We start from the raw sequence: 288,358 nt of genomic DNA on the forward strand, positions 1-288,358 counted from the left end.
ATATTGGAGCACACACTTCCCTCCTGTATAGTCTGTATAGAGGAGGCCATATTGGAGCACACACTTCCCTCCTGTATTGTCTGTATAGAGGAGGCCATATTGGAGCGCACACTTCCCTCCTGTATTGTCTGTATAGAGGTGGCCATATTGGAGCACACGCTTCCCTCCTGTATAGTCTGTATAGAGGAGGCCATATTGGAGCAACACTTCCCTCCTGTATTGTCTGTATAGAGGAGGCCATATTGGAGCACACACTTCCCTCCTGTATTGTCTGTATAGAGGAGGCCAAATTGGAGCACACACTTCCCTCCTGTATTGTCTGTATAGTGGAGGCCATATTGGAGCACACACTTCCCTCCTGTACTGTCTGTATAGAGGCCATAGTAGAGCACACACTTCCTTCCTGTATTGTCTGTATAGAGGAGGCCATATTGGAGCACACACTTCCCTCCTGTATTGTCTGTATAGAGGAGGCCATATTGGAGCACACACTTCCCTCCTGTATTGTCTGTATAGAGGAGGCCATATTGGAGCACACACTTCCTTCCTGTATTGTCTGTATAGAGGAGGCCATATTGGAGCACTCACTTCCCTCCTGTATTGTCTGTATAGAGGTGGCCATAGTGGAGCACACACTTCCCTCCTGTATTGTCTGTATAGAGGCGGCCATATTGGAGCACACACTTCCCTCCTGTATTGTCTGTATAGAGGAGGCCATATTGGAGCACACACTTCCCTCCTGTATTGTCTGTATAGAGGCGGCCATATTGGAGCACACACTTCCTTCCTGTGTTGTCTGTATAGAGGAGGCCATATTGAAGCACACACTTCCTGTATTGTCTGTATAGAGGAGGCCATATTGGAGCACACACTTCCCTCTTGTACTGTCTGTATAGAGGCCATATTGGAGCACACACTTCCCTCCTGTATTGTCTGTATGGAGGAGGCCATATTGGAGCACACACTTCCCTCCTGTATTGTCTGTATAGAGGTGGACATATTGGAGCACACACTTCCCTCCTGTATTGTCTGTATAGAGGAGGCCATATTGGAGCACACACTTCCCTCCTGTACTGTCTGTATAGAGGAGGCCATATTGGAGCACACACTTCCCTCCTGTATTGTCTGTATGGAGGAGGCCATATTGAAACACACACTTCCCTCCTGTATTGTCTGTATAGAGGAGGCCATATTGGAGCACACACTTCCCTCCTGTATTGTCTGTATAGAGGCGGCCATATTGGAGCACACACTTCCTTCCTGTATTGTCTGTATAGAGGAGGCCATATTGGAGCACACACTTCCTGTATTGTCTGTATAGAGGAGGCCATATTGGAGCACACACTTCCTGTATTGTCTGTATAGAGGAGGCCATATTGGAGCACACACTTCCCTCCTGTATTGTCTGTACAGAGGAGGCCATATTGGAGCACACTCTTCCCTCCTGTATTGTCTGTATAGAGGAGGCCATATTGGAACACACACTTCTCTCCTGTATTGTCTGTATAGAGGCGGCCATATTGGAGCACTCACCTCCCTCCTGTATTGTCTGTATAGAGGAGGCCATATTGGAGCACACTTTCCTCCTGTATTGTCTGTATAGAGGAGGCCATATTGGAGCACACACTTCCCTCCTGTATTCTCTGTATAGAGGAGGCCATATTGGAGCACACACTTCCCCCCTGTATTGTCTGTATAGAGGTGGACATATTGGAGCACATACTTCCCTCCTGTATTGTCGGTATAGAGGCGGCCATATTGGAGCAAACACTTCCTGTATTGTCTGTATAGAGGAGGCCATATTGGAGCACACTTTCCTCCTGTATTGTCTGTATAGAGGAGGCCATATTGGAGCACACCCTTCCCTCCTGTATTTTCTGTATAGAGGAGGCCATATTGGAGCACACACTTCCCTCCTGTATTGTCTGTATAGAGGAGGCCATATTGGAGCACACACATCCCTCCTGTATTGAATGTATAGAGGAGGCCATATTGGAGCACACACTTCTCTCCTGTATTGTCTGTATAGAGGAGGCCATACTGGAGCACACACTTCCTGTATTGTCTGTATAGAGGAGGCCATATTGGAGCACACCCTTCCCTCCTGTATTGTCTGTATAGAGGCAGCCATATTGCAGCACGCACTTCCCCCCTGTATTGTCTGTATAGAGGAGGCCATTTCGGAGCACACACTTCCCTCCTGTATTGTCTGTATAGAGGAGGCCATATTGGAGCACACACTTCCTTCCTGTATTGTCTGTATAGAGGAGGCCATATTGGAGCACACACTTCCTTCCTGTATTGTCTGTATAGAGGAGGCCATATTGGAGCATACACTTCTCTCCTGTATTGTCTGTATAGAGGAGGCCATATTGGAGCACACACTTCCCTCCTGTATTGTCTGTATAGAGGAGGCCATATTGGAGCACACACTTCCCTCCTGTATTGTCTGTATAGAGGCGGCCATATTGGAGCACACACTTCCCTCCTGTATTGTCTGTATAGAGGAGGCCATATTGGAGCACACACTTCTCTCCTGTATTGTCTGTATAGAGGAGGCCATAATGGAGCACACACTTCCTGTATTGTCTGTATAGAGGAGGCCATATTGGAGCACACACTTCCCTCCTGTATTGTCTGTATAGAGGTGGCCATATTGGAGCACACACTTCCCTCCTGTATTGTCTGTATAGAGGAGGCCATATTGGAGCACACAATTCCCTCCTGTATTGTCTGTGTAGAGGCGGCCATATTGGAGCACACACTTCCTTCCTGCATTGTCTGTATAGAGGAGGCCATATTGGAGCACACACTTCTCTCCTTTATTGTCTGTATAGAGGAGGCCATATTGGAGCACACACTTCCTTCCTGTATTGTCTGTATAGAGGAGGCCATATTGGAGCACACACTTCCTTCCTGCATTGTCTGTATAGAGGAGGCCATATTGGAGCACACACTTCTCTCCTGTATTGTCTGTATAGAGGAGGCCATATTGGAGCACACACTTCCTTCCTGTATTGTCTGTATAGAGGAGGCCATATTGGAGCACACACTTCCCTCTTGTATTGTCTGTATAGAGGAGGCCATATTGGAGCACACACTTCCCTCCTGTATTGTCTGTATAGAGGCGGCCTGTTGTGAGTTCTGTTTTTGGGCTCCCTCTGGTGGTTACTGATGGTACTGGGTGATTTGTGTTCTGCTGTCTCTGGTGTCCACTTGTTTTATTAGGATTTGGGAGTTTCCTATTTAACCGGGCTTTCTTGTCATTTCCCTGCCGGCTATCAAGGTTATCAGAGTGTTTTTTTTCCTCAGCTTCTGGCTTCAGTAATCTTCAGGACAAGCTAAGTTTTTGAGTTTCTTGTTCCACGTTTTGATTTATTTTTGTCTTGTCCAGCTTGCATATCATTGTTTCTTTGCTGCTGGTTGCTCTAGCGGGCTGTAATTGCTCCTCATGTTCCATGAGTTGGAACATGAGTTCAAGTAATTACAGGATGGTTTTTTGAAGGGTTTTTTGCTGACCGCGCAGTTTACTTTTGTATCCTCTGCTATCTAGTTTTAGCGGGCCTCATTTTGCTGAATCTGATTTCATACTGTGTATGTGCCTTCCTCTCATTTCACCGTCATTATATGTGGGGGGCTGCTATTTCTGTGGGGTATTTCTCTGGAGGCAAGAGAGGTCTGTGTTTCTTCTAATAGGGGAAGTTAGATCTTCGGCTGGTGCGAGACGTCTAGGATCAACGTAGGCACGTTCCCCGGCTATTGTTATTTGTGTGTTCAGGTTTAGGGTCGCGGTCAGCTCAGGTTCCATCACCCTAGAGCTCGTTGGTGCTTGTCCTTTTGTGATTCCCTGCCATTGGAATAATGACAGCGGCCATATTGGAGCACACACTTCCCTCCTGTATTGTCTGTATAGAGGAGGCCATATTGGAGCACACACTTCCTGTATTGTCTGTATAGAGGCGGCCATATTGGAGCACACACTTCCTGTATTGTCTGTATAGAGGAGGCCATATTGGAGCACACACTTCCTGTATTGTCTGTATAGAGGCGGCCATATTGGAGCACACACTTCCCGCATTGTCTGTATAGAGGTGGCCATATTGGAGCACACACTTCCCGTATTGTCTGTATAAAGGAGGCCATATTGGAGCACACACTTCCTGTATTGTCTGTATAGAGGCGGCCATATTGGAGCACACACTTCCCGTATTGTCTGTATAGAGGTGGCCATATTGGAGCACACACTTCCCGTATTGTCTGTATAGAGGTGGCCATATTGGAGCACACACTTCCCTCCTGTATTGTCTGTATAGAGGTGGCCATATTGGAGCACACACTTCCTGTATTGTCTGTATAGAGGAGTGTTATGAAAGGCAATTCAGTACCACAATGGACATAGCGGTCAGAGCACATACAGTGATCTGACAATAACCCAAAATCATAGAACGAGCTCTGACACGTGGGAACTCTGCAGACCGCAATCCCTAATCCTCTCCAAACAACACTAGAGGCAGCCGTGGATTGCGCCTAACTCTGCCTATGCAACTCGGCACAGCCTGAGAAACTAACTAGCCTGAAGATAGAAAATAAGCCTACCTTGCCTCAGAGAAATACCCCAAAGGAAAAGGCAGCCCCCCACATATAATGACTGTGAGTTAAGATGAAAAGACAAACGTAGAGATGAAATAGATTCAGCAAAGTGAGGCCCGACTTTCTTAACAGAGCGAGGATAGAAAAGGTAACTTTGCGGTCTACACAAAGCCCTAAAGAAAACCACGCAAAGGGGGCAAAAAGACCCTCCGTACTGAACTAACGGCACGGAGGTACACCCTTTGCGTCCCAGAGCTTCCAGCAACAAATTAGACAAGCTGGACAGAAAAGTTAGCAAACAAATAGCAAAGAAGAACTTAGCTATGCAGAGCAGCAGGCCACAGGAATGATCCAGGGAAAAGCAAGTCCAACACTGGAACATTGACAGGAAGCCAGGATCAAAGCATTAGGTGGAGTTAAGTAGAGAAGCACCTAACGACCTCACCAGATCACCTGAGGGAGGAAACTCAGAAGCCGCAGTACCACTTCCCTCCACCAACAGAAGCTCACAGAGAGAATCAGCCGAAGTACCACTTGTGACCACAGGAGGGAGCTCTGCCACAGAATTCACAACAGTACCCCCCCCTTGAGGAGGGGTCACCGAACCCTCACCAGAGCCCCCAGGCCGACCAGGATGAGCCACATGAAAGGCACGAACAAGATCGGGAGCATGGACATCAGAGGCAAAAACCCAGGAATTATCTTCCTGAGCATAACCCTTCCATTTAACCAGATACTGGAGTTTCCGTCTAGAAACACGAGAATCCAAAATCTTCTCCACAATATACTCCAATTCCCCCTCCACCAAAACCGGGGCAGGAGGATCAACAGATGGAACCATAGGTGCCACGTATCTCCGCAACAATGACCTATGGAATACGTTATGTATGGAAAAAGAATCTGGAAGGGTCAGACGAAAAGACACAGGATTAAGAACCTCAGAAATCCTATACGGACCAATGAAACGAGTTTTAAACTTAGGAGAGGAAACCTTCATAGGAATATGATGAGAAGATAACCAAACCAGATCCCCAACACGAAGTCGGGGACCAACACGGCGTCTGCGATTAGCGAAACGTTGAGCCTTCTCCTGGGACAAGGTCAAATTGTCCACTACATGAGTCCAAATCTGCTGCAACCTGTCCACCACAGTATCCACACCAGGACAGTCCGAAGACTCAACCTGTCCTGAAGAGAAACGAGGATGGAACCCAGAATTGCAGAAAAATGTCGAAACCAAGGTAGCCGAGCTGGCCCGATTATTAAGGGCGAACTCAGCCAATGGCAAAAAGGACACCCAGTCATCCTGATCGGCAGAAACAAAGCATCTCAGATATGTTTCCAAGGTCTGATTGGTTCGTTCGGTCTGGCCATTAGTCTGAGGATGGAAAGCCGAGGAAAAAGACAAGTCAATGCCCATCCTACCACAAAAGGCTCGCCAAAACCTTGAAACAAACTGGGAACCTCTGTCAGAAACGATATTCTCTGGAATGCCATGTAAACGAACCAGATGCTGGAAAAACAATGGCACCAAATCAGAGGAGGAAGGCAATTTAGACAAGGGTACCAGATGGACCATCTTAGAAAAGCGATCACAGACCACCCAAATGACTGACATCTTTTGAGAAACGGGAAGATCAGAAATAAAATCCATAGAGATATGTGTCCAAGGCCTCTTCGGGACCGGCAAGGGCAAAAGCAACCCACTGGCACGAGAACAGCAGGGCTTAGCCCGAGCACAAATCCCACAGCACTGCACAAAAGCACGCACATCCCGCGACAGAGACAGCCACCAAATGGATCTAGCCACTAACTCTCTGGTACCAAAGATTCCAGGATGACCAGCCAACACCGAACAATGAACCTCAGAGATAACTTTATTCGTCCACCTATCAGGGACAAACAGTCTCTCCGCTGGACAACGATCAGGTTTATTAGCCTGAAATTTTTGCAGCACCCGCCGCAAATCAGGGGAGATGGCAGACACAATTACTCCCTCCTTGAGGATACCCGCCGGCTCAGACAAACCCGGAGAGTCGGGCACAAAACTCCTAGACAGAGCATCCGCCTTCACATTTTTAGAGCCCGGAAGGTACGAAATCACAAAGTCAAAACGGGCAAAAAACAGCGACCAACGAGCCTGTCTAGGATTCAACCGCTTAGCAGACTCGAGATAAGTCAAGTTCTTATGATCAGTCAATACCACCACGCGATGCTTAGCTCCTTCAAGCCAATGACGCCACTCCTCGAATGCCCACTTCATGGCCAGCAACTCTCGGTTGCCCACATCATAATTTCGCTCAGCAGGCGAAAACTTCCTGGAAAAAAAAGCGCATGGTTTCATCACTGAGCAATCAGAACCTCTCTGCGACAAAACAGCCCCTGCTCCAATCTCAGAAGCATCAACCTCGACCTGGAACGGAAGAGAAACATCTGGTTGACACAACACAGGGGCAGAAGAAAAACGACGCTTCAACTCTTGAAAAGCTTCCACAGCAGCAGAAGACCAATTGACCAAATCAGCACCCTTCTTGGTCAAATCGGTCAATGGTTTGGCAATACTAGAAAAATTGCAGATGAAGCGACGATAAAAATTAGCAAAGCCCAGGAACTTTTGCAGACTTTTCAGAGATGTCGGCTGAGTCCAATCATGGATGGCTTGGACCTTAACAGGATCCATCTCGATAGTAGAAGGGGAAAAGATGAACCCCAAAAATGAAACCTTCTGCACACCAAAGAGACACTTTGATCCCTTCACAAACAAAGAATTAGCACGCAGGACCTGAAAAACTGTTCTGACCTGCTTCACATGAGACTCCCAATCATCCGAGAAGATCAAAATGTCATCCAAGTACACAATCAGGAATTTATCCAGGTACTCTCGGAAGATGTCATGCATAAAGGACTGAAACACTGATGGAGCATTGGCAAGTCCGAATGGCATCACTAGATACTCAAAATGACCCTCGGGCGTATTAAATGCAGTTTTCCATTCATCTCCTCGCCTGATTCGCACCAGATTATACGCACCACGAAGATCTATCTTGGTGAACCAACTAGCCCCCTTAATCCGAGCAAACAAATCAGATAACAATGGCAAGGGGTACTGAAATTTAACTGTGATCTTATTTAGAAGTCGGTAATCTATACAAGGTCTCAGCGAACCATCCTTCTTGGCTACAAAAAAGAACCCTGCTCCTAATGGTGACAATGACGGGCGAATATGCCCCTTCTCCAGGGATTCCTTCACATAACTGCGCATAGCGGCGTGCTCAGGCACGGATAAATTAAACAGTCAACCTTTTGGAAATTTACTACCAGGAATCAAATTGATAGCACAATCACAATCCCTATGCGGAGGTAGGGCATCGGACTTGGGCTCATCAAATACATCCCGGTAATCAGACAAGAACTCTGGAACCTCAGATGGGGTGGATGACGAAATTGACAGAAATGGAACATCACCATGTACCCCCTGACAACCCCAGCTGGACACAGACATGGATTTCCAATCTAATACTGGATTATGGGCTTGTAGCCATGGCAACCCCAACACGACCACATCATGCAGGTTATGCAACACCAGAAAGCGAATAACCTCCTGATGTGCAGGAGCCATGCACATGGTCAGCTGGGTCCAGTATTGAGGCTTATTCTTGGCCAAAGGCGTGGCATCAATTCCTCTCAATGGAATAGGACACTGCAAGGGCTCTAAGAGAAACCCACAACGCTTAGCATACTCCAAGTCCATCAAATTCAGGGCAGCGCCTGAATCCACAAATGCCATGACAGAATACGATGACAAAGAACAGATCAAGGTAACGGACAGAAGAAATTTTGACTGTACCGTACCAATGGTGGCAGACCTAGCGAACCGCTTATTGCGCTTAGGACAATCAGAGATAGCATGAGTGGAATCACCACAGTAGAAACACAGCCCATTCAGACGTCTGTGTTCTTGCCGTTCAACTCTGGTCAAAGTCCTATCGCACTGCATAGGCTCAGGTTTAAGCTCAGGTAATACCGCCAAATGGTGCACAGATTTACGCTCACGCAAGCGTCGACCGATCTGAATGGCCAAAGACATAGACTCATTCAAACCAGCAGGCATAGGAAATCCCACCATGACATCCTTAAGGGCTTCAGAGAGACCCTTTCTGAACATAGCTGCCAGCGCAGATTCATTCCATTGAGTGAGCACGGACCACTTTCTAAATTTCTGACAATATACCTCTATCTCATCCTGACCCTGACAAAGAGCCAGCAAATTTTTCTCTGCCTGATCCACTGAATTAGGTTCATCGTACAGCAATCCGAGCGCCAGGAAAAACGCATCGATATTACTCAATGCAGGATCTCCCGGCGCAAGAGAAAATGCCCAGTCCTGAGGGTCGCCGCGCAAAAAAGAAATAACAATCAAAACCTGTTGAACTGGATCACCAGAGGAGCGAGGTTTCAAGGCCAGAAATAATTTACAATTATTTTTGAAACTCAGAAACTTAGTTCTATCTCCAAAAAACAAATCAGGAATAGGAATTCTTGGTTCTAACATATATTTCTGATCAATAGTGTCTTGAATCTTTTGTACTCTTGCCGAGAGCTGATCCACAAATGAAGACAGACTTCTAATGTCCATCGCTACACCTGTGTACTGAACCACCCAAATGTCTAGGGGAAAAAAAAGGCAAAACACAGTGCAAAGAAAAAAAAATGGTCTCAGAACTTCTCCTTTCCCTCTATTGAGAATCATTAGTACTTTTGGCTTCCTGTACTGTTATGAAAGGCAATTCAGTACCACAATGGACATAGCGGTCAGAGCACATACAGTGATCTGACAATAACCCAAAATCATAGAACGAGCTCTGAGACGTGGGAACTCTGCAGACCGCAATCCCTAATCCTCTCCAAACAACACTAGAGGCAGCCGTGGATTGCGCCTAACTCTGCCTAGGCAACTCTGCACAGCCTGAGAAACTAACTAGCCTGAAGATAGAAAATAAGCCTACCTTGCCTCAGAGAAATACCCCAAAGGAAAAGGCAGCCCCCCACATATAATGACTGTGAGTTAAGATGAAAAGACAAACGTAGAGATGAAATAGATTCAGCAAAGTGAGGCCCGACTTTCTTAACAGAGCGAGGATAGAAAAGGTAACTTTGCGGTCTACACAAAACCCTAAAGAAAACCACGCAAAGGGGGCAAAAAGACCCTCCGTACCGAACTAACGGCACGGAGGTACACCCTTTGCGTCCCAGAGCTTCCAGCAACAAATTAGACATGCTGGACAGAAAAAATAGCAAACAAATAGCAAAGAAGAACTTAGCTATGCAGAGCAGCAGGCCACAGGAATGATCCAGGGAAAAGCAAGTCCAACACTGGAACATTGACAGGAAGCCAGGATCAAAGCATTAGGTGGAGTTAAGTAGAGAAGCACCTAACGACCTCACCAGATCACCTGAGGGAGGAAACTCAGAAGCCGCAGTACCACTTCCCTCCACCAACAGAAGCTCACAGAGAGAATCAGCCGAAGTACCACTTGTGACCACAGGAGGGAGCTCTGCCACAGAATTCACAACAGAGGAGGCCATATTGGAGCACACACTTCCCTCCTGTATTGTCTGTATAGAGGAGGCCATATTGGAGCACACACTTCCCGTATTGTCTGTATAGAGGAGGCCATATTGGAGCACACACTACCCGTATTGTCTGTATAGAGGTGGCCATATTGGAGCACACACTTCCCGTATTGTCTGTATAGAGGTAGCCATATTGGAGCACACACTTCCCTCCTGTATTGTCTGTATAGAGGTGGCCATATTGGAGCACACACTTCCTGTATTGTCTGTATAGAGGAGGCCATATTGGAGCACACACTTCCCTCCTGTATTGTCTGTATAGCGGAGGCCATATTGGAGCACACACTTCCCTCCTGTATTGTCTGTATAGAGGAGGCCATATTGGAGCACACACTTCTCTCCTGCATTGTCTGTATAGAGGAGGCCATATTGGAGCACACACTTCCTTATTATTAGATAAGGTTTTCCCAAAATAACGGTATCATCTACTTAGTATTGAGCAGCTCTCAATTATTACATAACCGCATTTAACCTTTTTTATTAGTCAAATAATAGAGAAGTGGGTCAGAGAGTATTAAAAAAATATTAATTTTTATTTATCCAAAAATTATTAAAATCAGATCAGAGTAACACAAAAGACAGGACTATTTGGGAATAGGATATTATGTCTATTAAGGTGAGATGTTATATGCACTGCGATTATAATTAGTATAAATTATGCACTCTGTAACTTAATAATAAGGGGGTATCATAGCCACACATACAAATCAAATGGTCCCATCAGGGGTCCTAATATGACTAGGAAGCAGCATAATAACCTAAATAAAGTGCATGGCTTTATAGGAGTGTCTCCGTAATGAGATCAGACACAGGGGCAGTATCAAAGTGTGTCCCTCATAGCTTGGCAAAAAATGCAATCGTGCAAATAGTGCAAGTAAATGGTAAGTGCATATAACTAAATACTGTATAACTCACATGTAGTAAGAGCTGTAATCCCCGACCTGCCGCCTCAACGCGCGTTTCGCAGGTCTTCACCAGGAGGCGTGGCTTACGATTGCGTGTGTACCGGTATATATATTGTGTTGGACCAATAAGGAAGATATGTGCTGCTGATGGCTGACTTAGCGGCGCATGCGCAGACGACACCGCACCATACACAGGCACTTCCGCCCACGTTCAATGGAACACAAGCCATCCACTGCTGCTAAGCAGCGGGGATAGCAGCGTGCATATTAGGAGAGCACATCGGGAAGGCCGGGTGCAGGTAGTCCGGACATGCGCATTGACTGCGTTGGGGAATATGTTCCGAATATATGTTAAATGGAATATATGGGGGCTTTAACTTTTAAATGAGATCATTATACCAACCAAAGTAAAAGACTATGTGTATTAAATAATAAAATAATTAGTGTAACTACAAGTGGACTATAATATATAAAGAAGAGGATTGATCAAAAATATTATATAAGATATGATCAATCATGTGATATAAGGACCAAAGAATTTTTTATGTGATAAAAGGGTGCATAATGATATGTATAGTGAATTTGTATAGACAGTATCACATTTGAGAATATATATATATATATAATAACAATTACATATATGCATAATGAAAATTACATAAAAAGTGAAGATAAGTAAAAAATTTGAGAATATATATATAAATATATATAAATATTTATATATATATATAAATAACAATTACACATGTATATACGCATAATGAAAATTACATAACAAATGAAGATAAGTAAAAAAATAAAAATAAAAAAATATGACAAAAATTAATACAATGGAATAAATAATATAGAAAATATTATAAATAAAAAATGATATATATATAAAAAAAAATCTAAATTATTACCAAAAAAGCCCAGACTAGGTAGATCAATGTTGTATAAATATTACATAATTTTATAGAGTCCATACAGTCCACCAATGATGACAATAATGATGAGTCCCAACTTATTAGAGATTATATCCATTAGATTTTTGACAGTAACATCCTCCAGAATTTCTTGAAGGAAGCTCTTCCCGATCCACAATCAGAACATCAAGCAGACAATACCGAAGATAACAGATGGATAATTATATATTTAAATCTAAAAAGATAAACAATTAAGATCAAATATTTAAGTTTTAAAACTATACAAAACACAACACGGGAAAAAAAGCACAAAAAGGCAAAACATAACAAAAAGGCCCATATGATTATTGGAACTAACATAAGACCCATAGTAACTCAAAGAAAAGACCCAAAGCCATGACTCTCATTAAGTCCTTATGAAGTCAACGTATTAAGCCTGAAAATCCAAAGGCTTTCTACTTGGGACAAAGCTTTAAATAGATTCCCACCCCTGATGCCCAAAATTTCCTGGTCTATAGCCCAGATTTCAAGCCCTGTAGCGTCCCAATTGTGAAACGCCCTAGTAACGAGGCAGGGTTTTGAGTTGTTCATCTTGTTTGGCATCTTTCGATTTTTCAATGTCTCGTACGTGTTCTCTTTATTCTTATACGGAGTTCTCTTGTAGTCATGCCGATATATATTTTATGACACGGGCATCAAGCAAGATAAATCACTCCCTGTGATATGCAGGTGAGATATTTTCTTATCTGATACTTTTAAGTCTTATCAGAGTTAAAAAATTATTTGCTTTTAATAATATTAGCACATCCTTTACATCTTTTGCATGGAAAAAATCTGTGTATTTCTCCAAAGACATTTTTTGGGAAGGTTTTTGTAGAGGGGTAATGACTCCTAACCAACAGGTCAGCTAGATTTTTTGATCTTTTGGCAGTAATGAGATAAGATATATCTTATCTCTGTCTATCTATTTCCTGTTGAATAACTGATAGCCCAATTGTGACACTAGTCCAGGGCAGTAACAGGAGATTTAGGGACAGCCGACGGTGAGCGGGGGCGCTAATCTCGATTGTATATTAGGGTGCCAACCTCCGCTGTTAGGTAGTGTTATACAGGGTTTATGATAGGGCTACATCTAGAGAGCACGGTTCTCTGTTGTGTTTGATTGTGGTTGTTTTTCATGATTTTAAAACATTGATTAAAGTTATGTTTTATCTGCAATATCAAAAAGGATTTTAGGTCATTTGTTTATACTCTTGATTCCTCTTGGCCTATAAGTATTATTGATTTTTTTTTTATCTTTTCAATACCTGGAACATTTGATCACTGGAAAATATCTCGCTCCCAGAAACTCAAAAATAAATTAGCGTATGAGGGGGCACAAGCCTCCCCCATCGCTGTACCCTGCAGTTGAAAGAACACTTGATCTTTAAAAGTAAAACAGTTATAGGTAAGGCTAAACTCCAGGAGGGTGAGAAGAAGCTGCAGGTTATTGTCTAAGTTGCTCTTCTGTAGAAACCATGATAATACTGCTATACCCTGAGTATGTTTAATTGACGTGTAGAGTGCTTCTACATCTGCAGTAAGAAGGATCATAATTTCAACAAAATGAAGCTGATCTAGTCTTTTAATGCTGCAGTTGTATCTAGGGTGAAAGAGGGCAATGTAGTTACAACTGGTTTTAAATATTAATCAATTATTCAACATATGATTTCAGTAAGGCCTTCATTGCCTGATACGTTATTTTCCTATATCATTGGATATCGGAGAGTAACTTAAAGGATTGTTTTTCATATAGTTTGTTTGGCCAAATAACTAAGTTACCTTTTTTGACTGCTCTCTTAAAGGTAACATCTTTCCACTTTTGTAATTCTTGAATAATTTTCCCTTCTTTAAGGAATTGTCTGTATAGAGGAAGCCGTATAGAGCACACAAATCCTGGCTGTATTGTCTGTATAGAGGAGGCCATATTGGAACACACACTTCCCACCTGTATTGTCTGTATAGAGGAGGCCATATTGGAGCACACACTTCCCACCTGTATTGTCTGTATAGAGGAGGTCATATTGGAGCACACACTTCCCTCCTGTATTATCTGTATAGAGGAGGCCATATTGGAGCACACCCTTCCCTCCTGCATTGTCTGTATAGAGGAGGCCATATTGGAGCACACAGTTCCCTCCTGTATTGTCTGTATAGAGGGGGTCATATTGGAGCACACACTTCCCTCCTGTATTATCTGTATAGAGGAGGCCATATTGGAGCACACCCTTCCCTCCTGCATTGTCTGTATAGAGGAGGCCATATTGGAGCACACATTTCCCTCCTGTATTGTCTGTATAGAGGAGGCCATATTGGAGCACACACTTCCCTCCTGTATTGTCTATGTAGAGGAGGCCATATTGGAGCACACCCTTCCCTCCTGTATTGTCTGTATAGAGGCGGCCATATTGGAGCACACACTTCCCATCTGTATTGTCTGTATAGAGGAGGCCATATTGGAGCACACACTTCTCTCCTGTATTGTCTGTATAGAGGAGGCCATTGTTATGACCTGGTGGTTAGGAGCACCAGGAATGACCTGATGGTTAAACTCACAGGACAAGCTCTGGGAAGTGGGAACTTTGCTGACCGCAATCCCTAATCCTATCACACACACTAGAAATAGCCGTGGAGCGTACCTAACAGGCCTAGACGCCTCAGCACAGCCTAAGAATTAGCTAGCCCTAGAGATAGAAAATAAAGCCTACCTTGCCTCAGAGAAATTTCCCCAAAGAAAAAGGCAGCCCCCCACAAATATTAACTGTGAGTTAAGATGAAAGTCACAAACACAGAAATGAAACAGGTTTAGCAAAGGGAGGCCAGACTAACTAAATAGACAGAGGATAGGAAAGTTATCTTTGCGGTCAGCACAAAAACTACAAAAGACCACGCAGAGTGTGCAAAAAGACCCCCGCACCGACTCACGGCGCCACCCTGCATCCCAGAGCTTCCAGCTAGCAAGACAAAATCATGAAAGCAAGATGGACTAGAAAACCATGAACAGAAAATAACAAACGGGGACTTAGCTTCTTGCAGGAAGAGACAGGTCTCCAGAAAGATCCAAGAGCGAACTGAACCAGCACAGGAACATTGACAGCTGGCAAGGAGTAACGATCTGAGTGGAGTTAAATAGAGCAGCCAACCAAAGGATAAACCACGTCACCTGTGTAAGGAACCTCAGAAGCAGCAGCTTCACTCACAGCCACCAGAGGGAGTCCATGGACAGAACTCGCCGAAGTACCATTCACGACCACAGGAGGGAGTTCAACAACAGAATTCACAACAGTACCCCCCCCTTGAGGAGGGGTCACCGAACCCTCACCAGAGCCCCCAGGCCGATCAGGATGAGCCAAATTAAAGGCACGAACTAGATCAGCAGCATGAACATCAGAGGCAAAAACCCAGGAATTATCTTCCTGACCATAACCCTTCCACTTGACCAGGTACTGGAGTTTCCGTCTCGAAACACGAGAATCCAAAATCTTCTCCACCACATACTCCAACTCCCCCTCGACCAACACCGGGGCAGGAGTATCAACGGAGGGAACCATATGCGCCACGTATCTCCGCAACAACGACCTATGGAACACGTTATGGATGGCAAAAGAAGCTGGAAGGTCCAAACGAAATGACACAGGATTAAGAACTTCAGAAATCTTATATGGCCCAATGAAACGAGGCTTAAACTTAGGAGAGGAAACCTTCATAGGAACATGACGAGATGACAAACAAACCAAATCTCCAACACGAAGTCGGGGACCAACACAGCGCCGGCGGTTAGCGAAACGTTGAGCCTTCTCCTGGGACAATGTCAAATTGTCCACCACATGAGTCCAAATCTGCTGCAACCTGTCCACCACCGTATCCTCACCAGGACAGTCCGAGGCTCAACCTGCCCTGAAGAGAAACGAGGATGGAAACTAGAATTACAGAAAAAAGGAGAAACTAAAGTAGCCGAGCTGGCCCGATTATTAAGGGCGAACTCAGCCAAAGGCAAGAAGGACACCCAATCATCCTGATCAGCAGAAACAAAGCATCTCAGATATGTTTCCAAAGTCTGATTAGTTCGTTCGGTTTGGCCATTAGTCTGAGGATGGAAAGCCGAAGAAAAAGACAAATCAATGCCCATCTTAGCACAAAAAGACCTCCAAAACCTCGAAACAAACTGGGAACCTCTGTCCGAGACGATGTTCTCTGGAATGCCATGCAAACGAACCACATGCTGGAAAAACAATGGCACCAAATCAGAGGAGGAAGACAATTTAGACAAGGGTACCAAATGGACCATCTTAGAGAAGCGATCACAAACCACCCAAATGACCGACATCCTTTGAGAAACAGGGAGATCAGAAATAATATCCATGGAAATATGCGTCCAGGGCCTCTTCGGGACCGGCAAGGGCAAAAGCAACCCACTGGCACGAGAACAGCAGGGCTTAATCCGAGCACAAGTCCCACAGGACTGCACAAAAGAACGCACATCCCATGACAAAGAAGGCCACCAAAAGGATCTAGCCACCAAATCTCTGGTACCAAAGATTCCAGGATGACCAGCCAACACCGAACAATGAACCTCAGAGATAACTCTACTAGTCCATCTATCAGGGACAAACAGTCTCTCCGCTGGACAACGGTCAGGTCTATCAGCCTGAAACTTCTGCAGCACGCGCCGCAAATCAGGGGAAATGGCAGACAAAATTACCCCCTCTTTAAGAATACCCGCCGGCTCCGGAACACCCGGAGAGTCAGGCACAAAACTCCTTGACAGGGCGTCAGCCTTCACATTCTTAGATCCCGGAAGGTATGAAACCACAAAATCAAAACGGGAGAAAAAGAGCGACCATCGAGTCTGTCTAGGATTCAACCGTTTGGCAAACTCGAGATAAGTCAAATTCTTGTGACCGTCAAGACCACCACGCGATGTTTAGCTCCTTCAAGCCAATGTCGCCACTCCTCGAATGCCCACTTCATGGCCAACAACTCTCGATTCCCAACATCATAATTGCGCTCAGCAGGCGAGAATTTTCTAGAAAAGAAGGCACATGGTTTCATCACCGAGCCATCAGAACTTCTTTGCGACAAAACAGCCCCTGCTCCAATCTCAGAAGCATCAACCTCGACCTGAAACGGGAGCGAAACATCTGGCTGGCACAACACAGGGGCAGAGGAAAAACAAACGCTTCAACTCCTGAAAAGCCTCTACAGCCGCAGAGGACCAATTGACCACATCAGTACCCTTCTTGGTCAAATCAGTCAACGGTTTAGCAATACTAGAAAAATTAGCGATGAAGCGACGGTAAAAATTTGCAAAGCCCAGGAACTTCTGCAGGCTCTTCACAGATGTCGGCTGAGTCCAATCATAAATGGCCTGAACTTTAACAGGGTCCATCTCGATAGTAGAAGGGGAAAAAATGAAACCCAAAAATGAAACCTTCTGAACACCAAAGAGACACTTTGACCCCTTCACAAACAAGGAATTCGCACGAAGGACCTGGAACACCATTCTGACCTGCTTCACATGAGACTCCCAATCATCCGAAAAGACCAAAATGTCATCCAAATATACAATCATGAATCTATCCAGGTACTCTCGAAAGATGTCATGCATAAAGGACTGAAACACAGATGGAGCATTAGAAAGCCCGAATGACATAACCAGGTACTCAAAATGGCCCTCAGGCGTATTAAATGCTGTTTTCCATTCATCGCCCTGTTTAATTCGCACAAGATTATACGCCCCTCGAAGATCTATCTTGGTGAACCAACTAGCCCCCTTAATCCGAGCAAACAAATCAGTCAGCAGCGGCAAAGGATACTGAAATTTGACTGTGATCTTATTAAGAAGGCGGTAATCAATACAAGGTCTCAAAGAGCCATCCTTCTTGGCCACAAAAAAGAACCCTGCTCCCAATGGTGAAGACGACGGGCGAATATGACCCTTCTCCAAGGACTGCTTTATATAACTCCGCATAGCGGCGTGTTCTGGCACCAATAAATTGAACAGTCGGCCCTTAGGAAACTTACTACCAGGAATCAAATCAATAGCACAATCACAAACCCTATGAGGAGGTAGGGCACCGGATTTGGGCTCATCAAATACATCCCGGTAATCCGACAAAAACTCAGGGACTTCAGAAGGAGTGGAAGACGAAATTAACAGCAATGGAACATCACAATGTACCCCCTGACAACCCCAGCTGGACACAGACATTGATTTCCAATCCAATACTGGGTTGTGGACCTGTAGCCATGGTAACCCCAAAACGACCACATCATGCAGATTATGCAACACCAAAAAGCGAATATCCTCCTGATGTGCAGGAGCCATGCACATGGTCAAATGAGTCCAGTACTGAGGCTTATTCTTGGCCAAAGGCGTAGCATCAATTCCTCTCAATGGAATAGGATACTGCAAGGGCTCCAAGAGAAAACCACAGCGCCTGGCAAACTCCAAGTCCATCAAGTTGAGGGCAGCGCCTGAATCCACAAATGCCATAACAGAATAGGACGACAGAGAGCAAATCAGAGTAACGGACAAAAGAAATTTAGACTGTACCGTACCAATGGTGGCAGACCTAGCGAACCGCTTAGTGCGTTTAGTACAATCGGAGATAGCATGAGTGGATTCACCACAGTAAAAACACAGCCCATTCCGACATCTGTGTTCTTGCCGTTCAGCTCTGGTCAAAGTCCTATCACACTGCATAGGCTCAGGCCTATGCTCAGAGAATACCGCCAGATGGTGCACAGCTTTGCGCTCACGCAAGTGCCGATCGATCTGAATGGCCAAGGACATAGACTCATTCAGACCAGCAGGCGTGGGAAATCCCACCATGACATCCTTAAGGCCTCTCTCCTATGTATAGCACTCATGCTCTATTCACATTGCTTAACAGCACAGATCCATTCAGTCCCACCATCCAACACAAGAGACGCTCTCACAAATCACTTAACCATCTGCTCTCTCTTTCGATCCTCCTTCTCCTAGTCGCTGGAGACATATCTCCAAACCCCGGCCCCCCATGTTATAGCCAGTCAAACCTCCCAGTTGCTACACCCAGAAACCCCTCTAACCTTATTAATATTCCCTGCATGACTTCTGTCTCTTTGAATTGTGCCCTTTGGAATTCTCGCTCTGTGTGTAATAAACTCTCCTTCATTCATGACTTCTTCCTTTCTAATTCTCTTAATCTCCTGGCTCTTACTGAAACCTGGATCCAGCAGTCAGACACCACCGCTGCTGCTGCTCTTTCATATGGTGGACTACACTTTTCTCATACCCCAAGATCAGACAACAGAGCAGGTGGAGGCGTTGGTCTGCTCCTTTCACCCAAATGTACCTTCCAAGTTATTCCCCAAGTACCCTCACTTGTCTTCCCTTCCTTTGAGGTCCATGTGGTCAGACTCTACGTCCCCTTCTCCATGCGAGTGGCGGTGGTGTATCGTCCTCCCGGCCCCTCTCATCAGTTCCTTAATCACTTTGCCACCTGGCTTCCACACTTTCTCTCCTGTGACACCCCCACGCTTATCATGGGTGATTTCAACATCCCCATTGCCTCTCCCCTCTCCCCATCTGCTTCTCACCTTTTATCGCTATCCTCCTCTTTCGGCCTCTCGCAGCATACTAACTCTCCAACACATGAAGATGGAAACTGTTGTGAATTCTGTGGCTGAATTCACTCCTGTGGTCACAAGTGGTACTGCAGCTTCTGAGCGTCCTCCCTCAGGTGTTCTGGTGAGCTCGTTAACTGCTTCATTACTTAACTCCGCCTGATGCTGCTATCCTTGCTCCTTGTCAATGTTTCAGTGTTGGATCTGAGCTTCTCCTGATTGTTCCTGTGACCTGCTGCTCTGTATAGCTAAGTGCTTTTTGCTTTTTTGTTGCTTTTTTTCTGTCCAGCTTGTCTTTTGTTTTGCTGGAAGCTCTGAGACGCAAAGGGTGTACCGCCGTGCCGTTAGTTCGGCACGGTGGGTTTTTTTTGCCCCCTTTGCGTGGTTTTGCTTTAGGGTTTTTTGTAGACTGCAAAGTTCGCTTTACTGTCCTCGCTCTGTCCTAGAATATCGGGCCCCACTTTGCTGAATCTATTTCATCCCTACGTTTTGTCTTTTCATCTTACTCACAGTCATTATATGTGGGGGGCTGCCTTTTCCTTTGGGGAATTTCTCTGGGGCAAGTCAGGCCTATTTTTCTATCTTCAGGCTAGCTAGTTTCTTAGGCTGTGCCGAGTTGCCTAGGTAGTTGTTAGGCGCAATCCACAGCTGCTTTTAGTTGTGTTTAGGATAGGATCAGGTGTGCAGTCTACAGAGTTTCCACGTCTCAGAGCTCGTTCTTGTATTTTTGGGTATTTGTCAGATCACTGTGTGCGCTCTGATCGCTAAGCACACTGTGTTTCTGGATTGCCTTCATAACACCTGTCATTAGCAAACATAACAGTACAAGGAGCCTAACTAATGATTCTCAATAGAGGGAAAGAAAAAGTTCTGACATCATTTTTTTTTTTTTTTCTCAGCTCTGTGTTCACTTTTTTTTTCCCCCTAGACATTTGGGTGATTCTGGACACAGGTGTGGACATGGATATTCAGGGTCTGTGCTCTTCAATGGATAATCTCGTTATAAATGTACAAAAAATTCAAGATACTATTGATCAGAAATCTATGTTAGAACCAAGAATTCCTATTCCTGATTTGTTTTTTGGAGACAGAACTAAGTTTCTAAGTTTCAAAAATAATTGTAAGCTATTTCTGGCCTTGAAACCTCATTCTTCTGGTAATCCTATTCAACAGGTTTTGATTATTATTTCTTTTTTGCGCGGCGACCCTAAAGACTGGGCATTTTCTCTTGCGCCAGGAGACCCTGCATTGAGTAGTGTCGATGCGTTTTTCCTGGCGCTCGGATTGCTGTACGATGAGCCTAATTCAGTGGATCAGGCTGAGAAAAATTTGCTGGCTTTGTGCCAGGGTCAGGATGATATAGAAGTATATTGTCAGAAATTTAGGAAATGGTCAGTACTCACTCAGTGGAATGAATCTGCGCTGGCAGCTTTGTTCAGAAAGGGTCTGTCTGAGGCTCTTAAGGATGTCATGGTGGGATTTCCTATGCCTGCTGGTTTGAATGAGTCTTTGTCTTTGGCCATTCAGATCGGTCGACGCTTGCGCGAGCGTAAATCTGTGCACCATTTGGCGGTACTGCCTGAGGTTAAACCTGAGCCTATGCAGTGCGATAGGACTATGACTAGAGTTGAACGGCAGGAATACAGAAGTCTGAATGGTCTGTGTTTCTACTGTGGTGATTCCACTCATGCTATTTCTGATTGTCCTAAGCGCACTAAGCGGTCCGCTAGGTCTGCCGTCATTGGTACTGTACAGTCCAAATTCCTTCTGTCCATTACCTTGATATGCTCTTTGTCGTCGTTTTCTGTCATGGCGTTTGTGGATTCGGGCGCTGCCCTGAATCTGATGGATTTGGATTATGCTAAACGTTGTGGGTTTTTCTTGGAGCCTTTGCGGTGTCCTATTCCATTGAGAGGAATTGATGCTACACCTTTGGCCAAGAATAAACCTCAGTACTGGGCCCAGCTGACCATGTGCATGGCTCCTGCACATCAGGAAGTTATTCGCTTTCTGGTGCTACATAATCTGCATGATGTGGTCGTGTTGGGGTTGCCATGGCTACAAACCCATAATCCAGTATTGGATTGGAATTCCATGTCGGTGTCCAGCTGGGGTTGTCAGGGGGTACATGGTGATGTTCCATTTTTGTCGATTTCGTCATCCACCCCTTCTGAGGTCCCAGAGTTCTTGTCTGATTATCAGGATGTATTTGAAGAGCCCAAGTCCGATGCTCTACCTCCGCATAGGGATTGTGATTGTGCTATCAATTTGATTCCTGGTAGTAAATTCCCTAAAGGTCGATTATTTAATTTATCCGTGCCCGAACACGCCGCTATGCGCAGTTATGTGAAGGAATCCCTGGAGAAGGGACATATTCGCCCATCGTCATCACCACTGGGAGCAGGGTTCTTCTTTGTAGCCAAGAAGGATGGTTCGCTGAGACCGTGTATTGATTACCGCCTTCTTAATAAGATCACTGTTAAATTTCAGTATCCCTTGCCATTGTTATCTGACTTGTTTGCTCGGATTAAGGGGGCTAGTTGGTTCACTAAGATAGATCTTCGTGGTGCGTATAATCTGGTGAGAATCAGGCAGGGAGATGAATGGAAAACTGCATTCAATACGCCCGAGGGTCATTTTGAGTATCTAGTGATGCCGTTCGGACTTGCCAATGCTCCATCTGTGTTTCAGTCTTTTATGCATGACATCTTCCGTGAGTATCTGGATAAATTCCTGATTGTTTACTTGGATGACATTTTGATCTTCTCAGATGATTGGGAGTCTCATGTGAAGCAGGTCAGAATGGTTTTTCAGGTCCTGCGTGCTAACTCTTTGTTTGTGAAGGGATCAAAGTGTCTCTTCGGTGTGCAGAAAGTTTCATTTTTTTGGTTCATCTTTACCCCTTCTACTATCGAGATGGATCCAGTTAAGGTCCAAGCCATCCAGGATTGGATTCAGCCGACATCTCTGAAAAGTCTGCAAAAGTTCCTGGACTTTGCTAATTTTTATCGTCGCTTCATCTGTAATTTTTCTAGCATTGCCAAACCATTGACCGATTTGACCAAGAAGGGTGCTGATTTGGTTAATTGGTCTTCTGCTGCTGTGGAAGCTTTTCAGGAGTTGAAGCGTCGTTTTTGTTCTGCCCCTGTGTTGTGTCAGCCAGATGTTTCTCTTCCGTTCCAGGTCGAGGTTGATGCTTCTGAGATTGGAGCAGGGGCGGTTTTGTCACAGAGAGGTTCTGATTGCTCAGTGATGAAACCATGTGCTTTCTTTTCCAGGAAGTTTTCGCCCGCTGAGCGTAATTATGATGTGGGCAATCGAGAGTTGCTGGCCATGAAGTGGGCATTCGAGGAGTGGCGTCATTGGCTTGAAGGAGCTAAGCATCGCGTGGTGGTATTGACTGATCATAAGAACTTGACTTATCTCGAGTCTGCCAAGCGCTTGAATCCTAGACAGGCCCATTGGTCGTTATTTTTTGCCCGCTTCGACTTTGTGATTTCGTACCTTCCGGGCTCTAAAAATGTGAAGGCGGATGCTCTGTCTAGGAGTTTTGTGCCCGACTCTCCGGGTTTATCTGAGCCAGCGGGTATCCTCAAGGAAGGAGTCATTGTGTCTGCCATCTCCCCTGATTTGCGGCGGGTGCTGCAAAAATTTCAGGCGAATAAACCTGATCGTTGTCCAGCAGAGAAACTGTTCGTCCCTGATAGGTGGACTAATAAACTTATCTCTGAACTTCATTGTTCGGTGTTGGCTGGTCATCCTGGAATCTTTGGTACCAGAGAGTTAGTGGCTAGATCCTTCTGGTGGCCATCTCTGTCACGGGATGTACGTACTTTTGTGCAGTCCTGTGGGATTTGTGCTAGGGCTAAGCCCTGCTGTTCTTGTGCCAGTGGGTTGCTTTTGCCCTTGCCGGTCCCAAAGAGGCCTTGGACACATATTTCGATGGATTTCATTTCTGACCTTCCCGTTTCTCAAAAGATGTCAGTCATTTGGGTGGTCTGTGATCGCTTTTCTAAAATGGTCCATCTGGTGCCCTTGGCTAAATTGCCTTCCTCCTCTGATTTGGTACCTTTGTTCTTTCAGCATGTGGTTCGGTTGCATGGCATTCCTGAGAATATTGTTTCTGACAGAGGTTCCCAGTTTGTTTCAAGGTTTTGGCGAGCCTTTAGTGGTAGGATGGGCATTGACCTATCCTTTTCCTCGGCTTTCCATCCTCAGACTAATGGCCAGACCGAACGAACCAATCGGACCTTGGAAACATATCTGAGATGTTTTGTTTCTGCAGACCAGGATGATTGGGTGTCCTTTTTGCCGTTGGCTGAGTTCGCCCTTAATAATCGGGCCAGCTCGGCTACCTTGGTTTCTCCATTTTTTTGCAATTCTGGGTTCCATCCTCGTTTCTCTTCAGGACAGGTTGAGTCTTCGGACTGTACTGGTGTGGATTCTGTGGTGGATAGGTTGCAGCAGATCTGGACTCAGGTAGTGGACAATTTGATCTTGTCCCAGGAGAAAGCTCAACTTTTCGCTAATCGCAGACGCCGTGTGGGTCCCCGACTTCGTGTTGGGGATCTGGTTTGGTTATCTTCTCGTCATATTCCTATGAAGGTTTCCTCTCCTAAATTTAAACCTCGTTTTATTGGTCCGTATAGGATTTCTGAGGTTCTCAATCCTGTGTCTTTTCGTTTGACCCTCCCAGACTCCTTTTCCATACATAATGTATTCCATAGGTCGTTGTTGCGGAGATACGTGGCACCTATGGTTCCATCTGTTGAGCCTCCTGCCCCGGTTTTGGTGGAGGGGGAATTGGAGTATATTGTGGAGAAGATTTTGGATTCTCGTGTTTCTAGACGGAAACTCCAGTATCTGGTTAAATGGAAGGGTTATGCTCAGGAAGATAATTCCTGGGTTTTTGCCTCTGATGTTCATGCTTCCGATCTTGTTCGTGCCTTTCATGCGGCTCATCCTGGTCGCCCTGGGGGCTCTGGTGAGGGTTCGGTGACCCCTCCTCAAGGGGGGGGTACTGTTGTGAATTCTGTGGCTGAATTCACTCCTGTGGTCACAAGTGGTACTGCAGCTTCTGAGCGTCCTCCCTCAGGTGTTCTGGTGAGCTCGTTAACTGCTTCATTACTTAACTCCGCCTGATGCTGCTATCCTTGCTCCTTGTCAATGTTTCAGTGTTGGATCTGAGCTTCTCCTGATTGTTCCTGTGACCTGCTGCTCTGTATAGCTAAGTGCTTTTTGCTTTTTTGTTGCTTTTTTTCTGTCCAGCTTGTCTTTTGTTTTGCTGGAAGCTCTGAGACGCAAAGGGTGTACTGCCGTGCCGTTAGTTCGGCACGGTGGTTTTTTTTTGCCCCCTTTGCGTGGTTTTGCTTTAGGGTTTTTTGTAGACTGCAAAGTTCGCTTTACTGTCCTCGCTCTGTCCTAGAATATCGGGCCCCACTTTGCTGAATCTATTTCATCCCTACGTTTTGTCTTTTCATCTTACTCACAGTCATTATATGTGGGGGGCTGCCTTTTCCTTTGGGGAATTTCTCTGGGGCAAGTCAGGCCTATTTTTCTATCTTCAGGCTAGCTAGTTTCTTAGGCTGTGCCGAGTTGCCTAGGTAGTTGTTAGGCGCAATCCACAGCCGCTTTTAGTTGTGTTTAGGATAGGATCAGGTGTGCAGTCTACAGAGTTTCCACGTCTCAGAGCTCGTTCTTGTATTTTTGGGTATTTGTCAGATCACTGTGTGCGCTCTGATCGCTAAGCACACTGTGTTTCTGGATTGCCTTCATAACACCTGTCATTAGCAAACATAACAGGAAACTCCCTTGACTTGGTCTTCTCCCGGCTTTGCTCAGTGGATGATTTCACAAACTCTCCTCTCCCGCTCTCTGACCACAACATTCTTTCATTCTCTATCAAGAACTGCCATCCCGCTCAGGTCACCCCCACTTTCCACACTTATAGAAACATACAGGCCATTAACACCCAGAAACTTATGAAGAACTTGCAGTCCTCATTGGCACCAATCTCCTCCATCTCATGTCCTGACTCTGCTCTGAAGCATTACAATGAAACCCTGCAAAGTGCTCTGGATGAAGCTGCTCCTCCTATACATAAAACAACTCGGCACAGACGGCAACAACCGTGGCACACGCTGCAAACACGTTTCCTGCAGCGGTGCTCCAGGTGCGCAGAACGTCTGTGGAGAAAATCTAATCTACCCGAAGATTTCATCCATTATAAGTTCATGCTAAAGACATACAATTCTGCCCTTCACCTCTCCAAACAAACCTACTTCAACACCCTCATCACCTCCCTGTCCAATAACCCTAAACGTCTCTTTGACACGTTCCAGTCCCTACTCAACCCAAGAGAGCAGGCCCCAACCACGGATCTCCGTGCTGACGATCTGGCCAATTACTTCAAAGAAAAAATTGACCACATTCAACAGGAAATCATCTCCCAATCTCTTCATACCATGCACTGTCCTCCCTCCCCCACTGCATCTAGTTCACTCTCTGACTTTGAAGCAGTTACAGAAGAAGAAGAAAGCAGGCTCCTTGCATCTTCTCGCCCGACCACTTGCACCAGTGACCCCATTCCATCACATCTCCTCCAGTCCCTTTCCCCGGCTGTCACCTCTCACCTAACAGAAATATTCAACCTTTCCCTCACTTCCGGTATTTTTCCCTCCTCATTTAAGCATGCCATCATACATCCATTACTTAAAAAACCATCCCTCGATCAAAACTGTGCCGCTAATTATAGACCTGTCTCTAATCTTCCCTTCATCTCTAAACTCCTCGAACGCCTGGTCCACTCCCGTCTTACCCGCTATCTCTCAGATAACTCTCTTCTCGACCCTCTTCAATCTGGCTTCCGCTCTTTACACTCTACTGAAACTGCCCTCACTAAAGTCTCTAATGACCTACTAACAGCTAAATCTAATGGTCACTACTCCATGCTAATTCTCTTGGATCTCTCCGCAGCATTCGATACTGTGGATCATCAGCTTCTCCTCACTATGCTCCGCTCCATCGGCCTCAAGGACACCGTTCTCTCCTGGTTCTCCTCCTATCTCTCTGACCGATCCTTCACTGTATGTTTTGCTGGTTCCTCCTCCTCTCACCTTCCCCTTACTGTTGGGGTTCCTCAAGGTTCAGTCCTAGGCCCCCTCCTCTTCTCGTTGTATACTGCCCCTATTGGACAAACAATCAGTAGATTTGGTTTCCAGTACCATCTCTATGCTGACGACACCCAATTATACACTTCTTCTCCTGATATCACACCGACCTTTTTAGAAAACACCAGTGATTGTCTTACCGCTGTCTCTAACATCATGTCCTCCCTCTATCTGAAACTGAACCTGTCAAAAACTGAACTCCTCGTGTTCTCTCCCTCTACTAACCTACCTTTGCCTGACATTGCCATCTCCGTGTGCGGTTCCACCATTACTCCAAAGCAACATGCCCGCTGCCTTGGGGTCATCCTTGATTCTGACCTTTCATTCACCCCCCACATCCGATCACTGGCTCGCTCTTCTTACCTGCATCTCAAAAACATTTCTAGAATTCGCCCTTTTCTTACTTTCGACTCTGCAAAAACTCTTACTGTTTCACTTATTCATTCTCGTCTGGACTATTGTAACTCTCTACTAATCGGCCTCCCTCTTACCAAACTTTCCCCGCTCCAATCTGTCCTGAATGCTGCTGCCAGGATCATATTCCTCACCAACCGTTACACCAATGCCTCTACCTTGTGCCAGTCATTACACTGGCTACCCATCCACTCCAGAATCCAGTACAAAACTACTACCCTCATCCACAAAGCACTCCATGGCTCAGCACCACCCTACATCTCCTCCCTGGTATCAGTCTACCACCCTACCCGTGCCCTCCGCTCCGCTAATGACCTCAGGTTAGCATCCTCAATAATCAGAACCTCCCACTCCCGTCTCCAAGACTTTACACGTGCTGCGCCGATTCTTTGGAATGCACTACCTAGGTTAATACGATTAATCCCCAATCCCCACAGTTTTAAGCGTACCCTAAAAACTCATATGTTCAGACTGGCCTACCGCCTCAATGCATTAACCTAACTATCCCTGTGTGGCCTATTTATAAAAAAAAAAAAAAAAACTATCAGGTTCCTCGCATCATGTTCTCATTCACTTTATGCAGTTAATAGCCCACTGTGTCTGTACTGCTACATACTTAGGCAGTTAACTGGTTCATGCAGCTTTACATGAACACCCGAGCCTTACACTATGGCCGGTCCGAATATCTAAAGCAATTGTTACCATCCACCTCTCGTGTCTCCCCTTTTCCTCATAGTTTGTAAGCTTGCGAGCAGGGCCCTCATTCCTCCTGGTATCTGTTTTGAACTGTATTTCTGTTATGCTGTAATGTCTATTGTCTGTACAAGTCCCCTCTATAATTTGTAAAGCGCTGCGGAATATGTTGGCGCTATATAAATAAAAATTATTATTATTATTATTCAGAAAGACCCTTTCTGAAAATTGCCGCCAGGGCACACTCATTCCACTGAGTAAGCACAGACCACTTTCTAAACTTCTGACAGTACACCTCCGCTTCATCCTGACCCTGACACAAAGCCAGCAAGATTTTCTCTGCCTGATCCATTGAATTAGGTTCATCATAAAGTAATCCAAGCGCCAGAAAAAACGCATCAACATCACGCAATGCAGGATCTCCTGGCGCAAGGGAAAATGCCCAGTCTTGAGGGTCACCACGCAACAACGAAATAATGATTTTTACTTGTTGAACGGGGTCACCAGAGGAGCGGGGTTTCAAAGCTAGAAACAGTTTACAATTATTTTTGAAATTCAGAAACTTCGATCTATTCCCAGAAAATAAATCAGGAATAGGAATTATAGGCTCTAACATAGGATTCTGAACCACAAAATCTTGAATGTTTTGTACCCTTGCAGTGAGATGATCCACACAAGAGGACAGACCTTGAATGTCCATCTCTACACCTGTGTCATGAACCACCCAAAGGTCTAGGGGAAAAGAAAGACAAAACACAGTGCAAAGAAAAAAAAATGGTCTCAGAGCTTCTCTTATCCCTCTATTGAGATGCATTAATACTTTGGGCCAGCTGTACTGTTATGACCTGGTGGTTAGGAGCACCAGGAATGACCTGATGGTTAAACTCACAGGACAAGCTCTGGGAAGTGGGAACTTTGCTGACCGCAATCCATAATCCTATCACACACACTAGAAATAGCCGTGGAGCGTACCTAACAGGTCTAGACGCCTCGGCACAGCCTAAGAATTAGCTAGCCCTAGAGATAGAAAATAAAGCCTACCTTGCCTCAGAGAAATTTCCCCAAAGGAAAAGGCAGCCCCCCACAAATATTAACTGTGAGTTAAGATGAAAGTCACAAACACAGAAATGAAACAGGTTTAGCAAAGGGAGGCCAGACTAACTAAATAGACAGAGGATAGGAAAGGTATCTTTGCGGTCAGCACAAAAACTACAAAAGACCACGCAGAGTGTGCAAAAAGACCCCCGCACCGACTCACGGTGCAGAGGCGCCACCCTGCATCCCAGAGCTTCCAGCTAGCAAGACAAAATCATGAAAGCAAGCTGGACTAGAAAACCATGAACAGAAAATAACAAACGGGGACTTAGCTTCTTCCAGGAAGAGACAGGTCTCCAGAAAGATCCAAGAGCAAACTGAACAAGCACAGGAACATTGACAGCTGGCAAGGAGTAACGATCTGAGTGGAGTTAAATAGAGCAGCCAACCAAAGGATAAACCACGTCACCTGTGTAAGGAACCTCAGAACCACCAGCTTCACTCACAGCCACCAGAGGGAGTCCACGGACAGAACTCGCCGAAGTACCATTCACGACCACAGGAGGGAGTTCAACAACAGAATTCACAACAGGCCATATTGGAGCACACACTTCCCTCCTGTATTCTCTGTATGGAGGTGGCCATATTGGAGCACTCACTTCCCTCCTGTATTGTCTATATAGAGGAGCCCATATTGGAGCACACACTTCCCTCCTGTATTGTCTGTATAGAAGAGGCCATATTGGAGCACAAACTTCCCTCCTGTATTATCTGTATAGAGGAGGCCATATTGGAGCACACCCTTCCCTCCTGCATTTACTGTATAGGGGCGGCCATATTGGAGCACACATTTGTATCCTGTATTGTCTGTATAGAGGCGGCCATATTGGAGCAAACATTTCCCTCCTGTATTGTCTGTATAGAGGCGGCCATATTGGAGCACACACTTCCCTCCTGTATTGTCTGTATAGAGGAGGCCATATTGGAGCACACACTTCCCTCCTGTATTGTCTGTATAGCGGAGGCCATATTGGAGCACACACTTTTCTCCTGTATTGTCTGTATAGAGGAGGCCATATTGGAGCACACCCTTCCCTCCTGCATTTACTGTATAGGGGCGGCCATCTTGGAGCACACATTTGTATCCTGTATTGTCTGTATAGAGGCGGCCATATTGGAGCAAACATTTCCCTCCTGCATTGTCTCTATAGAGGCGGCCATATTGGAGCACATACTTCCCTCCTGTATTGTCTGTATAGAGGCGGCCATATTGGAGCACACCCTTCCCTCCTGCATTGTCTCTGTAGAGGTGGACATATTGGAGCACACACTTCCCTCCTGTATTGTCTGTATAGCGGAGGCCATATTGGAGCACACACTTTTCTCCTGTATTGTCTGTATAGAGGAGGCCATATTGGAGCACACACTTCCCTCCTGTATAGTCTGTATATAGGAGGGCATATTGGAGCAAACACTTCCCTCCTGTATTGTCTGTATAGAGGAGGCCATATTGGAGCACACACTTCCCTCCTGTATTGTCTGTATATAGGAGGGCATATTGGAGCACACCCTTCCCTCCTGTATTGTCTGTATAGAGGAGGCCATATTGGAGCACACACTTCCCTCCTGTGTTGTCTGTATAGAGGCGGCCATATTGGAGCACACACTTCCCTCCTGTATTGTCTGTATAGAGGAGGCCATATTGGAGCACACACTTCCCTCCTGTGTTGTCTGTATAGAGGAGGCCATATTGGAGCACACACTTCCCTCCTGTATTGTCTGTATAGAGGCGGCCATATTGGAGCACACACTTCCCTCCTGTATTGTCTGTATAGAGGAGGCCATATTGGAGCACACACTTCCCTCCTGTATTGTCTGTATAGAGGAGGCCATATTGGAGCACACACTTCCCTCCTGTATTGTCTGCATAGAGGAGGCCATATTGGAGCACACACTTCCCTCCAGTATTTTCTGTATAGAGGAGGCCATATTGGAGCACACACTTCTCTCCTGTATTGTCTGTATAGAGGGGGCCATATTGGAGCACACACTTCCCTCCTGTACAGTCTGTATAGAGGCCATATTGGAGCACACACCTCCCTCCTGTTTTGTCTGTATAGAGGAGGCCATATTGGAGCACACACTTCCCTCCTGTATTGTCTGTATAGAGGAGGCCATATTGGAGCACACACTTCCTGTATTGTCTGTATAGAGGAGACCATATTGGAGCACACACTTCTCTCCTGTATTGTCTGTATAGAGGCGGCCATATTGGAGCACATACTTCCCTCCTGTATTGTCTGTATAGAGGAGGCCATATTGGAGCACACTTCCCTCCTGTATTGTCTGTATAGAGGAGGACATATTGGAGCATACACTTCCCTCCTGTATTGTCTGTATAGAGGAGGCCATATTGGAGCATACACTTCCCTCCTGTATTGTCTGTATAGAGGAGGCCATATTGGAGCACACACTTCCCTCCTGTATAGTCTGTATAGAGGAGGCCATATTGGAGCACACACTTCCTCCTGTATTGTCTGTATAGAGGAGGCCATATTGGAGCACACACTTCCTGTATTGTCTGTATAGAGGAGACCATATTGGAGCACACACGTCTCTCCTGTATTGTCTGTATAGAGGCGGCCATATTGGAGCACATACTTCCCTCCTGTATTGTCTGTATAGAGGAGGCCATATTGTAGCACACTTCCCTCCTGTATTGTCTGTATAGAGGAGGCCATATTGGAGCACACACTTCCCTCCTGTATTGTCTGTATAGAGGAGGCCATATTGGAGCATACACTTCCCTCCTGTATTGTCTGTATAGAGGAGGCCATATTGGAGCACACACTTCCCTCCTGTATTGTCTGTATAGAGGAGGCCATATTGGAGCACACACTTCCCTCCTGTATAGTCTGTATAGAGGAGGCCATATTGGAGCACACTTCCCTCCTGTATTGTCTGTATAGAGGAGGCCATATTGGAGCACACACTTCCCTTCTGTATTGTCTGCATAGAGGAGGGCATATTGGAGCACACACTTCCCTCCTGTATTGTCTATATAGAGGAGGCCATATTGGAGCACACACTTTCCTCCTGTATTGTCTGTATAGAGGAGGCCATATTGGAGCACACTTCCCTCCTGTATTGTCTGTATAGAGGAGGCCATATTAGAGCACACACTTCCCTCCTGTATTGTCTGTATAGAGGAGGCCATATTGGAGCACACACTTCCCTCCTGTATTGTCTGTATAGAGGAGGCCATATTAGAGCACACACTTCCCTCCTGTATAGTCTGTATAGAGGAGGCCATATTGGAGCACACACTTCCCTCCTGTATTGTCTGTATAGAGGAGGCCATATTGGAGCACACACTTCCCTCCTGTATTGTCTGTATAGAGGAGACCATATTTGAGCACACACTTCCCTCCTGTATTGTCTGTATAGAGGAGGCCATATTGGAGCACACACTTCCCTCCTGTATAGTCTGTATAGAGGTGGCCATATTGGAGCACACACTTCCCTCCTGTATTGTCTGTAGAGAGGAGGCCATATTGGAGCACACACCTCCTGTATTGTCTGTATAGAGGGGGCCATATTGGAGCACACACTTCCCCCCTGTATTGTCTGTATAGAGGAGACCATATTTGAGCACACACTTCCCTCCTGTATTGTCTGTATAGAGGAGGCCATATTGGAGCCCACACTTCCTGTATTGTCTGTATAGAGGAGGCCATATTGGAGCACAAACCTCCCTCCTGTATTGTCTGTATAGAGGAGGCCATATTGGAGCACAAACCTCCCTCCTGTATTGTCTGTATAGAGGAGGCCATATTGGAGCACAAATCTCCCTCCTGTATTGTCTGTATAGAGGAGGCCATATTGGAGCACACACTTCCCTCCTGTATTGTCTGTATAGAGGAGGCCATATTGGAGCACACACTTCCCTCCTGTATTGTCTGTATAGAGGAGGCCATATTGGAGCACACACTTCCCTCCTGTATTGTCTGTGTAGAGGCGGCCATATTGGAGCACACACTTCCCTCCTGTATAGTCTGTATAGAGGAGGCCATATTGGAGCACACACTTCCCTCATGTATTGTCTGTATAGAGGAGGCCATATTGGAGCACACACTTCTCTCCTGTATTGTCTGTATAGAGGAGGCCATATTGGAGCACACACTTCCCTCCTGTATAGTCTGTATAGAGGAGGCCATATTGGAGCACACACTTCCCTCATGTATTGTCTGTATAGAGGAGGCCATATTGGAGCACACACTTCTCTCCTGTATTGTCTGTATAGAGGAGGCCATATTGGAGCACACACTTCCCTCCTGTGTTGTCTGTATAGAGGAGGCCATATTGGAGCATACACTTCCCTCCTGTATTGTCTGTATAGAGGAGGCCATATTGGAGCACACACTTTCTGTATTGTCTGTATAGAGGTGGCCATATTGGAGCACACACTTCCCTCCTGTATTGTCTGTATAGTGGTGGCCATATTGGAGCACACACTTCCCTCCTGTATTGTCTGTATAGAGGAGGCCATATTGGAGCACACACTTCCCTCCTGTATTGTCTGTATAGAGCAGGCCATATTGGAGCGCACACTTCTCTCCTGTATTGTCTGTATAGAGGAGGCCATATTGGAGCACACACTTCCCTTCTGTATTGTCTGTATAGAGGAGGCCATATTGGAGCACACACTTCCCTCCTGTATTGTCTGTATAGAGGAGGCCATATTGGAGCACACTTCCCTCCTGTATTGTCTGTATAGAGGAGGCCATATTGGAGCACACACTTCCCTCCTGTATTGTCTGTATAGAGGAGGCCATATTGGAGCACACACTTCCCTCCTGTATTGTCTGTATAGAGGAGGCCATATTGGAGCACACACTTCCTGTATTGTCTGTATAGAGGAGACCATATTGGAGCACACACTTCTCTCCTGTATTGTCTGTATAGAGGCGGCCATATTGGAGCAAATACTTCCCTCCTGTATTGTCTGTATAGAGGAGGCCATATTGGAGCACACTTCCCTCCTGTATTGTCTGTATAGAGGAGGTCATATTGGAGCACACACTTCCCTCCTGTATTGTCTGTATAGAGGAAGCCATATTGGAGCACACACTTCCCTCCTGTATAGTCTGTATAGAGGAGGCCATATTGGAGCACACACTTCCCTCCTGTATTGTCTGTATAGAGGAGGCCATATTGGAGCACACACTTCCTGTATTGTCTGTATAGAGGAGACCATATTGGAGCACACACTTCCTGTATTGTCTGTATAGAGGAGGCCATATTGGAGCACACACTTCCTGTATTGTCTGTATAGAGGAAGCCATATTGGAGCACACACTTCCCTCCTGTATAGTCTGTATAGAGGAGGCCATATTGGAGCACACACTTCCCTCCTGTATAGTCTGTATAGAGGAGGCCATATTGGAGCACACACTTCTCTCCTGTATTGTTTGTATAGAGGAGGCCATATTGGAGCACACACTTCCCTCCTGTATTGTCTGTACAGAGGAGACCATATTGGAGCGCACACTTCCCTCCTTTATTGTCTGTATAGAGGAGGCCATATTGGAGCATACACTTCCCTCCTGTATTGTCTGTATAGAGGAGGCCATATTGGAGCACACTTCCCTCCTGTATTGTCTGTATAGAGGAGGCCATATTGGAGCACACACTTCCCTCCTGTATTGTCTGTATAGAGGAGGCCATATTGGAGCACACTTCCCTCCTGTATTGTCTGTATAGAGGAGGCCATATTGGAGCACACACTTCCCTCCTGTATTGTCTGTATAGAGGAGGCCATATTGGAGCACACACTTCCCTCCTGTATTGTCTGTATAGAGGAGGCCATATTGGAGCACACACTTCCCTCCTGTATAGTCTGTATAGAGGAGGCCATATTGGAGCACACACTTCCTTCCTGTATTGTCTGTATAGAGGAGGCCATATTGGAGCACACACTTCCTGTATTGTCTGTATAGAGGAGGCCATATTGGAGCACACACTTCCCTCCTGTATAGTCTGTATAGAGGAGGCCATATTGGAGCACACACTTCCCTCCTGTATTGTCTGTATAGAGGAGGCCATATTGGAGCACACACTTCCCTCCTGTATAGTCTGTATAGAGGAGGCCATATTGGAGCGCACACTTCCCTCCTGTACTGTCTGTATAGAGGAGGCCATATTGGAGCACACACTTCCCTCCTGTATTGTCTGTATAGAGGAGGCCATATTGGAGCACACACTTCTCTCCTGTATTGTCTGTATAGAGGAGGCCATATTGGAGCACACACTTCCCTCCTGTATTGTCTGTATAGAGGAGGCCATATTGGAGCACACACTTCCTGTGTTGTCTGTATAGAGGCAGCCATATTGGAGCACACACTTCCCTCCTGTATTGTCTGTATAGAGGAGGCCATATTGGAGCACACACTTCCTGTGTTGTTTGTATAGAGGAGGCCATATTGGAGCATACACTTCCCTCCTGTATTGTCTGTATAGAGGAGGCCATATTGGAGCACACACTTTCTGTATTGTCTGTATAGAGGTGGCCATATTGGAGCACACACTTCCCTCCTGTATTGTCTGTATAGTGGTGGCCATATTGGAGCACACACTTCCCTCCTGTATTGTCTGTATAGAGGAGGCCATATTGGAGCACACACTTCCCTCCTGTATTGTCTGTATAGAGGAGGCCATATTGGAGCGCACACTTCCCTCCTGTATTGTCTGTATAGAGGAGGCCATATTGGAGCACACACTTCCCTTCTGTATTGTCTGTATAGAGGAGGCCATATTGGAGCACACACTTCCCTCCTGTATTGTCTGTATAGAGGAGGCCATATTGGAGCACACTTCCCTCCTGTATTGTCTGTATAGAGGAGGCCATATTGGAGCACACACTTCCCTCCTGTATTGTCTGTATAGAGGAGGCCATATTGGAGCACACACTTCCCTCCTGTATTGTCTGTATAGAGGAGGCCATATTGGAGCACACACTTCCTGTATTGTCTGTATAGAGGAGACCATATTGGAGCACACACTTCTCTCCTGTATTGTCTGTATAGAGGCGGCCATATTGGAGCAAATACTTCCCTCCTGTATTGTCTGTATAGAGGAGGCCATATTGGAGCACACTTCCCTCCTGTATTGTCTGTATAGAGGAGGCCATATTGGAGCACACACTTCCCTCCTGTATTGTCTGTATAGAGGAAGCCATATTGGAGCACACACTTCCCTCCTGTATAGTCTGTATAGAGGAGGCCATATTGGAGCACACACTTCCCTCCTGTATTGTCTGTATAGAGGAGGCCATATTGGAGCACACACTTCCTGTATTGTCTGTATAGAGGAGACCATATTGGAGCACACACTTCTCTCCTGTATTGTTTGTATAGAGGCGGCCATATTGGAGCACATACTTCCCTCCTGTATTGTCTGTATAGAGGAGACCATATTGGAGCGCACACTTCCCTCCTGTATTGTCTGTATAGAGGAGGCCATATTGGAGCATACACTTCCCTCCTGTATTGTCTGTATAGAGGCGGCCATATTGGAGCGCACACTTCCCTCCTGTATTGTCTGTATAGAGGAGGCCATATTGGAGCGCACACTTCCCTCCTGTATTGTCTGTATAGAGGAGGCCATATTGGAGCACACACTTCCCTCCTGTATTGTCTGTATAGAGGAGGCCATATTGGAGCACACACTTCCCTCCTGTATAGTCTGTATAGAGGAGGCCATATTGGAGCACACTTCCCTCCTGTATTGTCTGTATAGAGGAGGCCATATTGGAGCACACACTTCCCTCCTGTATTGTCTGTATAGAGGAGGCCATATTGGAGCACACTTCCCTCCTGTATTGTCTGTATAGAGGAGGCCATATTGGAGCACACACTTCCCTCCTGTATTGTCTGTATAGAGGAGGCCATATTGGAGCACACACTTCCCTCCTGTATTGTCTGTATAGAGGAGGCCATATTGGAGCACACACTTCCCTCCTGTATAGTCTGTATAGAGGAGGCCATATTGGAGCACACACTTCACTCCTGTATTGTCTGTATAGAGGAGGCCATATTGGAGCACACACTTCCTGTATTGTCTGTATAGAGGAGACCATATTGGAGCACACACGTCTCTCCTGTATTGTCTGTATAGAGGCGGCCATATTGGAGCACATACTTCCCTCCTGTATTGTCTGTATAGAGGAGGCCATATTGTAGCACACTTCCCTCCTGTATTGTCTGTATAGAGGAGGCCATATTGGAGCACACACTTCCCTCCTGTATTGTCTGTATAGAGGAGGCCATATTGGAGCATACACTTCCCTCCTGTATTGTCTGTATAGAGGAGGCCATATTGGAGCACACACTTCCCTCCTGTATTGTCTGTATAGAGGAGGCCATATTGGAGCACACACTTCCCTCCTGTATAGTCTGTATAGAGGAGGCCATATTGGAGCACACACTTCCCTCCTGTATTGTCTGTATAGAGGAGGCCATATTGGAGCACACACTTCCCTCCTGTATTATCTGTATAGAGGAGGCCATATTGGAGCACACACTTTCCTCCTGTATTGTCTGTATAGAGGAGGCCATATTGGAGCACACACTTCCCTTCTGTATTGTCTGTATAGAGGAGGCCATATTGGAGCACACACTTCCCTCCTGTATTGTCTGTATAGAAGAGGCCATATTGGAGCACACTTCCCTCCTGTATTGTCTGTATAGAGGAGGCCATATTAGAGCACACACTTCCCTCCTGTATTGTCTATATAGAGGAGGCCATATTGGAGCACACACTTCCCTCCTGTATTGTCTGTATAGAGGAGGCCATATTGGAGCACACACTTCCCTCCTGTATAGTCTGTATAGAGGTGGCCATATTGGAGCACACACTTCCCTCCTGTATTGTCTGTATAGAGGAGGCCATATTGGAGCACACACCTCCTGTATTGTCTGTATAGAGGAGGCCATATTGGAGCACACACTTCCCTCCTGTATTGTCTGTATAGAGGAGACCATATTGGAGCACACACTTCCCTCCTGTATTGTCTGTATAGAGGAGGCCATATTGGAGCACACACTTCTCTTCTGTATTGTCTGTATAGAGGAGGCCATATTGGAGCACACACTTCCCTCCTGTATTGTCTGTATAGAGGAGGCCATATTGGAGCACACACTTCCCTCCTGTATTGTCTGTATAGAGGAGGCCATATTGGAGCACACACTTCTCTTCTGTATTGTCTGTATAGAGGAGGCCATATTGGAGCACACACTTCCCTCCTGTATTGTCTGTATAGAGGAGGCCATATTGGAGCACACACTTCCCTCCTGTATTGTCTGTATAGAGGAGGCCATATTGGAGCACACACTTCTCTTCTGTATTGTCTGTATAGAGGAGGCCATATTAGAGCGCACACTTCCCTCCTGTATTGTCTGTATAGAGGAGGCCATATTGGAGCACACATTTCCCTCCTGTATTGTCTGTATAGAGGAGGCCATATTGGAGCACACACTTCCCTCCTGTATTGTCTGTATAGAGGAGGCCATATTGGAGCACACACTTCCCTCCTGTATTGTCTGTATAGAGGAGGCCATATTGGAGCACACACTTTCCTCCTGTATTGTCTGTATAGAGGAGGCCATATTGGAGCACACTTCCCTCCTGTATTGTCTGTATAGAGGAGGCCATATTGGAGCACACCCTTCCCTCCTGTATTGTCTGTATAGAGGCGGCCATATTGGAGCACACACTTCCCTCCTGTATTGTCTGTATAGAGGCGGCCATATTGGAGCACACACTTCCCTCCTGTATTTTCTGTATAGAGGAGGCCATATTGGAGCACACACTTCCCTACTGTATTATCTGTATAGAGGAGGCCATATTGGAGCACACACTTCCCTCCTGTATTGTCTGTATAGAGGAGGCCATATTGGAGCACACACTTCTCTCCTGTATTGTCTGTATAGAGGCGGCCATATTGGAGCACACACTTCCCTCCTGTATTGTCTGTATAGAGGCGGCCATATTGGAGCACACACTTCCCTCCTGTATAGTCTGTATAGAGGAGGCCATATTGGAGCACACACTTCCCTCCTGTATTGTCTGTATAGAGGAGGCCATATTGGAGCACACACCTCCTGTATTGTCTGTATAGAGGAGGCCATATTGGAGCACACACTTCCCTCCTTTATAGTCTGTATAGAGGAGGCCATATTGGAGCACACACCTCCCTCCTGTATTGTCTGTATAGAGGAGGCCATATTGGAGCACACACTTCCCTCCTGTATAGTCTGTATAGAGGAGGCCATATTGGAGCGCACACTTCCCTCCTGTACTGTCTGTATAGAGGAGGCCATATTGGAGCACACACTTCTCTCCTGTATTGTCTGTATAGAGGAGGCCATATTGGAGCACACACTTCCCTCCTGTATTGTCTGTATAGAGGAGGCCATATTGGAGCACACACTTCCCTCCTGTATTGTCTGTATAGAGGAGGCCATATTGGAGCACACACTTCCCTCCTGTATTGTCTGTATAGAGGAGGCCATATTGGAGCACACACTTTCCTCCTGTATTGTCTGTATAGAGGAGGCCATATTGGAGCACACACTTCCCTCCTGTATTGTCTGTATAGAGGAGGCCATATTGGAGCACACACTTCCCTCCTGTATTGTCTGTATAGAGGAGGCCATATTGGAGCACACACTTCTCTCCTGTATTGTCTGTAAAGAGGAGGCCATATTGGAGCACACACTTCCCTCCTGTATTGTCTGTATAGAGGAGGCCATATTGGAGCACACACTTCCCTCCTGTATTGTCTGTATAGAGGAGGCCATATTGGAGCACACACTTCTCTCCTGTATTGTCTGTATAGAGGAGGCCATATTGGAGCACACACTTCCCTCCTGTATTGTCTGTATAGAGGCAGCCATATTGGAGCACACACTTCCCTCCTGTATTGTCTGTATATAGGAGGCCATATTGGAGCACACACTTTCCTCCTGTATTGTCTGTATAGAGGAGGCCATATTGGAGCACACACTTCCCTCCTGTATTGTCTGTATAGAGGAGGCCATATTGGAGCACACACTTCTCTCCTGTATTGTCTGTATAGAGGAGGCCATATTGGAGCACACACTTCCCTCCTGTATTGTCTGTATAGAGGCAGCCATATTGGAGCACACACTTCCCTCCTGTATTGTCTGTATATAGGAGGCCATATTGGAGCACACACTTCTCTCCTGTATTGTCTGTATAGAGGAGGCCATATTGGAGCACACACTTCCCTCCTGTATTGTCTGTATAGAGGAGGCCATATTGGAGCACACACTTCCCTCCTGCATTGTCTGTATAGAGGAGGCCATATTGGAGCACACACTTCCCTCCTGTATTGTCTGTATAGAGGCGGACATATTGGAGCACACACTTCCCTCCTGTATTGTCTGTATAGAGGAGGCCATATTGGAGCACACACTTCCCTCCTGTATTGTCTGTATAGAGGAGGCCATATTGGAGCACACACTTCCCTCCTGTATTGTCTGTATAGACGCGGCCATATTGGAGCACACACTTCCCTCCTGTATTGTCTGTATAGAGGAGGCCATATTGGAGCACACACTTTCCTCCTGTATTGTCTGTATAGAGGAGGCCATATTGGAGCACACACTTTCCTCCTGTATTGTCTGTATAGAGTAGGCCATATTGGAGCACACACTTCCCTCCTGTATAGTCTGTATAGAGGAGGCCATATTGGAGCACACACTTCCCTCCTGTATTGTCTGTATAGAGGAGGCCATATTGGAGCACACACTTCCCTCCTGTATTGTCTGTATAGAGGAGGCCATATTGGACTTCCCTCCTGTATTGTCTGTATAGAGGAGGCCATATTGGAGCGCACACTTCCCTCCTGTATTGTCTGTATAGAGGAGGCCATATTGGAGCGCACACTTCCCTCCTGTATTGTCTGTATAGAGGCGGCCATATTGGAGCACACACTTCCCTCCTGTATTGTCTGTATAGAGGAGGCCATATTGGAGCGCACACTTCTCTCCTGTATTGTCTGTATAGAGGAGGCCATATTGGAGCACACACTTCCCTCCTGTATTGTCTGTATAGAGGAGGCCATATTGGAGCACACACTTCTCTCCTGTATTGTCTGTATAGAGGAGGCTATATTGGAGCACACACTTCCCTCCTGTATTGTCTGTATAGAGGAGGCCATATTGGAGCACACACTTCCTGTATAGTCTGTATAGAGGAGGCCATATTGGAGCACACACTTCTCTCCTGTATTGTCTGTATAGAGGAGGCTATATTGGAGCACACACTTCCCTCCTGTATTGTCTGTATAGAGGAGGCCATATTGGAGCACACACTTCCTGTATAGTCTGTATAGAGGAGGACATATTGGAGCACACACTTCCCTCCTGTATTGTCTGTATAGAGGTGGCCATATTGGAGCACACACTTCCCTCCTGTATTGTCTGTATAGAGGAGGCCATATTGGAGCACACACTTCCCTCCTGTATTGTCTGTATAGAGGAGGCCATATTGGAGCACACACTTCCTGTATAGTCTGTATAGAGGAGGCCATATTGGAGCACACACTTCCTGTATAGTCTGTATAGAGGAGGACATATTGGAGCACACACTTCCCTCCTGTATTGTCTGTATAGAGGAGGCCATATTGGAGCACACACTTCCCTCCTGTATTGTCTGTATAGAGGAGGCCATATTGGAGCACACACTTCTCTCCTGTATTGTCTGTATAGAGGAGGCTATATTGGAGCACACACTTCCCTCCTGTATTGTCTGTATAGAGGAGGACATATTGGAGCACACACTTCCCTCCTGTATTGTCTGTATAGAGGTGGCCATATTGGAGTACACACTTCCTGTATAGTCTGTATAGAGGAGGACATATTGGAGCACACACTTCCCTCCTGTATTGTCTGTATAGAGGAGGCCATATTGGAGCACACACTTCCTGTATAGTCTGTATAGAGGAGGACATATTGGAGCACACACTTCCCTCCTGTATTGTCTGTATAGAGGAGGCCATATTGGAGCACACAATTCCCTCCTGTATTGTCTGTATAGAGGCGGCCATATTGGAGCACACACTTCCCTCCTGTATTGTCTGTATAGAGGAGGCTATATTGGAGCACACACTTCCCTCCTGTATTGTCTGTATAGAGGAGGCCATATTGGAGCACACACTTCCCTCCTGTATTGTCTGTATAGAGGAGGCCATATTGGAGCACACACTTCCTGTATAGTCTGTATAGAGGAGGCCATATTGGAGCACACACTTCCTGTATAGTCTGTATAGAGGAGGACATATTGGAGCACACACTTCCCTCCTGTATTGTCTGTATAGAGGAGGCCATATTGGAGCACACACTTCCCTCCTGTATTGTCTGTATAGAGGAGGCCATATTGGAGCACACACTTCCCTCCTGTATTGTCTGTATAGAGGAGGACATATTGGAGCACACACTTCCCCCCTGTATTGTCTGTATAGAGGAGGCCATATTGGAGCACACACTTCCCCCCTGTATTGTCTGTATAGAGGAGGCCATATTGGAGCACACACTTCCCTCCTGTATTGTCTGTATAGAGGAGGCCATATTGGAGCACACACTTCCCTCCTGTATTGTCTGTATAGAGGCGGACATATTGGAGCACACACTTCCCTCCTGTATTGTCTGTATAGAGGAGGACATATTGGAGCACACACTTCCCTCCTGTATTGTCTGTATGGAGGTGGCCATATTGGAGCACACACTTCCCTCCTGTATTGTCTGTGTGGAGGAGGCCATATTGGAGCACACACTTCCCTCCTGTATTGTCTGTGTGGAGGAGGCCATATTGGAGCACACACTTCCCCCCTGTATTGTCTGTATAGAGGAGGCCATATTGGAGCACACACTTCCCTCCTGTATTGTCTGTATAGAGGAGGCCATATTGGAGCACACACTTCCCTCCTGTATTGTCTGTATAGAGGAGGCCATATTGGAGCACACACTTCCCTCCTGTATTGTCTGTATAGAGGCGGACATATTGGAGCACACACTTCCCTCCTGTATTGTCTGTATAGAGGAGGACATATTGGAGCACACACTTCCCTCCTGTATTGTCTGTATGGAGGTGGCCATATTGGAGCACACACTTCCCTCCTGTATTGTCTGTGTGGAGGAGGCCATATTGGAGCACACACTTCCCTCCTGTATTGTCTGTATAGAGGTGGACATATTGGAGCACACACTTCCTGTATAGTCTGTATAGAGAAGGCCATATTGGAGCAAACACTTCCTTCTTGTCTGTATATAGTGTGCAGCAGGGTTTGTGCATTATGGCAGCTGCAGTGAATTAAGGCAATACACAGAGCATGTTATCTAAGTCTCCAGCAGTACAATTGGAGCTTTCAGTAACTTCCCTTTCAATAATAACAAGATGACTCTGTTTTTCTGTCCCAGTCTGTACAGCGAATCTTACAAGTAAGCAGCAGAAAACAGTAAATATCAGCCTATTATGTGCTCTCATGGTCTGTGTGAGAATTGTCATATTTCAACATTTCATGTCAACATTAATAAAAAATACAACCCTAAAAATATTCTGTTCAGATAAAATATTATTTTTAGTTCTTTTTTAATCGGTCGGTGCTGTTCCTCACATGCAAATCATTTCACAATAGAGATCATAAAAAGCTACAAATATATGAACATTGGAAATGTGTATGAAAAACGAAAATCCTTGGGTGTAAAGTAAAAATGTGCTTTTCAGTATTTCATCATTGATGAAAAAAGACGACTGAGGGGCGATCTAATAACCATGTATAAGTATATAAGGGGACAATACAAATATCTCGCTGAGGATCTGTTTATACCAAGGAAGGTGACGGGCACAAGGGGGCATTCTTTGCGTTTGGAGGAGAGAAGGTTTTTCCACCAACATAGAAGAGGATTCTTTACTGTTAGGGCAGTGAGAATCTGGAATTGCTTGCCTGAGGAGGTGGTGATGGCGAACTCAGTCGAGGGGTTCAAGAGAGGCCTGGATGTCTTCCTGGGGCAGAACAATATTGTATCATACAATTATTAGGTTCTGTAGAAGGACGTAGATCTGGGGATTTATTATGATGGAATATAGGCTGAACTGGATGGACAAATGTCTTTTTTCGGCCTTACTAACTATGTTACTATGTTACTATGTTACTATGACACAAAAAGGAACGCTGGTGTTAGTATTTTACATTTTTGGTCATTCCTTCCTTTTTTGTCTGGATGGATTTCTTACTGGTTGCATTAACAGTATTTAGCATTATTAACAGTAATTTTCAGTGTTGGGGCATCTGATCCTCCTGCAATGACCTTGGTTTCACATTGAGTACATACATTACAATAACAGGTTCTGGTTAGTCATTCCTTGAGCGACTTCCACTTTGATCAACAATCACCAAGAAGGGACTTTTCATTTTCTTCGTTGGGTCATTTAGAAAACTGGCTGACAGTGCAAGAGTGACTTGAGCTTAGAAGGTTTTCTTGAAGATGGTTCAACCTCTTGGATGATAAAGTTCCATTAGATATTTGAATACTACAAAAAATGATCTGACCAGGACAGGTGTTGGCAGCAGATTAATCTCTGTACTGTTCAGCCGTTCAATAGTACATATGCTTATTCAAGAACAAAGATAACGCAGCTCACAACTGGTATTTTTATAGCTTAGGATCTTAGCATCTTGTCTGTCAGCTTGCAGAGTGAAAGTAAAATGTGCTCTAGTTACACACACACAGTGAACAGGAACATCCTGGCTCTTTTTTTTAACAATGTATTATTGGCAATACAACATTACTGCTGGAGACAGAAATTACTGCACTATTAAACAGCAGTAAATAGTAGTTGATGCAATATATACAGTAATAAGCATTATTCCAAGAAGTCTACTCAACAATTACTTATCCTGTTAGTTCTATAGTGGTTTTGAGTTCTGCAAATTTGTCTCTTGGAAGTGGCTTTGTCTTAACATCGGTTATCATCTGGTCAGTCTCGCATTAAACAAACCGGACTGTTTAACGTTAATATGTTTGGTTCTCGTATTGATCTTCTCACTGCATGCAAGTTTAGTGCATCCTTGGTTGTTTTCATAAATCACCGTCAAGTTGATGGCTTACCAAGATCACCTAAAAATTGCTTTAACCAAATGACCTCTTGACTTGCATGGGCTGCGGACACCTACTCTGCTTCTGTAGATGACACGGCTACAGACACCTGTTTTCTACTAGTCCAAGAAATTAATTTTTCCCCAAGGTTGAACAAATAGCTGCTTGTCGATTTACGATCACTTAAGTCACCGGCCCAGTCTGCATCCACATAGCCTGTGAGTTTTATATCTCCTGTTGAAGATATCCTTAAATTTATGTCGTAAGCCTCTTTCAAATATCGAAGAGCTCTCTAATCAACATTTCAGTCTTTTTGGCGCATTTTTTCCACATATCTGCAGAGAATTCCAGTTGTTGCTCTGATATTCGGTCAAGTCGTAGTTGCGATGTACTGTATAGAAGTGCCTCCACTGTCTGTCTGTAGTTCTCTTTGTTAGGTGTCAGATCATCTTGTTCTTTCAACCTTAAGAAGGATGGCTCCTTTGGGGTTGATATACCTTTGGCTCCTGACTAGGGCTGGGCAAACCTGAACAGTAAAGTTCAGGGTCTGTACCGAACACCTAGTGTCCATGCATGGACCCCGAACACGGACTTCACCCTCAATCTATCAGAGGTAGATATAATACAAGCTTCCTGCAACTGACCCTGGGGACAGCCAAGAATATCTTAGAGGTAGATGTAAAATAAGCTCCCTGCAACTGACTGTTGTAAGAAAGCAAGAGGTAAGGTCCTGGATTGCAGATATGTGTCACTGAGGTGGTTGGCCTCGGTGATGTAAGTCCCAGGAGAAAGAGTACTCGTAGCAATTGTTTTTTTTTTTTTACTTGATTTGGGGTCCAGGCTTTAGAAGTGACCAAAAGAGCCTAGGTGGGAAAGGTTGCGGCATATTTCAGACCAGGTCAGTCTTAAACAGGTAGATGTAATACAAGGTCTCTGCAACTGAGCCTGCGGGCATCCAAGATACCATTAGAGCTAGATGTAACACAAGCTCAGGAGACAAAAGACTAGAATGTAAACGCTTGAATTATGGGCTAAAGCCGAAGGTGACCAGAAGGGAAGCACTGGTTTGCAAGTTGCCATCATGCATAAAAATCTTTTTCCGAAGCTTTTTACTTGAACGGTGAAATAGAAGGCTGAATATGGGAGGGTCTCTTGCTTGGCGCTAACAAAAATTGACTTATGTGGTAACCACAGATAGGTGGCGCTAGAGAGATGCCTTCTTTTAATACTTATAATAAAAAAGCAAACTAAGGTCCTAAATTATGCTAGCTTTTCATGTGTCGAAAAAAGTAAGAGTCAAATAGAAAGTAGCATGACTGAAGGATCAGGCCACACATGGCTCATTTGTTAGGCTACGTTCACATTTGCGTTGTTGTGTGCTGCGTCGGCGATGCAACGGCGATGCAACGCACAACGCATGCAAAACGCATGCAAAAACGCATTGTTTTGTGACGCATGCGTCCATTTTTGGCCGTTTTTAGGCGCAAAAAAAAATGCAACTTGCTGTGTCCTCTGCGCCCTGACGCTTGCGCCAAAAAAGACGCATGCATCACAAAACGCAACAAAACGCATGTCCATGCGCCCCCATGTTAAATATAGGGGCGCATGACGCATGCATCGCCGCGGTTGCGCCCGACGCGCCGCAAATGTGAGCGTAGCCTTGGTACCTTGGAGATGCATAGATCTGCTTTGGTGCTTTAGACAAAAAAACGGTAGAAAATATGAAATTTTAAAAAATTTGTTATAATTTTTTTTATCTTATATGTTCTGGAGGAGTGCAATCAATGGTTGCAAAGGTGAATTTCATTTTTTTTTAAAGGACATAGGAAGATATGAAGAAGGGTTAATAGTAGTGATGAGCGAGCTTTATCTGAGGTGTTATCTGAGCATGCTCAAATGGTAATCAAGCTTTTTCGACATGCTCGAAAAATATGCTCAAGTCGCCGCTGCTGTTTGACAGCCGCAAAAAATGCAGGGATGAACTAATAGACAACCATTCACTGCATGTTTTGTAGTTGTTGAACAGCCATGGGGACTTGAGCAAATTTTCCGAGCATGCTGAAAATGCTCGATTAGGACACGAGCATGCTCAGATAACACCTTATGAGCACGCTCGCTCATCCCTAGTTAATAGTAGAGATGAGCAAACAGGTTCACCGGACTCCAGTCAAGTGGCTACATCAGGAATCCGTAGCCGGATCGGCATCCCCGTAGCCTCTTCAAATTAGTAGTTCTGGTTCAACGTCATCCGATTCTTGGATCCCATTCAACCGTTGAAGTCTATGGGTCCGTAGAAAACAACGGACCGCACACGGATGACATCCACTGACAGAATGGAAAAGGTGAAAAAAAAATGTCTCCACCTCCGAGAAAATCTCACCCCTCTCCAATCACCCTTTGATCACGGTCCGATATGATCAGCACAATCGGTTTTCTCTGTTGACAGAATACACGGTTGGGTGGTCCCAGCCTATTAGTGAAGCTGTATAGCGCTAACACAAAATGCCAGGAAAGTTTACAATATATTCACATTTGGCGGACAGGCTGTGGATTTTTTTTTTCCGGTAATTTCTTCTGACTTTGTGCCAAAAATATAAAGAAAATCCATACAATGTTTCTGATATGTGATACTTTCCTTTTAGTATTTTAAATCTTTTATTATGTAACTTAATACGCGAGAAAACCAGTTTACTCCAAGATGTAATGTTAAGCAGAAGGAAATGTCATCCACGTTTCTTTACAAAATCCGAAAAAAAAACAAAAAACGTAAGACGCTCGGTATAAGACTATGCAAATACAGAAGGCAGGAAACTCAGGATTGACGGCTCGCAATGTCACTTGCATTTTTCTAATGTTACGTAATTATCTTTTAAAAAGGGAACATTCTTCAATGGCAAAGTCAGATAATGGATCAATGATTAGAGGGAATGAGAGAGAAGCCAAAAGAAAGAGGAAGTGTTCTGAGTGCGGCGTCCAGTCCATGCGAAGGGATAATCATTAGCCTCAGACGACACTACACCGCCAGAAAGTGCACGCAGCAGCACGATGGTGAGTACGGTGCGTGACTGCGTTACCGATAGGTTCCTATTGTCACCTGTTCTGAGACCTGGATACATTGATATTTGCTTCTGCACCACTGAATACAAGAAAAACATCACAACTGTGCACAGTCAGCTGTGGGTCACAACAGGGAAGTGATTCCCGTAAGAATAGGCATAGTACATCTCCGTCAAAGGGTGTGTGTACAATGAAGAGAGAGAGAAAGTTTATCTGCTGCTTTACATTCAGAATAAGTTGTATTAGCGCTGTATGGCGGTGTTATATAAAGGCTATGGACGTCTTTTCGGCATGTATTTTGGCTTAATAGCAATTTTGCAACATTGCTTCATTCAAAATTTGCTAGGATTTGTTTTCTGCATCCTATATTTATCACTGTACATGGCAGACTGCAGAATGAGTTAACAGAGACTCGGTCAGTGAAACAGTTCTATGAGCTGTGACTCTCATCTTCTGCAACATTGTTTAATTCACAGGTTGTTAGCATTTTTTTTCCTGCATCCTATATTTATCACTGTACATAGCAGAATGGGTTAGCAGAGACTCAGTCAGTAAATTAGTTTTATGGACTTTGACTCTTATCTTCTGCAACTTTGTTTCATTCAAAATTTGGTTATAGTTATAGTTATTAAGGTTGAAGGAAGACTTTAAGTCCATCTAGTTCAACCCATAGCCTAACCTAACTTGCCCTAACATGTTGATCCAGAGGAAGGCAAAAAAAAACCCATGTGGCAAAGAGTAAGCTCCACCTTGGGGAAAAAAATTCCTTCCCGACTCCACATACGGCAATCAGACTAGTTCCCTGGATCAACGCCCTATCAAGGAATCTAGTGTATATACCCTGTAACATTATACTTTTCCAGAAATGTATCCAGTCCCCTCTTAAATTTAAGTAATGAATCACTCATTACAACATCATACGGCAGAGAGTTCCATAGTCTCACTGCTCTTACAGTAAAGAATCCGCGTCTGTTATTATGCTTAAACCTTTTTTCCTCCAAACGTAGAGGATGCCCCCTTGTCCCTGTTTCAGGTCTATGATTAAAAAGATCATCAGAAAGGTCTTTGTACTGTCCCCTCATATATTTATACATTAAAATAAGATCTCCCCTTAGTCTTCGTTTTTCCAAACTAAATAGCCCCAAGTGTAATAACCTATCTTGGTATTGCAGACCCCCCAGTCCTCTAATAACCTTGGTCGCTCTTCTCTGCACCCGCTCCAGTTCAGCTATGTCTTTCTTATACACCGGAGACCAGAACTGTGCACAGTATTCTAAGTGTGGTCGAACTAGTGACTTGTATAGAGGTAAAATTATGTTCTCCTCATGAGCATCTATGGCACTTTTAATGCATCCCATTATTTTATTTGCCTTTGTAGCAGCTGCCTGACACTGGCCACTGGATGCCTGACACTGGCCACTGGTAGCATTTGTCTTCTGCATCCTATATTTATCACTGTGCATAGCAGACTGCAGAATGGGGTAACAGGGACTCGGTCAGTGAAACAGTTCTATGGGCTGTGAGAGATCAGGAGAAGAGAAATAAAAGTTTTTAGACCAGAGAATGAACTGTAAAGCAGACTGTAGAATTAGTTAACACAGAGTCAGTCAGTGAAACATTTCTATGGGCTGTAACTCTTATCTTCTGCAACATTGTTTTATTCAAAATGTGTTAACATTTGTTTTCTGCATCCTATATTTATCACTGTACATGGCAGACTGCAGATCGAGTTAACAGAGACTCGGTCAGAGAAACGGTTCTATGGGCTGTGACTCTCTCATCTTTTGCAACATTGTTTCATTCACAGGTTGTTAGCATTTTTTTTCCTGGATCCTATATTTATCACTGTACATAGCAGAATGGGTTAGCAGAGACTCAGTCAGTAAAACAGTTTTATGGGCTGTGACTCTTATCTTCTGCAACTTTGTTTCATTCAAAATTTGGTAGCATTTGTCTTCTGCATCCTATATTTATCACTGTGCATAGCAGACTGCAGAATGGGGTAACAGGGTCTCGGTCAGTGAAACAGTTCTATGGGCTGTGAGAGATCAGGAGAAGAGAAATAAAAAATTTTAGACCAGAGAATGAACTGTACAAAGCAGACTGTAGAATTAGTTAACATAGAGTCAGTCAGTGAAACAGTTCTATGGGCTGTAACTCTTATCTTCTGCAACATTGTTTTATTCAAAATTTGTTAACATTTGTTTTCTGCATCCTATATTTATCACTGTACATGGCAGACTGCAGAACGAGTTAACAGAGACTCGGTCAGTGAAACAGTTCTATGGGCTGTGATTCTCTCATCTTTTGCAACATTGTTTCATTCACAATTTTTTAGCATTTTTTTCTGGATCCTATATTTATCACTGTACATAGCAGAATGAGTTGGCAGAGACTCAGTCAGTAAAACGGTTTTATGGGCTGTGACTCTTATCTTCTCCATCATTGTTTCATTCAAAATTTGGTAGCATTTGTCTTCTGCATCCTATATTTATCACTGTGCATAGCAGACTGCAGAATGAGGTATCAAAGACTTGATCAGTGAAACAATTCTAAGGACTGTGACTGTTATCTTCTAGGCTTATTTATGGTCACCTCAAGGGTCAACTTTCATCCTGAGTTCAGGAGAAGAAAAATAATTTTTTTAGACCAGAGAATGAGCTCACTGAGGAATAAACTGGTAACTTATTCTGCTGTCTGTTTGTGCATGTACCATGATACATATAGGCTGCAGAAGACAAACACTCCAACATTTGTAATTACACTCTATGGAAAGAAATACACACATATAAAGAAAGAAATGCCCCCAAAGTGTCCAAAGTATCCTTCAATCCCTGCATGAGGTTGTTACTTTGATGCTGTGCTGCAAAATTATTGGGCACAATTGGATTTATTTTTGGGCTCCAAAGTATTTTTGCACTAAGGCATCCTTAAAAAGTTTGCATTGTTAAGCTTCTTCATCCAATATTTGTCACTGTACATAACAGACTGCAGAACGAGTTACTAGTGATCTGCCAGTGAGCTCGTTCTCTGGTCTCTAAAGCCTATCTCTCTTCTCCCAATTTATCTTTTATGCTAACTCATGACCACATCAAAGTACAATTTTCAGCTTTATAAAGATGGTTCCGGAGACAAGAAGTGAAATAGACCATGAGGCGCTCAGCTCATTAATCAGGGTGCTAGTCTTCTGGTTTATACACTTTATCTTTCCTCTCCTAATCCATTGAATAAGCTTATTCATGACCAAATCAAAGTTCGCATACTCTGAATGAGCTCACTGACGGAATTACTGCTAACTCCTTCTGCAGTCTACTATGTACAGTGATGCATTGAGGATGTAGAAGACAAATTATCCTAAATTAATAACTGAATCCTATTAGAAAAGTCTATTTTAACTGAAAATATATGAATTTAAAGGGCATCTTTCAGTAGGATCAACCCTCCTAAGAGCTGGTAATGTGCTCTGGAGGCGGAGTCTCATAGAGATCTATGTCCGGCCCATAGATCTTAACAGCTCATTTACATATGTGAAAAATCTGGATTTCTCTGGTATAAAACATCAGATCGCAAATATTAAGGTATCGTTTTATTCAGCTTCCTATGGCCGACGTGCCCTTATAGATGGCTTAGGAGGGTAGAGGCTACGGACAAATTAGGAACATTATCTTTACTATGGTTGCACTTATGTAATATAAATGATTAAACCTTCTTCCTCTTTCACATGAAAACGATTACGCTGTGATGTTCTCTGCATGTCAATTCCTCAAAAATTTCCACCCAAAATGTAACTTCTAGAAAGATTCGAAGTGCGGAATGTTAGAAAAAGGCAACAATGTATCACTGTAAAAAAATGCTACAATTGTATAAGTAGAAAGTTCTACAACTTTCTAATAAAGTTTGGAAAGAATGAATGAGGAATCAGGTTTTATTCTCCAGTCTGCTAGAATAAGATTGTTCAGCTGCCCGTGTACGATATATGGTGGTCTAGGTGCTGCTGTTCTGGTATCAAAAAGTTACTCATTTTTCCACATTTCATTATTATTGGAAAAAATGTGGGACTCTTTACAATTTCTCTTTCAAAAAGTTGGCAGAGCTAGTGCAAAAATGCCAAAAATCACATCATTTTGTTTCTTAAAGGGAATTTGTGAGATGTAATCCGTGAGTACACTGATGTAGGGGCAAAGACCCTGATTCCAGAGATGTGTCTCTTACTGGGCTGTTTGTTCCAGTTGTGACACAATCACAGTTTTCTCTGCTATAGATGTAGCAGAGCTCGGAATGCTGAGCTGTGTATAACCCCGCCCAAACCCCTGATTGCCAGCTTCATGTTATCCAATCAGTGGTGGGGGCGGGATTATACAGATTAGCTGGACTACCTTGCATGGGACACCTAGTCCTGTCCTGATAATCTCCTGCTGATAAAACACTGATTGCATTGAAAGTACAGGAGCTGCTGAACAAGTGATACATCACTGGAATCAGGTTATCAGCCCCTATAGTATGCTGCTCTCAGGTTAAATAGCAAAAACCTGCTGACATATTCCCTTTAAGAATTTGTGACTTTTTATCTCTAGTTTTATGTCATTCTGTCCTTTCTGAATAACATCCATCTAATTATAATTCTTCACCATTTTCACTAAATTTGACTGCACCGGTGAATGGGAGCACTTTTTCATTGCAAATTAGAGAAAATTAATTGAAATGAATGGAGCTGAGCTGCAACATCGGACACATCAGGAAGAAAGCAGAGACATTTTTTATAATCCTAGACATCCCCATTTAAAAAATGATGCAAAAATATAGAGAAATGTTGCAATTTTCACTTTGGCGACTTTTGTCAATTCTAGACTATAACTTCCTGTTCTTTCAGGAAATTCCCATGTATATTAGCAGGAATAGACTGAATCACACCCTATCTATCCTGTAGAAGCCGTGTCATTTTAACCCTGTCTGTGACGATAATGAGACTGATGAAAAGTCTTCTATAAAGAACAGCAAGAATGAGACTAAAATGAACCCCAGTGGCTAGTGTGAAAATTGCATGATTTAGTGTGTTTTTTTATATACAGATATTAATAAAAAAAATATAAAAAAAAACCACATTTAAAATAAAAAAAGATGAAAAACATGTAAATTTTTGATTCCCTTTAAGAATCAATTATCCCCGCTGCTCACACTAATTTGTCATGACCCAGGGTTGTTTGGTTGCCCCTGGTTCCTTTCTGAAGGAGATTTACAGTTATATGAAAAAGTTTGGGCACCCCTATTAATCTTAAGCTTAATGTTTTATAAAAAATTGTTTTTTTTTTGCAACAGCTATTTCAGTTTCATATATCTAATAACTGTTGGACACAGTAATGTTTCTGCCTTGAAATGAGGTTTATTGTACTAACAGAAAATGTGCAATCTGCATTGAAACAAAATTTGACAGGTGCATAAGTATGGGCACCCCACCAGAAAAGTGACATTAATATTTAGTAGATCCTCCTTTTGCAAAAATAACAGCCTCTAGTCGCTTCCTGTAGCTTTTAATGAGTTCCTGGATCCTGGATGAAGGTATTTTTGACCATTCCTCTTTACAAAACAATTCCAGTTCAGTTAAGTTTGATGGTCGCCGAGCATGGACAGCCCTCTTCAAATGATCCCACAGATGTTCAATGATATTCCGGTCTGGGGACTGGGATGGCCATTCCAGAGCAGTGTAATTGTTCCTCTGCATGAATGCCTGAGTAGATTAGGAGCGGTGTTTTGGATCATTGTCTTTCTGAAAGATCCTTCTCCTGCGTAACTTCAACTTTGTCACTGATTCATGAACATTATTGTCAAGAATCTGCTGATACTGAGAGGAATCCATGCGTCCCTCAACTTTAACAAGATTCCCGGTGCCGGCATTGGCCACACAGCCCCAAAGCATGATGGAACCTCCACCAAATTTTACTGTGGGTTCCAAGTGTTTTTCTTGGAATGCTGTGTTTTTTGGCCGCCATGCATAACGCCTTTTTGTACGACCAAACAACTCAATCTTGGTTTCATCAGTCCACAGGACCTTCTTCCAAAAAGAAATTGGCTTCTCCAAATGTGCTTTTGCATACCTCAGCCGACTCTGTTTGTGGCGTGCTTGCAGAAACGGCTTCTTTCGCATCACTCTCCCATACAGCTTCTCCTTGTGCAAAGTGCGTTGTATAGTTGACCGATGCACAGTGACACCATCTGCAGCAAGTTGATGCTGCAGCTCTCTAGAGGTGGTCTGAAGATTGTCCTTGACTGATCTCACCATTCTTCTTCTCTGCCTTTCTGATGTTTTTCTTGGCCTGCCACTTCTGGCCTTAACAAGAACTGTACCTGTGTTTTTCCATTTCCTTACTATGTTCCTCACAGTGGAAATTGACAGGTTAAATATCTGAGACAGCTTTTTGTATCCTTCCCCTGAACAACTATGTTGAATAATCTTTGTTTTCAGATCATTAGACAGTTGTTTTGAGGAGCCCATGATCCCACTCTTCAGAGGAGATTCAAACAGGAGAACAACTTGCAAGTGGCCACTTTAAGTAGCTTTTCTCATGATTGCATACACCTGGCTATGAAGTTCAAAGCTCAATGAGGTTAGAAAACCAAAAAAAGTGCTTTAGTAAGTCAGTAAAAAGTAGGTAGGAGTATTTAAAACAAGAAAATGATAAGGGTGCCCATACTTATGCACCTGTCAAATTTTGTTTGAATGCAGATTGCACATTTTCTGTTAGTACAATAAATCTAATTTCAAGGCAGAAACATTACTGTGTCCAACAGTTATTAGATATATGAAACTGAAATAGCTGTTGCAAAAAAACCATTTTTGCAAAACATTAAGCTTGGGACCTGTTCTCTTCAACATATTCATTAATGATCTGGTAAAATATCGATATTTGCAGATGATACAAAACTATGTAAAGCAGTTAATACAAGAGAAGATAGTATTCTGCTACAGATGGATCTGGATAAGTTGGAAACTTGGGCTGAAAGGTGGCAGATGAGGTTTAACAATGATAAATGTAAGGTTATACACATGGGAAGAAGAAATCAATATCACCATTACACACTGAACGGGAAACCACTGGGTAAATCTGACAGGGAGAAGGACTTGGGGATCCTAGTTAATGATAAACTTACCTGGAGCAGCCAGTGCCAGGCAGCAGCTGCCAAGGCAAACAGGATCATGGGGTGCATTAACCCCTTCCCGACCCATGACGCCACGTAGGCGTCATGAAAGTCGGTGCCATTCCGACCCATGACGCCTATGCGGCGTCATGGAAAGATCGCGTCCCTGCAGATTGGGTGAAAGGGTTAACTCCCATTTCACCCGATCTGCAGGGACAGGGGGAGTGGTAGTTTAGCCCAGGGGGGGTGGCTTCACCCCCTCGTGGCTACGATCGCTCTGATTGGCTGTTGAAAGTGAAACTGCCAATCAGAGCGATTTGTAATATTTCACCCATTATAACGGGTGAAATATTACAATCCAGCCATGGCCGATGCTGAAATATCATCGGCCATGGCTGGAAATACTAGTGTGCCCCCACCCCACCCCTCCGATCGCCCCCCCACCCCCCCGATCTGGCCGGTACACTGCTCCGGCTCCCCTCCGTCCAGTGCTCCGCTCCCCCCCGTGCTCGTGTCCGCTCCCCCCGTGCTCCAATCACCCCCCCGTGCTCCAATCACCCCCCCTGCACTCCGATCCACCCCCCCGTGCTCCGTTCCACCCCCCGTGCTCCGTTTCAGCCCCCCCGTGCTCCGTTCCACGCCCCCCGCGCTCCGTTCCACCCCTCCCGCGCTCCGATTACCCCCCCCCGTGCTCCGATCCCCCCCCCGTAGTCCCCCCCACCCTATCATACTTACCGATCCAGCCGTGGTCCCGTCCGTCTTCTCCCGGGCGCCGCCATCTTCCAAAATGGCGGGCGCATGCGCAGTGCGCCCGCCGAATCTGCCGGCCGGCAGATTCGCTCCAAAGTGCATTTTGATCACTGAGATATAATCTATCTCAGTAATCAAAATAAAAAAAATAATAAATGACCCCCCCCCCCCTTTGTCACCCCCATAGGTAGGGACAATAAAAAAATAAAGAAATTTTTTTTTTTCCACTAATGTTAGAATAGGGTTAGGGTTAGGGGTAGGGTTAGGGTTAGGGTTAGGGGTAGGGTTAGGGTTAGGGTTAGGGCTAGAGTTAGGGCTAGGGTTAGGGCTAGGGTTAGGGTTAGGGGTAGGGCTAGGGGTAGGGTTAGGGTTAGGGCTAGGGTTAGGGTTAGGGGTAGGGGTAGGGTTAGGGTTAGGAATGTGCACACGTATTCTGGTCCTCTGCGGATATTTCCGATGCGGATTTGATAAATCCGCAGTGCTAAACCGCTGCGGATTTATGGCGGATTTACCGCGTTTTTTTCTGCGCATTTCACTGCGGTTTTACAATTGCGATTTTCTATTGGAGCAGTTGTAAAACCGCTGCGGAATCCGCACAAAGAAGTGACATGCTGCGGAATGTAAACTGCTGCGTTTCCGTGCAGTTTTTCCGCAGCATGTGTACAGCGATTTTTGTTTCCCATAGGTTTACATTGAACTGTACACTCATGGGAAACTGCTGCGGATCCGCAGCGTTTTCCGCAGCGTGTGCACATACCTTTAGAATTAGGCTATGTGCACACGGTGCGGATTTGGCTGCGGATTCGCAGCAGTGTTCCATCAGGTTTACAGTACCATGTAAACATATGAAAAACCAAATCCGCTGTGCCCATGGTGCGGAAAATACCGCGCGGGAACGCTGCGTTGTATTTTCCGCAGCATGTCAATTCTTTGTGCGGATTCCGCAGCGTTTTACACCTGTTCCTCAATAGGAATCCGCAGGTGAAATCCGCACAAAAAACACTGGAAATCCGCGGAAAATCCGCAGGTAAAACACAGTGCCTTTTACCCGCAGATTTTTCAAAAATGGTGCGGAAATATCTCACACGAATCCGCAACGTGGGCACATAGCCTTAGGGTTAGGGTTGGAATTAGGGTTGTGGTTAGGGTTAGGGGTGTGTTGGGGTTAGGGTTGTGGTTAGGGGTGTGTTGGGGTTAGGGTTGTGATTAGGATTATGGCTACAGTTGGGATTAGGGTTAGGGGTGTGTTGGGGTTAGTGTTGGAGGTAGAATTGAGGGGTTACCACTGTTTAGGCACATCAGGGGTCTCCAAACGCAACATGGCGCCACCATTGATTCCAGCCAATCTCGTATTCAAAAAGTCAAATGGTGCTCCCTCACTTCCGAGCCCTGACGTGTGCCCAAACAGTGGTTTACCCCCACATATGGGGTACCAGCATACTCAGGACAAACTGCGCAACAATTACTGGGGTCCAATTTCTCCTGTTACCCTTGTGAATCTAAAAAAATGCTTGCTAAAACATAATTTTTGAGGAAAGAAAAATGATTTTTTATTTTCACGGCTCTGCGTTGTAAACGTCTGTGAAGCACTTGGGGGTTCAAAGTGCTCACCACATATCTAGATAAGTTCCTTTGGGGGTCTAGTTTCCAAAATGGGGTCACTTGTGGGGGGTTTCTACTGTTAAGCCACATCAGGGGCTCTGCAAACGCAACGTGACGCCCACAGAGCATTCCATCAAAGTCTGCATTTCAAAACGTCACTACTTCACTTCCGAGCCCCGGCATGTGCCCAAACAGTGATTTACCCCCACATATGGGGTATCAGCGTACTCAGGAGAAACTGGACAACAACTTTTGGGGTCAAATTTCTCCTGTTACCCTTGGGAAAATAAAAAATTGCAGGCTAAAAGATCATTTTTGAGAAAATAATTTTTTTTTTTATTTTCATGGCTCTGCGTTATAAACTTCTGTGAAGCACTTGGGGGTTCAAAGTCCTCACCACACATCTAGATTAGTTCCTTTGGGGGTCTAGTTTCTAAAATGGTGTCATTTCTGGGGGATCTCCAATGTTTAGGCACACAGGGGCTCTCCAAACGTGACATGGTGTCCGCTAATGATTGGAGCTAATTTTCCATTTAAAAAGCCAAATGGCGTGCCATCCCTTCCGAGCCCTGCCGTGCGCCCAAACAGTGGTTTACCCCCACATATGGGGTATCAGCGTACTCAGGACAAACTGGACAACAATATTTAGGGTCCAATTTCTCCTATTATCCTTGGCAAAATAGGAAATTCCAGGCTAAAAAATCATTTTTGAGGAAAGAAAAATTATTTTTTATTTTCATGGCTCTGCGTTATAAACTTCTGTGAAGCACCTGGGGGTTTAAAGTGCTCAATATGCATCTAGATAAGTTCCTTGAGGGGTCTAGTTTCCAAAATGGGGTCACTTGTGGGGGAGCTCCAATGTTTAGGCACACAGGGGCTCTCCAAACGCGACATGGTGTCCGCTAACAATTGGAGCTAATTTTCCATTCAAAAAGTCAAATGGCGCGCCTTCTCTTCCGTGCCCTGCCGAGTGCCCAAACAGTGGTTTACCCCCACATATGAGGTATCGGCGTACTCGGGAGAAATTGCCCAACAAATTTTATGATCCATTTTATCCTACTGCCCATGTGAAAATGAAAAAATTGAGGCGAATAGAATTTTTTTGTGAAAAAAAATTACTTTTTCATTTTTACAGATCAATTTGTGAAGCACCTGAGGGTTTAAAGTGCTCACTAGGCATCTAAATTAGTTCCTTGGGGGGTCTAGTTTCCAAAATGGGGTCACTTGTGGGGGAGCGCCAATGTTTAGGCACACAGGAGCTATCCAAACGCGACATGGTGTCCGCTAACGATGGAAATAATTTTTCATTCAAAAAGTCAAATGGCGCTCCTTCCCTTCCGAGCCTTACCATGTGCCCAAACAGTGGTTTACCTCCACATGTGAGGTATTGGTGTACTCAGGAGAAATTGCCCAACACATTTTAGGATCCATTTTATCCTGTTGCCCATGTGAAAATGAAAAAATTGAGGCTAAAAGAATTTTTTTGTGAAAAAAAAGTACTTTTTCATTTTTACGGATCAATTTGTGAAGCACCTGGGGGTTCAAAGTGCTCACTATGCATCTAGATAAGTTCCTTGGGGCGTCTAGTTTCCAAAATGGGGTCACTTGTGGGGGAGCTCCAATTTTTAGGCACACGGGGGCTCTCCAAACGTGACATGGTGTCCGCTAAAGAGTGGAGCCAATTTTTGATTCAAAAAGTCAAATGGCGCTCCTTCCCTTCCAAGCCCTGCCGTGCGCCAAAACAGTGGTTTACCCCCACATATGAGGTATCAGCGTACTCAGGACAAATTGGACAACAACGTTCGTGGTTCAGTTTCTCCTTTTACCATTGGGAAAATAAAAAAATTGTTGCTAAAAGATAATTTTTGTGACTAAAAAGTTAATTGTTCATTTTTTCCTTCCATGTTGCTTCTGCTGCTGTGAAGCACCTGAAGGGTTAATAAACTTCTTGAATGTGGTTTTGAGTACCTTGAGGGGTGCAGTTTTTAGAATGGTGTCACTTTTGGGTATTTTCAGCCATATAGACCCCTCAAACTGACTTCAAATGTGAGGTGGTCCCTAAAAAAAATGGTTTTGTAAATTTCGTTGTAAAAATGACAAATCGCTGGTCGAATTTTAACCCTTATAACTTCCTAACAAAAAAAAATTTTGTTTCCAAAATTGTGCTGATGTAAAGTAAACATGTGGGAAATGTTATTTATTAACTATTTTGTGTCACATATCTCTCTGGTTTAACAGAATAAAAATTCAAAATGTGAAAATTGCGAAATTTTCAAAATTTTCACCAAATTTCCGTGTTTATCACAAATAAATGCAGAATTTATTGACCTAAATTTACCACTAACATGAAGCCCAATATGTCACGAAAAAACAATCTCAGAACCGCTAGGATCCGTTGAAGCGTTCCTGAGTTATTACCTCATAAAGGGACACTGGTCAGAATTGCAAAAAACGGCAAGGTCTTTAAGGTCAAAATAGGCTGGGTCTTGAAGGGGTTAAAAGAGGTCTGGATACACATGATGAGAGCATTATACTGCCTCTGTACAAATCCCTAGTTAGACCGCACATGGAGTACTGTGTCCAGTTTTGGGCACCGGTGCTCAGGAAGGATATAATGGAACTAGAGAGAGTACAAAGGAGGGCAACAAAATTAATAAAGGGGATGGGAGAACTACAATACCCAGATAGATTAGCGAAATTAGGATTATTTAGTCTAGAAAAAAGACGACTGAGGGGCGATCTAATAACCATGTATAAGTATATAAGGGGACAATACAAATATCTCGCTGAGGATCTGTTTATACCAAGGAAGGTGACGGGCACAAGGGGGCATTCTTTGCGTCTGGAGGAGAGAAGGTTTTTCCACCAACATAGAAGAGGATTCTTTACTGTTAGGGCAGTGACAATCTGGAATTGCTTGCCTGAGGAGGTGGTGATGGCGAACTCAGTCGAGGGGTTCAAGAGAGGCCTGGATGTCTTCCTGGAGCAGAACAATATTGTATCATACAATTATTAGGTTCTGTACAAGGACGTAGATCTGGGGATTTATTATGATGGCTTCCGCTCTTTACACTCTACTGAAACTGCCCTCACTAAAGTCTCTAATGACCTACTAACAGCTAAATCTAATGGTCACTACTCCATGCTAATTCTCTTGGATCTCTCTGCAGCATTCGATACTGTGGACCATCAGCTCCTCCTCACTATGCTCCGCTCCATCGGCCTCAAGGACACCGTTCTCTCCTGGTTCTCCTCCTATCTCTCTGACCGATCCTTCACTGTATCTTTTGCTGGTTCCTCCTACTCTCACCTTCCCCTTACTGTTGGGGTTCCTCAAGGATCATTCCTAGGCCCCCTCCTCTTCTCGTTGTATACTGCCCCTATTGGACAAACAATCAGTAGATTTGGTTTCCAGTACCATCTCTATGCTGACGACACCCAATTATACACTTCTTCTCCTGTTGTCACGCCGACCTTTTTAGAAAACACCAGTGATTGTCTTACCGCTGTCTCTAACATCATGTCCTCCCTCTATCTGAAACTAAACCTGTCAAAAACTGAACTCCTCGTGTTCTCTCCCTCTACTAACCTACCTTTGCCTGACATTGCCATCTCCGTGTGCGGTTCCACCATTACTCCAAAGCAACATGCCCGCTGCCTTGGGGTCATCCTTGATTCTGACCTTTCATTCACCCCCCACATCCGATCACTGGCTCGCTCTTCTTATCTGCATCTCAAAAACATTTCTAGAATTCGCCCTTTTCTTACTTTCGACTCTGCAAAAACTCTGACTGTTTCACTTATTCATTCTCGTCTGGACTATTGTAACTCTCTACTAATCAGCCTCCCTCTTAGGACCTAACGATCCCTGTGTGGCCTATTTATAAAAAAAAAACAAAAAAAACCAAACAATCAGGTTCCTCGCATCATGTTTTCATTCACTTTATGCAGTTAATAGCCCTCTGTGTCTGTACTGCTACATACTTAGGCAGTTAACTGGTTCATGCAGCTTTACATGAACACCCGAGCCTTACACTACGGCCGGTCCGAATAACTAAAGCAATTGTTACCATCCACCTCTCGTGTCTCCCCTTTTCCTCATAGTTTGTAAGCTTGCGAGCAGGGCCCTCATTCCTCCTGGTATCTGTTTTGAACTGTATTTCTGTTATGCTGTAATGTCTATTGTCTGTACAAGTCCCCTCTATAATTTGTAAAGCGCTGCGGAATATGTTGGCGCTATATAAATAAAAATTATTATTATTATTATATAGGCTGAACTGGATGGACAAATGTCTTTTTTCGGCCTTACTAACTATGTTACTATGTTATTAATAGGGGTGCCCAAACTTTTTCATATAACTGTATCTATATCCCACTTCCAAGTTCCAGTTTGAAACTTGCAGCTCTCTGGCACCCCCCTTACCCTCAGGTCAGACTAGGTACTGCACCTAGGATAATTAGTGGCCAGAAAGGCTGCCTTACTTTGTACTGCTAATGGGCAGCGAGGGCGATATAACTACTCCCACTCAGACGGGAACAATAATTATCAACGTCGCCGTCGCTACAACGCCTCCCAAACGCACAGGACAACTCCGCTGCCACCAGCTCCAATTTCTTATGTAGTAACGGGTCCCGAGCCAACCCAAATTAGTAGCATAATTCACTTCAGAGGATGTGATAGTTCGTTATAGAGCAGGGAGAGACAAAGCTAGTAATTTTATATATTTTACTCCAAAAAAGGTAGGCAGTGTTTACAGAAAGGTAAAAAGATATTATAAAAGTGGACAAGTCCTATGTACAAACAATTACAAATAAAATGGGTTTAAAGTTGAAAAGACACTTACATTTAGTTCAGATCATTTAATCTCCTGGCTGACCATGTGCTCAGGGGACACGTCAAGATGCATCACACATCTGTACAGCAGCAAGACACTGAAGACTGCTGCTTCACTCACTTATTTCCAAGCCTAAAACCAAGGCACTCCCCCTGTGGTGACCTCACTCAGCGCTGAATCCTCCCCTTTCTTAGAGCTGTGACAAACCATTTTTTATACATAGTTTACTGTATGAACCTCGTATACGAACGACACAAGGATCAGGATGTGCACCACATCGGGGGGAATCTTTTAAATGTAAACATGGTGTAGTTACATGACCCGCTTACGGAGAAACCCGCTCTTTGTGGATCGCCCCCAGGGTAAGGGCAATAGGGTACTCGGTACCGGGTCCCTCGGTTCGGGGAATGGGATGTCACGGTGGCCTGACCCGGTCCGCAGCCCTTTGAGGGGCATCCAATATAAGGTGGACAGTTTATAGAGATAGTGTTCGTGACGCCATCTGTGGTATTCGGTCAGGGTGACCGACGCTGCTTAGGGGTCCGCTGGGGTGATGTTATGGCAGCTTGATGGTATACCTTCCCACAGGTGAAGTATGTCCCCAGGGCTTCCCAGAGTGTAGGTGGTGGATGGTGTGAGGCGCAGTGAATAACGAGGACACAAGGTTGCATTCTCTTTACCTTTTACTGAAGGTTCAGCATCCACAGTCCAGAGTAGGGACTGTTATGGACCTGGTGGTTAGGAGCACCCGGAACGACCTGATGGTTAAACTCACACAGGACAAGCTCTGGGAAGTGGGAGCTCTGCTGACCGCAACCCCTAATCCTATCACACAACTAGAAATAGCCGAGGAGCGTACCTAACACGACCTAGACGCCTCTTCACAGCCTAAGAGGTAACTAGCCCTAAAGATAGAAAATAAAGCCTACCTTGCCTCAGAGAAATTCCCCAAAGGAAAAGGCAGCCCCCCACATATATTGACTGTGAGTTAAGATGAAAGTCACAAACACAGAAATGAAACAGGTTTCAGCAAAGGGAGGCCCGACTTACTAAACAGACTGAGGATAGGAAAGGTATCTTTGCGGTCAGCACAAAAAACTACAAAAGACCACGTAGAGTGTGCAAAAAGACCTCAGCACTGACTCACGGTGCGGAGATGCCACTCTGCATCCCAGAGCTTCCAGCTAGCAAGGCAAAATCATGAAAGCCAACTGGACAAGGAAACAATGAACAAATAATTAACTAGAAGGGACTTAGCTTCTGCTGGAGTAGACAGGTCACCAGAAAGATCCAAGAGCGAACTGAACCAGTACAAGAACATTGACAGCTGGCATGGAGTAACGATCTGAGTGGAGTTAAATAGAGCAGCCAGCCAACGAATAAACTACGTCACCTGTGGAAGGAACCTCAGAAGCAGCAGCTCCACTCACAACCACCAGAGGGAGTCCATGGACAGAACTCGCCGAAGTACCATTCATGACCACAGGAGGGAGTTCGATAACAGAATTCACAACAAGGGACCAGAGGGTAGGCAGAGTCCGGCCAGTCTGAAGGCAAATCCAGAGTCCCATTGTCCAGGAGGAGTTCAATAGTCTTCCCCTTGCACACAGTAACGTAGTAGTTCCCTACTTGCATAAGCTACCATAAGGTCCTCACTGTTGTTACTTCTCTCTCTGTCCCCCAGATGGTACGGATAGGACAAAACCCGTATGACTGTTGGCCTGAGGCTTGTTTATAGGGACCCTAGAGACGCCCCGACCCCCACAAGTTGCCACTGTGTCTTCTCAGGTATAAAGGTCGGACAGCCAACTTGGAATTAACTGCCCTGCCAGTCTCTGAAATAACGGCATAGAGCTCATTACTCCCTCGGTATTCTGGCCACCGGATCTGCGCTTCAGATGGAGGCAACCTGCTTCTAGCTGGTCTCCCACTGATGTTTCACTCCTGTTGCTATGACTTCGTTTCTCACTCACTACAGCACAATTCCTTTCTTGCCCTTTCTTAGGATGCTGCCGCATGGGTTGCAGGTGTGTCCTTCTTTCCTTCCTCCTCAGACTTCAGTCTGGATCTGACCAGGGATCACCCGAGCCAGCTCGACCGGGAGACCTTTCCTTGTCAGTCCCCAGCCAGGAACTCTCCTCTCCTCCTTCTGATACTGACTAACTTCCTAACCAACACTCCAGTTTTACCCTATGTGAGGAGTGGCCTAATAGATAGAACCCTTAGCTCCCCCTGGTGGACTGGCGTGTGAAGTGTGTGTGTGGCTGTGATACCTGGACAGCAGATCTCCTTCATTGCCTTCAGACGTAACATCACTCCCCCTGGTGGAAGAATAACATTACTGCAACGAACCAGGACTCTGGGGCGCTGCACTTGCACTCTTTGGGTTTAGCTCCTGGCGATTTCCGTGAGATATAGATCTCTCGATGGACATCCGGAATATATACTCCTTATAGCTCTTGCCCGGATCGGTGCCAATATACATAACCTTAAAAGAACAATAGAATCCCGTGCTTGCTGTACCAGTTTTAGCCAGTATCAGGTCGGAAGAGGGAATGAGGGATGCAGGAAGAGACTGTGTTCGCAGCACAAGGCCATGTAAATTCTTGAAGAAGGGGGAAGAAGTATAGGATTTTGGACGCAGGCAGAGTGAGGAGAATAGCTGTTTTTTTCCTCCGGCCAAGGGCGGCTGTCATCACCCACAGGCGTGTGTCTAAAAAGCCACGGGCCTTTTTGGTATATACTCAAAACATGACATATTCATATTATCGTGACAGTGACCTGCAACAATCAGCAAAATTCTAATACTATTCCATTTTTTGTGATTGTTGCAGATTTGTATCCACCCGAGGAAAACATTGAGGTAAATTGATGGAAGCGCTAACCATTTTTGCAGATCCGTAGCCTTAAACCTTAGGAATTATGATTGTTTAATGGCAAAAAGTTGAGAGTTTTAAACAAATAAATAGTAGTTAATAGTAATAATTAACAGTTTTGAAGATAAGAAGCTTTGTAATACATCTTGTTAGTGAAATCTGCTTCTTCTCTTACTTCGTAGTCTCTCCTCTTCTACACTGTTTATTCACTCTGAAAAAACTGCTCAAATATGTCTACAGATCTGTCTGCGGTGAAGGATCAAATTTCATCAGTTACTTGTAGAAGTCTATGGTGAATGACAGGAGAGAGACAAAAGTAGAGACGCACAAAGAAAAACTGCTGAAGCTTCTAGTGCACAGGAAAAACTGCTGTAACTGCAGAACACAAGACGTAGAAGTGTTGTTCCTCGTGTTCCTGGAAAAGTCACCTGCCAGTGAAGTTACACTTAAAGGTTTGGCTTAGTTTTCTGTTCCTTGCCGGCCGCACCTCATCTGAACAGGGCTGAACATGTATCTGATCCCTAAATGTATCCAGAACAATCTAAATTCAGAGCTTAGGACGGTGCGAAATCCGAGGTCAAATAGAGAAGTCAAACAACCGGCCGCGGCAAAAACAAATATTAGCAAATGCAAAACAAAAAGTGAAAGCAAAGCCCGGAGCACACGGCGTCTGTACACATAATCCTAAATTACACGGTGGAGCTTCTCATGGGGTTTCCATTAATGTTTCCATATGTTTCATTCACCGGATGGGAGAAAAATGTCTTATTAACCACGTGTTTAACTGTTCAGGAAAGTGCAGCAACCTGAGCGTTCCTATATGGAGAGCCACCAGAAAACATGCAAACCTACACCACTACACGTGAACTACTGTGCTGTAACATACTGCTACATGTGCTCTACTGTGCTGTAACATACCGCTACATGTGCTTTACTGTGCTGTAACATACCGCTACATGTGCTCTACTGTGCTGTAATATACCGGTCATGATCTGGTCCGGGTTTTGAGTCCTGTCTGACCTTTTCCCGGGCTGATCGTGTCAAGGGTTAACTTTGCTCTGCCTCATTCTGGGTTCAGGTTTGCTATTTAGCTCCTTTGCAACCTGCAGGAGGTGTCAGTTATATTTTCTGCCTTTGGTGTGAGTACCTGACTCCTGTTGTACCCTGATTTGTCCTGCTGCACTTTCTGACCTTGCCCGTGTCTATTCCTCCTTCCCTGCCCGTCTTGTCTTAGTGTTTCCTGATTACTTTTTGATTTCTGTGTTTGACTCGGCTTTGACTCTGACTTGACTTTGCCTCTGGTCCCTAGTATTTCTGCCTCTTGTCTGGTATTTGACCCTTTGGTTCTTCACTGACTCTGTTATTGTCTTTTCCCTTTGTACTGCGTGACAGTCTAGGTTTTGACTCTACTTGTTTAACTATTCTGCTGCCACCTGGTGGTAGCTTTGCTGCAGCACTGAAGGTCTGCCCTTGCAGACGTGTTACTTTCTTACCACTCCGCTGCCATCTGGTGGAAGTTGTAGTTATCTGTATAGCTAAAGCGTGACAATACCGCTAAATGTACTCTATTGTGCTGTAACATACCGCTACATGTACTCAACTGTGCTGTAACATTCCGCTACATGTACTCTAGTGTGCAGTAACATAGCAGAACAGCACAACACACACAACGGGATGATATAGGGTAGAGGAAGGCCCTACTGATAGGGAAAGAGGGATGGTCACTACCTGAACTTAAAACCTGAGTCTGTCCCTGCACTCCCCTAACGCCCTAAGTGGTCCCTTCCCCCCCACCACCATCAGGAATCTCATCCCTCGCTGTCACCTCGTATTGCCCTGGCTAATGCACTGGCCGGCAAGGGCGCTAGCCTCACCACTGCAAATGGTTCAACACAGGGAACAGTAACAAATGCGAGAAAGACAAGGTGAAAACACAACACTAAACTTCCAGACACCGCTGCCAAGCTCGACACCGCAGATATCACAGAAACAGGACTCCAAAACTCCAGAACTAGCTGCTCCAGAGAGCTGCTACTGCACAGCTGGTCTCCATAGAGCAAACTTTATCACCAACAGTCAGCTGATGCATCAGGTGACCATTTAAAAGATGGTGGGAGTGGTCACCACCCGCATCAGCTGACCTAGCCACACTGCAGTTACAGCTCATTGCCAACAGGGGGGAACTGAAATTAACCTCTGCTGGTCCTGAATGGAAAAAGCTACATTTAAAATATAGTTAAACTAGAGGTGCCACGAATCCAAAAATGGATCGTGACAGTGAAACGTGACTAATTCTTTTCTCCATATGGTGTTGTCCATTTTTCTTTCTTGGTGGAGCTGCCATGGTGTCGGTCTGGCAGTTGACAGTGCTACTACTTCATTTTTAGCAGCAAATGAAGAAAGGCGTTCCAGCTCCATAAAACGAGATACTTTATTGACATATAAAATCTTTGCGTTTCAATGACCGCGGGATCCTTCCGTACATGCGAATGCCCAGGTGCAGAGAAATATGCAACGCGTTTCGACCGAGACGGTCTTAATCAATGCATAGTTAAGTGAGGGACACAACCCTTCTTTTGTAATGCTTCAGGACCAATCCTGGTGGCGGCTCAGGTCATCTGACCGGAGCCGCAGGTCCTGAACCAAAGAATTCCTCCTTTGACATATGGCAAAACATTGCATATAGGTAAGTAACCATAAAAATAACAATTAAAATACAACTTCATAATACAATTGATAGATATTTCAACAATAGTGATACATAATTTCATTTTTTCGGTTGAGACCAAACGGATATCTTGTTTGCAGGTTGTATATCCAAAAGGCTTCTCTGGTGAGAAGCCGTCTTTTGACATCCCCTCCCCGCTGAGACATTTTAACCTGTTCAATGCCTTGAATCCTCATATTGGACATGTTCCCTTCATGGTGTGTAACAAAATGTCTTGCAACTGCTGACATGTTTCTATTCCCAGCACTATTGCTGCCTACATCCCTTATGTGCTCCGATATTCTCACTTTTAATTTTCTGGTAGTACATCCTATATAGTAAACATTGCAAGAAATGCAATCAATTTTGTATACCACATTGCTGGTATGGCAATTAATAAAATCTTTGATATAATAGGATTTCGGACCTTCCTTATTGTGGAAAGTGTTTTTTGTTACGGCATTTCGACAGGTGCTGCATGCGGTAGTGCCACATTTGAAAAAACCTCTACATTCTAGCCAGGTTTTTGTTTTTGGCTGAAGAACAGACATACTGGGGGATAATGCACTACCAATCGTTGGCAAGGAGAGCGCCAGAGAAGCCTTTTGGATATACAACCTGCAAACAAGATATCCGTTTGGTCTCAACTGAAAAAATGAAATTATGTATCACTATTGTTGAAATATCTATCAATTGTATTATGAAGTTGTATTTTAATTGTTATTTTTATGGTTATGGTTATAAATGTAAGGTTATACACATGGGAAGAAGGAATCAATATCACCATTACACACTGAACGGGAAACCACTGGGTAAATCTGACAGGGAGAAGGACTTGGGGATCCTAGTTAATGATAAACTTACCTGGAGCAGCCAGTGCCAGGCAGCAGCTGCCAAGGCAAACAGGATCATGGGGTGCATTAAAAGAGGTCTGGATACACATGATGAGAGCATTATACTGCCTCTGTACAAATCCCTAGTTAGACCGCACATGGAGTACTGTGTCCAGTTTTGGGCACCGGTGCTCAGGAAGGATATAATGGAACTAGAGAGAGTACAAAGGAGGGCAACAAAATTAATAAAGGGGATGGGAGAACTACAATACCCAGATAGATTAGCAAAATTAGGATTATTTAGTCTAGAAAAAAGACGACTGAGGGGCGATCTAATAACCATGTATAAGTATATAAGGGGACAATACAAATATCTCGCTGAGGATCTGTTTATACCAAGGAAGGTGACGGGCACAAGGGGGCATTCTTTGCGTCTGGAGGAGAGAAGGTTTTTCCACCAACATAGAAGAGGATTCTTTACTGTTAGGGCAGTGAGAATCTGGAATTGCTTGCCTGAGGAGGTGGTGATGGCGAACTCAGTCGAGGGGTTCAAGAGAGGCCTGGATGTCTTCCTGGAGCAGAACAATATTGTATCATACAATTAGGTTCTGTAGAAGGACGTAGATCTGGGGATCTATTATGATGGAATATAGGCTGAACTGGATGGACAAATGTCTTTTTCCGGCCTTACTAACTATGTTACTATGTTACTATATTACTATGTTACTATGTTACTTACCTATGTGCAATGTTTTGCCATATGTCAAAGGAGGAATTCTTTGGTTCAGGACCTGCGGCTCCGGTCAGATGACCTGAGCCGCCACCAGGATTGGTCCTGAAGCATTACAAAAGAAGGGTTGTGTCCCTCACTTAACTATGCATTGATTAAGACCGTCTCGGTCGAAACGCGTTGCATATTTCTCTGCACCTGGGCATTCGCATGTACGCAAAGATTTTATATGTCAGTAAAGTATCTTGTTTTATGGAGCTGGAACGCCTTTCTTCATTTGCTGCTGTTACCACTCGTCCTGGTCTTTGACGAAGTTCCGAGCACCTGCGTCTGATCGGTGAGCTGGCTGCGGTCTCTTCTACCGCATTTTTCTTTTTGTCTGCTTATTTACTTCATTTTTAGCCTTTATAGGATCTACACTGTGATGTCATCAATAATCTATGACATCATGACCTAAGCTAGATCCTAAAGGAGACACCTTAGGTGATACTTCTGATACCTCCATTATGAGTTGACCCAGCTGTGACGTCACCCACCCAGTGATGTCACCCACCCAGTGACGTCACCACTTGCTCTGATCCCTCCTATGACATCATCAGAGTTGACATTTTGAGAACAGCGGCCTTGGTTCTTCTGTTAGTGCAGGACATTGATGTTTGGGGGTCCTTCTTCCACCACCTCTGCTCCTCAGCAAAATTAATAGTGGCACAGCGCCACGCTCTTGGTTGTGGCTGTACCTGGTACTGCAGCTTGGCGTGATTCCAGAAGTTCTAGATGTCTGATGTATAAATATTCTTTTTGCACCACTTCATCACATTGTTGCATTTCTCGCCATATTTCCTTTGTTTGTCGCTCTCCTGCCTATTGACGATGTGACTGCTCGGGGCTTTGGCGCTTTGCATACGGCTTCCAGGGAAAGACTGCGGCTCTTTGTTCAATGCATTACCTGTGTGTTTATTACCCTTAAGCCATTTAGCCCCATGCAAAAAACAATTCACATACAGAATTCATTGTGCTGGGTAGCGAAACAAGAGACTTTTCTGTTACTTTTCTAAACTGTCCAAAGGTTCATAAACAAATGGCGGAGACCTAAAAAAGAAGAAGCGTCCGCTAACTGGTGACGTATCTGATGATGTGCGTACAGTCTGTGACTAATCCTGCAGTGGATGAGGACTTATGTATGGAAATATTAAAGTGAGTGCGTCACTGTATAAAGTAAGCACACGGCCTTATAGGTGATATCGCCCTCATTAAATCTGCACCTTTAGTGATTTATTCAATGCCTCTGTTCTGCAGAAACTGAAGTTTAATCAAATATGCTAATTAGGGTGCTTGGTGCACTCTGGGTGTGGCCTTAGAGTCTCAGAGCACCACCACTCCCACAGGATTTGCATGCCCCGCCTCCCCACTGGTGGCTGACAACAGTGGCTTGTTGGAGCTTTCTCTATAGACAGTGCTCACTATTTATATATATATACTAGCTATTGAACCCGTTCTATGCCCGGGTGGTGAGCATCTATATTGGTATATGGTCTCCATCCTGGTATGTGCTGCTCCATCCTGCGTCCCCATCCTGTCATGAGCTGCTCCATCCTGCGTCCCCATCCTGACATGTGCTGCACCCCCATTCTGACATGTGCTGCTCCCATCCTGCACCCCCATTCTGACATGTGCTGCTCCATCCTGCGTCCCCATCCTGTCATGTGCTGCACCCATCCTGCGCCCCCATCCTGCCATGTGTTGCACCCATCTTGCGCCCCCATTCTGTCATGTGTTGCACCCATCCTGCGCCCCCACTCTGTCATGTGCTGCTTCCATCCTGCGCCCCCATTGTGACATGTGCTGCTCCCATCCTGCGCCCACCATTCTGACATGTTCTGCACCCATCCTGTGCCTCCATTCTGACATGTTCTGCACCTATCTTGCGCCCCCATTCTGTCATGTGTTGCACCCATCCTGCGCCCCCATTCTGTCATGTGCTGCTCCCATCCTGCGCCCCCATTGTGACATGTGCTGCACCCATCCTGCGCCTCCATTCTGACATGTTCTGCACCCATTCTACGCCTCCATTCTGTCATGTGCTGCTCCCATCCTGCGCCCATTCTGTCATGTGCTGCTGCCATCCTGCGCCCCCGTTCTGTCATGTGCTGCTCCCATCCTGCTCCCTCGTTCTGTCATGTGCTGCTCCCATCCTGCGCCCGTTCTGTTATGTGCTGCTGCCATCCTGCGCCCCCGTTCTGTCATGTGCTGCTGCCATTGTGCGCCCGTTCTGTCATGTGCTGCTCCCATCCTGCGCCCCCGTTCTGTCATGTGCTGCTCCCATCCTGTGCCCCCGTTCTTTCATGTGCTGCTCCCATCCTGCGCCCCTGTTCTGTCATGTGCTGCTCCCATCCTGCGCCCGTTCTGTCATGTGCTGCTGCCATCCTGCACCCCCGTTCTGTCATGTGCTGCTGCCATCCTGCGCCCCCGTTCTGTCATGTTCTGCTCCCATCCTGCTCCCCTGTTCTGTCATGTGCTGCTCCCATCCTGCGCCCGTTCTGTCATGTGCTGCTGCCATCTTGCGCCCCCGTTCTGTCATGTGCTGCTCCCATCCTGCGCCCGTTCTGTCATGTGCTACTGCCATCCTGTGCCCCCATTCTGTCATGTGATGCTCCCATCTTGCGCCCCCATTCTGTCATGTGCTGCTCCCATCCTGCGCCCCCGTTCTGTCATGTGCTGCTCCCATCCTGCGCCCGTTCTGTCATGTGCTGCTGCCATCCTGTGCTCCCATTCTGTCATGTGATGCTCCCATCTTGCGCCCCCATTCTGTCATGTGCTGCTCCCATCCTGCGCCCCTGTTCGGTCATGTGCTGCTCCCATCCTGCGCCCCTGTTCTGTCATGTGCTGCTCCCATCCTGCGCCCCCATTCTGTCATGTGCTGCTGCCATCCTGCGCCCCCGTTCTGTCATGTGCTGCTCCCATCCTGCGCCCCCGTTCTGTCATGTGCTGCTGCCATCCTGCGCCCCCGTTCTGTCATGTGCTGCTCCCATCCTGCGCCCCTGTTCTGTCATGTGCTGCTCCCATCCTGCGCCCGTTCTGTCATGTGCTGCTGCCATCCTGCGCCCCCGTTCTGTCATGTGCTGCTACCATCCTGCGCCCGTTCTGTCATGTGCTGCTACCATCCTGCGCCCGTTCTGTCATGTGCTGCTGCCATCCTGCGCCCGTTCTGTCATGTGCTGCTCCCATCCTGCGCCCCCGTTCTGTCATGTAAATAGAGATAGAGACAGGTAGAGGGCACCACCAAATGCGTATGACTAGGCAATAATACACTGGGGCTCACCAAGGACTTGACAAACTGCAGCGAAATCAAGAAAAAGAAAAAAGGATCATGTCCATAGAAATGGGAGCACCTCAGACAAAAAATCAAAAAATACAAAGTTCTTTATTAATCAGTATGACTATATACCACACACAAAAAAACAGAGTTAAAAACATTTAAAAATACAGCACCAAAAAACACAGCAGTCATATCCTAGTATAGGGAAAATGACAACCCACAACCCAATCCCCTCCCAACAGACAGAAATATATAGGCAATAAACAAAATGCAATAATCCCAAACAAGATGATATATTAACATGCACTATATGAGAAAATATAAAAATATATATATAGCAAAACTCTCAACCTCAAATGGAGCGGTACACAGTATACACACGCAGCGGACTACTAATATCACAGTACCATACAGCCCTAAAAGGACAATAATAATGTGCTGACCGATGCGTAACAACCAGGTCTAGGCAGCTGTGATAAGAGGGAACTCAATCCACAAGAGAAATAAGCATGCCGGACATGGCAGTCACACATATATCAAAGTATGGCAAGAATACAAATAGAATACCCACGCCCGAAAACAGGTCCATCTGCGTGTGGACGACCAAATGATATGCAAATTAAAGAGGGAGAGGTATGGGAGAGAGGGAGAAAAGGGCTGTGGGGTGCAACCCACGCGTATCGCCGCAGCTGTGGCGGCTTCCTCAGGGAAAAGAATAGCATACTGTGTAGGACGAAACACACGAAACACACAGACGTTCTGTCATGTGCTGCTCCCATCCTGTGCCCCTGTTCTGTCATGTGCTGCTACCATTCTGCGCCCGTTCTGTCATGTGCTGCTGCCATCCTGCGCCTGTTCTGTCATGTGCTGCTCCCATCCTGCGCCACCATTGTATTATATGCCCCCCATAAGATGCTCCATTATATATGCCCCGTATGCTGCTGCCATATATATAAAAAAAAAATACCATACTCACCTATCGTCGCTGGGTGCCGAGTGCTGGGGGCCTGAGCAGGCGGGGATACTGGCGCGCTGTGGGGGTCAGGTGCCGGAGTCACCGCTAGCTCAGGCCCCCAGCACTTGCTATACTCACCTGTCTGTCCCGTTCCAGCGCTGCGCGCCGCCATCTTCCGGCTCCTCTGGCTGTGACTATTCAGTCAGAGGGCGGCGCCGGCGCGCGCATTAAGCGCGTCATCGCGCCCTCTGAACTGGGAACGTCACAGCAGAGGACCCGGGAGACGGAGCCGCACGCAGCGCTGGAACGGGGGCCAGGTGAATATACTTACCCTCCTGGCGGTCCCTGACTCTCCGGTGGAGATCGCGGTGTGCGTTCAGTGTTTACGCATACCGCGATCTCCTGAGAGCGTCACTCTGTGAGGCCCAGACTGCGCCGGCGCTTGCGCTTGCGCAGTCTGTAGAGGCTTCGGACAGAGTGACGCTCCCAGCGTTATATTATAGATGTCATTTTCACACACATATATATATCTTTAAATTTCATAGAGAGAAAGATAGCAGAATAGCAGATAATTCAATTGTCGGGTTCTGTAAAATCATTGCAGAAACCAACAGGATATGAGATTTGGTTTACGTACAGTAAACCATTGCAGAACAGGTAGATTTTTATATGTCCCTCACTAACAATGTTAGTAGTTTGTGTGTTTAAAATTTGGGAGCTGTAGGTGTTAAAGGGTAAAATCACAGAAAAAACTGGCGTGGGCTCCCGCACAATTTTCTCCGCCATAGTGGTAAAGCCAGTGACTGCATTGAACTGCATTGAACTGCATTACTGCACTAGAAATATGACCTGGTATAAGAGAGATGCCGTAAAGTGGCTACCAGGTACACATAAAATTGGCCATTTTTATGCGCCAAACGCTCTCATTTTTCATATTTCTAGTGCAGTAATGCAGTTCAATTTTCGTGTTTCATGTTTGTATGTTTTAGCGCTGCAGTGTGCTGCCTTATTTACTTGACTGTATACGAGTTGGCGACTCTAGGTTCAGCACCTGTTCACACTTAGTCTATGTTTGGATGTGACGGTCAGGTTTTTGAAATGTATTCTTTAGCCTTCTGATCAAGCACTCCGCCTCCTAGCCACAGGTGTTTTAATTACAGCAGGTCCAATACCCCTCCACAGAGAGAAAGAATTTTAGTCTAAGAAGAGGTTTCACAGGTACCCATTCAGATGGAGACGTTTATTCTCAGCGAGGAAAGGCAAGTGTAGGACCTGTTATAAGAGAGATGCCGTAAAGTGGCTACCAGGTACACATAAAATTGGCCATTTTTATGCGCTAAACGCTCTCATTTTTCAAATTTCTAGTACAGTAATGCAGTTCAATTTTCGTGTTTCATGTTTGCATGTTTTAGCGCTGCAGTGTGCTGCCTTATTTACTTTACCTTTACTGAAGACTTCAGCGTCCACAGTCCAGGGCACCAGATCACAGGGCAGGCAGAGTCCGGCCGGTTTGGAGGCAAGTCCAGAGTTCCCTTATCCAGGTGGGAATCAGTAGCCTTCCTTTGCGCTGCGGTGTTGTAGTCCCTTACTGCTTATGGCTTCACATAAGGGTCTCACAGATGCGATGTTTCTCTCTCTCTGTCCCCCATATAGGATAGGACAATACCCGTATGACTGGTGACTTTAGCCTGTTTATAGGGTCTCTTAGATAACCCGGCTCTGTAGGTGTCACCGTGCCTTCTGGGTGTAGGGCGGACAGGTAACATGCAATTAGCTGTCCTGCCGGTCTCTGAAATAAGGCGTAGAGGTCCTTACTCCCTCGGTGCTCCGGCTACCGGGATTTGTGCCTCAGAATGAGACAACTTGAGCGGGGCTGGTCCCCTTCTGGTATCCTCTCCTTTGCTTCGACTTTCTTCATGCTTGCTGCAATACAGTTCTGCCTTTCAATGTCTCTTTCTGGGAGCTGCAGCTCTGAGGGCATGCACAGCTCCTTTAACCTTCCATCCTCCTCAGATTCTGGTGTGGAACTAACAGAACTCCTGTCTGGAGCTCTGCCAGGAACTGAACTGAGCTGAGCTCAGCCAGCAACTGACTCCTATCTGGAACTAACTAACCTTCTCTACACACTACCAGTTATATATATATATATATATATATATATATATATATAGGGAGTGACCTAATAAATAGGAGCAGAAGCTCCCCATGGTGGTCTGGAGTGTGAAATGTGTTGCATGTTTGTGATACCTGGATGCAGTTATCCTTCTGTCCTCCAAACATAGCATCACTCTACCCGAGAGGAAAGCAATACCACTGCAACGACCAGGACCCTGGGGCGCCGCACTCCCCCCCCCCGTTAAATCCAGTACTCCCGGACTTGGAAAAGAAAAACCCCAGTTACAGGTTAGCAAACAGACATACAAGTTTTGAAATGCTAGAAAACAAATGAATACTATATTTAAGCTTCCCTTTATGGGAGGAGACGACACTTGGACGTTGCTTTAACTATTTATATGTATGCTACTTTTACGGATAGAAAACTTTAATAAATCAATAAAATTATTAACTAACTATTAAGTGCCATAACCCTTACGGGTATACTATCTCTTAAGTGCAAAGTCTTTATTCAAGTGCAAAGTTTTCATCTAACCCCCGCGCAGGGCCGGCGTCAGCACCCGGCGTACCGGGGCAAATGCCGGGGCCCTGAACAAATTGGGGGGCCCACTCTTGGCCGGGATACCAGGGGGCCCAGGCCGCTCCCCCAGCATCGGCACTACTTGAGCTCAGCCGTCACTTAAATAAACATGGCCGCGCACAGTGAAGTGTGCAGCGATGTCTCTGCTAGTAATGACACGGCCGGGCGGACACACAAGCAAAGTTAAAGGCACAGTGTCTGCCTGACCGCATCATTAACAGCAGACACAGCTGCAGAGTGCACTGTGGGTGGCCATGTCTGTTTAAGTGACGGCCATCGATCAAGCAGCGCTCCCTCCACAGCCACATGCCAGAGGAGCCTGATGGGCGACAAGCTTGGGGGAGGTGAGTAAGGCTTGTGTCTGTCTGTATGTCTGGGTATGCCTGTATGATGTGCATATCTGTGTATTTCAGTGTGTTTGTACATATTTAAGTATGTTTGTGAATTTGTCTTCAAATATATGTAAATATCTGCGTACTGTATGTGTATGTCTGCGTACTGTATGTGTATGTCTGCGTACTGTATGTGTATGTCTACGTATTGTGTGTGTGCATGTCTACGTATTGTGTGTGTGCATGTCTGCGTATTGTGTGTGTGCATGTCTGCGTATTGTGTGTGTGTGCGCATGTCTGCGTATTGTGTGTGTGTGCGCATGTCTGCGTACTGTATGTGTATGTCTGCGTATCGTGTGTGTGCATGTCTGCGTATTGTGTGTGTGAGCGCATGTCTGCGTATTGTGTGTGTGCACATGTCTGCGTACTGTATGTGTATGTGCATGTCTGCGTATTGTGTGTGCGCGCATTTCTGCGTACTGTATGTGTATGTCTGCGTATCGTGTGTGTGTGCGCATGTCTGCGTATTGTGTGTGTGTGCGCAAGTCTGCGTACTGTATGTGTATGTCTGCGTATCGTGTGTGTGCATGTCTGCATATTGTGTGTGTGCGCGCGCGCATGTCTGCGTACTGTATGTGTATGTCTGCGTATCGTGTGTGCATGTCTGTGTATTGTGTGTGTGTGCATGTCTGCGTACTGTATGTGTATGTCTGCGTATCGTGTGTGCATGTCTGCGTATCGTGTGTGTGCGCATGTCTGCGTACTGTATGTGTATGTCTGCGTATCGTGTGTGTGCATGTCTGCGTATTGTGTGTGTGCATGTCTGCGTACTGTATGTGTATGTCTGCGTATTGTGTGTGTGTGTGCATGTCTGCGTATTGTATGTGTGCATATCTGCCTATGTGAAGGATGAGGGGGAAGGCTAGGCCCTATGTAGTATATCTTTATTTCTCCGCCGTATCTGTGCATCATGAATCGTGGTATGTGGGCCCACTGAGACTCTTTTGCCCGGGGCCCACAAAATCCTGGAGCCGGCCCTGCCCCCGCGGGTTACTTTATTCTCTTTATTTTATCAAAAGTGCATCAAGATATCAGTAATCACTATCGGCTATATTGAAACATAATTCTAACTAAATTCAAATTTCGGCTTTCATTACGATTTACTATTTTATCTCTTTAATATATTCTGGCAAAGTGCAACAATTAAACATTCCCTTTAAGGGTTCCAACAATATTCAAGTCTCTTTTAATGAGGTAGTGCAAATAATACTCAAGTCAATTAAAACGTTAGAACAGCAGCAACGAGGCGAGGGACCCGTCATTAACCCTCAATGTTGGCTTGGGCGAGCTACAAGGCGTGTATCCAGACCTGGAATCCTGCCGCGCCAAACGGGTTTTTCTTCAGGTCTCTGTAAAACAAAGCAACTTTCACAGCAAAATTAGAAACAGTCTCTTTAGAAGCAGTCTCTTTAAAAGCTTCTTTTGTAAAACCAGTAGGAAGCACCTTTAAGAAGGTACAAACTATTTACAAGAAAAGTTCTGATCATGCACAGTTCATGATTCTCAGTTCCTTAAGGCAACTTGTGCAAACATGTGCAAAACTTAGGATCCTTTTAAAAACTGAGGACCCCTTGAAGGAATAACCCTGGCCGGATTAAATAAAGTTTAGCAGCATAAAGGCAACAATGAACTATTTGCAGTCAGTGTTCGAGTTTTTCTGTGGTTTACTGGGATAGCACGGGTAATGGCAGTCCCTTAGGGCATGGGCGGCTACCAGGTGCTAAGTATGGGGCGCCTTCACTTCTGATGGGGGTCTGGGTGCCCACTGATCTCTGTTCCACAACAGCTTGAGTGCAGGTGATGGTTGGTCCTGTGGCTACTGCAGTCTCTGTAGTGGTAAAAGTACACACCATAGTCTTTGTAGTAGTGCAGGCAGGGGTGACAGTAGGAGTGGTGGTAGCTGCAGCTGCTTTAGCACAAGGGGGCGCTGTCACTGCATGTGGAGGCACGGCTGGTGTTTTGGGGCTAGACAGTTTTGAGATGGGGTCTCTGTATTTATGGATGTAGAGAGCGAAGCACCCTTTGGCTCCAAAGTGCCTAGTGTAGGTGATGCGATCCCCTGGGTACAGATCCCTATCCGGGTGTCCTTCTCAAAGGTAGGACTCCACGTCCCTCCTGTTAACAAAGACTTCGGCATACAGTCCCTGCTCTTTTATGAAGCCCCAGACTCCCTTTAACTTGAAGGTTACCACGATGCCCTGCTTAAGCGGGGCCTGGTTGACATGACAGTCCCTGTGGGCTTGGGCCTTAGCCTGCAGATCCCTTTTTATCAAAGGCTCTGCGCTGGGCCTGGTGTTCCTCCTCCTTTTCCTCCTATCTGCGGGCGAGTTGTTGCTGGTACTCATCCCAGCTCAGGACCTGTAGGGTTTCTCCCTCCTGTTTAGCGGTCTGGGGGAACCCCATAAGGTTTGACCCAGGGTTCACCCAGCGGTAGATGGTCTTCTCCGCATATACCTCCCCAGGTAGGCTGGCGGGTTGGATCGGGGCCTTCAGGAACTGTTCCATTCCCATGGCCTGGTCCCACTCCCCTAGGATCTGGAGTCGAGCGGACCCATAAGAGGGTGGTGCAGCTACGGGGCCCACTAGGAGGTCTTCGGCTACCGGGGCAGGGTTATCGTCCTACCTCCCGCAGCATCTCCGGTGCCGGGCTCCTCCGATGTCAAGGGCTGCTGGATGGGGCTCAGCTCCTGCACGTCCTCCACGGGTGCTGGCTTGCGAGTGATCCCAGCGATTAGCTGCATCTGCAGGAGCTGGTCGATGAGCTCTTCCACTCGGCCTGCAGGAATTCAGGGCCGACTGGTGATGCCTGGCCGCGTTGTCTTTCCAGGTGGCTGGGGGAGACCTCCGCTTCCACCCCACACTCCGTTTCCGGGCTGCTGGCCATGGCGTCCTCCACTTGGCTCTCTCCGTCCTGGTCTCTTTCCCGCTCTCTCCTCCAGGGGCGGTTCCTTCTTCTTTGTCTCCTCCCGCCATTTTGGATCAGAAGGCGGATCTCTTTTGCTGACAGACACGTCAGGGTACAGAGGTATTTGGACTGTGCGGCCATTATTTTTTGCGCTTCTCAGTTGGTTCCCGGCCACGATGGCACGCCCTTCTTCTCTAGTGCTCCTCATGGTGCTGTAATGGCGGTGGTTTTGGCGCCAATTTTGGCGGTCTTTTGCAATACACAGATTTTCAATAAATCACAGTTCAAGCACAATTCTGGCACAGTCTTTAGGCGCACATGACCTAATTTACGGGGTTTAGTAGATCCTGTTCGTGACGCCAAATTGGATAGCCCCCCAAGGGCTGTGGGGTACTCGGTACCGGGTCCTGCAGTTCACAGGGGGATGTCATGGTGGCTGGCCTGGTCATCCATGTAAAAGGGAAAGGTCTTTAAGGGGAATTTTTCTGACGCCATCTGTGGTATTCGGTCAGGGTGACCAACGCTGCTTTATGGGGTCCGCTGGGGTGATGTTATGGCAGCTAGATGGTATACCTTCCCACAGGTGAAGAGTATCCACAGTCCTTCCCGTTGTATAGATGGTGAATGGTGAATGGCGCAGTGAAGAACGAGGTCACAGGTTTGCAGTCTCTTTACCTTTACTGAAGACTTCAGCATCCACAGTCCAGGGCACCAGATCACAGGGCAGGCAGAGTCCGGCCGGTTTGGAGGCAAGTCCATAGTTTCCTTATCCAGGTGGGAATCAGTAGCCTTCCTTTGCGCTGTTGTGGTGTAGTCTCTTACTGCCTATGGCTTCACATAAGGGTCTCACAGATGCGATGTTTCGCTCTCTCTGTCCCCCCATATAGGATAGGATAATACACGTATGACTGGTGACTTGAGCCTGTTTATAGGGTCTCTTAGATAACCCGGCTCTGCAGGTGTCACCGTGCCTCCTGGGTGTAGGGTGCACAGGTAACCTGCAATTAGCTGTCCTGCCGGTCTCTGAAATAAGGCGTAGAAGTCCTTATTCCCTTGGTGTTCCGGCTACCAGGATTTGCGCCTCAGAATGAGACAGCTTGAGCGTGGCTGGTCCCCTTCTGGTATCCTCTCCTTTGCTTCAACTTCCTTCACGCTCGCTGCAATACAATTCTGCCTTTCAATGTCTCTTTCTGGGAGCTGCAGCTCTGAGGGCATGCACAGCTCCTTTAACCTTCTGTCCAACTCAGACTCTGGTCTGGAACTAACAGAACTCCTGTCTGGAGCTCTGCCAGGATCTGAACTGAGCTGAGCTCAGCCAGCAACTGACTCCTATCTGGAACTAGCTAACCTTCTCTACACACTACCACTTATATATATATATGGGGAGTGACCTAATAAATAGGAGCAGAAGCTCCCCCCTGGTGGTCTGGAGTGTGAAATGTGTTGCATGTTTGTGATACCTGGATGCAGTTATCCTTCTTTGCCTCCAAACGTAGCATCACTCTCTCCGAGAGGAAAGCAATACCACTGCGACAACCAGGACCCTGGGGCGCCGCACATGCGCAGATGGAGATCTCGGCAACAAGATCTCAGGAGACCATCACTGCTCTAGAGGAGATCTGCATGGAGGAATGGGCCAACATACCACCAACAATGTGTGGCAACCTTGTGAAGACTTACAGAAATCGTCTGACCTCTGTCTTTGCCAACAAAGGATATATAACACAAAATATTGAGATGAACTTTTGTTAATGACCAAATACTTATTTTCCACCATAATTTGCAAAATAAATCTTACCAGATCAGACAAGGTGATTTTCTGGATTTGTTTTCTCATTGTGACTCTCCTAGTTGTGGTCGACCTATGATGTCAATTACAGGCCTCTCTCATCTTTCTATGTGGGAGAACTTGCACAATTGGTGGCTGACTAAATACTTTTTTCCCCAATGTATGTTGGCACTGAGGAATATTATTTAGCTGTAATTTTTTTTATATATATATACAGCTACGCAGGAATATTATGCAGCTCCAAAAATTTGGTTTTGTATAAGTTGTTACTACCTAATGTTATTTCCCTCTACAAGTAGCTGATTTCTATCTTTTGGTAGTGGAAGAAACCTTCCCTATTTCCCCCTAATCCTACAGTCTGTTTGTAATACTAAACTATACAACACAATGGAAAATAGCAGAGATCTGCAGCGTGTACTTGCAATGATGAGAACACCCAGGTGCTTGCCTTTCACGCTTCCTCATATTAAATCTCTCCCTATGCTATCTCCACCCAACAAATAACTTATCATCACCCTCAGTAGCTCTTAAAAGAGCTTTTTGCAATCAATAAATCTCCCTATACGCTCCTTTCACTCTCCCTACGCTCACACTATGCTCTCCCTACGCTCACACTACGCTCTCCCTACGCTGTTTCCGGCTGCAATGTGCACAAGATGGCGTCAGCAGGGATTTAATGTCAGCTATGATGCTGTAAGGCCAGCCAATCACAGTAGTGCCACACCAAAGATGGCGCTGGCATTACTGTGATTGGCAAGCCAACCCAGCATGTTCATTGGCTGCAAATAAAGCGTCAAACATGTTGGGTGGGTCACTCGAATATACTGAAGGAAATACCTAATTACTCACAGAGTAACGAATAGCCTGAATAGCGTACTATTCGTGCGAGTAGCTAATAGTGCTCAATGTATTTGCTCATCACTACAGGTGAACTGTCGTCATGGGGGCGGCGTATTCCACAGGTGTGTTTACTTACTGTGCAGCCCTGGCATTTACTACTCTGGATGAACAGCACCAGTAAGGCAACATTCATACCTCGCTTGTAGCGTGCGCTGGTAATAAATGTTGGTGAGCTTCCTATGTGCACCAAGCATGATATAAGAGCACAACAGTATATGAGTCGCCCCGCCTGGGCCGTGGGGTACTCGGTAACGGGTCCGGTGTTTCACAGGGGGATGTCATGGTGGGGACCCAGTCCGTGGCCCTGGGCGCCCATGTAAAAGGGTAAGGTCTTTAAAGGGAATAAAGTTTATGTTCGTGACGCCACCTGTGGTAATTGGTCAGTGGGGACGGACGCTGCTTTAAGGGGTCCTCTGCGGTGATGTTATGGCAGCTAGATGGTATAACTTCCCACAGGTGAAGTATATCCCCAGGGTTTCCGGTGTGTAGATGGAAGATGGTGAATGGCGCAGTAAGGAACGAGGACACAGGTTTGCAGTCTCTTTACCTTGTTTACTGAAGTCTTCAGGCAGCCACAGTCCAGAGCACCAGATCACAGGGCAGGCAGGGTCCGGCCGGCTTGGAGGCAAGTTAGGAGTCCCCTTATCCAGGTGGAAATCAAAGCCTTCCTCTAGCCCCGAGGTGTTGTAGTCCCTTACTGCCTATGGGTTCAGATAAGGTCCTCACAGATGTTCTCTCTCTCTCTGTCCCCCGTATAGGATAGGACATAACCCGTATGACTGGTGACTTGAGTCTGTTTACAGGGACTCTAGCACGCCCCAGGCTCTAAAAGTGTCACCGTGTCTCCTGGGTATTAAGGCGGACAGGTAACTTGAAGCTCAGCTGTCCTGCCGGTCTCTAATGTAAGTCATAGAGGCCCTTACAACCCCGGTGTTCTGGCTACCGGTCTCTGCGCCTCAGAAGAAGGCAGCCTGCTTGTGGCTTCGCTCTCCTACACACTCACTGCAATATATTCGGCTTTCTATAAATCTCTTTCCAGGAGCTGCAGCACTGTGGCTACACAGCTCCGTAAACCCTCCTCTGCCTCAGACTGATCCAGTCTGTTTCCTGGCAAGAACTGTTCTGATCTTTCCCTCCAAAACTACCATATATATATGTGGGGAGCCACCTAGTAAATAGGATCAAAAGCTCCCACTGGTGGCCTGGAGTGTGAATGTGTTGCATGCTTGTGTTTACCTGGTGACAGTTATCCCTTCTTGCCTCCAAACATAACATCACTCTCCCCGTGAGGAAAGCAATGCTACTGTGACAACCAGGACCCTGAGGCACCACATATATACAGCAACTATCATAACCGGTGAATGTTTCTGTATTGGGTGCATGGATTTCTGCATATCCAGTTTGGATACATGATACTGTAATAGGGTACAGGTGTTGAGTATGTCACCACAGAACAGACAGACCAACTGTTGAGAGTTTATTAACAGGGATAAGATTCTCCTCGCAGGGAGAAAACAATAGGATATAAACTAATAATATAACCGTGGAAATATATGGAAAGTGGTATAAGTTCTCAGGCAGTCAAACAGTGTAACAGTAGTAAACAGAATTTCTTGAGAAAACACTTATCAGTCTGATGAGGACTTGCTTGTAGGGTCGTCTTCTCTAACATAGGCACCGAGAAACAGCGGCACTTGTCGTCCCTCTGTTATCCGTGGGCTGTGTAGTCTCTAGGAACCCACAACCTGGGGTTTAAGGGATTACTGTGGTGGACAGAGGGGATGCTAGGCAAACGGGGTCCCCTCTGCTCTGAGTCTTTTGCTTTAACAGTACAGCCTATCCCAGGAGAACGATGCTCAGTCTATTATTGAGTCTCTCAACAGGAATCAAGGGCTCTGCACTAATACTGTGGGTACCAGGGGCCACTGTCTCTACATGGGCCACTGTCTCTGCACGGGTCACTGTCTCTGCACGGGCATCAGGGCGCACCTCTCCAGTCACAGCAGAGTCCTCTTTGACATACTCACAAGATGCAGTCTTTCTGGACAATCTCCCTGTATTCGTCCTCTGACCGGGAGCTCTTTCTCTCCTCCCCGGAGCGCAGCTGTGTGCTGTTCTGACCGTTCTACACGCTGCTCTCCAAGCTGCACCCACTGCTCTCTCCGCTGCACATGCTGCTCTCACACTGGAGCGCGCACTTTTTCTCTCTCTCAGCCCAGTTTTCTTCCTGTACAGCTCTCTAAGTCTGCCCCCAGGGAAACCTGCTGCACAGCTACATGGTTCCAGGCTCGGAGCAGAGAAGGTAACCCCCTTACAATACGGTCTCAAAAATATGTGCAAAATAAATAAAACGTGTGTGTATATAAGCCAGATGTAGGAGAGAGAGAGAGGGGGAGAGAGAGCCTTTCCTTCCTGAAAAGAGGTCAGATTAAGAGTTGTGTGGTCCACAAATCCATCAGATTTTTAGGCTTTTGGATATTGATGATAATTAATGATAATGTTTCTGCAGCCAGTCTGCAGTGTCTTTCATTATACAGGAGTGAGAGAGAAGCTGCAGTACCTGTGAGAATTGCATGGTCTCCAAATCCCTCTGATTTTGATACTTTTAGATGATTATCTAAAAATCTTTTGTGCACAAATGAATGATGATGTTTCTGCAACCTGTCTGCACAGTCTTTCATTACACAAGGAAGAGAGAGAAGCTGCAGAAGTTGTGCTGTTCCATGTATGTTGTTATATTTTACTCTGCTGCCACCCAATGGCCTTTTTCCGTATGGCAGCTTGTTATTCATTTATTCTTGTGGGCATGTCTTTCACTTCCGGTTCAGGGGTCAAGTCGTCTCTTCCTCTGGCAGCCATTTCATTTTCAGTTTACTTGCTGTTGTGAGAGGACACACTTGAACCAGGCTTAGGAAGGCATCAGTCTTTCGACCTCTTGCTGCTCACACTTGCAGTCATACTTGGTGCTACATCTTACTGTACCCTGTCTACCCTGCATTTCTGGAGAAAGTACTGTATTACCAGTTATACGCTGTCTGTCCAGATTTCCAAATAAACAAGTCTGGATTGCACAATCCCTGGTGTGCATCATCTCTTCGGATGATGAGCAGCATCGGTCCTGTCTTCCCTATAGCGAGGAAATACTGAAGGTATGAAATCTCTCACAACCCTTAATAGTCAAGCACACCTCCACTCGCCTCATGTGGGGACAGAACAGAAGTAACTCTTTTATCTGTGAGCAAGTGTTGATTGAGTATCATATGGTCACTTTAAAAGGTTTTTTCAACTTAATACATTTAACATAGCATCATGGAATTTTAGAGTTGGAAGGGACCTTAAGTGTCATTGTGTCCAACCCCCTGATCAATGCAGGATTCACTAAACCATCTCAGACAGATGTCTGTCCAGCCTCTGTTTGAAGACTTCAATTGAAGGAGAACTCACCACCGCTCTTAAAGGGAACCTGTCACCCCCCCAGGCGTTTTTAACTAAATGAGCCACCTTGTGAAGCACTAATGCTGCATTCTGTCAATCAGGGCACTGACTGTGGGGAGTAAGGAGCGGCCATTTTACCGCCGAACTGTGCCCGTCGCTGATTGGTCATGGCTGTTTTGCCACGACCATGACAGACAGAGGCCGCGACCAATGAATATCCGTGACAGACAGGCAGACAGACAGACGGAAGTGACCCTTAGACAATTATATAGTAGATTATTATTATTTATTTTGCCCTTCTAGTGCAGAGGTAATAGCAAAGTATTTGGCACCAAACGAGTTAACTTTTGCTAAGTCCAAATGGGTGTCATCAGATAGTTTTCACTGGGGGCTTGTACTTCTCCCTGTATGATGACACAAGCAGGCAGCAGCAGCAAAGTGGAAAAAGAACATGCCCCCACCATAGTGTTTAGATCAGGTTTCTCAGTGTGTGAGATTTAAGGATACAGCTCTGATCTCCTTGTCTCACCTGCTGAGCTGAGCTGAGTTTAGCTGTGTCACATTACAACTCTTCTATCAGCTCTCTCCTCTCATAGTACTGTCACCTCTGTGGTACTGACACTTCCCCCCACACTGCCTGTCCAGAGATGACTAGAACATATTATTCGAGCACTGCCTGTCCAGAGATGACTAGAACATATTATTCGAGCACTGCCTGTCCAGAGATGACTAGAACATATTATTCGAGCACTGCCTGTCCAGAGATGACTAGAACATATTATTCGAGCACTGCCTGTCCAGAGATGACTAGAACATATTATTCGAGCACTGCCTGTCCAGAGATGACTAGAACATATTATTCGAGCAAATTATTCGATTTACAAAAACAAATACAGTTTCCTATGTTAAGAGTTGCAATGTATCCATAGAAGTCATATGTTATATATACTTAATCCATATGGGATCCAACTTTTTTTGTGCACCTATAGACTTGGATTGGCCAAGTCTCATCCAAAGTACGACCTCCTAAATACTGTGGTTGGCGTTCATAGGAGACTGTGATTTTTGCTCTACAGAGCAGTGCTGCAATATCGCTATATAGTACATGTGATCAGACAATCGTAGGTTCAAGTCCCCTAAGGGCACTAGAAAATGTATTGAAATTTTTTTTTAAAAAAGTATTTAAAAATATGCAAAAAATAAAAAAATATAAAAATTCAAATAATCCCATTTCACCCCTTAAAAAAAAAATAAAGAAATTAAAAAATACACACAAGTGTGGTATCTCCACATCAGTAAAAGTCCAAAATATAAAATGAATTAACCTGATTGGTAAACGGCATAGTGAGAAACAAAGAAACAAATCAAAATGCCTGAATTTCATTTCTATTTATTAAACCAATAAAAAATTAGTTTTTTTTTATCACCTTGCTGACACACTGCAACAGCGGAGTAATGAAAGTTATTGCCACTGCTAAATTGTCACACTTGATTATCTCTATCCGGATTGCACCAGTCGCACAACTGCTAGATAAAGATACACTATTTAAACCAACAGAAAATTAGTAGTTTTTTATATGGCCTTGCTGACACACTTTAACAACGGACTAATATAAATTATTGCTACTGGCAAATTGTGACGTTTGCTTATCTCTGCCCGGATTGCACCAGTTGCACAACTGCTAAAGTGTTATGATAGGCAATTCAGTATCACTATGGACATGGAGGTCAGAGCACATACAGTGATCTGACAATAACCCAAAATAATAGAACGAGCTCTGAGACGTGGGAACTCTGCAGACCGCAATCCCTGATCCTCTCCAAACACAACTAGAGGCAGCCGTGGATTGCGCCTAACGCTCCCTATGCAACTCGGCACAGCCTGAGAAACTAACTAGCCTGAAGATAGAAAAAATAAGCCTACCTTGCCTCAGAGAAATACCCCAAAGGAAAAGGCAGCCCCCACATATAATGACTGTGAGTAAGATGAAAAGACAAACGTAGAGATGAAATAGATTCAGCAAAGTGAGGCCCGATATTCTAGACAGAACGAGGATAGGAAAGATAACTTTGCGGTCTACACAAAACCCTAAAGAAAACCACGCAAAGGGGCAAAAAGACCCTCCGTACCGAACTAACGGCACGGAGGGACACCCTTTGCGTCCCAGAGCTTCCAGCAAAACAAATAGACAAGCTGGACAGAAAAAATAGCAACAAATAGCAAAGAAGCACTTAGCTATGCAGAGCAGCAGGCCACAGGAATGATCCAGAGAAACACAAGTCCAACACTGGAACATTGACAGGAAGCCTGAATCAAAGCATTAGGTGGGGTTAAGTAGAGAAGCACCTAACGACCTCACCAGATCACCTGAGGGAGGAAACTCAGAAGCAGCAGTACCAGTTTCCTCCACAAACGGAAGCTCCCAGAGAGAATCAGCCGAAGTACCACTTGTGACCACAGGAGGGAGCTCTGCCACAGAATTCACAACACTAAAGATACGCTATTTATTAAACCAATAGAAAATTTGTATTTTTTTTTTATATCGCCTTGCTGACACACTGCAACAGTTTACTAATGAAAATGATTGCCACTGGAAAATTGTCACGTTTGCAAATCTCTGCCCGGATTTCCACATCAGTAAAAGTCCTATCTGTCAAAATATAAAATTAATTAACCTGATTGGTAAACGGAATAGTGAGAAAAACAAATCAAAATGCCTGAATTTCATTTTTTTTTTTCATAGAAAAACAAGCTCTCACACAGCTTTATCGACTGAAAAATGAAAATGTTACGGATCTTGGAAAATGGAAAATATCAGCAAAATTTTATTTTTTAATTTAAATTATGCATGTTTGGTATCGCCGTAAAGAGAATCATGTTGCCAAGTTATTTCCTGCAAACACAAAACATTTTTTTCACAATTTCACCTTAGGCTACTTTCACACTAGCGTTTTTTGCAATACGTCGCGACGTTTAGGGGAAAAAATGCATCCTGCAAAGTTGTTTGCAGGATGTGTTTTTGCCCCATAGAGTAACATTACCGACGCATTGCGACGTATTGACACACGTCGCAACTGTCGTGCGACGGTTGCGCCGTGTTGTGGTGGACCGCCGGGGGCAAAAAACGTTGAATGTAACGTTTTTTGCTGCCGACAGACCGCTTTTTCCGACCGCGCATGCGCGGCCGGAACTCCGCCCACACCTCCCCGCACCTCACAATGGGGCAGCGGATGCAATGCGACGGGCCGAATTCGACGCTAGTGTGAAAGTAGCCTTACTTGGATTTTTTTTCTATTTGTCTAGTGCATCACATGACAAAATGGGCGGTGTTGTTAAAAAGCACAATTCGTCCCATAAAAAAAAATAAGCCCTCATATGGCTATATTGATGGAAAAATAAAAAACATATATGATTGATGAAATAGGAGGAGGAAGACGAAAGCGCAAAAAAAAATTAAAATCGTCATGTCGAGAAGGCTGTGTTGAATCAAAAATCATAGTTTAGGCTGCCTCATCTATGTGTAGGGTGTTACAATCCTGACTTATCTAGGCGTCCAGCAATATAATAGTATTGTCTGTAACTCCCCTGCCCTCTAATAATTATGAGATGACTCTGCTGACCCCAACCCCGTCTATACAGTAAAGCTGACAAATTAGTTTTTTTTGTATTATGTCTGCTGAGACATGCTCTCTTTCAGAATCTTTTTAACAAACTTTTTTAAATTTTTCTGTGTGAACAATCTGTCACTTTCCGATGATACATTCCTTTACTTTGCAGATTCCTCAATATTAATTTGACTGTAATTATAATCGAGCATTATATTTCACTTTCCTCTTCTCTTAAACTTAAGTTCCTCAATAACCATTGTTGTTATAAGAACGAAGTGATTGTTTGTCATTTGGCAGCCGGCGACGTTGACTTTCGGCACAGAGTACGAACGTTTATTCTGCCACTTTGTAACCGAAGCATATAACCGTATACAAGATGCATTAGTCGCTGACTACGTAAATATTTGCTCTGTGCATGTGAGTATTAGTTATATTATTTATTATGTATCACTATGTTCTGCTCTTTATGCGATTGCATTGAGTTATTTCATTATATGGGTGTCTGGACCGGCCGCCCCTCCGGACATTTAGGGTTTCGTTTGGTGGGGTCCTTACGTTGAAGTGGCCACTCTTTATCTGGATGCTGTATGACCCCACTTATCTGGAAGCTAAATGACAATATATGACTTTTTCATGACATGTTTATGGGAGGTAATAAATCACAGAAATGGATACAAGAAACTTTTATGGAACGTTCACACGACTTTTTTTTAGATTTTCAAGCAGAAAGGAAGCATCGGCATTTTTGCTGTTTTTTTTTTTTATTTGTTCTGAAACATTTTTTTCTGCCATTTCCTGATTCATTTAGTAGATATTTTCTTAATCATTTTTTCTTATTATATTTTTTTTTTTATCAGCGTTTGTCTTTCTTTTCTTCCCTACTGACTTCTGTTGTAAAGTATGGCTTATCTTTCAAGCATAAAAAGACGTTAAAATGCTGAACGGCGAGTCGTTTTTATATAGAAATTAGGAAGACGAGCGAGTCTGACGAGAGTCAACATTTTCAGGGAAGTTTTTCAATGTGAATTGAATGTTGTTTATTGTGCTGTGGGGTCTCTGCAGACCCTAGAGCATAATGAACATGGGGTGAGAGAAAGAACCACCTCGCTGCTTACCTGTCCCGCCATCACAGTTTGTTGTACGGTGCTCCGCGCGGCCTCTCGCATCTTCTTCAGCAATCTTCTGGCGCGGAGTAAGCCTCATGTACTAGTACTGCAACAAGCGCAAAGGGGTTATAGAGTAACCGCCACTTTAATTTTTGCATTCATAGAGAAATAGTACATGCAAAAATGAGAAACTTTCTAAAACATCTTGTCAGATAAATCAGCTGCTTTCTCCTCTTGGACTGATCAGATGTAAAATCTGTAACATTTTTATTCAGTGAAGACAAATTTTCCCATCACTGAGATAGGAGATGACCGTTTGTGCTCGTAAAGTTCTATGGAGGAAGGAGGAGCTAAAGAAGACACAAACATAGAGGGAGGAGCTAGAGGTGACACAGACATAGGGGGGGCGGAGCTAGAGAAGACACATACATAGAGGGAAGAGCTAGAGGTGACACAGACATAGAGGGGCGGAGCTAGAGAAGACACATACATAGAGGGAGGAGCTAGAGGTGACACAGACATAGAGGGAGGAGCTAGAGAAGACACATACATAGAGGGAGGAGCTAGAGGTGACACAGACATAGAGGGGAGGAGCTAGAGGTGACACAGACATAGAGAGGAGGAGCTAGAGGTGACACATATATAGAGGGGAGGAGCTAGAGAAGACACATACATAGAGGGAGGAGCTAGAGGTGACACAGCCATAAAGGGGAGGAGCTAGAGGTGACACAGAGGGGAGGAGCTAGAGGCGACACAGACACAGAATGGAGGATCTAGAGACAACACAGACATAGAGGGGAGGAGCTAGAGGTGACACAGATGTAGAGGGGAGGAGCTAAAGACATCACGGACATAGAGGAAGGAACTAGAGGTGACACAGACAAATTGGGGGGAGAAACTAGAGACAACACAGACAGAGGGGAGGAGCTAGAGGAGACACAGACATAGAGGGGAGGAGCTAGAGGTGACAGACATAGAGGGGAAGAGCTAAAGACAACCCAGACATAGAGGGGAGGAACTAGAGGTGACACAGACATAGAGGGGAGGAACTAGAGACAATACAGACAGAGGGAGGAGCTAGAGGAGACACAGACATAGAGGGGAGGAGCTAGAGACAACACAGACATAGAGGGTATGAGCTAGAGGTGACACAGATATAGAGGGGAGGAGCTAGAGGAGACACAGACATAGAGGGGAGGAGCTAGATGTGACACAGACATAGAGGGGAGGAGCTAGAGACAACACAGACAGAGGGGAGGAGCTAGAGGCGACACAGACATAGGGGGGAGGAGCTAGAAGTGACACAGGCATAGAGGGGAGGAGCTAGAGACAAAACAGACATAGAGGGGAGGAGCTAGAGGTGACATAGACATAGAGGGAGGAGCTAGAGGTGACACAGACATAGAGGGAGGAGCTAGAGGTGACACAGACAGAGGGAGGAGCTAGAGGTGACACAGACATAGAGGGAGGAGCTAGAGGTGACATAGACATAGAGGGAGGAGCTAGAGGCAACAATGATTCCGTAGAACTATGAATAGCAACTGTCACCTCCTGTCTTGGTAATGGGAAAGTCTGTAGCCATTGATAACACATTTTACTACTGAATTGAGTATTTTGAGAAGAAAAGATCAGTCCAGGAGGAGAAAGAAGCAGATTCCTCTCATATGGTCTAGTTCAAAGATTCTTATTTTCATGTGTAATATTGATTTATGGAAAAAAAAAAAACGACGGTTATTCTTTAAATTACTTATGGGATAATCACCCAAATCTCTAGTTTATATTAATATTTGTGTGGGTGTGGTATGGCATCTATTGATCTGGGAGCTATTGCCCATGCAATAATCTGCCACATGTTGAACAATCTGCGGCCTGTACTCTTCGGAACCGCTTTCTCCTGCTATCAACTGCTGCAATCCTGCTGCTTGACACCATACTTCTGTCCTATGGAGTCCGAATGGCTAAGCTTCCCTTCTTCTTGAATGACTACGTGACTGCTGTGACGTCCTGGGCCTAGAGCCCATGTGGACTATTCGGGCACCTAGGCCCTTCTCCCCCTCTAAAGGACACGTTCCTAGCTTACTACACAGCAGCCCCTCCTATAGTTAACTATTTACTGTCCTAGGCACTAGATGAGAGCTCTGTACACTATAATGCCCCCCATCTAGTAGCCAAACAAGAACACTACACTTTCCCTATTATGAGTGCAAATATATATGAATTACAGTGTATAAGAACATATTAGACTATATATACATTTTACAGGGAATGGTAATACACGTATTAGTGTAGTAGTACCATTATTTATAAGCGGTAATACATTTAATCATGTAGCAGTACCACAATATTACAGCAAATATACACTAACTTATATTACACTAGAACATACAATACCGGGATATATTAAAGAGGAAAGGTAAAGCCGCAACATTTGTCAATCCCCTTACAACTGCGCACTATACCGGCTGGAGATACGAAATCTGTGGACCAACCAAAAGATTGGAGAAGGTGGGTATCTCCTGGTACGGGCCAGGGGAACTACCGATCCCAGATTGGGAACTTGTAGACTGAGGACATTGTATGTTGGCCATCTACCTGGATGGTTTTTATCTGATCGGAGGGACCCCAAGGCTGTTGTCTCCGACCAGACCGGCTACATCAAGTCATGACCGACTTCTGAGTCCTCCTCACAAGGCATGAGGTTCTGGTACCTGGACGAATTTTTTGACCAAAGTTAGATTCAGGTATCAGAACTTTACCTGAACTTGAACATGAACCAGAACCGCTTTGAAATGTTTGGGGACCCGAACTTTGGAGCTGGAGAAATATCTCTATCTCCTCCATGTACTTACCTCGGAACTCTGAACATTAAAACAGAATTCCGGGAGAAGTCCATGTTGGGAGGTCGCCACTGGATGATACGAACCCCGAACTTTACAGATTGGATCTGCTCATCTCTTCTGCTGACACAACGCTGCAGACACTCCAAGTCTCTCAATCAGAAACAGATTGCCATAGCAGTACCTCCGCCTAAAAGAAGTTATGCCGGAGGTACCTGAGGCTGCAGCACGTTGTCTTCTGCTCGGAGTGCATCTCACTGCTTTGTGACCACAGAGGTTTTCTGCAGGTAGAGCCGCCAACACTTGGAAGTTGTGTCGCTGTTAGGCATCATGGTTCTGTTCTGACTCAGTTCTTTCACCTGTAGGATTCGCGATGTAGTCATCCTGAAGATCATGGCGTCTGATTATCTCTGCACCACTTCCTGTGTGCACCGAAATGGTAGCAATAAATGATATGTTATGCGATTGATACAGCATCTACCCACACGTTTCTCACCCAAAGATAGTCATGCTGCACACATACAGGTGATACTTTTCTGATCCAGGTCAGATATTGCGTGCTAAAACACTGAATGGCCACTTTGTTGGTTATGACCATCTAGTAGATCCGATCCGCAGCAGACTATTGCCATACCATGAGTACATTCCTTCACCAATACTCCACCTCAGGAAGAGGTCATCCATTCACGGTGATTGCCCTGATTATAGAATCATGGTGCAGCATAAATCCAGATCATTTTCTGCTGAATCCATCTCTTTCTCCACTCCTCAGTGATGCACTTTTTGCTCTTTTGCTTACTGGAGTCTCTTTTCTTTTGGTGCCAGAATTGGTTGTTTGATGTATTAGGCCATCGGTGCTAAGGAAAGACGAGCTGTGGGTTCTGACACTTTAGTTTGATACCACAGGTGTAGTCAGCTTCAGTTTCCTTGACAGTTTTCTTCAAACCCTCTTCTTACCCCATGCATCAGAACTATTCTTCATCTACACATATGCGCTACTCTGAAAGTGGATGAATCGCTTGATCCGACTGGCTCCAGTTCCCTTGTGGTGCTACAGTGCTACAGAGGCAAAGCTGCTTCTTTATGGGTCAACAGCTCAGCAATGGTGCCAGCTGAAACTGTCAATTATCAGGAGCGCACTAGCCCCCCTGGTAAGCAGGAAGCCAGGAGGCATTGAAGCGGTGTGCTCTTGATGAATGACAGTTCATAGCTGCAGCATGATTATGCCACTGGTCCGAACTGTGCACTCTCCAATTTTTCAAGCAGAGGCAGATTTGCCATGGTGCCAGCTAAAACTTTCAACCATTAGGAGTGCACTAGCCCCTTGTAAACAGGAAGCCAGCAGGCAGTGAAGCTGTGTGCTTCTGATGATTGACGGTTTGGATCCGCAGCAGTCTGGGGGACAGTTGCCCAGAACCCGCCGCTGCCATCAGTTTGTCAGGGAGACACAACTCCCGCTGCCTGAAATCGTCAGGACAATTGAGTAACGAGTGCTTCCACTAATAGGCCAGTTATTGGGAACTCACAGTGAGCATATGGTATATACACCTTCGATTCCAACACATGGAATATATATATTGCAAGGAGGCTAAAGTCCATGTAGTTCATGGGAGGTATGTGTCACAGAGATGGCTGCTCTCAGTGACGTAACCCGGAGTATTTTCTCTAGTACACGTAAACACTAAGAGGTTCGTTTGGTTCCCCTGGGACTGTGTTGTGGGTAGCTATGAGAGATGGGCAGGTCTGGCTACCCACATACCTCACCTCTGGGTGTGCTTACAGCTTATATAATGGAGGCTGTTGTTTGGCACATGGTCTGTGTGTTGGGGAGGGAGAAGGCCTCCTGTGTTTTTGGCTCCAGACCGAGCCTGAGAACTGGACACTAACACAGCCTCTGTGTCCACGGGCCTGGCGGAGCAGAGCCCTGCTATGGACATTTTGTGTTGAGTTTGCCTGATCTAAAGGCTGTTTAGTTTCTGTTTTGCTTCTGGGGTTTATGAAGCAATAAACCCCCCATGAACTTTTAAAGGAGCAAGCCTCTTTTTTTCCTATATATATATATATATATATATATATATATATATATATATATATATATATATATATATATATATATACACAGCTCTGGCAAAAATTAAGAGGCCACCACAACAAACCCCTGTCATGGGCAGCCCAATCTCCAGACCTGAACCCCACTGAAAACCTCTGGAATGTAATCAAGAGGATGATGGATTGTCACAAGCCATCAAACAAAGAAGAACTGCTGACATTATTGTACCAGGAGCCGTGTGAAAGACTGGTGGAAAGCTGCCAAGACGCAGGAAAGCTGTGATTAAAAATCATGGTTATTCCACAAAATATTGATTTCTGAACTCTTCCTGAGTTAAAACATTAGTATTGTTGTTTCTAAATGATTATGAACTTGTTTTCTTTGCATTATTTGTCAGAAAAAAAAAATACAAAATTTATTGCTTTGAACTTTGGAGACATGCTGTCAGAAGTTTATAGAATAAAAGAACAATTTATATTTTACTCAAAAAATATACCTTTAAAGAGAAAAATCAGACAAATTGAACATTTTGCAGTGATCTCTTAATTTTTGCCAGAGCTGTATATTTTGCTGAGCACATGATCTCTCTAAGAAGTTCAAGCAAAACTTTTTTTGGAAACAAACGTTTCAACAAAAAAAATTTCTGCCGATGCTCCTTGAGAAAAATATGCAAAAGAAGTTCCTCTCTGAAAGGAGAAGAGTCTGGGGAAATTCAGGAAAGTAAAATTGGATTTTTTTTTCATTTTAACCTTCACTTTATGGGAGTATTTTATCCGGTAAGGACGCCCCTGGAAATTGGAAGCAATTATATCAATAAAGGTAAAAAAAACCCGAAAAATAATTAAGAGTGAAAAAGCAAAAAGTGCACAAGATGACAGAAGGGGGAAAAAAGGAAGCACAAAACAAGAGCTCTTCCTCTATTATGCAAGACATGGCTGTGCTAACAAGAAAGCCAGGGGCATAAGTAATAACGTTGCGTACACTTCCCCAACAAACCCTTGACTGTCCATGCAAATAGCAAATCTCCTAAAATAACATACACCGATCCATCAGTGAGCTGTCCTGCATTACACCCATTGATATGAATAGATGTTGTGTCATACTTCATTTCCCCTGCGGAGGCAGTGTGAGGAAACTGAGCACTTACTGCTAGGCTTACCCACAGATTAGAGCTAGTAACAGGTGGTATTGCAGTGAGAAAGATGTTTAGCTCTTTTCCTACTTTATTTTTGTAAGCTTGTACTGGTATGGGGCGGAAATACAGACCTATTTCACTAGAGCTTGATGGTTGCGGATCTGGGATGAAGCACTAGAGCTTGATTGTTACAGATCTGGGATAGAGCACTAGAACTTGACAGTTATGGATATGGGATAGAGCACTAGAGCTTGGTGGTTACAGATCTAGGATAGAGCACTAGAGCTTGGTGGTTATGGATCTGGGATAAAGCACTAGAGCTTAGTGGTTACAGATCTGGGATAGAGCACTAGAGCTTGATTGTTACGGATCTGGGATAAATTACTAGAGCTTGGGGGTTACAGATCTGGGATAGAGCACTAGAGCTTGACAGTTACAGATCTGGGATAGAGCACTAGACCTTGGTGGTTACAGATCTGGGATAGAGCACTAGAGCTTGACAGTTCCGAATATGGGATAGAGCACTAGAACTTGGTGGTTACAGATCTAGGCTAGAGCACTACAGCTTGATGGTTATGGATCTGGAATAAAGCACTAGAGCTTGGTGGTTACAGATCTGGGATAGAGCACTAGAGCTTGAAAGTTATGGATCTGGGATAGAGCACTAGAGCTTGATGGTTACAGATCTGGGATATAGCACTACAGCTTGGTGGTTACAGATCTGGGATAGAGCACTAGAGCTTGGTGGTTACAGATCTGGGATAGAGCACTAGAGCTTCATGGTTACGGATCTGGGATAGGACACAAGTGATTGGTGGTTCGGCTCTAGGAAACAGGCACTAGAGCTTGTTTGCTACGGATCTGGGATCGGGCAATAGAGCTTGGTGGTTATGGATCAGGAATAGGATACAAGAGCTTGGTGGATACAAATCTGGGATAGGACACAAGTGATTGGTGGTTTTGGCTCTGGGATACAGGCACTAGAGTTTGTTTGCTACAGCCAAGGTTTTTTTCCGTGTTGCCAACTGATATAACAGTGACCCGACATCTTTGTTTTATCAATAAAAAAACTTTATCTATAAGTCATATAAAAAACAAAAAATGCAATATAAACAGATAAAACACATTAAAGAGTGACAAAAATGAACTAATTTTTTACATCATACAAAAGCCTTCATTAGGCTTAATATACACGGATGTCTCAGCACTGGATTACTGCACCATTACTATGACACCTGTGTGAGTAACCATAGTTTTTACTTCAGAAATCAAAAGATCATGTGAAAATATGTAACTTTGTAATATATGTTATACGATAAATCTGCTTCTTTCGCCTCTTACATTGATCCTTGACTCTCAGTTCAGGGGTAAAATCTGTATTCAATGAAGACAGATTTTCCCATTACTGAAACAGGAGATGGCAGTTGGTGCTTTTAAAATTCCATGGAGGGAGGAGGAGCTAGAGGTGACACATACATAGAGGGGAGGAGCTAGAGGCCACAGAACTTTAAAAGCACCAACAGTCATCTCCTATCTCAGCTATGGTTGCTCTTTAATTCTTGTAGAGAGCCAAAAGCCCTTTGGTTTAGCGTATCTTAATGTATTTTATCTTTTTATGTTACATTTTTGCCTTGTTTTTATGACTGATATATACAATTATTTTTATTAACAAGACAAAGACGTCTGATCAGCTTTATCTCGATGGGCAGCACCAAATAGAACCTCGGCCTTTTACATGATGTTGAGATGGGATGTAACAACCCTGCCGGCCTTCCATTCCCCACCTACCTGTTACATCAACTCACTCAACCAGTGCCATGCTGTGAGATCTGTCTGCTGCTGGTTCCATGCCATGTGCTTCATGGCGGCCTGCTCTGTGTACACTTCCTGGCTGTGTGCATAGGGGGGTGGCGCCAGCCACTCCGGATTCTTATTGAGACTGTGTGCACCTCCCTTGGGTGTTCCTGGCCAATAGCCTTGAGGCCTCTGATACTTAAGGCGTCCTCACCCATTGGAGGACGCCTGAGCAAACTATTCCCCTCAGTTAGCATTTGCTACTGAGCTGCCAGGTCGTGTCTGGTTCCTGTCTCAGAGGGCTGCAATACTGCAGGCCTTCATCTGTGTTCTGTTTGTGTATCCGTGTCCGTTCCTGTCTGAACTCTGGTCTATGTCCGTCCCTGCTCCTCCTTTGTCATTTGTCATTTCCCACTCTGCTGTGTGTACCTCTGCCTTATCTTTCTGCTCTGTTCGCCACTGTCTGTGGCTCTGCATCTCTCTGCTCAGTTCTACCACAACCTGTGGTTCTGTGTCTCTCAGCTTTTCTCTCAGCTCTGCTCTCAGTAACTTTGCTCTGCACTCTGACCTTGCTTTACACTCTGTGGCTTTGCTCTCAGCTCTGCACTCAGATCTTGCTCTGCACTCTGTGGCTTTGCTCTGCGGCTCTGCTCAGCTCTCGCTCTGTGCCCCGCTCCTTGCGGTTCTACCTGGCTCCGCTCTTTGCGGTTCTATGTCTTTTGCTCTTGGCGTTACTTCCTGTGACTCCGCTCTTGTCTCCGCCTCCAGCGTCTCCGCTCTTGGCTCCGCCTCCAGCATCTCCGCTCTTGGCTCCACCTCCAGCGTCTCAGCTCTTGTCTCCGCCTCCAGCGTCTCCGCTCTTGGGTCCGCCTCCAGCATCTCCGCTCTTGGCTCCACCTCCAGCGTCTCCGCTCTTGGCTCCGCCTCCAGCGTCTCCGCTCTTGGCTCCGCCTCCAGCATCTCCGCTCTTGGCTCCGCCTCTAGCGTCTCCGCTCTTGGCTCTGCCTCCTGCAGCTCCTTCCTTGGCTCTGCCTTCTCCTTCTCTGCTCATAGCTCTGCCTTCTCCTTCTCTGCTCATAGCTCTGCCTTCTCCTTCTCTGCTCATAGCTCTGCCTTCTCCTTCTCTTCTCTTAGCTTTAAGCTCCACCTCCTACTCTTACTCCGCCTCCTGTGATTCAGCTTTGCTTCCACTCTTGCTCTATCTTTATTCTGCTACTTGCCATACTGGTCTCTACCTGTTTCTTCATATTCTCCAGTCTGAACAAGTTCTTACCTGTTTCCATACATCCATCTGAATCCCAGTTCCTACCAGAGTATCAGTCCTGTCTGCCAGTGCCAGCCGTGCCCGTCTGCCTGCCTGTTTATCCGTCAAGCCAGTCCGCCCGTCAGGGCCTCTGCCATACCCGTCTGTCAGCCAGTGTCACAGCCGTGCCTACCTGCCTGTGTCTTGTCCCCGGTGGGATCAGCATCCACAGTCCGACTCCACCCTGGAGTGGTACCTGGTAGCTTCCTATTGCACAAGTCTGACCTCACCATCAGAGGCTCCAGCGAACACCTAGGAAGCTACTTAGTTACGCCCCTTCCAGGGAAGTTCGGTCTGTGGTCCAGTGGGGCCACACCCCCAGGCGCCCGCGCCAACCAGTCTCGGCACGAGCGTTACATAGGAGCTCACTACACAAAGCAGTTGTAGGACTACTTGTCCACAGGGGGACCAAGGGCCAAGTACTCCTCCTCTTGTCATACCCTCTAGGAAAGGTCTACTATATTGGGAGCCAAGGTGGACTGCTCTAACTACTGGGGAAGATATAGAGATAGCCCGATGTAATTGCACCAGACGTGGAGTCCTGGTTTGATGACAGAGGAGGTAAAAGGGAGAATGGTGAAAAAAGTTTTTGCAAAACTTTTAAAGTTAGTTCTTAGACCTTGATCTTCATCCGTGTCGCACTTACGTGGATCTAGGAGGCTGCAATATGAGAAGCAGTTTGGCAATGTAAAACTATAGGAAGAAAGTACAATGTTGCATGATAACACACGACTGATGTCATATGCACAAAAGGTGTAAACCTGAAGCCAGCTGCATGTAAGGGCGCCAGCTCCGAGTACTCGTCAGGAAGTGGCTTCAATCACCATGGCTGCCGTTCAGGTTTACACTGTGACTCCACGTAACACTTCATTTCCTCTTTCTCGAAATTCATCAGGCAGAAACAGGGAACAAGAGAGATCACTTGGAGTTTTGTCACTTTCTGAACATGAACTTGATAGTTTCTCTTAACATGAGCCAATACTTGCCATAATACGATGCCCCAAAGAGGCGCCAACCACAGTGGCCATCAATAGGGTTTCACATAAGAAATGCTCCATCTGTGCAAAAGTCTACAGAACAGCAGTTAGAAACTCCAATGATGTGTAAAAAGTCCTGAATTTTGCTGAAAAGCTGAATTTCTGTTTTTCTTGTGTTGCACCTTGAAGTGCGTGAGTCATCGGTGGGAATATCTTCTTCGAAAGTGGACCCTTTACCTTTTTTCACTACACAACTGTAACGTAATGTTGCAAATATAGTAAACTCAGAGTGATTTATCTTTGGAGAGTAACAATGATAATATTCAGTATTACACCGACATAACAAAAGACAAGAACACTTGACAATAGCACAATAAGTAAAAGAAACCTGTAGGGGATGAGCTTTTACTTGGCTGTACAGGAAGATGCTTCGTTTAGAAACTCTACCAATGAGCTCTGTTGCAAGCCTCAAGTCAGGAAGCCTTTGAAATAGCTGTGACTGTGCGAGAGCAGTGTAGCAACATCTCACTTCACTTCGTCTTTCCTTTTATGCTTGCAGGAAAACCCCCCAAATGTGAAGTATCTCGCAGACATGTTTAATGCGGCACCTGCTCCCGTGGATGGAGCCGAGAAGTCCCCGGGGCATTCGTCATTAAGTTCTTTCCAAGCAAGAAGAGCAGAATTTGCCAAAGGTAACAACTCTGCCCCAGCAACCTTCCCCAAGAAACCCAACTCTCCAAAACCTCTACAGATTCCCAAATCTGCATCTGATGAAGCAAAGCCCCCTATCCTAAGACCGGCAGGTTTTAACAGAAGTGTAGGATCCATTCATGGAGCCAGTCAAGACTCGGACACAAAACCTACATTTCCAAAACCATCAGGATTTAAGACTTTTGATCAACCAAAGGATGAACCGAAGGTGCCATTTCCAAAGCCCCTCGGAAACAAGCCATTTCAAACCACAAACTCTCCTCAAGAAAACAGGATTGGGGTAAAGCCACCAGTTCCAGCTGACCCAAAAGACGATCTCCAAAAACCAGTGTTCCCCAGGCCATCCACTGTTAAAGCATCAGAGATTGAGTCTAAATCCTACGTACAGAAGAAGCCTCCATTTGGGGCAAAGCCTCCCTTGAACCCTGTAGGATCACCCAGTGAATTTAACTCCAACAAACATGGTTTAGCCTCAAAGACATTCTCAAATTCCTTAGAAAGAAAAAAGCAAACAACGGCAGAAGAACCAGAACAGGGTCTTACTCCTCAAATCTTTCCTGGAGTCACATTAAGGTCAACGGGGATTAAACCAGTGCAGAGCCCATTTATAAATCAAAGCAATGACGAGCCAAAAGACAAGACAAAGCCAACTACACTAATAAAAGATTATCAGGCCAAAGCGAACCAGGAAGGAGGACCATCTCTACCATTCACATCAAAATACCCAAGAATTCCATCAACATCATCATCGGAGAATGCAAAAGAGCAAAAAAATTCATCGGAACCGAAACGTAAACCCTTGCCGACACAGTCCCAACTGGGTCCTCCTCCTCAAAAGCCAGCGAGACCTCCCAACGTAGACATAGAACGGTTCAGAAGAGGAAAAACACCAGGTAAGATTGATTACAAAGTATTATAACAGATATAAATTTCAGCTAAGGATATAAAAGCTTCATAAAAAGTGGCTTTTTCTTGTTTTTCTGTAAAATTTCAGTTTGTCTTTTCTTTTTCACTTTACTTTTATGTCTTTTGTTGTGCATTTTTTTTTGTTTCTACGTAGAATGTTCTACATTTCTGTATGACTTGCTTGATTCCAATATATATATATATTAGTATGTGCAGCTGAAAATTAAGACTTCCAGAACATGTTTCAGGTCTTTAGTAGAAAAATTCCAAACATAGAACAAAAAGACCTTAAAAGAGTAAAGATGCAAAATAAAAATATTCAGCATATTTGTTCCATAGAATAAATACTGGTTTCTGGATTATTGTTGGTAGAAATTTACAGACTGGGGCATTTACCTTACATGATTCCAATCCAGCTAAACCGTGAAATCCAAAAATGGGAAAAAAAATTTTTTTTTTGTTGTTTTTTTGTATTTATATTTCTAAAAAAAAAAAAAAAACAATAATTCAACTAAAACAAAAAAACATGCTAACTTGTAATTGACTTGATGTCACTGTATATGAAAACCCAAAAATCTGATTGAGGATATGTTTTAAGTCCTTGGATTTTCCTCTGTTGTCAAGTTTTTGAAAGTTCTATGCTAGCGTGTGCCGTGTGCACCAGCGTGCCGCCTTTGGTGCGGGTTCTTCCTTAGTCCACCCAAAGAACCAAAATAGCCTAAGACAGATTCAATGTGGGGAAATCCTTTTTCTTTCAGGGAGCACATAAACAAAACTAAGGACATGGCCACCATTACATTTGCCAAACTGGTGACTGTGGTGCGAGGATTGGCTTACTCTGTGTCCACCATTAGGAATGGTCGCTAGACCTCAACCGTTAATTCTGCACTCATGGCATCAATGATGACTAATACATGATTTGGCCAATTACTGCCACCGTTACCACCAGGTTTAATTGAGGTTCTGAAAAAGAGAACTTGACTGTGTGGATTCAATTGTGTTTGGACATCACGGTCACGTCTAGACCTCTTGGAGGATCCTCTGGCTTTCTTATGGTTTCTTTTCACATTCGAGCAATGTTCAGCCCTACTGCCAAAGGTGTGCACACCTCGGCTTCATTGCTGCACCACGTATGCTCAACGAGGCAGCAGCGATGCAACCTAGTCATGCTTGCGTCCATGGGCATGAGCATGTGCCGATGAAGCAAGGGAGCGTGCACTGTGCATTGCCAAGGAGGATGGCTTGCGCGAGAGATTGGTAAAGAGCGAGTGGTAACAGCTGAGTCCTGCATCATGTCTGCCTTGTTGGGCATACGCAGTGCGGCAATAAAACTGGTTTCACTACACATTGCCAGGGAGGATGAACATTGCTTGCATGCCCGATATTTTTAAAGAACGAGCGGTAACGGTTGGCTGAGTCATGTGTCATGGCTGCCTTTTTGGCCATGAGCAGTGCACCAATGAAACTGGAAATCATACACCTGGCTTCACTGCGCAATGCCAAGTAGGCTAAATGTCATGCGCATGCGCGAGATTCTAAAAGATAAAGCAGTGATGCCGCTTTAGCAAATCATGTGATTCGTGCCCACAGGGCGTTATAACATGATTAATGGGAACATTTGCCCGGGAAGAACAATGCTCCCACCCATGACCAGTGACACGCTCATTAGCACATCGCAAGCCCAGTTATAAAACTGATTTTATGGAGACTTGAAAATCTATGAGACAGAAAAGAGGGGTTAGGAAGTACATAAAGGGTATGGTGGTGGTTTAGGACGCGCAAGGAAGCTGAAATCAATCTGGAAATTACTTTTTTTTCCAGTTTTATATATACTTATATTTTCTTTTTTGCTTTGTTTGCTTGTAGTTTGAACTTCCTCATCTTTATATTCTGCATCTAATTTTACACGTCTCGATGGTCTAAATATAAGCGCACTGACTAACCCGGTGTTATCTCCGCACACATTTCTTCCTGCGTAAAAGTGTTTGTCATGGGGGCAATAAATGGAGGAAAACTCATTGCAACTATAGACCTCTTTTCCATAAGAAAGTAAAAAATTGCCCTCCTGGCGTGCTGCTGAAAAGGCGAATTTCACTTCTCAGTTTAGGAAATTGCTTGAATATTTACCAGCACTGAGATAACGGGGTTGAGAAATGTGAAATATAGAGAAGTGAGCGCTGAGCCGACATGGGGCAGATGGATGTACGCCATACTAGTGCATGTGCAGCATAGTATGCAGAAACTATAGTCCGCACCTCCCAATGGAAACCAAAGCAACTCTGCTGCATCCACCGCTGGTGCTCACTGCTTATCAAGTCAATAGTCACCCTTAGGCTGGAGTCTTCACACAATGTATAAAAAAATCTGTCCGATTTTGTCTTCCGAGAATCGCACAAATCTTCTCCGCTTGTTGATCCGTATGTCATCCGTGTGCAATGCCAGGATGCGTTTTTTTCTCAAAAAAGTATCCGTATGTTATCGGTATGGTGAGATTTTCTCGCACACTTGCAAAATGAGCAAATAATGGTTGAGCCTTTCCTGTCACCTGCCCAATGCCTGAGAATTTCTCACAAGGTTGAAGGTTATAGCTAGGCTTAGGGATAGGTTTAGGTATAGGGCTAGGGTTAGGGATAGGTTTAGGTATAGGGCTAGGGTTAGGGATAGATTTAGGTATAGGGCTAGGGTTAGGAATAGATTTATATGTAGGACTTGAGTTAGGGATAGGTTTAGGTATAGAGCTAGGTTTAGGGATAGGTTTAGGTATAGGGCTAGGGTTAGGGATAGGTTTAGGTATAGGGCTAGGGTTAGGGATAGGTTTAGGTACAGGGCTAGGGTTAGGAATAGATTTATATGTAGGACTTGGGTTAGGGATAGGTTTAGGTATAGGGCTAGGTTTAGGAATAGGTTTAGGTATAGGGCTAGGGTTAGGGATAGGTTTAGGTATAGGGCTAGGGTTAGGGATAGGTTTAGGTACAGGGCTAGGGTTAGGAATAGATTTATATGTAGGACTTGGGTTAGGGATAGGTTTAGGTATAGGGTTAGGGATAGGTTTAGGTATAGGGCTAGGGTTAGGGATAGGTTTAGGTACAGGGCTAGGGTTAGGAATAGATTTATATGTAGGACTTGGGTTAGGGATAGGTTTAGGTATAGGGCTAGGTTTAGGGATAGGTTTAGGTATAGGGCTATGGTTAGGGATAGGTTTAGGTATAGGGTTAGGGATAGGTTTAGGTATAGGGCTATGGTTAGGGATAGGTTTAGGTATAGGGCTAGGGTTAGGGATAGGTTTGGGTATAGGGCTAGGGTTAGGGATAGGTTTGGGTATAGGGCTAGTGTTGGGGATAGGTTTAAAAATAGGGATAGGTTTGTGTATACGGTTAGGGTTAGGGATAGGTTTAGGTATAGGGCTAGGGTTAGGGATAGGTTTGGGTATAGGGCTAGTGTTAGGGATAGGTTTAAGAATAGGGATAGGTTTGTGTATACGGTTAGGGTTAGTGATAGATTTAGGTATAGGGCTATAGTTAGGGATATCTTTAGATATAGGGCTAGAGTTGAGGATAGGTTTAGGTATAGGGCTTAGGTTGGTGATAGGTTCAGGTGTAGCGCTAGGGTTGAGATAGGTTAAGGTATAGGGCTAGCGTTAGGGATAGGTTAAGGTATAGGGCTAGCGTTAGGGATAGGTTAAGGTAAAGGTCTAGCGTTATGGATAGGTTTATGTAAAGGTCTATAGTTATGGATAGCTTTAGATATAGGGCTAGGGTTGAGATAGGTTAAGGTGTAGGGCTAGTGTTAGGGAAAGTTTTAGGTATAGGGCTATAGTTAGGGATAGCTTTAGATATCTCTAGGCTAGGGTTGGGGATATGTTTAGATATAGGACTTGGGTTGGGGATAGGTTTAGATATACAGCTAGGATTAGGGACAGATTTAAGGGCTAGGGTTAGGGGTTAGAAATAAGTTTAGCTAAAGGCTAGGATTAGGGCTAGGTTTAGGTATAGGGCTATAGTTAGGGATAGCTTTAGTTATAGGGCTAGGGTTGGGGGTAGGTTTAGGTATAGAGTTGGGGATAGATTTAGCTATAAATCTAGGGTTAGGAACAGATGATGTAGGTATAGAATTGGGGTTAGAAATAAGTGTAGGTATAGGGCTAGGGTTATGTTTAGATATGGAGTTTGGGTTGGGGTTAGGTTTAGGTATAGGGTTAATGATAGGTTAATGGAAAAAGTTATATAAAAAGTAATAACAAATAAAAAACAAAATATAAGAAAGTAAAACCTTGTTATTATTATTTTTGTTTTTTTTTTGCCTGATTTCAGCAAAAAAAAAAAAAAAACAGAAAAAAAATTAGGAGGTCAAAGAGAAAATTGTGATTATATCAGTATTTTACTCAAATACATACACAATACTGGGCTAATGGAAAGTGACTCAGGGAGCACTAACTGCTCACAGGTTGGGGGGCGCAAACATTTTTTGTTACTCCCGGCACTGGAAATCCGTGCTACGCCACTGGTCAGAGGGACAAAAAACTGCCATATGCACTACAGACAGGGGATAATGTGAAGCTCGTGGGAAAAATAAAGGGGAGTTGCCGGCTGAGTGTGGCTGCTCCTTTTCAGTGTTTTTCTGCACACCGGCGCTCCCGGCCACCCACTCTTCACAGAATGCAGCACATTTACTGGAATGGGGCTATGCTGCAGTTCCCTGAACGGTGGGTGACCGAGAGCAGCGGTGCGCAGGGGAATATTGTAAGTACAGTAAGTTGAAGGTCCCTATATTTTCCTGATTGTTGGGGGCTTACAGTGTTCGGACGACCACCGGTTTTAATGTTATGTCATGCAATGAAAGTGGCTAATTGCACGTCACGCGTCACTGCAATGCTGAGAAGGAAGACGTTGGGCTCAAAGCTCCGATGATACAGTGACCCGGGGAGCTGTCATCATCCAGTGACAGGTTCTGCTCTCCGCGCCACTTCCTTATTTTCTGCAGATTATTCCTCTGACTGTTTTGGCTACGAACTTCCCATTTTTGTGCAGCGGATAAAAGATTAACATTCACGGGTCTTGGCCGCCACATGCCGTACCTTCCACCGCTCAATGGCTAATATTGACTGTAGATACAATTTTATCAGATATTTTACCTCCTTTACAGTCAGCGCATTTTATGTAAGCTCGTCGGAGATCATGATTCATTTGGAAAACCTCAAGGAATACGCTTGGTTCCATGTGCATTTTTCCAAACAGGCTGTAAACGATAGGGGGCGCCGACGTGCAGTACCCCCGGATCTGTATTCTTATAGCGGCCCTCCCTGCACTTTATACCTCTGTTTAGGGATCCCATGGAATGAGCGATAGGTTTAGTTCCTTATGTGTGAAAATGTTTTGGTCATTCCTAAATCTCTTGGCATTGACTCGACTTGTTTCCTGACCATGACTTTTGTCTGCTGCCTGCCCTGACCATCTGCAAATCAACCATTGGGAAAGAACTCTGCCTAACTTCCCCTGCCTTGTTACATTGTCTGAAATAAGTATTTGATACAATAGAAAAACAGAACTTAATATTTGGTCCAGAAACCTTTGTTGTTTGTAATTACAGGGGTCAGAAGTTTCCATTAGTTCTTGACCAGTATCACACACTGCAGCAGGGATTTTGGCCCCTTCCTCCATACAGATCTTCTCCAGATCTTTCAGGTTTCGGAGCTATCGCTGGGTAACGTTGAGTTTCAGCTCCCTCCAAAGATTTTCTTTTAGGTTCAGGTCTGGAGACTGGCTAGGCCACTCCAGGAACTTGAAATGCTTCTTACGGAGCCACTCCTTAGTCGTCCTGGCTGTGAGTTTCAGGCAATTGTCATGCTGGAAGACCCAGCTGCAACCAATCTTCAATACTTTTACTGAGGGAAGGAGGTTGTTGTCCAAAATATCGAGATACATGACCCCATCCATCCTCCCTTCAATACGGTGCAGTCATCTTGTCCCCTTTGCAGACAATCACCCCCAAAGTATGCTGTTTCCTCCACCATGCTTCACTGTTGGGATGGTGTTCTTGGGTTTGTACTCATCCTTCTTATTTCTCCAAACACGGCGAGTAGAGTTCATACCAAAAAGTTCTATTTTGGCCTCATCTGACCACATGACTTTCTACCATGCCTCCGCTGGATCATCCAGATAGTCATTGGTGAACTTCAATCGGGCCTGGACATGTGCTGGCATGAGCAGGTGGACCTTGCGTGCCCTGCAGGATTTTAATCCATGATGGCACATTGTGTTACTAACGATAATGTTTGATACTGGGGTCCCATCTCTCTTCAGGTCATTGACCAGGTCCTCAAGTATAGTTCTGGGCTGATTCTTTCTGGTTGATGAAATACTTATTTAATGTAATAAAATGTAAAGTCATTATTTAGAAATCTTACAATGTGATGTTCTGGTTTTTCTTCTCAGATTTTGTATCTCACAGGTGAAGTGTACCTACAATAAAAATTACAGATCTCTCCATTCTCTGTAGGTGGGAAAACTTGCAAAAGCAGCAGTGGATCAAATACTTATTTTCCACACTGTATACATGAGGGCACAAACTGCCCACATGGCATGGAAGCATTGCTCCTACTGGAGCCCATTAGTGCCCCACACAGTACAGAGTTGTGTTCTGGGACCTGTAGTCCCACAAGTAGTTGTGTAGTTCTTAAGGGAGGCTGGCAAGGCTAGTTATGAGAGATGTGCAGGTCAAACTAGCCACACACACACTCCCACCTAGGGGAGCGGTTAAAGGTATATATTGTGACCAGGGTGTGGGTCACATGTTTTCCTGTATGGTCTCTGAGTATGGATCGGAATGGTCTGTGCTGAAGGTCCTGGAGAGCCTATGTGTTGGGAGTGCTAGCTCCCTGAATAGCACATGGTGGGGCTTTGGACCTGGTGGCCTGGGGTGTTGGACAAAGTCCTGAATAGCACCTGGACAGGCCACATGCCTCTGTGTTGGACGGTCCCAGTGGGGATGGAGGTCCTGAAGAGCACAGTGTGATCGTGGTCCTGGGCGGTCTGTGGTGGAAGCTCCTGTGAGTGGAGTCTTCCTGGAGCACCCGAAAGACCATGGTCCTGGACGATCTGTGTTGGGGAAGCTATTGTCCTTCGGTGGGTCTGGACTGACTGAGGTATGCCTGCCAGGCAAGTTGGTGATTCCCGTGAGGCAGCTTTCCCGGAAGACAGGACTGACAAGGAGTCAGCGTGAGGAGCGGAGCTCCTGGAAGGTAACCCCAGACAAGGGGATTGTCATAAACTGTGATATACGGCATAGAAGTGTATATGAACTATGCGGTCACCCACAGCAACTGGTCAGATAAGTATGATTCACCAACAGCCACCCATACACACAGAATGGTGCCCCACAGACCCCCACACACAGTATGATTCACCCACAACCACCCGCACACACAGAATGGTGCCCTACAGACCCCCACACACAGTATGATTCACCCACAGCCACCCACACACACAGAATTGTGCCCCACAGACCCGCACACACAGTATGATGTTCCCACAGCCACCCACACACACAGAATGGTGCCCCACAGACCCACACACACAGTATGATGTTCCCACAGCCACCCACACACACAGAATGGTGCCCTACAGACCCCCACACACAGTATGATTCACCCACAGCCACCCACACACACAGAATTGTGTCCCACAGACCCTCACACACAGTATGAAGTTCCCACAGATACCCACACACACAGAATGGTGCCCTACAGACCCCCACACACAGTATGATTCACCCACAGCCACCCACACACACAGAATGGTGCCCTACAGACCCCCACACACAGTATCATTCACCCACAGCCACCCACACACGCAGAATGGTGCCCCGCAGATCCCCACACACAGTATGATTCACCCACAGCCACCCACACACAGAATGGTGCCCCACAGACCCCTACACACAGTATGATTCACTGAAAGCCACCCCCACATACACAGAATGGTGCCCCACAGACCCCTACACACAGTATGATTCACTCACAGCCACCCACACACACAGAATGGTGCCCCACAGACCCCTACACACAGTATGATTCACTCACAGCCACCCACACACACAGAATGGTGCCCCACAGAAGCCCACACACAGTATGATGTTCCCACAGCTACTCACACACAGATTGGTGCCCTACAGACCCCCACACACAGTATGATTCACCCACAGCCACCCACACACACAGAATGGTGCCCTACAGACCCCCACACACAGTATCATTCACCCACAGCCACCCACACACGCAGAATGGTGGTCCGCAGATCCCCACACACAGTATGATTCACCCACAGCCACCCACACACAGAATGGTACCCCACAGATCCCCACACACAGTATGATTCACCCACAGCCACCCACACACAGAATGGTGCCCCACAGACCCCTACACACAGTATGATTCACTGAAAGCCACCCCCACATACACAGAATGGTGCCCCACAGACCCCTACACACAGTATGATTCACTCACAGCCACCCACACACACAGAATGGTGCCCCACAGAAGCCCACACACAGTATGATGTTCCCACAGCTACTCACACACAGATTGGTGCCCTACAGACCCCCACACACAGTATGATTCACCCACAGCCACCCACACACACAGAATGGTGTCCCCACAGACCCCCACATACAGTATGATTCACCCACAGCCACCCACACACACAGAATGATGCCCCACAGACTCCCACAAATAGTATGATTCACCAAGAGCCACCCATACACACAGAATATGTGTGCAGTATGATGTTCCCACAGCCACCCACACACACAGAATAGTGCCCTACAGACCCTCACAGACAGTATGAAGTTCCCACAGATACCCACACACACACAGAATGGTGGGTGAATCATACTGTGTGTGGGAGTCTGTGGGGCACCCACACAGTATGATTCACCCACAGCCACCCACACACACAGAATGGTGCCCTACAGACCCCCTCACACAGTATGATGTTCCCACAGCCCCCCTTCATTATGATGTCCACACAACCACCCACACACAATATGGTGACTTCATAACCACCCACAAAAAATAATTCCACATATCACATGTAAAGCGCCATAGAATTAATGGCGTTATAAAAATGTATAATAATAATAATAGTATGGTATGATGACCATAAAGTCCTCTTACACAGTATCATTTCTCCACAGACACGTAGTATTTTACTTGCACAGTCCCCCATGATGCTCCCACAGCTCCCCCCAAAAGAATGATATTTTCCAATGTCCCCCCACAGATTTTAATGCATACCACAGCCCTCCACAATGTATGAAGCCCCCACAGTTCCCCTCCACCTAGTATTATTATTTCCCCCATTGTGACGAGCATTTACTGTTTTGTCTCTGGTGTGTCCATTGACAGATCCCTGATCATCTGCTGCTGAGCCGGTCGCCACTGCCCAGTTCATGACCTGACCTGAAGCTTCTTGCACGTTCTCAGTCTCTAACCAGCTGGAATGGTGGAGCCGGGATCTGACGGCTCCCTGCTTTACCACTATATTCACCTGTGTCTGTACCCAGAGGACAAAACCCATCCACCGAGCTCCCCAAATTCAGAGCTGTCCCGCTGGATCGAGGATAGTTGGGAGGTGTGAACCTCTACAGTGTCCCCTGTAGAGACCCATAAGGACATGTCTACACAACATGCGGTACAGTGATATTACAGACTCTGATCATTTCAGACTTCGACACTCATCCACATTCATTTTCATTTTTTGCATGTGCAGCGCCCCAGAGTCCTGTTCGTTGCAGTAATGTTATTCTTCCACCAGGGGGAGTGATGTTTCATCTGATGGCACCAAAGGAGTTCACCCTGCCAGGTATCACAAAACACACAACACACTTCACACTCCAGTCCACCAGGGGGAGCCTTGCTCCTATCTTTTAGGGCACTCCTCACATTAGGGTAAAACTGGTAGATTGGATAGGAAGTTAGTCAGAAGCTGACTGGGCTTTGCCCAGGCAACACCTGTCAGGCAGACAGAGGGAAAAGGAGGAACATTGAAGCTGCAGACAGAAGGTCCCTGTCAGGGGTGGGATCCTGACAGAGGCCTAGCAAGACAGAAAGACACAGAGCTACACCCATGCGGCAGCATCCTAAGAAAGGACACGAAGAGAATTGTATTGTAGGGAGTGAGAAACTAAGTCATAGCACAAGGAGAAGAGAAGAAAACCAGAAGGATTCCTGTCCTGGGAGAGGATGCCTCCTTCTGGAGCGCGGACCGGTAGCCAGAACACCGAGGGAGTAATAGACTCTACGCTTTACTTCAGAGACTGGCAGGGCAGTCAATTCCAAGTTGTCTGTCTGACCTTAATACCTAAGAAGACACAGGTGGCAAATTGTGGGGGTCGGGGCGTCTCTAGGGTCCCTAAAAACAAGCCTCAGGCCATCAGTCATACGGTTTTGTCCTATACATACCATCTGGGGGACAGAGAGGAAGACATAACATCTACAACAGTTGTGAGGACCTTACCGAGTTGCTCAGCAGGGAGGTACTACAACGCATGAGCGCTATAGGAAGGCTATTGAATTCCACCTGGATAAGGGGACTCTGGACTTGCCTTCAGACCGGCCGGACTCTGCCTACCCTGTGATCTGTGCTCTGGACTGTGGATGCTGAAGCCTTCAGTAAAGGTAAAGAGACTGCACCCATTGTGTCCTCGTTATTCATTGCGCCTCTCACCATCCATTATCCACCATCTACTCTTCTGGGAAGCCCTGGGGATATACTTCACCTGTGGGAAGGTATTCAATCTAGCTGCCATCACATTACCCCAGCGGACCACTAAGTAGCGTCGTTCACCCTGACCAAATACCACAGGTGGCGTCACGAACACTATCAATCCATCCAAACTCTGCCTTTTATTGGGCGCCCCTCATAGGACCACGGGCCGGGTCGGGCCACCGTAACATCCCCACTGAAGAACCGAAGGACCCGGTACCTTGTAAATTGTAAAAATATTAAATTGTAAAAATATTTAAAAACCCGAGAAGTGCAGACATAATATTTCTTAAAAAAATAAAACAAACGAATTCCTGACATGGAAAACTGTCACTTGACACCGAACTGTACAAAGTCAATGGATTTTATTGCGACAAGTTCTGAGAGTTCACTTTCTGCATCACGATGTCTCCATCTGCAGATACATAAAGAGCAATAAAGAGCCACAAGATGGAAGAAAAGTATGGGGGGAGGGTGGATGAGGGAGTATCACCGAGGTCACAAGAGAAGAAAGACGAAAGATGTGGGAAATGGCAAGTAAAGGAGAAATTACTGGTTCAAAGGTCCCACAATGATCCAGATCCTGTGATGATCCCAGATCCCGCTATTATCAGTTATCCAGCGATTATCTTCGATGCTGCAGTTATCCCAGATCCAGAGAATATCCCCGATCCAGAGAATATCCCCGATCTTGCCATTGTCCCCAATCCTGCAGGTTATTCCAGATTCTGCAATTATCTTCGATCATGCGATTAACCTCGATCCTGTGATTTAAACCAATCCTGCGATTATCCCAAATCCAGAATATCCCAAATCCAGAAAATATCCAGGATTCTGCTATTATCCTTTATCCTGCGATTATCCTTTATCCTGCGATTATCCCCGATCTTCAGATTACCCAAGATTCTGCAATTATCCCTGATCCTGTGATTATCCCCGATCTTCAGATTATCCCTGATCCTGTGATTATCCTCGATCCTGAGATTATCCCTGATCCTGCGATTATCCCCGATCCTGTAAATATCTACAGTTCTGTGATTATCCCTGATCCTGTGATTATCCTCGATCCTGAGATTATCCCCGATCCTGCGATTATCCCCGATCCTGCGATTATCCCCGATCCTGCGATTATCCCCGATCCTGTAAATATCCACAGTCCTGTGATTATCCCTGATCCAGTGATTATCCTCAATCCTGAGATTATCCCCGATTCTGCGATTATCTTCCATCCTTCAATTATTCCTGATCTTGAGATTATCCTTAATCATGTGGATTGTGCTAAATTAGGAAAACTCACTTGCAAAACAATTAATATTTTTCCGCTTTCCATTTAAAGTCTTCTTCTTCCAAGAGCTCTAACTTTCTTATTTTTCCATCGACATGATCGAATGTGGGTTTCTTGCTTTTTTAAGAAATAATTAGTAGTTTTGCCATTCACTTTACCATATAAATGTAATTAAAGTATAGCAAAAAATCCAGTAAGGGTAAACTGTGAAAAAAATTGCATTTTGTCATTTTGCTCTATGTTTTTGAGGTGTGGGTAGTTTGGCATTTACCAAATTCATTGTGTGGTAAAAGTAATTGGACAACGTGATTCCCCAGGCCAGTATGATTACGACAATACTAAAATCGCATTATATATATATATATATATATATATATATTTTGGTGGCTAAAAAAATTTTGAACTTTGGAAAAAAAAATTGAGTTTGTTTTGTATTTTCTGAGACCTGTAACTTTCTTATTCTTCTGTTGATTGAATTGTGTGAGGTCTTGGGTTTTTTTTTTCAAAGTGAGCTTCAGCTTTTATTGGTACCATACAGTAATTTGATCCCTTTTTATCACATTTTTAAGGGGGGGGGGGAGATGTGATCTAAAAATGGCAATTCTGGTGTTTCATTTTGTTAACCCCGAACATCAATGAAAAATAACAAAACAAGGTCTTACAGGGAATCTGTTAGTAATATAACCCTCACCCCTTTAAACATACATATGGGCATGTAGATCTTTGAAATGTTAATCGATCAACACCTTTATGTTTGTATCTGTTGCTGCATTTATTGGTAATTAGCATTTTAATTAATGTGCAAGTGAAGTGTTAAGTGCTATGGGTGTGACAGAGCACTTTCCAAGCCTCTGCCTTTATGTGTTGTTTCTCTGTACTTGCTCCAATTTTTCAATGTCTTTTTTTAAAATGTGGTGCCCAGAACTGGACACAGTATTCCAGATGAGTCTTGACCAAGGAGTAGTAGAGGGTGATAATTACTTCACGTGATCTAGACTCTATGCTTCTCTTATTACATCCTAGAACTGTGTTTGCCTTTTTTTGCTGCTGCATCACACTGTTGACTCATGTGCAGTCTGTGATCTATTAGTATACCCAAGTCTTTTTCACACGTGCTGTTGCTTAGCTTTATTCCTCCCATTCTGTAGATGTAATTTTCGTTTTTCTTGCCCAGATGGAGAATCATGCATTTCTCCTTGTTAAATGCCATTTTATTAGTCGCTGCCCATTGTTCAAGCTTATCTAGATCCTTCTGAATCCTTTCTCTGTCTTTTCTAGTGTTAGCTCCCTTATTTAGATCATTTATAGAAATGTTGAACAACACTAAGGCAGGACAGAGCCTTGTAGTACCCCACTTGAATTACTGTTCCAATTGTATGTGCCCCCATTTATTACCACTCTGAGTATGATCACTGAGCCAATTATGAATCCACCTAACCATATCTTTGTCAATCCCATACTTGGTTATTTTTTCAATAAGGATAGTTTGCTGAAGTCGAGATATACAATATATACCATATTTCCCTGATCCACCCAGTCAGTGATTCCATCATAGAAGGAAATTAGATTAGTCTGGCATGACTTGTTTGCTACAAACCCATACTGGCTCTGGCCTGTAATTTCCTGGCTCCATCTTCTTTCCTTTTTGGAAGATAGCGACAACATTTGTCATTCCCCAACCTTCTGGGATTTCTCCTGTTCTCCAGAATTTTTCAAAGATTCAGGATAGTGGTTTTGCAATTTTCTCTGCTAACTCTTTCAGTACCCTAGGATGTAATTCATCTGGACCAGGAGATTCAAACTCATGTAAATTAGCTAAATGTTACCTCACCATCTCTCTGATTATGGATAGTGTGGATTGTTTTATTTGTTCGATGGCACCATGAAGATCAGATGATGTTACAATTGCTTTCTTAGAGAACAGAGATGCGAATTGTGAATTTAAAAATTTGGCCTTATCTACATAATTTTTGACCAGTTAACCCTTTTCATCCTGTAAAAATCCTATCGCATTTTTGACTTTTCTTTTGCTTTTGACATATCCCCAAAATCTATTTTTCCTTCTTTTCATCTCCGTTGGTCTTCTTAGCCTAGACTCCAAGAATCTTTAGCTGAGCTAAATATAAAGTGAATATACTCGTGAATAACATATAGTAGCTGAGGGCTATGCTTCTTCAGTACTGAACCATCCTTAAAATGCCTTTGATGATGATGTCAGAGGTATTTGCAGGATTACCTACCACAGACTAGAATAGATTGATGTTGTGAATTCTGTGGCTGAATTCACTCCTGTGGTCACAAGTGGTACTGCAGCTTCTGAGCTTCCTCCCTCAGGTGTTCTGGTGAGCTCGTTAACTGCTTCATTACTTAACTCCGCCTGATGCTGCTATCCTTGCTCCTTGTCAATGTTTCAGTGTTGGATCTGAGCTTCTCCTGATTGTTCCTGTGACCTGCTGCTCTGTATAGCTAAGTGCTTTTTGCTTTTTGTTGCTTTTTTTCTGTCCAGCTTGTCTTTTGTTTTGCTGGAAGCTCTGAGACGCAAAGGGTGTACCGCCGTGCCGTTAGTTCGGCACGGTGGGTTTTTTTTGCCCCCTTTGCGTGGTTTTGCTTTAGGGTTTTTTTGTAGACTGCAAAGTTCGCTTTACTGTCCTCGCTCTGTCCTAGAATATCGGGCCCCACTTTGCTGAATCTATTTCATCCCTACGTTTTGTCTTTTCATCTTACTCACAGTCATTATATGTGGGGGGCTGCCTTTTCCTTTGGGGAATTTCTCTGGGGCAAGTCAGGCCTATTTTTCTATCTTCAGGCTAGCTAGTTTCTTAGGCTGTGCCGAGTTGCCTAGGTAGTTGTTAGGCGCAATCCACAGCCGCTTTTAGTTGTGTTTAGGATAGGATCAGGTGTGCAGTCTACAGAGTTTCCACGTCTCAGAGCTCGTTCTTGTATTTTTGGGTATTTGTCAGATCACTGTGTGCGCTCTGATCGCTAAGCGCACTGTGTTTCTGTATTGCCTTCATAACACCTGTCATTAGCAAACATAACAGTACAAGGAGCCAAAACTAATGATTCTCAATAGAGGGAAAGAAAAAGTTCTGACATCATTTTTTTTTTTTTTTTTCTGCTCTGTGTTCACTTTTTTTTTTCCCCTAGACATTTGGGTGATTCTGGACACAGGTGTGGACATGGATATTCAGGGTCTGTGCTCTTCAATGGATAATCTCGTTATAAATGTACAAAAAATTCAAGATACTATTGATCAGAAATCTATGTTAGAACCAAGAATTCCTATTCCTGATTTGTTTTTTGGAGATAGAACTAAGTTTCTAAGTTTCAAAAATAATTGTAAGCTATTTCTGGCCTTGAAACCTCATTCTTCTGGTAATCCTATTCAACAGGTTTTGATTATTATTTCTTTTTTGCGCGGCGACCCTCAAGACTGGGCATTTTCTCTTGCGCCAGGAGACCCTGCATTGAGTAGTGTCGATGCGTTTTTCCTGGCGCTCGGATTGCTGTACGATGAGCCTAATTCAGTGGATCAGGCTGAGAAAAATTTGCTGGCTTTGTGCCAGGGTCAGGATGATATAGAAGTATATTGTCAGAAATTTAGGAAATGGTCAGTACTCACTCAGTGGAATGAATCTGCACTGGCAGCTTTGTTCAGAAAGGGTCTCTCTGAGGCTCTTAAGGATGTCATGGTGGGATTTCCTATGCCTGCTGGTTTGAATGAGTCTTTGTCTTTGGCCATTCAGATCGGTCGACGCTTGCGCGAGCGTAAATCTGTGCACCATTTGGCGGTACTGCCTGAGGTTAAACCTGAGCCTATGCAGTGCGATAGGACTATGACTAGAGTTGAACGGCAGGAATACAGACGTCTGAATGGTCTGTGTTTCTACTGTGGTGATTCCACTCATGCTATTTCTGATTGTCCTAAGCGCACTAAGCGGTCCGCTAGGTCTGCCGTCATTGGTACTGTACAGTCCAAATTCCTTCTGTCCATTACCTTGATATGCTCTTTGTCGTCGTTTTCTGTCATGGCGTTTGTGGATTCGGGCGCTGCCCTGAATCTGATGGATTTGGATTATGCTAAACGTTGTGGGTTTTTCTTGGAGCCTTTGCAGTGTCCTATTCCATTGAGAGGAATTGATGCTACACCTTTGGCCAAGAATAAACCTCAATACTGGGCCCAGCTGACCATGTGCATGGCTCCTGCACATCAGGAAGTTATTCGCTTTCTGGTGTTGCATAATCTGCATGATGTGGTCGTGTTGGGGTTGCCATGGCTACAAACCCATAATCCAGTATTGGATTGGAATTCCATGTCGGTATCCAGCTGGGGTTGTCAGGGGGTACATGGTGGTGTTCCATTTTTGTCGATTTCGTCATCCACCCCTTCTGAGGTCCCAGAGTTCTTGTCTGATTATCAGGATGTATTTGAAGAGCCCAAGTCCGATGCTCTACCTCCGCATAGGGATTGTGATTGTGCTATCAATTTGATTCCTGGTAGTAAATTCCCTAAAGGTCGATTATTTAATTTATCCGTGCCCGAACACGCCGCTATGCGCAGTTATGTGAAGGAATCCCTGGAGAAGGGACATATTCGCCCATCGTCATCACCACTGGGAGCAGGGTTCTTCTTTGTAGCCAAGAAGGATGGTTCGCTGAGACCGTGTATTGATTACCGCCTTCTTAATAAGATCACTGTTAAATTTCAGTATCCCTTGCCATTGTTATCTGACTTGTTTGCTCGGATTAAGGAAGCTAGTTGGTTCACTAAGATAGATCTTCGTGGTGCGTATAATCTGGTGAGAATCAGGCAAGGAGATGAATGGAAAACTGCATTCAATACGCCCGAGGGTCATTTTGAGTATCTAGTGATGCCGTTCGGACTTGCCAATGCTCCATCTGTGTTTCAGTCTTTTATGCATGACATCTTCCGTGAGTATCTGGATAAATTCCTGATTGTTTACTTGGATGACATTTTGATCTTCTCAGATGATTGGGAGTCTCATGTGAAGCAGGTCAGAATGGTTTTTCAGGTCCTGCGTGCTAACTCTTTGTTTGTGAAGGGATCAAAGTGTCTCTTCGGTGTGCAGAAAGTTTCATTTTTGGGGTTCATCTTTACCCCTTCTACTATCGAGATGGATCCAGTTAAGGTCCAAGCCATCCAGGATTGGATTCAGCCGACATCTCTGAAAAGTCTGCAAAAGTTCCTGGGCTTTGCTAATTTTTATCGTCGCTTCATCTGTAATTTTTCTAGCATTGCCAAACCATTGACCGATTTGACCAAGAAGGGTGCTGATTTGGTTAATTGGTCTTCTGCTGCTGTGCAAGCTTTTCAGGAGTTGAAGCGTCGTTTTTGTTCTGCCCCTGTGTTGTGTCAGCCAGATGTTTCTCTTCCGTTCCAGGTCGAGGTTGATGCTTCTGAGATTGGAGCAGGGGCGGTTTTGTCACAGAGAGGTTCTGATTGCTCAGTGATGAAACCATGTGCTTTCTTTTCCAGGAAGTTTTCGCCCGCTGAGCGTAATTATGATGTGGGCAATCGAGAGTTGCTGGCCATGAAGTGGGCATTCGAGGAGTGGCGTCATTGGCTTGAAGGAGCTAAGCATCGCGTGGTGGTATTGACTGATCATAAGAACTTGACTTATCTCGAGTCTGCCAAGCGCTTGAATCCTAGACAGGCCCGTTGGTCGTTATTTTTTGCCCGCTTCGACTTTGTGATTTCGTACCTTCCGGGCTCTAAAAATGTGAAGGCGGATGCTCTGTCTAGGAGTTTTGTGCCCGACTCTCCGGGTTTATCTGAGCCGGCGGGTATCCTTAAGGAAGGAGTCATTGTGTCTGCCATCTCCCCTGATTTGCGGCGGGTGCTGCAAAAATTTCAGGCGAATAAACCTGATCGTTGTCCAGCAGAGAAACTGTTCGTCCCTGATAGGTGGACTAATAAACTTATCTCTGAACTTCATTGTTCGGTGTTGGCTGGTCATCCTGGAATCTTTGGTACCAGAGAGTTAGTGGCTAGATCCTTCTGGTGGCCATCTCTGTCACGGGATGTACGTACTTTTGTGCAGTCCTGTGGGATTTGTGCTAGGGCTAAGCCCTGCTGTTCTCGTGCCAGTGGGTTGCTTTTGCCCTTGCCGGTCCCAAAGAGGCCTTGGACACATATTTCGATGGATTTCATTTCTGACCTTCCCGTTTCTCAAAAGATGTCAGTCATTTGGGTGGTCTGTGATCGCTTTTCTAAAATGGTCCATCTGGTGCCCTTGGCTAAATTGCCTTCCTCCTCTGATTTGGTACCTTTGTTCTTTCAGCATGTGGTTCGGTTGCATGGCATTCCTGAGAATATTGTTTCTGACAGAGGTTCCCAGTTTGTTTCAAGGTTTTGGCGAGCCTTTTGTGGTAGGATGGGCATTGACCTATCCTTTTCCTCGGCTTTCCATCCTCAGACTAATGGCCAGACCGAACGAACCAATCAGACCTTGGAAACATATCTGAGATGTTTTGTTTCTGCAGACCAGGATGATTGGGTGTCCTTTTTGCCGTTGGCTGAGTTCGCCCTTAATAATCGGGCCAGCTCGGCTACCTTGGTTTCTCCATTTTTTTGCAATTCTGGGTTCCATCCTCGTTTCTCTTCAGGACAGGTTGAGTCTTCGGACTGTCCTGGTGTGGATTCTGTGGTGGATAGGTTGCAGCAGATCTGGACTCAGGTAGTGGACAATTTGATCTTGTCCCAGGAGAAAGCTCAACTTTTCGCTAATCGCAGACGCCGTGTGGGTCCCCGACTTCGTGTTGGGGATCTGGTTTGGTTATCTTCTCGTCATATTCCTATGAAGGTTTCCTCTCCTAAATTTAAACCTCGTTTTATTGGTCCGTATAGGATTTCTGAGGTTCTCAATCCTGTGTCTTTTCGTTTGACCCTCCCAGACTCCTTTTCCATACATAATGTATTCCATAGGTCGTTGTTGCGGAGATACGTGGCACCTATGGTTCCATCTGTTGAGCCTCCTGCCCCGGTTTTGGTGGAGGGGGAATTGGAGTATATTGTGGAGAAGATTTTGGATTCTCGTGTTTCTAGACGGAAACTCCAGTATCTGGTTAAATGGAAGGGTTATGCTCAGGAAGATAATTCCTGGGTTTTTGCCTCTGATGTTTATGCTTCCGATCTTGTTCGTGCCTTTCATGCGGCTCATCCTGGTCGGCCTGGGGGCTCTGGTGAGGGTTCGGTCACCCCTCCTCAAGGGGGGGGTACTGTTGTGAATTTTGTGGCTGAATTCACTCCTGTGGTCACAAGTGGTAATGCAGCTTCTGAGCTTCCTCCCTCAGGTGTTCTGGTGAGCTCGTTAACTGCTTCATTACTTAACTCCGCCTGATGCTGCTATCCTTGCTCCTTGTCAATGTTTCAGTGTTGGATCTGAGCTTCTCCTGATTGTTCCTGTGACCTGCTGCTCTGTATAGCTAAGTGCTTTTTGTTGCTTTTTTTCTGTCCAGCTTGTCTTTTGTTTTGCTGGAAGCTCTGAGATGCAAAGGGTGTACCGCCGTGCCGTTAGTTCGGCACGGTGGTTTTTTTTTGCCCCCTTTGCGTGGTTTTGCTTTAGGGTTTTTTGTAGACTGCAAAGTTCGCTTTACTGTCCTCGCTCTGTCCTAGAATATCGGGCCCCACTTTGCTGAATCTATTTCATCCCTACGTTTTGTCTTTTCATCTTACTCACAGTCATTATATGTGGGGGGCTGCCTTTTCCTTTGGGGAATTTCTCTGGGGCAAGTCAGGCCTATTTTTCTATCTTCAGGCTAGCTAGTTTCTTAGGCTGTGCCGAGTTGCCTAGGTAGTTGTTAGGCGCAATCCACAGCCGCTTTTAGTTGTGTTTAGGATAGGATCAGGTGTGCAGTCTACAGAGTTTCCACGTCTCAGAGCTCGTTCTTGTATTTTTGGGTATTTGTCAGATCACTGTGTGCGCTCTGATCGCTAAGCGCACTGTGTTTCTGGATTGCCTTCATAACACCTGTCATTAGCAAACATAACAGATTGAGCCATATTATGAGAAGAGATGGCCATATGTTGGGGTATTACCTCATACTGCTGCAATTGCCTCAAGTTTGTCAGAGGTTTGCTGCTACCTTACCTGGATCAGCTGGTCTGGTCTTTTATTCCCTCAGCTTCTCCTAACTTCCATGCTACAACAAGAGATATAGCCAAGCAAATTCCAATTTACTTGGGTATTGTCCGCTCCAAACTCTGCAGTTAAGGTAACACATCTCATCAAGCAAATCTCCCGTTGGCCCATACGGTATTACATTCCTGCGATAAACCATTAACATTGAAGATACCCTTTTGCACTTTTCTGTTGCATTACTGCTATTAACCATTGCTCTGCTGGAAGATACCAGACTGCATTTACTGTTCTGTTTCATCATTGCTACTAACCGATAACCTGCTGTTAAATACCAGAGTGCAATTACTTTTTTTACATCCTCTATTAACAATTGCCTTACTGGAATATACCAGACTGTACTTACGTCTCTGCTACATACCTGATGTTAACTATTGCCCTGCTGGAAGATACCAGACCACATTTACTTCTCTGTTACAATGCAGCTATTAACCATTGCCTTACTGGAATATACCAGACTGTACTTACGTCTCTGCTACATACCTGATGTTAACTATTGCCCTGCTGGAAGATACCAGACCATATTTACTTATCTGTTATATCATTGCTATTAACCAATACCCTGCTGGAAGATACCAGACTGCATTGACTTCTCTGTTACAATGCTGCTATTAACCATTGCCTTACTGGAATATACCAGACTGTACTTACGTCTCTGCTACATACCTGATCTTAACTATTGCCCTGCTGGAAGATACCAGACCACATTTACTTCTCTGTTACAATGCTGCTATTAACCATTGTCTTACTGGAATATACCAGACTGTACTTACGTCTCTGCTACATACCTGATGTTAACTATTGCCCTGCTGGAAGATACCAGACTATATTTACTTCTCTGTTATATCATTGCTATTAACCAATACCCTGCTGGAAGATACCAGACCATATTTACTTCTCTGTTATATCATTGCTATTAACCAATACCCTACTGGAAGATACCCGACTGCATTGACTTCTCTGTTACAATGCTGCTATTAACCATTGCCCTACTGGAATATACCAGACTGCACTTTTCTGTTACATCGCTGCTATTAACCATTGCCCTGCTGGAAGATAGCAGACTGTATTTTCAGCTCTATCTGTGTTTCAGCAGGATACTATACTGCATTCATTTGATAAACTGCTTCCTTGCCAGAGGTTCCCAGTGCCCCATAGTGAATCTATTTCTGTATTTATCTACACACTTAACTCTGCTCTCCACTTTATCTGTGCTCCCTGCTCCACTTATTTGTCTGTTCTTCTGTAAACATTGCTGTTCTGGTCCTTGCTGATCCACATGTCATCTGTCAAGACGCACGCAACTCCCAGTCCCACAGCTTAGAGACTCCACCTCTCCAGGTGATCCCATAACAGGTAGAGGTATACTATCTTTTAAAGATGGCAATACCCTTGCATACAAAAAAAAGATGCAATAAGTGCAGTATATCTTGCTAGAAAAGCAATCTCGCTTTGGTTACCCCGTACTCACTGGAGTTATCGGAGATAGTTAATATTATTAAGAAATGTTTCCCAGTTTTGGACCAAAACAAGAAAGGTCCTAACTTCAAAATGACAATTTATTTCTAGAGAGGAGTCACATTAGGGAACAATTTGTCACACCCTGCCTTCACCTCTGATGCATCTCGCTCTGAGACATGGATGGCTTGCAGTCGCTTTTTTTAAGAGTATTTTGCAGCAGATTTTTTTTTTTCTGCAACAACCAGAGTTTTGGCACGAAAAATTCTGCATAGAATTCGTGCAATTTTTCTGCGTTTTTTAACATTTATTCGAATGGGTGGAAAAAATGCTGCGAAAACGCTGGAAGAACTGACGTGCTGCAGATGTGAAAAAAAAACGCTTTGAAGGTTCAAATCTGCAAGTAAAAACTAAGCAGCGTGTGCGCGAGATTTCAGAACTCTCATTCACTATGCTGGTACTATAAAATGCAGGATAAAAGTAAGGGGAATAATAATGCTGCAAAAACAAAAAGTGAAAACCACCCCTAGATCCCTAAAATGTATGATCTGCCCATTCACAAGAAGAACTAAATCCATTGATGCCACTTGCAACGATTGCATCAAAACTATAGACTCATACATAAATTGTATGCGTACATTGTGTAACCTCTGATACAAAGGAGGCTCCACTGGAAAAATGAGAATGACAGTCATTAAACACCTTGCCAGTATCTATAAGCCCAAGGGTAAAAGTCTGTCCGGAGCCTGGCATCACTCTATTACAGAACACAATGGGAGTAGTGATAGGCTCACGGTGAGAGTCAACGGGGAGGTCAGTAGATCTAAGAGACCTGGCGACCGGAGACGTCTTCTTTGACCTGAGGCATTTGGGATTTTATCATTTAAGACATTTTGGGGTCCGCATAGTTACATACGCGCGCCTGCGCATCGCCGCAGCTCTGGATAGAAGCAAATACGCATGTCCGAGATTCCAGATTCCACATCGGCGCAGAAGAAACCAATGGTGATCTTATTGTGCATGTCATCACACCCTCTCATGAGCGATGCATGTCTTTAAACATATTAGTAGACAGTAAGAATTCAGAACAAAATCATTAATTCAAGGGAAAAGGTATATCTTAGATCAAATCCCATATGATCGCATGATTCCTATATCAATGTATCATCCTTAAAAATGTATCATCCCATCAGCCTACCTCTGCTGCTGCTAATAACAGTGACAGAAGGAGCGGCTGATTGGAGTATTCATCAGCCGCCACCTCCACTATAAATAAATAAATAAATAAAAAACCTGGTATTGATTCCCCAATATTTTTGATAACTAGCCAGGCAAAACTGACAGCTGGGGGATGCAACCCTCAGCTGTCAGCGTTAGCAAGGCTGGTTATCAAGAAAAGAAGGGTACGCAGACTGTTTTTTTAGTAGTTTAAAAAAATATGCATCGTTCACCCCATATTTGACAACCAGCCAAGCTAAAGTAGACAGCTGGGGCCTAGTATTCTCAGGCAGGTAATTGACCATGGATATTGACCAATTCTGGTGCTTTGCCTGGCTTTTTCCACTTGCCCTGTAGCGATGGCAAGTGGGGTTAATATTTGTGGGGTTGATGTCTGCTGTTTAATGGCTGCTGACATTAAGCCCATGGCATAGTAGTAGAGAAGCGTCTATAAGACACCAATCCATTATTAACCCCATAGTCATATTGTAAATAAACACACAGCCAGAATAAAGTCCTTTATTTGGAATAAAAATACACAGCCTGACGTTTTTATTTAAAAATAAAAAACAAAGTTATAATCACCTAACGCCCATTCCAGTGAAGCCCTCATCCCCTGTAAATAACAGAAAATAATAAACAACAAAAATACTCACCTAATGCACAGTCCAATGAAGCCCTGGTCTCCTGTGAAAGAAAAACAAAAAATAAAAAGCAACCATACCCCTCACCTGCCCTAGCTACTGTCTCATGCCGTAATCCATGTCTTTGATAATTGATTTTCAACTTGGATGGTGCCACAATGCATCCAGGCTGAAAACCAAGGGAGAATGAGCTGCTGCAAGTGTAGTGTCAGTGACTAGCGGTGATGTCATCGAGGTTACCGCAGGACACTGAGGCTGTGTTGCCAGCTCAGTTTGCTGTCAGCTGGGCCTATGAACTGCAGTGACCTCAGTGAAATCACTGCTAGCACCGTGAGAAAAAAGTCTTACGGTGCAGCGCTGAGCTCATTGAGTTCACTGCAGTTCACCGTAAGAAATTATTTTCAATACTTAATTGGAGAAAACGATTTAATGTTGCTTTTATGCAATTATTTGTGCTAATATTTTGCACATCTGCTATTTGTGATGCTTCACATTGCCTGATTATATCTTGCTCGATAACACCTGATAATATTTGTGTTTCTTAATATACAAATTATGATCTTAATTGGTGATTTGTACCATGGTGATTAACCCTGCATTGTATGGATCAGCTTCTTACATGTTCTGGAGAACTTTTGGCCCCATTATGTTACAAATGCAGAAAATGTGAGTGGAATCTGCAAAAATTGACTAATGTCTCTTCCTCTTCTGTTTTTTTTTTTTTTGCAAAAGGATACTGGAAGACAAATGTTTAGGATAACAGTGCATGTGAACAAATGTTGTTGCTGACTGCAATGTGATTCCCACATATGGACGGTGTCACTGAGGATGACTGGCAGTGCCAATTCTGTTAGTTGACAGTTTGCACTGGTCAAAACAGAGATCTGAGCAGAGCAGTCATGTCATTGAAGCACTCAAATCCCAATTATTACCAGTAAGTGCTCATCAGGTCCCAGCACCAGCGTGACTTCATTAAGCAGTGAATACATGGATTACTGTGAGGTATGCACCGCAATGACATGATGACTCCACTCAGTTCACAGAAATTACAAGCAACAGAGAAAAATTGTGGTCCCAGTGATCTCTGGATACTATGAGAAGCCTCTGAGATTCAGACTAGTGCCAGATAGTTTAGCAGGTCCTCTAGTGAGGAGGCGCACTGCGTAGAATGGTGCTGAGACTTCACTTATGACATAATGAAAAGTGCATGTAACATAATATATTAGGGGTAGATTTGGCACACTTTGGGAGAGATGGATCTGAGCTAGGGCAATGTGATCTCCTGTTGCTGAACACTTTCGTAGCGGAGCAAAACTCTTCAGTTTCCCACATAGAGGATAAGTGGGATTAAATTTTTTTCAGGTGGACGACCCAGAGGTGTGGCGGGTCTAAGTAGAAAGTCTTCCTACATGATAAGCATGATTACGTTATTAGTCTGACTGAGGACTGTCCAAGTTTTATGCCTCTTAGTGAGTACCGCTACAATAGTGGACCATCTGTGACGTGTTACCATTACACTGCGTACCTCTTCGGATGTGTAACCATTACACTGCGTACCTCTTCGGATGTGTAACCATTATGCGCGGTACTTCTTCGGATGTGGTGTAACCATTATGCGCAGTACCTCTTCGGATATGTAGCCATTATGCGCGGTACCTCTTCAGATGTATAACCATTACACTGCGTACCTCTTCGGATGTGTAACCATTATGCACGGTACCTCTTTGGATGTGTAACCATTACACTGCATACCTCTTTGAATGTGTAACCATTATGCACGGTACCTCTTCGGATGTGTAACCATTATGCGCGGTACCTCTTCGGATGTGTAACCATTATGCGCGGTACCTCTTCGGATGTGTAACCATTATGCGCGGTATCTCTTTGAATATGTAACCATTATGCACGGTACCTCTTCGGATGTGTAACCATTATGCGCGGTACCTCTTTGAATATGTAACCATTATGCGCGGTACCTCTTCGGATGTGTAACCATTACACTGCGTACCTCTTCGGATGTGTAACCATTATGCACGGTACCTCTTTGAATATGTAACCATTATGCACGGTACCTCTTCGGATGTGTAACCATTATGCGCGGTACCTCTTTGAATATGTAACCATTATGCACGGTACCTCTTCGGATGTGTAACCATTATGCGCGGTACCTCTTGGGATGTGTAACCATTACACTGCGTACCTCTTTGAATGTGTAACCATTATGCGCGGTACCTCTTTGAATATGTAACCATTATGCGCGGTACCTCTTCGGATGTGTAACCATTACACTGCGTACCTCCTTGAATGTGTAACCATTATGCGCGGTACCTCTTCGGATGTGTAACCATTATGCGCGGTACCTCTTGGGATGTGTAACCATTACACTGCGTACCTCCTTGAATGTGTAACCATTATGCGCGGTACCTCTTTGAATATGTAACCATTATGCGCGGTACCTCTTCGGATGTGTAACCATTACACTGTGTACCTCTTTGAATATGTAACCATTATGCACGGTACCTCTTCGGATGTGTAACCATTATGCGCGGTACCTCTTGGGATGTGTAACCATTACACTGCGTACCTCCTTGAATGTGTAACCATTATGCGCGGTACCTCTTTGAATATGTAACCATTATGCGCGGTACCTCTTCGGATGTGTAACCATTACACTGCGTACCTCTTTGAATATGTAACCATTATGCGCGGTACCTCTTCGGATGTGTAACCATTACACTGCGTACCTCTTTGAATGTGTAACCATTATGCACGGTACCTCTTCAGATGTGTAACCATTATATTGTGTACAGCTTGGGATGCATAATTTTTATACATCTCTTCTTATTGGTGAAACTATTAAGATTATGTGCCTCTGCAGAAAAAAAGTAAAGACTCCAATATTTGAAAACTGTCTCCATCTGTTCCTCTGAAGCCAATCACAATTGGTGGCCACAGTGTGTGCTTTACCAAAGGAGGCCATGCTGTCTTTATTTTTTAAGTGCATAGAGTAGCAGGATAAAAATGATAAATTTTTGTGGAACTGAAGGTTGCAACAAAACTTTTAGCTTTTATTTTTGGTTCACACTTATTTATAAATTCCCCAAAGCATTTTTTGTACACGGCCTTTCTCGTTCCTGAAATACATGAGGCGCCGGATGCTTCCTCTTAATTTGGCGCAGTAACATTTTGCTGATCTTGAAGTGGAGAGTGATCGAGCGACCGAGGTTTTCCACCCCGAATAATCAGCATCTGACAGTTTAAGAGTATGTGCACACGTTGCGGATTCTCTGAGGATCCGCAACGTTTTTTTGCGGTGCAGAAACGCTGCAGATCCGCAATTGATTTACAGTACAATGTAAATCAATGAGAAAAAAAAAATGCTGTGCACACTTTGCGGAAAATCCGCTGCGGAAACGCTGCGGTTTAAAAGAAGTAGCATTTCACTTCTTTTTTTGTGAATCTGCAGCGTTTTTGTACCCATTCCATTATAGGAAACCGCAGGGGTAAAAAACGCAGCAAATCCGCAAGAAAACCGCAGCAAAAACGCACAAAAAACGCTGCAGAACCGCACAAAAAATGCGACAAATCCGCAGGTGCGTGTTCTGCCAGGAGAGGCAGAATCCGCACCAGAAATTCATAAACCTAATCCGCAACGTGTGCACATAGCCTAACATTCACACCAGTGTATATTTCAGTAGATTAGTAGCACGCAATGCAAAAATGATAAAACCAAAGAAATTCTTATAAACTTTAAAAAAAAGCTTAAGAAACTTTTATGAAAGTTTGACATTATATTAAAAAAACACACAGAAGTCAACGCTTTCATATGCACAAAAATACATCCTGGAGCCCCCAACATACTGTACTCACTTGCACGTTGTGGCAGATCCTTTTATGAGCTCCTTTTTGAGTGACACCACAGGAAGCAGCAGCGCTGACAGTCACAGCCCCATCATAAAAATAGCCTGAGTGTCTCCATAGGAGTCACCAGTGTGCCTGTCACGCTGCTGCAATACAGGTAATTGCAAGCTCCACTAGGTGGCAATAGAGTGGCGGAAGGACTGCACACAGCAGGACCAGACCTGCAATGCAGTGGCGAGGCCGCCACCAGGTGGCAGCAGAATAGTCAAAACAAGCCGGGTCGACAAATCATTGCTTTGGCATGGAAAAAACCAAACTTAGACTTTTCCGCGGTCAAAACACGCCTCACCTGGTACATGATCAACGAGAAATTGTCGGCTATACTAATGGACAAAGTTGGAAAATTCGAGAAAATATGGCTCCCCTGGGCGGAATACACCAACCATACCCCTTTTGCCACACCGGTACTATACCCAACTAACTACATTCAGTCGGATTCAGAATAACCTACCAAACCCTTTAGACGTTATACACCTCTTTACTCGGGCTCCCCTCCCCCACTCCCCCTTTCCCTTACTTTGGTTAGGTTGTATGATTGCATGTCAGTTAACCACATGCACTATTGTTCAGATTGTATGTAAAGACTTATCCTGATTTTTTTTTATTATCTTGATTATCGCGTAAAACAAGCCGGGTCGTTATAAGACTATATCGAAGTACAAAGGGAATAAGCAAACACAGAGTCAATAACAAGCCAAATGGGTCAGGACCAGTCAGGAGCAGATATGCCAAAGACAAGAGACAAAACAACAGGTCAGGGTCCAAGCCAAGTAAAAAAAACAGAGATTCAATGCACAAAAGGGGAACACAGAGTCAGAAAGGGAGACACGGGTTCACTAAACAAACAGCAGGACAAATCAAGGCAAACGGGATCAGCTACTCACGCCGTAGGCAGAAGCTATAACTGACATGGTCTGCAGGACACAGCGGTGATAAATAGCAAACCTGAGACCAGACTGAGGCTGAGAAAGATAACCCCTGGCATGACCAGACCGGAAAAAGGGAAGACAGGATTCAAAACCCGGTCTGGATCATGACAGTACCCATCGTATGGTTACAGCGCCCAAAGTGCAAAGTGTAGGGTTTATATGTTTCGGCTGCCACTCCTATAGCTGTCAGTGCTGCCATAAGTGACAGCCCACAGTGAGGATGCACGACCAGCAGGAATATCCAGAAGGTTCCTGCAAGAAATGGGAGACCTCCTCCAGATTTCCAAAAGAGCAGGCAGATCTCTTTGGGATTCCACTCCTATGTCTGCGGATTTAGGAACCAAACCACCACCTTTGCCGTATAGAGTGTATTAATGGCCAGCTATAGATTACACAAGTCGTTCTCAGTGGACATGCGTGCATATAGGGGCTCGGCGATATTTAAAGGTTTACATTCCCATGTTATTAGAGGAATATTATCGGATAGTGCTTGTTACTAAAAGGAGTTTTGCAATTTGCTGCTTTTTAAAATTTTAATCCGTTCTGGAAATATTAACACTTTTCTTTTGTTTACTTTTCTCTTCTTTTGTTTACAGCTTGTTGTCTTGGAGACCGACCGCCACTGCTAGACAGAAGAAAATGCACAGTGCTGTCAAGCTCTTTTCTAATCGATTTAGTAATTGTTGGCCAGGATCGCAGGAGCGCACTGATACCTCCTAATCCTGGCCAGTTTCAGTGCAGTGCTTACAGGCTAGACAGCAGAGGTGGTCGGTCTCCTAGGCAATGGGCTGTAAACAAAAACAAAAGTGTGAATATCTCAAGAATGGCTGAAAATATTAATAGGCAGCACATTGCAAAAGTGCTCGCATTTACAAGCATAATCTGATGATTCCCATCTTTAAAAATGGTAATGACCCTTTAAGGAAGGCTGGTCAAGTCTCATCTGGCTCTTGTTACTAGTCTATTATTGTATTAAGGGGATCTGGTCGGGGTCTGTTTTCAGGGACTCTGGTCTGGGGTCTGTATTTAGAGGGTCTGGTCTGGGGTTTGTATTTAGAGGGTCTGGTCTGGGATCTGTATTTAGAGGGTCTGGTCTGGGATCTGTATTTAGAGAGCCTGGTCGGTTTCTGTTTTTAGAGAGTCTAGTCGGGGTCTGTTTTTAGGGAGTCTGGTCGGGGTCTGTTTTTAGGGAGTCTGGTCGTGGTCTGTTTTTAGGGAGTCTGGTCTGGGGTCTGTATTTAGAGGGTCTGGTCTGGGATCTGTATTTAGAGGATCTGGTCTAGGATCTGTATTTAGAGGGTTTGGTCTGGGATCTGTATTTAGAGAGCCTGGTCGGGGTCTGTTTTTAGGGAGTCTGGTCGGGGTCTGTTTTAGGGAGTCTGGTCGGGGTCTGTTTTAGGGAGTCTGGTCTGGTGTGTGTTTTTAGGGAGTCTGGTCTGGGGTGTATTTTTAGGGAATCTTGTCTGGGATGTGTTTTTAGGGAGTCTGGTCTGGGGTGTGTTTTTAGGGAGTCTGGTCGGGGTCTGTTTTTAGGGAGTCTGGTCTGGGGTGTGTTTTTAGGGAGTCTGGTCTGGGGTGTGTTTTTAGGGAGTCTGGTCTGGGGTGTATTTTTAGGGAATCTTGTCTGGGATGTGTTTTTAGGGAGTCTGGTCTGGGGTGTGTTTTTAGGGAGCCTGGTCGGGGTCTGTTTTTAGGGAGCCTGGTCGGGGTCTGTTTTTAGGGAGCCTGGTCGGGGTCTGTTTTTAGGGAGTCTGGTCTGGAGTATGTTTTTAGGGAGCCTGGTCGGGGTCTGTTTTTAGGGAGTCTGGTCGGGGTCTGTTTTTAGAGTCTGGTCTGGGGTGTGTTTTTAGGGAGTCTGGTCTGGGGTCTGGTTTTAGGGAGTCTGGTCTGGGGTCTAGTTTTAGGGAGTCTGGACGGGGTCTGTTTTTAGGGAGTCTGGTCTGGGGTGTGTTTTTAGGGAGTCTGGTCTGGGGTGTGTTTTTAGGGAGCCTGGTCTGGGGTCTGGTTTTAGGGAGTCTGGTCTGGGGTGTGTTTTTAGGGAGTCTGGTCTGGGGTGTGTTTTTAGGGAGTCTGGTCTGGGGTCTGGTTTTAGGGAGTCTGGACGGGGTCTGTTTTTAGGGAGTCTGGTCTGGGGTATGTTTTTAGGGAGCCTGGTCGGGGTCTGTTTTTAGGGATTCTGGTCCGGGGTGTGTTTTTAGGGAGTCTGGTCTGGGGTATGGTTTTAGGGAGTCTGGTCAGGGTCTGTTTTTAGGGATTCTGGTCAGGGGTCTGTTTTTAGGGAGTCTGGTCTGGGGTCTGTTTTTAGGGAGTCTGGTCTGGGGTCTGTTTTTAGGGAGTCTGGTCAGGGTCTATTTTTAGGGAGTCTGGTCTGGGGTGTGTTTTTAGGGAGTCTGGTCTGGGGTCTGGTTTTAGGGAGTCTGGTCTGGGGTCTGGTTTTAGGGAGTCTGGACGGGGTCTGTTTTTAGGGAGTCTGGTCTGGGGTGTGTTTTTAGGGAATCTTGTCTGGGATGTGTTTTTAGGGAGTCTGGTCTGGGGTATGTTTTTAGGGAGCTTGGTCGGGGTCTGTTTATAGGGAGTCTGGACGGGGTCTGTTTTTAGGGAGTCTGGTCTAGGGTGTGTTTTTAGGGAGTTTGGTCTGGGGTCTGTTTTTAGGGAGCCTGGTCGGGTCTGTTTTTAGGAAGTCTGATCTAGGGTCTGTTTTTAGGGAGCCTGTTTGGGGTCTGTTTTTTTAGGGAGTCTGGTCGGTGATTTTGTTTAGGGAGTCTGGTCTGGGGTCTGTTTTTAGGGAGTCTGGTCTGGGGTATGTTTTTAGGGAGCCTGGTCGGGGTCTGTTTTTAGGGATTCTGGTCTGGGGTGTGTTTTTAGGGAGTCTGGTCTGGGGTCTGGTTTTAGGGAGTCTGGACGGGGTATGTTTTTAGGGATTCTGGTCTGGGGTGTGTTTTTAGGGAGTTTGGTCTGGGGTCTGTTTTTAGGGAGCCTGCTCGGGGTCTGTTTTTGAGGGAGTCTGGTCTGGGTTTTTTTTAGGGCGTCTGGTCAGGGGTCTGTATTTAGGGAGTCTGGTTGGGGTCTGTTTTTAAGGGAGTCTGGTCTGGGGTCTGTTTTTAAGGGAGTCTGGTCCGTGTTTTTTTTTAGGGAGTCTGGTCTGAGGTCTGTTTTTAGGGAGTCTCGTCTCCAATCTGTATTTAGAGAGTCTGGTCTGGGGTCTGTATTTGGGGAGTCTGGTCTGGGGTCTGTTTTTAGGAAGCCTGGTTTGGTCTGTTTTAGGGAGTCTTTTCGTCGTCTGTTTTTAGGGAGTTTGGTCTGGGGTATGCATTTAGAGGGTCTGGTCTGGGGTCTGTATTTAGAGGGTCAGGTTTGGGGTCTGTATCTAGAGGGTCTAGTTCGGGGTCTGTATTTAGAGGGTCTGGTTTGGCATCTAAATTGGGGGTTCTGGTTTGGGGTCTGTATTTAGAGGGTCTGGTTTGGTGTTTGTATTTAGAGGGTCAGGTCTGGGGTATATATTTAGAGGGTCTGGTTTGGGGTCTGTATTTAGGAGGCCTTGTGTGGGGTCTGTATTTAAAGGATGTATTTATAGATTCTGGTCTGGGATCTCTATTTCGAGTGTCGGATCTGAGGTCTGTATTGAGAGGGTGTCGGGTCTGTATGCAGGGGGTCTGGTTTGAGGTCTGTATTAGGGGATCTCCTCTGGGTCCTGTATTTGTTTAGGGTCTGCTCTTATTTCGGGGTTATGGTTCGGGGTCTGTGCAGGCTCTGGCTTAGCTCTGCTCTGATCTGTGGCTGCTCAGCGTCCGGTCTGGGGGTCGAGTATTTTGCATTATATCCTGTGATGTTATATCCTATAGTGGTGAGAAAAGCAGAAAACCCGACGATGATTTACGAGGATTGTTCGGCAGTAATTGGCGCATTTATCACTGCGCGCAGGACGTCAATAGTGCTGTAAATTACACGCATTAGAAAATCAATCATCAGTAATCTCCGAGGCCTCGGCTGCAAGATTCCTGAACAATGGCGCAGCCTAAATATTGATGAAAACATCTCCAGTAGCCCCCCAACTACCAGGGGTCATTGGGTATTGGGACCTCTTACCTCTTAGACCCCCGAGGCTCCAGTGCCCAGAGCCAAATGTGAGCCCCGCACCCCCACCCACCCGCTGCGGTTATTTCCCCGACACTACATCCTTGATGGCCGATTTTTGCAGCATTTTTTTGTGTGATATTTTTTTGCAACATTTTTTTCCACTTTTCAGAATTTGCTCACACCTGAAATTCGAGTTCTGTTTTTTTTTTTTTTTTTTTACTTCTTTTCGGTTTATAGCACAGAGAGATAAAAATGTATGCATAAAACAGTCCCATTACTAAAAGGATGAAAGCAGAAGCAAGAGACCCCCGTAGACAACAATGTGGCCCATCAGTTTCCACTATGCAGCACTTTCTGTAACAGATCCATTTTGCACATTAATTCCGGTATCTTTTCCTAAAATGGATCAATGAGAGAGAAATATGATGGATTTATCATAATTAATATTACCATGATTAATCTAATAATAAAAAATGTAATAATGCAAATAACAATAAATACATAAATAACAAATAAAATAATTATTAATTTATGTATGTATTATTTGGATTTTTTTGTTATCTATATATTATTTTCCCAATAACACATAAATAAAATAATTATTCCTATTATTTAATTTCTTTAATTTATGTATTTTTTTAAACTATATATTATTTATATATTATTTCCCCCCATTATTATTATTACAATTTTTTTTTTAAGATTTTACCATTATTATATACTATTATGAATGTATTATTATTTTCGTTGCTTATGTATGATTATTTTCATTATATATTATTTTACATATTATTTTTGGCATTATTATTTTCATTACTATTTATTTATTTTTGTAATAATAATAATGCTAATTTCATTATAATGCTAATTTCATTATTATTTATGTATTGCTGTTTTTGTTATATATTATGCATTATTTTCCCATTATTATTTTCACTATTATGTATTATCACTTTCATCATATGTTATTTATGTATTATTTTTCCACTACTATTATTTTAATGATTATGTATTTATTATTTTCATTATTATTATTTTTTCATTGCCATTATCATTTGTTACTATTATTATTATTTATTCATTATTATTTAGCTTTTTTAATTCTATATTATTTATGTATTATTTTGATTTTATATTATTTACGGTATGTATAATTTTTCCCATTATTATTTATGTATTATTACTTTCATTATATATAATTTATATATTTTCCCCCGTTACTATTAAATTTTGTTTTATTATTATTATACAGTGCCTACAAGTAGTATTCAACCCCCTGCAGATTTAGCAGGTTTACACATTTGGAGTTAACTTGGCATTGTGACATTTGGACTGTAGATCAGCCTGGAAGTGTGAAATGCACTGCAGCAAAAAAGAATGTTATTTCTTTGTTTATTTTTTTTTTAAATTGTGAAAAGTCTTTTCAGAGGGTCATTTATTATTCAACCCCTCAACCCACCAGAATTCTGTTTGGTTCCCCTAAAGTATTAAGTAGTAGTTCAGGCACAAAGAACAATGAGCTTCACATGTTTGGATTAATTATCTCTTTTTCCAGCCTTTTCTGACTATTTAAGACCCTCCCCAAACTTGTGAACAGCACTCATACATGGTCAACATGGGAAAGACAAAGGAGCATTCCAAGGCCATCAGAGACAAGATCGTGGAGGGTCACAAGGCTGGCAAGGGGTACAAAACCCTCTCCAACGAGTTGGGCCTACCTGTCTCCACTGTTGGGAGCATCATCCGGAAGTGGAAGGCTTATGGAACTACTGTTAGCCTTCCACGGCCTGGACAGCCTTTGAAAGTTTCCTCCCGTGCTGAGGCCAGGCTTGTCCTAAGAGTCAAGGCTAACCCAAGGACAACAAGGAAGGAGCTCCAGGAAGATCTCATGGCAGTGGGGACATTGGTTTCAGTCAATACCATAAGTAATGTACTCCACCGCAATGGTCTCCGTTCCAGACGAGCCCGTAAGGTACCTTTACTTTCAAAGCGTCATGTCAAGGCTCGTCTACAGTTTGCTCATGATCACTTGGAGGACTCTGAGACTGACTGGTTCAAGGTTCTCTGGTCTGATGAGACCAAGATCGAGATCTTTGGTGCCAACCACACACGTGACGTTTGGAGACTGGATGGCACTGCATACGACCCCAAGAATACCATCCCTACAGTCAAGCATGGTGGTGGCAGCATCATGCTGTGGGGCTGTTTCTCAGCCAAGGGGCCTGGCCATCTGGTCCGCATCCATGGGAAGATGGATAGCACGGCCTACCTGGAGATTTTGGCCAAGAACCTCCGCTCCTCCATCAAGGATCTTAAGATGGGTCGTCATTTCATTTTCCAACAAGACAACAACCCAAAGCACAGAGCCAATAAAACCAAGGCCTGGTTCAAGAGGCAAAAAATCAAGGTGTTGCAGTGGCCTAGTCAGTCTCCTGACCTTAACCCAATTGAAAACTTGTGGAAGGAGCTCAAGATTAAAGTCCACATGAGACACCCAAAGAACCTAGATAACTTGGAGAAGATCTGCATGGAGGAGTGGGCCAAGATAACTCCAGAGACCTGTGCTGGCCAGATCAGGTCTTATAAAAGACGATTATTAGCTGTAATTGCAAACAAAGGTTATTCCACAAAATATTAAACCTAGGGGTTGAATAATAATTGACCCACACTTTTATGTTTAAAATTTATAAAAATTTAACTGAGCAACAAAACTTTTTGGCTTGTAAGATTTATGCATCTGTTAATAAATCCTGCTCTTGTTTGAAGGCTCTAACTTATTTGCATCTTATTAAACCTGCTAAATCTGCAGGGGGTTGAATACTACTTGTAGGCACTGTATAATAATTATTATTATCATCATTATTAGTTGATATTATTTATTTATCATTATTTTCATTATTTATTCATATTATTTATTATTATATTATTACTGTAATTATAAATGTAAATCAAATTATTTGCGGTTTTTTTTTCTAAGCCCCCTACTCCCCATGCGTTTAGTCCTTCACCCTCGCATTGGTGTGCCATGATCCAAATGTATAAAACTGTTATATAGTTTATGATAAATTAGCAGCAATTATAAGACAAGACGCTTACTTATAAATTATATTGCAACAGATTTTACATCACACCTATAATAAAGTTGCTTTTGAAAAAAAAAAGAATTGCAACTTTTCAAAAAGTTGCATTACATAGGCCAAACAGGCTTAGTCTACCTAAACTATGCCCAGCAAAAAATAATAAAATGCTGGACACGGCGCAGATACAATAGGAATATTCCAACAGTAAAGAACGACAGTAAAAATAAAGCCATAAAAATACAAAAATACAAATAAATTCCCCCAGTCCTGGGATTTCCATACCACTCTGTGTGCGGATGGGGAGATTGTAGTGTGATGGATGAAATGTGGAACGATGGACGGATGGATGATGGATAAATTGAAGAATGATGGATGGATATATGGAATGATGGCTATATGGAAGGATGGATATGAGGATGTTTCCTCAGGTTCCCTCTGTCTAATATTACAGCTATTGATACTGAATTGCTGGAATGTTTGGATGAATACAGACAGGTGAATACATCGGTCGTCGCCTATGAACTCGTTTGTGTTTACATTGTTCCCTGTTGTGGAACCAAGATAGGAAGGAAGAAGCAAAATAAGGAAATTACGAGAGTTTCTCTAACACAATGTTACAATTATCAGACGTGTTCTTGTGTCATGGTGATTCCAGGCAGGTAAAGTCTCGGGATGTCGCATCCACTGACCCAGATAAATACCCCAATAGTGTCTATCACATCCCAGTGAAGTGGCCTCCTCTATGTTCCTCTATATTCTCTATGTTCCTCTATATTCCTCTACGTTCCTCTATGCTCCTCTAAGTTCCTCTATGTTCCTCTATGCTCCTCTATGTTCATCTATGCTCCTCTATGTTCATCTATGCTCCTCTATATTCCTCTATGCTCCTCTATGCTCCTCTATGTTCCTCTATGTTCCTCTATGTTCATCTATATTCCTCTATGCTCCTCCATGTTCCTCTATGCTCCTCTAAGTTCCTCTATGCTCCTCTATATTCCTCTATGCTCCTCTATGCTCCTCTATGTTCCTCTATGTTCCTCTATGTTCATCTATATTCCTCTATGCTCCTCTATGCTCCTCTATGTTCCTCTATGTTCCTCTATATTCATCTATGTTCCTCTATGTTCATCTATATTCCTCTATGCTCCTCTATGCTCCTCTATGTTCCTCTATGTTCCTCTATGTTCATCTATGCTCCTCTATGCTCCTCTATATTCCTCTATGCTCCTCTATGCTCCTCTATGTTCCTCTATGTTCCTCTATGTTCATCTATGCTCCTCTATGCTCCTCTATATTCCTCTATGCTCCTCTATGCTCCTCTATGTTCCTCTATGTTCCTCTATGTTCATCTATGTTCCTCTACGCTCCTCTACGCTCCTCTATGTTCCGCTATGTTCATCTATGTTCCTCTATGCTCCTCTATGCTCCTCTATGTTCCTCTATGTTCATCTATGTTCATCTATGTTCCTCTACGCTCCTCTATGCTCCACTTTGTTCCTCTATGCTCCTCTATGCTCCTCTATGTTCCTCTATGTTCCTCTATGTTCATCTATGTTCCTCTACGCTCCTCTACGCTCCTCTATGCTCCTCTATGTTCCTCTATGCTCCTCTACGCTCCTCTATGTTCCTCTATGTTCATCTATGTTCCTCTATGCTCCTCTATGCTCCTCTATGTTCCTCTATGCTCCTCTACGCTCCTCTATGTTCCTCCATGTTCCTCTATGCTCCTCTATGTTCCTCTATGCTCCTCTATGTTCCTCTATGCTCCTCTATGCTCCTCTATGTTCCTCTATGCTCCTCTATATTCCTCTATATTCCTCTATATTCCTCTATGTTCCTCTATTTTCCTCTATATTCCTCTATGCTCCTCTATATTCCTCTATGCTCCTCTATATTCCTCTAAGTTCCTCTATGCTCCTCTATGTTCCTCTATATTCCTCTATATTCCTCTATATTCCTCAATGCTCCTCTATGTTCCTCTATATTCCTCTATATTCCTCTATATTCCTCTATGTTCCTCTATTTTCCTCTATATTCCTCTATGTTCCTCTATGCTCCTCTATTTTCCTCTATGTTCCTCTATGCTCCTCTATTTTCCTCTATGTTCCTCTATGCTCCTCTGTGCTCCTCTATTTTCCTCTATGTTCCTCTATGTTCCTCTATGCTCCTCTATGCTCCTCTATGTTCCTCTATGCTCCTCTATTTTCCTCTATATTCCTCTATGCTCCTCTATGTTCCTCTATTTTCCTCTATGTTCCTCTATGCTCCTTTATGTTCCTCTATGCTCCTCTATTTTCCTCTATGTTCCTCTATGTTCCTCTATGCTCCTCTATGTTCCTCTATTTTCCTCTATGTTCCTCTATTTTCCTCTATGTTCCTCTATGCTCCTTTATGTTCCTCTATGCTCCTCTATTTTCCTCTATGTTCCTCTATTTTCCTCTATGCTCCAATATGCTCCTCTATGTTCCTCTATGCTCCTCTATTTTCCTCTATGCTCCTCCATGCTCCTCTATGTTCGTCTATGCTCCTCCATGTTCCACTATGTTCCTCTATGTTCCTCTATGCTCCTCCATGTTCCTCTACGCTCCTCTATGTTCCTCTATGTTCCTCTATGCTCCTCCATGTTCCTCTATGCTCCTCTATGCTCCTCTATGTTCCTCTATGTTCCTCTATGCTCCTCCATGTTCCTCTATATTCCTCTATGTTCCTCTATGCTCCTCTATGTTCCTCTATGCTCCTCTATATTCCTCTATGTTCCTCTATATTCCTCTATTTTCCTCTATATTCCTCTATGCTCCTCTATATTCCTCTAAGTTCCTCTATGCTCCTCTATGTTCCTCTATGCTCCTCTATATTCCTCTATGTTCCTCTATATTCCTCTATTTTCCTCTATGTTCCTCTATGCTCCTCTATTTTCCTCTATGTTCCTCTATGTTCCTCTATGCTCCTCTATTTTCCTCTATGTTCCTCTATGCTCCTCTATGCTCCTCTATGCTCCTCTATGTTCCTCTATGCTCCTCTATTTTCCTCTCTGTTCCTCTATGCTCCATTATGTTCCTCTATGCTCCTCTATTTTCCTCTATGTTCCTCTATGTTCCTCTACGCTCCTCTATGCTCCTCTATGTTCCTCTATTTTCCTCTATGCTCCTCTATGCTCCTCTATGTTCCTCTATGCTCCTCTATTTTCCTCTATGCTCCTCCATGCTCCTCTGTGTTCGTCTATGCTCCTCTATGTTCCACTATGTTCCTCTATGTTCCTCTATGCTCCTCCATGTTCCTCTACGCTCTTCTATGCTCCTCTATGTTCGGCTATGTTCCTCTATGCTCCTCCATGTTCCTCTACGCTCCTCTATGCTCCTCTATGTTCCTCTATGTTCCTCTATGCTCCTCTATGTTCCTCTATTTTCCTCTATGCTCCTCTATGCTCCTCTATGTTCCTCTATGCTCCTCTATTTTCCTCTATGCTCCTCCATGCTCCTCTATGTTCGTCTATGCTCCTCCATGTTCCACTATGTTCCTCTATGCTCCTCCATGTTCCTCTACGCTCCTCTATGCTCCTCTATGTTCGGCTATGTTCCTCTATGCTCCTCCATGTTCCTCTACGCTCCTCTATGCTCCTCTATGTTCCTCTATGTTCCTCTATGCTCCTCTATGTTCCTCTATTTTCCTCTATGCTCCTCTATGCTCCTCTATGCTCTTCTATGTTCCTCTATGCTCCTCTATTTTCCTCTATGCTCCTCCATGCTCCACTATGTTCGTCTATGCTCCTCCATGTTCCACTATGTTCCTCTATGTTCCTCTATGCTCCTCCATGTTCCTCTACGCTCCTCTATGCTCCTCCATGCTCCTCTATGTTCGTCTATGCTCCTCCATGTTCCACTATGTTCCTCTATGTTCCTCTATGCTCCTCCATGTTCTTCTACGCTCCTCTATGCTCCTCTATGTTTGTCTATGTTCCTCTATGCTCCTCCATGTTCCTCTATGCTCCTCTATGCTCCTCTATGTTCCTCTATGCTCCTCCATGTTCCTCTATGCTCCTCTATGCTCCTCTATGTTTCTCTATGCTCCTCTATGCTCCTCTATGTTCCTCTATGTTCCTCTATGCCCCTCCATGTTCCTCTACGCTCCTCTATGCTCCTCTATGTTCCAGGTTTTCAGTTTCAGAAAAATTGTGGCAAAACTTTCACCAGTATGGCAGCGTTCATGGTGACGGCTCATGATATTGTGCCCCTGTGTGACCTTACTATGACATTGCTGTGTGTCCGCACCGTGCTGTATTGTATCTCCCTGCTGTAGCAGTAAATGTGGCGCTTTGTATAGCTCCAGTGTTTTGGAACGTGATGAATAACTACCCTCCATCTCTGTTGTTACGCGGCTCAGTAACGCACTCTTGGTTCTGTGTTTTCTCAGGTACTAAAGTGCCGGTCAGTGAACAGAGGTCATCGGCATTGTCCGCCGCGTTACCACCGCCACCGCCAGTAGTGAAGTCCTCTGCAGGACACTCAGGTCCCAGCTTACCCCCCAGGATCATCAGGTACCTATTCACTTCTTGTGGGGGTATAGAGAGGGCCGAAAAGCTGTGCTGTACACTCGGCACCTGCCTGTCAATCAAGGATGACAGAGGCATGTAAAGGGTTATTACCGACTTCCCAGATGGTTATTGTTGGATAGAATGTGCAGAAATAAGCAGTTTTGCTATTAACTTTTTAAAAAAAAAAAACATTTCAGCCGTTCTTGAGATATGAACACTTTTCTGTTGTTTAAAGCATGTTACCTAGGAGACCGACCACCGCTGCTGTCCAGCAAGTAATCAGTGCAGAGAAGCTGGCAAGGTTTAGGAGATAACAATGCACGCCATTGATCCCAGCAGCCTAAAACCAGGACTTACAGGCTCAATAGAAAAGAGAAAAAAAGTAAATAAAAAAAAAAAGGTTTTCAGAAATATTAAATTAAAAAATACATTAACGTTTGAATCTCTTCTCTTTTTCCAATACAAAAATACAGAAATAATTAAATAAAGAAATAAATGAATACATCAACTGGGTGGTGTACCTGTAAGAGGGTGAACTGTAGTCCCACTGAGAGGGCACTAGGACCCTGTGGTTTTTGCCTGTTGCAGCAGAGGACAGACCTCCCAGAGACAATGTGTGCTGCGGGGTGGGGTCTAGTGTCTCGAGTGTAAAGTGAAAGTAGGAAGTGAGAGCTGAGAGAGAAAAGGCGGGAAGAAAAGGAGAAGCTGCTGTGAGATCTTAAAAAGAGACTGTGTGGATTTACTGCAAGTGTTTTTGGAGGAAAAGAAGCTTTTGAGAGACTTTTTGTTGCTAACGTTCCCCTGGAGAAGAGCTAACCTTTTGTTTAACTCTGTGAGAGACTTGTGTTGCTAACGTTTCCTGGAGAGGAGTTAACCCTTTATCTAAGAAAAGACGGAGACTTTGCTAAGAACCCAGTACGAATTTGGAAGTCTGTGGATTCCCTGTGCATTGAGTGGAGGAACAAGTCTGGACAGACTGCTGATACAGAGACGGACGGATTGTCGTGGAACCATTCCTAGGAGCTACAGAAGCAGAGACTACATCGTGAGACCACTAACTAAGTCCCCGGCGTTTGGGCTCGGCATCGGCCGACAAGACAAGAGGAGCTTGCTGTAACTTATTGGCGCTGAAGATATGAACTGGCTACAGCCTCTGCGGATTCCTGCCTGAGAGGAAATCCATCTCAGGATACGGTACCATAGTTATAGATACCCGGGTATCTCTGCTCAGAGTGTTAAATTGTTACTTTAGAGGTGTATCTTATATTAGAGTTGTGTAAGTTATACTCAGTGTGCCATTCCAGGGGCTCCCTTAATAACACTACATTCAATTTACACTTGTTCCTGTTTTTAGTTGCTTGTTAGGTAAATTTCTTACTAGTCTGTTGTAGTACACAGTTCTCAGGAGACCTTTGAGTGGCACAGTGATTTCAGCTGCTGCTGAATTAGTGTATCTTTGGGGTGCATCTGCCTTAATATTCTCCATATTACCTTGATTAATTTGCCTTTGAGTAAATACCGTTGGAGATTTCTGCCTTGGTCTTGGTTTGTGACTCACTGGATCTTATTCGGACCTCTGGTCATTACATTTTTGGCGTAGTCGGCAGGATCCAGTGTTTGTCATGGACGAGGGCGAGGGTGGAAATGACCCCGCTGTATCCGCATCCTCCTCGGGGGTTGGGGTTCCCCTGGCAGCCGCTGCGACTCCGGGAGGGTATGTGCCTGTAGGAGCTTTACTTCAGCACATGCCGAAATACGATGGGCGCAATATGGCGTTGCAAGATTGGGCTGAGAGAATCCGGAGTATTCTGCGCATGTGTAATTTGACCCCCGCGTTACGCGCTGAGCTGGCATTAAATGCACTGGAGGGTGATATTAGGCGTATGGTGATGGTGCGCCCAGAATCAGAGAGGGATACATTAGAAAAGATTTTGGAACTGTTAGAGGGGAGTTTGGGGGGCCGAGCGCGTGTGGCCCAGCTTCGGTCCCTATTCTTTAATCGTCCCCAGAGAGAGTGTGAGTCCCTGATGCAGTAGTCTAATATTTTACAAGAGATGTTGAATGAGATGCAGCAACTAGACCCGGGGGCCATGGGGGCGTTCCGGGAGGTAGACCGCTTGCTCCGGGACCAATTCATCACCGGTTTAGCCCATAGACTTCTCTGGGACAAACTGTTGGAAATGGCCCGGGTTGCACCAGAGTTATCTTTCTGGCAGATTTACCGAGCTGCAGTGGAAAGGGAAGAGAAATCAGCCTATGTTCCCGAGGGGTCAGTGAACAGTGCCCAGCTGGAGGAAGGTGTGTCATCAGGGTCGGGGGAAGAAAGGCTTGTAAGCGTGGTACAAGCTTTGCGTGCTGAGGTGAAGGAGTTGAAGCTGAAATTGTCTCAACTGACAGTTGATCCCGCCTCTACCACCTCACGGGAACCTCCTGCCCCACCCCCTGGAACGGTGACCCCGCAAATGGCCAGGTCGTCCTATCAGAATGAGTCAAGCCCTCGCCCACGAGGAACAATCACCTGCTGGAAGTGTGGCCGCCAGGGACACATCTCGCGTTACTGCCGGGCGCTTACAGCCCCAGAAACCCCGTCGCCGGCTTTAAACTTCCGGCCGCTGCCATGAGAGGGCAAGCAGCAGCGGCCCCACCCACACAAAGCCCTCGACGGAATGAACAAGATTTGTTTGCATGTAGTCCAGTGATAGAAGCAGAGTTTGAGGGGCGGAAGATGAGGTGCTTGGTTGACACGGGATCCGAATGTACTATAATGCCTCTAGAAGTATATGAGAGATACTTCAGTCGACTAGTGATTCCAGAGGATGGCCGAGTGATACGACTGACCGCCGCAAATAATGGTCAATTGTCAGTCAAAGGGATTGTGTGGATGCAACTAAAAATGTTTGGTCAAGAGCTGGGGCAGAAAGGGGTAGTACTGGTGGATCACCCCCCTAGAAGAGGGATGGAAGTGACGCTCGGAATGAACGTGCTGCGAGATTTGAATCACCAGATGTATGCCAGTGAAGGACCCCAATACTGGGCCCGTGCGACAAGACACCGACCCACACAGAGAATTCTACACCGTCTAGTGCTGAGTTGCGACTTGCTGAAAAGTGCGGTCCCAGGTGGCCGGGTGGGCCGGGTCCGAGTGACTTCGAGGGCCCCGATCCTGCTGGGACCCAGACAAGAGGAACTCTTAATGCTGCCTGTGGGAGCTGCACAGAGATTGAATGGGCTTGAAGTGCTACTTGAGCCCGCCCGAGAGGGTTCCTCATTTGCCAAGGTACATGTGGCCCGGTCTTTGGCGATTGTGAAGAATGGACGAGTGTCAGTCCGATGCATCAATGTTTTAGATGAAGCTGTTGCAATTCCGGCTGGGACCATACTGGCTGAACTGTTCGTGCCGGCAGAGAAGGTGCCGGAAAATGCAGGGTTCGAATTGCGACCAGACCAACAGTCATCCTGGACATTCGCGGTCGAGGTAGGCCGGACTGAACCTCCTACGGAGGAATGGAATGTTCATGTGATCATGGAGCAGATGGGAGTGGATCGGGAGAAGCTGACCCCCGTGCAGTTGGAGCAGTTGGAGAGAGTTTTGTGGGAACATCAAGAGACATTTTCCCGACATGGAGAGGACTTCGGGTGTACCCAGACGATTGAGCATGAGATTCCAACGGGGGATACTCCACCCATTAGAGAAAGATATCGTCAAATTCCTCCGGCGCTCTATCAAGAGGTGAAGAGCATGGTGGCCAGTATGCTGGACAACCAAGTGATCCGAGAGAGCCGGAGTCCCTGGGCGGCCCCTGTAGTCTTGGTCCGCAAGAAGGATGGGACACTCCGATTTTGTGTGGACTATCGGAAATTGAATGCCCACACCGTACGGGACGCATATCCTTTACCCCGTATTGAAGAATCCCTGTCGGCCCTGGGTCGGGCCAAGTATTTCTCAACGTTGGATTTGGCAAGCGGGTACTGGCAGGTCCCAATGGCTGAAAAAGATCGGGCCAAGACGGCGTTTGTCTTGCCAATGGGGCTCTTTGAGTTCAACCGGATGCCCTTTGGCCTCGCTACCGCCCCAGGAACCTTCCAACGCCTGATGGAACATTGCTTGGGCGATCTAAATTTTGAATCAGTCCTGATATATCTAGACGACATTGTGGTGTTCGGAACCTCATTTGAAGATCATCTGGAGAAGCTGCGTCAAGTTCTCCGGCGGCTCAAGATCTACGGCCTGAAAATAAAGCCAAAAAAATGTCAACTGTTACGAAACCAGATTGAATATTTGGGGCATCTGGTGACCCCGGACGGGGTACTACCTTTAGCCAGTAAGATTAAGGCGGTACAAGAGTGGCCACCTCCTTGTGACCTGCGAGAAGTGCGGGCCTTCCTGGGCCTAGCAGGATACTATCGGCGGTTTGTGCCTAAATTCTCACAAGTGGTGAGTCCCTTGAATGAACTTTTGAGAGGGACAGCGCTGGGTCCTCGAAATCGCCCCATTCCATGGGGGCCCCTACAGAAAAAGGCATTTGATGGAGTGAAAACCGCCCTAACGAGTGCCCCATTGCTGGCCTACGCCCGGTTTGACACCCCTTTTTTGTTGTATACCGATGGTAGTCTTCATGGGTTGGGGGCAGTACTAGCACAGGTGCAGGACGGCCGAGAACGAGTGATTTCTTATGGCAGCAGATCTTTAAGAGACTCCGAGCGAAATCCGGCTAACTACAGCTCATTCCGGCTGGAATTGCTGGCCCTGGTGTGGGCAATGACAGAACGCTTCGCCGAGTATCTAACAGGGGCTGAGGTGCTAGTCATGACAGATAACAACCCGCTAGCTCACTTAGAGAATGCAAAACTGGGGGCGTTGGAGCAGCGGTGGGTCGCCAGACTGGCCAAGTTCAATTACCGCATTAAATTTCGCTCTGGTCGAGAGAACGGCAATGCAGATGCATTGTCAAGGGTGCCCCTTGGGTCATCCGGGGAAGATGTTGACGAACAACTTGAGGATACTGAAACTCCAGCTTTGGGGCAGATACCTATCTTCCAAAGTGTGGTACACTCAAGTGGGGTGGCCACCGGGATGCCCTGTGTCCTGGGTAAAACACCCTCAGATTGGACAAGAGTCCAGGATGAGTGTCCGGACATTGCACTTGTGCGCCGTTGGGTACAAAACAAGGCCTGGCCCAGTGCAGAGGACAAGGCTCAGTTGTCCATGGAAGGAATGAAACTCCTTCGACAATGGGATAAATTGTGTGTGGAGCAAGGTCTTTTGTATCGTAAGGTGTACCTGCCATCGGAGCTGCAGCATCAGTACCAACTGATAATTCCTGTGGGGATGGGGCCAGTGGTCGCTCGTGAGGCGCATGAGAAGGGGGCCCATTTTGGAAGTGAAAAGACACTTCAGTGGTTGCAGCGAGTCCTCTACTGCCCTGAGTTGGGAGGGATGGTGGCCGACGCGTGTCGGCAGTGCCGAATTTGTGGGCTCAACAAAAGCCCTGAGCAGCGGGCTCCCACACAGTCTATTAAGACTTCAGCTCCACTGGAGCTACTCATGATTGACTACGTGTTGATAGGGTACTCTACGTCAGGGTACTCCTATTGCCTGGTGATGACAGATCACTTTACCAAGTATGCTGTAGCGGTGCCGACAAGAGATCAGACGGCCAAGTCGGCGGCTGAGGCAGTGTGCCGACATTTCTTCCAAGTGTTCGGGTGTCCGCAGAGAATACATTCAGATCAAGGGGCCTGCTTTCAGGGGACGCTGATGAAAGAGTTGCACCAGCTCTATGGTATCGAGCAGTCGAGAACAACGCCTTACCACCCTCAGGGTAACGGGGCGTGTGAGCGTTTTAATCGGACCCTGTTGCAAATGTTGAGGTCCTTAGAGAGTCAGCAACAGACATGCTGGCCTGAGTATCTCCCCGAATTGATGTGGGCTTACAATAACAGGGTGCACAGTACTACTGGTTACTCACCACACATGTTGATGTTTGGTAGACCTGGCCGAGACATTGAGGATTTGAACATGCCAGATCCCTCCTCTGCCCCCCTTCAGACTGCATCCGAGTGGGTACGAGAGCATCGGCGGCGGTTGAGGGTGGTGCATCAGGTGGTGGGCGACCGCCTTCGACAGGTGGTCCATAAGGACACGCGACCTGTACAAACAGAGCTGTTCTCTCCGGGGGACAGAGTGTTGGTGAGGACAAAACGACGGTCAGGAAAGCTGAGTGACCGATGGGAGGCGATACCGTATCTGATAAAAAAACAGGTGAACCCTGAGATTCCAGTGTACGAGGTCGAACCGGTGGGGACAGGGGGGCCAACCCGTAATTTGCATCGTAACATGTTACAACGGTGCTGGTTTGAAGATTCGGCGCCTACCCCCCTAGAGCCAGAGGCCATGTTCCAAGGGGCGGAAGCTCTGAATGATCTTGAGTTTGATGGTGTGCTTACTCCTGCGCCTGCTTATTTGCCCCCTGTGACCGATCTGGCCTCGGGTGATGAGAATGTTGGGGATATGGAGGATGTTGTTGAGGAGAGTGCATCAGGTCAACTGCTTGGTCCTGACGCTGTATCACAGGACATCGAGCCGCAGGAGGAGACAACTCCACTTACGCCCACTAACACGACCACGGAAGAGACTCTAGCTCCCTCTAAGGTCGCACCTGTTGATATAGGACTCAGGAGAACTACACGATCTACGGCAGGAATACCGCCTCAGCGATATGCTCAAGATGAATTTGAGTGGGAAGGTATGTCGAGGACGCCAACCTCTAGTGGGGTGGCATGTAAGAGGGTGAACTGTAGTCCCACTGAGAGGGCACTAGGACCCTGTGGTTTTTGCCTGTTGCAGCAGAGGACAGACATCCCAGAGACAATGTGTGCTGCGGGGTGGGGTCTAGTGTCTCGAGTGTAAAGTGAAAGTAGGAAGTGAGGGCTGAGAGAGAAAAGGCGGGAAGAAAAGGAGAAGCTGCTGTGAGATCTTAAAAAGAGACTGTGTGGATTTACTGCAAGTGTTTTTGGAGGAAAAGAAGCTTTTGAGAGACTTTTTGTTGCTAACGTTCCCCTGGAGAAGAGCTAACCTTTTGTTTAACTCTGTGAGAGACTTGTGTTGCTAACGTTTCCTGGAGAGGAGCTAACCCTTTATCTAAGAAAAGACGGAGACTTTGCTAAGAACCCAGTACGAATTTGGAAGTCTGTGGATTCCCTGTGCATTGAGTGGAGGAACAAGTCTGGACAGACTGCTGATACAGAGACGGACGGATTGTCGTGGAACCATTCCTAGGAGCTACAGAAGCAGAGACTACATCGTGAGACCACTAACTAAGTCCCCGGCGTTTGGGCTCGGCATCGGCCGACAAGACAAGAGGAGCTTGCTGTAACTTATTGGCGCTGAAGATATGAACTGGCTACAGCCTCTGCGGATTCCTGCCTGAGAGGAAATCCATCTCAGGATACGGTACCATAGTTATAGATACCCGGGTATCTCTGCTCAGAGTGTTAAATTGTTACTTTAGAGGTGTATCTTATATTAGAGTTGTGTAAGTTATACTCAATGTGCCATTCCAGGGGCTCCCTTAATAACACTACATTCAATTTACACTTGTTCCTGTTTTTAGTTGCCTGTTAGGTAAATTTCTTACTAGTCTGTTGTAGTACACAGTTCTCAGGAGACCTTTGAGTGGCACAGTGATTTCAGCTGCTGCTGAATTAGTGTATCTTTGGGGTGCATCTGCCTTAATATTCTCCATATTACCTTGATTAATTTGCCTTTGAGTAAATACCGTTGGAGATTTCTGCCTTGGTCTTGGTTTGTGACTCACTGGATCTTATTCGGACCTCTGGTCATTACATACCCCAGGGATCTCTACTGGGAGCAGTGGGGATAATAATAATAATAATAATAATAATTTTATTTATATAGCGCCAACATATTCCGCAGCGCTTTACAAATTATAGAGGGGACTTGTACAGACAATAGACATTACAGCATAACAGAAATACAGTTCAAAACAGATACCAGGAGGAATGAGGGCCCTGCTCGCAAGCTTACAAACTATGGGGAAAAGGGGAGACACTAGAGGTGGATGGTAACAATTGCTTTAGTTATTCGGACCAGCGATAGTGTAAGGCTCAGGTGTTCATGTAAAGCTGCATGAACCAGTTACCTGCCTAAGTATGTAGCAGTACAGACACAGAGGGCTAATACTGCATAAAGTGTATGAGAACATGATGCGAGGAACCTTTTTTTTTTTTTTTTTTTATTATAAATAGGCCACACAGGGATCGTTAGGTTAATGCATTGAGGCGGTAGGCCAGTCTGAACAAATGAGTTTTTAGGGCACGCTTAAAACTGTGGGGATTGGGGATTAATCGTATTAACCTAGGTAGTGCATTCCAAAGAGTCGGCGCAGCACGTGTAAAGTCTTGGAGACGGGAGTGGGAGGTTCTGATTATTGAGGATGCTAACCTGAGGTCATTAGCGGAGCGGAGGGCACGGGTAGGGTGGTAGACTGATACCAGGGAGGAGATGTAGGGTGGTGCTGAGCCATGGAGTGCTTTGTGGATGAGGGTAATAGTTTTGTACTGGATTCTGGAGTGGATGGGTAACCAGTGTAATGACTGGCACAAGGTAGAGGCATCGGTGTAACGGTTGGTGAGGAATATGATCCTGGCTGCAGCATTCAGGACAGATTGGAGCGGGGAGAGTTTTGCAAGAGGGAGACCGATTAGTAGAGAGTTACAATAGTCCAGACGAGAATGAATAAGTGAAACAGTCAGAGTTTTTGCAGAGTCGAAATTAAGAAAAGGGCGAATTCTAGAAATGTTTTTGAGATGCAGGTAAGAAGAGCGAGCCAGTGATCGGATGTAGGGGGTGAATGAAAGGTCAGAATCAAGGATGACCCCAAGGCAGCGGGCATGTTGCTTTGGAGTAATGGTGGAACCGCACACGGAGATGGCAATGTCAGGCAAAGGTAGGTTAGTAGAGGGAGAGAACACGAGGAGTTCAGTTTTTGACAGGTTTAGTTTCAGATAGAGGGAGGACATGATGCTAGAGACAGCGGTAAGACAATCACTGGTGTTTTCTAATAAGGCAGGCGAGATATCAGGAGCAGAAGTGTATAATTGGGTGTCGTCAGCATAGAGATGGTACTGGAACCCAAATCTACTGATTGTTTGTCCAATAGGGGCAGTATACAACGAGAAGAGGAGGGGGCCTAGGACTGATCCTTGAGGAACCCCAACAGTAAGGGGAAGGTGAGAGGAGGAGGAACCAGCAAAACATACAGTGAAGGATCGGTCAGAGAGATAGGAGGAGAACCAGGAGAGAACGGTGTCCTTGAGGCCGATGGAGCGGAGCATAGTGAGGAGGAGCTGATGATCCACAGTGTCGAATGCTGCAGAGAGATCCAAGAGAATTAGCATGGAGTAGTGACCATTAGATTTAGCTGTTAGTAGGTCATTAGAGACTTTAATGAGGGCAGTTTCAGTAGAGTGTAAAGAGCGGAAGCCAGATTGAAGAGGGTCGAGAAGAGAGTTATCTGAGAGATAGCGGGTAAGACGGGAGTGGACCAGGCGTTCGAGGAGTTTAGAGATGAAGGGAAGATTAGAGACAGGTCTATAATTAGCGGCACAGTTTTGATCGAGGGATGGTTTTTTAAGTAATGGATGTATGATGGCATGCTTAAATGAGGAGGGAAAAATACCGGAAGTGAGGGAAAGGTTGAATATTTTTGTTAGGTGAGAGGTGATAGCCGGGGAAAGGGACTGGAGGAGATGTGACGGAATGGGGTCACTGGTGCAAGTGGTCGGGCGAGAAGATGCAAGGAGCCTGCTTACTTCTTCTTCTGTAACTGCTTCAAAGTCAGAGAGTGAACTAGATGCAGTGGGGGAGGGAGGACAGTGCATGGTATGAAGAGATTGGGAGATGATTTCCTGTCGAATGTGGTCAATTTTTTCTTTGAAGTAATTGGCCAGATCGTCAGCACGGAGATCCGTGGTTGGGGCCTGCTCTCTTGGGTTGAGTAGGGACTGGAACGTGTCAAAGAGACGTTTAGGGTTATTGGACAGGGAGGTGATGAGGGTGTTGAAGTAGGTTTGTTTGGAGAGGTGAAGGGCAGAATTGTATGTCTTTAGCATGAACTTATAATGGATGAAATCTTCGGGTAGATTAGATTTTCTCCACAGACGTTCTGCGCACCTGGAGCACCGCTGCAGGAAACGTGTTTGCAGCGTGTGCCACGGTTGTTGCCGTCTGTGCTGAGTTGTTTTATGTATAGGAGGAGCAGCTTCATCCAGAGCACTTTGCAGGGTTTCATTGTAATGCTTCAATGCAGAATCAGGACATGAGATGGAGGAAATAGGGGCCAATGAGGACTGCAAGTTCTTCATAAGTTTCTGGGTGTTAATGGCCTGTATGTTTCTATAGGTGTGGAAAGTGGGGGTGACCTGAGCGGGATGGCAGTTCTTGATAGAGAATGAAAGAAGGTTGTGGTCAGAGAGCGGGAGAGGGGAGTTTGTGAAGTCATCCACTGAGCAAAGTCGGGAGAAGACCAAGTCAAGGGAGTTTCCATCTTCATGTGTTGGAGAGTTAGTATGCTGCGAGAGGCCAAAAGAGGAGGATAGAGATAAAAGGTGAGAAGCAGATGGGGAGAGGGGAGAGGCAATGGGGATGTTGAAATCACCCATGATAAGGGTGGGGGTGTCACAGGAGAGAAAGTGTGGAAGCCAGGTGGCAAAGTGATCCAGGAACTGATGAGAGGGGCCGGGAGGACGATACACCACCGCCACTCGCATGGAGAAGGGGACGTAGAGTCTGACCACATGGACCTCAAAGGAAGGGAAGACAAGTGAGGGTACTTGGGGGATAACTTGGAAAGTACATTTGGGTGAAAGGAGCAGACCAACGCCTCCACCTGCTCTGTTGTCTGATCTTGGGGTATGAGAAAAGTGTAGTCCACCATATGAAAGAGCAGCAGCAGCGGTGGTGTCTGACTGCTGGATCCAGGTTTCAGTAAGAGCCAGGAGATTAAGAGAATTAGAAAGGAAGAAGTCATGAATGAAGGAGAGTTTATTACACACAGAAGGGATCACAGGAATCTGTGCTGGGAGCAGTGGGGTCTGCAGAGATCTGTACTGGGAGCAGTGGGAACTACGGGGATCTGTACTGGGAGCAGTGGGAACTACGGGGATCTGTACTGGGAGCAGTGGGAACTACGGGGATCTGTACTGGGAGCAGTGGGGACCGCAGGGATCTGTACTAGGAGCAGTGTTCTTGGATTGTACGCATTCTTCTTCTTCCTCCAAACACGGCGAGTGGAGTTGATACCAAAAAGTTCTCTTTTGGTCTCATCTGACCACATGATCTTCTCCCACGCCTCCTCTGGATCATCCATATAGTCATTGGAAAACTTCAGACTGGCCTGGACATGTGCTGGTGTGAGCAGGGGGAGCATGCGAGCCCTGCAGGATTTTAATCCATGACATCGTAGTGTGTTACTAAAAGTCATGTTTGGGACTGTGGTCCCAGCAATCTTCAGGTCAGTGACCACTTCCTCCTGTGTTGTTCTGGGCTGATTCCTGCGACAGCCGTGGGAGGCGAAGCAACCATGTGTGAAGTGGAGTTCTATCACTCCGTTATCCGTGGGCATCCGCAGGAGTCAGTGTGGTGTCCACGGAAAGTAACCCAAAAGGGGGCGGTATCCCAAAAGGGGGCGGTATCCCAAAAGGGGGCGGTATCCCAAAAGGAGGTAGCTACCCAAAAGGGGGTGGACTTCCAAAAGGGACAGTATAACTAAAGGGGGTAGTTACCCAAAAGGGGTCGGAGTCCCAAAAGTGGGTGGTATCCCAAAAGGAGGTAGTTACCCAAAAAGGGGCAGTATCCCAAAAGGGGGTAGTTGCCCAAAAGGGTGCAGAGTCCCAAAAGGGGGTAGTTAACCAAAAGGGTGCAGAGTCCCAAAAGGGGGTAGTTAACCAAAAGGGTGCAGAGTCCCCAAAGGGGGTAGTTACCCAAAAGGGTGCAGAGTCCCAAAAGGGGGTAGTTGCCCAAAAGGGTGCAGAGTCCCAAAAGGGGGTAGTTGCCCAAAAGGGTGCAGAGTCCCAAAAGGGGGTAGTTGCCCAAAAGGGTGCAGAGTCCCAAAAGGGGGTAGTTACCCAAAAGGGGGTAGTTACCCAAAAAGGGGTGGAGCATCCCAAAGTAAAAGGTGTGGCACAGACGGACTGTTGCCGGGGACAAGCGTACTATGTGTGCCCAGTCTGCCATATGAACTACCCACCCAGCAAGTGGCTACGTGAGTGTGCCCTGCAGAAGAACGCGGACGGTGTGGTTGAACTTTTCAATTCTGGGAGCTCGGTGACCCTAATGGGGGCTGCGCCCAATGTATATGAGATACCCAAAAAGAAGATCGGGGTCACCTGCATCCATGGGGACACAAAAGACTATCCGGTGTCCAGGGTGATCCTCGAGATGGCCAATGACATTGCATGCCATGATGTCGCTGTAGTCCTGAACTTAACCTATCCGGTGATAGTTGGCCGGGACTCTAGGCTGTTCTCCGACTTAGGCCGGCGTCACACTAGCGAGTTTTACGGACGTATGAGCGCATAAAATACGTCCGTAAAACACGCCTAACAAACGGCCCAATTATTCTCTATGCCCCTGCTCCTATCTGCCGTATTTTACTGATCCGTATTATACGGCTTTCTACGGCCGTAGAAAATCGCAGCATGCTGCGTTTGTCACCGTATTGCGCAAAAAAAACGGCAATGAAAGTCTATGGAAGCCCGAAAAATACGGATTACACACGGACCATGCGTGTGACTTGCGAGAAATACGCAGCGGTGTTAGGGAGAAAAGCCGGCAATTCAGTGCGGTGTACAGTAAAATCACACTGACAGCTTACAATAGAATGACGCCCCCTTGTTGAGGAAGCCAGTCAGGCGAAACGGCGCTGTCGGGGTCGCTGTGGAACGCTCTTGGTTGGGACAATAAGAATCTATGTAAGTTCATCTTCTATACATTTTAGTGCTGATGACCTATGGGCCGTTGTGGCATGCGCTTTATTAAGTTCCCAGGATAGGGATGTTTTATATTACTTGTATTACTCATATAAGGAGTGTATGCTCGTCTGCCCTTATAGCAGGTAGGATTGGTTTTTCACTATACACCTTTGTTATTAGCATTGCTAGCCATTATATCGTACAGCTTATAGATTCCTTGTTAGCAACATTTAGGCAGATATTGATAGGTATTACGCGATAGATCTATTGGTCTGTACACCTGGCCTGTATTTTATCTGTTAAGTGGTGGGATTTATATATGTGCTCTTTGGGAATATGTTTAGCAATACTGTACTCTCTCCAGTTAGAGACATTATTCTGTATTTCTTCCCCCCCCCTTGTATAGGTATGCCCTGCATTTATGCCTAGTGAATTTTTGTCTTGCTATGCCATACATATTGTTTGCTCGAGTATTTACATTATTGTTACCACATCCATATTTTGTATGGGTTGTGTGGACTTTGTTGTCCCGACCACGTGTTGCTCCCAGCGTATTTTAGTTATAGAATTTTTCTGTTGTGTGTTATTTTATCTTCTTCAATAAATTTTGTAATTTTTTTATTATATCAGCGATAGCCTCTTTTTTCTATAAATATTTGGGTATAGAAAGGTGGTTTTGTTACAATAGAATAGGTAGAATAAATGTGTACATATAGAGTAGGTATATAGTGCTCGTGGCTGCAAAACCCTGGGGAATGAAGGTAAAGTAGGTCAATGACCTGTAGTTACCTTCAGTCGCGGTGATGCACTCTCTGCTGGTTGTTCCTCGAGCGTGGGAACTTTCCTAGAAAGCTCCCAGGCTCGAGTTCATATGAGGACAACCAGCAGAGGGCGCCTCACCGCGAATGAAGGTAAATATAGGTCATTGACCTACATTCCATTCATTTCCTGGGGTTTTGCAGCCACGAGCACCGCTGCATTAGCAGAGCTCCTGGCTGAAAAATATTTGAACCCCTTCAGATGGATTTACATTGTTGGACGTTACAGATCTTCGGAAGGTATGTATATTGTTGGTTTATTATTTTTTCTTTGTTACAGAGCAAGGGTCTTCAGATGGATTGAGCGTAGAATAAATTATTACAACAACCTTTGTTTTTATTTCATTAAAATACTTTTAAATAATGTGTTTGTGTGTTTTTTAACCCTTTACTACTATTGGATTAATAATGGATAGGTGTCATAATTGACGCCTCTCCATTATTAATTTGGCTTAATGTCACCTTACAATAGCAAGGTGACATTAACCCTTCATTACCCCATATCCCACCGCTACACGGGAATGGGAAGAGAGCGGCCAAGTGCCAGAATAGGCGCATCTTCCAGATGTGCCTTTTCTGGGGTGGCTGGGGGCAGATGTTTTTAGCCGGGGGGGGGGCCAATAACCATGGACCCTCTCCAGGCTATTAATATCTGCCCTCAGTCACTGGCTTTACTACTCTGGCGGAGAAAATTGCACGGGAGCCCACGCCAATTTTTTCCGCCATTTAACCCTTTAATTTAATAGCTAGAACGGCCAAATTTTGCAGATACACACTACTAACATTATTAGTGTGGAATATGCAAAAAAAAGGTGATATGAGATGGTTTACTGTATGTAAACCATGTCTCATATCATGTCGGGTTTAGGAAGGAGAAAGCAAAAGCCGGCAATTGAATTACCGGCTTTCTGCTATCTCGCGCTGGATGAAATATTAATATATATACATATATGTGTCTACTGACATATATATATATGTATATATATATAGACAGTATATATGTTTTTTGTTTTTTTTACACATGGATCCCTTGTATAGCCGTAAGTCGGTTTTGCAAGCCTGCGAGAAAATCTGGCAGTACGGATGCCATACGGATTACATACGGAGGATGCCATGCGCAAAAAACGCTGACACACCCTGCCTACGGAGGAGCTACGGACCACTATTTTGGGGACTTTTCAGCGTATTACGGTCGTAATATACGGACTGTATTGTCTTACGCCGAGTGTGACGCCGGCCTTATAGGAGAAGGGAGCTCCTCTACAGCAGGAGGATGAAGGGCTCTCTGCTGATGGGGTTGGGTACATTAAGGCAGTAACACCTCCCAAAATTGACGGTTCAGACGTAGGGGTGACCGGAGGAATGTATGCGTCTGCCCAACGTACAGACCTGAAGTCACCTGAAGTGTATCAAAGTATGACACCAAGTTAGAGAGCAACTTGAGGGTTCACCATACTGTGGGATGTGACTGTGAATCTACGAAACAAAGGGAGTACAGTGAGGAAAGGCTCAACAAGGACGGCAAATCGTCCCATCGCTGAGGGAGCAAGGGCCACAAAGAAGTGGTCCAAGTGACTCTTGCTGATGAGGTTGGTCAGTTGATGGCGCTATGGGAGAAGAAACCATGGGAAGTGCTGGTGGAGCTGGGGTCCGTGATGCTCAGGGAGAGGAGACCAATGGTTGATCCACCTCTAAGGAGGCTGGAGACCAGAACATCTCCATGGGTGAAGAAGTGGAGAGGGTTGAAGATTTCAAAGACCCTGAGAGGGAAGAGTTGGAGGAAGCGAAAACCTTTGAAGGTGCTGCCATCTGAATCCAGGACAGGTTACTGGGTCTTGTAGTCCCACAAACCTGTATGTTAGTAAAGGGCTGGATTTATGGGTTAACCAGGAAGTGATGGGTGGGACTGGTTAACCACATACCTCCCAGGGGGGTGTGCTCCTGTGACATCAGAAAGGTCCTATATGTTTCTTGGTTGCACCTCATGGGGAGAATGGTCATGCAGTTGCCGGGTTTATTATTAGGATCACAATCAGATGATAAGATTAGGCCGCGACCTCAGAATGAAGCAACGTCTGCAGAAAAGAGGAAGGTGCGCAGCGAGCTGGTACAAGGCGCTGATAGCATCGATGGTGGGACCACCCGGGATCTGTACCCGCCGAACGTCTTAAAGGGATATTCCTACTCTAAGGAGTGATGTGTTTAGTGTCCATGCAACTTGTGGTCTCAGATATGAACCCTAAAAAGAAATGGATTTAAACAGGGGTGTCCGATTTCAGAAGATTCGACAATATAATTGGTTGTGAGGGATAAAGTAATTGTCAAAAACTCAGCAAAGAAACCATGAAAAATACAAAGTTTGAAACATTGAATAATGGCGCCATCTAGTGGTGAGAAAGCATAATGCTGCGGATGGAAAATGCAGTGTACAGTGTGGCCCCTCTGCATCCTAGGGAGGGTGGGACAGGTGCAGGCTGTGTTACACAGCCAGGTCCGCCTCTAACAGTAGTGATTGAAGACAGCACAGATTACTGATGTTTAACCACTTAAATGCCATTCAAGTAGCACAGTCTCGCAGTGACAGCTATTCAGTCTCCACCCGTCCATCCTGACTGACAGCTGCAGCTTGTACAGAGCAGTGTGAGATCTCAGCAGCAGCAGCAGCAGGGCGGAGGGACGCTGGGAAGCTGTCAATCAGGCTAGTTCAGCGGAGAATGAGTTAAAGTTTTGTATAGAATTATACAGCTATGCTGACATGGATTTCCACAGTAAGTATACCAGCCTCATCAGGTATAAGATCTGTGTATGCACTTTGTATTGTGAGAACAGTGGATTATTCATTTTGGAGAATTTGCTTCGTAAATGTGTCTAACACACAATCTGACATCGTGCCCCAGAGACGACGAGGTCCAGGCTGGAAGACAGTGGGAAATGTCAGTGATAGCGCAGTAGTGTGCAATTATCAGGACATGTGGCGCCAAGAGGGTCCTCCAGGTCAGAAGGCGATAAACTGATAGCAAAATAGACACGATGAAGGTCACGCATAGGGTCACACACAGGGTCACACACAGGGTCACACACAGGGTCACATCTAGGGTCACACACATGGTCACATCTAGGGTCACACACAGGGTCACATCTAGGGTCACACACAGAGTCACACACAGGGTCACATCTAGGGTCACACACAGGGTCACATCTAGGGTCACACACAGGGTCACATCTAGGGTCACACACAGAGTCACATCTAGGGTCACACACAGGGTCACATCTAGGGTCACCTCTAGGGTCACACACAGAGTCACACACAGGGTCACATCTAGGGTCACACACAGGGTCACATCTAGGGTCACACACAGTCACACACAGGGTCACATCTAGGGTCACACACAGTCACACACAGGGTCACATCTAGGGTCACACATAGGGTCACACACAGGGTCACATCTAGGGTCACACACAGGGTCACATCTAGGGTCACACAGGTCACATCTAGGGTCACACACAGGGTCACATCTAGGGTCACACACAGAGTCACATCTAGGGTCACACACAGGGTCACATCTAGGGTCACATCTAGGGTCACACACAGGGTCACATCTAGGGTCACAAACAGGGTCACATCTAGGGTCACACACAGGGTCACACACAGGGTCACATCTAGGGTAACACACAGTCACACACAGGGTCACATATAGGGTCACACAGTCACACACAGGGTCAAATCTAGGGTCACATCTAGGGTCACACATAGGGTTACACACAGGGTCACATCTAGGGTCACACACAGGGTCACATCTAGGGTCACATCTAGGGTCACACACAGGGTCACATCTAGGGTCACACACAGGGTCACATCTAGGGTCACACACAGTCACACACAGGGTCACATCTAGGGTCACACACAGTCACACACAGGGTCACATCTAGGGTCACATCTAGGGTCACACATAGGGTCACACACAGGGTCACATCTAGGGTCACACACAGGGTCACATCTAGGGTCACACAGGGTCACATCTAGGGTCACATCTAGGGTCACACACAGGGTCACATCTAGAGTCACACACAGAGTCACATCTAGGGTCACACACAGGGTCACATCTAGGGTCACATCTAGGGTCACACACAGGGTCACATCTAGGGTCACATCTAGGGTCACACACAGGGTCACATCTAGGGTCACACACAGGGTCACATCTAGGGTCACACACAGGGTCACATCTAGGGTCACACACAGGGTCACATCTAGGGTCACACAGGGTCACACACAGGGTCACACACTGGGTCACACACTGGGTCACACACAGGGTCACATCTAGGGTCACACACAGGGTCACATCTAGGGTCACACACAGGGTCACACACAGGGTCACATCTAGGGTCACACATAGGGTCACACACAGTATCACACGCAGGGTCACGCACAGGGTCACTTCTAGGGTCACACACAGGGGCACATCTAGGGTCACACACAGGGGCACATCTAGGGTCACACACAGAGGCACATCTAGGGTCACACACAGGGTCACATCTAGGGTCACACACAGAGTCACACACAGGGTCACATCTAGGGTCACACACAGGGTCACATCTAGGGTCACACACAGTCACACACAGAGTCACATCTAGGGTCACACACAGTCACACACAGGGTCACATCTAGGGTCACATCTAGGGTCAAACATAGGGTCACACACAGGGTCACATCTAGGGTCACACACAGGGTCACATCTAGGGTCACACAGGGTCACATCTAGGGTCACATCTAGGGTCACACACAGGGTCACATCTAGGGTCACACACAGAGTCACATCTAGGGTCACACACAGGGTCACACCTAGGGTCACATCTAGGGTCACTCACAGGGTCACATCTAGGGTCACATCTAGGGTCACACACAGAGTCACATCTAGGGTCACACACAGGGTCACACCTAGGGTCACATCTAGGGTCACACACAGGGTCACATCTAGGGTCACATCTAGGGTCACATCTAGGGTCACACACAGGGTCACATCTAGGGTCACACACAGGGTCACATCTAGGGTCACAAACAGGGTCACATCTAGGGTCACACACAGGGTCACATCTAGGGTCACACACAGGGTCACATATAGGGTCACACATAGGGTCACACACAGGGTCACACACTGGGTCACACACAAGGTCACATCTAGGGTCACACACAGGGTCACATCTAGGGTCACACACAGGGTCACACACAGTATCACATGCAGGGTCACGCACAGGGTCACTTCTAGGGTCACACACAGGGGCACATCTAGGGTCACACACAGGGGCACATCTAGGGTCACACACAGGGGCACATCTAGGGTCACACACAGGGTCACATCTAGGGTCACACACAGGGTCACACACAGGGTCACATCTAGGGTCACATCTAGGGTCACACACAGGGTCACATCTAGGGTCACACACAGAGTCACATCTAGGGTCACACACAGGGTCACATCTAGGGTCACATCTAGGGTCACACACAGGGTCACATCTAGGGTCACATCTAGGGTCACACACAGGGTCACATCTAGGGTCACACACAGGGTCACATCTAGGGTCACACACAGGGTCACACACAGGGTCACATCTAGGGTCACACATAGGGTCACACACAGTATCACGCACAGGGTCACTTCTAGGGTCACACACAGGGGCACATCTAGGGTCACACACAGGGGCACATCTAGGGTCACACACAGGGGCACATCTAGGGTCACACACAGGGTCACATCTAGGGTCACACACAGGGTCACACACAGGGTCACATCTAGGGTCACACACAGAGTCACATCTAGGGTCACACACAGGGTCACATCTAGGGTCACATCTAGGGTCACACACAGGGTCACATCTAGGGTCACACACAGGGTCACATCTAGGGTCACACACAGGGTCACATCTAGGGTCACACACAGGGTCACACACAGGGTCACATCTAGGGTCACAAACAGGGTCACATCTAGGGTCACACACAGGGTCACATCTAGGGTCACACACAGGGTCACATATAGGGTCACACATAGGGTCACACACAGCGTCACATCTAGGGTCACACACTGGGTCACACATAGGGTCACACACAGGGTCACATCTAGGGTCACACACAGGGTCACACACAGGGTCACACACAGGGTCATATCTAGGGTCACACACACAGGGTCACATCTAGGGTCACACACAGAGTCACATCTAGGGTCACACACAGGGTCACATCTAGGGTCACACACAGGGTCACATCTAGGGTCACACACAGGGTCACATCTAGGGTCACACACAGGGTCACATCTAGGGTCACACAGGGTCACACACAGGGTCACATCTAGGGTCACAAACAGGGTCACATCTAGGGTCACACACGGTCACATCTAGGGTCACACACAGGGTCACATATAGGGTCACACATAGGGTCACAAACAGGGTCACATCTAGGGTCACACACAGGGTCACATCTAGGGTCACACACAGAGTCACATCTAGGGTCACACACAGGGTCACATCTAGGGTCACACACAGGGTCACATCTAGGGTCACACAGGGTCACATCTAGGGTCACATCTAGGGTCACTCACAGGGTCACATCTAGGGTCACACACAGTCACATCTAGGGTCACACACAGGGTCACACCTAGGGTCACATCTAGGGTCACACACAGGGTCACATCTAGGGTCACATCTAGGGTCACACAGAGTCACATCTAGGGTCACACACAGGGTCACATCTAGGGTCACATCTAGGGTCACACACAGGGTCACATCTAGGGTCACATCTAGGGTCACACACAGGGTCACATCTAGGGTCACACACAGGGTCACATCTAGGGTCACACACAGGGTCACATCTAGGGTCACAAACAGGGTCACATCTAGGGTCACACACAGGGTCACATCTAGGGTCACACACAGGGTCACATATAAGGTCACACATAGGGTCACACACAGGGTCACACACTGGGTCACACACAGGGTCACATCTAGGGTCACACACAGGGTCACATCTAGGGTCACACACAGGGTCACACACAGGGTCACATCTAGGGTCACACATAGGGTCACACACAGTATCACATGCAGGGTCACGCACAGGGTCACTTCTAGGGTCACACACAGGGGCACATCTAGGGTCACACACAGGGGCACATCTAGGGTCACACACAGGGGCACATCTAGGGTCACACACAGGGTCACATCTAGGGTCACACACAGGGTCACATCTAGGGTCACATCTAGGGTCACACACAGGGTCACATCTAGGGTCACACACAGAGTCAGATCTAGGGTCACACACAGGGTCACATCTAGGGTCACATCTAGGGTCACACACAGGGTCACATCTAGGGTCACATCTAGGGTCACACACAGGGTCACATCTAGGGTCACACACAGGGTCACATCTAGGGTCACACACAGGGTCACATCTAGGGTCACACATAGGGTCACACACAGTATCACACGCAGGGTCACGCACAGGGTCACTTCTAGGGTCACACACAGGGGCACATCTAGGGTCACACACAGGGGCACATCTAGGGTCACACACAGGGGCACATCTAGGGTCACACACAGGGTCACATCTAGGGTCACACACAGGGTCACACACAGGGTCACATCTAGGGTCACATCTAGGGTCACACACAGGGTCACATCTAGGGTCACACACAGAGTCACATCTAGGGTCACACACAGGGTCACATCTAGGGTCACATCTAGGGTCACACACATGGTCACATCTAGGGTCACACACAGGGTCACATCTAGGGTCACACACAGGGTCACATCTAGGGTCACACACAGGGTCACACACAGGGTCACATCTAGGGTCACAAACAGGGTCACATCTAGGGTCACACACAGGGTCACATCTAGGGTCACACACAGGGTCACATATAGGGTCACACACAGGGTCACATCTAGGGTCACACACTGGGTCACACATAGGGTCACACACAGGGTCACATCTAGGGTCACACACAGGGTCACACACAGGGTCACACACAGGGTCATATCTAGGGTCACACACACAGGGTCACATCTAGGGTCACATACAGAGTCACATCTAGGGTCACACACAGGGTCACATCTAGGGTCACATCTAGGGTCACACACAGGGTCACATCTAGGGTCACACACAGGGTCACATCTAGGGTCACACACAGGGTCACATCTAGGGTCACACACAGGGTCACACACAGGGTCACATCTAGGGTCACAAACAGGGTCACATCTAGGGGCACACACGGTCACATCTAGGGTCACACACAGGGTCACATATAGGGTCACACATAGGGTCACAAACAGGGTCACATCTAGGGTCACACACAGGGTCACACACAGGGTCACATCTAGGGTCACATCTAGGGTCACACACAGGGTCACATCTAGGGTCACACACAGAGTCACATCTAGGGTCACACACAGGGTCACATCTAGGGTCACACACAGGGTCACATCTAGGGTCACACACAGAGTCACATCTAGGGTCACACACAGGGTCACATCTAGGGTCACATCTAGGGTCACACACAGGGTCACATCTAGGGTCACAAACAGGGTCACATCTAGGGTCACACACAGGGTCACATCTAGGGTCACACACAGGGTCACATATAGGGTCACACATAGGGTCACACACAGGGTCACATCTAGGGTCACACACAGGGTCACATCTAGGGTCACACACAGGGTCACACACAGGGTCACATCTAGGGTCATACATAGGGTCACACACAGTATCACATGCAGGGTCACGCACAGGGTCAATTCTAGGGTCACACACAGGGGCACATCTAGGGTCACACACAGGGGCACATCTAGGGTCACACACAGGGGCACATCTAGGGTCACACACAGGGTCACATCTAGGGTCACACACAGGGTCACATCTAGGGTCACATCTAGGGTCACATCTAGGGTCACACACAGGGTCACATCTAGGGTCACACACAGGGTCACATCTAGGGTCACACACAGGGTCACACACAGGGTCACAAACAGTGTCACATCTAGGGTCACACACAGGGTCACATCTAGGGTCACACACAGGGTCACATATAGGGTCACACATAGGGTCACACACAGGGTCACATCTAGGGTCACACACTGGGTCACACACAGGGTCACATCTAGGGTCACACATAGGGTCACACACAGGGTCACATCTAGGGTCACACACAGGGTCACACACAGGGTCACATCTAGGGTCACATATAGGGTCACACACAGTATCACACGCAGGGTCACGCACAGGGTCACATCTAGGGTCACACACAGGGTCACACACAGGGTCACATCTAGGGTCACATATAGGGTCACACACAGTATCACACGCAGGGTCACGCACAGGGGCACATCTAGGGTCACACACAGGGTCACATCTAGGGTCACATATAGGGTCACACACAGTATCACACGCAGGGTCACGCACAGGGTCACATCTAGGGTCACACACAGGGTCACACACAGGGTCACATCTAGGGTCACATATAGGGTCACACAGTATCACACGCAGGGTCACGCACAGGGGCACATCTAGGGTCATTCCAATATCAATAAAGTAAAAATAAAATAAAATGAAGGAATAATGAGATCAGTTAGAGGGGATTTCTGAGGCTGGGGGTCTTCTATATCTCCAGGGTTGGGGATAGTTTACTGATCACTGGGAGACCCCAAAGATCCTATAGACAAGGAGCGGAGCGTGTTTTATGTCCGCTCCATTCAGACTCTGCAGACCCCGATCATGTGATCGATGGGGGAGGACATACAGTCTTGGAAATGTATTTTTTTGGGGAATGTTGACTTCTATCAGTGATTAATAGAAACCAGACAAATATTAATTATTAATTAATGATTCTTTTCCTGTTCCACAGAAGCACAAATGAAGATTACAAGAGCGAGGACGGTGAGTGTTGCTGGGATTCCTGCTCTTGACTGATACAATGTATCTAGTGCACACAATGCTCTGTGAGCGAAACATCCCGGACTGATACATTGTAGCAAACAGATTAGCAGTTTTCCGGGGCCAATAATGCCCCCCTGATTATTCGCTGCCGATTAACCCTTTATCTGCAGGAAAGTAGCATTTATTATAGGTGATCGTTTCCCTTTAACATGTAACAGTGATTTTTTTCCCGACCACTTATGTTGTTTCCCGTTTTGTATTTTGCAGGAGCCGTCATTGATGATATAGTAAGTATGGCTTCCGAGATGAAATGTCCATTGTTATATATTAAATTAAAGGGGATGTACACTATTGGAAAATCCTGCAGCGCCAAATCTGTCCACAGGCTCAAATCCATCCACTTCAATGGAACGGAGCTGGAACACCAGACACAACCCGGACCGGTGCGGGGCCGTTTCAGGAAGCCATATCTTTTCCAGTCCTGTACAACCCCTTTAATTATACTATTTCCATCTGTAGGGCGCTATTTATTGATCCCTTTAACCAGCAATCCTTTTTAATATTAATATGTCATCGTACATCGTGGATAGAAGGGCAGAGCTCAGATCTATGGGGCATTTTCCCAGGCTGCTGAATGAAGCGTTAATGCAGGAGAACCAGCAGTGTCACCAATGGGGTGAAAAGCCAGAGACATGGCTGCAAGGACATGAGACAGGAGCAATGCTCTGGGGGCACGGAGGTGGGCTGCCGGCCTCCATGTCCAGGAGGATCGTCTCTTATCCCCAGACATATAAATAAGAGGCTGTAATCAAGGGAGTGTGAGTTTTCTTACCATATATCCCTGGTGGTCTAGGGTACTAAAGAGTTAATATCAACAACATAACTGGTGGTCTAGGGTACTAAAGAGTTAATATCAACAACAATACTGGTGGTCTAGGGTACTAAAGAGTTAATATCAACAATACTGGTGGTCTAGGGTAGTAAAGAGTTAATCTCAACAACAATACTGGTGGTCTAGGGCAGGAAAGAGGGTAATGTCAGCATTCCTCATGACAAATGGAAGAGAAGAGCTCACTGTCCCTGGTGGCCTAGGGCAATGGAGGAGTTCATGTCAAAATCCCTGGTGGTGAAGAGCAGTAATAACAGGATCATTTAAGAAAGTCTTCTGGTCTTGGAAAGTGATAGAGTTAATGTCAGCATTATTGGTGGTCAAGGACATCAACGGGCTCATTTAAGCATCCCTGGTGGTCTAGGGAACTGGGGAGGTCAATTTGAGCATCCATAGTGGTATAGAGCAGGGAAGTGGTTAATATCAACATTGTTGGGGGTCTGGGGCAGCAAAGAGGTCACATAATCACTCTGGGGGATAAGGGAAGTGGAGGTGTTAATGTAAGCATCCCTGGTGGTCTAGTGAAGGGAAGGGGTCATTGTCACTCTCCCTGGTGGTCTAGAACGAAGTAGGGGTTAAAGTCAAAATCTCTTTTGGTCAAGGACAGAAACAAATGAATCAGACTCTAGGGAAGTGGGGGGTAATTGAAGCATCTATGGTGGTCTAGGGCAGGGAAGTGATTAATGCTCGTGATCTGAGACAGCAGGGAGTTAATTTTAGCATCCCTGGTGGTCTAGGGTAGTCGTTCATGTAACCAGAGGGTGACCACTCTATGATTTTGGGGAGGCAGACATAGAGTAAGTAGTTAAGTGGCACATGGTAGGTGTTCGAGCTGGTACAGGATTTGCAGTGAGGCTCGGAATCTTTTCACTTGCCATAAATATGTCATTTCATTACGCGGTGTGAATGCCGCTGTTCTCCTGAATCCGGAGATGTTTTTCTTTTCTTTCTGCGCCTCTCCGTTCCTGAGTTATGACCCCTTCTTACTTTATGTTTATCTACTCTTATTGGACATGAGGGTGTGATCTTTATAAAACCGCCCATGAGGAACATGTCAGGATCACGCCCAGTTGGCCAACAAGAGTAGATTTACTAAAAGAGAAAAGGAGGTCGTATCTCAGGAATGGAGAGGCGTAGGAAGAAAAGAAAAACATCGCCGGATTCAGGAGAACGGCGGCATTCACAGCGGGTTAAAAAAATACACATTTATGGCAAGTGACAGGTCCCCTTTAATTTATCCCTCTCAGTAATAATAATGTGGATCTGCTACTGTTAAGAAGTCAGCTGTGTGAAAACCCACTCGGAAGCTGAAGTGGCAGCTGTACTGGTTGTCAACCAGCATTCGTAAAGACAGAGTGGCCAAACAATATTCACACAGCTGACTTCTTAATAGTAGCAGATCCGCATTATTATTAATAAATTGCCATAAATGTGGTTTTTTTTTACCCGGTGTGAATGCCGCTGTTCTCCTGAAACCGGAGATGTTTTTCTTTTCTTCCTACGCCTCTCCGTTCCAGAGATAAGGCCCCATTTTCCTGGTTACTCTCCTTGGCCAACAGGGCGTGATCCTGACATTTTCCTCATGGGCGGGTTTTTTTTTACAGATCACACCCACGTGTCAAACGAGAGTAGATAAAGGAAGAAGGGGCCATAACTCAGGAACGGAGAGGCGCAGAAAGAAAAGAAAAACATCTCCGGATTCAGGAGAACAGCGGCATTCACACCGCGTAATTTAAATAAAGGGGATGTTCACTACTGGACAAATTGTTATTAAATGCTTCATTGCCCCTTTTAAAATCATACAAAAAATATAAATTCTCCTCCCAGACTGACACCGTGCGAGGGCTCATGTTAGATTAATACATCATGTGAACGCTGCAGCCAGTCAGAGGGACTGATGGACTGCAGCCTTCACTGTTCAGACGACAGAGTTCCGTCAGAGATCACTGATAGGCTGCAGCGCTTTCGTGATACAACATTGTCACATTGTCAGACACAGATTAGGAACTGATTACAGTGTCTGAATGATGGTGTCCCAATGATCGTTAGATAATCAGTGTATCAATAGCGCCACCACAGGAAAAACATGGTATTACAGAGATGTAAAAAATATATGAGCTGTCCGTGCCATGTGTGGGGTATCTGGGTCCTTCAGAAGGAGAGAAAAGGGCAGACTTTAATATTCAGGAATCCAAAATAAGTCACCTTTCTGAAATCCCATAATAGGCAGAGTTTTCTAATGTATAGAAATGACCTGAAACCACAATTTCACATTTTACTGACATAAATCGTTGTGAACACACTTTGTTTTCAGAGTGAAGAAAGTGATGAAGAGGACGAATGCTATGACCTAATTGATGAGCACAGGTGAGTGTATGCGGTATATACACATTATAACATATACTATTATTATTAGAGCTTTGTATTTTTATTTACACCAAGTACTAAATCCCTTGCGAAAGCATTGACCTAAAGGATAACTTATAATTACAGGCAGCCAACACTAGAGGGAGCTCACTGCATACTGAATATACATTGACCTCCATGATAGCACTGTAGTCAGCGAGCTCCTGAGCTCCCCCTAGTGGTGACTGATAATCTATGTGGATTGTAAAGTTAACTATAAATCAAAACTTTATCAAGTTATAGAAAAGTGAAATAAAAGGAGTGATCTCATCGATGGTAGGATTCCATCTCACATCTGTGATTGCCCTTAATCGATGTGAGCGTTTCCTTCCAGCACTCAGTACAGAAAAGAGCAAGAAGAGAAGAATGAGAAAAAGCGGAAGAAAGAATTGGAGCTAGCGAAGAAAGAACAAAGGGAAAAAGAAAAGAAGGAGCTAGAGATAAAAAAACGATTCAAGGTGCGTCCTGGCATCCCTCCGGAGCGCCGTCTATCTATAGTCTGCTCACTGAAATAAATGGAGTAAGAGTTCACTTTCTTATCGAAATAGATTGAACCCCATTCTGATCGGGCAGTTTTCCTTTTTTCTGCTCTTTTTTTTTCCCTCTCCTTCTTCAAATAACCATAACCATATTTTTCATCCACAAGATTGTGCGAGCGATAATGCAGATATGAAGGACACCATTCACCATTATGCTTTACATTGATTTTATAGAAATATGTTTTTTTATGCTTTTTTTTCTGTATTTTTGTACCAGGAAAGAGGAAGGAGGGTGATTCAAAGAGTGTTTTTATTTAACATTTTTTAAAACATATTTTTTAATGTTTTAGCTGATAGATTGTGCTGTATCATGCAATGCTGTAGATGAGTTTCACAGGAAAAAAAGGAGAAACCCAGGCAAAATTTTCCAGTATATATCATGAGTAAATAACTGTATACTGAGATACATGATAAGATCCTGTCTGCAGCCACCACTAGGGGGAGCTCCCTGTATACAGAGATACATGATAAGATCCTGTCTGCAGCCACCACTAGGGGGAGCTCCCTGTATACAGAGATACATGATAAGATTCTGTCTGCAGCCATCACTAGGGGGAGCTCCCTGTATACAGAGATACATGATAAGATTCTGTCTGCAGCCATCACTAGGGGGAGCTCCCTGTATACAGAGATACATGATAAGATCCTGTCTGCAGCCATCACTAGGGGGAGCTCCCTGTATACAGAGATACATGATAAGATCCTGTCTGCAGTCACCACTAGGGGGAGCTCCCTGTATACAGAGATACATGATTAGATCCTGTCTGCAGTCACCACTAGGGGGAGCTCCCTGTATACAGAGATACATGATAAGATCCTGTCTGCAGCCAGCACTAGGGGGATCTCCCTGTATACAGAGATACGTGATAAGATCCTGTCTGCAGTCACCACTAGGGGGAGCTCCCTGTATACAGAGATACATGATAACATCCTGTCTGCAGCCACCACTAGGGGGAGCTCCCTGTATACAGAGATACATGATAAGATCCTGTCTGCAGTCACCACTAGGGGGAGCTCCCTGTATACAGAGATACATGATAAGATCCTGTCTGCAGTCACCACTAGGGGGAGCTCCCTGTATACAGAGATACATGATAAGATCCTGTCTGCAGCCACCACTAGGGGGAGCTCCCTGTATACAGAGATACATGATAAGATCCTGTCTGCAGCCACCACTAGGGGGAGCTCCCTGTATACAGAGATACATGATAAGATCCTGTCTGCAGCCACCACTAGGGGGAGCTCCCTGTATACAGAGATACATGATAAGATCCTGTCTGCAGCCACCACTAGGGGGAGCTCCCTGTATACAGAGATACATGATAAGATCCTGTCTGCAGCCACCACTAGGGGGAGCTCCCTGTATACAGAGATACATGATAAGATCCTGTCTGCAGTCACCACTAGGGGGAGCTCCCTGTATACAGAGATACATGATAAGATCCTGTCTGCAGTCACCACTAAGGGGAGCTCCCTGTATACAGAGATACATGATAAGATCCTCTCTGCAGCCACCACTAGGGGGAGCTCCCTGTATACAGAGATACATGATAAGATCCTGTCTGCAGCCACCACTAGGGGAAGCTCCCTGTATACTGAGATACATGATAAGATCCTGTCTGCAGCCACCACTAGGGGGAGCTCCCTGTATACAGATATACATGATAAGATCCTGTCTGCAGCCACCACTAGGGAGAGCTCCCTGTATACAGAGATACATGATAAGATCCTGTCTGCAGCCACCACTAGGGGGAGCTCCCTGTATACAGAGATACATGATAAGATCCTGTCTGCAGCCACCACTAGGGGGAGCTCCCTGTATACACAGATACATGATAAGATCCTGTCTGCAGCCACCACTAGGGAGCTCCCTGTATACAGAGATACATGATAAGATCCTGTCTGCAGCCACCACTAGGGGGAGCTCCCTGTATACAGAGATACATGATAAGATCCTGTCTGCAGCCACCACTAGGGGGAGCTCCCTGTATACTGAGATACATGATAAGATCCTATCTGCAGCCACCACTAGGGGGAGCTCCCTGTATACAGAGATACATGATAAGATCCTGTCTGCAGCCACCACTAGGGGGAGCTCCCTGTATACAGAGATACATGATAAGATCCTGTCTGCAGCCACCACTAGGGGGAGCTCCCTGTATACAGAGATACATGATAAGATCCTGTCTGCAGCCACCACTAGGGGGAGCTCCCTGTATACAGAGATACATGATAAGATCCTGTCTGCAGCCACCACTAGGGGGAGCTCCCTGTATACAGAGATACATGATAAGATCCTGTCTGCAGCCACCACTAGGGGGAGCTCCCTGTATACAGAGATACATGATAAGATCCTGTCTGCAGCCACCACTAGGGGGAGCTCCCTGTATACAGAGATACAGGATAAGATCCTGTCTGCAGCCACCACTAGAGGGAGCTCCCTGTATACAGAGATACATGATAACATCCTGTCTGCAGCCACCACTAGGGGGAGCCCCCTGTATACAGAGATACATGATAAGATCCTGTCTGCAGCCACCACTAGGGGAAGCTCCCTGTATACAGAGATACATGATAAGATCCTGTCTGCAGCCACCACTAGGGGGAGCTCCCTGTATACAGAGATACATGATAAGATCCTGTCTGCAGCCACCACTAGGGGGAGCTCCCTGTATACAGAGATACATGATAAGATCCTGTCTGCAGCCACCACTAGGGGGAGCTCCCTGTATACAGAGATACATGATAAGATCCTATCTGCAACCACCACTAGGGGGAGCTCCCTGTATACAGAGATACATGATAAGATCCTGTCTGCAGCCACCACTAGGGGGAGCTCCCTGTATACAGAGATACATGATAAGATCCTGTCTGCAGCCACCACTAGGGGGAGCTCCCTGTATACAGAGATACATGATAAGATCCTGTCTGCAGCCACCACTAGGGGGAGCTCCCTGTATACAGAGATACAGGATAAGATCATGTCTGCAGCCACCACTAGGGGGAGCTCCCTGTATACAGAGATACAGGATAAGATCCTATCTGCAGCCACCACTAGGGGGAGCTCCCTGTATACAGAGATACATGATAAGATCCTGTCTGCAGTCACCACTAGGGGGAGCTCCCTGTATACAAAGATACATGATAAGATCCTGTCTGCAGCAACCACTAGGGGGAGCTCCCTGTACACAGAGATACATGATAAGATCCTGTCTGCAGTCTCCACTAGGGGAGCTCCTTGTATACAGAGATACATGATAAGATCCTGTCTGCAGCCACCACTAGGGGGAGCTCCCTGTATACAGAGATACATGATAAGATCCTGTCTGCAGCCACCACTAGGGGGAGCTCCCTGTATACAGAGATGCAGGATAAGATCCTGTCTGCAGTCACCACTAGGAGGAGCTCCCTGTATACAGAGATACAGGATAAGATTCTGTCTGCAGCCACCACTAGGGGGAGCTCCCTGTATACAGAGACACATGATAAGATCCTGTCTGCAGCCACCACTAGGGGGAGCTTCCTGTATACAGAGATACATGATAAGATCCTGTCTGCAGCCACCACTAGGGGGAGCTCCCTGTATACAGAGATACATGATAAGATCCTGTCTTTAGCCACCACTAGGGGGAGCTCCCTGTATACAGAGATACAGGATAAGATCCTATCTGCAGCCACCACTAGGGGGAGCTCCCTGTATACAGAGATACATGATAAGATCCTGTCTGCAGCCACCACTAGGGGGAGCTCCCTGTATACAGAGATATATGATAAGATCCTGTCTGCAGCCACCACTAGGGGGAGCTCCCTGTATACAGAGATACATGATAAGATCCTATCTGCAGCCACCACTAGGGGGAGCTCCCTGTATACAGAGATACATGATAAGATCCTGTCTGCAGCCACCACTAGGGGGAGCTCCCTGTATACAGAGATACATGATAAGATCCTGTCTGCAGCCACCACTAGGGGGAGCTCCCTGTATACAGAGATACATGATAAGATCCTGTCTGCAGCCACCACTAGGGGGAGCTCCCTGTATACAGAGATACAGGATAAGATCCTGTCTGCAGCCACCACTAGGGGGAGCTCCCTGTATACAGAGATACAGGATAAGATCCTATCTGCAGCCACCACTAGGGGGAGCTCCCTGTATACAGAGATACATGATAAGATCCTGTCTGCAGTCACCACTAGGGGGAGCTCCCTGTATACAAAGATACATGATAAGATCCTGTCTGCAGCAACCACTAGGGGGAGCTCCCTGTATACAGAGATACATGATAAGATCCTGTCTGCAGTCACCACTAGGGGAGCTCCTTGTATACAGAGATACATGATAAGATCCTGTCTGCAGCCACCACTAGGGGTAGCTCCCTGTATACAGAGATACATGATAAGATCCTGTCTGCAACCACCACTAGGGGGAGCTCCCTGTATACAGAGATACATGATAAGATCCTGTCTGCAGCCACCACTAGGGGGAGCTCCCTGTATACAGAGATACAGGATACGATCCTGTCTGCAGTCACCACTAGGAGGAGCTCCCTGTATACAGAGATACAGGATAAGATTCTGTCTGCAGCCTCCACTAGGGGGAGGTCCCTGTATACAGAGACACATGATAAGATCCTGTCTGCAGCCACCACTAGGGGGAGCTTCCTGTACACAGAGATACATGATAAGATCCTGTCTGCAGCCACCACTAGGGGGAGCTCCCTGTATACAGAGATACATGATAAGATCCTGTCTTTAGCCACCACTAGGGGGAGCTCCCTGTATACAGAGATACAGGATAAGATCCTATCTGCAGCCACCACTAGGGGGAGCTCCCTGTATACAGAGATACATGATAAGATCCTGTCTGCAGCCACCACTAGGGGGAGCTTCCTGTATACAGAGATACATGATAAGATTCTGTCTGCAGCCACCACTAGGGGGAGCTCCCTGTGTACAGAGATACATGATAAGATCCTATCTGCAGCCACCACTAGGGGGAGCTCCCTGTATACAGTGATACATGATAAGATTCTGTCTGCAGCCACCACTAGGGGGAGCTCCCTGTATACAGAGATACATGATAAGATCCTGTCTGCAGTCACCACTAGGGGGAGCTCCCTGTATACAGAGATACATGATAAGATCCTGTCTGCAGTCACCACTAGGGGGAGCTCCCTGTATACAGAGATACATGATAAGATCCTGTCTGCAGCCACCACTAGGGGGAGCTCCCTGTATACAGAGATACATGATAAGATTCTGTCTGCAGTCACCACTAGGGGGAGCTCCCTGTATAGAGAGATACATGATAAGATCCTATCTGCAGTCACCACTAGGGGGAGCTCCCTGTATAGAGAGATACATGATAAGATCCTGTCTGCAGCCACCACTAGGGGGAGCTCCCTGTATACAGAGATACATGATAAGATTCTGTCTGCAGCCACCACTAGGGGGAGCTCCCTGTATACAGAGATACATGATAAGATCCTGTCTGCAGCCACCACTAGGAGGAGCTCCCAGTATACAGAGATACATGATAAGATTCTGTCTGCAGTCACCACTAGGGGGAGCTCCCTGTATAGAGAGATACATGATAAGATCCTGTCTGCAGTCACCACTAGGGGGATCTCCCAGTATACAGAGATACATGATAAGATCCTGTCTGCAGTCACCACTAGGGGGAGCTCCCTGTATATAGAGATACATGATAAGATTCTGTCTGCAGTCACCACTAGGGGGAGCTCCCTGTATAGAGACATACATGATAAGATCCTATCTGCAGCCACCACTAGGGGGAGCTCCCTGTATACAGAGATACATGATAAGATCCTGTCTGCAGTCACCACTAGGGGGAGCTCTCTGTATACAAAGATACATGATAAGATCCTATCTGCAGCCACCACTAGGGGGAGCTCCCTGTATACAGAGATACATGATAAGATCCTGTCTTCAGTCACCACTAGGGGGAGCTCCCTGTATACAGAGATACATGATAAGATCCTGTCTGCAGTCACCACTAGGGGGAGCTCCCTGTATACAGAGATACATGATAAGATCCTGTCTGCAGTCACCACTAGGGGGAGCTCCCTGTATACAGAGATACATGATAAGATCCTGTCTGCAGTCACCACTAGGGGGAGCTCCCTGTATACAGAGATACATGATAAGATTCTGTCTGCAGCCACCACTAGGGGGAACTCCCTGTATACAGAGATACATGATAAGATTCTGTCTGCAGCCACCACTAGGGGGAACTCCCTGTATACAGAGATACATGATAAGATTCTGTCTGCAGCCACCACTAGGGGGAGCTCCCTGTATAGAGAGATACATTTTAAGAATCATTGATGTTTACTCATGGGTGTAATGTTTGTATTTTACTGTTAGATTTGATAGATGAATATCAATATTTTAATATTTTGCAGGTAATATGTTGTTCTGCATTGATCAGTGCCAGGCTGGAGCTACAAAGGTCCATGAATAGTTTTCTATACTGTGTGTGGCCATCTCACGGCTGCTATACATGTTGTTAACCAGTTCTATCATTCCCTTCAATGAAATTATAAGCTGCCTGTAACATGGGATATTGGGGGAGAAGGATAAAATAAGATGTGTTTTGCACGTCATCTTTTTTTTTTGTAGAGACCCCCTTTGCTCAGCTCCTCCCCTGCAGCTCCCCCTGCTGCCCTGCGATGTCACTACATGCTATGTGCAGCTTAGTCTTGCCCGTTGAGAACCTGATTTATGACTATAGTATGTGTGACCTGAGTTTGGGTTTAGCTATAAGGGCTGCAGATGAAGCAATAATTCTGGGCCCCGCTCCCCTAAGGAGACACCTATATTATAACTGGAACATTCTAATAGGGGGCGCTGTGATAAATTTAGCATTTCAGTCTAAGATGTTTAAATTGCCCCTCGAATCCGGTTCCTGTACCAGGGCCGTTAATATGACATAACCTATGGGGTCACCGTCACGTTTCGCCCTAACACCTCACGGATTGCACCTGGTTTTCCCGCAGCTATCCGACAGGGTGGACGTCATTCATCAGGCCAAGGCCAACATGGACTATAAAGGCGGCAAAAATGAACTCAGCTTCAAAAATGGAGACCAGATCGAAATCTTACGAGTTACTGATAATCCAGAAGGAAAGTGGCTCGGAAGGATGAAAGGAAATTGTGAGTATCCTCGCCCTCCTTCCTCAGGTCACGGCCTTATTTTCTTATTTCTTGCCACGTTTCTCCCTTACTTTTTTCCTTCTTCTCTCTCCAACATTTTTTATCTCTTCATCTCACCCTCTCTGCTTTTCTCCCCTTCTTCTCTTCTTCTATCATTTTATTTTCCTCCTACCGATGAACTCTCTTTTGTCCTTCCACCATTATCGTTCCTCCTTCCCTCACCACTTCTGCCTTAATCCCTCCCTCCGTTCCTTTCATTCTTCCTCCCTTCCTTCCTCTCCCATATCCTGCTCTTTCCTATCTCACTCCATCTTGTCTAATCATCTTTCCTCATTTTCTGCCTTTCCTTGTCCCCTGATTCTCCCTCTTTTCTGTTCTTCCTCCCTTTCTTCCTCTCTCCCTTGCTTTCACCCCGTCTTGTCCTCTTCCCATCTTTATAATTTTCTTTCACTCTTGCTCATTTCCTTTCATCTTCTCTTCCCTTCTCACTTTATTTCCATTCCTTCCCTCTTTATTTCCTTATCTCTTCCTTTTTCTTTGTTTCTTCCTTTCTCCTTCCATTCATTGCCTCCCCTTTTGTCCGTTTTCTTTCTTATCCTCTACCTTTCCTTACCTTGCACTTTTATTAATTTCCGTTCATCTTTCTTTCCTTCCAACTTTTTTCCATTGTCTTTTCCTCAATCATTTTCATTCTGCCTTCCTCTTAACTCCCTAGATGTTTCCCTCCTCTTCTGTTTTTCCTTCCTGTTTTAATATCTTCCTTCCATGTTCCCTCCTTCCCTTTATGAATGTACTACTTTTTTCTGCTGTCTTTCCTTTCTTTCTTCCTCCAAGTTGTCTTTCTTCTTTTCTCCTTCCCTTTCTCACTTGCTTATTTCCTTTTATTTTCCCTTCTCTCCTCTCCCTTCTTACTATTATTCTTCCTTTATTTCCCCCTCATTTCTTTTCATCTTTCCTTCTCTACTTTCTTACTTTGTTCTTCCTTCTTCTCGCCGTTATTTCCTTCCATCTTACATTCTCTCCCTTTTTCCTTCATTTCCCCCTAATTTTCTTTCATGTTGCGTTCTCTTCTTTCCCTACTTCCTATTTTTCATCTTTCATCTCTCCTTCATTTCCTTCCGTCTTCCCTTCTCTCCCTTCTTCCTTTTTCTCTCCCTCATTTCCTTCCGTCTTCCCTTCTCTCCCTTCTTCCTTTTTCTCTCCCTCGTTTCCTTCCATTTGCCCTTCTTTCCCTTCTTCCTTTTCTTCTTCCTTTATCTCCCCCTCATTTTCTTCCATCTTCCCTTTTCTCCATTCTTCCTTTTTCTCTCCCTCATTTCCTTCCATTTGCCCTTCTTTCCCTTTTTCCTTTTTCTCTCACCCATTTCCTTCTATTTGCCCTTCTTTCCCCTCTTACTTTTCTTCTTCCTTTATCTCCCCCTCATTTTCTTCCATCTTCCCTTTTCTCCATTCTTCCTTCATCTTCCCTTCTTTGCTTCCTTATTTAATCTCTCCCTCATTTCCTTCAATCTTCCCTTCTCTCCCTGCTTCCTTTTTCTCTCCCTCATTTCCTTCCATTTGCCCTTCTTTCCCTTTTTCCTTTTTCTCTCACCCATTTCCTTCTATTTGCCCTTCTTTCCCCTCTTACTTTTCTTCTTCCTTTTTCTCCTCATTTTCTTCCATCTTCCCTTTTCTCCATTCTTCCTTCATCTTCCCTTCTTTGCTTCCTTATTTCATCTCTCCCTCATTTCCTTCCATCTTCCCTTCTATCCCTTCTTCCATTTTTTTCTTCCTTTATTCCCTACATTTCCTTTCATCTTCTCTATTCTCCCTTCTTTTCCTCCTTCATCCTCCCCTCATTTCCTCCCATCTTCCCTTTGCTCACTTTTCCCTTTATTTCTTCCTTCATCTATCCCTTATTTCCTTCCATTGTCGCTTCTTTCTTTGCTTCCTTCTTTCATCTCTCCCTCATTTCTTTTTTTTTCCTCCCCTTGTTGACATCCTTGCTTTCGCTCGGACGTCCCATCGTTGATATATAGATTAATGGCGCCTTCATCTATACAATAAGATATTGTGTATTTCAGACGGATATATAAAAACCGCGATGGTGAAAGTAGATTACGACTCGCTGCCGAGGAAAAAGCCGGCGATGCACCTTCCTGTGAAAGTAGAGAGCGACCAGGATATTTACGACGACGTTGGGGAGCAGGACTCCATCAGCAAGTAGGGGCACCATTATCTACTTTGCTCATGAGCATAAAACCTTCCTTTAATGCCACCAGACCTATGTTATTAACCCCTTCCCCACATGTGACAGACATATACAGAGGAGATGGCAAGTGCCAGCTGTGTTATACAGGCGACGCCTCATAGCAGATCAGCGCTGCAGTGTATAGCACAAACCATCAAACCATCACGGGTTAAAAAAATGAATACAAATATTTTTTTAAATAATTAAAAAAAAATAACAGAAAACTTTAAAGTAACCAATTTATTTAGAAACAAAAAGAAAAAAATATTTGGTAACCGTCTAATCCATGAAAATATAAAATTGATTTACACGTATCATAAATGCCGTAAAGTAAAACCTTTTAAAATGTAAAAATTACCAGTTTTGGAGTTATTGTATCTTCTCCCCAAAAAAAACGATAAAAACTTATTAAAATGTCGTATAAACTGAAAATATAACCAAGGAAAAAAACTGTAACTCGGCGCACAAAAAACACCACCATCAAAGGAAAAATAAGAGGTCAAAAGGTTCAAAGGTCTCGGAAGATGGTGACACAAAACCAAAAGTGTTTTATTTATTTTTTTTTAACAAACTTCTATTTATTTTAACTATTAACATAATAACTTAAAAGTTTGGTGTCGCCAAAATCGTCCTGACCTGGAGGATCGGTGTTACCGGGTCGTTATAAACAATGTTAAAACAAAGCCCAAAAACAATGGCGGAAAAAAAAAATGGCACCTTGTTACAGCACTTACAAATAGTGAGCGATGTCGGACGATGGGGACGGAAAACTAAATCGTCACGGCTTATGGAAAAAAGGAGGAAAAACCAGAAGCACAAAAACAACAAAAAATACTAATCGCCCTTTTCTTATCCTAGACCGCCATATTTATGACAAATTAATACCGTCATAGCCTTTACCTTCTGTCGATCTGTTACCACTAATGCGAAACGCTAATACTCTCCCCTCCTGCGCCCAAATGATGGAATTCTGTGGCACTTTTGGTCGGCAGCTCTACGGCATTATTAGGTCTTCACCGTGTGGCAGCATTTCATATGCACAGTGTGGCGGTATTATTATATTTTTGTTATTTTTTTTTAACTATTATTAGTTTTTTTATAGCTTTACTATATCATGATTTTTTTTCTCCTTTCAGTCACAGCGTTGGTGCAAATTCATGTACGTATTTTCCATATCTTAGTTACTTACTTATCTGATAATTTATGACGTACAGTCGTGGGTATTTCCCGCGGGTTTCTTCCTTCTATACACATATTACTTATCTCTCCAGATTTTCCGCCTCCGCCGCCCGACGATGATGATATCTATAACGATGTTGACGATGACTCTCCGGACAGGTAGGGAGCAGTACATGCATCTGACTGTATAGGGGGTCTTCACATCAGACCACCCTTTCCGACATGACTTAATGGCCATGGTACCATAAAAGTCACAGCCCATTGACAAGGCGATGCATCTAAGTGGCTGCTTATAATGCCTCTCCTAGGGGTCCCGCTGATAGGACCCCCATTATTACAGGGTATCACAAAAGTTGCATTGACTTGCAGGGTGGATAACAGAGGAGGACAAACCCTTCAATGATTCACCCACACATAAAAGCAGATTGTGGGGGGCTACCAGCACCTCTATTAGTAAAGGGGCTTGTCCAGGTAGTGGCCATGCAACTGTTTTATTACCCTAGCCCCAATCCTGCTAAATTTTGCACCCCAACACTACCACATTGTGCTGATTTTTCTTCAGGTTGTATTTGGCCACACTATAACCCCCAAGATTCCCCCCAAAAAAAAAAATTTTTTTTATAAGTGTAGAAATATGATTTATTTAAAATATGCAGAGATGTAATACCCTGAGTAGCCACTAGATAGGAGAGGGCGCTATGCTAAGAAAATTCCATCAGGACCTCAGCATCTTGAGACTTGTGAGGTCCCTGTGGTTGGACACCTGCAGATCAGGCCTCTTTGATTTGCTTGTCCTACAAATACGCCATCCCTGGAGTAAACCCCATTAATGCATGCCAAATCTCGATGGGTTTTGGGTAGGATGTCCCCTTTAAACCTCATCTACATTGTCTACCCGATATCTGACATAACGTACAACGTTTCCCATCCCTGTCCTTTTTTAGACTTGTCTGATATATTCTGATACCACGGTGGAAGAACCTAAAACAAGTCTGTGCAGCAGTTACAATTAGTCTGTAGTATGGCAGATAGATGTCAAAGTTCTACAACTCTTTCATTGACCTTGTCCCAATTCTTCTTTGTGCCTTTTTTTTATTTTTTTTTTAACATTTGTAATTTTGCTCTGAGTTATTTTGGCGCCAGAAATCTGTGCAGGTGCAGCTGATGTGTTTAGCTCACAGAGCATTGTCTACAATGTATACATTGTATCCAGGGCTGCCACTAGGAATTTCGGGTCCCCATACTGGCAAAATTTTCAGGGCCCCTACAAGACTCCGCCCGAGCTCCACCCCTCGAACTGTCCACAGTCCCACCGCCCTCTCTTGGAAAAACTCCACTTCTCACCTATCACACATTAACAGTACCCATCACCAGACCGCACATATAGCCGGCAGCTTTTGTTTAGTCCAAAAGATTTTTTAAGCCGCCACCACGACAAGGTAAACTCTCCTGGCCGGGCCCTAATCTACTTTAACCTATTAAACATTTGTTAAAATAGCCAATACAATTTAGGTATATTTTTATTTATTTTTCAACTTTTAAAATGACCAATAATATCACAAACAAGGGACAAATACCACCGCACCATGACCAGACACCATATTACCACCACATAGAGACCTATAATATCACATACAAGAACCAAAGGCAGCCACATCATGTCCAGACCACATATTACCACCACAGTGCCCGGTTAATACCACAAACAAGGAATAAATACCACCACACCATGACCAGACAACATATTACCACCACTGTTATGAAAGATAATTCAGAACCACAATGGACATAGAGGTCAGCGCACATACAGTGACCTGACAATAACCCAAAAAACGAGAACGAGCTCTGAGACGTGGGAACTCTGTTGACCGCAATCCCTGATCCTAACAAACCACACTAGAAGCAGCCGTGGATTGCGCCTAACGCTGCCAATGCAACTCGGCACGGCCTGAGAAACTAGCTAGCCTGAAGATAGAAAATAAGCCTACCTTGCCTCAGAGAAATACCCCAAAGGAAAAGGCAGCCCCCACATATAATGACTGTGAGTAAAGATGAAGAGACAAACGTAGAGATGAAATAGATTTAGCAAAGTGAGGCCCAACTTTCTGAACAGAGCGAGGATAGGAAAGGTAACTTTGCGGTCAACACAAAACCCTTCAAAAACCACGCAAAGGGGGCAAAAAGACCCTCCGTACCGAACTAATGGCACGGAGGTACACCCTCTGCGTCCCAGAGCTTCCAGCAAACAAATTGACAAGCTGGACAGAAAAAAACAGCAAACAAATAGCAAAGAGGAACTTAGCTATGCAGAGCAGCAAGCCACAGGAACGATCCAGGAGGAAACAGGTCCAACACTAGAACATTGACTGGAGGCCAGGATCAAAGCACTGGGTGGAGTTAAATAGGGAAACACCTAACGACCTCACCACATCACCTGAGGAAGGAAACTCAGAAGCCGCAGTACCACTTTCCTCCACCAGCGGAAGCTCACAGAGAGAACCAGCCGAAGTACCACTTGTGACCACAGGAGGGAGCTCTGCCACAGAATTCACAACAGTACCCCCCCCCTTGAGGAGGGGTCACCGAACCCTCAACAGAGCTCCCAGGACGACCAGGATGAGCCATATGAAAGGCACGAACAAGATCGGGAGCATGGACATCAGAGGCAAAGACCAAGGAATTATCTTCCTGAGCATAACCCTTCCACTTAACCAGATACTGGAGTTTCCGTCTTGAAACACGAGAATCCAAAATCTTCTCCACAATATACTCCAACTCCCCCTCCACCAAAATCGGGGCAGGAGGATCAACAGATGGAACCATAGGTGCCACGTATCTCCGCAACAATGACCTATGGAATATGTTATGGATGGAAAATGAATCTGGAAGGGTCAGACGAAAAGACACCGGATTAAGAACCTCAGAAATCCTATACGGACCAATAAAACGAGGTTTAAACTTAGGAGAGGAAACCTTCATAGGAATATGACGAGAAGATAACCAAACCTAGTCCCCAACCCGAAGTCGGGGACCCACACAGTGTCTGCGATTAGCGAAACGTTGAGCCTTCTCCTGGGACAAAGTCAAATTGTCCACTACATGAGTCCAAATCTGCTGCAACCTGTCCACCACAGTATCCACACCAGGACAGTCCGAAGACTCAACATGCCCTGAAGAGAAACGAGGATGGAACCCAGAGTTGCAGAAAAACGGTGAAACTAAGGTAGCCGAGCTGGCCCGATTATTAAGGGCGAACTCAGCCAAAGGCAAAAAGGACACCCAGTCATCCTGATCAGCAGAAACAAAGCATCTCAGATATGTTTCCAAGGTCTGATTGGTTCGTTCGGTCTGGCCATTAGTCTGAGGATGGAAAGCCGAGGAAAAAGACAAGTCAATGCCCATCCTACCACAAAAGGCTCGCCAAAACCTCGAAACAAACTGGGAACCTCTGTCAGAAACGATATTCTCTGGAATGCCATGCAAACGAACCACATGCTGGAAAAACAATGGCACCAAATCAGAGGAGGAAGGCAATTTAGACAAGGGTACCAAATGGACCATCTTAGAGAAGCGATCACAGACCACCCAAATGACTGACATCTTTTGAGAGACGGGAAGATCTGAAATAAAATCCATAGAGATATGTGTCCAAGGCCTCTTCGGGACCGGCAAGGGCAAAAGCAACCCACTGGCACGAGAACAGCAGGGCTTAGCCCGAGCACAAATCCCACAGGACTGCACAAAAGTACACACATCCCGCGACAGAGATGGCCACCAGAAGGATCTAGCCACTAACTCTCTGGTACCAAAGATTCCAGGATGACCAGCCAACACCAAACAATGAACCTCAGAGATGACTTTATTCGTCCACCTATCAGGGACAAACAGTTTCTCCGCTGGGCAACGATCAGGTTTATTATCCTGAAATTTTTGCAGCACCCGCCGCAAATCAGGGGAGATGGCAGACACAATTACTCCCTCTTTGAGGATACCCGCCGGCTCAGATACACCCGGAGAGTCGGGCACAAAACTCCTAGACAGAGCATCCGCCTTCACATTTTTAGAGCCCGGAAGGTATGAAATCACAAAGTCAAAACGGGCAAAAAACAACGACCAACGAGCTTGTCTAGGGTTCAAGCGCTTGGCGGACTCGAGATAAGTCAAGTTCTTATGATCAGTCAAGACCACCACGCGATGCTTAGCTCCCTCAAGCCAATGACGCCATTCCTCGAATGCCCACTTCATGGCCAGCAACTCTCGATTGCCCACATCATAATTACGCTCAGCAGGCGAAAACTTCCTGGAAAAGAAGGCGCATGGTTTCATCACCGAGCAATCAGAACTTCTCTGCGACAAAACAGCCCCTGCTCCAATCTCAGAAGCATCAACCTCGACCTGGAACGGAAGCGAAACATCTGGTTGACACAACACAGGGGCAGAAGAAAAACGACGCTTCAACTCTAAGCTTCCGCAGCAGAAGACCAATTGACCAAATCAGCACCCTTCTTGGTCAAATCGGTCAATGGTTTAGCATTACTAGAAAAGTTGCAGATGAAGCGACGATAAAAATTAGCAAAGCCCAGGAACTTTTGCAGACTTTTCAGAGATGTCGGCTGAGTCCAATTATGGATGGCTTGGACCTTAACAGGATCCATCTCGATAGTAGAAGGGGAAAAGATGAACCCCAAAAATGAAACCTTCTGAACACCAAAGAGACACTTTGATCCCTTCACAAACAAAGAATTAGCACGCAGGACCTGAAACACCGTTCTGACCTGCTTCACATGAGACTCCCAATCATCCGAGAAGCTCAAAATGTCATCTAAGTACACAATCAGGAATTTATCCAGGTACTCTCGGAAGATGTCATGCATAAAGGACTGAAACACTGATGGAGCATTGGCTAGTCCGAATGGCATTACTAGATACTCAAAATGGCCCTCGGGCGTATTAAATGCAGTTTTCCACTCATCGCCTCGCTTAATACGCACAAGATTATACGCACCATGAAGATCTATCTTAGTGAACCAGCTAGTCCCCTTAATCCGAGCAAACAAATCAGATAACAATGGCAAGGGGTACTGAAATTTAACCGTGATCTTATTTAAAAGGCGGTAATCTATACAAGGTCTCAGTGAACCATCCTTCTTGGCTACAAAAAAGAACCCTGCTCCCAATGGTGACGATGACGGGCGAATATGCCCGTTCTCCAAAGACTCCTTCACATAACTCCGCATAGCGGCGTGCTCTGGCACAGATAAATTAAACAGTCGACCTTTAGGGAATTTACTACCAGGAATCAAATCGATAGCACAATCACAATCCCTATGCGGAGGTAGGGCATCGGACTTGGGCTCATCAAATACATCCCGGTAATCAGACAAGAACTCAGGAACCTCAGAAGGGGTGGATGAAGAAATAGTCAGAAATGGGACATCACCATGTACCCCCTGACAACCCCAGCTGGACACAGACATGGATTTCCAATCTAATACTGGATTATGGACTTGTAGCCATGGCAACCCCAACACGACCACATCATGCAGATTATGCAACACCAGAAAGCGAATAACCTCCTGATGTGCAGGAGCCATGCACATGGTCAGCTGGGTCCAGTACTGAGGCTTATTCTTGGCCAAAGGCGTAGCATCAATTCCTCTCAATGGAATAGGACACTGCAAGGGCTCCAAGAAAAACCCACAACGCCTAGCATACTCCAAGTCCATCAAATTCAGGGCAGCGCCTGAATCCACAAATGCCATAACAGAATACGATGACAAAGAGCAGATCAAGGTAACGGACAGAAGAAATTTTGACTGTACCATACCAATAGTGGCAGACCTAGCGAACCGCTTAGTGCTCTTAGGACAATCAGAGATAGCATGAGTGGAATCACCACAGTAGAAACACAGCCCATTCAGACGTCTGTGTTCTTGCCGTTCAACTCTGGTCAAAGTCCTATCGCACTGCATAGGCTCAGGTTTAAGCTCAGGTAATACCGCCAAATGGTGCACAGATTTACGCTCGCGCAAGCGTCGATCGATCTGAATGGCCAAAGACATAGACTCATTCAGACCAGCAGGCATAGGAAATCCCACCATAACATCCTTAAGGGCTTCAGAGAGACCTTTTCTGAAAATTGCTGCGAGCGCACCTTCATTCCACTGAGTGAGTACGGACCACTTTCTAAATTTCTGACAATATACCTCTATTTCATCCTGAGCCTGACACAGAGCCAGCAAATTCTTCTCTGCCTGATCCACAGAATTAGGCTCATCGTACAGCAATCCGAGCGCCAGGAAAAATGCATCGATATTACTTAATGCAGGATCCCCTGGCGCAAGGGAAAATGCCCAGTCCTGAGGATCGCCACGCAAAAAAGAAATAACGATCCTAACTTGTTAAACTGGGTCACCAGAGGAGCGAAGTTTCAAAGCCAGAAATAGTTTACAATTATTTTTGAAACTCAGAAATTTAGTTCTATCTCCAAAAAACAAATCAGGAATAGGGATTCTCGGTTCTAACATAGAATTCTGAACCACAAAGTCTTGAATACTTTGTACTCTTGCCGTGAGCTGATCCACACATGAAGACAGACCTTTAATGTCCATTGCTACACCTGTGTCCTGAACCACCCAAATGTCTAGGGGGAAAAAAAAAAGGCAAAACACAGTGCAAAGGAAAAAAAATGGTCTCAGAACTTCTTTTTTCCCTCTATTGAGAATCATTAGTACATTGGCCTCCAGTACTGTTATGAAAGATAATTCAGAACCACAATGGACATAGAGGTCAGCGCACATACAGTGACCTGACAATAACCCAAAAAACGAGAACGAGCTCTGAGACGTGGGAACTCTGTTGACCGCAATCCCTGATCCTAACAAACCACACTAGAAGCAGCCGTGGATTGCGCCTAACGCTGCCAATGCAACTCGGCACGGCCTGAGAAACTAGCTAGCCTGAAGATAGAAAATAAGCCTACCTTGCCTCAGAGAAATACCCCAAAGGAAAAGGCAGCCCCCACATATAATGACTGTGAGTAAAGATGAAGAGACAAACGTAGAGATGAAATAGATTTAGCAAAGTGAGGCCCAACTTTCTGAACAGAGCGAGGATAGGAAAGGTAACTTTGCGGTCAACACAAAACCCTTCAAAAACCACGCAAAGGGGGCAAAAAGACTCTCCGTACCGAACTAACGGCACGGAGGTACACCCTCTGCGTCCCAGAGCTTCCAGCAAACAAATTGACAAGCTGGACAGAAAAAAACAGCAAACAAATAGCAAAGAGGAACTTAGCTATGCAGAGCAGCAAGCCACAGGAACGATCCAGGAGGAAACAGGTCCAACACTAGAACATTGACTGGAGGCCAGGATCAAAGCACTGGGTGGAGTTAAATAGGGAAACACCTAACGACCTCACCACATCACCTGAGGAAGGAAACTCAGAAGCCGCAGTACCACTTTCCTCCACCAATGGAAGCTCACAGAGAGAACCAGCCGAAGTACCACTTGTGACCACAGGAGGGAGCTCTGCCACAGAATTCACAACACACCACATAGTGACCAAATAACACCACATAAAAGGAACAAATACCGCCACACCATGGCCGGACAACATATTACCACCACATAGTGACTGAATACTACAATACTGATCATTAATTAAAAAAAAAACATTATTAATATCACGATAAGTGCCGTTATACCCAGGAGATCTGTATTTAGTATGCAGCGTCTGTGTACAGGTAATACAGTGATCACCGGTGACAATATACACAGGAGCTCTGTATATAGAATTAGTGTACAGGTAATACAGTGATCACCAGTTACATTATACACAGGAGTTCTGTACTTAGTATGCAGTGTCTGTGTACAGGTAATACAGTGATCACTTGTGACAATATATACATGAGCTCTCTATATAGTGTCAGTGTACAGGTAATACAGTAATCCAGGTGACATTATACACAGGAGCTCTATATACAGTATTAGTCTACAGGTAATACAGTGATCAACAGTGACATTATACACACAAGAACTGTATATATTGTACAGGTTATACTGTGATCAATGACATTATACACAGGACCTCTGTATATAGTGTATAGTGTAAAGGTAATACAGTGATCACTGGTGACATTGTACACAGGACCGCTGTATATAGTATACATTGTATAGTGTCAGTGTATAGGTAACACAGTGACTCACCAGTGACACCTCTAGGTGAAGTCCTTCATCTTTGCTTTTCATCTTCATCCAGCACAGACAACCATCACTTCCAACCAGGGCTCGTCTTTGCAGGAAATAACACAGTTATCTAGAGCTCCGCTTGCAGAACACATTACTTATTTTTTCCCAACTTCTAAACTACGCCAGATTAAGAAAAAAAGCTGACATAGTGTCGCTCTGCACAGTAACAGGGCCGCCTCCCGCATTTAAAACAGTATCCTCAAAAATAAAATGAATACATCACTGCAGTAATAATTTCCCTTAATTAGCCCTTATAGTAATAATATCCCCTTTCCTGGCCCCCATTTGTCTCATTCCTGGCTCCAGCCATATGTTCTCCCATCCTAGCCCCATATGTTCTCCCATCCTGCCCTCATGAGTTTCCATTCTGCCCCCATGTGATGTCCGATCCTGCCCCATCTGTCCCGTTATCCTGCCCCATCTGTCCCGTTATCCTGCCCCATCTGTCCCGTTATCCTGCCCCACCTGTCCCATGATCCTGCACCATCTGTCCCGTGATCCTGCCCCATCAGTCCCGTGATCCTGCCCCATCTGTCTCCATTGTATACATCCTGCCCATGATCCTGCACCATACGTCTCCATCCTTCCCCATGTCTCCATCCTGCCCCATGATGCTGCCCCTCTGTCTCCATCCTGTCCCATTTGTCTCCATCCTACCCATGATCCTGCCCCATCTTTCTCCATCCTGCTCCATGATCCTGTCCTATCTGTCTCCATCCTGCACCATGTCTCCTATTCTGCCCCGTGTCTCCCATCCTGTCCCGTGTCTCCCATCCTGCCCCCTGTGTCTCCCATCTTGCCCCCTATGTCTCCCATCCTGCCCCCTGTGTCTCCATCTTGCCCCCTGTGTCTCCATCTTGCCCCCTGTATCTCCTTTCTTCCCCCTGTGTCTCCATTCTTCCCCCTGTGTCTCCATTCTTCCCCTGTGTCTCCATTCTTACCCCCTGTGTCTCCATTCTTTCCCCCTGTGTCTCCATTCTTGCCCCCTGTGTCTCCATTCTTGCCCCCTGTGTCTCCATTCTTCCCCCGTGTCTCCATTCGTCCCTGTGTCTCCATTCTTCCCCCCGTGTCTCCATTCTTCCCCCTGTGTCTCCATTCTTCCCCCGTGTCTCCATTCGTCCCCGTGTCTCCATTCTTCCCCCCATGTCTCCATTCTTCCCCCGTGTCTCCATTCTTCCCCCCTGTCTCCATTCTTCCCCCTGTGTCTCCATTCTTGCCCCTGTGTCTCCATTCTTCCCCTGTGTCTCCATTCTTCCCTCTGTGTCTCCATTCTTCCCCTTGTGTCTCCATTCTTCCCCCTGTGTCTCCATTCTTCCCTCTGTGTCTCCATTCTTCCCCCTGTGTATCCATTCTTCCCCTGTGTCTCCATTCTTCCCCCGTGTGTCCATTCTTCCCCGTGTCTCCATTCTTCCCCCCGTGTCTCCATTATTCCCCCTGTGTCTCCATTCTTCCCCCTGTGTCTCCATTCTTCCCCCGTGTGTCCATTCTTTCCCGTGTCTCCATTCTTCCCCCCGTGTCTCCATTCTTCCCCCTGTGTCTCCATTCTTCCCCTTGTGTCTCCATTCTTCCCCCTGTGTCTCCATTCTTCCCCCCGTGTCTCCATTCTTCCCCCCGTGTCTCCATTCTTCCCCCTGTGTCTCCATTCTTCCCCTTGTGTCTCCATTTTTCCCCTTGTGTCTCCATTCTTCCCCCCGTGTCTCCATTCTTCCCCCGTGTCTCCATTCTTCCCCTTGTGTCTCCATTCTTCACCCCGTGTCTCCATTCTTCCCTGTGTCTCCATTCTTCCCCCTGTGTCTCCATACTTCCCCCTGTGTCTCCATTCTTCCCCCGTGTGTCCATTCTTCCCCGTGTCTCCATTCTTCCCCCGTGTCTCCATTCTTCCCCCCGTGTCTCCATTCTTCTCCCTGTGTCTCCATTCTTCCCCCGTGTGTCCATTCTTTCCCGTGTCTCCATTCTTCCCCCCGTGTCTCCATTCTTCCCCCCGTGTCTCCATTCTTCCCCTTGTGTCTCCATTTTTCCCCTTGTGTCTCCATTCTTCCCCCGTGTCTCCATTCTTCCCCCCGTGTCTCCATTCTTCCCCCCGTGTCTCCATTTTTCCCCTTGTGTTATGGCTGGCAATCAGGCAACACAGCGTGCAGTAATCAGCGCACATACAGAGATCTGGCAATAACCAAAAACAATAGGACGAGCTCTGAGACGTGGAATCTCTGTAGACTGCAGTACCTGATCTATCCTCACACAACTATAAGCAGCAGTGGATTGCGCCTATCACTACCTATGCAACTCGGCACTGCCTGAGGAGCTGACTAGCCTGAAGATAGAAATACAAGCCTGACTTACCTCAGAGAAATACCCCAAAGGAATAGGCAGCCCCCCACATATAATGACTGTTAGCAAGATGAAAAGACAAACGTAGGAATGAAATAGATTCAGCAAAGTGAGGCCCGATATTCTAGACAGAGCGAGGATAGCAAAGAGAACTATGCAGTCTACAAAAAACCCTAAAACGAAAACCACGCAAAGGGGCAAAAAGACCCACCGTGCCGAACTAACAGCACGGCGGTGCACCCCTTTGCTTCTCAGAGCTTCCAGCAAAAGTTAATAGCAAGCTGGACAGAAAAAACAGAAAACAAACTAGAAGCACTTATCTAGCAGAGCAGCAGGCCCAAGGAAAGATGCAGTAGCTCAGATCCAACACTGGAACATTGACAAGGAGCAAGGAAGACAGACTCAGGTGGAGCTAAATAGCAAGGCAGCCAACGAGCTCACCAAAACACCTGAGGGAGGAAGCCCAGAGACTGCAATACCACTTGTGACCACAGAAGTGAACTCAGCCACAGAATTCACAACAGTACCCCCCCCTTGAGGAGGGGTCACCGAACCCTCACCAGAACCCCCAGGCCGACCAGGATGAGCCACATGAAAGGCACGAACAAGATCTGGGGCATGGACATCAGAGGCAAAAACCCAGGAATTATCTTCCTGAGCATAACCCTTCCATTTGACCAGATACTGGAGTTTCCGTCTAGAGACACGAGAATCCAAAATCTTCTCCACAATATACTCCAATTCCCCCTCCACCAAAACAGGGGCAGGAGGCTCCACAGATGGAACCATAGGTGCCACGTATCTCCTCAACAACGACCTATGGAATACATTATGTATGGAAAAGGAGTCTGGGAGGGTCAAACGAAAAGACACCGGATTGAGAATCTCAGAAATCCTATACGGACCAATAAAACGAGGTTTAAATTTAGGAGAGGAAACCTTCATAGGAATATGACGAGAAGATAACCAAACCAGATCCCCAACACGAAGTCGGGGTCCCACACGGCGTCTGCGATTAGCGAAAAGCTGAGCCTTCTCCTGGGACAAGGTCAAATTGTCCACTACCTGAGTCCAGATCTGCTGCAACCTGTCCACCACAGAATCCACACCAGGACAGTCCGAAGACTCAACCTGTCCTGAAGAGAAACGAGGATGGAACCCAGAATTGCAGAAAAATGGAGAGACCAAGGTAGCCGAGCTGGCCCGATTATTAAGGGCGAACTCAGCCAACGGCAAAAATGACACCCAATCATCCTGGTCAGCGGAAACAAAACATCTCAGATATGTTTCCAAGGTCTGATTGGTTCGTTCGGTCTGGCCATTAGTCTGAGGATGGAAGGCCGAGGAGAAAGATAGGTCAATGCCCATCCTACCACAAAAGGCTCGCCAGAACCTCGAGACAAACTGGGAACCTCTGTCAGAAACAATATTCTCAGGAATGCCATGTAAACGAACCACATGCTGGAAGAACAAAGGCACCAAATCAGAGGAGGAAGGCAATTTAACCAAGGGCACCAGATGGACCATTTTAGAAAAGCGATCACAGACCACCCAAATGACCGACATTTTTTGAGAAACGGGAAGGTCAGAAATGAAATCCATCGAAATATGTGTCCAAGGCCTCTTCGGGACCGGCAAGGGCAAAAGCAACCCACTGGCACGTGAACAGCAGGGCTTAGCCCTAGCACAAATTCCACAGGACTGCACAAAAGCACGCACATCCCGTGACAGAGATGGCCACCAGAAGGATCTAGCAACCAACTCCCTAGTACCAAAGATTCCTGGATGACCGGCCAGCACCGAACAATGAAGTTCAGAGATAACTTTACTAGTCCACCTATCAGGGACGAACAGTTTCTCGGCCGGACAACGATCAGGTTTATTAGCCTGAAATTTCTGTAACACTCTCCGCAAATCAGGGGAGATGGCAGACACAATGACTCCTTCCTTGAGGATACTCGCCGGCTCAGATAACCCCGGAGAGTCGGGCACAAAACTCCTAGACAGAGCATCCGCCTTCACATTTTTAGAGCCCGGAAGGTATGAAATCACAAAATCAAAACGAGCAAAAAATAACGACCAACGGGCCTGTCTAGGATTCAAGCGCTTGGCAGACTCAAGATAAGTAAGGTTCTTATGATCAGTCAAAACCACCACGCGATGCTTAGCACCCTCAAGCCAATGACGCCACTCCTCGAATGCCCACTTCATGGCCAGCAACTCTCGGTTGCCCACATCATAATTACGCTCAGCAGCAGAAAATTTCCTGGAAAAGAAAGCACATGGTTTGAACACTGAGCAACCAGAACCTCTCTGTGACAAAACCGCCCCTGCACCAATCTCAGAAGCATCAACCTCGACCTGGAACGGAAGAGAAACATCAGGTTGACACAACACAGGGGCACAGCAAAAACGACGCTTCAACTCCTGAAAAGCTTCTACGGCAGCAGAAGACCAATTAACCAAATCAGCACCCTTCTTGGTCAAATCGGTCAATGGTTTGGCAATGCTAGAAAAATTACAGATGAAGCGACGATAAAAATTAGCAAAGCCCAGGAATTTCTGCAGACTTTTTAGAGATGTCGGCTGAGTCCAATCCTGGATGGCCTGAACCTTAACCGGATCCATCTCGATAGTAGAAGGGGAAAAGATGAACCCCAAAAATGAAACTTTCTGCACACCGAAGAGACACTTTGATCCCTTCACGAACAAGGAATTAGCACGCAGGACCTGGAAAACCATTCTGACCTGCTTCACATGAGACTCCCAATCATCTGAGAAGATCAAAATGTCATCCAAGTAAACAATCAAGAATTTATCCAGATACTCACGGAAAATGTCATGCATTAAAGACTGAAAAACAGATGGAGCATTGGCAAGTCCGAACGGCATCACCAGATACTCAAAATGACCCTCGGGCGTATTAAATGCCGTTTTCCATTCATCTCCCTGCCTGATTCTCACCAGATTATACGCACCACGAAGATCAATCTTAGTAAACCAACTAGCCCCCTTAATCCGAGCAAACAAGTCAGAAATCAATGGCAAGGGATACTGAAACTTAACAGTGATCTTATTAAGAAGGCGGTAATCAATACACGGTCTTAGCGAACCATCCTTCTTGGCTACAAAAAAGAACCCTGCTCCCAATGGTGACGACGATGGGCGAATATGTCCCTTCTCCAGGGACTCCTTCACATAACTGCGCATAGCGGTGTGTTCAGGTACGGACAAATTAAATAAACGACCCTTAGGGAATTTACTACCAGGAATCAAATCGATAGCACAATCACAATTCCTATGCGGAGGTAGGGCATCAGACTTGGACTCTTCAAATACATCCTGAAAGTCCGACAAGAACTCTGGGATGTCAGAAGGAATGGATGACGAAATAGACAAAAATGGAACATCACCATGTACCCCCTGACAACCCCAGCTGGATACCGACATAGAGTTCCAATCCAATACTGGATTATGGGTTTGTAGCCATGGCAACCCCAACACGACCACATCATGCAAATTATGCAGTACCAGAAAGCGAATAACTTCCTGATGTGCAGGAGCCATGCACATGGTCAGCTGGGCCCAGTACTGAGGCTTATTCTTGGCCAAAGGTGTAGCATCAATTCCTCTCAACGGAATAGGACACCGCAAAGGCTCCAAGAAAAATCCACAACGTTTAGCATAATCCAAATCCATCAGATTCAGGGCAGCGCCTGAATCCACAAACGCCATGACAGAATACGATGACAAAGAGCACATTAAGGTAATGGACAAAAGGAATTTGGACTGTACAGTACCAATGACGGCAGAGCTATCGAACCGCCTAGTGCGTTTAGGACAATTAGAAATAGCATGAGTAGAATCACCACAATAGAAACACAGTCTGTTCAGACGTCTGTGTTCTTGCCGTTCTACTTTAGTCATAGTCCTGTCGCACTGCATAGGCTCAGGTTTACTCTCAGACAATACCGCCAGATGGTGCACAGATTTACGCTCGCGCAAGCGACGACCGATCTGAATGGCCAAGGACATAGACTCATTCAAACCAGCAGGCATAGGAAATCCCACCATTACATCCTTAAGAGCTTCAGAGAGACCCTTTCTGAACAAAGCCGCTAGTGCAGATTCATTCCACAGAGTGAGTACTGACCACTTCCTAAATTTCTGACAATATACTTCTACATCATCCTGACCCTGGCATAAAGCCAGCAGATTTTTCTCAGCCTGATCCACTGAATTAGGCTCATCGTAAAGCAATCCCAGCGCCTGGAAAAATGCATCAACATTACTCAATGCAGAATCTCCTGGTGCAAGAGAAAACGCCCAGTCCTGTGGGTCGCCGCGCAAAAAAGAAATAATAATCAAAACCTGTTGAATAGGATTACCAGAAGAATGAGGTTTCAAGGCCAAAAATAGCTTACAATTATTTCTGAAGCTCAGGAACTTAGTTCTGTCACCAAAAAACAAATCAGGAATCGGAATTCTTGGTTCTAGCATCGATTTCTGATCAATAGTATCTTGAATCTTTTGTACATTTACAACGAGATTATCCATTGAGGAGCACAGAGCCTGAATATCCATGTCCACAGCTGTGTCCTGAAGCACTCTAATGTCTAGGGGAAAAAAAAGACTGAAGACAGAGCTAAGAAAAAAAAATGATGTCAGGATTTCTTTTTTCCCTCTATTGGGAATCATTGGTGTGGCTCCTTGTACTGTTATGGCTGGCAATCAGGCAACACAGCGTGCAGTAATCAGCGCACATACAGAGATCTGGCAATAACCAAAAACAATAGGACGAGCTCTGAGACGTGGAATCTCTGTAGACTGCAGTACCTGATCTATCCTCACACAACTATAAGCAGCAGTGGATTGCGCCTATCACTACCTATGCAACTCGGCACTGCCTGAGGAGCTGACTAGCCTGAAGATAGAAATACAAGCCTGACTTACCTCAGAGAAATACCCCAAAGGAATAGGCAGCCCCCCACATATAATGACTGTTAGCAAGATGAAAAGACAAACGTAGGAATGAAATAGATTCAGCAAAGTGAGGCCCGATATTCTAGACAGAGCGAGGATAGCAAAGAGAACTATGCAGTCTACAAAAAACCCTAAAACGAAAACCACGCAAAGGGGCAAAAAGACCCACCGTGCCGAACTAACAGCACGGCGGTGCACCCCTTTGCTTCTCAGAGCTTCCAGCAAAAGTTAATAGCAAGCTGGACAGAAAAAACAGAAAACAAACTAGAAGCACTTATCTAGCAGAGCAGCAGACCCAAGGAAAGATGCAGTAGCTCAGATCCAACACTGGAACATTGACAAGGAGCAAGGAAGACAGACTCAGGTGGAGCTAAATAGCAAGGCAGCCAACGAGCTCACCAAAACACCTGAGGGAGGAAGCCCAGAGACTGCAATACCACTTGTGACCACAGAAGTGAACTCAGCCACAGAATTCACAACACCCTTGTGTCTCCATTCTTCCCCCCGTGTCTCCATTCTTCCCCCTGTGTCTCCATTCTTCCCCCTGTGTCTCCATTCTTCCCTGTGTCTCCATTCTTCCCCCTGTGTCTCCATTCTTCCCTCTGTGTCTCCATTCTTCCCCCTGTGTCTCCATACTTCCCCCTGTGTCTCCATTCTTCCCCCCGTGTCTCCATTCTTCCCCCGTGTGTCCATTCTTTCCCGTGTCTCCATTCTTCCCCACGTGTCTCCATTTTTCCCCTTGTGTCTCCATTCTTCCCCCCGTGTCTCCATTCTTCCCCCTGTGTCTCCATTCTTCCCCCTGTGTCTCCATTCTTCCCTGTGTCTCCATTCTTCCCCCTGTGTCTCCATTCTTCCCCCTGTGTCTCCATACTTCCCCCTGTGTCTCCATACTTCCCCCTGTGTCTCCATTCTTCCCCTCGTGTCTCCATTCTTCCCCTCGTGTCTCCATTCTTCCCCCCGTGTCTCCATTCTTCCCCCTGTGTCTCCATTCTTCCCCCTGTGTCTCCATTCTTCCCCCTGTGTCTCCATTCTTCCCCTTGTGTCTCCATTCTTCCCCCCGTGTCTCCATTCTTCCCCCTGTGTCTCCATTCTTCCCCCTGTGTCTCCATTCTTCCCCTTGTGTCTCCATTCTTCCCCTTGAGTCTCCATTCTTCCCCTTGAGTCTCCATTCTTCCCCCCGTGTCTCCATTCTTCCCCTTGTGTCTCCATTCTTCCCCCCGTGTCTCCATTCTTCCCCCCGTGTCTCCATTCTTCCCCCTGTGTCTCCATTCTTCCCCTTGTGTCTCCATTCTTCCCCCTGTGTCTCCATTCTTCCCCCTGTGTCTCCATTCTTCCCCTTGTGTCTCCATTCTTCCCCCCGTGTCTCCATTCTTCCCCTTGTGTCTCCATTCTTCCCCCTGTGTCTCCATACTTCCCCCTGTGTCTCCATTCTTCCCCTCGTGTCTCCATTCTTCCCCTCGTGTCTCCATTCTTCCCCCCGTGTCTCCATTCTTCCCCCTGTGTCTCCATTCTTCCCCCTGTGTCTCCATTCTTCCCCCTGTGTCTCCATTCTTCCCCTTGTGTCTCCATTCTTCCCCCCGTGTCTCCATTCTTCCCCCCGTGTCTCCATTCTTCCCCCTGTGTCTCCATTCTTCCCCCTGTGTCTCCATTCTTCCCCCTGTGTCTCCATTCTTCCCCTTGTGTCTCCATTCTTCCCCCCGTGTCTCCATTCTTCCCCCTGTGTCTCCATTCTTCCCCCTGTGTCTCCATTCTTCCCCTTGTGTCTCCATTCTTCCCCTTGAGTCTCCATTCTTCCCCTTGAGTCTCCATTCTTCCCCCCGTGTCTCCATTCTTCCCCCTGTGTCTCCATTCTTCCCCTTGTGTCTCCATTCTTCCCCCTGTGTCTCCATTCTTCCCCCTGTGTCTCCATTCTTCCCCTTGTGTCTCCATTCTTCCCCCCGTGTCTCCATTCTTCCCCTTGTGTCTCCATTCTTCCCCCTGTGTCTCCATACTTCCCCCTGTGTCTCCATTCTTCCCCTCGTGTCTCCATTCTTCCCCTCGTGTCTCCATTCTTCCCCCCGTGTCTCCATTCTTCCCCCTGTGTCTCCATTCTTCCCCCTGTGTCTCCATTCTTCCCCCTGTGTCTCCATTCTTCCCCTTGTGTCTCCATTCTTCCCCCCGTGTCTCCATTCTTCCCCCCGTGTCTCCATTCTTCCCCCTGTGTCTCCATTCTTCCCCCTGTGTCTCCATTCTTCCCCCTGTGTCTCCATTCTTCCCCTTGTGTCTCCATTCTTCCCCCCGTGTCTCCATTCTTCCCCCTGTGTCTCCATTCTTCCCCCTGTGTCTCCATTCTTCCCCTTGTGTCTCCATTCTTCCCCTTGAGTCTCCATTCTTCCCCTTGAGTCTCCATTCTTCCCCCCGTGTCTCCATTCTTCCCCTTGAGTCTCCATTCTTCCCCCCGTGTCTCCATTCTTCCCCCCGTGTCTCCATTCTTCCCCCCGTGTCTCCATTCTTCCCCCTGTGTCTCCATTCTTCCCCCTGTGTCTCCATTCTTCCCCTTGTGTCTCCATTCTTCCCCTTGAGTCTCCATTCTTCCCCTTGAGTCTCCATTCTTCCCCCCGTGTCTCCATTCTTCCCCCTGTGTCTCCATTCTTCCCCTTGTGTCTCCATTCTTCCCCCTGTGTCTCCATTCTTCCCCCTGTGTCTCCATTCTTCCCCTTGTGTCTCCATTCTTCCCCCCGTGTCTCCATTCTTCCCCTTGTGTCTCCATTCTTCCCCCTGTGTCTCCATACTTCCCCCTGTGTCTCCATTCTTCCCCTCGTGTCTCCATTCTTCCCCTCGTGTCTCCATTCTTCCCCCCGTGTCTCCATTCTTCCCCCTGTGTCTCCATTCTTCCCCCTGTGTCTCCATTCTTCCCCCTGTGTCTCCATTCTTCCCCTTGTGTCTCCATTCTTCCCCCCGTGTCTCCATTCTTCCCCCCGTGTCTCCATTCTTCCCCCTGTGTCTCCATTCTTCCCCCTGTGTCTCCATTCTTCCCCCTGTGTCTCCATTCTTCCCCTTGTGTCTCCATTCTTCCCCCCGTGTCTCCATTCTTCCCCCTGTGTCTCCATTCTTCCCCCTGTGTCTCCATTCTTCCCCTTGTGTCTCCATTCTTCCCCTTGAGTCTCCATTCTTCCCCTTGAGTCTCCATTCTTCCCCCCGTGTCTCCATTCTTCCCCTTGAGTCTCCATTCTTCCCCCCGTGTCTCCATTCTTCCCCCCGTGTCTCCATTGTTCCCCCTGTGTCTCAGATGCAGGTTCAGTTACTGCATTGGCAGAATCCTACCGCTGGGGCCCGATGCGGTCATCAGGTCATCAGGCCCCATACGCCAGTCAGGGCAGTAATGCCTTGATGGCGGCACTGATTGTATCAGTCTGGAGTCACAGAGCATTGTCTGCACTGGATACATTGTATCAGTCTGGAGTCACAGAGCATTGTCCGCACTGGATACATTGTATCAGTCTGGAGTCACAGAGCATTGTCCGCACTGGATACATTGTATCAGTCTGGAGTCACAGAGCATTGTCTGCACTGGATACATTGTATCAGTCTGGAGTCACAGAGCATTGTCTGCACTGGATACATTGTATCAGTCTGGGGTCACAGAGCATTGTCTGCACTGGATACATTGTATCAGTCTGGAGTCACAGAGCATTGTCCGCACTGGATACATTGTATCAGTCTGGAGTCACAGAGCATTGTCCGCACTGGATACATTGTATCAGTCTGGAGTCACAGAGCATTGTCTGCACTGGATACATTGTATCAGTCTGGAGTCACAGAGCATTGTCTGCACTGGATACATTGTATCAGTCTGGAGTCACAGAGCATTGTCTGCACTGGATATATTGTATCAGTCTGGAGTCACAGAGCATTGTCTGCACTGGATACATTGTATCAGTCTGGAGTCACAGAGCATTGTCTGCACTGGATACATTGTATCAGTCTGGAGTCACAGAGCATTGTCTGCACTGGATACATTGTATCAGTCTGGAGTCACAGAGCATTGTCTGCACTGGATACATTGTATCAGTCTGGGGTCACAGAGCATTGTCTGCACTGGATACATTGTATCAGTCTGGAGTCACAGAGCATTGTCTGCACTGGATACATTGTATCAGTCTGGAGTCACAGAGCATTGTCTGCACTGGATACATTGTATCAGTCTGGAGTCACAGAGCATTGTCTGCACTGGATACATTGTATCAGTCTGGGGTCACAGAGCATTGTCTGCACTGGATACATTGTATCAGTCTGGAGTCACAGAGCATTGTCCGCACTGGATACATTGTATCAGTCTGGAGTCACAGAGCATTGTCTGCACTGGATACATTGTATCAGTCTGGAGTCACAGAGCATTGTCCGCACTGGATACATTGTATCAGTCTGGAGTCACAGAGCATTGTCTGCACTGGATACATTGTATCAGTTTGGAGTCACAGAGCATTGTCTGTACTGGATATAGTGTCTCCATTCTTCCCCCCGTGTCTCCATTCTTCCCCCTGTGTCTCCATTCTTCCCCTTGTGTCTCCATTCTTCCCCCTGTGTCTCCATTCTTCCCCCTGTGTCTCCATTCTTCCCCTTGTGTCTCCATTCTTCCCCCTGTGTCTCCATTCTTCCCCCTGTGTCTCCATTCTTCCCCCTGTGTCTCCATTCTTCCCCTTGTGTCTCCATTCTTCCCCTTGAGTCTCCATTCTTCCCCTTGAGTCTCCATTCTTCCCCCCGTGTCTCCATTCTTCCCCTTGAGTCTCCATTCTTCCCCCCGTGTCTCCATTCTTCCCCCCGTGTCTCCATTGTTCCCCCTGTGTCTCAGATGCAGGTTCAGTTACTGCATTGGCAGAATCCTACCGCTGGGGCCCGATGCGGTCATCAGGTCATCAGGCCCCATACGCCAGTCAGGGCAGTAATGCCTTGATGGCGGCACTGATTGTATCAGTCTGGAGTCACAGAGCATTGTCTGCACTGGATACATTGTATCAGTCTGGAGTCACAGAGCATTGTCCGCACTGGATACATTGTATCAGTCTGGAGTCACAGAGCATTGTCCGCACTGGATACATTGTATCAGTCTGGAGTCACAGAGCATTGTCTGCACTGGATACATTGTATCAGTCTGGAGTCACAGAGCATTGTCTGCACTGGATATATTGTATCAGTCTGGAGTCACAGAGCATTGTCTGCACTGGATACATTGTATCAGTCTGGAGTCACAGAGCATTGTCTGCACTGGATACATTGTATCAGTCTGGAGTCACAGAGCATTGTCTGCACTGGATACATTGTATCAGTCTGGGGTCACAGAGCATTGTCTGCACTGGATACATTGTATCAGTCTGGAGTCACAGAGCATTGTCCGCACTGGATACATTGTATCAGTCTGGAGTCACAGAGCATTGTCCGCACTGGATACATTGTATCAGTCTGGAGTCACAGAGCATTGTCTGCACTGGATACATTGTATCAGTCTGGAGTCACAGAGCATTGTCTGCACTGGATATATTGTATCAGTCTGGAGTCACAGAGCATTGTCTGCACTGGATACATTGTATCAGTCTGGAGTCACAGAGCATTGTCTGCACTGGATACATTGTATCAGTCTGGAGTCACAGAGCATTGTCTGCACTGGATACATTGTATCAGTCTGGGGTCACAGAGCATTGTCTGCACTGGATACATTGTATCAGTCTGGAGTCACAGAGCATTGTCTGCACTGGATACATTGTATCAGTCTGGGGTCACAGAGCATTGTCTGCACTGGATACATTGTATCAGTCTGGAGTCACAGAGCATTGTCTGCACTGGATACATTGTATCAGTCTGGAGTCACAGAGCATTGTCTGCACTGGATACATTGTATCAGTCTGGGGTCACAGAGCATTGTCTGCACTGGATACATTGTATCAGTCTGGAGTCACAGAGCATTGTCCGCACTGGATACATTGTATCAGTCTGGAGTCACAGAGCATTGTCTGCACTGGATACATTGTATCAGTCTGGAGTCACAGAGCATTGTCTGCACTGGATACATTGTATCAGTTTGGAGTCACAGAGCATTGTCTGCACTGGATACATTGTATCAGTCTGGGGTCACAGAGCATTGTCTGTACTGGATATATTGTATCAGTCTGGAGTCACAGAGCATTGTCTGCACTGGATACATTGTATCAGTCTGGAGTCACAGAGCATTGTCTGCACTGGATACATTGTATCAGTCTGGAGTCACAGAGCATTGTCTGCACTGGATACATTGTATCAGTCTGGGGTCACAGAGCATTGTCTGCACTGGATACATTGTATCAGTCTGGAGTCACAGAGCATTGTCTGCACTGGATACATTGTATCAGTCTGGAGTCACAGAGCATTGTCTGTACTGGATATATTGTATCAGTCTGGAGTCACAGAGCATTGTCTGCACTGGATACATTGTATCAGTCTGGAGTCACAGAGCATTGTCTGCACTGGACACATTGTATCAGTCTGGAGTCACAGAGCATTGTCTGTACTGGATACATTGTATCAGTCTGGAGTCACAGAGCATTGTCTGCACTGGATACATTGTATCAGTCTGGAGTCACAGAGCATTGTCTGCACTGGATACATTGTATCAGTCTGGAGTCACAGAGCATTGTCTGCACTGGATACATTGTATCAGTCTGGAGTCACAGAGCATTGTCTGCACTGGATACATTGTATCAGTCTGGAGTCACAGAGCATTGTCTGCACTGGATACATTGTATCAGTCTGGAGTCACAGAGCATTGTCTGCACTGGATACATTGTATCAGTCTGGAGTCACAGAGCATTGTCTGCACTGGATATATTGTATCAGTCTGGAGTCACAGAGCATTGTCTGCACTGGATACATTGTATCAGTCTGGAGTCACAGAGCATTGCACTGGATACATTGTATCAGTCTGGAGTCACAGAGCATTGTCTGCACTGGATACATTGTATCAGTCTGGGGTCACAGAGCATTGTCTGCACTGGATATATTGTATCAGTCTGGAGTCACAGAGCATTGTCTGCACTGGATACATTGTATCAGTCTGGAGTCACAGAGCATTGTCTGCACTGGATACATTGTATCAGTCTGGAGTCACAGAGCATTGTCTGCACTGGATACATTGTATCAGTCTGGAGTCACAGAGCATTGTCTGCACTGGATACATTGTATCAGTCTGGAGTCACAGAGCATTGTCTGCACTGGATACATTGTATCAGTCTGGGGTCACAGAGCATTGTCTGCACTGGATACATTGTATCAGTCTGGAGTCACAGAGCATTGTCTGCACTGGATACATTGTATCAGTCTGGAGTCACAGAGCATTATCTGTACTGGATACATTGTATCAGTCTGGAGTCACAGAGCATTGTCTGCACTGGATACATTGTATCAGTCTGGAGTCACAGAGCATTGTCTGCACTGGATACATTGTATCAGTCTGGGGTCACAGAGCATTGTCTGCACTGGATACATTGTATCAGTCTGGGGTCACAGAGCATTGTCTGCACTGGATACATTGTATCAGTCTGGAGTCACAGAGCATTGTCTGCACTGGATACATTGTATCAGTCTGGGGTCACAGAGCATTGTCTGCACTGGATACATTGTATCAGTCTGGGGTCACAGAGCATTGTCTGCACTGGATACATTGTATCAGTCTGGGGTCACAGAGCATTGTCTGCACTGGATACATTGTATCAGTCTGGGGGTCACAGAGCATTGTCTGCACTGGATACATTGTATCAGTCTGGGGTCACAGAGCATTGTCTGCACTGGATACATTGTATCAGTCTGGAGTCACAGAGCATTGTCTGTACTGGATACATTGTATCAGTCTGGAGTCACAGAGCATTGTCTGTACTGGATACATTGTATCCACCTCTCAGCTATGTACAGGGTTACTGTCTCTGAATGGAAACAAGAGACTCGATTCCTTTTTGCATTTGCACCATGTTTACATAGTTTTTGGTGTTTTTAATTTGCACCTTTTTTGTAAGCCTTTTTTCCATGGTCACCTGTATTTCTCTATGTTCGTCATTGTGAGTTTCCAGATGTTTTCGGCTCATTCCGTATTTGCAACTTTGAAAAAGTCGCATTTTTACCCAAATGTGCTCCAGTCCTTCCCGGAGTGATTTTATCTATATCTGATTGATACAAATTTTGCAACTTTTTGAGCACTGTTTCTTTTTGAGCAAAAGTTTGTGAACCGTGTGCGCCAATTTGAAGAATTTGGTGCAAAAATTGAACAAATACAACAAGACGAAAAAGAAAAGTGACTTAAAAAAGAAAAGGCAAATGGTGAATCGTGACCAAAGTGTTGTAGAAAGTTACAGAACTTTACACGTGGTCAGCTGGGCAGGAAGTCGGGAGGTCCGTAGTCAGCCAGCAGGGTCACAATTACTAGGTGGACGTGCAGCGGCGCGGTGTAGTCCGGTCATACGGGCGACGGCGTTCCTATGTTTTGCACCACATTTACCTTCTGTCTTTCTGAACTGAACGCTGCGCACTATAAAGCTCCGCACCGCAGGAGGAAGAGAGGAGCGGCCCGTCGCTGTGGGGGCTCTTTAAGAAGCGGAAAGGAACTGAGAACAGAAAGAAAAGTGTGCAGGAGAAAACAGAGAAAGAAGAGAACGAAGAAGAACTGTAAGAGCAAAAAAGCTTCTCCCTGAGAACAGCTCCGCTAACAGCCAGCACCCAGCACTAATCACAGCACCCACCAGCGCCCGATCCACGCCAATCAATCTGCTATTAATCACGCGCTTACCTCAGATTAACCCTGCGGAAATCATTATTACAAGCTTCTAACAGAATGATAAAATCATGCAAAGGAGGAGACATGTGTAACAGTCAGGGGTGCAGGTATAGGGGGTGCAGAGGTAACAGAGGTGCAGTAATAGGGGTGAAGAGGTAACAGAGGTGCAGGAATAGGGGTGCAGAGGTAACAGAGGTACAGTAATAGGGGTGCAGAGGTAACAGAGGTGCAGGAATAGGGATGCAGAGGTAACAGAGGTACAGTAATAGGGGTGAAGAGGTAACAGAGGTACAGGAATAGGGGTGAAGAGGTAACAGAGGTACAGGAATAGGGGTGAAGAGGTAACAGAGGTACAGTAATAGGGGTGAAGAGGTAACAGAGGTACAGGAATAGGGGTGAAGAGGTAACAGAGGTGCAGGAATAGGGGTGAAGAGGTAACAGAGGTACAGGAATAGGGGTGAAGAGGTAACAGAGGTACAGGAATAGGGGTGAAGAGGTAACAGAGGTGCAGGAATAGGGATGCAGAGGTAACAGAGGTACAGTAATAGGGGTGAAGAGGTAACAGAGGTGCAGGAATAGGGGTGAAGAGGTAACAGAGGTGCAGGAATAGGGGTGAAGAGGTAACAGAGGTACAGGAATAGGGGTGAAGAGGTAACAGAGGTACAGGAATAGGGGTGAAGAGGTAACAGAGGTACAGGAATAGGGGTGAAGAGGTAACAGAGGTGCAGGAATAGGGGTGCAGAGGTAACAGAGGTACAGTAATAGGGGTGCAGAGGTAACAGAGGTACAGTAATAGGGGTGAAGAGGTAACAGAGGTGCAGGAATAGGGGTGAAGAGGTAACAGAGGTACAGTAATAGGGGTGCAGAGGTAACAGAGGTACAGGAATAGGGGTGAAGAGGTAACAGAGGTACAGTAATAGGGGTGCAGAGGTAACAGGTGCAGGAATCGGGGTGAAGAGGTAACAGAGGTACAGTAATAGGGGTGCAGAGGTAACAGAGGTACAGTAATAGGGGTGAAGAGGTAACAGAGGTGCAGGAATAGGGGTGCAGAGGTAACAGAGGTGCAGGAATAGGGGTGAAGAGGTAACAGAGGTACAGTAATAGGGGTGCAGAGGTAACAGAGGTACAGTAATAGGGGTGAAGAGGTAACAGAGGTGCAGGAATAATGGTGCAGAGGTAACAGAGGTGCAGGAATAGGGGTGCAGAGGTAACAGAGGTACAGTAATAGGGGTGAAGAGGTAACAGAGGTACAGTAATAGGGGTGAAGAGGTAACAGAGGTACAGTAATAGGGGTGAAGAGGTAACAGAGGTACAGTAATAGGGGTGAAGAGGTAACAGAGGTACAGTAATAGGGGTGAAGAGGTAACAGAGGTACAGTAATAGGGGTGCAGAGGTAACAGAGGTGCAGGAATAGGGGTGAAGAGGTAACAGAGGTACAGTAATAGGGGTGCAGAGGTAACAGAGGTACAGTAATAGGGGTGAAGAGGTAACAGAGGTACAGTAATAGGGGTGAAGAGGTAACAGAGGTGCAGGAATAGGGGTGCAGAGGTAACAGAGGTACAGTAATAGGGGTGCAGAGGTAACAGAGGTACAGTAATAGGGGTGCAGAGGTAACAGAGGTACAGTAATAGGGGTGAAGAGGTAACAGAGGTACAGTAATAGGGGTGCAGAGGTAACAGAGGTACAGTAATAGGGGTGAAGAGGTAACAGAGGTGCAGGAATAGGGGTGCAGAGGTAACAGAGGTACAGTAATAGGGGTGCAGAGGTAACAGAGGTACAGTAATTGGGGTGAAGAGGTAACAGAGGTGCAGGAATAGGGGTGCAGAGGTAACAGAGGTACAGTAATAGGGGTGAAGAGGTAACAGAGGTGCAGGAATAGGGGTGAAGAGGTAACAGAGGTACAGTAATAGGGGTGAAGAGGTAACAGAGGTGCAGGAATAGGGGTGCAGAGGTAACAGAGGTACAGTAATAGGGGTGAAGAGGTAACAGAGGTGCAGGAATAGGGGTGCAGAGGTAACAGAGGTACAGTAATAGGGGTGAAGAGGTAACAGAGGTGCAGGAATAATGGTGCAGAGGTAACAGAGGTGCAGGAATAGGGGTGCAGAGGTAACAGAGGTACAGTAATAGGGGTGAAGAGGTAACAGAGGTGCAGGAATAGGGGTGCAGAGGTAACAGAGGTGCAGGAATAGGGGTGCAGAGGTAACAGAGGTACAGTAATAGGGGTGAAGAGGTAACAGAGGTACAGTAATAGGGGTGAAGAGGTAACAGAGGTACAGTAATAGGGGTGCAGAGGTAACAGAGGTGCAGGAATAGGGGTGATGAGGTAACAGAGGTACAGTAATAGGGGTGCAGAGGTAACAGAGGTACAGTAATAGGGGTGAAGAGGTAACAGAGGTGCAGGAATAGGGGTGCAGAGGTAACAGAGGTGCAGGAATAGGGGTGAAGAGGTAACAGAGGTACAGTAATAGGGGTGCAGAGGTAACAGAGGTACAGTAATAGGGGTGAAGAGGTAACAGAGGTGCAGGAATAATGGTGCAGAGGTAACAGAGGTGCAGGAATAGGGGTGCAGAGGTAACAGAGGTACAGTAATAGGGGTGCAGAGGTAACAGAGGTACAGTAATAGGGGTGAAGAGGTAACAGAGGTGCAGGAATAGGGGTGAAGAGGTAACAGAGGTACAGTAATAGGGGTGCAGAGGTAACAGAGGTACAGTAATAGGGGTGAAGAGGTAACAGAGGTACAGTAATAGGGGTGAAGAGGTAACAGAGGTGCAGGAATAGGGGTGCAGAGGTAACAGAGGTACAGTAATAGGGGTGCAGAGGTAACAGAGGTACAGTAATAGGGGTGCAGAGGTAACAGAGGTACAGTAATAGGGGTGAAGAGGTAACAGAGGTGCAGGAATAGGGGTGCAGAGGTAACAGAGGTGCAGGAATAGGGGTGCAGAGGTAACAGAGGTACAGTAATAGGGGTGAAGAGGTAACAGAGGTACAGTAATTGGGGTGAAGAGGTAACAGAGGTGCAGGAATAGGGGTGCAGAGGTAACAGAGGTACAGTAATAGGGGTGAAGAGGTAACAGAGGTGCAGGAATAGGGGTGAAGAGGTAACAGAGGTACAGTAATAGGGGTGAAGAGGTAACAGAGGTACAGTAATAGGGGTGAAGAGGTAACAGAGGTGCAGGAATAGGGGTGAAGAGGTAACAGAGGTACAGTAATAGGGGTGAAGAGGTAACAGAGGTGCAGGAATAGGGGTGCAGAGGTAACAGAGGTACAGTAATAGGGGTGAAGAGGTAACAGAGGTGCAGGAATAGGGGTGCAGAGGTAACAGAGGTACAGTAATAGGGGTGAAGAGGTAACAGAGGTACAGTAATAGGGGTGAAGAGGTAACAGAGGTGCAGGAATAATGGTGCAGAGGTAACAGAGGTGCAGGAATAGGGGTGCAGAGGTAACAGAGGTACAGTAATAGGGGTGAAGAGGTAACAGAGGTGCAGGAATAGGGGTGCAGAGGTAACAGAGGTGCAGGAATAGGGGTGCAGAGGTAAAAGAGGTACAGTAATAGGGGTGAAGAGGTAACAGAGGTACAGTAATAGGGGTGAAGAGGTAACAGAGTTGCAGGAATAGGGGTGCAGAGGTAACAGAGGTACAGTAATAGGGGTGCAGAGGTAACAGAGGTACAGTAATTGGGGTGAAGAGGTAACAGAGGTGCAGGAATAGGGGTGCAGAGGTAACAGAGGTACAGTAATAGGGGTGAAGAGGTAACAGAGGTGCAGGAATAGGGGTGAAGAGGTAACAGTCAGGGGTGCAGGTATAGGGGTGCAGAGGTAATGATCAGGGGTGCAGGTATAGGAGGTGAAGAGGTAACAGAGGTGCAGGAATGGGGGTGCAGAGGTAACAGGGGTGCAGGTATAGGGGTGCAGAGGTAACAGGGATGCAGGTATAGGGGGTGCAGAAGTAACAGTCAGGGGTGCAGGTATAGGGGTGAAGAGGTAACAGTCAGGGGTGCAGGAATAGGGGTGCAGAGGTAACAGAGGTGCAGGAATATGGGTGCAGAAGTAACAGTCAGGGGTGCAGTTATAGGGGATATAGAGGAAGCAGTCAGGGGTGCAGAGGTAACAGGTGCAGGAATAGGGGTGAAGAGGTAACAGTCAGGGGTGCAGGTATAGGGGTGAAGAGGTAACAGTCAGGGGTGCAGGTATAGGGGTGAAGAGGTAACAGTCAGGGGTGCAAGTATAGGGGTGCAGAGGTAACAGTCAGGGGTGCAGGAATAGGGGTGCAGAGGTAACGATCAGGGGTGCAGGTATAGGGGTGCAGAGGTAACAGTCAGGGGTGCAGGAATAGGGGTGAAGAGGTAACAGTCAGGGGTGCAGGTATAGGGGTGAAGAGGTAACAGTCAGGGGTGCAGGTATAGGGGTGCAGAGGTAACAGTCAGGGGTGCAGGAATAGGGGTGCAGAGGTAACGATCAGGGGTGCAGGTATAGGGGTGAAGAGGTAACAGTCAGGGGTGCAGGTATAGGGGTGCAGAGGTAACAGTCAGGGGTGCAGGAATAGGGGTGCAGAGGTAACGATCAGGGGTGCAGGTATAGTGGTGAAGAGGTAACAGTCAGGGGTGCAGTTATAGGGGATATAGAGGAAGCAGTCAGGGGTGCAGGTATAGGGGTGCAGAGGTAACAGAGGTGCAGGAATAGGTGGTGCAGAGGTAACAGTCAGGGGTGCAGGTATAGGGGTGAAGAGGTAACAGTCAGGGGTGCAGGTATAGGGGTGAAGAGGTAACAGTCAGGGGTGCAGGTATAGGGGTGAAGAGGTAACAGTCAGGGGTGCAGGTATAGGGGTGCAGAGGTAACGATCAGGGGTGCAGGTATAGTGGTGAAGAGGTAACAGTCAGGGGTGCAGGTATAGGGGTGAAGAGGTAACAGAGGTGCAGGAATAGGTGGTGCAGAGGTAACGATCAGGGGTGCAGGTATAGGGGTGAAGAGGCAGCAGTCAGGGGTGCAGGAATAGGGGTGAAGAGGTAACAGTCAGGGGTGCAGGTATAGGGGTGAAGAGGTAACAGTCAGGGGTGCAGGTATAGGGGTGAAGAGGTAACAGAGGTGCAGGAATAGGTGGTGCAGAGGTAACGATCAGGGGTGCAGGTATAGTGGTGAAGAGGTAACAGTCAGGGGTGCAGGAATAGGGGTGAAGAGGTAACAGTCAGGGGTGCAGGTATAGGGGTGAAGAGGTAACAGTCAGGGGTGCAGGTATAGGGGTTATAGAGGTAACAGTCAGGGGTGCAGGTATAGGGGTGAAGAGGTAACAGTCAGGGGTGCAGGTATAGGGGTGCAGAGGTAACGATCAGGGGTGCAGGTATAGTGGTGAAGAGGTAACAGTCAGGGGTGCAGGTATAGGGGTGAAGAGGTAACAGAGGTGCAGGAATAGGTGGTGCAGAGGTAACGATCAGGGGTGCAGGTATAGGGGTGAAGAGGCAGCAGTCAGGGGTGCAGGTATAGGGGTGAAGAGGTAACAGTCAGGGGTGCAGGAATAGGGGTGAAGAGGTAACAGTCAGGGGTGCAGGTATAGGGGTGAAGAGGTAACAGTCAGGGGTGCAGGTATAGGGGTGAAGAGGTAACAGTCAGGGGTGCAGGTATAGGGGTGAAGAGGTAACAGAGGTGCAGGAATAGGTGGTGCAGAGGTAACGATCAGGGGTGCAGGTATAGTGGTGAAGAGGTAACAGTCAGGGGTGCAGGAATAGGGGTGAAGAGGTAACAGTCAGGGGTGCAGGTATAGGGGTGAAGAGGTAACAGTCAGGGGTGCAGGTATAGGGGTGAAGAGGTAACAGTCAGGAGTGCAGGTATAGGGGTGAAGAGGTAACAGTCAGGGGTGCAGGTATAGGGGTTATAGAGGTAACAGTCAGGGGTGCAGGTATAGGGGTGAAGAGGTAACAGTCAGGGGTGCAGGTATAGGGGTGAAGAGGTAACAGTCAGGGGTGCAGGTATAGGGGTGAGGAGGTAACAGTCAGGGGTGCAGGTATAGGGGTGAAGAGGTAACAGTCGGGTGCAGTTATAGGGGGATATAGAGGTAACAGTCAGGGGTGCTGGTATAGGGGATATAGAGGTAACAGTCAGGGGTGCAGGTATAGGGGATATAGAGGTAACAGTCAGGGGTGCTGGTATAGGGGGAGCAGAGGCAGCAGTCACACCTGAGTGGGTGCAGGGGCCTCACCACCTAATGGTAAGACCCCAGTATTACAGATGGCACATGGGGTCAGTTAGAGATTTTGCATTGAGGCACAGGAGTTATTTGCAGCAGACACTTTTGGGGACATTTGTGGTTGGAGTCACATGAAGCATTTGGGGGGTACATATAGGGGCTCCTGTGGGGGTAAAGTACGGGTAGATCTGCCCCGGTGGTGGACGCTCTGGGTGGCGTCTCCCGCGTTCTCTGTGGGGCTTGTGTGAATTTAGTCGCCATAGTTACCGGGGATCACATCCTCCATCAGCCATTTCCTCCACTCATAGCAGGGCTACATCCCAGGACACTGATTAGTTAAGAGGGGGAGGGGTGCAAATATTGAAAACAATTTTTTTCTGCCATTTTTTAAGGTTTACGCCATTTTGGTATAAATTAACAATTTACAGAAACCCCCTTTATTTTTTTTTAACTTTTGCAATTAATTGAGAAACCAAATAATTTCTTGAGTCACTTTCCCCCAATGCATCTAAAATGAATCAATCATTTTTACAAATTTCCTATGGTTTTGTAACTACAGCTCCTATGCAGATCTACGCGTCTCCATGGTTACGGACTACCGACTCTTTGTAGTCTGACTCGGCAGGCGCGCTCTCTTCTTTCATCTGTCGCTGCCACCAATTACATGTTTGCACACAGTAGTGGACAAATGGAGCATTATGGCAAGATCTGACTACGCCGGGCTCGTTTGTAGTCTGTTACCATGGAGACACCTAAGTAAATTTATAAAATTACGTGAAATGTTGATTCTTTTAAAATTCAAAGGAGCATCTAGACTTCGATATGAAGACAACGGCCCTTCTCACCTCCTGATCTGGACGTGAGCGGGGCCAGAATACCCCTTTAAGATGCCGTAACAATTGGTTCTGAAGGTGGAATTTAGAATTTTCCAATCTTCCAAAATCAGAACCGTCCTTCCTTTGACGTCTGTGATTCTACTAACTGCTATAAAGACCTTGTTCCCCTCCTGTGATCTTCGCCTTGGCTGTGACACCATTTCCATATTCCTTTTATGATTCTGCTTACTTCTATGTTCTCGTTCTTACGTTCATGCCGCCGTAATTAATATGAATATCTCAGTTTCAAAGATTTTACAAATTAACCTATTTAGATAGAGCTTGCTAAAACAAACACTTTTGCAATTTACTGCTTATCAAAATTTTCATCCGTTCTTGAGATATCAACACTTTTCTTTTCAACTCGTTGCCTAGGACACCGACCACCGCTGCTGTCTTATTTGTAATCACTGTGCTAAATCTGGCTGGGATTAAGAGCTAGCAGCTTACTGCGGTGATCCTGGCCAGCTTCCAAACAAAACAAGGCTTACAAGTTCAATAGAAAAGAGCTTGTAAGTATTGTGCGTGTTCCGCTGACTAGCAGCAGTGGTCGGTCTCCAAGGCAACAAACTGACAATAAAACAGTTGATATCTCAAGAACGGTGAAACATTTTAATAAACAGTAAATTACAAAAGTGCTTGTTTTTACAAGCTGATTCCGCCCATACTCTTTCATGAAAATTGGAGTATAACCCTTTAAGGGCTTATTCATATATCAGTCATTCAATGTGCCATCCATTTCTAGCACACAGACCTATAAAGTTTGGTGGAACCATTCACACATCTATTTTTCACTGAATCATGGCTAAGTGACAATTAAAAAGTTAATTTTACCTCTTTTTAGTTTTTTTGCTCTTTCCTTCTATATTCCCATCCTTTAAAAAAATAATAATAATTTTTTTCCATCCAGAGAGCCTAATGAGGTCTTGTTTTCTTTTGTTGTTGTTTTGTTGTTGTTTTTTTGGGATCTGCTGTAGTTTTGAATGACACCAGTCATTTTCCCATGTAAGATCCTGAAAATAGGGAAAAAAAAAATCCAAGTGGGATGAAATGATTTAAAGAAAAACAATGTTTTTCGGGTTTTCTTCTTACGGCGTTCATTGTGCAGTAAAAATGATTCTCCGGGTCGGCGCGATTATGCCGACAACAAACTTTTATAGTTTTTAATTGTTTTAGTAGCTTCAAAAATTCAAAAATTTGTAAAAAAAAATAAAAAATTTGTTTTGTGTCCCCATTTTCATAGACCTAATACATCTCCATTTGACCATTGATGGATTCGTATGATATTTTCTGTTTATTTCATTTTTTTTGCATGTGTTAAGCAGAAGTTTTATTTGCACCATCTTGGGGCAGAAACAACATTTTGTGTGATGTGTGAATGGAGCCAAAGACGTCTGGTCACTTTACAGGTCATGTGTCCTATAGATAGTGAGGTGTGAGACAGGATCCTTTTTCCCGCTAATGTGTGCAGGGGGTTAATCGGGTATTTTAGAATGTCAGAAAATATTTATTATATTAGCACAATCTCTATCATTACATTCATATAAAATTCTCTATATGTTCACAGGGGAAACTCGACTTTTGGTAAGTAACTTTCTGCTTACTTTACTGTACGGGAATGTTGCAATTTTATCAGTTGTCTCATGATTGCTGTTCTGGAGCATATAACTCCCCTGCCTCCTGCTTGAGATAGTGTGCTCCTGTGAGATAGTGTGCTCCTGCTTGTTTGACAGCTCTGATCTGCAGTATTGTGGCGCGGCCTAACCAAGCAGTGCGATCGACCATACTGCAAGCAGGAGTCACCTTTGATGCCTCTGCAGCATCAGAAGAGCACAGGGACACTGAATCTGAGCAAAATCGCGAGCCATGAACACAACTCGGTGATCCTGGCCGGCTTCAGAGCAGTGTTTACAGGTTCAGCTGGAAATAGTTAGTCAACACTGCGCATGATCTGCCATTACAGTAAACCACAAAAAAAAATACAATTTTAAGTATCAGGTTTGGTAAATATTATTAAACGACAAATGGGAAAGTTGCTTGTTCTTACAAGCATTTTCCAATTATACCCATCTTTGAAGATGGAAATAACCCTGTAAGGCTATGTTCATTTTTTGATCCATCCTCCAATAGTGCTTACATTCACACAGTACCTCATGAGACACGGTCTCTTTTCCGCCTGGACTGTTCCTACCTCAACAGTTTCTACTGGTCCTAGGGATCCCCATCCCATAATGCATTATGCTGGAGATCCCCACCGGGCAGGGAGCTGGTTACAGCTACTCTGCTTCTGTCCCGGTCAACACTGCGCTCGCATCATTTGCATCATTCGCATCTGACAGGTGGCTGGTGCGCAGATCGGAGAGGGGTGAGCGGTGTCATGTCACTTTTTTCTCCCCAAAGTGTGCCCACTCGGGGAGGCAGGAGGCAGTGCCCTAGGTGGAAGATACTCTGCCACCCCTCGTCCTGGCACTGAGAAAGATGATAAATAAATAGATAGATACTGTTTCAGACAGGACCTGCCCCCAGTCACCACTCTTATTTTATTCCCGCTACTCCACTGAGTACTCCGCTTTTTGTAATTTTTAAATCGGCACTACAGTTCCGGAGATATGTCCTTTTTAAATTAGTGCTAATTTCTCGCAGGCTCCTCAGGGGCGTGTCTTGTAGAATTATCCTGTGAGCCACGCCTCCTTGAAAAAGACCATAAAAAGAGCATTAAGTTCAAAGGTTCATATCTCTGAATCCATATGGCGGATTTTAACAAAATAAAAAAAAAACAGAAAACTCAGAGGAAAATTGAGGATACAATAAGAGCAAAGGCTAGCCACAGTTGATCAGGACAGGTCCTCTTTAAATATTTTCCCCCCTTTTCAAACGTTAATCCAATCCTCTACAATACAACCTGCCGTTTTGTGCACAGATGTGGCAGAGCTGACGTTACAATGATTGTTGTGCGCAGAGATAACATGTTGGTCCTGTCTTTGAGCAGAAAGTGACGTTTACGATGATGTGGAGTCCAGTGATTTCCCACCGCCTCCAACAGAGAGCAGGTAAGGAGAATGTGTGAGAGCCGCGTCAGTCCCAGAGATGAAAGGTCAGATGTCTAAGGACATTGTCCAATCTCAGTTGGAATTTATGAAAAGTAACGGTGACTCTGGCCATCAATATATTTTGTATTCCTTTCAGTTTATCAGTGGCCTCACGAGACTCCATAGTCAGGAAGTCCCCCGACCTACAGACCCTGAAAAGGATGAAAAAAGAGGAAAAAGAATTCAGGAAAAAATTCAAGGTAATGATGTATAGTTACTGCTGTAGCCATCAGGCGCCACTCCAGGTCAGTGAGCGGACCCGCAGCTGCTGACCGAAGGGTCAGAGACACAAACGCAAAGCACAGAGGGAATACGCAAAGACATGATCAGGATGTCCGTGTTCGGAGCAGGCTGTACAAGTTCAGAAGATGTAGCCAGAGTCATAAGTCAAGATTAAACGAGAAAACAAGCCGGGTCAGTAGCAGGAAGGTCAGAACAATACAACACCTTGACATAGCACTAGAGAAAATGGCATCTAGGAGCTAAGCTCAGGCAAGGAGTGGATAGAGGAGCTACCTCATATACCACCTGCTGGCAGAGAATAGGCCAGGGAAGCCGCGATGATAAATTCCTGCAGAGTCTGGCTGAGCCTCCCTAGAGCTGTGTGGAGACTCAACAATAGGACGAAGTAGTAGTGCTGTAAGTGTCTACAAGAGGCAGCCCAGAGAGAAGGTCAGACCCTGGGAGGAGCAGAGCAGTGCACGCCATGAGTAGTGTGTGAATCATCGACATGACAACAACCAGTCTATCTTCGAGAATTTCATTGGGCCACATAGAAAAGTCTGAATTTGTCTCACTCCACTATTTTTGCCAAGGAGAGTGAGTTTGTGGAGCTGAGGTAGAGGAGCTACAGGGTTAAACACTGCTTAAATAAATAGTAAGGTAGAGAGACAGATTGAGCTGCTGTTTTCTAGTAAGTGTTTAGCTCATCCCAGTGCTATATCCACAGCTACAATGATCAGTACTAATTTATAATTTCTTCCATGATGCTTCTTTCCAGTAAGTGTTTTATCTGGACCCATAGCTGGATTCCCAGCTACACTGTTCAGTATTTTATTTATCTCAGTTATATAGCAACATTAATTCCATAGCGCTTTACAGACATTATCATCACTGTCCCCGTTATGACTCACAATCTAAATTCGCTATCTCAATGTCTTTGAAGTAGTATTACAGTATTGCTGTACAATTTCCTCCATGCTGCTGCTTTTTGCTGCTGCTTTTTTTCTAATGTTTTATCACACCCCAGAGCTAACTTCACAACTACTTTGCTCAGTACTGCTGTGTTATGTTTTCTGAGCTGCAGCTCAGTAAGTGCATTATCGCACCTCAAAGCTGTCAACCACTCTGACCAGTACTATTGTATAGTTTCCTCCATGCTGCTGTTTGCTAGTAAGTATTTAGCTGAACCCAGTGCTGAATTCACAGCTACACTGTTCATTACTGCTATATAGTATCCTACTTGTTGCTTTTTTGTAAGTGTTTGATGCAGCCACAGAGCTGAATTCACAGTTATACTGCTCTTTATTGTTGTATAATGTAATCCATGTTGCTGTTTTCTAGTATTTTGCTCATACCAGTGCTGAATTCACAGCTACACTGTTCATAACTGCTATATGGTATCCTACTTGCTGATTTTTCATAAGTGTTTGATACAGCAGCAGAGCTGAATTCACAGTTACCCTGCTCTTTATTGATGTATAATGTAATCCATGTTGCTGCTTTCTTGTATTTTGCTCACACCAGTGCTGAATTCACAGCTACACTGTTCAATACTGCTGTATAATATCCTACATGTCTTTGATTTCACCCCAGAGCTGAATTCACAGCAACACTGCTCTTTATTGTTGTATAGTGTTTTCCATACTGCTGCTTTTAGTTTTTAGCTCATCCCAGTGCTGACCTCATAGCTATACTGCTCAGTATGACCGTATAAAATACTCATTGCTACTGCTTTCTAGTATTTAGTGAACCCCTGTACTAAATTCAAAGCTAAACTGTTCAGAACTGATACATGATATCCTGCATGCTGCTTTCTAGAAACAATTTCTTTACTACACATTTGAGCTGGATTCACAGCTACTCTTCTTGGAATTGCTGTATAGTGCAGTCTATGCTGCTGCTGCTTCTGTACATGTGGCTCCATGGGTATGGAAGAGCGAGAATCCCTCATCTCCGTGTGTGCTTTGTACGGGAGGCATAATAGCAGCTGATCTCTACCCACTAGCTCAGAGACAACTATTGAGTCTGCAGAGAGAAAACTGGTGAAAAAAGCAGAATGAAAATCATAAAATGCCCAGAAATAGTGTTATTCCTTATATACACACACCAGCTTACCCAGAGAAGTGACATGACACAACAGGTACACATTAAAGACTATTCTGGCTCATGGACAAGTTGACAGATGCCGCCAATGCCTATGCGGGGATGTCCATACTTGTACAGTATGGAGGTGTTATTTATGTGCATATTGTGGCATTATATGTGTGCACAGTTTGGCAGGATTATAATCATGTTGATCCTGTGAGCCACATCCTTGATCCTGGGTACACCCGTGTAATATAAAGCTTCTGTTCTGCAGTTCACAGGTGAAATTCGAGTGTTGTCAACAGTCCAGGTTGTAACGAATCTGGCAACGAAGAAGTGGGGATCCAAGGATCTTTCCCTGAAGCCCGGAGAAACGCTGAGCGTGATACAACATGGAAATGACAATACGTTTCTATGTAAAAATAATGAGGGAAAATGTAAGTACACCCCCAATTCAAAGTCAGTATAATTTTTATGTAATAAATCATTAGCGCACAAGAAAATAAGCAATTTTGTAATAAATAGCTCTGCATAAATGAGTAGTATTTTCTATGGGGTACCATACTACAAAATACTCCCACAAATCTCGGCCATTGATTGCGAGCAAGATTTGTTATTTTGCACCCAAAAAAAGTAATTTTCTTAACAGATTAATTCAAGATCATGTTGCAAAAATGAGTACACCCCAATGAAAGCTAAAGTTTAGAGTACAAGATTCTAGTTAACAAGAATTCACCCCCGGATCAGTCTAATTCTTCATCAAACAGGCGTGACGGGCGACTATAAAAGGGGGATACGTAAGAAAGAAAACCCCTTCCCATTTCATGCTGTCAGCAATGGCACCACATGGAAGAGAAATGTCACCACATGGAAGAGAAATGGCACCACATGGAAGAGAAATGCCGCAAGAGCTGAGAAAGGAAATAATTTCATTACACAAGAAAGGTGAAGGCTACAGTAAGGTCAGTAAAGTTTTACTTATCAGTAAAGAATACTGGTGCTAAAAGTGATGCAAAAATGGAGCAAAGATGGAACTGCCGCGCCTCACAGGGACGTCCAGCGACCTCGGAAGTCACCACCTAAATAGGAGCGTCTTCCTATGAGAAGGAAAGAACATCCAGATGTAAGGCTGTCCAATGAAACCTTTGGTAGACGGCACTTTTCCAACATGATAAGGATACAGAACACACATCTGTTGCATTTCTGAAGAGCAGGGTGACAGTGGCTCAGTGGCCAAGTGTCTTCTGCTCTGACAACCGGACACCTATGGGGAAGTCCGGAGACAGGTTGTCATCACTCTCCATCCGGAATCCAGGCTGTAGAAGAGCTCATTATAAAGAACGATGTAATATGTCACCAACGTGTCCCTTCCAGGCCTAGAAGACTCGATGCCGTCCTTACAAATCATGGCGGTCATGCAAAATATTAGATGTAGTAATTTTGGATGTGGGGTGTACTCATTTTTGCATCCACTAACTTGAGTAAAAATGAAGGTATTGTAATGAGGGTTCTATTATTCACCTTGGTGGCTTGTTATGGGGGAAAATGTTTTCTTTGAAACTCAATCTTGTAATATTTTTTTAGCAATTCTTCTTGTGCTCAGTGAGATATTGATTAAAATCTTAGGGGGTGTACTCATTTATGATGAGCACTGTATGTCTTATCAAGGAAATCTACTTCTTGCACTTTCTGGATTGATTTTTCACTTTAATTTAATAGGTAAAAATCTGTATTCAGTGAAGCCAGATTTTCACTTTACTGGGAAAAGAGATGACAGTTGGTGCTTCTAAAATTCTATGGAGGGGGAGGAGCCAGAAGTGACACGGACATATAGGGGAGGAGCTAGAGATTGCACAGGTATATAGGGGAGGAGCTAGAATTGACACAGACATAAAGGCGAGGAGCTAGAGGCAACATAGCGGTAGAGGGGAGGAGCTAGAGGCAACATAGCGATAGAGGGAAGGAGCTAGAGGTGACACAGACATATAGGGGAGGAGCTAGAATTGACACAGGCATAGAGGGGAGGAGCTAGAGGTAAAACAGGGATCTATAGGAGGAGCTAGAGGTGACACAGACATAGAGGGGAGGAGCTAGAGGCAAAACAGGGGAGAAGCTAGAGGTGACACATACATATAGTGGAGGCGCCAGAGGCAATATCAACATATAGGGAGGAGCTAGAGATGACACAAACATATAGGGGAGGAGCTAAAGATTATACAGACATAGAGGGGAGGAGCTAAAGATGATACAGACATAGAGGGGAGAAGCTATAGGTGACACAGACATAGAGGTGAGCAGATAGAAGTGACACAGACAGAGGGGAGGAGCTAGAGGCAACACACGGAAGGAGCTAGAAGTGACACATTGAGGGGAGGAGTTAGAGGCGACACATACATATAGGGGAGGATTTAGAGGTAACACAGACATATACGGGAGGAGGTAGAGGCGACACAGATAGAGGGAAGGAGCTGGAGGTGACTCAGACATAGAGGAGGAGCTAAAAGCAACATATACATAAAGGGGAGGAGCTAGAGGTAAGGTAGGAGCTAGAGGCGTCAAAGACATAGAGGGGAGGAGCTAGAGCTAATACAGGCAGAGGGGAGGAGCCTTGACCAATCAGCGACAGGCACAATCCGGACGCGAATTGGCGCCAGATTTGAACCACGCTTCGCTAATCGGCAAGCCGGGCGTGACCAATCAGTGATATTGGCATGAAATTTAACCTCCACTCACAGCACAACGTACATACATACATACATACATACAAACATATTCTAGAATACCCGATGCGTTAGAATCGGGCCACCATCTAGTACATATATATGGGAGGAGCCAGAGGCAATACGGACATAGAGGGGAGGAGCCAGAGGCGATACAGACATAGAGGGGAGGAGCTAAAGGTGACACAGACATAGAGGGGAGGAGCTAGAGGTGACACATACATAGAGGGGAGGAGCCAGAGGCAACACAGACATAGAGGGGAGGAGCAAAAGGTGACACAGATATAGAGGGGAGGAGCCAGAGGCAACACAGACATAGAGGGGAGGAGCTAGAGGTGACAGACATAGAGGGGAGGAGCCAGAGGTGATACAGCCATAAAGGGGAGGAGCTAAAGGTGACACGGACATAGAGGGGAGGAGCTAGAGGTGACAGACATAGAGGGGAGGAGCCAGAGGTGATACAGCCATAAAGGGGAGGAGCTAAAGGTGACACGGACATAGAGGGGAGGAGCCAGAGGCGACACAGACATAGAGGGGAGAGGCCAGAGGCAACACAGACATAGAAGGGAGGAGCCAGAGGCGACACAGACATAGAGGGGAAGAGCCAGAGGCGATACAGACATAGAGGGGAGGAGCTAGAGGTGACACAGCCATAGAGGGGAGGAGCTAGAGGGGACACAGACATAGAGAGGAGGAGCTAGAGGTGACACAGCCATAGAGGGGAGGAGCCAGAGGTGATACGGACAATCCTCTTCAAGCCCTCCTGAAACAATTACTCTACATAGAACCTTATGAGCACCAACTGTCATCTCCGATCTCAGTAATAGGAAAGGTTGTATTCAATGAAGATACATTTTACAGTGAAATAGAGAATTTTGAGAATGAAATGAGATCAGTGCAGGAGGAGGAAGAAGCGGACGCCTCTGATAAGATTTAAGAGTAAAAGCGAAGAAGTGATTGTTTATAATCCGTGCTGTTTCTGCGGTACAGTAATCCACAATGCAGCTAATAACAACGAGCCGGGGGCTGAATACAGACTAGAAAATGGGAATCTGAAAGACAACACTATAAATACTGAATACAGACTAGTGGCCCTTTACACTATGTTCACATTTTTGCTGCATTATTTTTCCCTGCAAAACTAAAATCTGCTTTTTACAGTCCCAGCAAAACCTTAGAGATTTCCACAGGCTTAGTATTATTTCCTGACTGAATTTGCATCAATTTTTTCGGCATTTTTGCGGGTTTTTTTTTCACCCATAAAAACAATTGAGAAAGTAAAAAAAAAAAAAGAAAAAAAAAAACCTGCAAAAAATGCCAGTCAGTGCCTCCGAAGCATTTGTGGTAAATCCTAAGCCTGCGCTGTAGAGAAAGCTCACGTGGAATCCGCACTCAAAAAAGCTCCAAAAAAAAAATTCTTAAGGATTGCACACGTTGTTCCGATCATCGCAATGATTAAGTTGTTAAATATGTTTTTTTTTTTGTTTTTGTTTTTTTTGTGTGTCCCAGATGGTTACGTCTCCGGAAGCAACATAATGGATAAGTAAGTGTTAACATTCCCAAAATAAAAGATCAAATTGTGATAAATTGGGCAAATTTTAACACTAAGGTCCTCGATTCATCACACACAATTCTGGCATAAAACTGTAAAAAAAAATTTTATTTTTTTTTGCACTAATTGTAGTTGTGCAAAACTTTAACAACTTTTGGCATTTTTAGTCCTGGCCAGTGTTGATTACTTTTTTTAAAAAAGTTAGTGGAGTTTAACCCCTTATCTACCAATGTCCCTTTTTTCGGGACGCCTAATCTTTAAGCTTCTAGCAACTAAGATTTTATCATTTTTTATCATTAGGTCCAATTTTTTTTGTGTCGTGTTTGTAAAATGAATGTTTTTCAAAATAGGAAATCACGGTCATTGTCATTTTTAATTGAATATCGGGACGCCCTTTTCTGAAAAAATCCGGTCTTGAAAATTTTTTTTGCAAATTATGTTTCTCATTCATTAGGACCCCAAATCATTAAAAATCTGTCATTAAAAAAAAAAAAAATGGAAATTGCTAATTTGGCAAGTAATGGGTTAAGGAATTTGGCACAGCAAACTGAAAACTGGGATAAAAGTGTCTAAATATAGGAAACCTGCCCCATTATACTGTATGAAGACCACAAGGAACATTATAAAAAAAAGTTGGCGAAAGACAAAAATAAAATTGCATTTTTTTTCGCTATTCTCTCTCTAATAATAATAATAAAAAAAATTAATCAATATTTAAAAAAATAATAATTACAAAAATATATGTTTCTATTTTGATGTTGAATCCCCCCCCAACTATGATTTATATCTACCCAAAAATGGGAAATTCAACATAAAAATGGCGACTTTTTTTTTTTTTCAATGAGATGTGCTATTATTTTCTAAAAAACACAACTTTTTTTTTACGGATCTCTATGTATCGAATCAACCCACAGAATAAAGGTTTCTCATGCCATGTGGTGAACGATGCATATTTTGGCACTAAAAATCAAACGCGGGGGGGGGGGAACGCAGAGGTCGGACTTTCTTCCTATCTGACATTTCTATAAATAATAATATCCCTTTTTCTGCAGTGACGGGGACATCTACGATGACATTGGAGAGGGTGCGTACAATGTTCTAGACTCCTCGGAAGGTTTCAGCCATAGCGGTATCGCTCCGAGCTGATTGGTCGCCATAGTCGTGACATCACCAGCAGGCACAGCAGGCAGCTGCCTATGGGCTGTCATTTTAGGAAAAGGCGATTCCCATATTGTCAGGAGGGGCATAGCGCGGCAGACGCATGACAGTGCAGAGTGGATGTCATCTATCGCACGGCGCCTGCAGCCCACGGCGTGACTATGGCTCCAGAATGTGTAAAGTGCCGCCAGATGGTACTTTTATATTCTCCCCTAGTGCTACCTAGATAGTATGCTTTGTCATACCGCATGAAGGCTTTTATTCCCATGGAATGTTCACAAATAATCTGTTAAAAGAAAGCTGTGCGTGCCTCCAGGTAATATGGAGGTGCCCATTTCTTGTATGGCCACAAGCTGTGACCCCAAATCTGCTGCTAGACATTTCTGTCCTCTACCGCTATACAACTACTATTAATATTATCATAACATTTCTATGAATACCGACATATAATTGCTATCAATACTTACATACAATCACAATTAATATTAATAATAGTACACAATTACTATTAATATCGTCATAAAAGTACTATTAATATGGCCGCAGACAATTGCAATGACTATTCATACCGCCATACAATTAATGTAAACACTGCCATACAAATACTATTAATATTACTATACAATGGCTATTAATACCATCATACAATTTTAAGTGTTATTATTACACTCATATAACAACAATTAATGCCACCATACAATTACTAATAATACCCCATACAATTACCAATAATACCACCATACATGTACTATTAATATTGCTATACAATGGCTATTAATACCACCATACAATTACAAGGGTTATTATGACAGTCATATAAAAACTATAAAGCTATTAATGCCGCCATACAATTACAGTTACTATTAATACTGCTATATAATTACTATTAATACCGCCATACGATTACTAATAATACTGCCATACAATTACTATTAATACCGCCATACAATTACTAATAATACCGCCATACAATTACTAATAATACCGCCGTACAAGTACTAATAATACCTCCTACAATTACTGATAATACTGCCATACAATTACTAATAATACTGCTATACAATTACTAATAATACCGCTGTACAATTACTAATAATACCTCATACAATAACTAATAATACTGCCATACAATTACTATTAATGCCGCCCTACAATTACTATTAATACTGCAGTACAATTACTATCAATGTCACCATACAATTGCCATTAATGTTGCATACAGTTACTATTAATACTGCTATACAATGACTATTAATGCCATTGTCCAATTACCATTAATACTGCCATAAAATTACTATTAATACAGCTATACAATTACTATTAATGCCGCCATACAATTACTATTAATGCTGCTATACAATTACTATTAATGCCGCCATACAATTACTATTAATGCCGCTATACAATTACTATTAATGCCGCTATACAATTACTATTGATGCCGCCAAACAATTACTATTAATGCTGCCATACAATTACTATTAATGCTGCCATACAATTACTATTAATGCTGCCATACAATTACTATTAATACCTCCATACAATTACGAATAATACCGCCATATAATTATTATTAATGTCGCCATACAATTACTATTAATGCTGCCATACAATTATTATTAATGTCACCATACAATTACGAATAATACCCCATACAATTACTATTAATGCGCCATACAATTACTATTAATATCGCCATACAATTACTATTAATACCGCCATACAATTACTATTAATACCACCATACAATTACTATTAATGCCGCCATACAATTACTATTAATACCGCCATACAATTACTATTAATACCACCATACAATTACTATTAATGCCGCCATACAATTACTATTAATGCCGCCATACAATTACTATAATACCGCCATACAATTACTATTAATGCCGCCATACAATTACTATTAATGCCGCCATACAATTATTATTACAATCTATAGTGGTCACAAATCTCAGGTGCCAGACACTTTTAGAAACGTGCATGATGGGTCCTAGCGCACCGCGCAGGTCACACTCCCTGGAGGACATCGCTGGGCGCAGTATGGCCCATATATTTCTATTGATGACACATCCCTCATCCATGTGACCCTCCGGCAGCCATTTCTTGCAGGTTTTCCTGAGATACTTCCCGTCTGCTCTTCCTCTTGGTCATTTTGGTCTCTGTTTCCGCAGATTGCATCTACGACAACGACTGAATCCACCGCCATCATCCGCACCCACGTATCCTGCGGGTGACAAACCTTGTACAGATTCTCATGTATCCAATATTATGACGATTCCTCCCGGAAATAGAGCAGCTGGAATCTGATTGGTCGCCACGTTCCATTCGTCCTATTTTTCCCAATTGCATATAACATAATGTAAAAAAATGTCCTTAAAGGGATTTTCTGGTTTATAAAGCTCATGTTCCCGTCCTGCATTTCTTGGCCGGACTATTGAGTGTAATAAGAACTGCGTAATACTCCATTTTCCCTGCGGGGGCAGTGCAGGAAAATGGAACACTTGTTGCAAGGTTCTAACAGAGATCGCAGCTGATCGATCAGAAGGACAAAAAAAAAAAAGACTGAAATGAGATATTTTACTGAGATTTAAAAATGATGGGGGTGAAATGTGATTACACTGCCATGGCTCGGCCTTAGACTTCACATTATAGCCACTGCTGACGGAACCGTGACCCACAAGGTTCTGAAGATCCACCAGGGGTCCGGGTTTTGGCCTCTTATCTCGCTGTCACCGACTTGGAATGTTCGTTTTTTTACATTCCGTGGCTGAAAACGCATTCTGATCGCATCCCGGAAAAAAGTGTGCGAAATGCGCTGGCTGCAGTGTGACCCGCAGTCCTACGGCACAGCGGAGGTGACACATTGTGACGCAGGATACATTATCAGCTCTGCATCTGTTGTGTGAAACCCGCCCGGATCTTACTGTATTTATAAATGGGGAAAAATGTCTTCTGCTCTCTGTACAGAAATTAATGTATCGTGCTGTCGTCCTTTTGTCGTGGAATTACGGCGGTGTTGTGTCTTTTGTGTTATCTCCAATTTAAAGCCGTTGCATGCATTTGACCCTGACTTAAAAGGGTTGTCCGTCTATAGGAAAACATGTCTGCTTTCTTACAAAAATCCCAAATTTTGGACTGTTGTTAGTTAGAGTGAGACAGAGGCAAAGATACACATAAATCTTTTTCTTATTGGTCAGTGTTTTATTTCAACTCAATACTGGATTCACACTTACCCTGCTCAATAGAGCTGTACAGTGTCCTCCATGCTGCCTCTCTCTAGTAAATGCTTTAGCTCACTTCCCGCACCTGGATTCACAGTTACGCTGCTCAGTGTCACGGTATAATGGCATCCATGCTATTGATTACTATTAAGTGTTTTAGTTCGCCCCAGAGCTGGATTCACAGCTGCACTACTCAGCACTGATCTATAATATCCTCCATGCTGTTGATTGCCTCAGAACTGGATTCACAGCTAAACTGTTAAGTACTCTGCGATATAATATCCTCCATTCTGCTGTTTTCTAATGTGTTTAAACTCACGTAGAGCTGGATTCACATCTACACCGCTCAGTACTGCTATATGTCCTCCATGCTGATGATTTCTAGTAAGTGTTTTAACTCACCTTATAGTTGAATTCACACTTACATTGCTCAGCACTGCTATATATCCTCCATTCTGCTGATTTCTAGTAAGTGTTTAGCTCACTCCATTTCTGAATTCACAGCTACACTGCTCAGTACTTTTATATAATGTCTTCCATGCTACTCATTTCTAGCAAGTGTTTTAACTCACCCCAATGTTGGATTCAGAGCTACACTGCTCAGTACTGCTGTATAATGTCCACCATGCTGCTTTTTTCTTGTATGTGTTTAGCTAATTTCAGAACTGGATTCTGAGCTACACTGCTTAGTACTGCTGTATAATGCTCTCCTTGCTGCTTATTTCTTGTGCGTGTTTACATGCTTTAGCTCACTTCAGAGCTGGATTCACAGACATATTGCTTACAGAGATCATGTTGTCAGGTTTTTAGACCCCAAACTAACATCATCTATATAAAACAGCTAAAACATCTATACATTTGTATTATTACTGCGTACGGTGACTGATAGAAGATAATATGGTAGGCACTCGACGGTTAACTAATTTTGGTCATCAGTGGTAGAGTACCGTATTTTTTGCACCATAAGACGCACTTTTTTCTCAAAAATTTGGGAGGAAAATGGGGGGTGCGTTTTATGGTGTGAACTCAGGCTTACCGGGGGAGGTTGCGGCTGTGGTATCGTCGGCAGCCGAGGTGAGGCGATGCTGCGGCGGTGGGCGACGCGGAGTGCACCTGAGTAGGGTCCCTTCCTCAGGATGCCGGAGGCAGAAATGTGTCCACGCTGATGTCCGGTGTCCACACCACTGTCCACACCGTGGCCCAGTGTCCACGGCGAGTGCATCACCGGTTTCCCTGCGGCTATCTTCCTGAAGCCGTGGCCACCGGAGGATTCAGGAAGATAGCCGCTGGAGGCCGTGCGTGCACAGATTGAGATCTCAGCGGCACTCTGCTTCAGGAAGATGGCCGCAGGGAAACCGGTGATGTTCTCGCCGTGGACACTGGATAGCAGCGTGGACACCCTCCTGCCACCGGCATCCTGAGGATGCCGCCGGCAACACTGGTTGACAATCAGTTTCACATGCTGTTATGCAAATGGTATATACAACAGATGGAAATTATTGGCAATTATCAAGACACCCTCAATAAAGGAGTGGTTCTGCAGGTGAGGACCACAGACCAAATCTCAGTACCAATGCTTTCTGGCTGATGTTTTGGTCACTTTTGAATGTTGGTTGTGCTTTCACATTCGTGGTAGCATGAGACGGACTCTACAACCCACACAAGTGGCTCAGGTAGTGCAGCTCATCCAGGATGGCACATCAATGCGAGCTGTGGCAAGAAGGTTTGCTGTGTCTGTCAGCGTAGTGTCCAGAGGCTGGAGGCGCTACCAGGAGACAGGCCAGTGCACCAGGATATGTGGAGAGGGCTGTAGGAGGGCAACAACCCAGCAGCAGGACCGCTACCCCCTGCAAAATGACCTCCAGCAGGCCACAAATGTGCATGTGTTGGCACAAACGGTTAGAAACCGACTCCATGAGGATGGTCTGAATGCCCGACGTTCACAGATGGGGGTTGTGCTCACAGCCCAACACCGTGCAGGACGCTTGGCATTTGCCACAGAACACCAGGATTGGCAAATTTGCCACTGGCGCCCTGTGCTCTTCACAGATGAAAGCAGGTTCACACTGAGCACATGTGACAGACGTGACAGAGTCTGGAGACGCCATGGAGAGCGATCTGCTGCCTGGAACATCCATCAGCATGACTGGTTTGGCAGTGGGTCAGTAATGGTGTGGGGTGGCATTTCTTTGGAGGGCCACACAGCCCTCCATATGCTCGCCAGAGGTAGCCTGACTGCCATTAGGTACCGAGATGAGATCCTCAGACCCCTTGTGAGACCATATGCTGGTGCGGTTGGCCCTGGGTTCCTCCTAATGCAGGACAATGCTAGACCTCATGTGGCTGGAGTGTGTCAGCAGTTCCTGCAAGATGAAGGCATTGAAGCTATAGACTGGCCTGCCCGTTCCCCAGACCTCAATCTGATTGAGCACATCTGGGGCATCATGTCTCGCTCCATCCACCAATGTCACGTTGCACCACAGACTGTCCAGGAGTTGGCGGATGCTTTAGTCCAGGTCTGGGAGGAGATCCCTCAGTAGACCTTCCACCACCTCATCAGGAGCATGCCCAGGCATTGTAGGGAGGTCATACAAGCACGCGGAGGCCACACACACTACTGAGCATCATTTCCTTGTCATGAGGCATTTCCACTGAAGTTGGATCAGCCTGTAACTTGATTTTTTTACTTTGATTTTGAGCATCATTCCAAATCCAGACCTCTGTAGGATATTCAGTTTGATTTACATCGATAATTGTTATGTTTTATTGCTCTCAACACATTCCACTATGCAATGAATAAAAATTTGCAATTGGAATATTTCATTCAGAGATATCTAGGATGTGGTATTTTAGTGCTCCCTTTATTTTTTTGAGCAGTGTGGTCCTCTCCTGTACAGTGTAAGCTCTTATGGTCAGTGGGGTCCTCTCTCTCCTGTAGAGTGTCACCTCTTATGGTCAGCGGGGTCCTCTCTCTCCTGTAGAGTGTAAGCTCTTATGGTCAACGGGGTCCTCTCTCTCCTGTAGAGTGTAAGCTATTATGGTCAGCAGGGTCCTCTCTCTCCTGTAGAGTGTAATCTCTTATGGTCAGTGGGGTCCTCTCTCTCCTGTAGAGTGTAATCTCTTATGGTCAGTGGGGTCCTCTCTCTTCTGTAGAGTGTAACCTCTTATGGTCAGTGGGATCCTCTCTCTCCTGTAGAGTGTAAGCTCTATGGTCAGTGTGGTCCTCTCTCTCCTGTAGAGTGTAACCTCTTATGGTCAGTGGGGTCCTCTCTCTCTCTCCTGTAGAGTGTAAGCTCTTATGGTCAGCGGGGTCCTCTCTCTCCTGTAGAGTGTAAGCTCTTATGGTCAGTAGGGTCCTCTCTCTCCTGTAGAGTGTAAGCTCTTATGGTCAGCAGGGGTCCTCTCTCTCCTGTAGAGTGTAAGCTCTTATGGTCAGTGGGGTCCTCTCTCTCCTGTAGAGTGTAAGCTCTTATCGTCAGTGGGGTCCTCTCTCTCCTGTAGAGTGTAAGCTCTTATGGTCAGTAGGGTCCTCTCTCTCCTGTAGAGTGTAAGCTCTTATTGTCAGTGGGGTCCTCTCTCTCCAGTAGAGTGTAAGCTCTTATGGTCAGTGTGGTCCTCTCTCTCCTGTAGAGTGTAAGCTCTTATGGTCAGTGGGGTCCTCTCTCTCCTGTAGAGTGTAAGCTCTTATCGTCAGTGGGGTCCTCTCTCTCCTGTAGAGTGTAAGCTCTTATGGTCAGTGGGGTCCCCTCTCTCCCGTAGAGTGTAAGCTTTTATGGTCAGTGGGATCCTCTCTCTCCTGTAGAGTGTAAGCTCTTATGGTCAGTGGGGTCCTCTCTCAATCTCCTGTAGAGTGTAAGCTCTTATGATAACTCAAAAATATTTCACGAATCCGTTCATTCCTCAACCATAAATCTGCAAAAACCCTAGTCCATGCCCTCATCATCTCTCGCCTTGACTACTGCAACCTCCTGCTCTGTGGCCTCCCCTCTAACACTCTTGCACCCCTCCAATCTATTCTAAACTCTGCTGCCTGACTAATCCACCTGTCCCCCCGCTATTCCCCGGCCTCTCCCCTCTGTCAATCCCTTCACTGGCTCCCTATTACCCAGAGACTCCAGTACAAAACCCTAACCATGACGTACAAAGCCATCCACAACCTGTCTCCTCCATACATCTGTGACCTCGTCTCCCGGTACTTACCTACCCGTAACCTCCGATCCTCACAAGATCTCCTACTCTACTCCCCTCTTATCTCCTCTTCCCACAATAGTATACAAGATTTCTCTCGCGTATCACCCCTACTCTGGAACCCTCTACCACAACACATCAGACTCTCGCCTACCATCGAAATCTTCAAAAAGAACCTGAAGACCCACCTCTTCCGACAAGCCTACAACCTGCAGTAACCACCGATCGACCAAACCGCTGCATGACCAGCTCTATCCTCACCTACTGTATTCTCACCTATCCCTTGTAGATTGTGAGCCTTCGCGGGCAGGGTCCTCATTCCTCCTGTACCAGTTATGACTTGTATTGTTTAAGATTATTGTACTTGTTTTTATTATGTATACTCCTCACATGTAAAGCGCCATGGAATAAATGGCGCTATAACAATAAATAATAATAATAATGATCAGTGGGGTCCTCTCTCTCCTGTAGAGTGTAAGCTCTTATGGTCAGTGGGGTCCTCTCTCTTCTGTAGAGTGTAAGCTCTTATGGTCAGTGGGGTCCTCTCTCTCATGTAGAGTGTAAGCTCTTATGGTCAGTGGGGTCCTCCCTCTCCTGTAGAGTGTAAGCACTTATGGTCAGTGGGGTCCTCTCTCTCCTGTAGAGTGTAAGCTCTTATGGTCAGTGGGGTCCTCTCTCCTGTAGAGTGTAAGCTCTTATGGTCAGTGGGGTCCTCTCTCTCATGTAGAGTGTAAGCTCTTATGGTCAGTGGGGTCCTCTCTCTCCTGTAGAGTTTAAGCTCTTATGGTGAGTGGGGTCCTCTCTCTCTCCTGTAGAGTGTAAGCTCTTATGGTCAGTGGGGTCCTCTCTCTCCTGTAAAGTGTAAGCTCTTATGGTCAGTGGGGTCCTCTCCTATAGAGTGTAAGCTCTATGGTCTGTGGGGTCCTCTCGCTCTGTCTCCTGTAGAGTGTAAGCTCTATTGTCAGTGGGGTCCTCTCTCTCCTGTAGAGTGTAAGCTCTTATGGTCAGTGGGGTTCTCTCTCTCCTGTAGAGTGTAAGCTCTATGGTCAGTGGGGTCCTGTTATGGACCTGGTGGTTAGGAGCACCCGGAAAGACCTGATGGTTAAACTCACAGGACAAGCTCTGGGAAGTGGGAACTCTGCTGACCGCAATCCCTAATCCTATCACACACTAGAAATAGCCGTGGAGCGTGCCTAACAGGCCTAGACGCCTCATCACAGCCTAAGGGCTAGCTACCCCTAGAGATAGAAAGTAAAGCCTACCTTGCCTCAGAGAAATTCCCCAAAGGAAAAGGCAGCCCCCCACAAATATTGACTGTGAGATAAGATGAAAGTCACAAACACAGGAATGAAAGAGGTTTCAGCAAAGGGAGGCCAGACTACCTAAACAGACAGAGGATAGAAAAGGTAACTTTGCGGTCAGCACAAAAAACTACAAAAAACCACGCAGAGTGTGCAAAAAGACCCCCGCACCAACTCACGGTGCGGAGGTGCCACTCTGCCTCCCAGAGCTTCCAGCTAGCCAGACAGAATCATATAAGCAAGCTGGACAAGAAAACAAGAACAACAAAATAAACCAGCAGGGACTTAGCTTCTGCTGGAGTAGACAGGTCACCAGAAAGATCCAAGAGCGAACTGAACCAGTACTGGAACATTGACAGGTGGCATGGAGTAACGATCTGGGTGGAGTTAAATAGAGCAGCCAGCCTAAGAATTAACCAGGTCACCTGTGGAAGGAACCTCAGAACCAGCAGCTCCACTCACAGCCACCAGAGGGAGTCCATGGACAGAACTCGCCGAAGTACCATTCATGACCACAGGAGGGAGTTCCAAAACAGAATTCACAACAGTACCCCCCCCTTGAGGAGGGGTCACCAAACCCTCACCAGAACCCCCAGGCCGATCAGGACGAGCCAAATGAAAGGCACGAACCAGATCAGCAGCATGAACATCAGAGGCAACAACCCAGGAATTATCTTCCTGACCATAACCCTTCCACTTGACCAGGTACTGGAGTTTCCGTCTCGAAATACAAGAATCTAAAATCTTCTCCACCACATACTCCAACTCCCCCTCGACCAACACCGGGGCAGGAGGGTCAGCGGAGGGAACCATAGGCGCCACGTATCTCCGCAACAACGACCTATGGAACACATTATGGATGGCAAAAGAAGCTGGAAGGGCCAAACAAAATGACACAGGATTAAGAACTTCAGAAATCTTATAAGGACCAATGAAACGAGGCTTAAACTTAGGAGAGGAAACCTTCATAGGAACATAACGAGACGACAACCAAACCAAATCCCCAACACGAAGTCGGGGACCAACACAGCGACGGCGGTTAGCGAAACGTTGAGCCTTCTCCTGGGACAATGTCAAATTGTCCACTATGTGAGTCCAAATTTGCTGCAACCTGTCCACCACAGAATCTACACCAGGACAGTCCGAAGGCTCAACCTGCCCTGAAGAAAAACGAGGATGGAAACCAGAATTACAGAAAAAAGGTGAAACCAAAGTAGCCGAGCTGGCCTGATTATTAAGGGCGAACTCAGCCAAAGGCAAGAAAGTCACCCAATCATCCTGATCAGCAGAAACAAAGCATCTCAGATATGTTTCCAGCAATCAAAGAAAAAAGGCGCCGCACAGCTGGTCCTCAATAATTACCGGTAACTTCGGTGCATCGTAACTTCTCTAGGATCCGACTGCCAGGTAGAGGTGCACACAGGAAACAAGTATAAACCACTGGCAACATGTAGAAAAAAGCGGAAACACTCACCAGTCCTGTGTGGTCTGATTAATTTATTGGAAGGGTGCATACACCGCATCTTCACGGCATCGGGATACAAACAAGGAAGGAGGTGAGCAGGATGTGACGACGGCCGTTTCGCGCCGACAGTAGCGCTTCCACGGGACCCGTGGAAGCGCTACTGTCGGCGCGAAACGGCCGTCGTCACATCCTGCTCACCTCCTTCCTTGTTTGTATCCCGATGCCGTGAAGATGCGGTGTATGCACCCTTCCAATAAACGAATCAGACCACACAGGACTGGTGAGTGTTGCCGCTTTTTTCTACATGTTGTCAGATATGTTTCCAAAGTCTGATTGGTTTGTTCGGTTTGGCCATTTGTCTGAGGATGGAAAGCCGAAGAAAAAGACAAATCAATGCCCATCTTAGCACAAATGGACCGCCAAAACCTCGAAACAAACTGGGAACCTCTGTCCGAGATGATGTTCTCCGGAATGCCATGCAAACGAACCACATGCTGGAAAAACAATGGCACCAAATCAGAGGAGGAAGGCAATTTAGACAAGGATACCAAATGGACCATCTTAGAGAAGTGATCACAAACCACCCAGATGACCGACATCCTTTGAGAGATAGGGAGGTCTGAAATAAAATCCATGGAAATATGCGTCCAGGGCCTCTTCGGGACTGGCAAGGGCAAAAGCAACCCACTGGCACGAGAACAGCAGGGCTTAGCCCGAGCACAAGTCCCACAGGACTGTACAAACAACGCACATTCCGTGACAAGGAAGGCCACCAAAAGGATCTAGCCACCAAAAGGATCTAGCCACCAAATCTCTGGTACCAAAGATTCCGGGATGACCAGCTAACACCGAACAATGAACCTCAGAGATAACTCTACTAGTCCATCTATCAGGGACAAACAGCTTCTCCGCTGGACAACGGTCAGGTCTATCAGCCTGAAACTTCTGCAGCACCCGCCGCAAATCAGGGGAGATGGCAGACAAAATTACCCCCTCCTTGAGAATACCATCCGGCTCAGGAACATCCGGAGAGTCAGGCACAAAACTCCTTGAAAGGGCATCAGCCTTCACATTCTTAGAGCCCGGAAGGTAAGACACCACAAAATCGAAACGGGAGAAAAACAGCGACCATCGAGCCTGTCTAGGATTTAACCGTGTGGCAGACTCGAGATAAGTCAAATTCTTGTGAACCGTCAAGACCACCATGCGATGCTTGGCTCCTTCAAGCCAATGTCGCCACTCCTCGAATGCCCACTTCATAGCCAACAACTCTCGGTTGCCAACATCATAATTTCGCTCGGCAGCCGAAAACTTTCTAGAAAAGAAAGCACATGGTTTCATCACCGAGCCATCAGAACTTCTCTGAGACAAAACAGCCCCTGCTCCAATCTCAGAAGCATCAACCTCGACCTGAAACGGGAGCGAAACATCTGGCTGGCACAGCACAGGGGCAGAAGAAAAACGACGCTTCAATTCCTGAAAAGCCTCAACGGCCGCAGAAGACCAATTGACCACATCAGCACCTTTCTTGGTCAAATCAGTCAACGGTTTAACAACACTAGAAAAATTAGCGATGAAGCGACGGTAAAAATTAGCAAAACCCAGGAACTTCTGCAGACTCTTCACAGATGTAGGCTGAGTCCAATCATAAATGGCCTGAACTTTAACAGGGTCCATCTCGATAGTAGAAGGGGAAAAATGAAGCCCAAAAATGAAACCTTCTGAACTCCAAAAAGACATTTAGACCCCTTCACAAACAAGGAATTAGCACGAAGGACCTGGAACACCATTCTGACCTGCTTCACATGAGACTCCAAATCATCCGAAAAGACCAAAATATCATCCAAATATACAATCATGAATCTATCCAGATACTCTCGGAAGATGTCATGCTTAAAGGACTGAAACACAGATGGAGCATTAGAAAGCCCGAATGGCATAACCAGGTACTCAAAATGGCCCTCGGACATATTAAATGCTGTTTTCCATTCATCGCCCCGTTTAATACGCACAAGATTATACGCCCCTCGAAGATCTATCTTGGTGAACCAACTAGCCCCCTTAATCCGAGCAAACAAATCAGACAGTAGCGGCAAAGGGTACTGAAATTTGACCGTGATCTTATTAAGAAGGCGGTAATCGATACAAGGTCTCAAAGAACCATCCTTCTTGGCCACAAAAAAGAAGCCTGCTCCCAACGGTGACGACGACGGGCGAATATGCCCTTTCTCCAAGGACTCCTTTATATAACTCCGCATAGCGGCGTGCTCTGGCACAGATAAATTGAACAGTCGGCCCTTAGGAAACTTACTACCAGGAATCAAATTAATGGCACAATCACAATCCCTATGAGGAGGTAGGGCACCGGACTTGGGCTCATCAAATACATCCCGGTAATTCGACAAAAACTCAGGAACTTCTGAAGGAGTGGAAGACGAAACTGACAGCAATGGAACATCACCATGTACCCCTTGACAACCCCAGCTGGACACAGACATAGATTTCCAATCCAATACTGGATTATGGACCTGTAGCCATGGCAACCCCAAAACGACCACATCATGCAGATTATGTAACACCAAAAAGCGAATATCCTCCTGATGTGCAGGAGTCATGCACATGGTCAATTGAGTCCAGTACTGAGGCTTATTCTTGGCCAAAGGCGTAGCATCAATTCCTCTCAATGGAATAGGACACTGCAAGGGCTCCAAGAAAAAACCACAGCGCCTGGCAAACTCCAAGTCCATCAAATTCAGGGCAGCGCCCGAATCCACAAACGCCATAACAGAATAGGATGACAAAGTGCAAATCAGAGTAACGGACAAAAGAAATTTAGGCTGTACCGTACCAATGGTGGCAGACCTAGCGAACCGCTTAGTGCGCTTAGGACAATCAGAGATAGCATGAGTGGAGTCACCACAGTAAAAACACAGCCCATTCTGACGTCTGTGTTCTTGCCGTTCAGCTCTGGTCAAAGTCCTATCACACTGCATAGGCTCAGACCTATGCTCAGAGAATACCGCCAAATGGTGCACAGCTTTGCGCTCACGCAAGCGCCGATCGATCTGAATGGCCAAGGACATAGACTCATTCAGACCAGCAGGCGTGGGAAATCCCACCATAGCATCCTTAAGGGCTTCAGAAAGACCTTTTCTGAAAATTGCCGCCAGGGCACACTCATTCCACTGAGTAAGCACACACCACTTTCTAAACTTCTGACAATATACCTCCGCTTCATCCTGACCCTGACACAAAGCCAGCAAGTTTTTCTGTGCCTGATCCACTAATTTTGGTTCATCATAAAGCAATCCAAGCGCCAGAAAAAACGCATCTACATCACGCAATGCTGGATCTCCTGGCGCAAGGGAAAATGCCCAGTCTTGAGGATCACCACGTAACAAAGAAATAATGATTTTTACTTGTTGAACTGGGTCACCAGAGGAGCGGGGTTTCAAAGCAAGAAACAATTTACAATTATTTTTGAAATTCAGAAACTTAGATCTATCCCCAGAAAACAAATCAGGAATTGGAATTCTACGCTCTAACATTGGATTCCGAACTACAAAATCTTGAATGCTTTGTACCCTTGTAGTGAGATGATCCACACAAGAGGACAGACCTTGAACGTCCATATCTACACCTGTGTCCTGAACGACCCAGAGGTAAAGGGGAAAAGAAAGACAAAACACACTGCAGAGAAAAAAAAATGGTCTCAGAACTTCTCTTATCCCTCTATTGAGATGCATTAACACTTTGGGCCACCTGTACTGTTATGACCTGGTGGTTAGGAGCACCCGGAAAGACCTGATGGTTAAACTCACAGGACAAGCTCTGGGAAGTGGGAACTCTGCTGACCGCAATCCCTAATCCTATCACACACACTAGAAATAGCCGTGGAGCGTACCTAACAGGCCTAGATGCCTCGTCACAGCCTAAGGGCTAGCTACCCCTAGAGATAGAAAGTAAAGCCTACCTTGCCTCAGAGAAATTCCCCAGAGGAAAAGGCAGCGCCCCACATATATTGACTGTGAGATAAGATGAAAGTCACAAACACAGGAATGAAAGAGGTTTCAGCAAAGGTAGGCCAGACTACCTAAACAGACAGAGGATAGAAAAGGTAACTTTGCGGTCAGCACAAAAAACTACAAAAGACCACGCAGAGTGTGCAAAAAGACCTCCGCACCGACTCACGGTGCGGAGGTGCCACTCTGCCTCCCAGAGCTTCCAGCTAGCCAGACAGAATCATATAAGCAAGCTGGACAAGAAAACAAGAACAACAAAATAAACCAGCAGGGACTTAGCTTCTGCTGGAGTAGACAGGTCACCAGAAAGATCAAAGAGCGAACTGAACCAGTACTGGAACATTGACAGGTGGCATGGAGTAACGATCTGGGTGGAGTTAAATAGAGCAGCCAGCCTAAGAATTAACCAGGTCACCTGTGGAAGGAACCTCAGAACCAGCAGCTCCACTCACAGCCACCAGACGGAGTCCATGGACAGAACTCCCCGAAGTACCATTCATGACCACAGGAGGGAGTTCCAAAACAGAATTCACAACAGGGTCCTCTCGCTCTGTCTCCTGTAGAGTGTAAGCTCTTATGGTCAGTGGGGTGCTCTCTCTTCTGTAGAGTCTAAGCTCCTATGGTCAGTGGGGTCCTCTCTCTCCTATAGAGTGTAAGCTCTATGGTCAGTGGGGTCCTCTCGCTCTGTCTCCTGTAGAGTGTAAGCTCTTATGGTCAGTGGGGTCCTCTTTCTCCTGTAGAGTGTAAGCTCTTATTTTCAGCAGGGTCCTCTCTCCTGTAGAGTGTAAGCTCTTATGGTCAGCGGGGTCCTGAATTAACTATACATCTTTCATTCTTGTGTCTTCTGCTGTTCCCTGCTCTGCTTGTCTGCTTGTCATCCAGCATAACTTGCTGTCCTGGTCCTTGCTATTCCACATGTCATCTGGCAAATCTTGCCCACTGTGCCATCGTCTTCCATTCGAATGTCCACCCTTACCTGCTGCGTAAAGAATCCATCTCAACAGAACAGCCTATGACAGAATACTGAGGCCATGGTCTCCAAAGGTGCAGCAGCATTAACACCATTGCCTTTGGATGCCGTGGCCTTAAATGAACAGGTCGTGCAGCTTACAGGAGGTTATTCAAGCTATGCAAGAGCTATCAGCCCCTGTAGATGCTCTGTCTCAGACTCCTGCGGCTACATCTCCAGCTCCTCAACACCAACCACAGCCTAAGGAACCTGAGCATTATGCTTGGGGGACATCTTCACTTTTCCATCTCTTGTCTGTTTTTTATGGATGACCTGTCAGGGCTTTATGAGCCAATGCACAGAGCACAACTTTTTCATCCATTATTTTTTTTCTGATAGGTCGAAAGTGGTCTACATCTTTTCTTTGTTATCTGGAGATGCCATGGTGTGGGACTGGTTGGATCCTATGAAGCATTTTCCACCCTACTTGTTTGATGAACCAGATCGTGTCCACTGCACTGTTGATTCCATACTGCGGCTCAGACAAGAGACTAACTTTGTGAGACATTATGCCATCCAGTTCTGCACCCTGTCTTCTGAACTTGTCTGGAACAATGATGCTCCACTGGATGTCTTCTACGCCAGACTATCCAGTTGGATCAAAGATGACCTTTCTTGGTAGGGATTTGCCATCCTCCCTTGATGTCATTTTATCTCGCCACCCAAAAGGACTTATGTTTTAAAGAAAGCTCAAGGGGAAAAAAAAAATCAAGATTCCTGTGTCCTACATGCCAGAGATTCTTTAAAACCTCCAACCAGAGTGGCTGAACTGGAATTCATGCAAACTGACCGGAAGAAATTGTCATTGGCCGAAAGATCCCGACGTCTAACAGAAGGACTCTGTTTATATTGAGATGAATGGGATCACTCTCGCTTAAACTATTCCAAAGTCAAGGCCAAAGAAGGAAACTTCAGAACTTAGGCACGGTCATGCCTATGTCTATTTATTTTGCTTTGTTTGTGTTCACATGACAGGCATTCATTGATTCCGGAGTTACAGAAAATTGAATTGACTTCTCTCTGGCCAAAAGTTCAAAAATTATTTTTAAGAATCCTAGAATGTTAGAGTTGGAAGGGACCTCTGAGGTCATCGTGTCCAACCCCCGGCTCAATGCAGGATTCACTAAACCATCTCAGACAGATGTCTGTCCAGCCTCCGTTTGAAGACTTCCATTGAAGGAGAACTCACCACCTCTCGTGGCAGCCTGTTCCCTCATTGATCACCCTGTTGAAAAGTTTTTTTTTCTAATATCTAATCTGTATCTTCTCCCTTTCAGTTTTTTTTATTTCCTTGCGGACACCTTTGGATCTAATCTGCATGAATGGATTCTCAGTTCTTGCTGGTGGTATCAGATTCCAGACTAAGATGACTCATGAGATTGCAGCGCTACACGTTAATTACTTTTATTTTTGAGGGTACTTTTTATGTGATATATCTGCATCTTTCACGACTAGCACTACATGCGCCGGTCATTGATCAGATTGTCCATTGGGGATCATCTTGTTTTCAAAATTGCATCTAAGCTCTACCACAGCCACTTTCTTTAAAACTCCAGGACTTCACAGATGTATTTTTAAGCAGTGCTCTCCTTACAGATCCAGATAAAGTTTCTGATATTATGGCTTGGCCACAACAACAATTCATTGCGAATTACTCTTAAGAGGTGGCTTCCATTACGGCACTCAGTTGAAAGAGAGCTAATTCTCGAAACTGGTCGGACTACGCGTTTCAGACATTTCAGGAACTTAAATCTGTGCCAGTCCTCCACCATCCTGATGTTGACAGATTGTTCTTCCTTGAAGTAGATGCCAATTGGTGCAAGAACCGTTCCATCTCAAAATTCCTCTAGACATTCATCTCCAAGAATTTCTCACTGGCAAGACGGAATTATATAGTTGGTGACCGTAAGCTTTAAGCCATAAAATTAGCTCTACTTGAAGGAGCTAAGTTTCTGGTGATCATCTATACTGACTACCAAAATGTGGGATATCTTCAGTCTGCCCACAGGTTGATTTCTCCTCCAAGCTCTTCTCTTAAATTTTCGACTTCATCCTCAAGTATTATTTTACTGAGAAACAAACGCATGGCTGAAATTCTATCCAGGTCCTTTGATCAATGTCATGCTTCTGAAGATGCTTGCGTGTATCTTTGCTTCCATCTCTTCCTCATCAAATTCTCCATCTAAAAGTTATTCTCTGGTCTCCAAAGCTCTTGGTCCAATTCTTCTCTCCTGTCACTCGTTGTGAAGCAAACTGAAGAACTTCTCATTTGTACTGGTGGCCAAAATGGAAACAAGACATCAAAGGATTTGGGGCATCTTGTACTAAGAGTGCACAGTTCAAACCTTCTTTTCAGGTGCATTTCGGTCCTCTCCAGGATCTTACTATATCACAAGGGCCCTGGGATGAGAGTCCTATGGATCTTCCTGAGTGGACCTTTTGTCCATTACCAGGATTTCGATCTGCTCCTTGCTGTCACTTCGAACAAGTTGTCCAGTGTAATGTGAACTGGTGGACATGTAGAAGCAGAGACCGGTGACCGTGACAAGTCAGACCAACCACCTTGCACACTAATCTAGTTTTCCTTCAATCTAGTACATAAATATATAAAAGAAACTCATGACAGACACAACATCTTATGGACTCAGTTACATGTCCATTAGTTGTTGCATGGGCCTCATGCCTTTCTGAGAAGGACAGTGAAGCAATGCCCGCAAGCCAAAAAAAGTCACAAAGCATGAGATTCACACACTACGTATCCTCCTAAATCTCCTACAGCTGATCACCGGGGTGGGGGGTTCTGAGGATAAACGTGTGGCAATCTGTTGAGATCCTACAAGGAGCTGAGCTGCGGATGTGTAATAATCCTCCAGAATTAACTAAAGCAAAGGAGAAATAGCTAATTGTGACCTTCTGCTGGAGTGCGAGGAAAAGCTCAGCAAAGCAACCATGAGAAGGCGGACAAACGACTAACACCTGGAGAATCCAAAGGCAGCAACATAATAACTGCAGCAGAGGAGGCAAAGCTGAAAAAAATAGGCAAATACAAGGTGGAGGCCAGAATGGCAGGTCTTCAAGTGTACAGTCATGGCCAAAAGTTTTGAGAATGACACCAAAATTATATTTTCACATGATCTGCTGCCCTCTGGTTTTTATTAGTGCTTGTCTGATGTTTATATCACATACAGAAATATAATTGCAATCATATTATGAGTACCAATAGGTTATATTGACAGTTAGAATGAGTTAATGCAGCAAGTCAATATTTGCAGTGTTGACCCTTCTTCTTCAAGACCTCTGCAATTCTCCCTGGCATGCTCTCAATCAACTTCTGGACCAAATCCTGACTGATAGCAGTCCATTCTTGCATAATCAATGCTTGCCTTTTGCCAGAATTTGTTGGTTTTTGTTTGTCCACCCGTCTCTTGATGATTGACCACAAGTTCTCAATGGGATTAAGATCTGGAGAGTTTCCAGGCCATGGACCCAAAATCTCTATGTTTTGTTCCATGAGCCATTTAGTTATCACCTTTGCTTTATGGCAAGGTGCTCCATCATGCTGGAAAAGGCATTGTTGGGCGCCAAACTGCTCTTGGACGGTTGGGAGAAGTTGCTCTTGGAGGACATTCTGGTACCATTCTTTATCCATGGCTGTGTTTTTAGGCAAGACTGTGAGTGAGCCGATTCCCTTGGCTGAGAAGCAACCCCACACATGAATGGTTTCAGGATGCTTTACAGTTGGCATGAGACAAGACTGGTGGTAGCGCTCACCTCTTCTTCTCCGAATAAGCTGTTCTCCAGATGTCCCAAACAATCGAAAAGGGGATTCATCAGAGAAAATGACTTTGCCCCAGTCGTCAGCAGTCCACTCCCTGTACCTTTTGCAGAATATCGGTCGGTCCCTGATATTTTTTCTGGAGAGAAGTGGCTTCTTTGCTGCCCTCCTTGAAACCAGGCCTTGCTCAAAGAGTCTCCGCCTCACAGTGCGTGCAGAAGCACTCACACCAGCCTGCTGCCATTCCTGAGCAAGCTCGGCACTGCTGGTAGTCCGATCCCGCAGCTGAAACAGTTTGAAGATACGGTCCTGGCGCTTGCTTGTCTTTCTTGGGCGCCCTGGAGCCTTTTTGACAACAATGGAAGCTCTCTCCTTGAAGTTCTTGATGATGCAGCCACAGGTTGGTGGCATTTTAGAGATTGTATATTAATAAATTTTGGGCGTTTTATGATTACTTTATTTAATAATCCCAAGCTAAACATATTATACTAAAATTTATGCATGATGCAAGACTCCAGTTCAAAACCCTCACAATGACATACAAAGCCATCCACAACCTTTCTCCTCCATACATCTGTGACCTCGTCTCCCGGTACTTACCTACACGCAACCTCCGATCCTCTCAAGACCTCCTTCTCTACTCCCCTCTCATCTCTTCTTCCCACAACCGCATCCAAGACTTCTCCCGTGCTTCCCCCATACTCTGGAACTCTCTACCCCAACACATCAGACTCTCGCCTACCATAGAAACCTTCAAAAAGAACCTGAAGACTCACCTCTTCCGACAAGCCTACAGCCTGCAGTGATCCTGAAGTTACTGAACCGCCGCACAACCTGCCCTACCCTCTCCTAGTGTTTCATCACCCCTCCCCTGCAGACTGTGAGCCCTCGCGGGCAGGGTCCTCCCTCCTTATGTACCCGTGTGTCTGTTATCTGCTCATGTTTAATGTATTTGTCTATATTTGCCTCGTATTCACATGTAAAGCACCATGGAATAGATGGCGCTATAAAAATGTATAATAATAATAATAAAATAAAAATGCAATAGATTGTTGACTGAGGTGCAATCTTTGTAGCTGCGATACTCTTCCCTGTTAGGCCATTTTTGTGCAGTGCAATGATGGCTGCACGTGTTTCTTTAGAGATAACCATGGTTAACTGAAGAGAAACAATGATACCAAGCACCAGCCTCCTTTTAAAGTGTCCAGTGGTGTCATTCTTAAGGTACCGTCACACTAGACGATATCGCTAGCGATCCGTGACGTTGCAGCGTCCTGGCTAGCGATATCGTCCAGTGTGACAGGCAGCAGCGATCAGGCCCCTGCTGTGATATCGCTGGTCGGGGAAGAAAGTCCAGAACTTTATTTCGTCGCTGGACTCGCTGCTGACATCGCTGAATCGGCGTGTGTGACACCGATTCAGCGATGTCTTCGCTGGTAACCAGGGTAAACATCGGGTTACTAAGCGCAGGGCCGCGCTTAGTAACCCGATGTTTACCCTGGTTACCATCGTTAAAGTAAAAAAAACAACCACTACATACTTACCTTCCGCTGTCTGTCCCCGGCGTTCAGCTTCTCTGCACTCCTCCTGCACTGGCTGTGAGCACAGCGGCCGGAAAGCAGAGCGGTGACGTCACCGCTCTGCTTTCTGGCTGCCCGGCGCTCACAGCCAGAGCAGAGAAGCAGAGCGCCGAGGACAGACAGCGGTAGGTAAGTATGTAGTGGTTGTTTTTTTTACTTTAACGATGGTAACCAGGGTAAACATCGGGTTACTAAGCGCGGCCCTGCGCTTAGTAACCCGATGTTTACCCTGGTTACCGGCATCGTTGGTCGCTGGAGAGCTGTCTGTGTGACAGCTCTCCAGCGACCAAACAGCGACGCTGCAGCGATCCAGATCGTTGTCAGTATCACTGCAGCGTCGCTTAGTGTGACAGTACCTTTACTGAATCATGACTGATTGATCGCCAGCCCTGTCCTCATCAACACCCACACCTGTGTTAATGGATCAATCACTAAAACGATGTTAGCTGCTCCTTTTAAGGCAGGACTGCAATGATGTTGAAATTTGTTTTGGGGGCTAAAGTTCATTTTCTGGGCAAATATTGACTTTGTAAGTACAGTAATTGCTGTTAAGCTGATCACTCTGACATTCAGGAGTATATGCAAATTGCCATTAGAAAAAATGAAGCAGTGGACTTTGGAAAAATTAATATTTGTCTCATTCTCAATATTTTTGTCCATGACTGTACAGTTATGGGGGAACTGAGGATGATGTACTTTTAGGGTACACGATCAGTGTTTGCCCAGGCTTCAGCGCATGTGCATTTCTGCATGAATTTTGCACCTGTGTTCACTTGAGTTTTTTTAATGCTTTTTTTGATGCATATATTTTTATAAATTATAGATATTGTGGTATCACACAGGTCCTGTAAGGGAGATATGTGGACCCCCTCCCGCTCTATGAAGGACCACTAAAGCCAGCCCATGATATAACTTTCAATAAAACGACACAACACATAGTGTGCTGGAGAAAACGATTCTGGTTTTACATCACTGATGCCATCATGAGCAGTGACACGTGTCTCCCCTCCATCACTTTACTAGTGACTCTGTCACAATAGATAGATATGGGATAGATAGTGCCTTGCGTACTTGTATTAATATTTTTTGATAACCAGTCCAGGTAAAGCAGACAGCTGTGGGCTCAAGTTATCAGGCTGGGAAGGTTCCTGGTTATTGGGTCATTCTCAGCCTTAAAATACTATCACACAGCCACCCCAGAAGCGGCACATTACATTAGATACTCCAATTCTGGAGCTTTGCCTGGCTCTTCCCCATTGACCTGGTGTGGTGGCAATCGGGGTAATGGTTTATGGAGTTCATGTCAGCTGTGTAATGTCGCGTAGTAAAAAAAAACAAAAAGCACACATACCGGAAAAAAATTGTTTACTTTAACCCCTTTCTGACCTCGGACCGGATAGTACGTCCAAGGTCAGATCCCCTGCTTTGATGCGGGCTCCGGCGGTGAGCCTGCATCAAAGCCGGGACATGTCAGCTGTTTTGAACAGCTGACATGTGCCCGTAATAGGCGCGGGCAGAATTGCGATGTGCCCACGCCTATTAACTAGTTAAATGCCGCTGTCAAACGCAGACAGCGGCATTTAACTACCGCATCCGGCCGGGCGGCCGGAAATGACGTCATCGCCGACCCCCGTCACATGATCGGGGGTCGGCGATGCTTCTGAATAGTAACTATAGAGGTCCTTGAGACCTCTATGGTAACTGATCGCCGGTAGCTGTGAGCGCCACTCTGTGGTCGGCGCTCACAGCACACCTCCATTTCTGCTACATAGCAGCGATCAGCAGATCGCTGCTATGTAGCAGAGGCGATCGAGTTGTGCCTGCTTCTAGCCTCCCATGGAGGCTATTGAAGCATGGCAAAAGTAAAAAAAAAGGGAAAAAAAAAGTGAAAAAAATAAAAAAAATATAAAAGTTTAAATCACCCCCCTTTCACCCCATTCAAAATAAATCAATAAAAAAAACTCGAACCTACACATATTTGGTATCGCTGCGTTCAGAATCGCCCGATCTATCAATAAAAAAAAGCATTAACCTGATGGCTAAACGGCGTAGCGAGAAAAAAATTCAAAACGCCAGAATTACATTTTTTTGGTCACCACGACATTGAATTAAAATGCAATAACGTTGGATCAAAAGAACATATCTGCACCAAAATGCTATCATTAAAAACGCCAGCTCGGCACGCAAAAAATAAGCCCTCACCCGACCCCAGATCACGAAAAATGGAGACGCTACGAGTATCGGAAAATGGCACAATTTATTTATTTTTTTTTAGCAAAGTTTGGAATTTTTTTTCACCACTTAGATAAAAAATAACCTAGTCATGTTAGGTGTCTATGAACTCGTACTGACCTGGAGAATCATAATGGCAGGTCAGTTTTAGCATTTAGTGAACCTAGCAAAAAAGCCAAGCAAAAAACAAGTGTGGGATTGCACTTTTTTTGCAATTTCCCCGCACTTGGAATTTTTTTCCCGTTTTACAGTACAGAACATGGTAAAACCAATGATGTCGTTCAAAAGTACAACTCATCCCGCAAAAAATAAGCCCTCACATGGCCAAATTGACGGAAAAATAAAAACGTTATGGCTCTGGGAAGGAGGGGAGCGAAAAACGAACACGGAAAAACGGAAAATCCCAAGGTCACGAAGGGGTTAAAAACACTCCCTCATTTACCAATTTGTTATAAATATAAAAAAAATGAAGATCCGACGTAAACCAGCGAATCAGAGGTAGTCCACAAATAGGAACCTGGAAGACATAAAAATAGAATTAAATAAATAAAAACAAGAAATCCCGGCAGTTCATTCTTGGAACAACGCAGCACAGAATCTCTGGATTTTGTGGGATCTCAATGGATTATGCAGGAGCAGTGGAGATTTTAATTAATTGGTGAATGAGGTAGTGTTTTTTGTTTTTATTTATTTAATTTTTTTTTGTCTTTCAGGTTCAAATTTTTGGATTACTTGTGATTCGCTGGATTACATCTGATCTTCCATTGAGGTACAAGGCCAGGTGACCAGAAGGTCACATCCCGGCTCCTCTGGACATCTCCATGGAGCCAGGAGGCCAGTGGGTCCCATTCCTAGCTTTCCCAAACATATCCATGGGGCTCAGGTGACCAGTGGGTCCAAATCCTGACTACCCCTAGCGTATCCATGGATCAGTGATGGTCAATGGAGCAGATCTGTATTCTTTCAGCCGGGGCTGTGGTCCCCTAAGCAAGAATCCTGTAGAATGTTAAATCTGTATCCCTCGTGATGGAGCCATGATCTGGGAGCTATCCTGTAGAGTATACTTGGATGTCTTTGTATAGAGGCATGGCCCCCTTATATAGTTCATAACTGTTGTCCTTCAAACCAGCATCTGGAGGTTAACGAAGAAGTGAAGAGGTTAACTCGCATTGTTTGACTATTTAATCAACAGTTTTTGCCTCTATGTTTTGCAAGTCAACAAGCTAGCTGGCCTGGACAATGTGTAATCAACATATCAGCAAACATCATTGTTCAATTATCTTGCGCATCTGTCATCCAGGATAACAGCACAATATGTTACAACAAACGTCAACTTAAAAGTCAATATTACAGGTTTAACCCCTTAGTGACAGAGCCAATTTGGCACTTAATGACGAGCCAATTTTTACAATTCTGACCACTGTCACTTTATGAGGTTATAACTCTGGAACGCTTTAACGGATCCTGCTGATTCTGAGACTGTTTTTTCATGAAATATTGTACTTCATGTTAGTGGTAACAATTCTTCGATATTACTTGCGATTATTTATGAAACAAAAACGTAAATATGGCGAAAAATTTTAAAATGTTGCAGTTTTCAAATTTTTAATTTTTATGCGCTGAAATCAGAGAGATATGTCAAACAAAATAGTTAATAAATAACATTTCCCACATGTCTACTTTACATCAGTACAATTTTGGAAAGTAATTTTTTTTTTCTTAGGAAGTTATAAGGGTTAAAAGTTGACCAGCGATTTCTAATTTTTGCAACAAAATTTACAAAACCATTTTTTTTAGGGACCATCTCACATTTAAAGCCACTTTTAGGGGTGTACATGAAAGAAAATACCCAAACTTGACACCATTCTAAAAACTGCACCCCTCAAGGTGCTCAAAACCACATTCAAGAAGATTATTAACCCTTTACATGCTTCACAAGAACTGAAACAATGTGGAAGGAAAAAATGAACATTGAACTTTTTTTTGCAAACATTTTACTTCAAAACCAATTTTTTTATTTTCACAAGTGTAAAAAGAGAAAATGAACGACAAAATTTATGCCGATACCCCATATGTGGGGATAAACCCCTGTTTGGGCGCATGGCAGAGCTTGGAAGAGAAGGAGCACCGTTTGACTTTTTCAGTGCAGAATTGGCTGGAATTGAGATCGGACACCATGTCACGTTTGGAGAGCCCCTGATATGCCTAAACAGTGGAAACCCCCACAAGTGATACCATTTTGGAAAGTAGACCCATTAAGGAACTTATCTAGATGTGTGGCGAGCACTTTGAACCCCCAAGTGCTTCACAGAAATTTATAACGTAGAGCCGTGAAAATAAAAAATCCTTTTTTTTTCCTCAAAAATAATATTTTAGCTCCCAATTTTTTATTTTCTCAAGGGTAACAGGAGAAATTGGACCCCAAAATTTGTTGTCCAGTGTGTCCTGAGTACGCTGATGCCCCATATGTGGGGGGACCACTGTTTGGGCACACATCGGGGCTCGGAAGGGAAGTAGTGACGTTTTAAAATGCAGACTTTGATGGAATGGTCTGCGGGCGTCATGTTGCATTTGTAGAGCTCCTGATGTGCCTAAACAGTAGAAACTCCCCACAAGTGACCCCATTTTGGAAACTAGACCCCCCAAGAAACGTATCTAGATGTGTGGTGAGCACTATGAACCCCCAACTGCTTCACAGAAGTTTATAATGTAGAGCCATGAAAATAAAAAATCATATTTTTTCCACAAAAATTATCTTTTCACCCCCAAATTTTTACTTTCACAAGGGTAACAGGAGAAAATGGACCACAAAATTTATTGTGCAATTTATGCTGAGTACGCTGATACCCCATATGTGGGGGGACCACTGTTTGGGCGCATGGCAGAGCTCGGAATTGAAGGAGCGCCGTTTTGGAATGCAGACTTTGATAGAATGGTCTGCGGGCGTTATGTTGCGTTTGCAGAGAGCCCCTGATGTACCTAAACAGTAGAAACCCCCCACAAGTGACACCATTTTGGAAACTAGACACCCCAAGAAACTTATCTAGATGTGTGGTGAGCACTTTGAATGCCCAAGTGCTTCACAGAAGTTTATAATGCAGAGTCGTGAAAATATAAAAAAAAATGTTTCCACAAAATTGATTTTTTTTAGCCCCAATTTTTTATTTTCCCAAGGGTAACAGGAGAAATTGGACCCCAAAATGTGTTGTCCAATTTGTCCTGAGTATGCTGATACCCCATATGTAGGGGGGACCACTGTTTGGGCACACCTCAGGGCTCGGAAGGGAAGTAGTGACGTTTTAAAATGCAGACTTTGATGGAATGGTCTGTGGGTGTCATGTTGCATTTTCAGAGCCCCTGATCTACCTAAACAGTAGAAACCCCCCACATGTGACACTCTTTTGGAAACTAGATCCCCCAAAGAACTTATCTAGATATGTGGGGAGCACTTTGAAAGCCTAAGTGCTTCACAGAAGTTTGACGCAGAGCCATGAAAATAAAAAAATATTTTTTTTCCCACAAAAATGATTTTTTTAGCCCCCAATTTTTTTTTATTTTCGCAAGGGTAACAGGAGAAACTGGACCCGAAAAGTTGTTGTCCAATTTATCCCGAGCACGCTGATGCCCCATATGTGGGGGTAAACTACTGTTTGGGTGCACGGCAGAGCTCAGAAGGGAGGGAGCACCATTTGACTTTTTGAGCGCAAAATTGGCTGTCACGTTTGGAGACCCCCTGATGTACCTAAACAGTGGAAACCCCCCAATTCTAACTCCATCCCTAACCCCAACACACCCCTAACCCTAATTCCAACCCAATCAATAACCCTAATCAAAACCTTAACCCCTAAAAACACTCTAATCCCAACCATAACCCTAATCACAACCCTAATGCCAAAACACCCTTAACCCTAATCCCAACCCTAACCCTAATTAAATCCCTAAGCCCAACACACCCCTAATCATTATCTCAACCCTTACCTCAAACCTAACCCTAATCCTAACCCTAATCCCAATACACCCCTAACCCTAATCCCAACCCTAACCCTAATCCCAAATCTAACCCTAATCCCAAACGTAACTCTACTGCCAACCCTAACCCCTTCCAGGTGCGATGATCAAGGATGTGACCGATAGGATACCAAAGCTCTTCAGCTCCAAGGACGTCCACCCATTTCTTCTGATACATGTTGGCACCAATGACACGGCAAGGAAAGACCTACCGACAATCTGCAAGGACTTTGAAGAGTTGGGGAAGAAAGTAAAGGAACTGGATGCACAGGTAGTTTTTTCTTCTATCGTTCCAGTAGACGGGCATGGCACCAGGAGATGGAACAGGATCCTTGATGCGAACAACTGGCTAAGACGATGGTGCAGACAACAAGGATTCGGATTCCTGGACCACGGTGTGAATTACTGGTACGATGGACTCCTCGCCAGAGACGGACTACACCTCAACAAACCTGGGAAACACACATTCGCCAGAAGACTCGCTACACTCATCAGAAGGGCGTTAAACTAGAAGAAGAGGGGACGGGAAGAAAAACATTAGACTCGAACAAAGAAGACCCAGGAAAACATACTCAGAAGGGAGGTAAGAACATTTCTAAAACAATCCACAGCGAGGAGATTGGAACAAAACAAAATCCTCTAAACTGCATGCTCGCAAACGCCAGAAGCCTGACAAACAAGATGGAAGAACTAGAAGCAGAAATATCTACAGGTAACTTTGACATAGTGGGAATAACCGAGACATGGTTAGATGAAAGCTATGACTGGGCAGTTAACTTACAGGGTTACAGTCTGTTTAGAAAGGATCGTAAAAATCGGAGAGGAGGAGGGGTTTGTCTCTATGTAAAGTCTTGTCTAAAGTCCACTTTAAGGGAGGATATTAGCGAAGGGAATGAGGATGTCGAGTCCATATGGGTTGAAATTCATGGAGGGAAAAATGGTAACAAAATTCTCATTGGGGTCTGTTACAAACCCCCAAATATAACAGAAAGCATGGAAAGTCTACTTCTAAAGCAGATAGATGAAGCTGCAACCCATAATGAGGTCCTGGTTATGGGGGACTTTAACTACCCGGATATTAACTGGGAAACAGAAACCTGTGAAACGCATAAAGGCAACAGGTTTCTGCTAATAACCAAGAAAAATTATCTTTCACAATTGGTGCAGAATCCAACCAGAGGAGCAGCACTTTTAGACCTAATACTATCTAATAGACCTGACAGAATAACAAATCTGCAGGTGGTTGGGCATTTAGGAAATAGCGACCACAATATTGTGCAGTTTCACCTGTCTTTCACTAGGGGGACTTGTCAGGGAGTCACAAAAACACTGAACTTTAGGAAGGCAAAGTTTGACCAGCTTAGAGATGCCCTTAATCTGGTAGACTGGGACAATATCCTCAGAAATAAGAATACAGATAATAAATGGGAAATGTTTAAGAACATCCTAACTAGGCAGTGTAAGCGGTTTATACCTTGTGGGAATAAAAGGACTAGAAATAGGAAAAACCCAATGTGGCTAAACAAAGAAGTAAGACAGGCAATTAACAGTAAAAAGAAAGCATTTGCACTACTAAAGCAGGATGGCACGATTGAAGCTCTAAAAAACAATAGGGAGAAAAATACTTTATCTAAAAAACTAATTAAAGCTGCCAAAAAGGAAACAGAGAAGCACATTGCTAAGGAGAGTAAAACTAATCCCAAACTGTTCTTCAACTATATCAATAGTAAAAGAATAAAAACTGAAAATGTAGGCCCCTTAAAAAATAGTGAGGAAAGAATGGTTGTAGATGACGAGGAAAAAGCTAACATATTAAACACCTTCTTCTCCACGGTATTCACGGTGGAAAATGAAATGCTAGGTGAAATCCCAAGAAACAATGAAAACCCTATATTAAGGGTCACCAATCTAACCCAAGAAGAGGTGCGAAACCGGCTAAATAAGATTAAAATAGATAAATCTCCGGGTCCGGATGGCATACACCCACGAGTACTAAGAGAACTAAGTAATGTAATAGATAAACCATTATTTCTTATTTTTAGGGACTCTTAGCGACAGGGTCTGTTCCGCAGGACTGGCGCATAGCAAATGTGGTGCCAATATTCAAAAAGGGCTCTAAAAGTGAACCTGGAAATTATAGGCCAGTAAGTCTAACCTCTATTGTTGGTAAAATATTTGAAGGGTTTCTGAGGGATGTTATTCTGGATTATCTCAATGAGAATAACTGTTTAACTCCATATCAGCATGGGTTTATGAGAAATCGCTCCTGTCAAACCAATCTAATCAGTTTTTATGAAGAGGTAAGCTATAGGCTGGACCACGGTGAGTCATTGGACGTGGCATATCTCGATTTTTCCAAAGCGTTTGATACCGTGCCGCACAAGAGGTTGGTACACAAAATGAGAATGCTTGGTCTGGGGGAAAATGTGTGTAAATGGGTTAGTAACTGGCTTAGTGATAGAAAGCAGAGGGTGGTTATAAATGGTATAGTCTCTAACTGGGTCGCTGTGACCAGTGGGGTACCGCAGGGGTCAGTATTGGGACCTGTTCTCTTCAACATATTCATTAATGATCTGGTAGAAGGTTTACACAGTAAAATATCGATATTTGCAGATGATACAAAACTATGTAAAGCAGTTAATACAAGAGAAGATAGTATTCTGCTACAGATGGATCTGGATAAGTTGGAAACTTGGGCTGAAAGGTGGCAGATGAGGTTTAACAATGATAAATGTAAGGTTATACACATGGGAAGAAGAAATCAATATCACCATTACACACTGAATGGGAAACCACTGGGTAAATCTGACAGGGAGAAGGACTTGGGGATCCTAGTTAATGATAAACTTACCTGGAGCAGCCAGTGCCGGGCAGCAGCTGCCAAGGCAAACAGGATCATGGGGTGCATTAAAAGAGGTCTGGATACACATGATGAGAGCATTATACTGCCTCTGTACAAATCCCTAGTTAGACCGCACATGGAGTACTGTGTCCAGTTTTGGGCACCGGTGCTCAGGAAGGATATAATAGAACTAGAGAGAGTACAAAGGAGGGCAACAAAATTAATAAAGGGGATGGGAGAACTACAATACCCACATAGATTAGCGAAATTAGGATTATTTAGTCTAGAAAAAAGAAGACTGAGGGGCGATCTAATAACCATGTATAAATATATAAGGGGACAATACAAATATCTCGCTGAGGATCTGTTTATACCAAGGAAGGTGACGGGCACAAGGGGGCATTCTTTGCGTCTGGAGGAGAGAAGGTTTTTCCACCAACATAGAAGAGGATTCTTTACTGTTAGGGCAGTGAGAATCTGGAATTGCTTGCCTGAGGAGGTGGTGATGGCGAACTCAGTCGAGGGGTTCAAGAGAGGCCTGGATGTCTTCCTGGAGCAGAACAATATTGTATCATACAATTATTAGGTTCTGTAGAAGGACGTAGATCTGGGGATTTATTATGATGGAATATAGGCTGAACTGGATGGACAAATGTCTTTTTTCGGCCTTACTAACTATGTTACTATGTTACTATGTTATTATGTTAATACCAACCCTAATCCAAACCCTAATCTCAACCCTAACCCTAACTTTAGCACCGACCCTAACTTTATCACCAACCCTAACCCTAGCCCTAACCCTAACTTTAGCCCCAACCCTAACCCTACCTTTAGCAGCAACCCTAACTTTAGCCCCAACCCTAGCCCTAACTTTAGCCCCAACCCTAACCCTACCTTTAGCAGCAACCCTAACCCTATCCCTAACTCTAACTTTAGCACCAACCCTAACCCTAGCCCTAACTTTAGCAGCAACCCTAACCCTAGCCCTAACTCTAACTTTAGCACCAACCCTAACCCTAGCCCTAACTTTAGCACCAACCCTAACCCTAGCCCTAACTTTAGCAGCAACCCTAAACCTAGCCCTAACTCTAACTTTAGCCCCAACCCTAACCCTACCTTTAGCAGCAACCCTAACCCTAGCCCTAACTCTAACTTTAGCACCAACCCTAACCCTAGCCCTAACTTTAGCCCCAACCCTAACCCAAACTTTAGCCTCAACCCTAACCCTAACCCTAATTGGAAAATGGAAATACATACTTTTTTTTATTTTATTGCTTTTTCCTAACTAAGGGGGTGATAAAGAGGGGGGGGGGGTATTTATTATTTTTTCTATTTTGATCACTGTGATAGGATCTCACAGTGACCAAAATAAAGCAAGAGGAAGAATTTTCCTCTGCTGCCGGCAGATCACGGCGTGTGCATTGCGCATGCGCCCGCCATTTTCTTCCCAGAGGAAGAAGCCGGCGGCCAGGAGGGCACGCAGGAGGACCCAGGGACACCGGTAAGAATAACAGGGTCCCCGATCCCCCTATTTCTCTGTCCTCTGATGTGCTTTTTTTTTTTTTTGCGGTCGCCGGTAAACGGTTAATTACAAAACAGGGGTCGGTAAAAGCCGACCCCGATCATGTTCTTTGGAGTCTCGACTACCCCCAGCAGCCGAGACCCCAAAGATCTGCCGGGTGCTGCGAGGAGCATCGGGGAGAGGGGTGAGTATCGGGGGCGATCGGGGACCCCATTTCTCTGTCCTCTGATGTGCGATCACATCGGAGGACAGAGAAATTAAATGGGAAATCATGGGGTTTTTTTGCGACCGCCAGAGAAAATCCGACTGTGGGGGTCGCTATACACTTTTTCCACAGCGCCGTTAATTAACGCGCTGTGGTTTAAGTACCCTTAACTGCCGCCGTTAAAAGGCGTATCGGCGTTCTTTAAGGGGTTAAACAAAAGTCTGTGTTTTCTTAACCAACAAACAACAAGCACATAAATTCAAAAGTCAACCTATAGATAACAGTCTATTCCTCTTCGATTACTGAAAATTGACATCTGGTTAATTAAGATAAAATGCTGTGTTGTCACATTGCTCCTCCATCTTAATTAGCCAGACGTGATAGGATTCCGATAATTTTTCTCCACTTATCGTGGACAGTCCATCAACATGTCTTTAAGATCAGACACAAATGTAAGAGGTCTCACCTTCACGAGAACAAAATTTTGTATCATCTGGTTTCCACAGAGCATATTCCATGCCTTCCATGCAATAAAATTCCACACATAATTGATAGGAAATGACCCATGTCTATTGCGTCCACACATAGCGTCCTCCACACCCTGTGGTTCCTAGATTAAATCAGATAGAGTGTCGGAGGTCCGGTATTCAATTCATTGAAGATGGCACAGATTCTGTAGTTGCCGTTTCTTGTTGCGGTTATACATCCCCTCTGGTCCTCTTCCCAATGCAGAGTTGGTGGGGTTGGTCATAGTGATGTCCGAAACCTACTGTGCATGCCTCATCAATAGTCTGCTGAGTCTGTCTGTATACCTCCCTGTGGTGGAGCCCTTGACGGTGTCTGAGAACAATAGTCCCCTGCAGCTCCCCTGGGCTGAGTAGTATCCCACCTCTGCCATCATAATGTGGAGACACGAGGAGTCAGCTAGTGCCCCAGTCCGCTAGCCTAAACCGCATGGACCAGATATCATCCAACCGAATGCCCACTCTCCTTTTACCATAAGCGTAAAACTATTCAGACAACACAGGCTGAAGTTAAAACAGCATGGCAATACTTTATTCAACCACAAAGCAGGCAAATAACACATACAACAGTCCTAGCAACATACCCAGGATGGTGCAAATTACACCTTTCCGTTGACTCGCCCCGATAAGAGCAGTGGGGACTTCAGAGCTTCCAGGGCTGACTAAACCCACCTATGGCATGCACAGACAGGAGGTAACGACAAGCTTAGGAAGTTGACAGTCCATTGAGGTACAAGGCCAGGTGACCAGAGGGTCACAGCCTGGCTTCTCCGAATATCTCCATGGAGCCAGGTGATCGGTGAGTCCCATTCCTGGCTTTCCCAAACATATCCATGGGGCTCAGGTGGCCGGTGGGTCCAAATACTGACTACTCCTAACATACCATGGGTTCAGTGGTGGTCAATGGAGCAGATCTGTATTGTTTCAGCTGTGGCCATGGTCTCCTAAGATGGCATTCTGTAGAATGTCAAATGTGTGTCCCTCGTGATGGTGCCATGTCCCGGCAGCTGTTCTGTAGAGTGTTCCTGGCTGTGGTTTTGTACAGAATCTCTGATCATTGGATGTTTTTGTATAGAAGCATAGACCCCTTATATAGTTCTCAACTGTTGTCCTTCAAACCAGCATCTAGAGGTCAAAAAGAAGAAGTGATGAGGCTAACTCGCATTGTTTGACTATTTAATCAATTTGCATAGTTTTTAATCCTTTGTTTTGCAAGTCAACACTCTGGTTGGCCTGGACAATGTGTAATCAACATATCAGCAAACATCATTGTTCAATTATCTTGAGTTTCTGTCATCCAGGATAACAGCACAAATGGTACAACAAATGTCAACTAAAAAGTCAATATTAAAGGCTTATATAAACAAAATTCTGTGTTTTCTTGACCAACCAAACAACAAACACATAAATTCAAAAGTCAACAGATAGATAACAGTCTATTCCTCCTGGCTTACTTAAAATAAACATCTGGTTAATTAAGATAAAATTCAGTGTCGTCACAGGGGGGCTGATAGACACCTTTCCATTATTAACCCCTGGGATGGATGCCAGAGGACCTTACACAGCTGACATCAACCCAATAAACCATTAATCCGATTATCAGTGCACCAGGGCAATGGGGAAGAGCCAGGCAAAGCATCAAAATTGGAGCATCTCATGAGATGTGCCCCTTCTGGGGCAGCTGAGGGCTGATATTTTTAGGTTGGGAACCTACACAGCCTGATAACATAAGTCCCCAGCTGTTAAGGGGATCTATGGATGTCGCACTGTTATGGGGGATTTATGGATGTCGCACTGTTATGGGAGATCTGCAGAGGATGCGCTGTTAAGAGGATCTGTGGATGTCGCACTGTTATGGGGGATCTGCGGAGGACGCACCGTTATGAGGATCTGTGGATATTGCACCGTTATGGGGATCTGTGGATGAAGCACTGTTATGAGGGATCTGCGGAGGATGCACTGTAATGGGGGGATCTGTGGATGTCGCACTGTTATGGGGGCTCTGGGGATGATGTACTGTTATGGGGGATCTGTGGATGATGCACTGTTATGGGGATCTGTGGTTGTCACACTGTTATGAGGGATCTGTGGATGACGCACTGTTAAGGGGGATGTGCAGAGGATGCACTGTTATGAGGGATCTGTGGATATCTCACTGTTATGAGGGATCTGAGGAGGACTCACTGTTATGGGGGATCTGTGGATGACGCACTGTTATGGGGATCTGTGGATATTGCACTGTTATGGGCATCTGTGGATGTCGCATTGTTATGGGGATCTGTGGATGATGCACTGTTATGGGGGATCTGTGGATGACGCACTGTTATGGGGATCTGTGGATGTTGCATTGTTATGGGGATCTGTGGATGATGCACTGTTATGGGGGATCTGTGGATGACGCACTGTTATGGGCGATCTGTGGATGTTGCACTGTTATAGGGGATCTGTGCATGATGTACTGTTATGGGGGATCTGTGGATGACGCTCTGTTATGAGGGATCTGTGGATGTCGCACTGTTATGGGGGATCTGTGGATGACGGTCTGTTATGAGGGATCTGTGGATGACGCACTATTATGGGGATCTATGGATGACACACTGTTATGGGGGATCTGTGGATGATGCACTATTATGGGGGATCTGTGGATGACGCACTGTTATGGGGATCTATGGATGACGCACTGTTATGGGGGATCTGTGGATGATGCACTATTATGGGGGATCTGTGGATGATGCACTATTATGGGGGATCTGTGGATGACGCACTGTTATGGGGGATCTGTGGATGACGCACTGTTATGGGGATCTGTGGATGACGCACTGTTATGGGGGATCTGTGGCTGACGCACTGTTATGGGGATCTGTGGATGACGCTCTGTTATGAGGGATCTGTGGATGACGCACTGTTATGGGGGATCTGTGGATGACGCTCTGTTATGAGGGATCTGTGGATGGCGCACTGTTATGGGGATCTATGGATGACACACTATTATGGGGGATCTGTGGATGATGCACTATTATGGGGGATCTGTGGAGGACGCACTGTTATGGGGGATCTGTGAATGACGCTCTGTTATGGGTGATCTGTGGAGGACGCACTGTTATGGGGGATCTGTGGATGATGCACTGTTATGGGGATCTGTGGAGGACGCAGTGTTACGGGGATCTGTGCATGATGCACTGTTATGGGGGATCTGTGGAGGACGCTCTGTTATGGGGATCTGTGGATGACGCACTGTTATGGGGGATCTGTGGATGATGAGCTGTTATGAGGGATCTGTAGATGACACACTGTTATGGGGATCTGTGGAGGACGCACTGTTATGGGGATCTGTGGAGGACGCACAGTTATGGGGGATCTGTGGATGATGAGCTGTTATGAGGGATCTGTGGATGTCACACTGTTATGGGGATCTGTGGATGACGCACTGTTATGGGGATCTGTGGATGACGCACTGTTATGGGGGATCTGTGGAGGACGCTCTGTTATAGGGATCTGTGGATGATGCACTGTTATGGAGGATCTGTGGAGGACGCACTGTTAAGGGGGATCTGTGGAGGACGCTCTGTTATGGGGATCTGTGGATGAAGCACTGTTATGAGGGATCTGTGGATGACGCACTGTTATGGGGATCTGTGGATGATGCACTGTTATGGGGATCTGTGGATGATGCACTGTTATGGGGATCTGTGGATGACGCACTGTTATGGGGATCTGTGGATGATGCTCTGTTATGGGGATCTGTGGTGGACGCACTGTTATGGGGATCTGTGGAAGACGCACTGTTATTGGGATCTGTGGATGACACTCTGTTATGGGGGATCTGTGGATGATGAGCTGTTATGGGGGATCTGTGGATGACGCACTGTTATGGGGGATCTGTGGAGGACGCACTTTTATGGGGGATCTGTGGAAGATGCACTGTTATGGGGATCTGTGGAGGACGCTCTGTTATGGGGATCTGTGGATGACGCTCTGTTATGAGGGATCTGTGGATGACGCACTGTTATGGGGATCTATGGATGACACACTGTTATGGGGGATCTGTGGATGATGCACTATTATGGGGGATCTGTGGAGGAAGCACTGTTATGGGGGATCTGTGAATGACGCACTATTATGGGGGATCTGTGGAGGACGCACTGTTATGGGGGATCTGTGGATGATGCACTGTTATGGGGATCTGTGGAGGACGCAGTGTTACGGGGATCTGTGCATGATGCACTGTTATGGGGGATCTGTGGAGGACGCTCTGTTATGGGGATCTGTGGATGACGCACTGTTATGGGGGATCTGTGGATGATGAGCTGTTATGAGGGATCTGTGGATGACACACTGTTATGGGGATCTGTGGAGGACGCACTGTTATGGGGATCTGTGGAGGACGCACTGTTATGGGGGATCTGTGGATGATGAGCTGTTATGAGGGATCTGTGGATGTCGCACTGTTATGGGGATCTGTGGAGGACGCACTGTTATGGGGATCTGTGGATGATGAGCTGTTATGAGGGATCTGTGGATGTCGCACTGTTATGGGGATCTGTGGATGACGCACTGTTATGGGGATCTGTGGATGACGCACTGTTATGGGGGATCTGTGGAGGACGCTCTGTTATAGGGATCTGTGGATGATGCACTGTTATGGGGGATCTGTGGAGGACGCACTGTTATGGGGGATCTGTGGAGGACGCTCTGTTATGGGGATCTGTGGAGGACACACTGTTATGGGGGATCTGTGGAGGACGCTCTGTTATGGGGATCTGTGGATGACGCACTGTTATGAGGGGACGCTCTGTTATGGGGATCTGTGGAGGACGCACTGTTATGGGGGATCTGTGGAGGACGCTTTGTTATGGGGATCTGTGGATGACGCACTGTTATGAGGGATCTGTGGATGACGCACTGTTATGGGGATCTGTGGATGATGCACTGTTATGGGGATCTGTGGATGATGCACTGTTATGGGGATCTGTGGATGACGCACTGTTGTGAGGGATCTGTGGATGACGCACTGTTATGGGGATCTGTGGATGATGCACTGTTATGGGGATCTGTGGATGATGCACTGTTATGGGAGATCTGTGGATGATGCTCTGTTATGGGGATCTGTGGAGGACGCACTGTTATGGGGATCTGTGGAAGACGCACTGTTATGGGGATCTGTGGATGACACTCTGTTATGGGGGATCTGTGGATGATGAGCTGTTATGGGGGATCTGTGGGTGACGCACTGTTATGGGGGATCTGTGGAGTATGCACTGTTATGGGGGATCTGTGGAGGATGCACTGTTATGGGGGATCTGTGGAAGATGCACTGTTATGGGGATCAGTGGAGGACGCTCTGTTATGGGGATCTGTGGATGACGCACTGTTATGGGGGATCTGTAGAGGATGCACTGTTATGGGGGATCTGTGGAGGATGCACTGTGTGAAGAGCAGAACAAAAATGATTACCTCAATGAACAAAAATAAAAAAAAAGAATTTGTGATAAACATTGACCTGTCCATTCAAGGACATTTTAGCTATAGTATGAAATCCTGTTTTTCTTGTCTGTGGAATTGCCTTTGTACTGTTTGTTGTGAAACTGCCGCCCACGAAACTGTTTTCTTTTCTTTTCTTTCTTTCCTGTTGTGTCTCTTTGTTTAAACATGCAAAACTTGTATAACCACTAAACCTACTGAAACAGCTATATAAAGAAGGGATAGCACATTGAAGGCAGGCGTGCTTCAGAGACTTCCCAGTGATACACTATACAAGACGTGTCTTGTGTATTATTTCTGGTGATTCACCACTTCCAAAGGCTGCTCCGACTGAGTGTGATCCCGACATTTCCTGGCGCCTGAACAGGGACCCGAGGTCTGTGTATTCCTTCAAGAACACCGGCAGAATACGAACGAAAAGAGAATCTGGGATAATGGACGGCAGATGAACAAAAACCTGGCCAGGTAAAAGACACTGTTAGATCTCTTATATCTGCCCTGCACTGTCCGTAAGATTTTCTGTGTCGTGTTCTTTAGCGGGTAGTTCTAGTAGAGGAGGATACCTATAGCTCGGGTTCTTGAACTATTTAGGAATTGATCACCTCACGGAGTACGGCATTGAATGAGAGTGAATGTGAATAGAAGGTGTGTGGAAGTTGGGAATAGCCCTATAAGCCGCCCAGGGGGTTGAAACAGAAGAAGTGACTGTCCCACTGGGCAACGTGGTTGCGTCCTTTCGGGGAGACCTCCGCGCCTATGTTCAATCTCTGATCCTGTCTTTGACAAAAACGTGGTGACGGATAAGTGTATGATAGTATGAGCCCAGGACAGATAAATTAGCCTGGGACAAGAATACGTTGTGTGTGATAGTATGAGCCCAGGACAGATAAATTAGCCTGGGACAAGATACGTTGTATGTTCTTTTTCTGTCTGGTTGCATTTGTGTTGTTTGCTATAGGTGTAGGAATCAGGATTTTCTTACATCAACACAGTTTAAACATCCTAGCTCCTTAGGAAGAAGGTAACGAGGTATTCTCATACCCAAACGCCACCTAGGGCAAGAAAGCTCAGGATAAGAAAATGGGGAATAAGCAAACAAAGTTGGAACCAGAAGAATTAGATATCTATACTATCATAAAGGAGAGAAGTGGTGAAGATGCCACTAAGGGGCTGAAAAAGATTTTTAGTAAGTTTGGAGTTACTAGGGCAGAAGCTTTTAGTAGAAAACTATGGGAAGGAATTCAGGAAAGGAAAAAAGGCATAATCAGAGACAAGAAATGGATAGATCAGATCCAAGCATTGATTGATGTCTCTAGGGTAGCAGAAAATGAGGGATGGACATATAATCAACAGAGTAAAAATTGGTGTATTAGACCCACAGGCTGTGGAGAAAAACAAAATGTGGAATCTAAAAATACCCCATCAGCGCCCAGCAAGAACAGGCGATTTCTCAACAAATTCAGGATTATGTGTTACAAGGTGTTTTGGTAGAAATCAGGTCACCCGCCAATACACCCTTATATCCTGTTAAAAAGAAAGTGTCCTCCAAAGAAACTATGGTGAAATATCGCATGGTGCACGACTTACGGGAAATCAATAAGGTTTTGGCACCGGTCACCCCTGTGGTACCGAATCCTCATACCTTACTGTCTCAAATTCCCAGCACTGCTGCATATTTTACGGTACTTGACTTATCAAGTGTTCTGTGCCACTACATAAGAACTGTTGGCATTTGTTTGCCTTTACATTCAAGGGTAAACAATTAGCATGGACAAGATTGCCACAAGGTATGGTACACTCACCAACTTTGTACTCTGAAGCAATGCAGACCGTGCTAAAAAATTTCATCCCAGAACCAGGAGTAGTCATTCTACAGTATGTAGATGACTTACTTATTTGTTGCCCTGATGAGCAGACGGCAGTTACCTCAACTGTTAATTTCTTAATTTTCCTAGCGCAAGAAGGCTGTAAAGTAAATAGACAGAAACTCCAGGCTTGTCAACAGTTGTGTTTTTAGGTCACTGCATATCACAGGGCATCAGACACCTCACACCTCAACGTATGGAAGCCATACGTAACATGCTTGAACCCAGGAATCACAAACAGCTGCGTGCTTTCCTAGGTATTGTTTCACACTGTAGACAGTGGATCATACATGCAAGTCAACTCATGCAGCCTTTATATGACTGTATTGCCAACACACCATATTCACTCAGTGAAGAGGCTAAACAGTCATTTTCCTCTTTGAAAACAGCACTGGTATCAGCTCCGGCTTTGGGACTCCCAGACTACACTAAACCTTTTCAATTGATGGCAGCTGAGATATCCTCACATGCTACAGGGGTGCTCACACAAAAACATGGAAACAAACAGAGACCTGTGGCATACATATCAGCTCATCTGGACCCTGTAGCTAGAGCCGCACCTTCTTGTGTAAGAGTAGTAGCCGCAATTTCACTGTTATTAGATAAAGCTTCTGAGATTGTTCTTGATCACCCACTTCTAGTTCAGACCACTCATGATGTACATGGCATTCTTAACCAGGTCCAACCTAAACATATTTCAATGGCCAGACACCTCCGTCTCCAATGTTCCCTACTACTGCCGCCCAACATTTCCTTTGCCAGGATTCAGACTCTTAATCTCGCGTCTTTGCTCCCTTTAGAGTCTGAGGGGGGTACCATACCTGAGGAAACTGCACTCTCCAACTCCTTTGACCCATCAAAGTCAATGCATGATTGTGTACAATTAATGGAACAAGAGACTCAGGGCTTATGTAATGTACGTGACAAGCCACTCTGTAATGCTACATTTGAACTTTTCATAGATGGCAGTAGATATGCAGATATGAACGGACAATTTCATACAGGTTATGCGGTAGTAACTCAGCATGAAGTGCTGAAAGCAGAACCTCTCCCTGCTAATCAGTCTGCACAAGAAGCAGAACTTACGGCATTAGTTGAAGCTCTAAAAATAGCCAAAGATCAGACAGCAAACATATACACTGATTCTAGATATGCACGTGGCATTATTTTCGATTTTGGCGTAATATGGAGAGCCAGAGGTTATATGACTGCTTCAGGCCAACCTGTAAAACATGCCTCCCTCATTAGACAGATTCTGGAGGCAGCACAAGAAACTAAAGAAATAGCGGTGATAAAGGTAGCTGCACATGTGAGACTCGACACCGAGGAAGCCAGGGGTAACGATAAAGCCGATAAGGCAGCAAAACAGGCAGCACGTAAACCCTTACATCATGCCCACACACTAGATAGCTCTGAAGATGATGAGGAAAGATTGAAGGAAGCTCAGAAACAGGTAGACGACGAAGAACGAGGGCAGTGGCAGAAAAAAGGGGCAGAAGATCAGCAAGGATTATGGAAAAAAGGAACTTTGTTGTGTTTACCCAGAGCCTGGTACCCCGCAGTGGCAAGTGACCTCCACCTACCCACGCATGTGTCGGCAAATGGTATGACGCTCAAGGTAAAAGAAAGGTGGTTGGCTCCAGGCTTTGGTAATTTTGCTCAGAACATGTGTGCTGCATGCGCTATATGCCTGGCACACAATCCAGGTCAGGCCATTAAAACCCCAACCAAGCATCATGTAAGACCACTGTATCCCTTTCAAAGACTCCAGATCGACTACATCCAACTTCCTAGGTACAATGGATACGAATATGTGCTTGTGTGTGTGGACATGTTCTCAGGGTGGCCAGAGGCTTATCCAGTTCGTAAAGCCTCAGCAAAAACTACTGCCATTAAAATAGCACATGAACTGATACCCCGTTACGGCATGCCTGAGGTGATCGAGTCAGATAGGGGTACCCATTTTACTGGGGAAATATTCCAGAATGTTATGAAAATGTTGGGAGTAGAAAACCAGTTTCACACTCCATATCATCCACAGAGTTCAGGTAAAGTGGAAAGATTAAATGGGACAATAAAATTAAAAATCCAGAAGGCCATGGCAGAAACAGGAAAGCCTTGGACCGAGTGTCTACCACTTGCCCTGTATTCCATCCGAAACACCCCAAGGGGGAAGGCTAAGCTGTCACCACATGAGATTCTTTTTGGTAGAGCAGCAAATTTGGGTTGTTATTTTCCACAACAACTGATGTTGAATACTGAGACTTTAACTGCTTATGTACAAGAATTACAAAAACGTTTAACTAAAGTGCATTCGCAAGTTTTTGCTTCCCTTCCAGATCCAGAAAATCTCGAAGGAGGCCACAAGTTGGAACCTGGTGATCAAATCTACGTGAAAAGACACACCAGAAAGACTCTGGAACCGAGATTTGACGGACCTTTCCAAGTCCTGTTAACAACTCCAACAGCAGTCAAGCTTGAAGGAAAGGCATCATGGATACATGCAAGCCATTGCAAAAAAGCAGTATAAGACTCATGATATTGATGTTAATAATGTTAACCTCAACGGAGGCATGGGAAAGACTGAATTCTCTAGCCCCTTTGAACAATAGATTCGTACAACATCATAGAAAATTAGTGCATGACTTGTTAAATAATACGCAACCCCTGGCAGATTGTTGGATCTGTACCCATTCACCGGTATCAGCCACAAGTATACCTTTTCTAGCAGTTCCCGTATCAGCAGAAGAAATATTCGCTTGGCCTAATTGTTCAGACAACCTCGCCAACAACCAACCTGGCAATACTAGACTATGGAATACTACAATCGCCATACCAATTGTGGGATAAATTAGTTAGAGCCACGGATTATCTAGATGATCAGATTTGGGATATATTGGACATATTAAATACCAGTATAGCTGTACAGAATCAGCTTATAAAAGTCACTAACCAACATACCCTGGTATTGGATTACCTAACTGCCTCACAAGGGGGTATGTGTCAAATCATTGGACCCACCTGCTGTCATTATATAGACCCGAATAGTACTATGAGTATGAGATTTAAATTAAAAGACGTACAACGACTCAGGGATCAGTATGACAAAGACAATGACCAAAATAAGAATAGCTGGTGGTCAGATACCTTTTCTTTTCTTAACCCGGCCAATTGGTTCAGAGGGATCGGTGGGTGGGTTACCGGGATTATGCAAAGCCTAATACATACAGTTATGGTTATTGTAATAATATATGTATTATTCAAGGTTGTACTCAAGGGTATCTCGGTATGCACAAATAAATTTTGTGTAATGGATGCGAGAATATAAAGGTTTTTTTTGTAATATCACAAAAAGAATGACTAAAATGATCGACAAGGTTTTGAATGGAATATGTCAAAGGGGGGATTGTGAAGAGCAGAACAAAAATGATTACCTCAATGAACAAAAATAAAAAAAAAGAATTTGTGATAAATATTGACCTGTCCATTCAAGGACATTTTAGCTATAGTATGAAATCCTGTTTTTCTTGTCTGTGGAATTGCCTTTGTACTGTTTGTTGTGAAACTGCCGCCCACGAAACTGTTTTCTTTTCTTTTCTTTCTTTCCTGTTTTGTCTCTTTGTTTAAACATGCAAAACTTGTATAACCACTAAACCTACTGAAACAGCTATATAAAGAAGGGATAGCACATTGAAGGCAGGCGTGCTTCAGAGACTTCCCAGTGATACACTATACAAGACGTGTCTTGTGTATTATTTCTGGTGATTCACCACTTCCAAAGGCTGCTCCAACTGAGTGTGATCCCGACAACTGTTATGGGGATCTATGGATGATGCTCTGTTATGGGGGATCTGTGGAGGACGCACTGTTATGAGGATCTGTGGATGACGCACTGTTATGGGGGATCTGTGGAGGATGCACTGTTATGGGGATCTGTGGATGACGCTCTGTTATGGGGGATCTGTGGATGATGCACTGTTATGGGGATCTGTGGATGACGCACTGTTATGGGGGATCTGTGGATGACGCTCTGTTATGGGGGATCTGTGGATGATGCACTGTTATGGGGATCTGTGGATGACGCACTGTTATGGGGGATCTGTGGATGACACTCTGTTATGGGGATCTGTGGATGACGCACTGTTATGCGGATCTGTGGATAACGCGCTGTTATGGGGAATCTGTGGGTGATGCACTGTTATGGGGATCTGTGGATGATGCACTGTTATGAGGGATCTGTGGATGACGCTCTGTTATGAGGGATCTGTGGATGACGCACTGTTATGGGGGATCTGTGGATGACGCTCTGTTATGAGGGATCTGTGGATGACGCACTGTTATGGGGATCTATGGATGACACACTGTTATGGGGGATCTGTGGATGATGCACTATTATGGGGGATCTGTGGAGGACGCACTGTTATGGGGGATCTGTGAATGACGCTCTGTTATGGGGGATCTGTGGAGGACGCACTGTTATGGGGGATCTGTGGATGATGCACTGTTATGGGGATCTGTGGAGGACGCAGTGTTACGGGGATCTGTGCATGATGCACTGTTATGGGGGATCTGTGGAGGACGCTCTGTTATGGGGATCTGTGGATGACGCACTGTTATGGGGGATCTGTGGATGATGAGCTGTTATGAGGGATCTGTGGATGACACACTGTTATGGGGATATGTGGAGGACGCACTGTTATGGGGATCTGTGGAGGACGCACTGTTATGGGGGATCTGTGGATGATGAGCTGTTATGAGGGATCTGTGGATGTCGCACTGTTATGGGGATCTGTGGATGACGCACGGTTATGGGGATCTGTGGATGACGCACTGTTATGGGGGATCTGTGGAGGACGCTCTGTTATAGGGATCTGTGGATGATGCACTGTTATGAGGGATCTGTGGAGGACGCACTGTTATGGGGGATCTGTGGAGGACGCTCTGTTATGGGGATCTGTGGATGACGCACTGTTATGAGGGATCTGTGGATGACGCACTGTTATGGGGATCTGTGGATGATGCACTGTTATGGGGATCTGTGGATGATGCACTGTTATGGGGATCTGTGGATGACGCACTGTTATGGGAATCTGTGGATGATGCTCTGTTATGGGGATCTGTGGAGGACGCACTGTTATGGGGATCTGTGGAAGACGCACTGTTATGGGGATCTGTGGAGGACGCACTGTTATGGGGATCTGTGGATGATGCACTGTTATGGGGATCTGTGGATGACACACTGTTATGGGGATCTGTGGATGATGCTCTGTTATGGGGATCTGTGGATGACGCACTGTTATGGGGATCTGTGGATGATGCACTGTTATGGGGATCTGTGGATGACGCACTGTTATGGGGATCTGTGGATGATGCTCTGTTATGGGGATCAGTGGAGGACGCACTGTTATGGGGATCTGTGGAAGACGCACTGTTATGGGGGATCTGTGGATGATGCACTGTTATGGGGATCTGTGGACGATGCACTGTTATGGGGATCTGTGGAGGATGTACTGTTATGGGGATCTGTGGAGGATGCACTGTTATGGGGATCTGTGGAGGATGCACTGTTATGGGAGATCTGTGGAGGACGCACTGTTATGGGGGATCTTTGGATGACGCACTGTTATGGGGGATCTGTGGAAGATGCACTGTTATGGGGGATCTGTGGAAGATGCACTGTTATGGGGATCTGTGGAGGACGCTCTGTTATGGGGATCTGTGGATGACGCACTGTTATGGGGGATCTGTGGAGGATGCACTGTTATGGGGGATCTGTGGAGGATGCACTGTTATGGGGATCTATGGAAGACGCACTGTTATGGGGATCTGTGGATGATGCTCTGTTATGGGGATCTGTGGAGGACGCTCTGTTATGGGGGATCTGTGGAGGACGCACTGTTATGGGGATCTGTGGATGACGCTCTGTTATGGAGGATCTGTGGATGACGCACTGTTATGAGGATCTGTGGATGACGCACTGTTATGGGGGATCTGTGGAGGATGCACTGTTATGGGGATCTGTGGAGGACGCTCTGTTATGGGGATCTGTGGAGGACGCTCTGTTATGGGGATCTGTGGATGACGCACTGTTATGGGGATCTGTGGAGGATGCACTGTTATGGGGATCTGTGGAGGACGCTCTGTTATGGGGATCTGTGGATGACGCACTGTTATGGGGGATCTGTGGAGGATGCACTGTTATGGGGGATCTGTGGAGGATGCACTGTTATGGGGATCTGTGGATGACGCTCTGTTATGGGGGATCTGTGGATAATGCACTGTTATGGGGATCTGTGGATGACGCACTGTTATGGGGGATCTGTGGATGACACTCTGTTATGGGGATCTGTGGATGACGCACTCTTATGGGGATCTGTGGATGACGCTCTGTTATGGGGGATCTGTGGATGACGCACTGTTATGGGGGATCTGTGGATGACACTCTGTTATGGGGATCTGTGGAGGATGCACTGTTATGGGGGATCTGTGGATGACGCTCTGTTATGGGGGATCTGTGGAGGACGCACTGTTATGGGGGATCTGTGGAGGACGCACTGTTATGGGGATCTGTGGAGGACGCACTGTTATGGGGATCTGTGGATGACACTCTGTTATGGGGGATCTGTGGAGAATGCACTGTTATGGGGATCTGTGGATGACGCAATGTTATGGGGATCTGTGGAGGACGCACTGTTATGGGGGATCTGTGGATGACGAGCTGTTATGGGGATCTGTGGATGACGCACTGTTATGGGGGATCTGTGGATGACGCTCTGTTATGGGGGATCTGTGGAGGACGCACTGTTATGGGGGATCTGTGGATGACGCACTGTTATGGGGATCTGTGGATGATGCACTGTTATGGGGATCTGTGGATGACGCACTGTTATAGGGATCTGTGGATGATGAGCTGTTATGGGGGATCTGTGGATGACGCACTGTTATGAGGGATCTGTGGATGACGCACTGTTATGGGGATCTATGGAGGACGCACTGTTATGGGGATCTGTGGAGGACGCACTGTTATGGGGGATCTGTGGAGGACGCACTGTTATGGGGATCTGCGGATAACGCACTGTTATGGGGATCTGTGGAGGATGCACTGTTATGGGGGATCTGTGGAGGATGCACTGTTATGGGGGATCTGTGGAGGACGCACTGTTATGGGGATCTGTGGAGGACACTCTGTTATGGGGATCTGTGGAGGATGCACTGTTATGGGGGATCTGTGGATGATGAGCTGTTATGGGGGATCTGTGAAGGACGCACTGTTATGGGGGATCTGTGGAGGATGCACTGTTATGGGGGATCTGTGGAGGATGCACTGTTATGGGGATCTGTGGAGGACGCTCTGTTATGGGGATCTGTGGATGACGCACTGTTATGGGGGATCTGTGGAGGATGCGCTGTTATGGGGGATCTGTGGAGGATGCACTGTTATGGGGATCTGTGGAAGACGCACTGTTATGGGGATCTGTGGATGACGCTCTGTTATGGAGATCTGTGGGGGACGCTCTGTTATGGGGGATCCTTGCAGGACGCACTCTTATGGGGATCTGTGGATGACGCTCTGTTATGGGGGATCTGTGGATGACGCTCTGTTATGGGGGATCTGTGGAGGACGCACTGTTATGGGGATCTGTGGATGATGCACTGTTATGGGGATCTGTGGATGACGCACTGTTATGGGGGATCTGGGGAGGATGCACTGTTATGGGGATCTGTGGATGACGCTCTGTTATGGGGGATCTGTGGATGACACTCTGTTATGGAGGTCTGTGGATGACGCACTGTTATGGGGATCTGTGGATGACGCTCTGTTACGGGGGATCTGTGGATGACGCACTGTTATGGGGGATCTGTGGATGACAATCTGTTATGGGGATCTGTGGAGGATGCACTGTTATGGGGGATCTGTGGATGACGCTCTGTTATGGGTGATCTGTGGAGGACGCACTGTTATGGGGGATCTGTGGAGGACGCACTGTTTTGGGGATCTGTAGAGGACGCACTGTTATGGGGATCTGTGGATGACACTCTGTTATGGGGGATCTGTGGAGAATGCACTGTTATGGGGATCTGTGGATGACGCAATGTTATGGGGATCTGTGGAGGACGCACTGTTATGGGGGATCTGTGGATGACGAGCTGTTATGGGGATCTGTGGATGACACTCTGTTATGAGGGATCTGTGGATGACGCACTGTTATGGGGGTTCTGTGGATGACACTCTGTTATGGGGGATCTGTGGAGAATGCACTGTTATGGGGATCTGTGGATAAAGCAATGTTATGGGGATCTGTGGATGTCGCACTGTTATGGGGGCTCTGTGGATGATGTACTGTTATGGGTGATCTGTGGATGACGAGCTGTTATGGGGATCTGTGGATCACACTCTGTTATGAGGGATCTGTGGATGACGCACTGTTATGGGGGATCTGTGGATGACGCTCTGTTATGGGGGATCTGTGGAGGACGCAATGTTATGGGGGATCTGTGGATGACGCACTGTTATGGGGATCTGTGGATGATGCACTGTTATGGGGATCTGTGGATGACGCACTGTTATGGGGGATCTGTGGAGGACGCACTGTTATGGGGGATCTGTGGATGACGCACTGTTATGGGGATCTGTGGATGATGAGCTGTTATGGGGGATCTGTGGATGACGCACTGTTATGGGGGATCTGTGGATGACGCACTGTTATGGGGATCTGTGGAGGACGCACTGTTATGGGGATCTGTGGAGGACGCACTGTTATGAGGGATCTGTGGAGGACGCACTGTTATGGGGATCTGCGGATAACGCACTGTTATGGAGATCTGTGGAGGATGTACTGTTATGGGGGATCTGTGGAGGACGCACTGTTATGGGGATCTGTGGAGGACGTACTGTTATGGGGATCTGTGGAGGACACTCTGTTATGGGGATCTGTGGAGGATGCACTGTTATGGGGGATCTGTGGAGGATGCACTGTTATGGGGGATCTGTGGAGGACGCACTGTTATGGGGATCTGCGGATAACGCACTGTTATGGGGATCTGTGGAGGATGCACTGTTATGGGGGATCTGTGGAGGACGCACTGTTATGGGGATCTGTGGAGGACACTCTGTTATGGGGATCTGTGGAGGATGCACTGTTATGGGGGATCTGTGGAGGATGCACTGTTATGGGGGATCTGTGGAGGACGCACTGTTATGGGGATCTGTGGATGACACTCTGTTATGGGGGATCTGTGGATGATGAGCTGTTATGGGGGATCTGTGGAGGACGCACTGTTATGGGGGATCTGTGGAGGATGCACTGTTATGGGGGATCTGTGGAGGATGCACTGTTATGGGGATCTGTGGAGGACGCTCTGTTATGGGGATCTGTGGATGACGCACTGTTATGGGGGATCTGTGGAGGATGCACTGTTATGGGGGATCTGTGGAGGATGCACTGTTATGGGGATCTGTGGAAGACGCACTGTTATGGGGATCTGTGGATGACGCTCTGTTATGGGGATCTGTGGAGGACGCTCTGTTATGGGGGATCTTTGGAGGACGCACTGTTATGGGGATCTGTGGATGACGCTCTGTTATGGGGGATCTGTGGATGACGCACTGTTATGGGGATCTGTGGATGACGCACTGTTATGGGGATCTGTGGATGACGCACTGTTATGGGGATCTGTGGATGACGCTCTGTTATGGGGGATCTGTGGATGATGCACTGTTATGGGGATCTGTGGATGACGCACTGTTATGGGGGATCTGTGGATGACACTCTGTTATGGGGATCTGTGGATGACACTCTGTTATGGGGGATCTGTGGATGATGCACTGTTATGGGGATCTGTGGATGACGCACTGTTATGGGGGATCTGTGGATGACACTCTGTTATGGGGATCTGTGGATGACGCACTGTTATGGGGGATCTGTGGATGACACTCTTTTATGGGGATCTGTGGAGGATGCACTGTTATGGGGGATCTGTGGATGACGCTCTGTTATGGGGGAACTGTGGAGGACGCACTGTTATGGGGATCTGTGGAGGACGCACTATTATGGGGATCTGTTGAGGACGCACTGTTATGGGGATCTGTGGATGACGCACTGTTATGGGGGATCTGTGGATGACGCACTGTTATGGGGGATCTGTGGAGGACGCACTGTTATGGGGGATCTGTGGATGACGCACTGTTATGGGGATCTGTGGAGGATGCACTGTTATGGGGATCTGTGGATGACGCTCTGTTATGGGGGATCTGTGGATGACGCACTGTTATGGGGATCTGTGGAGGATGCACTGTTATGGGGATCTGTGGATGACGCTCTGTTATGGGGGATCTGTGGATGACACTCTGTTATGGAGGTCTGTGGATGACGCACTGTTATGGGGATCTGTGGATGACGCTCTGTTACGGGGGATCTGTGGATGACGCACTGTTATGGGGGATCTGTGGATGACAATCTGTTATGGGGATCTGTGGAGGATGCACTGTTATGGGGGATCTGTGGATGACGCTCTGTTATGGGTGATCTGTGGAGGACGCACTGTTATGGGGGATCTGTGGAGGACGCACTGTTTTGGGGATCTGTAGAGGACGCACTGTTATGGGGATCTGTGGATGACACTCTGTTATGGGGGATCTGTGGAGAATGCACTGTTATGGGGATCTGTGGATGACGCAATGTTATGGGGATCTGTGGAGGACGCACTGTTATGGGGGATCTGTGGATGACGAGCTGTTATGGGGATCTGTGGATGACACTCTGTTATGAGGGATCTGTGGATGACGCACTGTTATGGGGGTTCTGTGGATGACACTCTGTTATGGGGGATCTGTGGAGAATGCACTGTTATGGGGATCTGTGGATAAAGCAATGTTATGGGGATCTGTGGATGTCGCACTGTTATGGGGGCTCTGTGGATGATGTACTGTTATGGGTGATCTGTGGATGACGAGCTGTTATGGGGATCTGTGGATCACACTCTGTTATGAGGGATCTGTGGATGACGCACTGTTATGGGGGATCTGTGGATGACGCTCTGTTATGGGGGATCTGTGGAGGACGCAATGTTATGGGGGATCTGTGGATGACGCACTGTTATGGGGATCTGTGGATGATGCACTGTTATGGGGATCTGTGGATGACGCACTGTTATGGGGGATCTGTGGAGGACGCACTGTTATGGGGGATCTGTGGATGACGCACTGTTATGGGGATCTGTGGATGATGAGCTGTTATGGGGGATCTGTGGATGACGCACTGTTATGGGGGATCTGTGGATGACGCACTGTTATGGGGATCTGTGGAGGACGCACTGTTATGGGGATCTGTGGAGGACGCACTGTTATGAGGGATCTGTGGAGGACGCACTGTTATGGGGATCTGCGGATAACGCACTGTTATGGAGATCTGTGGAGGACGCACTGTTATGGGGATCTGTGGAGGACGTACTGTTATGGGGATCTGTGGAGGACACTCTGTTATGGGGATCTGTGGAGGATGCACTGTTATGGGGGATCTGTGGAGGATGCACTGTTATGGGGGATCTGTGGAGGACGCACTGTTATGGGGATCTGCGGATAACGCACTGTTATGGGGATCTGTGGAGGATGCACTGTTATGGGGGATCTGTGGAGGACGCACTGTTATGGGGATCTGTGGAGGACACTCTGTTATGGGGATCTGTGGAGGATGCACTGTTATGGGGGATCTGTGGAGGATGCACTGTTATGGGGGATCTGTGGAGGACGCACTGTTATGGGGATCTGTGGATGACACTCTGTTATGGGGGATCTGTGGATGATGAGCTGTTATGGGGGATCTGTGGAGGACGCACTGTTATGGGGGATCTGTGGAGGATGCACTGTTATGGGGGATCTGTGGAGGATGCACTGTTATGGGGATCTGTGGAGGACGCTCTGTTATGGGGATCTGTGGATGACGCACTGTTATGGGGGATCTGTGGAGGATGCACTGTTATGGGGGATCTGTGGAGGATGCACTGTTATGGGGATCTGTGGAAGACGCACTGTTATGGGGATCTGTGGATGACGCTCTGTTATGGGGATCTGTGGAGGACGCTCTGTTATGGGGGATCTTTGGAGGACGCACTGTTATGGGGATCTGTGGATGACGCTCTGTTATGGGGGATCTGTGGATGACGCACTGTTATGGGGATCTGTGGATGACGCACTGTTATGGGGATCTGTGGATGACGCTCTGTTATGGGGGATCTGTGGATGATGCACTGTTATGGGGATCTGTGGATGACGCACTGTTATGGGGGATCTGTGGATGACACTCTGTTATGGGGATCTGTGGATGACACTCTGTTATGGGGGATCTGTGGATGATGCACTGTTATGGGGATCTGTGGATGACGCACTGTTATGGGGGATCTGTGGATGACACTCTGTTATGGGGATCTGTGGATGACGCACTGTTATGGGGGATCTGTGGATGACACTCTTTTATGGGGATCTGTGGAGGATGCACTGTTATGGGGGATCTGTGGATGACGCTCTGTTATGGGGGAACTGTGGAGGACGCACTGTTATGGGGGATCTGTGGAGGACGCACTATTATGGGGATCTGTTGAGGACGCACTGTTATGGGGATCTGTGGATGACGCACTGTTATGGGGGATCTGTGGATGACGCACTGTTATGGGGGATCTGTGGAGGACGCACTGTTATGGGGGATCTGTGGATGACGCACTGTTATGGGGATCTGTGGAGGATGCACTGTTATGGGGATCTGTGGATGACGCTCTGTTATGGGGGATCTGTGGATGACGCACTGTTATGGGGATCTGTGGAGGATGCACTGTTATGGGGATCTGTGGAGGATGCACTGTTATGGGAGATCTGTGGAGGACGCACTGTTATGGGGGATCTGTGGAGGACGCACTGTTATGGGGGATCTGTGGAGAATGCACTGTTATGGGGATCTGTGGAGGATGCACTGTTATGGGGATCTGTGGATGACGCAATGTTATGGGGATCTGTGGAGGACGCACTGTTATGGGGATCTGTGGATGACGCACTGTTATGAGGGATCTGTGGATGACGCACTGTTATGGGGGATCTGTGGATGACGAGCTTTTATGGGGATCTGTGGATGACACTCTGTTATGAGGGATCTGTGGATGACGCACTGTTATGGGGGATCTGTGGATGACACACTGTTATGGGGATCTGTGGATGACGCACTGTTATGGGGATCTGTGGATGACGCACTGTTATGGGGATCTGTGGAGGACGCACTGTTATGGGGATCTGTGGAGGACGCACTGTTATGGGGATCTGTGGAGGACGCACTGTTATGGGAATCTGTGGAGGACGCACTGTTATGGGGGATCTGTGGAGGACGCAATGTTATGGGGATCTGTGGAGGAAGCACTGTTATGGGGATCTGTGGAGGACGCACTGTTATGGGGATCTGTGGAGGACGCACTGTTATGGGGATCTGTGGAGGACGCACTGTTATGGGGGATCTGTGGAGGACGCACTGTTATGGGGATCTGCGGATAACGCACTGTTATGGGGATCTGTGGAGGACGCACTGTTATGGGGGATCTGTGGAGGACACTCTGTTATGGGGATCTGTGGAGGATGCACTGTTATGGGGGATCTGTGGAGGACACTCTGTTATGGGGATCTGTGGAGGATGCACTGTTATGGGGGATCTGTGGAGGATGTACTGTTATGGGGGATCTGTGGAGGACACACTGTTATGGGGATCTGTGGATGACGCACTGTTATGGGGGATCTGTGGATGATGCGCTGTTATGGGGGATCTGTGGAGGACGCACTGTTATGGGGGATCTGTGGAGGATGCACTGTTATGGGGGATCTGTGGAGGACGCACTGTTATGGGGGATCTGTGGAGGATGCACTGTTATGGGGGATCTGTGGAGGACGCACTGTTATGGGGATCTGTGAAGGACACTCTGTTATGGGGATCTGTGGAGGATGCACTGTTATGGGGATCTGTGGAGGACACACTGTTATGGGGATCTGTGGAGGATGCACTGTTATTGGGGATCTGTGGAGGACACACTGTTATGGGGATCTGTGGAGGACACACTGTTATAGGGATCTGTGGAGGATGTACTGTTATGGGGATCTGTGGAGGACACACTGTTATGGGGATCTGTGGAGGATGCACTGTTATGGGGGATCTGTGGAGGACACTCTGTTATGGGGATCTGTGGAGGATGCACTGTTATTGGGGATCTGTGGAGGATGTACTGTTATGGGGGATCTGTGGAGGACACACTGTTATGGGGATCTGTGGATGACGCACTGTTATGGGGATCTGTGGAGGATGCGCTGTTATAGGGGATCTGTGGAGGACGCACTGTTATGGGGGATCTGTGGAGGATGCACTGTTATGGGGGATCTGTGGAGGACGCACTGTTATGGGGGATCTGTGGAGGATGCACTGTTATGGGGGATCTGTGGAGGACGCACTGTTATGGGGATCTGTGAAGGACACTCTGTTATGGGGATCTGTTGGGGATGCACTGTTATAGGGATCTGTGGAGGATGTACTGTTATGGGGATCTGTGGAGGACGCACTGTTATGAGGATCTGTGGAGGACGCACTGTTATGAGGATCTGTGGAGGACACTCTGTTATGGGGGATCTTTGGAGGACACACTGTTATGGGGATCTGTGGAGGACGCACTGTTATGAGGATCTGTGGAGGACGCTCTGTTATGGGGGATCTTTGGAGGACGCACTGTTATGGGGATCTGTGGAGGACACTCTGTTAAGGGGATCTGTGGAGGATGCACTGTTATGGGGGATCTGTGGAGGACGCACTGTTATGGGGGATCTGTGGACGACGCACTGTTATGGGGATCTGCGGATAACGCACTGTTATGGGGATCTGTGGAGGACGCACTGTTATGGGGGATCTGTGGAGGACACTCTGTTATGGGGATCTGTGGAGGAAGCACTGTTATGGGGGATCTGTGGAGGACACTCTGTTATGGGGATCTGTGGAGGATGCACTGTTATGGGGGATCTGTGGAGGATGTACTGTTATGGGGGATCTGTGGAGGACACACTGTTATGGGGATCTGTGGATGACGCACTGTTATGGGGGATCTGTGGATGATGAGCTGTTATGGGGGATCTGTGGAGGACGCACTGTTATGGGGGATCTGTGGAGGATGCACTGTTATGGGGGATCTGTGGAGGACGCACTGTTATGGGGGATCTGTGGAGGATGCACTGTTATGGGGGATCTGTGGAGGACGCACTGTTATGGGGGATCTGTGGATGACGCACTGTTATAGGGATCTGTGGAGGATGTACTGTTATGGGGATCTGTGGAGGACACACTGTTATGGGGATCTGTGGAGGACGCTCTGTTATGGGGGATCTTTGGAGGACGCACTGTTATGGGGATCTGTGGATGACGCTCTGTTATGGGGGATCTGTGGATGACGCACTGTTATGGGCATCTGTGGATGACGCACTGTTATGGGGGATCTGTGGAGGATGCACTGTTATGGGGATCTGTGGATGACACTCTGTTATGGGGATCTGTGGATGACGCACTGTTATGGGGATCTGTGGATGACGCTCTGTTATGGGGGATCTGTGGATGACACTCTGTTATGGGGATCTGTGGATGACGCACTGTTATGGGGGATCTGTGGATGACAATCTGTTATGGGGATCTGTGGAGGATGCACTGTTATGGGGGATCTGTGGATGACGCTCTGTTATGGGGGATCTGTGGAGGACGCACTGTTATGGGGGATCTGTGGAGGACGCACTGTTATGGGGATCTGTGGAGGACTCACTGTTATGGGGATCTGTGGATGACACTCTGTTATGGGGGATCTGTGGAGAATGCACTGTTATGGGGATCTGTGGATGACGCAATGTTATGGGGATCTGTGGAGGACGCACTGTTATGGGGGATCTGTGGATGACGAGCTGTTATGGGGATCTGTGGATGACACTTTGTTATGAGGGATCTGTGGATGACGCACTGTTATGGGGGATCTGTGGATGACACTCTGTAATGGGGGATCTGTGGAGAATGCACTGTTATGGGGATCTGTGGATGACGCAATGTTATGGGGATCTGTGGAGGATGAGCTGCTATGGGGGATCTGTGGATGACGCACTGTTATGGGGGATCTGTGGATGACGCACTGTTATGGGGATCTGTGGAGGACGCACTGTTATGGGGATCTGTGGAGGACGCACTGTTATGGGGGATCTGTGGAGGACGCACTGTTATGGGGATCTGCGGATAACGCACTGTTATGGGGATCTGTGGAGGACGCACTGTTATGGGGATCTGTGGAGGATGCACTGTTATGGGGGATCTGTGGAGGACGCACTGTTATGGGGGATCTGTGGAGGATGCACTGTTATGGGGATCTGTGGATGACGCACTGTTATGGGGGATCTGTGGAGGATGCACTGTTATGGGGGATCTGTGGAGGATGCACTGTTATGGGGATCTGTGGAAGACGCACTGTTATGGGGATCTGTGGAGGATGCACTGTTATGGGGATCTGTGGATGACGCTCTGTTATGGGGGATCTGTGGATGAAGCACTGTTATGGGGATCTGTGGATGACGCACTGTTATGGGGGATCTGTGGATGACACTCTGTTATGGGGATCTGTGGATGACACTCTGTTATGGGGGATCTGTGGATGATGCACTGTTATGGGGATCTGTGGATGACGCACTGTTATGGGGGATCTGTGGATGACACTCTGTTATGGGGATCTGTGGATGACACTCTGTTATGGGGATCTGTGGATGACGCACTGTTATGGGGGATCTGTGGATGACACTCTGTTATGGGGGATCTGTGGAGGATGCACTGTTATAGGGATCTGTGGATGACGCTCTGTTATGGGGGATCTGTGGATGACACTCTGTTATGGGGATCTGTGGATGACACTCTGTTATGGGGATCTGTGGATGACGCACTGTTATGGGGATCTGTGGAGGATGCACTGTTATAGGGATCTGTGGATGACGCTCTGTTATGGGGGATCTGTGGATGATGCACTGTTATGGGGATCTGTGGATGACGCACTGTTATGGGGATCTGTGGATGACGCTCTGTTATGGGGGATCTGTGGATGACGCTCTGTTATGGGGGATCAGTGGATGACACTCTTTTATGGGGATCTGTGGAGGATGCACTATTATGGGGAATCTGTGGATGACGCTCTGTTATGGGGGATCTGTGGAGGACGCACTGTTATGGGGGATCTGTGGAGGACGCACTATTATGGGGATCTGTTGAGGACGCATTGTTATGGGGATCTGTGGATGACGCACTGTTATGGGGGATCTGTGGATGACGCACTGTTATGGGGGATCTGTGGATGATGCACTGTTATGGAGGATCTGTGGATGACGCACTGTTATGGGGGATCTGTGGATGATGCACTGTTATGGGGGATCTGTGGATGACGCACTGTTATGGGGATCTGTGGATGACGCGCTGTTATGGGGGATCTGTGGATGACGCACTGTTATGGGGATCTGTGGAGGATGCACTGTTATGGGGATCTGTCGATGATGCTCTGTTATGGGGGATCTGTGGATGACACTCTGTTATGGGGATCTGTGGAGGATGCACTGTTATGGGGGATCTGTGGAGGACACTCTGTTATGGGGATCTGTGGAGGATGCATTGTTATGGGGGATCTGTGGAGGTTGTACTGTTATGGGGGATCTGTGGAGGACACACTGTTATGGGGATCTGTGGATGACGCACTGTTATGGGGGATCTGTGGATGATGAGCTGTTATGGGGGATCTGTGGAGGACGCACTGTTATGGGGGATCTGTGGAGGATGCACTGTTATGGGGGATCTGTGGAGGACGCACTGTTATGGGGATCTGTGGAGGATGCAGTTATGGGGATCTGTGAAGGACACTCTGTTATGGGGATCTGTGGAGGATGCACTGTTATAGGGATCTGTGGAGGATGTACTGTTATAGGGATCTGTGGAGGACACACTGTTATGGGGATCTGTGGAGGACGCACTGTTATGGGGATCTGTGGAGGACGCTCTGTTATGGGGGATCTTTGGAGGATGCACTGTTATGGGGATCTGTGGATGACGCTCTGTTATGGGGGATCTGTGGATGACGCACTGTTATGGGGATCTGTGGATGACGCACTGTTATGGGGGATCTGTGGAGGATGCACTGTTATGGGGATATGTGGATGACGCTCTGTTATGGGGGATCTGTGGATGACACTCTGTTATGGGGATCTGTGGATGACGCACTGTTATGGGGATCTGTGGATGACGCTCTGTTATGGAGGATCTGTGGATGACGCACTGTTATGGGGATCTGTGGATGACGCACTGTTATGGGGGATCTGTGGATGACAATCTGTTATGGGGATCTGTGGAGGATGCACTGTTATGGGGGATCTGTGGATGACGCTCTGTTATGGGGGATCTGTGGAGGACGCACTGTTATGGGGGATCTGTGGAGGACGCACTGTTATGGGGATCTGTGGAGGACTCACTGTTATTGGGATCTGTGGATGACGCACTGTTATGGGGGATCTGTGGAGAATGCACTGTTATGGGGATCTGTGGATGACGCAATGTTATGGGGATCTGTGGAGGACGCACTGTTATGGGGGATCTGTGGATGACGAGCTGTTATGGGGATCTGTCGATGACACTTTGTTATGAGGGATCTGTGGATGACGCTCTGTTATGGGGGATCTGTGGATGACACTGTTATGGGGGATCTGTGGAGAATGCACTGTTATGGGGATCTGTGGATGACGCAATGTTATGTGGATCTGTGGAGGATGAGCTGTTATGGGGGATCTGTGGATGACGCTCTGTTATGGGGGATCTGTGGAGAATGCACTGTTATGGGGATCTGTGGATGACGCAATGTTATGGGGATCTGTGGAGGACGCACTGTTATGGGGGATCTGTGGATGACGAGCTGTTATGGGGATCTGTCGATGACACTTTGTTATGAGGGATCTGTGGATGACGCACTGTTATGGGGGATCTGTGGATGACACTGTTATGGGGGATCTGTGGAGAATGCACTGTTATGGGGATCTGTGGATGACGCAATGTTATGTGGATCTGTGGAGGATGAGCTGTTATGGGGGATCTGTGGATGACGCACTGTTATGGGGATCTGTGGAGGACGCACTGTTATGGGGATCTGTGGAGGACGCACTGTTATGGGGGATCTGTGGAGGACGCACTGTTATGGGGATTTGCGGATATCGCACTGTTATGGGGATCTGTGGAGGACGCACTGTTATGGGGATCTGTGGAGGATGCACTGTTATGGGGGATCTGTGGAGGACGCACTGTTATGGGGATCTGTGGAGGACACTCTGTTATGGGGATCTGTGGAGGATGCACTGTTATGGGGGATCTGTGGAGGATGCACTGTTATGGGGGATCTGTGGAGGACGCACTGTTATGGGGATCAGTGGATGACACTCTGTTATGGGGGATCTGTGGATGATGAGCTGTTATGGGGGATCTGTGGAGGACGCACTGTTATGGGGGATCTGTGGAGGATGCACTGTTATGGGGATCTGTGGATGACGCACTGTTATGGGGGATCTGTGGAGGATGCACTGTTATGGGGGATCTGTGTAGGATGCACTGTTATGGGGATCTGTGGAAGACGCACTGTTATGGGGATCTGTGGATGACGCACTGTTATGGGGGATCTTTGGAGGACGCACTGTTATGGGGATCTGTGGATGACGCTCTGTTATGAGGGATCTGTGGATGACGCACTGTTATGGGGATCTGTGGATTACGCACTGTTATGGGGATCTGTGGAGGACGCACTGTTATGGGGATCTGTGGATGACGCTCTGTTATGGGGGATCTGTGGATGATGCACTGTTATGAGGAATCTGTGGAGGACGCTCTGTTATGGGGATCTGTGGAGGACGCACTGTTATGGGGATCTGTGGAGGACGCACTGTTATGGAGATCTGTGGAGGACGCACTGTTATGGGGATCTGTGGAGGACGCACTGTTATGGGGATCTGTGGAGGACGCACTGTTATGGGGATCTGTGGAGGATGCACTGTTATGGGGGATCTGTGGAGGACACTCTGTTATGGGGATCTGCGGAGGATGCACTGTTATGGGGGATCTGTGGAGGACACTCTGTTATGGGGATCTGTGGAGGATGCACTGTTATGGTCGATCTGTGGAGGATGTACTTTATGGGGGATCTGTGGAGGACACACTGTTATGGGGATCTGTGGATGACGCACTGTTATGGGGGATCTGTGGATGATGAGCTGTTATGGGGGATCTGTGGAGGACGCACTGTTATGGGGGATCTGTGGAGGATGCACTGTTATGGGGGATCTGTGGAGGATGCACTGTTATGGGGGATCTGTGGAGGATGCACTGTTATGGGGGATCTGTGGAGGACGCACTGTTATGGGGATCTGTGAAGGACACTCTGTTATGGGGATCTGTGGAGGATGCACTGTTATAGGGATCTGTGGAGGATGTACTGTTATGGGGATCTGTGGAGGACACACTGTTATGGGGATCTGTGGAGGACGCACTGTTATGGGGATCTGTGGAGGAGGCTCTGTTATGGGGGATCTTTGGAGGATGCACTGTTATGGGGGATCTGTGGAGGATGCACTGTTATGGGGGATCTGTGGATGATGCACTGTTATGGGGATCTGTGGATGACGCTCTGTTATGGGGGATCTGTGGATGACGCACTGTTATGGGGATCTGTGGATGACGCACTGTTATGGGGGATCTGTGGATGACAATCTGTTATGGGGATCTGTGGAGGATGCACTGTTATGGGGGATCTGTGGATGACGCTCTGTTATGGGGGATCTGTGGAGGACGCACTGTTATGGGGGATCTGTGGAGGACGCACTGTTATGGGGATCTGTGGAGGACTCACTGTTATGGGGATCTGTGGATGACACTCTGTTATGGGGGATCTGTGGAGAATGCACTGTTATGGGGATCTGTGGATGACGCAATGTTATGGGGATCTGTGGAGGACGCACTGTTATGGGGGATCTGTGGATGACACTTTGTTATGAGGGATCTGTGGATGACGCACTGTTATGGGGGATCTGTGGATGACACTCTGTTATGGGGGATCTGTGGAGAATGCACTGTTATGGGGATCTGTGGATGACGAGCTGTTATGGGGATCTGTGGATGACACTTTGTTATGAGGGATCTGTGGATGACGCACTGTTATGGGGGATCTGTGGATGACACTCTGTTATGGGGGATCTGTGGAGAATGCACTGTTATGGGGATCTGTGGATGACGCAATGTTGTGGGGATCTGTGGAGGATGAGCTGTTATGGGGGATCTGTGGATGACGCACTGTTATGGGGGATCTGTGGATGACGCACTGTTATGGGGATCTGTGGAGGACGCACTGTTATGGGGATCTGTGGAGGACGCACTGTTATGGGGGATCTGTGGAGGACGCACTGTTATGGGGATCTGCGGATAAAGCACTGTTATGGGGATCTGTGGAGGACGCTCTGTTATGGGGATCTGTGGAGGATGCACTGTTATGGGGGATCTGTGGAGGACGCACTGTTATGGGGATCTGTGGAGGACACTCTGTTATGGGGATCTGTGGAGGATGCACTGTTATGGGGGATCTGTGGAGGATGCACTGTTATGGGGGATCTGAGGAGGACGCACTGTTATGGGGGATCTGTGGAGGATGAACTGCTATGGGGGATCTGTGGAGGATGCACTGTTATGGGGATCTGTGGATGACGCACTGTTATGGGGGATCTGTGGAGGATGCACTGTTATGGGGGATCTGTGGAGGATGCACTGTTATGGGGATCTGTGGAAGACGCACTGTTATGGGGATCTGTGGATGACGCACTGTTATGGGGGATCTTTGGAGGACGCACTGTTATGGGGATCTGTGGATGACGCACTGTTATGGGGATCTGTGGATGACGCTCTGTTATGGGGGATCTGTGGATGACGCACTGTTATGGGGATCTGTGGATGACGCACTGTTATGGGGGATCTGTGGATGATGCACTGTTATGTGGATCTGTGGAGGACGCACTGTTATGGGGGATCTGTGGATGACACTCTGTTATGGGGGATCTGTGGAGGATGCACTGTTATGGGGATCTGTGGATGACGCTCTGTTATGGGGGATCTGTGGAGGATGCACTGTTATGGGGATCTGTGGATGACGCTCTGTTATGGGGGATCTGTGGATGATGCACTGTTATGTGGATCTGTGGAGGACGCACTGTTATGGGGGATCTGTGGATGACACTCTGTTATGGGGATCTGTGGATGACACTCTGTTATGGGGGATCTGTGGATGATGCACTGTTATGGGGATCTGTGGATGACGCACTGTTATGGGGGATCTGTGGATGACACTCTGTTATGGGGATCTGTGGATGACACTCTGTTATGGGGGATCTGTGGAGGATGCACTGTTATGGGGATCTGTGGATGACGCTCTGTTATGGGGGATCTGTGGATGATGCACTGTTATGGGGATCTGTGGAGGACGCACTGTTATGGGGATCTGTGGATGACGCTCTGTTATGGGGGATCTGTGGATGACGCTCTGTTATGGGGGATCTGTGGATGACACTCTTTTATGGGGATCTGTGGAGGATGCACTGTTATGGGGGATCTGTGGATGACGCTCTGTTATGGGGGATCTGTTGAGGACGCACTGTTATGGGGATCTGTGGATGACGCACTGTTATGGGGGATCTGTGGATGACGCACTGTTATGGGGGATCTGTGGAGGACGCACTGTTATGGGAGATCTGTGGATGACACTCTGTTATGGGGGATCTGTGGAGGATGCACTGTTATGGGGATCTGTGGATGACGCTCTGTTATGGGGGATCTGTGGATGATGCACTGTTATGGGGATCTGTGGATGACGCACTGTTATGAGGATCTGTGGATGACGCTCTGTTATGGGGGATCTGTGGATGACGCTCTGTTATGGGGGATCTGTGGATGACACTCTTTTATGGGGATCTGTGGAGGATGCACTGTTATGGGGGATCTGTGGATGACGCTCTGTTATGGGGGATCTGTGGAGGACGCACTGTTATGGGGGATCTGTGGATGACACTCTGTTATGGGGGATCTGTGGAGGATGCACTGTTATGGGGATCTGTGGATGACGCTCTGTTATGGGGGATCTGTGGATGACACTCTTTTATGGGGATCTGTGGAGGATGCACTGTTATGGGGGATCTGTGGATGACGCTCTGTTATGGGGGATCTGTGGAGGACGCACTGTTATGGGGGATCTGTGGAGGACGCACTATTATGGGGATCTGTTGAGGACGCACTGTTATGGGGATCTGTGGATGACGCACTGTTATGGGGGATCTGTGGATGACGCACTGTTATGGGGGATCTGTGGAGGACGCACTGTTATGGAAGATCTGTGGATGACGCACTGTTATGGGGATCTGTGGAGGATGCACTGTTATGGGGATCTGTGGATGACACTCTGTTATGGGGGATCTGTGGATGACGCACTGTTATGGGGATCTGTGGAGGATGCACTGTTATGGGGATCTGTGGAGGATGCACTGTTATGGGAGATCTGTGGAGGACGCACTGTTATGGGGGATCTGTGGAGGACGCACTGTTATGGGGGATCTGTGGATGACGCACTGTTATGGGGGATCTGTGGAGGACGCTCTGTTATGGGGATCTGTGGAGGATGCACTGTTATGGGGGATCTGTGGATGACGCACTGTTATGGGGGATCTGTGGATGACACTCTGTTATGGGGAATCTGTGGATGACACTCTGTTATGGGGGATCTGTGGAGGATGCACTGTTATGGGGATCTGTGGATGACGCTCTGTTATGGGGGATCTGTGGATGATGCACTGTTATGGGGATCTGTGGATGACGCACTGTTATGGGGATCTGTGGATGACGCTCTGTTATGGGGGATCTGTGGATGACGCTCTGTTATGGGGGATCTGTGGATGACACTCTTTTATGGGGATCTGTGGAGGATGCACTGTTATGGGGGATCTGTGGATGACGCTCTGTTATGGGGGATCTGTGGAGGACGCACTGTTATGGGGAATCTGTGGAGGACGCACTATTATGGGGATCTGTTGAGGACGCACTGTTATGGGGATCTGTGGATGACGCACTGTTATGGGGGATCTGTGGATGACGCACTGTTATGGGGGATCTGTGGAGGACGCACTGTTATGGGAGATCTGTGGATGACACTCTGTTATGGGGGATCTGTGGAGGATGCACTGTTATGGGGATCTGTGGATGACGCTCTGTTATGGGGGATCTGTGGATGAAGCACTGTTATGGGGATCTGTGGATGACGCACTGTTATGGGGATCTGTGGATGACGCTCTGTTATGGGGGATCTGTGGATGACGCTCTGTTATGGGGGATCTGTGGATGACACTCTTTTATGGGGATCTGTGGAGGATGCACTGTTATGGGGGATCTGTGGATGACGCTCTGTTATGGGGGATCTGTGGAGGACGCACTGTTATGGGGGATCTGTGGATGACACTCTGTTATGGGGGATCTGTGGAGGATGCACTGTTATGGGGATCTGTGGATGACGCTCTGTTATGGGGGATCTGTGGATGACACTCTTTTATGGGGATCTGTGGAGGATGCACTGTTATGGGGGATCTGTGGATGACGCTCTGTTATGGGGGATCTGTGGAGGACGCACTGTTATGGGGGATCTGTGGAGGACGCACTATTATGGGGATCTGTTGAGGACGCACTGTACTGGGGATCTGTGGATGACGCACTGTTATGGGGGATCTGTGGATGACGCACTGTTATGGGGGATCTGTGGATGACGCTCTGTTATGGGGGATCTGTGGATGACACTCTTTTATGGGGATCTGTGGAGGATGCACTGTTATGGGGGATCTGTGGATGACGCTCTGTTATGGGGGATCTGTGGAGGACGCACTGTTATGGGGAATCTGTGGAGGACGCACTATTATGGGGATCTGTTGAGGACGCACTGTTATGGGGATCTGTGGATGACGCACTGTTATGGGGGATCTGTGGATGACGCACTGTTATGGGGGATCTGTGGAGGACGCACTGTTATGGGAGATCTGTGGATGACACTCTGTTATGGGGGATCTGTGGAGGATGCACTGTTATGGGGATCTGTGGATGACGCTCTGTTATGGGGGATCTGTGGATGAAGCACTGTTATGGGGATCTGTGGATGACGCACTGTTATGGGGATCTGTGGATGACGCTCTGTTATGGGGGATCTGTGGATGACGCTCTGTTATGGGGGATCTGTGGATGACACTCTTTTATGGGGATCTGTGGAGGATGCACTGTTATGGGGGATCTGTGGATGACGCTCTGTTATGGGGGATCTGTGGAGGACGCACTGTTATGGGGGATCTGTGGATGACACTCTGTTATGGGGGATCTGTGGAGGATGCACTGTTATGGGGATCTGTGGATGACGCTCTGTTATGGGGGATCTGTGGATGACACTCTTTTATGGGGATCTGTGGAGGATGCACTGTTATGGGGGATCTGTGGATGACGCTCTGTTATGGGGGATCTGTGGAGGACGCACTGTTATGGGGGATCTGTGGAGGACGCACTATTATGGGGATCTGTTGAGGACGCACTGTACTGGGGATCTGTGGATGACGCACTGTTATGGGGGATCTGTGGATGACGCACTGTTATGGGGGATCTGTGGAGGACGCACTGTTATGGAAGATCTGTGGATGACACTCTTTTATGGGGATCTGTGGAGGATGCACTGTTATGGGGGATCTGTGGATGACGCTCTGTTATGGGGGATCTGTGGAGGACGCACTGTTATGGGGGATCTGTGGAGGACGCACTATTATGGGGATCTGTTGAGGACGCACTGTTATGGGGATCTGTGGATGACACACTGTTATGGGGGATCTGTGGATGACGCACTGTTATGGGGGATCTGTGGAGGACGCACTGTTATGGGGGATCTGTGGATGGCGCACTGTTATGGGGATCTGTGGAGGATGCACTGTTATGGGGGATCTGTGGAGGACGCACTGTTATGGGGGATCTGTGGATGACGCACTGTTATGGGGGATCTGTGGATGGCGCACT

The 288,358-nt window shown here is 46.0% G+C and overlaps 1 protein-coding gene across 4 annotated transcripts; it reads left to right on the plus strand.

Moving 5' to 3' along the window:
* The first annotated feature begins 12,635 nt into the window (after nucleotides 1-12,635).
* FYB1 (FYN binding protein 1) lies at nucleotides 12,636-225,952 on the plus strand. Of its 4 annotated transcripts, XM_069745921.1 has the most exons (20): nucleotides 12,636-12,763; nucleotides 48,054-48,224; nucleotides 101,458-102,502; nucleotides 142,457-142,580; nucleotides 166,273-166,304; nucleotides 166,572-166,591; nucleotides 169,508-169,560; nucleotides 169,934-170,057; nucleotides 177,158-177,314; nucleotides 179,378-179,516; nucleotides 180,681-180,703; nucleotides 180,816-180,882; nucleotides 204,820-204,948; nucleotides 213,677-213,693; nucleotides 215,099-215,159; nucleotides 215,296-215,398; nucleotides 217,780-217,942; nucleotides 221,735-221,768; nucleotides 222,830-222,861; nucleotides 225,119-225,952. In XM_069745921.1, exons 2-20 carry the CDS (start codon nucleotides 48,222-48,224, stop codon nucleotides 225,139-225,141), a joined length of 2,349 nt encoding a protein of 782 aa, XP_069602022.1. In that variant the 5' UTR covers nucleotides 12,636-12,763; nucleotides 48,054-48,221; the 3' UTR covers nucleotides 225,142-225,952. The 4 variants fall into 4 exon arrangements, with proteins under 4 accessions (XP_069602022.1, XP_069602020.1, XP_069602024.1 ...); XM_069745919.1 differs by lacking the exon at nucleotides 48,054-48,224 and having other exon boundaries at nucleotides 12,651-12,763; XM_069745922.1 differs by lacking the exons at nucleotides 12,636-12,763; nucleotides 48,054-48,224 and adding an exon at nucleotides 90,002-90,113.
* The last annotated feature ends 62,406 nt before the right edge of the window (nucleotides 225,953-288,358 follow it).

This window comes from Ranitomeya imitator, chromosome 1 (assembly GCF_032444005.1).
Source record: "Ranitomeya imitator isolate aRanImi1 chromosome 1, aRanImi1.pri, whole genome shotgun sequence".
NCBI classification, from domain to species: Eukaryota; Metazoa; Chordata; class Amphibia; order Anura; family Dendrobatidae; genus Ranitomeya; species Ranitomeya imitator.

Bases quoted from the DNA above. Each gene is read 5' to 3' on its own strand.
- FYB1 (XM_069745919.1), top strand. The intron at 179,517-180,680 runs GTAGGGGCACCA...TTCTCCTTTCAG, and splicing joins GAGCAGGACTCCATCAGCAA to TCACAGCGTTGGTGCAAATT. The intron at 180,883-204,819 runs GTAGGGAGCAGT...CGCACTATAAAG, and splicing joins GACGATGACTCTCCGGACAG to CTCCGCACCGCAGGAGGAAG.